Here is a 288,358-nt window from a genome sequence, read left to right on the forward strand (position 1 = left end):
GTGGGGACCTCAGCAGTGAAAGCTGCAGGGAGTCAGTGGTGGCTGTGCTGGCCATTGGTTTCTTCAGGGGAAAAAAAACTGTTGGGATGATCTGCAAAGCAGTCTACTGGCATTCATGATGGGGTCCTCCGTGATGAAAGCTGTAGGAGTCTGCAATATCTGCAAGAGTTCTTAGGTTCTCCTCAGAGCAGACCAATGGTAGCTGTGGTCACTCCTGTCACATGACTGAGACTGGTAACCTCTGTCTTCCTTACTTGTTTCTAGATATTTCTAGATGTCTCAGCTATTCTTGTCTCTTGATGGGGTGAAATTTTAGCAGATCCTTTTGGTAGCTCTATTCTCATTTTGCTGGTGAGGGGAACTTGTTCAGACCAGAGCATTCCCTCTTAGTACTGAGCAGTGCCAGCCTTGAGGGTGGGATGATGGAGACAAAATGAAACTGTTTTCCCTACCCTTTCTGTGAGGTTATTCTCAGGTTTTTTTCTCCACTGTATTGCTGAAGTGGACAATTTTAAGTGGACTCTCAAGCTCTCTCAGAGTTATTTTTGTTCATGGATAGCTATCTAATTGGTTTCTTTGTGTGGTGTCCCATCTCACCATCTTGGTGATGTTACTTTTCAGCATTTTGTATACACTATCTTCCTGACTTGAAGCCTGCAGGGCTTCTGCTGAGAAATCTGATTTCATACAAGGGATCCCTTGTATGTGATGAATCACTTTTCATTTACTGTTTTCAAGACTTTCTATGACTTACAACAGCTTCATTCTAATGCATCTCAGTGTGAATTTATCTGGGTTTATCTTACTTAGAGTTCATTAACTTTCTTTTATTTATAGATCCATTTCTCCCCCAAGTTTGGCAGCCTTTTAGCCATTATTTTTCCCCTAAGCTCTCTTCCTCTCTCTTCTTCTTTGGGACTCCCATGTTTATATTGGTCAGCTTGATGGTATCTCTTAAGTCCCTTTTCCTCTATTCTCCTCCTCCTCCTCCTTCTTCATTGTGGTCATTGTCATCATCGTCATCTCTTCAGTCTCGGTATTTTTACATGACCTGCCCTCATGTCCACTCATTCTTTTTTCTGCCTGCTTGAGTCTGCTGTTGAACCCCACCAGTAATTTTTTTTTTTCAATTCAGTTAGTGTTTTCAGATCCAGAATTTCTGTTTGGTACTTCTTTAAAAAATCATGTTTTTTTTTCATTGATATTCTCATTTTCCTTATGTATTTTGTTCATTTTGTTCTCCTGATTTTGCTTAGTTGTATGTCCATAGGCCTTTTTAGCTCATAGAATATGCCTGAGTATATTTAAGATAGTTGTTTTAAAATCTGTGTCAAATAAAATAAGTCAGAAGTCAGAAGTTTGAGTTCTTGAAATACACATTTTTCTTCTAATGGGCTTTTTTCTTTTTGTTTGTATGACTTGTGAACTTTTGCGGAAAATTAGGCATTAGAAAAGACTGCCACCTGTCCCATTTTTTGAAGATTAGCTCTATTCAAACTAATTAGCTCAGTGTGGAGACTTGAAGACCCTTCAAAAATTTTCTGAGGATGCATCTTCTTTGTGCCTGTGTATTTTTTCCAGTGAATACACAGCTAATATTAAATGTCTTAATTTCATTATGAATCTCACCCCTGCTTTCGTCAAGGCCTTATATTGCTAATGTATTCTTCTGCTTGAAATATATTCCTCCCTGGCAACCATGGGTCTGCAGACCCCCTGCAGTTCTCACACAATGTGGCATCTGCTACTGTTTTCAGCAGCCTTCCATCTGACATTCCAAGTGGGGCACTATTCCTGTCAACTCTCTGAGTACAGCAAGACACAAGTCTCTTGGGCAGTCCCCAGACAAGCCAGAATGTTGCAAGTAAATTCCATTCTTTTCCTTCTACCCTGTGGGAGGAATCAAATTACATCACTTCCTCCTAAACACATAGTGCTGTGCTGGTGAGGGAGTCATGGGATAAGGGCAGGTAGACATGCCTGAAATGTCCTATTGACTTAAATGTGGCTTTTTCTTGCTTAGAAATCTACATGGCTGATGCAACATCTTAATTAGTTCCATGGTTTTCTCAAAGCTATTTTGTCCCATATATTGTTGGCTACGGGGTTATTTCCATGGGTGAATGGAGGCCTGGAGCATCTTACCCTGCCACTTTTCTGATATCATTTGATACTAAGTAATTTTGTATCTTAAGTGTGTATATTAATTTTCTGTTGCTGTTGTAACGAATTATTACAAAGGTAGTGGTTAGAAGTCTTACATAGGTCTCCCTGGGATAAAGTGAAGGTATTGGCAGAGTTGCATTCCTTTCTGGAGTCTCCAAAAGATAATCTATTTCCTTGGCTCTTCTAGTTTTTAGAGATTGCATGCATTCCTGACTTATGGCCACTTCTGTCCATTTTTAAAGCCAGCATTATTGCATCAGTCTCTAGTCATTCTCATATAGTCACCGGATCATAGTGCATAAGCTTCTTTGCTCTTAAGGAATACATTAATTAGGTTGGCCCACCTGAATAATCCATCTCAAAGGCTTTAACCATAACCATACTAACACATTCTCTAAAGTAAAATATTCACAGGTTTCAGAGATTGGGATATAAACATTTTTTTGAAATGTCATTATTCTGGCTACCATAATCAGTATGCCAGAAATTATTATATAATGCTAATAGAATAGAAATAAAACTTCTAGCATCCAAACATAATACAATCCTACCTTCTAAACAGTAGAGTGTTAAACATGCAATAAGAATGAACACACACACACACCTCAATTAACATAAGGAAGAAAAAGAATCAGAAAAATCAGGAAAAACAAAACTCAAAATAAGATAGCAGCTCTACTTGTGGTAAGCATAGTTAGTATAACATATAGAGTTGCTGAATCACTGTTTTACACCTGAAGCTAATGTAACATTGTGTGTCAACTATACTTCAACTTAAAAAAATCTCTTATTTTCCTAGATAGGCGGGGAATGTTCCAATTGCTTAAAATGTTTAAATTGTTCTAATGTGCATGTTATTAAAATTACTAAAAACTCAAAAGTATAAATCTGAATAAAAAATTTAGTGACACTGAAATCTCCATTCAAATGTGGAGATTGCCCCATTGAACAGAGATTTAAAATCCAAGTATATAGTTTATAAAGGATACATGTAAAATCTGTCAAATCACATAGCATTATTAAGACTAAGGGCCACTCTTATAATGATAAAGTAGTAAATTTTCTAAAAGATCTAACAATTCTAAACTTATATGCACCTGTTCAGAGCAGCAGTTGGCAGAACTGAATAGAAAAAAAATGAACTATATTTAAATAGTAGATGAAATATTGAGGGATTGATGAAATAGTGGGGGATTTCAAAGCTTTCTCAGCAACGGAAAGATAAGGGAAAAAGCAATTAGTAGGGATCTAGGAGAGTTAAGCAGCACAATAAACAGGCTTGATATAACATATCTTGAAATTCACAGTGAAAATTACAGATTATACATTATCTTTACACACAAGGACATTTAAAAAATGATCAGACACTAAGTCATAAACAAGACATAATAAATTTCAAGGAACCAGCATCACGGGAAATAATTTTAGAGTAATTTATAATTCAATAAAAATAAATATAATTTCTATCTAGTTGTAACTTAAAACCACACATTTCTAAATAATTCAATATTCAAAGAAGGAATTATAATGGAAAGTAAAATACTTTGACCAGGATGACATTGAAAACACTGTTATAAAAACTTACAGGATGATAACAATAGCATGCTTAAAGGGAAATATATTATCAGAAAATGTGTTTATTGGAAAAGAAGAAATTCTGAGAAATAATGATGAGTTAAACATTCAACTTATTAAAATAATAAAAGAAAGAAATCAAAGTGAGAGATGAAAAGTGAGACATCTAAGATCAAGTATTTTTTAAATAGAAACAATAGAAAAAAAATCAATGGTGCTAAAAGCTGTGTCTTTTTTTTTCTGTCTATTTTTAAATTGAGTCCCTAAAAAGATTTATTTATTTATTTTAGAGTGGGAGAGGGACAGAGAGAATCTTTTGAAAATTTATTTTATTATTATTTTTTTAAATTTAAATTCAATTTGCTAACATATAGTATAACACCCTGTGTTCATCCCATCAAGTGCCCTCCTTAGTGCTCATCACCCAGCTACCCTATCCTCTCTCTCCCCTTCTGCAGTCCTTTGTTTGTTTCCCAGAGTTAGGAGTCTTTCATGGTTTGTCTCCCTCTCTACTTTTTCGATTTAGTTCCCCTCCTATCTCTTGTAACCCTTTCATTATTTCTTATATTTCATGTATGAGTGAAACCATATGATGATTATCCTTTTCTGATTGACTTATTTCAGTCAGCCTAATATCCTCCAGTTCCATCCACATCGAAACAAATGGTGGGTATTTGTCATTTCTAATGGCTGAGGAATATTCCATTGTATACATAGACCACATCTTCTTTATCCATTCATCTTTCGATGGACACTGAGGATCCTTCTACAGTTTGCCTATTGTGGAGATTGCTTCTATAAACATTGGGGTGCAGGTGTTCTGCTGTTTCACTGCATCTGTATCTTTGGGGTAAATCCCCAGCAGAGCAATTGCTGGGTCATAGGAACTGTTGAGGAATTGTTTTCCAGAGTGGCTGCACTAGATTGCATTCCCACCAATAGTGTAAGAAGGTTCCTCTTTCTCCACATCCTCTCCAACATTTGTTGTTTCCTGACTTGTTAATTTTTGCTGGTCTCGCTGGTGTGAGATGGTATATTATTGTGGTTTTGATTTGTATTTTCCCTGATGAAAAGTGGTACAGAGCATTTTCTCATGTGCTTGTTGGATATGTCTATGTTTTCTTTGGAGAAATTTCGGTTCATGTCTTCTGCCCATTTCATGACTGGATTTTTTGTTTCTTTGGTGTTGAGTTTAATAAGTTCTTTCTGATATGTCATTTGCAAATATCTTCTCTCACTCTGTAGGTTGTTTTTAGTTTTGTTGACTGTTTCTTTTCCTGTGCAGAAGTTTTCATCTTGATGAAGTCTAATACTTCATTATTCCTTTTGTTTCCCTTGACCTTATAGATGTATTCTGCAAGAAATTGCTGTGGCCAAGTTCAAAAAGGGTGTAGCCTGTGTTCTCCTCTAGGATTTTGATGGAATCATGTCTCACATTTAGATCTTTCATCCATTTTGAGTTTATCTTTGTGTATGGTGCAAGAGAATGGTCTAGTTTCATTCTTCTGCATGTGGATGTCCAATTTTCCCAGCACCATTTATTGAAGAGACTGTCCTTTTTCCAGTGGATAGTCTTTCCTCCTTTATCGAATATTAGTTGACCATAAAGTTGAGGGTCCACTTCTGGATTCTCTATTCTGTTCCATTGATCTATGTGTCTGTTTTTGTGCCAGTACCACACTGTCTTGATGACCACAGCTTTGTAGTACAACCTGAAATCTGGCATCGTGATGCCCCCAGATATGGTTTTAATTTTTAAAATTCCCCTGGCTATTCGGGGTCTTTTCATATTCCACACAAATCTTAAAATAATTTGTTCAAACTCTCTGAAGAAAGCCCATAGTATTTTGATAGGGATTGCATTAAACCTGTAAATTGCCCTGGGTAACATTGACATTTTCACAATATTAATTCTTCCAATCCATGAGCATGGATTATTTTTCCATCTTTTTGTGTCTTCCTCAATTTCTTTCAGAAATGTTCTGTAGGTTTTAGGGTATAGATCCTTTACCTCTTTGATTAGGTTTATTCTTAGGTATCTTATGCTTTTGGGAGCAATTGTAAATGGGATTGACTCCTTAATTTCTCTTTCTTCAGTCTCATTGTTAGTGGATAGAAATACCACTGACTTCTGGGCATTGATTTTGTATCCTGCCACACTGCCAAATTGCTGTACAAGTTCTAGCAATCTTGGAGTGGAGTCTTTTGGGTTTTCTATATAGAGTATCATGTCATCAGCGAAGAGGGAGAGTTTGACTTCTTTGCCAAGTTGAATGCCATTTATTTATTTATTTATTTATTTATTTATTTATTTATTTATTATTTTTGTTGCCTGATTGCTGAGGCTAGGATCTCTAATACTATGTTGAATAGCAATGGTGAGAGTGGACATCCCTGTTTCATTCATGATCTTGGGGGAAAGGCTCCCAGTACTTCCCCATTGAGAATGATAATTGCTGTGGGCTTTTTGTAGATGGCTTTTAAGATGTTGAAGAATGTTCCCTCTATCCCTACACTCTGAAGAGTTTTGATCAGGAATGGATGTTGTATTTTGTCAAATGCTTTCTCTGCATCTAATGAGAGGATCATATGGTTCTTGTTTTTTCTCTTGCTCATATGATGAATCACATTGATTGTTTTATGAGTGTTGAACCAGCCTTGCATCTTTGGGATAAATCCCACTTGGTCATGGTGAATAATCTTCTTTTTTTATTATAAATTAATTTTTTATTGGTGTTCAATTTACCAAAATACAGAATAACACCCAAGGCTCATCCCGTCAAGTGCCCCCCTCAGTGCCAATAACACATTCAACCCTACCCCCCGCCCTCCTTCCCTTCCACCACCCCTAGTTCGTTTCCCAGAGTAAGGAGTCTTTATGTTCTGTCTCCCTTTCTGATATTTCCCACACATTTCTTCTCCCTTCCCTTCTATTCCCTTTCACTATTATTTATATTCCCCAAATGAATGAGAACATATAATGCTTGTCCTTCTCCGATTGACTTACTTCACTCAGCATAATACCCTCCAGTTCCATCCACGTTGAAGCAAATGGTGGGTATTTGTCGTTTCTAATGGCTGAGGAATATTCCATTGTATACATAAACCACATCTTCTTTATCCATTCATCTTTCGATGGACACCAAGGCTCCTTCCACAGTTTGGCTATTGTGGACATTGCTGCTAGAAACATCGGGTGCAGGTGTCCCTGCGTTTCATTGCATCTGAGTCTTTGGGGTAAATCCCCAACAGTGCAATTGCTGGGTCGTAGGGCAGGTCTATTTTTAAGTCTTTGAGGAACCTCCACACAGTTTTCCAGAGTGGCTGCACCAGTTCACATTCCCACCAACAGTGCAGGAGGGTTCCCTTTTCTCCACATCCTCTCCAACATTTGTGGTTTCCTGCCTTGTTAATTTCCCCATTCTCACTGGTGTGAGGTGGCATCTCATTGTGGTTTTGATTTGTATTTCCCTGATGGCAAGTGATGCAGAGCACTTTCTCATGTGCATGTTGGTCATGTCTATGTCTTCCTCTGTGAGATTTCTCTTCATGTCTTTTTCCCATTTCATGATTGGATTGTCTGTTTCTTTGGTGTTGAGTTTAATAAGTTTTTTATAGATCTTGGAAACTAGCCCTTTATCTGATACATCAATTGGAAATATCTTCTCCCATTCTGTAGGTTGTCTTTTAGTTTTGTTGACTGTATCCTTTGCTCTGAAAAAGCTTCTTATCTTGATGAAGTCGCAATAGTTCATTTTTGCTTTTGTTTCTTCTGCCTTCGTGGATGTATCTTGCAAGAAGTTACTGTGGCCGAGTTCAAAAAGGGTGTTGCCTGTGTTCTCTAGGATTTTGATGGAATCATGTCTCACATTTAGATATTTCATCCATTTTGAGTTTATCTTTGTGTATGGTGAAAGAGAGTGGTCTAGTTTCATTCTTCTGCATGTGGATGTCCAATTTTCCCAGCACCATTTATTGAAGAGACTATCTTTCTTCCAATGGATAGTCTTTCCTCCTTTGTCGAATATTAATTGACCATCAAGTTGAGGGTCCACTTCTGGGTTCTCTATTCTGTTCCATTGATCTATGTGTCTGTTTTTGTGCCAGTACCACACTGTCTTGATGACCACAGCTTTGTAGTACAACCTGAAACTTGGCATTGTGATGTCCCCAGGTATGGTTTTCTATTTTAAAATTCCCCTGGCTATTCGGGGTCTTTTCTGATTCCACACAAATCTTTAAAAAAATTGTTCTAACTCTCTGAAGAAAGTCCATGGTATTTTGATAGGGATTGCATTAAATGTGTAAATTGCCCTGGGTAACATTGACATTTTCACAATATTAATTCTTCCAATCCATGAGCATGGAATATTTTTCCATCTCATTGTGTCTTCCTTAATTTCTTTCAGAAGTGTTCTATAGTTTTTAGGGTAGAGATCCTTTACCTCTTATGTTAGGTTTGTTCCTAGGTATCTAATGCTTTTGGGTGCAATTGTAAATGGGATTGACTCCTTAATTTCTCTTTCTTCAGTCTCATTGTTAGTGTATAGAAATGCCATTGATTTCTGGGCATTGATTTTGTATCCTGCCATGCTACCAAATTGCGGTATGAGTCCTAGCAATCTTGGGGTGGAGGCTTTTGGGTTTTCTATGTAAAGTATCATGTCATCGGTGAAGAGGGAGAGTTTTACTTCTTCTTTGCCAATTTGAATGCCTTTTATGTCTTTTTGTTGTCTGATTGCTGAGGCTAGGACTTCCAATACTATGTTGAATAGCAGTGGTGAGAGTGGACATCCCTGTCATGTTCCTGATCTTAGGGGAAAGGCTCCCAGTGCTTCCCCATTGAGAATGATATTTGCTGTGGGCTTTTCGTAGATGGCTTTTAAGATGTCGAGGAAAGTTCCCTCTATCCCTGCACTCTGAAGAGTTTTGATCAGGAATGGATGCTGTATTTTGTCAAATGCTTTCTCTGCATCTAATGAGAGGATTATGGTCTTGGTTTTTCTCTTGCTGATATGATGAATCACATTGATTGTTTTCAAGTGTTGAACCAGCCTTGTGTCCTGGGGATAAATCCTACTTGGTCATGGTGAATAATTTTCTTAATGTGCTCTTGGATCCTATTGGCTAGTATCTTGTTGAGAATTTTTGCATCCATGTTCATCAGGGATATTGGTCTATAATTCTCCTTTTTGGTGGGGTCTTTGTCTGGTTTTGGAATTAAGGTGATGCTGGCCTCATAGAACAAGTTTGGAAGTACTCCATCTCTTTCTACCTTTCAGAACAGCTTTGGTAGAATAGGTATTGTTTCCTCTTTAAAAGATTGATAGAATTCCCCTGGGAAGCCATCTGGCCCTGGACTTTTGTGTCTTGGGAGTTTTTTGATGACTGCTTCAATTTCCTCCCTGGTTATTGGCCTGTTCAGGTTTTCTGTTTCTTCCTGTTCCACTTTTGGTAATTTGTGGCTTTCCAGAAATGCGTCCATTTCTTCTAGGTTGCCTAATTTATTGGCGTATAGCTGTTCATAATATGTTTTTAAAATCGTTTGTATTTCCTTGGTGTTGGTAGTGATCTCTCCTTTCTCATTCATGATTTTATTAATTTGAGTCTTCTCTCTCTTCTTTTTAATAAGGCTGACTAATGGTTTATCTACCTTATTAATTCCTTTTTTTTTTTTTTTTTTTTTTTTTTTTATTTATGATAGTCACACAGAGAGAGAGAGAGAGAGAGAGGCAGAGACGCAGGCAGAGGGAGAATCAGGCTCCACGCACCGGGAGCCCGATGTGGGATTCGATCCCGGGTCTCCAGGATCGCGCCCTGGGCCAAAGGCAGGCGCCAAACCGCTGCGCCACCCAGGGATCCCTACCTTATTAATTCTTTCAAAGAACCAACTCCTGGTTCTGTTGATCTGTTCCACAGTTCTGGTCTCGATTTCGTTGAGTTCTGCTCGAATCTTTATTAACTCTCTTCTTCTGCTAACCTACGTTTCATCTGCTGTTTTTTCTCTAGCTCCTTTATGTGTAAGGTTAGCTTTTGTATTTGAATTCTTTCCAGTTTTTGAATGGATGCTTGTATTGCGATGTATTTCAGGACTGCTTTTGCTGCCTCCCAAAGATTTTGAATAGTTGTATCTTCATTCTCATTAGTCTCCATGAATCTCTTTAATTCTTCCTTAATTTCCTGGTTGACCCTTTCATCTTTTAGCAGGATGGTCCTTAACCTCCACGTGTTTGAGGTCCTTCCAAATTTCTTGTTGTGATTTAGTTCTAATTTCAAGGCATTATGGTCTGAGAATATGCAGGGGACAATCCCAATCTTTTGGTATCGGTTCAGACCCGATTTGTGACCCAAAATGTGGTCTATTCTGGAGAAAGTTCCATGTGCACTTGAGAAGAATGTGTATCCAGTTGAGTTTGGATGTAAAGTTCTGTAGATATCTGTGAAATCCATCTGGTCCAGTGTATCATTTAAAGCTCTCGTTTCTTTGGAGATGTTGTGCTTAGAAGACCTATCGAGGGTAGAAAGAGCTAGATTGAAGTCACCAAGTATAAGTGTTTTTATCTAAGTGTTTCTTCACTTTGGTTATTAATTGGTTTAAATATTTGGCAGCTCCCACATTCGGGGCATATATATTGAGGATTGTTAAGTCCTCTTGTTTGATAGATCCTTTAAGTATGAGACAGTGTCCCTCTTCATCTCTCACTACAGTCTTCGGGGTAAATTTTAGTTTATCTGATATAAGGATGCCTACCCCTGCTTTCTTTTGAGGACCATTTGAATGGTAAATGGTTCTCCAACCTTTTATTTTCAGGTTGTAGGTGTCCTTCTGTCTAAAATGAGTCTCTTGTAGACAGCAAACAGACGGGTCCTGCTTTTTTATCCAGTCTGAAACCCTGTGCCTTTTGATGGGGTTAAGCCCATCATTAAGCCCGTTCACGTTCAGAGTTACTATTGAAAGGTATGAGTTTATTGTCATCATGATATCTATTCAGTCCTTGTTTTTGTGGATTGTTCCATTGGACTTCTTCTTAAAGGGGAATTTTGAGAGTCTCCCTTAAAATTTCTTGCAGAGCTGGTTTCGAGATCACATATTCTTTCAGTTTCTGCCTGTCTTGGAAGCTCTTTATCTCTTCTTCCATTTTGAATGAGAGCCTTGCTGGATAAAGTATTCTTAGTTCATGTTCTTCTCATTTAGGACCCTGAATACATCCTGCCAGCCCTTTCTGGCCTGCCAGGTCTCTGTGGAGAGGTCTGCTGTTACCCTAATATTCCTCCCCATAAAAGTCAGGGATTTCTTGTCTCTTGCTGCTTTAAGGTTTTTCTCTTTATATTTGGATTTTGCAAGCTTCACTATTAAATGTCGAGGTGTTGAACGGTTTTTATTGATTTTAGGGGGGGATCTCTCTATTTCCTGGATCTGAATGCTTGTTTCCCTTCTCAGATTAGGAAAGTTTTCAGCTAGGATTTGTTCAAATACATATTCTGGCCGTCTGTTCCTTTCGGCTCCCTTGGGAACCCCAATTAAATGTAGGTTTTTCTTCCTCAGGCTGCCGTTTATTTCCCTTAATCTGTCTTCCTGGTCTTTTAATTGTCTGTCTCTTTTTTCCTCAGTTTCCCTCTTTGCCATCAACTTGTCTTCTATGCCACTCATTCGTTCCACCAGTCTCCCGGGGCACAGGTGCCTGTTAGTGTCCCTGGGAGCCCGAGGGCATCCCCGCCCTCCTGGGTCCTGCTCCAACTCCCTGGGCCCCTTTCCCCCGGGAAGTTTGGTGCAGCTCCTGCGTCTCCGGGACGGGGCTCTCCTGTCCTGAGGACACTCGCCCCGGCCATCCCCTACCCTTGGAGGCCTTTTGTGTCTTTATTTCTTTTTCCCCGTCTCCCTACCTTGATAGAAGCGCGAACTCTTCTCACTGTAGCATTCCAGCTGGTCTCTCCTTAAATCTCAGGCCGAATTCGTAGATTTTCAGGATGATTTGCAGGTTATCGAGGTAATTTGGTGGGGACAGGTGACTTGGGGACCCTACTCTTCCGCCATCTTGCCCCTCCTCTATTCATGACTTTTGTCCATTTTCAAACTGTATTATTTGCTTTTCAACTGAGGAGATTTTAGAGTTCTTTATGTATTCTAGATAATAGTCCTTTGTCAAGGGTTTCCAGATATATTTTTCTCACTCTGTAGTTTATTTTTTCATTTTCATTTGCCAAAACAAAATATTTAATCTCAATGTAGTCCAATTTAATCAGTCTTCCTCTTATGAACCATGGTTTCAATGTCAAATCTAAGAACTTTTTCCTTGCCCTGAATTTCAAAGATTTTCTCTTACATTATTTTGCAAAAATTGTATTGTTTTACATTTTACAATTAATATATGACCTATTTTGATTTGCTGTTTGGATAAATTGTGAGGCTTAGGTCAAGCCTTACTTATTTATTGACTTATGAGTGCCCAACTGTTTCACCATTGTTTCATGAAAAGACTTTCCTTCTCCTCTTGAATTTCTTCTGTACCTTTGTGGAAAATCAGTCATGAGTAGATGTCACTGAAAATGGTAGAGTGAGTAATTCCAAAGTTCTATCCCTCACTATGATTAAATTGGCAAAAACCTGTCAAAATCTACTTTCTCAAAACTCTGAAATCATTTTTTTTAAAAGTACAATAAAGAAGGAATGCTCAATGAAATAAGAAGCTGCTAGATTTTGGTAAGAGAACATTCTGTAGTTTTAACTTACCCTTCTACCCTTACCAGGGATTGAGAAAGAGTGAAGTAAGAGAGGACGCTGGGAGGGTAAGGGACAGTAAAAAGATTGTATTCCACTGGGGTTGCAAGATATTTCAAGAAGAGGCCCAGGGGTGGAAGCAAGGGATTTTGAAATCAATTGTAGAGGGTTTTAGTGATTGAGAATGACAGAATCTAGGATATGAGCATGGGAGGCTTCTGTACTTTTTTCCCAGTCTAAAATCTTCCTGGGATCCCTGGGTGGCGCATCCTATTTTCTCACTCACAACATATGAGAATTCCTGCAGTTCCTATCCTATTAAAAAATTGTTTAAAGATAAATCTGGCCAGGTATTATTTTCTATCCAGTCTACCTCCCCCCAAAATATTCATTAGAACTTAAAATTTTAAAAACTAAGGTAATATATTTTCATTGTAGAAGATTTTGGAAATACAAATAAAGAAAAATAAGAATATAAAGAATAATGATAATGCCAAGGTTAACCGAAGGTAGTCATGTCGTGTCTGTGTGTGTGTGTGTGTGTGTGTGTGTGTCTGTATGAAAATTGAGCTCCTGCTATGTGACAGGCTCTAGCCTAAGATCTGAGAATACAGGATAAAATTCACTGACCTCATAGAGCTTACATTACAATGAAAAGAAACAGAATATACAAAACTCAAATAAAATACTAAAATATGTATTTCAGGTGGTGATAAATAATTTTAGAGATGAATAAACCATGTGGGATGGGCATACCAGAAAGGGCAGTTACCATTTGATAAAAGGTAGCAGACATTTGAACAGGGTCTAGGGACAACCTTGGGCTGAGTGGCTAGAGCAATGAGGTCAGGTCCCTGACACAGAAAGTCAAGGAACTGAGACACCTTGGGTCACAGATCCCGATGGTCCCCATTTCTGACCATGCCTACCACCCTCTGTAATTCTGCATATATGGTGGTAGTCTTTACCAAACTTCATTCACACACAGGCTAAGCCTGTGTGCCCTCCATCAGCCCCAAGGTAGTAGACTTCCAAGGATCCTGGACTTCCCCCCACAGCCCCTGCCTCCTTCTTAGTCTTACTGGTGGCCACTCTCCCCTAACCAAGCACTGCTCTCCCTTGCTCCTGGACCCCAAGCATGCTCAAAACAAGCCCACTCATCTTCCTGCTTGGCCTTCCTATGCCTCTGCTAATCCTTCAACTCCAGCCCAGACTCACCCCTTCTACAGGGCTTCCCTGACCTGACCTGAGCCTCTCTAGACTTAGTGAGGTGCCTCCTCTCTCAACACCCTCTGGTTACCTGCTTGTGGGCATTGCAGATTTATAGTTATTTACATCTCTCTCTCCCAATGGAAGAGCTCCCAAAGGGCACCAAGCAGATGCTCAGGGCATTAGCAGAAAAGAAGATGGGAAAGAAAGAAGGAAGGACTATATGGCAAGAGGGGGAAAGAGGAGAAGAGGTAGGTGAGGGAAGGGGTGGAGGACAAGCAGTTATTCCTGCTCAACATGGTTCTCTCCAGCTGCTGGAGCCTGGGTGCAAGGCCTAGTCTTCTCTGAGCCAGCCTGGGAGTCAAACCTTGTTGTAACCCCATGTTTGGTAGTACAAGCCTGCCTTGCTAACTTCATCGCCAGCTTCTACTCTCCCCCAGAACAGGCAGGCCACTGCTGCTGCAGCAGATCCCTTTATTTTATGCTCCTCTGCCTGGTATAAAAGCATATACAATCTGAAGGCTCTGAGACAAACTCTGCCTTCTCATTTTCATCTTCCAGGACCTCTGATGGTGCCAGGTCCACTGACCTCCAGGCTTATACCTCACCCTACCCTTGTCATGTTTTGGCCACAGAAACACAGTGGCTCCCAGCCCCAACAGCCCCTTACCTCTTCTCCCTGAGCAATCTAAAAGCCACTTCTTCCCACAGGTGAGGGCTATCTCTTACATATGGGGTACCTTCAGGAAGCCTATGCCCTGTGCCACCATTGCAGCCAAGTGGTTGAGCCAGCCCATGACTAGATATTGACTAGCCAAGCACAAAGATGCCACATTTTTGTCAATGGGAGCTACAAGTATTGCAAATGGTCACAGAGCACTGATGCAAGCCAGGTTCACCGATAGGCCTTGTCCATACAGGTGAACTAGACACAGGTGGCACCTCTAACTCGTATCACCACCCTTGTGTCCATCCTCCTCCAAGGATGATGGGGAGAAGAGAAGTCACAGGACTGAGAGCCCAAGGCTAAGAGAATCATCTGGATGAGGCCTAGAGGCTTCTGGAAGCAATATTGTCACATAGTTAGGAACTCACATTATCAGTATCTAGACCCCAGATCCTGCCTCTTTCTGAGTTAACTAGGTGAGTGGCTTTACCTCTCTTCACTTCAATCTCTCACCTACAAAAAGAATAATGATGGAATATAACTACCAAGGCTTGCTGGAAGTTCAATGAGCCAATGGATGGGAAGTCTCCAAAAGAATACTGTCCAACCCAACATGTGTGAACCCGACACATGGAAGAAGCACTGCTGAGGATGGTCCAGCTGTACCTTTGGACACACCTTGAGACCTAGGGTCTGGCAGCAAGATTTAGGAGGGTTTGGACCCCTGTTTTCTCAGTAAACCTCCATAAGGTGCACCAGGTTCTCCTGCAGCAGAGAGCCCCCAGAACTTCAAGGGAAGCTGGTATGCATATGCCCTCATCCCCTGAGGCAGGGTACTGAGGACATTATTTCACTAGAAGAGGACTTGACCTAAGTGAGTGCTTCCAGAAAATGATTATCTGGACCATAAATTACAGATTTCTACTCTCTACATCCAGAAGTTCTGAATTGGAATGGGGCCCAGGAATCTGAATTTCAGGAGCCTACCAGGTGATCCTGATGTTCAATCAGTTTGGGGATCAAATGGCTAGATAACTCATAAGAAGCCATGACTCTATTCATCTCCCTTCTCAGAGAAAGTTAGGATCAAGCACTGCCCCAGCTCTGATGCTCATGTCTCATCCCAGATCCCTCTCATAAGGTTAATCACACCCTAACTCACACAACAACTCAGAGGTGAGAGATCCTAGTCTAGCAGCAGCATGGTTTCCTACTCGGCACATACTTTTCTCAGCAATGTTGGGGGAGTCAAACTGACCTCCTGGAAGTTGGTATAGAAAAGTTGTCTATGGAAAGGGTCATTCACTCCTGGGTCACAGCTAGAGTGCATCCACTCTGGGAAATGAGTGTATCCCCTTGTCATCAATGACCCCTGCACCAGCCTTTCTGTCTTTGCATGGAAGGACGCTCCTGCTGACAAAGATCCTTCAGCTGGTAAAAATAATTGCTTCTGGACCTGGGATTGGTTTCCTGGCAAACTAATTAGCTGTAAAGATTCAGGCTGATTATTTTCCTCCTCTGCTTCTGACATTCTCCAGAGTCCCAGGGCAACATGCTAAAGGGAGCCTTTCGGCCACTGTTTTGATTTCAAGCAAAATATTAGGTGAAAAAAAGTCCCATTATGGGTGAAATTTCAATGAGCACATGGTACAGTCAGATGGCCTATATGCCAGAGGACAGGATGTACAGTAGGAAGAACCCTTACCTAGAAAGCATGGGCTCCTATACTATCTTGGCTTTGTTTTTCTGAAATGGCCTCTGAAACACAGTTGGGAAGTAGAAGATGGGAGGGTGAGCAGGGATGTTGGTGGATAGCTACCAGACACACAAAAGCTTAGCATCTGTGGCAGTATTTTGTACTCTATTAAATCCCACCCCAGCCCACTCTTCCGTACTCAGCTCTGTGGTGTTGAGCAGGAAGATACAGGCCCCATTACTCAAATTTCCTCCCTGAAGGACTTCCTTTTTGGTCCTGCCAGTGAGAGACACTGGTAGGAAACTGAGGTCCAATGGAGAAAGAGATCCTCTTTCTGCTCCCAGCTCCTGTCAATATCTCTGCACCAATAGTGGCAGCTGCACCTTAACACCATTAGCAGCTCAGGCACCAGCCATGTGACTCCTCACGCTGCCTCCCTGAGTGGTGTCCAGGCTTCCTTCAGAGAGCTGAGCACAAGCTGCATTCAGCCTCTGTTGTCCAAGCACCAGCTCCAGTAACCCCCTCTCTAGGCCCACAGCTGCCCCACCTCTGCACCCTTCCCTTTTGTCCCCCTAGCCCTAGGAGACAGTGGCTGCAATCTGCACTTACCCATTTCTGAGTCACCTCCTCCTCCCTTTCCATTCATTCAACCTTCCCACGCCCATGTAAACAGTTCCCTGTATTAAATCCCCTCCATTTGAAATATCCTATATGCTTGTTTTCTGTTTTCCTGCCTGGACTTTAACTGATACAGCCATATCCACAGAACATGTCCATGCTTCCACATGGAGCCATAGGATGGTTTATTTAAAGGGACCTGAATCATGGAGTCCAACCCTTCTCCTACAAACACTGAACATTCAGGAAGGCCAAGCAGCTGGCACAAAGGGTATTGGAGAAAGCAGCTGAGAAAGGGTATTGGCAGCCCAGCCAGAAATAGGCTCCAGGGTTCCTGACCCCCAGCTAGGTCTGTCTCATCGACCCAGAGTCATGTCCAACTTCCCATGGCTCTTCTCAGAAACCCCAATATGCTCATGTCACAAGTTCTAGAACAAAGGAACCCAGGAAACCCAGCAAGGTGGGATTCAGGACAGCAAGGTGGTCAGGTTCTTTCTCTAACCCTCTTTGGTTCTTTGGGCCCTTGATCCTGAGGGAATCCATGTTTCCTCAATGTCATTACAGTCAGAAAGACATGGACTCATCAGCATTTCCCATGTGACTCTGGTAGGGAAGCAAAGCTAAAAGAACTGATGTGAAGATGTAAACCGAAAATTCAGGAATTCTAATCTGAATGCTGATTTTTCTGTATGCTCCTGTAGAAGCTATTTATTCTATATTTTTCCAATAAAATGCCAAAACATACCTTGGAAGACATTATGGAGAGTGACTCATTTTAATAAATATAAGCAAAGGTTCAGACACATTTGGTCATTTGTCAAAGATAACAAGGGCAGTTGGAGTAAGAAGCAGGGCCAGAACCCAAGTCACCTGTTCTCAGACAGGTAGGAAAAAAACACTAATAGAAACATTATGCCTGGTAGTGAGAGTATAGATGGTGAACGGTAGAGCACTGAGAAAAACAGCAATGTCTCACACATGGCGTGGGGTGCTGATGCAAGCAGTGCGGCTGGGCAGTGGAAACTGTGCCCAGCTACACAGAGATGCTTCTGCTTGCTAACAGCTGAGAAAGAATATCCCCCATTAAAGACAAATGGGCCTGTCTTGGGCAGGTGGCTCCCAGCTGGAGGGTCCTATTCATCATTGCTGTCTGGCTGCCTGTCCAGCTGGGTGACCAAGGGTCCTCTGGTTTCTCCCCAAAGCCTCTGGCTGTCTCACTCAGAATCAGATTCCTTCCCCAGACCCTCACTTTGGATTTATCAAGAACCATCCTCCCACCTGAGAAGCACAGGGTGAGTGGAAGGAAGCAGCACTGGGAAGGTGTGAGGAAGGGCAGCATTTCTCTCCAGGGTCCTCCAAATCAGCCAGTCTCACTCCTACAGCTCTACTCCTACCTAGCTGACTTCCTTGCATCTTCTTTGTGAATTACTCCCATTGAGTCATCATGCATTCAAATACATTTGCCTTCATAGTCTCTCCTAGAGGAGCTTTGTATGAGAAAATAAGTGTAGTGCTGAGAATCAGGTCCCATTGTTCATTCATTAATTCATTCACCAGATTCACTCTGCTATGAGAAAACTATGATGTCTTCAGGGAACTCACCTACAGCCAGAAGACCGTGGACCAATGTGATGGCAAGTATCATGAGGTATTATTGCTGCAGTTTACAGTGTGGGAAGTGGAGAAGGCTGACAGCAGCAGCAGCAGCAGCAGCAATAATCATACAAGCTATATCCGTGTGCTTCCCAAGCATCAGGATCTGTGCTGAGCAGCTCACATCAGTTTATTTATTCTTTATAGAATTTCATCAGGCAGGACAATGCTTAACTCCATGGCTCAGAAGAAAGTACCACAGCTGAGAGAGGGCAAGGGACTTGCCCTCAATCAGACACAGGGTAGTAGGTAAAAGGGTGCTGATAGGAGCCTAAGCAGATGACCTCCAGAGCCCATCCTCTGTCAGATGGTGAAAGTCTGAAGTGAGAACACTGGAAAATAATGACTTTTTACCTAAATGTCCACAAGCTCCAGCAGGTGAGGAGCCTTTTAGCTCCTGCCATGTTTCATCATAAAGTGTGCAAGACCTATTAAGTTATGTACTGCTAACTGGTCATACGAGAACCCTTTCCCCAGTATTATTTTGGTGACTGTTTTTCAGTTCTCTCTCTCTTTTTTTGTTTTTGTTTTTGTTTTTCAGTTCTCAATGTAGTTCTGCCCTCTAGTAAAAAAGGCACCTGCCAGCAAACACAGCCAATGCACTTTCCTTGAGGTAGTATTTTTTTCAGTGGATCAGCATCAAGTTCATTTACCAAAAATGTCTCCTGGCAATTTACTTGCCTTCAACTGCATTGCTTACTGTGTCCTTTTACACACACTCAGTCAAAATAACCCAGCACGCATCACATGTGGGGGCTTCTTTTCTTTGATCCCATAAGCTACTAGTTGTTGCTTTGCAAGAATACATGACATTATCATCATTCTTTAAATGGCAACCATGTGCATCACTAATATCAAAGTTACACCCCTGTGCTATCTGCACTCCTTTCCATATACACAATCTTTTATTCCATTGCTATATCATAATATTATCTTTATAAAGACACTTTTAATGGTACTTAGACCTTGATAGATATATAGTACCAACAGTGAGCATAATGCAATTAAAGTGATGGAGAGACTATGCAATTTATCAACCCATTGTAACATTTTTTACAGATAAAAGGGATGCTATCAATAATACAGGGCAACTGACATAAGCCAGGACTGTCCCCAGCAACATGGGATGTGGGGTTACTCCAGCTATAACCAAGTCTGTGTATATGTGAGTAATGGCAACTACATCACTGCTGTCACCTCCTGGACACCATGGTATAAGACACTATCAATCATAAGATGCCTGACATTGGGCTGCAGAAATGTTGAAATGCACACACACAAAAGAAATGTACATCCTGGGCAGCCCCGGTGGTGCAGCGGTTTGGTGCCGCCTGCAGCCCAGGGCGTGATCCTGGAGACCCTGGATCGAGTCCCACGTCAGGCTCTCTGTATCATGCCTGCTTCTACCTCTGCCTGTGTCTCTGTGCCTCTCTCTCTCTGTCTCTATGAATAAATAAATAAAATCTTAAAAAAAAAGAAATGTACATCCTAGTGTTGGTGCACTATGATGTAATATACAGCCTTACAACCTGTCAAGAGCTTCCTTATCATTTGGTGAGGATCTATTCCTGTCTGCACTGGGCTATGTTTTCTCTGGCATCTTTTGTCTCTCTGTCCTTCAGTCCCTAATAATGACTTTCCATCTATAAAATCTTATATCTCCTGACATGTTAGTGAATGCAGGAGGCTGGGTCCCAATAGTGAGGTAGGTGTCTGTGGATAATCTCACACTCTCTGTTAAATTGAGAGCCAAGTCAAATCCAAGAGGCACCATTAAGAACCTCTCAGCTCCATCCACTTCTAGCCAAGGGGTAGGAAGATGCCTATATCACAGAGCCCCCTCTCCTGAGACAGGAGTGACAACAGAATTCAGGGAGCACCACCTCCCTCTTTGACCACTTCATCCAATCAGCAACCTTTTTATTTTTCTGCTCCACCTGCCCAGTGTAAGGGTGTATACCCTCAGTCCCAGGGGAATGGTAGGTGGTGTGTAGCACCCAGTTTCTTTGGCTTGATCAAGCTCAGGGCTAACTCCAAGTATTTGTTCAGCTGGGTTTGTTCACTGCAAGTTTTTAAGTTGCAAATGTTCCTTAAGGGTTTCCTCCCCTTGCTTGTTTTTCTGTGTCTCCCCCTCTTCCCTCACTCTGGGTAGCAGCAGAGCTTGGTGGTGAGCTCCATTCCCTCCCTACTACTCTCCATATCTCAGGTCCTTGCCCATGAGCTGGGGATTATGAGCAGCAACCAGGCCACAGGCTTTGGGGATGCTCAAAAACTCAGTCTCAAAAATCACTGAGAACAGATCCTGGAGGTGGTCAGTACAGTATAAGGTCATCTCTGTTATTAACACTCATATTTGCTTAGTCAACAACTATCACATCAATGCTTTAGCTCTCAGCTCAAGTGTGGTATTCCCAGGAAGGCCAGCTTCCCAGGACCAAGTCAGCCTCAGTGGTAAGCTCTGAGGTATGTCCTCCAAGGTATTTATCACTATTTGCAATCAAGTTTGCATTTGTCTTGATTACCTAATTAATGCTGTCTGCCCCCCACTGAACCGCAGGCTCCTGAGGTCAGCATCCATGGCAGCTTGGATCTTTGTCAGTCCCTGTGTCTTCTATTAGAGCACTGGCATAGAGTGTGTTTACATTAAAGATGTGTTGGGTAAGTGGATAAAAGATTTGGGCAGCCCCGGTGGCTCAGCAGCTTAGTGCCGCCTTCAGCCCAGGGCCTGATCCTGGAGACCCAGGATCGAGTCCCACGTCGGGCTCCCTGCATGGAGCCTGCTTCTCCCTCTACCTGTGTCTCTGCCTCTCTCTCTCTCATGAATGAATAAGTAAAATCTTTTTAAAAATGATTAATGGATGCTTCATAAATCTGTGTGCTTCACTGACTCAGATGAGGAATGATATGAACACTGAGATAAGAGACTCTCCGGCAACCAGAGAGGCCAACAGGACCTTTGCCTTCATCCATGCAGTAAATCCAGTAGATTCTCCAGCTTCCAAAAAGCTCTGAGCAGAGGCTATAGCAAATGAGGAAAAAGCCAGTGTGCTGTAAAGAAGCCCCTTGTTTCTGGACGCTCCTTTTCCTTTCAGCTGACAGGCCTGACCAGGTAAACCATTTCTTGACCATGTGAGCAGAGGAGAAACAAGGTTGGGCTGGGACTTCATCTGTCCTTGGGCATGTGCCCAGGATGGTCTGACAGCGTTTCATTTCCTCTATTTAGAGCTGGACAGAGAGGTAGCATTCCCAGGATCCAGTGGGCTCCAAGCTGCTGAAGCGATCTGTGTTCAGCCTGATTGTAGACATAGAACAAGACCCAAAGGACTAGGTCTTCTGCCTTCTGAGCTCAGGCTAGAGAGACCAGCACTTTGGCCAGTGTTGGACAAGTGGAAAAGCAGTGCTGTCTCTCAATGATTGGATACTTAGAAATAGGACTAGAAAGGTGTGAGCCCCCTTCACAAAGCTGGCTACCAAGCCATATTTAATTTGATTTGCCACATGGAGCTGGGAGAAAAATTAAATATTGTTCAAGCAAGTAATTGTATAATATTCACATTCCAGATTCTTATCAGGATTGGAGTGGGGTGATCTGGATGATAAGAAAGGTGTTCAATATTTACAAAGCACCTATGTAGGCCCAACCCAATCTAGGCATTTTACTTATAGAATCTTGTTTCATTCTATTGTAGTCTTATAAGGTATATATTACAATCTACACAAGTAGAAGATAGAACTGAGGGTCAGATCATATCTTTCGCCCATTTCATGATTGGGTTGTTTGTTTCATTGCTGTTGAGTTTAATAAACTATTTATAAATCTTGGATACTAGCCCTTTATCTGATAGGTCATTTGCAAATATCTTCTCCCATTCTGTAGGTTGTCTTTTAGTTTTGTTAACTGTTTCTTTCACTGGGCAGAAGCTTTTTATCTTGATGAATTCGCAATAATTCATTTTTGCTTTTGTTTCCCTTACCTCCATAGATGTATCTTGCAAGAAGTTGCTGTGGCCAAGTTCAAAAAGGGTGTTGCCTGTGTTCTTCTCTAGGATTTTGATGGAATCTTGACTCACATTTAGATCTTTCATCCATTTTGAGTTTATCTTGTGTATTGTGTAAGAGAATGGTCCAGTTTCATTCTTCTGCACATGGCTGTCCAATTTTCCCAGCACCATTTATTTAAGAGACTGTCCTTTTTCCAGTGGATAGTCTTTCCTGCTCTGTTGAATATTAGTTGACCATAGAGTTGAGGGCCCATTTCTGATTCTCTATTCTGTTCCATTGATCTATGTGCCAGTACCACACTGTCTTGATGATCACAGCTTTCCAATCATGAAATGGGCAAAAGACATGGACAGAAATTTCACCAAAGAAGACATACACATGGCCAACAAGCACATGAGAAAATGCTCCACATCATTTGCCATCAGGGAAATACAAATCAAAACCACAATGAGATACCACCTCACACCAGTGAGAATGGGGAAAATTAACAAGACAGGAAACAACAAATGTTGGAGAGGATGTGGAGAAAGGGGAACCCTCTTGCACTGTTGGTGGGAATGTGAACTGGTGCAGCCACTCTGGAAAACTGTGTGGAGGTTCCTCAAAGAGTTAAAAATAGAAAGGACTAGGACCCAACAGATGCAGTGAAACAGCAGGACACCTGCACCCCGATGTTTATAGCAGCAATGTCCCCAGTAGCCAAACTGTGGAAGGATCTTTGGTGTCCATCGAAAGATGAATAGATAAAGAAGATGTGGTCTACATATACAACAGAATATTACTCAGCCATTAGAAATGACAAATACCCACACTTGCTTCAACGTGGATGGAACTGGAGAGTATTATGCTGAGTGAAATATGTCAATCGGAGAAGAACAAACATTTATGTTCTCATTCATTTGGGGAATATAAGAAATAGTGAAAAGGAATAAAGGGGAAGGAGAGAAAATGAGTGGGAAATATTAGTGAGGGTGACAGAACATGAGAGACTCCTAACTCTGGGAAATGAACAAGGGAAAGTGGAAAGGAAGGTAGACAGGGGGTTGGGTGACTGGGTGACAGGCACTGAGGGGAGCACTTGATGGGATGAACACCGGGTGTTATGCTATATGTTGCCAAATGGAACTCCAATAAAAAATATATATTAAAAAATTAAAAAATAAGAAAAAGAACTGAGGGTCAGAGAAGTGATGCTCTCTCAAGGACACACAGCTTGTAAGTGACTAACTCATGATTGAAAGGAGTGATCCATGCTTCCAAAAGCACACTCTTCCCCTAAGGCTCTCCTGGTCCACAGGAGGCTGGACCGGGAAGTAGAGGCTGGATCAGTTCTGTCTCAAGTAACAGACAAGGCAATGGGCTATTACAACAGTCCAGGAGTTAGCTGAGCTTATGGCCTGGAATGGCCACTCCCACCTGCTGTCATTTTTCTGTTTGGGTGGGGGAAATGCCCACACTGGACTGAGACAGTGTGTCAGAAGGATGAAATCAGGGATCCCTGGGTGGCGCAGCGGTTTGGCGCCTGCCTTTGGCCCGGGGCGCGATCCTGGAGACCTGGGATCGAATCCCACGTCAGGCTCCCTGCATGGAGCCTGCTTCTCCCTCTGCCTGTGTCTCTGCCTCTCTGTCTCTCTCTATGTAACTATCATGAATAAATAAATAAAATTTTTTAAAAAAAGAAGGGTGAAATCATAGCCGCAGAAAGACTTTGTAGGTGGCATTCCCCACATCGTTAGTGGAGGCAGGCTTATGGCCATCTGGCCCAGTCCTCACATAGCCAGTCCTCTTTTTCCCACCCCTCAACCACCCTGAGCCTCTGAGCAAGAATTTCCTCACAAGTGAGAGGGGAAAAGGAATGTTTATGGATTTCTGCATTGTTTTATTTTCTGTAAGCAGAGATTACACTTATATTTTTTAAAAGATTTATTTATTTATCTTAGAGAGTGAGTGTGTGAGTGTGGGCAGGGAGGAGTAGGAGAGGGAGAGAGGGCATCTCAAGTAGATGCCCACTGATCGTGGAGCCCAAGGCAAGGCTCAATCTCATGACACTGAGATCATGATTCTGAGATCATAGCCTGAGCCAAAATCAAGAGTTGGATACTGGGATCCCTGGGTGGCGCAGCGGTTTGGCGCCTGCCTTTGGCCCGGGGCGCGATCCTGGAGGCCTGGGATTGAATTCCACGTCAGGCTCCCTGCATGGAGCCTGCTTCTCCCTCTACCTGTGTCTCTGCCTCTCTGTCTCTCTCCGTGTGACTATCATGAATAAATAAATAAAATCTTTAAAAAAAAAAAAGAGTTGGGGATCCCTGGGTGGCACAGCGGTTTGGCGCCTGCCTTTGGCCTGGGGCGCGATCCTGGAGACCCGGGATTGAATCCCACGTCGGGCTCCCGGTGCATGGAGCCTGCTTCTCCCTCTGCCTGTGTCTCTGCCTCTCTGTCTCTCTCCGTGTGACTATCATGAATAAATAAATAAAATCTTTAAAAAAAAAAAAAGAAAAAAAAAAAAAAAGAGTTGGATACTCAACTGACTAAGCCATCCAGGTACCCCAGAGATTACACATGTATTTTTAAAAGAAAATCGCTAGGCAAAGTATGAATTTTCAAATAGCATGGGTCCAGACAACAAGGTGAGACTCCTAACCTTGCAGGTGACCTTGCTGGTATTCTTTACTGCACATTATTTATTCTTTAGAGACACAGAGAGTGAGAGAGAGAGGCAGAGACACAGGCTGATGGAGAAGCAGGCTCCCTGCAAGGAGCCCAATGTGGGACTCAATTCAAGATTCCGGGATCACACCCTGGGCCAAAGGCAGACACTCAACCACTGAGCCACCCAGGCATTCCAAGCCACCTAGGTGTCCCAGGACTGAAGAGAATCTTTAAGGAACAACCCAACCAACACTGGCTCCCAAGAGTTGTCACCACAGGTGTATAAGAGAGTGGATGATGGTGAAACTGGGACATCAATGACAGTGACAGGTCTTTGCATCTTTGCCTCCTGCTTCTGGATATCCATCCCTCATCCACCGCAGAGGTGGAGCCTCTTCATCCAGTAAGACTTTGCTGAATGCTGCCCTCCACTGTGCATTGCTAGTTGAGCCTAGGTGAGCTGGTGGGGCTGGGAGGACTTCTTGGAGGAGGTGCGTATGCTGTGGGTCATAAATGATTAATAGGATCTTCCAAGCAGAGAAGCAGGCAGGAACATTCTAGTAAAGGAGTCACGAAGTTCTATTATGCAAGATGAATAAGCTGTGGAAATCTACTGTACAGCAAGCAATATGACTATAGTTAACAGGACTGAATTGTGTATTTGAAATTTTCTGAGAGGGGAGATTTTGAGTGCTCTCACCACACACATAAACAAGAAGAAAATGGTAGAAGTGTGAGGTGCTGGATGTGTTAATCAGCTTGACCATAGTGATCATTTCACCATGTATCAGAGCATCAAGTTGTACACTAAAACTACCATTTCTGTTTATCAATTATACCTCAATAAAGCTAAAAATTTTGAAAAAAAATTTTTTTAAACTCCAAAACTAAGTTGACTCTCTGTAAACTCACATCCAGCAAATTATATTTTAATATTTTATTAATAATAAATAATAATTTTTAATATTTTATTTATGTGATAGCGCAAGCAGGAGGAGGGGCAGAGCAAGAGGGAGAAACAGACTCCTCGCTGAGCAGGACCCTGGGATCTTGACCTGAGCCAAAGGCAGATGCTTAACCAACTGAGCCACCCAGATATCCACATCCAGATAATTAAATAGTGCAGATCTGACTGATGTGTTGCATAACATCAAATCTCACACAGTGACCATTTCATCATGTCAAAGGACTGCCACTGACTGGCTTAAACCTGCAAATACATAATTTTTATGATTCCAAACCAGGAGCCATCACAGTGTGTTCTTCTCAAGACACTGCAAGAGCAGATAATGGCAAGATAGGGGCCTGCAAAAGCAACATACCGAAGCTGCTTCGGCAGAGCAGCAGAATCACGGACGTCATTAGCATTGTAGTCTATCTAGAGAGGTGGCCATGGCTGCAGTGGAGCAGGACCAATGCAAGTCCAGGACATGGGTTAGAGGTGAGCATCCCATGTCTGCAGGGATACCGAACAGCAGCACTCTGAGGGATGTGGGGCTGGGTGTACTGGGAAGACCTGGCCCTGGGCTTTAGGAGGGAAGTTCTGAGAGTGACCTGCTGAGTGGCCAGCCCAAGGAAGCCCTTTCCAGGCTTCTAGCTACTTCCAAGTCCTGTGGCCTCCAGGCCCCACCCATAATGCAGAGGTATACCTTTCCTTTATCTTCCATCACAGAGCAGAGAACATTGCCCAGCAGGTACTTAAATGACTCAGAGTGGAGAAGAGGAGAGTGTTTTCCTAGCTGGATGTTTATCATGATGGGAAATCAATGGTGGTTCTTATTTCCCTCTCCAGGCTGCTCCCTCTGGAACATACCCTATGCCTGAGAAAGGGGCCTTCAGCTTACCACTGTGGAGGAAAAGAAAGAGCAAGGACAATGCCAGCTCTTCCCGTGGGCACATAGGGACATGTGGAAACACAACCTAGATGCTGCATTAGATTTGAAGCCATGCACCATAAATTCCAGTGGTTTACCCTCACTGTAGGCTATGTAACTGCCGATGTAATTCCACAGACATTCATCTGAAAGGGCCAGCTCACTCCTTCCCAGGAAGCCTGAGCTTGGAGGGGCCCTGGGACAGAAAGGATCCCATGATCTAAAACAGCATGGCAGACCCACTAAACAACCTACCAAAAGTCGGCGCATGAGTGAGTGAAGAGCCAGGGACCAGGGGAGAGGGAGGCTCCTTGAGCACCTACTGTGCACAGCTTCCATCTCAACATTTTCATGGAAGATTTGCAACCACATTGCTGCATGTATCCAAGCCCCCCATGGAGGCCCCAGGTTGATTCCAGAGCTCTCTTTCCACTCTGCACTATTCTGCTTTTAATCTGGGGCCTGGTTCGCCCAGAGCCTAGTGGAAAGCACTCTAGGAGGAATTCCTAGAGGTGGGGGCCAAGTTCCAGACTGATCTTCCAGGCCCAAGGCACTCAGCTTCCTGTACTGCCACACTCAGCAGATCCAGAATGAACACACCTTGAAGTTACAGGGGAAGATTCCAAACCCTCTTTCCTCTCAGCTTTATCCTGTCCCATGAGTAAAACAGGCTAATAATGTCTTTCAGTACAAGCCTAGATTTCCCACACCAGGTCCAATGTGCCTAATACTGTCACTTTATCCCAAACAGCAGATCAGTAAAGAGGTTTGGAAGAGAAAGGTGGCTGCTTAGTGGCAATTTTATAACTTAGTGGTGATAGAGCCACATGTGTGCTTGTCAGTTGCTGGGCTTTATATTTCTCCTGGCATTTGCACATCTGTGATCCATCACGCTGTTTGATGTTCAACAAAACACACTATAGAAGGGCCTCCTTTCCTTTGGACCAGTGTGGCCTCCAGAGGCTCTGTTAATTGCTCCCAGGCTATGGATTCTTTCCCACCTCATCTGGGATCAGATGGGCTCCGCAGGTCTATGGCAGCTGCCACTTCCCTGTGCTCTCCTGGAGACTCTTGGCTTTAATGCCCACAGTGGGTCTCTCCTTGAGCAACTGGGAACTAACTTTCAGGCTCAGGACCCACAGAGGCTGGTTTCTCTCATCTTGTGAGATGCTGTGTTTCTTTCTTTATTCTGATCCATGGAGAACCAAGGAGTCAAGTGGGGCTCACACCTGGCAATGGCACAAGAAAGCATGGTACACATTTATACAGAGAAAAGACCACCTCATCCATTAACCCACCCTAAATTTTCTTCCAGCCCCATTTCCTTCCTTGACCTTTCACATGTGGTAGAATTATATGTACTGTGAACACCATCTCAAATTCCCCCACTTTTGTTTCATGAGGTGGTTTATAAATAATTATCAATACAAATAATAATAATAATAATAATAATAATAATAATCAAGAAAGAACAGGAACCATGCACAACTGTTAGGACAGGGCTCTTTCTTTCTTCCAAAAGGCCTAAGGATGGTCCTAAAGAGGCCGGGGTCATTTCTCATAGTCCTCACTCACTCCTTCTGGTACTCATTCTTTCACAAATATCTCCTAAGTACTTGCCAGGTGGCAAATTTGGTCTCGAGGACTCATAGCCAAGGAGACTAATGGCCCCACTCAAGGGTGCCATTTTTGCCAGTCAGACACTTAAGCAGTCAGGAGGACAATGTGAGCATGGAATGAGTTGACTGTGTAAAACACTTGGGAGCACAGGGAAGAAACTAAGGTATGTGGGTGGCTGTGGGTGGCAGGCAGAAGCTTCCAGAGGAGCTGCTGGTTGGATGTGCAAGGCTGTATGTGACCAAGGAGTCACATGGCCTCCATCATTAGAGTCGCTGGTTAGGGTTTTCTGCTCTGATACTTTATAATAAGGGTCTGTAGGTCACAGGGGATGCAGAAAGCATCACAGACACAGAGCTGGCTACTTGTGAATGTCACACCTCTGACAGGTTCCCATGGAGACCAGTGAACAGCTGATTCTTACGGCACCTAACGCAGGTAAGAATGCACCTCAGTATGTTTAAAACATAATTTTATTTTCTAAATAGTAGAGAAAATCCAGATATGCTAATGTGCTAGAGCGGTTAGCAAAGAACATTCATAATTATAGAAATAGGATATCTAACAAATGCACTAAACCGTGAATCATTTGTATTGATCTCAGGATCCCAACTGTTCAGACAATTGATAAAGCAGTTCCAGCTGAACAAGTCAACTGGAGAAATGCAGCAATGATGCTGGGCAAGCCTCAGAGGGACAGGTACCAGCCAACTTGATGGGATGGCAGCAGTGTAATGTGTGGGACATTGTGTCTAGGAATAGGACCATGCCAAAGTCTGGGGAAGTCTCACCTTTAAGTACATAATTAAGTTAAAAACCCTGGATGTGTCCTCTCCTTCATTCTTTTCTGAAAGTATTACTTATAAAGGGACCTATCATGAGGGAGGGGATGGAGCCCTACCCTCAGGAGATCAAAAGAAAATAGGAAATTGCTGAAGATTGTAATAAATGCTGGAGTGAGTGCAGAGTGCTGCAGAAGCAGAGGAAAGCTGCCCACCACCCACTTCTGCAGGGCTCTGTGGAAGAGCAACTTCTCAGCTCAGGCTGAGGACTGAGAGAAGGGTTCCAGGGAGAGGAATGGGTAGGGGAAATCCCTGTAGCCCATAGGGCTGGGAGTGAGAGAGCTAGCCTGGGCTCTGGGGGTGTCAAGAAGGCAATCATCATTCAGCCAAGTTGGTAGCTTAGGAAGAACCCAAGGGCCCCTGAGTGCAGACTGGATGGAGGAAGAGACTCTAGCCAGATTCAGTACTTGGAGGGACCTAGATAAAAATGGGTTCTAGATAAGGTCTCAGTGGTGGAGGTGGAGAGACAGGGTGAATTTAAGACAGATTTAGGAGCCAGAAGTGAGGAGCTTAGTGATAGACTAAAAGTGGGGAGAAGAAGAAGGGGCATGGCTACTGGCCAGCAGAACAGTTGCAGGGAAGGGAGAAGCAAGCCCTAGCAGAGGGCCTGAACACAGCCCCCAGGGTGACTCCCACCACCACCACAGTGCTCCCTGAGACCCATTACCTTACCTGTCACCTAGGAACATATGAGACAGGTGGGCCTCTCATTCAGTCAGCATTATTACCTCATAGACAATTAGGGAATCAAAGCTTATAGATGCTGTCCCTCAGTATTGCTCCCCACCCTAATACCAAACCGTCCTTAAGCCTCACATAAAATTGGAGTCTGCCTAACCTGGTATCCACCTCGAGCCAACAGTTGGAAACAGTTACCTGTACAGCACAGTGCTGAGAACTCACCAAAAATTCCTAAGAGGGTAGGAAAGATGAAAGAAATAACCAATAGTAGCTAAGATTTGTCACATGCTCTGTAATTCATTATAGAACAGAATCTACCAAACTGCACTGAGAAGTATGGACTTCTTCGTCTCAGTTCCAAATGAAAACAATGAGATCCAGAAGAAAAAGGAAAGTAATCACTTCAGTCATTAAATATAATACTTCTAGTCAGGTCCTCAAAAAATTGAACATAGAATTACCATAAGATACAAAAAAAAATTGAAAACAGGGTCTCACTGAGATATGCATGCAGCCATTTTCATAGTAGTATCATTCACAATGACTAAAACATGGAAGAAACACAAAATGCAGCGTATGCACACACTGGAGTATGATTCAGCCTTGAAAGGAAGGACATTCTGATGTGTGCTATAGCTTGAACAAAACTTGAGGACATAATGCTAAGTGAAATAAGTCATTCACAAAGAGACAAATACTGCATGATTCCACTTACATGAGGCACACAGAATAGTCAAATTCATAGAATCACAAGCAGAATGGTGGTGGCCAGAGGCCAGGGGAAGGTGGAATGGGGAGCCATCGTTCAGTGCATACAGTTTCAGCTCTGCAAGTTGAAAACGTTCTGGTGACAGATGGTGATGATGCTCACACAACAATATGAATGTACTTAATGTCATTAACTATCTACTTAAACATGGTTAAGCTGGTAAATTTTATGTTATATATATTTAACCACAATTTTTGAAATGGTAACAAAAAAGACAGCAAACAACATTAATAATAATAGCAGAGGCAGTGGCCCTCTGCAGCCACAGCCACACCAGCTCCTCACCCCCAGCCCTAGCCCTTGCGGCTGTCACTGGGCTCTGGGAGGCCAGCTCCCCTCATTGGCCTGCAGGTGGAAATGGCTTCCCACCATTGCTGATGCTCCCTGCATGCCTCATCAGCTCTTATTAATTCCTTTAACCCTGCCCTGTGAATAAGCCTTCATTAAATTATTTTCCATTAAAAACATAATAGTTATGCTGTCAGTAGAGCCATTTTCAGCCTCAAGCCCAGCAGGGATGGGCGCCACATCTGATGAGATGTCCCTAAGCCTGGTGTTTGACTGCAATGCTCAACAGTGTCAGCACCATGCTCTGGAGAGGATGCTATGCTCAAAAGCCAGCCAACCGCACCGATCATTGTGACATTTTCAGACATTGCAGGACATCTCTGTATGAAAGCCTCCCCCAATTCTAGGAGTATATCTTTGCATGGACCCATTGGTGACACTTTGATTAATAATCCTCCAAAGTAAGCAGAGACACTAAATCCTGGCAATTATGTGATAAACTTATTGTACATTAGGCTTCCCATTGACTATGACTCTCCATTCCTAACTCTGGGAAATGAACTAGGGTGGTAGAAAGGGAGGTGGGCGGGGGATGGGGGTGACTGGGTGACGGGCACTGAGGGGGGCACTTGACGGGATGAGCACTGGGTGTTATTCTAGATGTTGGCAAATTGAACACCAATAAAAAATAAATTTATCAAAAAATAAAAATAAAAATAAATTTAAAAAAAAAAACTCTCCAAAATGCAATGGAATAAAAACATGAGTTGGGACTTGGAAACTTAGTGACTGTACAGCTTTAGGGCAGAGGAAATGAGATGGGGTCCCAAAAGAGTACACAAAGAGAAGGCTGCTGCTGTGCCTGGAGCCCACATGGGATAAGTCTCCTGATCCCAGTAAACTGGTCTGTTAGCAGATGCCTTTTCTTGAACCCAAGGCCCACAGCGTGGAGGAAGGGTGGAGGTGGACTGGCACAATCCGCTTGTCACCAGCACTCTGTGGTCCCCCATGCCAAGCTCCTGGCCACTTTCCATGTGGCATGCTGCTCTGTGCTTCAGCCTCTACATGTTCTATTCCTTCCACCTAGCTTTTCCTCTTTCTGTTCCTACCCTTGGCTAACTCCTATTCATCCTTCAAAATTTTGCTCAGTTATAAGCTGCTTCTTCCAGAAACATGTAGAATCTGGGCTAGACACCTCCACAGACCCCACACTTTCCTTGACTTAGGTCCTGAACAGCTTACTGGTAAGTATACGAAGTATATTGTGGTCTCCCCTAGCCTGAGGTTCTTTGGTAGCAGGGAGCTAACCCACCTGCCTCTGTGTCCAGGATCTCTACAACACTAGAGGATATCAGACACCTAGAGTCTTTGAGACTTTATCCTGCCAGAAGTGTTTTAGAGCCTTAGAATCCAGCTGTCATGCACTGTGTCTGAGATGTGGATGCTGAGCCCCCTTCCACACAGCGCCTGCAGAGTGAGGTGTGCCCTCCCTAAGGAACAGCCACAGCTAGGGACCAACCTCAGATGATTATGTTTGCACAGACAGGAAAGACCCATCCCCTCTGGCCTCACTTTCTTTGGCGAGGACACACTTCATTATACCTGGACTTCCTCAAGGGTCTCTGAGGGGCAGAATGTCAACTTCTCCCCAGGGCCAGGAATAGCCCAGCCCCCTAGATGGGAGTGAGCCATAACTTTCTACAGAAGACACAGAAAACCACAGTGGTCCTAGACATGGGAGGACCCTGGGCGCAACTTCTGATAAGCAACTGGCAAATTCAACTCCTTTTTACTCTTTAGGGAAATGCTAAAAAAAAACCAAACACATAAACATTTCATTATTTATTGTGAACAGTAGACATTTTATATAGTATGTGCTTTGTTACCTGGTAACTTAAAGCTCTAAACAAGAAAGTCTCTGAGTACTGTTCCAGCCTACACAATTCTAAGAAGTTCCAGGACATTCCCCTTGAAAAAGCACTGCAAGGGTAGAATAAATCCAAGAGGGTTAGGGTTTTCAACAGGATTGTGTGTAGATTAGGGGATTAAAATCTTGAACACAGAGAAGAGCCAACCCATTCTGTTTCTAGAACACTCAGGAGAGGGTTTGGTTGACAAGAGTTGAGAATTTGTGACATTGAACTTCTCCCTCCATGAGGAAATGGTTTCAGTGTGGTTGAGAGGAAAGAGAACCACAGAATAAAGGAGATCCCTTGGGAAGGTGGGATCTGCCACCTGAACTGCCGGCTGAAGTTAGGTGGGGTGTGCTGGGAGAGGGTAAGATAAGCACATCCTACTTTTATGTCAAGACAAGGGACTCCAAACCTCCATCCAGGATGCCTGGCCTAAGAGGGCCCCAGGGAGGCCACAGTGGCCCTGATCTTCCCTGGCTCATTAGGGAGTACTCAGAGAACTTTCTCACTTTCCCTCAAAATTCCTGAGACTAGAGATTCAGTTTTAATTGTTTGCCACCCCACATAAGATGCTGAGTGGCAGTTTCCCTAGGACAGTTGATGCTGTTTCCACTGAACACCAATGCAACAAGCTCACCCTCTGCTGGGAGAGCATTTCTCAAGAAGCAAGTCCTTGGATAAGTGCAATGAGAAGTCCTGGTGGGCAGCATACAGAGGGCTGCAGGTGTGACCCAGGTGTGCAATAAGAGGTCCTATAGCGCATCATGGAGAGAGGTGTAGGTGGTACGTGGGTCTTCCACCAGCCTTGCTGAGAGGCAAGTCATTTAAACTTTCCAGGCCTCCATTTTCTCCAATGGAACTCGTAATACTGACCTAGGAGACACACAAAAAACACATCATAGGTGATTAATAAGTGTGATTACCCTCCCCCTAAGGAGAGGTATTAGGAGGCAGGAAGGGAGCTGGAGGCCAAGCTTCCCTGCAGGTGCAGCTTTCTCAGGCATGATCTGCTCTCAACCCCTTAATCCCCAACTGCATGTCCCCTTACTCTCCATCAATTCCCTGCAGCCTGGAACACACTGAACCTGCCCCTGCCCCAAGGTCTTTGCACTTGCTGTTCTCTCTGCTAAAATACTCCCAGGCATCTCCGTGGTTCCCTCCCCAATTTCTTTCTGGCTGCTGCTAAATTTTATCTTATTAAAGGGGCCTTCCTTGGTTAAAAAAAAAAAAAATACCACTTCTTCCCACAAAGACACACATTTGTATAACTTCTTTACTCTGCTTCACTTTTTTCATTCATAGTACTCATTATTATGGTGTGTATGTATGTGTGTGGTTTCAGTCTTGCCCACTGCTACGCCCCAATATCTAGAAGGGTTCCTGACACATGGTAGCTCATCCAGGTATGTGTGAGAAAGAAAGAATGAATGATTCAGTGAGAACCATTCCAACGGACTCCTCTCTTCTTCTTCCCTGATCAGAGCACAATCCCCCAGTGTGGCTTCTCTCCTACTCCAGGTCCCCAGGCCTTTGTGTTGAAAGCTGTGTTAGCTTACCCTTCACATACCACCGCATTTGTGGGCTATGGCCTGCACATCACTCAGTCCAAGCAGCTAGGCCTGTGCTTGGCTAGGTGAAGGCCTATTGCCCTCAGTGCATCACATAGAGATGAGAGTGTGCACATCTGCAAAATACTCAGGAATCACCAGCCCCCAACTCTTCCCAGGCTCTTAACTCACAAGGACTCCCAGTTCCGTTTCCCCAGAACAGTACCACACCTGCATTTTTCACAAGAGCTGTATGTGTGCCTCTGCAGAGCCGACACTGGCACTAACTAAAACATAGTTATAAATAATTGAAACATGATACTATTGATCACTCAACAGCATTATCTCTCCTGGTGGAGTCTAGGGTAATTTCTGTCCTTGGCCCCTTCTGCTCTGACAAAATCCACAACACTACCCTGCTGTAGAGGGTAATTAGCAGGCTCTCCCAAGGAAGATGGATTCTCATACTCAGCAGCAGGACTTATGCAGTGTAATTGGAAAGCACAAAAGATTAACAAGGAAGACAGGAAGAGAAAGTGGCAGGATCTATGAAATTCACCTCAAGCCTGCTTTAATCACAATATGCATTTTAATCACCCCAGCAGCATGAGGAACAGCCTGCTCACAGTCCTAGAGGTCTGGAGCACTTGCCTGGAAACAAAGACATCTGGGATCCCTCTTTGCCTGGCCTCCACCCCATGCATCTCCACCTCAGTTTTCCCACCCTTCCGATCATGCAGGCTGCTCAAGGAATCAGAAGCCAGGTCCACAGTATAGCAAATCCTCATATCAACATCTTTGGCTATACTTTTCTGTTTAAGTTAACCAGTTGCTAAAGGTGATGACTCAGGGGTTAGCTTTAAGGCTGAGAGCCCCATAGGGTATACACGTCTACAAGCCAACAACTCATCCGACTGTAAGCCTGCCTCTGGGATATGTGCTCCTTGAGTGCTCCTCCAGCCACTGTCCGGTGGAGTGTGTCCCTTCCAACAGAGGAGAGAGGGCCCCAAACTATCTCTCTCCCAGCAGTAGCCCTGCTTAGGGCTGCAGATAGGTGTTCCCCCTGCAAGATCCAAGAATAATCTTCCTGATTATTTCTATATCACATTTTACATCTTTTTATCTTGTGCATCCCAAAACTACTTGTTATCCTCCTCTTCCCCCCTCCTCCTCTCAGCCCAAAACTCCCATGCCTCCAGATGCATCAATGGGCTCCCTCCTGACATCTCCTCTAGGTGTCCAGTAGAAGCCTCATGCACATAATATGAACAGAACTTTGCTTCCTCCCCATCCTCCTCATTGTTCTTCAGCACATCACCAACTCACTAGTTAAAGCCAAATCCCAGATGTCACTCTTGATTCCCCTTTCCCACACCAAACACCTCCAACCCATGAGCTCAAGATTCACTGAGTCCTCTTCCCCATCTCTCTCCCAAAGCTTGCTTGAGGCCAGTCTGATCTTCCCAAGACCCCACAACATCCTCCTGACTTGGCCTGCTGCCTTCTGCACAGTGTGAGTCACATGTGCTCCTTGCTGAGACCACCTGGGGCCCTCCTGTCTCAGCAGAATGCTTCCACACTCTGGGGTCTGGGTTGTAGGCCCCTGGTGCATGACCTTCAGCACCAGTTCTGTCCTGCCATGAGCCTCCTAAGCTGCTTAGGGCACTCCTGACTCCTTGCTGCCACCCAAGGAATGACATGAATGTCACCACTCAGGAAGGCCTGCTCTGACTACCTGACTTTATCTTACTTTTTTTCTTTATAGTGTTTTTCTCTGCCTTGAATGGGTTTTTTCAATTGCTTCTTTATTATTTATTATGCCCGCTGTCATAGAATGTGGATGCCATGGGTAAGAGATCTATCCTAACCCTTACACTCTTAAAACACTTCTGCCTAGAAGGTAGTCTGGTACCTGAGAAACATTTGTCAAATGAATAAATCAATAAGCATCTTCATTATGGGCAATAATATGATACAATACAAAAAACACAGCTGGGGAATCAGGTAGCTTGGCGAGGAATGGGACTGCTAGAAGGAGTTAACTCCCAAGTTAAGTTAAAGTAGGGTATGGATGATCTAACTATAGGTTCACATGCATGGATATGTAATATTTATCTATTTGTTAATTCATTTATTTGTCCAGATTTCATCAAGTCTAAAGTGTACACAATTTGACAGGCCTTCTTTAAGAAAAAGAATGTTAAAGTCTTTTATACTGCATTATCAATTATATTTTTAATAGGAAATAACCTTTTTTTAAATGAGTATCAGTGAGAAATGATCCTTACAAGTCTGCTCACCTGACGATGACTGGAAGAATTATCCAAAGACTGGCTTCTAATGGGCCCCTCTCCAATGACTCCTACATTTCTGGGGCTAGGGCCATGAGACACGACACTGCAGTGCCCTCTCTGACCTGTGCCCTGTTGTCATGCCAGGTGCCTGACACAGAACTTGGTGCGAATGTTCCCAGAAGCCATTTCTGTAGCTGGAGGAACCGCAATACAGCCTGTGGAGGTGATTATAATCCACATACAAATATCCCACTTAATCCAAGTGAGCATATGCCCAATTTAAGAGATGCGGAAGGTTGGAGCAGAAAGAGATAAAAGTCTTCGGTGAATATCATTGAAATTTTAGTGAACACTTTGACCATGGGAACACACTGCAAGGACCTTCCCAGGACGTTGGAAGTGGCCCATGGGAATGAGAGAATGGCTGGAGAGATCCTACCAGCCATTTCCTTGCAGTATCCATGCACTGTGCATGGCAGGATGCCTATAAAGCCAGCACATGCCTGTCTCTTGGTAGCCTGCAGGATATGTGGTATTAGTACACAGAGATCCAGATACAGATATGTGTGTGCACACTCAGAAACAGACATAGCAAAGGCATGTGCTCACCCAGATGAAGAAAGTGTGTATACATCTACCCATTTGTCTGCACACACTCATGCACAACCATGTACCCATGTGCTCCAGTACTCACTTCCCACCAATGTCCAAGAGATGCTACAAAAAGAGTTCTTTTCTTTCTTTCTTTTTTTTTTAAGATTTTATTTATTTATTTGAGAGAGAGAGAAAGAGAGATAGCATGAGCAGTGGGGAGAAGGAGAAGCAGGCTCCCCACCAAGCAGGAAGCCCAACGTGGGACTCAATCCTAGCACCCTGAGATCATGACCCAACCCAAAGGCAGGTGCTTAACTGACCGAGCCACCCAAGATCCATGAGAGTTCTTTTCTTTAGATGATCTTTGGTAGTAGAACAAGTACTCCCAACAATTCGAAACCACATTGATAATACCCAGATCTGGCAATGGCCTTACCAGTTTGATTTTGCATTCAAGAAGGGCTTATTTAGAGCCCCAGAGCCATAGGCACTGGGAAAACCCCTATGCACAGGGTGATTGGCAACACTCCACCAGGCAACCATGCCAGGCCATTCACCAGACTGCGTCCCTCTCCACCCACCTGTGACTGATGTTGCCTTCTAGCCAAGGCACAAACATCCAGACTCTTCACTGCAGTACAAGCAAGGGTCCTGGGATCCTATGAAGGCCCCTGACAGGGAATGAGTCAGGTGGATCTGCACAGCCAATACACAGAGCCAGCACAAGCATGGGCCAAAGGAAGAAGACATGCACTCAACTCTGCCTCAAACTGCACAGAAAATCCATCTCTCCTGAATCTGCTGTGGGCCACAGGAGCTGCACCCTCCTGGGCAGCCCTGCCTGTGGCCCCAAGCTTTGGGTTCAGCCATCACAAGAGGGACTCAGGGCAAGGCCCAGTGTCACCAGAGTTGCCCTCAGTGTAGACTTGTTGAACTGAGAACTGCGCACAGAGGAGTAGCATGTGAGCTGTGGCTGACTTGGTTTCATGAATGCAGCAAGTATTCCCTAATCCTGCTGCATGCCCTGTGTTGTGGCACTGTGGACAACAGAAACAGAGGCAGGGCATCTATACCTAATTTGGAAGACAGGATGGAAATGCAGTAAAACTCTAGAGAGGATCAAAGGGTGAGCCAGGAGCAGATGGCTTTAACTGAATTTTTGTGACCTTCCAGTCAGGCCACTGAGGACAGAGGCAGGCATTCCTTCACAGATGACAATGTAATGCTGCTTTACCTCTCTAAGCCCCAAGTTTATTGTGGATAGAATGGGAATCGATAAATCTATGTCAGAGGGTCTAAGATGCCCATCAGGCAGGACAGGCTATGGTACTCTGTGCTGACAGCCCACTCACTCGCACATTGTATTTCTATTTTTTTTAATATTTTATTTTTTAATTCAGAGAGAGAGGCAGAGACACAGGCTGATGGAGAAGCAGGCTCCCTGCAAGGAGCCCAATGTGGGACTCAATCCCAGGATCCCGGGATCACACCCTGAGCCAAAGGCAGACGCTCAACCGCTGAGCCACCCAGGCATCCCTGTACTTCTATTTTTAATTTTTTTATTAACCTCCACACGATTTTCCATAGTGACTGTACCACTTACCATTCCCACCAACAGTGCACGAGGGTTTCCTTTTCTCTATATCCTGGCCAACTTTTGTTATTCCTTATCTTTTTGATACTATCATTCTAACAAGTATGAGGTAACAACTCCTTGTAGTTTTGATTTGCATTTCCTTCATGATTAGTGATGTTGAGCATTTTTTCATGTGTCTGTGTATTATATGGATGGAAGTTTCTCCGATTTTTCCTGCATAACCCATCACTCCAACCTGCATGTACGCAGGCAGGCTAAAAAATGTTGTTTGTGAAACTCGTGCTGCATGAGTGACCTCAGAAGCCTGGTTAGTTGACATTAGCTGGCCTCTAGGTCAGAATTGGCCCTTCTGGTCTGGACATCAAGAGCTATAAATTTTGCCTTGCCATCCTCTCTGGCTCCAGACTGGGCTGGACCCCAGAATGGGATCTGGGAGGGATGTCAAGCACACCTAACCCAGTCTCCTTGAATATGTTAAGACATAATTAACATAAGAAATGCAGCTCACTCCAAACTGCAAGTAGGCAAACAAATGTTTAATTTTAGACCCCCGTCATTTCACCTATAAATACGACCCTTATGGGGATGGTCAATTGGAAGTCTCACCTGAGGGGACAACACTCAGCCCAGGCCTCTCAATCGGGACTCCAGCCTCGCTGTCTCCATATGGTTGGATGTTCTAAATACCCAATTTAATGTAACTCTGTCTTAACATTCTCCTTTACTGCTCACTATTTCCCTCATCTATGCATAGATTTCCCATTACTTCTTTCTATTCCTATTGAATTTTTATAATATCAGTAAAGTGGTTTGTTTTCTGCCTTCAAAACTGAGAGTATGGCTGCTGTGAATCTTTCTTCAGAACATTTTGCTGACCATCTGAAAAGTCTGTTCATATCTTCTGCACATTTTCCATAAGATTGTTTGATTTTTTGCTATTAAGTTGTATGCATTCTTTGTACATTTTGGACACTATCTCATCCGATATATAATTTGCAAATATTTTCTCCTCTTCAATAGGTTGCTATTCATTTTTATATGGTTTCCTTTGCAGTGAAGAAGCCTTTTAGTCTGATGTGGTCCCATTTGTTTATTTTTGTGGGTTTTTTTTTTTAATTTTTGTTTTTATTTTTGTTTTGTTTTGTTTGGCCTTTGCTTTTGGTGTAAAATCCAAAAAAGTCATAGCCAAGACCAATGTGAAGAAGTTTATTGTTCACATTTTCTTCTAGGAGTTTTATGAACAGGTATACGTTTAAGTTTTTAGTTCATTATGAGTTAATGTTTGTATAGATTGTAAGATAGCCGCCCAGTTTTACTCTTTGGCATGTGGCTGACCAGTTTTCCCAACACCATGTATTGAGGAGACTGTCTTCTCTCCATTGTATGTTTTTGGCTTCTTTGTTTCAAATTAATTAACTATATATGCATAGGTTTATTTCTGGGCTTTCTAGTCTTTTCCATTGGTCCATATGTCTTGTTTTTATATGATATCACATTGTTTTGATTATGATAGCCTTGTAATATAGTTTGAAATCTGGGAGCATAATGGCTCCAGTATTGTTCCTCTTTTCCAAGATTGCTTTGGCTATTTGGCGTCTTTTGTGCTTCCATAAAAATTTTAGGACTTTTAGTTCTAGTTCTAGTTCTGTGAAGTATGCCATTGGAATTCTGATAGAGGTTGCATTGAATCTATAGATTGCTTTGGGTAGAATGAACATTTTTAACACTATTATTTTTTCCAAACATGGAATATCTTTCCATTTATTTGTGTTTTCTTCAGTATCTTATAAAGAAGGTAATGCTGGCCTCGTAAAATGGGTTTGGAAGTTTTCTCTCCTGTTCTACTTTTTGGAAGAACTTAAGAAGATTTGTGAAATTCCTTGGATGTTTTACAAAATTCACCAGTGAAGCCGTCTGGTCTTAGACTTTTGTTTGTTGGAAGGTTTTTAGATTCAATCTCATTACTGATAATCAGTCCATTCAAATTCTCTATTTCTTTATGGTTCAGTCTTAGGAAGTTGTATATTTCTAGAAATCTATCCATTTCTTCCAGGCTTTCCAATTTGTTGGCACATCATTGTTCATCATAGTCTTTTTTTTTTTAAATAAATTTATTTTTTATTGGTGTTCAATCTACCAACATACAGAATAACACCCAGTGCTCATCCTGTCAAGTGCCCCCCTCAGTGCCCGTCACCCATTCACTCCCAACCCCCGCCCTCCTCCCCTCATCATAGTCTTTTATGATCCTTTGCATTTCTGTGGAATCAGTTGCAATGTCTCTTGTTTCGTTTCTAATGTTATTTATTTGAGTTCTTTTTTTTTCTTGGTGAGTCTAGCTAGTTTATCAATTTTGCTTATCTTTTCAAAGAAGTAGACTTTGGTTTACTTGATATTTTCTATTGTCTTTTAGTTTCAAATTTATTTGTTTCTTCTCTGATCTATGTCATTTCCTTCCTTTTATTTGTTCTTCTTCTCCTAGTTCCTTGATGTGTAAAATTGGTTGTTTATCTGAGATTTTTCTTGATTCCCAAGGTAAGCATTTATCACTGTGAACTTCCCTCTTAGAACTGCTTTGGCTGCATCCCATAAGTTTTGGTAAGTTGTATTTCCATTTTCATTTGTCTCAAGGTATTTTTTTTATTTCTCTTTTGATTTCTTCATTGAGCCACGGGTTGTGCAGCAGCATGTTGCTTAATAATCCCCACATACTTGTGGATTTTCCAGTTTTCTTCTTGTAATTGATTTCTAGTTTCATACCATTGTGATCAAGAAGATGCTCAGTATTATTTCAATCTTCCCAAATTTGTTGAGACTTACTTTGTGGCCTGACAGATGATCTATCCTGGAGAATATCTGCTGTGTGCTTAAGAAGAATGTGCATCCTATTGCTTTTGGATGGGATATTCTGTATATGTTTTTTAGGTACAACTCATCAAACACATCATTTAAGGTTGATGTTATCTTATTGATTTTCTGTCTGAATGATTTATCCATCAATGGAAATAAAGTATTAAATACCTCTACTATTGTTATATTTATATTTCTCCCTTTAGGTCTCTTAATATTTATCTCACATAATTAGGTGCCCTATGTAGGATGCCTATATATTTACAAGTTGTTATATCCTGTTGTTGGACTGACTCCTTTATCATTATGTAATGCCCTTCTTTGTCTCCTATTACAGTCTTTGTTTTAAATTCTATTTTATCTGATATAAGTATAACTACTTTGGCCTCCTTTTGGTTTCCATTTGCATGGAATATCTTTTCCATCCCTTCACTTTCAATCTGTATGTGTCCTTATGTCTGAAGTGAGTCTCTTATGGGAAGCACATAGATGAACCTTGTTTTTTTTATTCATTTAACCACTGTATCTCTTTTGATTAGAGAACTTAGCCAATTTACATTTAAAATCTTTTTTTTAAAGATAGATTTACTTATTTACTTACTTACTTAAGAGAGAGAACATGTGCATGCAAGAGAGAATGAACAGGTATGACAGAATAAGTATATTGGCATTTTGTTCATTGTTCTCTTGCTGTTTGGTAGTTATTATTTTCCTTTCTTCATTTGCTCTCTTTCTTTGTAGTTTGATGACTTCCTTTAGTGGCATGCGTAGATTCCTTTTTCATTATCTCTTATGTATCTACCATAGGTTTTTGCTTTGTGGTTACCATGAGGCTTACATATAATAGCGTATATTTATAACAGTCTATTTTAAGTTGATAACAACTTAAATTTGAGTGTATTCCAAAGCTCTACATTTGTACTCTCCCTGCATGGGTTATGTTTTTGATGTCATATTTTACATGTATATTTTTTATCTTATGTATCCCTTAAATAATTATTGCAGTTACCATTATTTGTACTGCTTTTGTCTTTTAACCTTCGTAATAGTTCTGTGTGATTAGCTGTAAGGGATCAATTCACACCTTACTTATATTTATCTTTATCAGTGAAATTTATATTTTCATATGTTTTGTTACTAATTAACACCTTTCTGGCTAAAAGAAGTCCCTTTACCATTTCTTATAAAACTGATTTAATAGTGATGAACTCCTTTAGATTTTGCTTGTTGAAAGACTCTATCTCTCTTTGAATTCTGAACAATAACATCCCAAGTTAGAGGATACTGATCAGAAATCTTTCTTTGGCACTTGGAATGTTTTGTGCTGCTCGCTTCTGATCTGCAAAGTTTCTGCTAAAAAAAAAAACCACTTATAATCTAATGGGAGTTCCCTATTTTTTTGGGGGGGGAGTTCCCTTTTGTATAACACATTGTTCTCTTGCTGATTTTAAAATTTTCTCCTTGACTTTAAATTACAATAATTTAATTATAATATGTCTTGATGTGGATCTCTTTGGGTTCATTATTTTGGAACTTTCTAGCATTCCTGAATATGAATGTCTGTTTCCTTCCCCAGGTTAGAAAAGTTTATAGCTATTATTTCTTCAAATAGGTTTTCTGCCTAATTTCCCTCTCTTCTCCCCCTGGGACCCCTATAATGCAGAGTGTTAGTCTGATTTATATCATCCTCTTCTTTTTTCATTCTTTTTTTTTCTTTTTGCTGCTCTGATTGGGTGAGTTCTTCTGCCCTGTCTTCAAGCTCACTCATCCTTTCTTCTGATTTATTTAGTCAGCTGTTGAACCTCTCTAGTATATTTTTTCAATTCAGTTATTACACTCTTGAGTTCTATAACTTCTGTTTGATATTTTCTTATATTTTATGTTTGTTGTAGTTATCACTATGTTCATCTGTTTTCTACAGGTTTGGTAAGCATCTTTATGACCATTACTTTGAACTCTTTATCAGATAAGTTATTTCCATTTCACTAAGGATTTTTTCCATCCTCCTGAGGTTTTATCTTAATTTTTTATTGGAACATATTTCTGTTTCTTCATTTTGCTTGACTATCTGGGTTTGTTTCTACACATTAGATGAAACATCCACCTCTCCCTGTAGTAAAGGATTGTCCTTGTATAGGAGATAAACCTTATCATTCAACTCTACCTTAGCTCCCGCTTGTCCCTGAAACTTTTGTGATTGCTCAAGCAGCCTATTCTATACTAGAAGCTTTTTGAAAAATGTAAATGTGAGGTCACAAGCATAAGCCTCGCTGGCAACCTGAGCCAGGAGATCTATCTGAAGATGTTCCCTGAGCAACAATCACAAAAATCAGGACTCCATGGGGTGCCTAAGTTGTTTAGACAATTGAGTTTCCAGCTCTTGATTTTAGCTCAGGTCATGATCTCGGAGCCTTGAGATCAAGCCCAACATCCAGCTCCTCACTCAGTAGGGAGTCTATTTGAGATTCTTCCCCTCTTCCTTTGCCTCTCCCCCTCCTCACTCATTCTCTCTTGCACATGTTCTCTCTCTCCTCTCTCTCATAAATAAATAAATAAATAAATAAATAAATAAATAAATCTGAAAAAAATCAGGGCTCCAGATGAATGTATGAATGTATAAGTTTCAACTGGAAAATACCAGTGAGTTGTAATGGAATAAAGAGAAAACATAAAAATATTGTGTCTCCCGGCCTATATTCCCTACATTCACCTCCATAGCTTTTAGACATGTGTCAAGTGAGAAGCCTGTGCCTTGAGTCTGGAGCTCCAGCACAAGCAAGAAGCAACCTTTCCTTCTCAGAAAGGTTGAAGGTTTGTTTCCATCTGCTGTTTATGCAGAGCCTTAGAGGTGATAGCCTTCCAGCACTGTCTCAATTGTTACAGTCTCGTGGGACCCAGAAACACAAGCCTCCTTGGCCACCAGAGCCAGGTGATCAAGGGATATCCTTTGGGTAGCAGCCGCAAAAACCGTAACACCAGACATAAAAACTGGGGTGCCAGACATATAAAACCTCCCCTCTGAGAAATACTGATGCTCTGGAGCATGGCAGAGGGAGAGCATGAGATAGTGTCCACTCTCCAATATCTCAGGAAAGATTCACAATTAGCACTTAGATGTGTGTTTAATTAGAAGCCTTCCTCTTGGGTTGTAGTTATGATGTTAAACTAATAGACCTCTTTCACAAAAAGACTAAGCTTATGTGCTGGCTGCCTCTTGCTCTGCTCTGGGGGATGGCAGCCATCTAAGAACTCTTTCTCCATTGGTTGTAGTCAGGTGGAACCCACAAGCATAAGCCCCGTTGACCACCAGAGCCAGGAAATGTAGAGGTGTTCCCTGGAAGCAGCTGTAAAAGTCAAGGCACCAGACAAGTGTGTAAGTTTATTTCTGGAAGATATCAGCAAACTGGAGCATGGCAGATGAATAGCACAAAGATTGCATCCACTAGCCTCCATTCCCTGAGACCCCTGCCACAGGTCCCTATTTGTGTAAAACCTGAAGCCTGTCCCTGAGGACAAAATTCCTGGACAACCAAATAGACTTCTTTTTCAGAAAGAGTGGGGGTGTGTTTCAGTCTGCTGTCTGTGCAGTGCCCTGGAGTGGTAGTTGGCTAAGAACAGTCTCTCCAATATTATAGTCCCATTGGACCCAGGACTGAAAATCTCCTTGGGCTCCAGAGCCATAGATTCAAGGGGTATCCCCTGAGTGACAGCTGCAAAAGCTGTGTCCCCAGATATAAAACACTAGGGAACTAGACATATGTAGAAGCTCCCATCTGGCATTCTGGAGGCTGGCGGATAGAGAAAGTAAAGATGATGCCCATTGGCAAGGAATGAGGTGGAGGGGGAGTGCAAAGATGGTACTAGCCAAAAAAGAAAAAAGAAAAGAAAAAGAAATAAAGAAATAAAATGGGCACTGCTAGCTTTAGGAAGGAGGGAGGGAGGAATGGAAGATAGCATCCACCAATTTCCATCCCCAAAGAGTACCCCAGGAAACCCCTGCCCTCAGACCAACACTTTAAAATTAATAGATGAGTCTTTTTCACATAAATTCTGGATGCTTCTCAAAGTGCTGCTTTTGCATGGGGCCCCAGGGCAGGTAAATCCATGTGCAAGGCCTTCAAGAGCTATTTTTCAATTCACTGCAGCCTCATAGGTCTCATGAGTGGGAACCCTGTTGATCTTCTTCTTCTTTTTTTTTTTTTTTTTCCCTGTTGATCTTCAAAGACAATGTTTGGTTGGCTTGTCTCTCAGATGATGGTCCTAATAGCTGGGTGCTTGATGTGGGGAAAAAACTTATTGCTTCTCAGGGAGAAGCCCTGGGTATTGGGTTCCCTCCCAATTGTAAGTCATCATGCCTGGTATGAGGCTTATGGTGGAATTGTGACTCAGTCTTTTCTACCTGCTTCCATGTAGTTTCCCTCTTGTTTGCCCAATGTGAAGAAGGTGGTTTGTCAGGTTTGGGTTTAGTTCCTGCTTCCCTCCCAGAGGAAATTAATTCATATATAGTTGTAGATCTGGTATATCCGTGGGAGAAGATGAACTCAAGATTTTTCTGTATCACCACCTTGAACCAGAAACTTTGGGACTGTTGTTTCTTAAAGACAGTCCCTCTCCTGCCCCCAATCATTGTTGACCACCAGATTAAGTGGAACCATACCTTAGGAACATAGAAAAGAGAGAGTTCATGGTGGACATTAGTATGGATAGTATATCAGGAAAAGGTCAGTAGTCAAAACCTAGATAGGGAGAGGATGGAAATGCATTCCTTATGAATTGGCCTGAACAACATGAGTGATACAGATACTATGGTAGAATGATGACAGCAAGTGACTGAATTTAAATTCTGCAATACATATGATGAGACTGGATAGAATGTCTTAATGTTGCAATGTACCAATACTCTTTCCAAATAACTAGTTAATGTAAAAAAAATCTATTAAAAGTCCAAATAGAATTTGTACTATTTAGACTGAGATTGCATATAACGGAAATCCAGTTATAGTAATGTAACCAAAAATAGATTTATTTTTTCTTTTTTAAACAGAAAGTTCAGAGATACAGAATCAAGTACTGGTATGGCAGCTGCATGATGGCTAAATGGGCCCTATTTCCTTTCTTTTCATTATCTTTTTTAGCCTATTCTGTTATGTCAACTGCACAAGGTAGCTGCTGCTGCTCCAGACATCTCAGCCACATTCCAGGCAGGATGAAAAGGGAAATGATGCACAACAGATGAGTGAGTTCCTTTATATCAAAAAATCATTTTTCTCTTGGAGCCCCAGCAGGGAAAATATCACTTATAGCCTTTTGGGTCACATATACACTCATGCTATCAAGAGAAAAGAAAGGAAGTTAGATAGATAAGCAGCAATGAGGAGTTTTAGAATTCGACAAATAATTCAAATTTCATCTATTAAAAAGAGAGAAAAAATATTTTAAGTAGAATATTCAAGATAAACTAGTCCTGCCAGATATTAAAACAAGCCCAAAACTAAAATAGTTAAAACATTTTAGTTGATGGGGGGGAGGGGACAGTCAAATCATTAGAAGATAATGTAAGTTATGCAAATAATTCAAGTACAAATAGGACTAATTAGTACATGAGAATGGTGGCATTTCAAATAAATGAGGAACTGATCATTTGGGGAAATGAATTAGGTTAGATCTCACCCTGTGCTATGCACTGACAAATTACAGAGAAACTAAAGAATTAAAAGTAAAAGTATGACCATAGAATTACTTGACAGATACCTAAATGATTTATATAAATACATAAATTACAGCAGGGGATGTTTTTAAACACAGTACCAAAATCAAAACCATAAAGGTAAAGAATGATAGATCCAAACTGTATTAAGAGTAAACATCTCTGAGTAGTAGAAATGCAAAATCATAAAGTTAGAAGACAAACATCATCTAGGGAAATACTTGATATGTTCATCAGACTATTCATATCTTTCCACATCTAGAGTTTTTGCAAATGAAAAACAAAAAACCAAGAAGCAAATTCTTAGTTTATAAAGCAAATGTAAATGTGCAATGGAAAACAAAACAAAATAAAAAAATCTTAAACTCCCTAGTAGACAAAGGAATGCAAATTAAAGCAACAACCAATTGCTACTTTTCCCCTCCAACTCATACATACTGTTTACATCAACAATTTGAGAGTTTCAGATGATAGAATATAAAAATATATTCTCTTATTATCTATATTGTGAGACTTCCTGCCATATGAAATAGCACTGGTTTGGGGGATCCCTGGGTGGCTCAGCGGTTTAGCGCCTGCCTTTGGCCCAGGGCGTGATCCTGGAGTCCCGGGATCGAGTCCCACATCAGGCTCCCGGCATGAAGCCTGCTTCTCCCTCCTCCTGTGTCTCTGCCTCTCTCTCTCTCTCTCTCTCTCATAAATAAATAAATCTTAAAAAAAAAACTTAAAAAAAAGAAATGGCACTGGTTTAATAAATAAACAAATTATTTTAAACAGCATAAAATGTACCACTTAACTAATGGTTCATCCTTAGAGAAGTATGGAACCAGCCCTTCTGAGACAGTGACTTCCTGTCCCTCTAGTGGCTTTTGCTGTGCACTTAATGATGTCCATACTGCCCCAGGAAATTGTTTTATTTATTTAATCATGAGAGACTGAGAGAGAGAGGCAGAGACAAGTAGAAGGAAAAGCAGGCTCCATGCAGGAAGCCCGATGTGGCATACTGTCTCGGGACCCTGGGGCCATGAGCTGAGCCAAAGGCAGACACTCAACTACTGAGCCACCCAGGCATCCCTATCCCAGGAAATTTAAGTGTGACACACGAATGCCCCTCAGGCATTTCAGAACAGCACCAAGACCAGATGTCCATGCTCCCCAGGACACGGCAGTGGTTAGCATGTCCCAACACAGTGAGTGACTTTACATGGCAGAACTCATCTTGCTCATTGATCACAAAACCCTTCTTTACTCCCCCTTTCTTGGTTACTTAAGGCCCTTTATTCAGTCAAGATATGACACTTAGACTTCTCCTCCTCCAGGAAGATTTCCCAGCTATTTCCATGGTGCAGGCCTAGATAAGGACACACCTCTGTGTTTCCATAGTTCTTAATTATCAGGTATGGGAGTGTGGGTGCATCTTCTTCACACCTGTGCTTCCTATGCTAACTCAGTAGGCACATGGGCCATTCCAAAGCAGCCCTGGGAATCGGTTGTGTTTTCTTCCAGAACCTGTTAGCAAGCATCTCCTCCCATGTCTTCAGAGAATGGAGCTCCCTGTAGCTCCACAGGAGCCAGCTCTGCAGGGGTAAGGCCTGGTCAGAAGCCACAGAGGTGCAATCCCAATTAGCCTAATTAGGAGAAATGCTTGGCAGGGAAGCAAACTGAAGGCATGAGTGTTTATATAAATAGATGTGCATTTACTGATGCCTAGAGATACCACAGAGAGCAAACCAGCTCACCCATTAGTGTGCACAGAAAATATTAGTGGAACCTTGCTGTGCAAGGCCACAATGTTGAGTAGAGGCTGCAGTGTAGGACAAAGGGCTTTCTCCTCCCACTAAGAAGCTGGGAACTGATTCCTCAAGCCTTGCCAGAATCTTCAACTAGGCAGTAAGGTAGTCAGCAGTAGATTTTGCAAAGATCATTCTGGAAGCCATGTATAGGTGGATTGGGGGTCAATGTGCTCACAGGAACTGGGGGTGCTGTATGCCAAGGACCCCAAGCAAGCAGCACTGGCTGGTATGTGGAATGGATAGGTAGATGGTTAGCCTGGTGGAATGCAGAGACAGAGAGAGCCAGGCTTATGGCTCAGATACCTGGGAGATACCAATGCTTTCAATGGGCCCATAAACCCAGGAGGCTGTCTGGAAGAGGTGGGATGTCAGACCATGATCTTCTAATGTGTTTAACTATGTTAAAACACTTGGGAAGACACTACATTTGCAAACACCCTCACATATCAAAGGAGGCACTACCCTGGGGCAGGTAAAGATCTCATACGATCGGGTCCTGGCTGGAAAGGACCTTTTTTTTCAGCAAGAGCATGATTAGAATGACATTCCTCCTGAGGAGAGGGATGGGACATTTATCTCTGTGTTTACTCATTTACTCATCTCTGTTTTCTCCTGCTCCATGAACCAAGAATCATAAATGAGTTCTATCTGTGCATCTACCAGGGGCTGCACTTGTAAGTCAGTGGTTGAGGACAACCTAGACAACACAGACTGCATGCTTAAGCAGAAACTCTGCCCACGAGCCTGGTAGGAGGTGCTCCAGTCAGGTTGCAGGGATGCTCTAGCATGCTCACAAAATGTGTCACTGCTGTAAATATTCTTGTCCAGAGTCCACTTCAATGTGACACAATGGGCATGCTCTTTGTTCTTGTCCCCTCTTTTGGTAAGGTCCATGGCAGGGACCAAAGCTATAGCTCTCTACAAAAGTGTCCTCTGTAGGGCCCCTCATCCTAATATGTCCCTGCCTCCCTTTCCCATAGCTTCTCTACCTGTGGCCTCTTTGACTCCCAGTTTGGTCCTTTCTCTACAGTCTGCTCAGGTCTCTGTCTTTGAAGGCCCAACACCTTCCCTACATCTCTTCTATGGTTGAAGATTGAGCAGCCTCTTAATTTTCTCCAATCCTTTTCTAAGAACTATAAATGGCTCTGCCTGAGAGAATTCCAACCAAAGTGTCCAGAATGACAGACTCCTTCTTTTTCTCTACTTCTTTCTGTCTGTAGTGCAGACCTGAGCCCCCAGTGGCATCTCCTTCCCTTGACAGGATATGTGTTGGCCTCACAAGACCAGCATGGCTGTCCCATACTGCACAGGCCAGCAGAGGGCTAGGCTGCCCTCCAACACAGAGCCACAGGAAGCCAGATGAGCCAAATTTCCTTTCATGGTAGATCGACTTCTAGAGCCACAGCTGACTGTGAATAACCCCCAACCACCACTGTACCTCCTACTAACCCTACCCAATCTAAATACTCAGAGGGGCTTTCTCCCACTTCTAGGGTAGATTTGATCCTGCTCATGATGTCCATTGTTCAAGGGGCAAGGTAAGAGACACAAACAAATAAACAGCAGTTAAAACAGAAGCACAAGCTCCCAGTATCCAGACAGCCCCAAGACCTCTCTACCCCAAAGTGAGCTTTATATGCTACAGGCATGGCTAGATTCACCATCAGCCATGCTTCAGAAGGAGACCCTGATCTCTGCCATCTTGGATATTTATAGGTAGTGTGACCTTATTCTTTATTGTCCAAGCTAGGACACTTTTAGAATAAGCAAAGGTGCTATGAATAACTTTACTAGGACAACAGGTATGAACTAAGACAGGTAAACTGAGAAGTGTTCTATTTGCTGAGGAATTGGGTGGGAACAGGGAACACCTAACTGATTTGAAAACCTTTGAGCTTTGCAGTAGGAGTTACAGGAATGTCCCAGCCTCAGGTCTCCATCACCTTGGGGGCTTGGGTATTACACAGGAGCCAGCAAGAGATCCTGGGAGTCTGCCTAAGAGACAAACACCAGTTCATCCAGAAGACCACTGTCTCATGTCTCATCACAATGCTATTTCTATCCATTACAGAAACTCTGTAGGAATTATTACCACCATTTAAAGATGAGGAAATTGGGTCTTAGAGCACTTCATTAATTTCCCTTTGGTCATATAATTGACAAGTCCATGTTTTCACCATTACTCCATGTGGCTAAATTCTATCTATGTCATTAAACTCTGATGACAAAACGTTTTTTTTTTTTTTTCTGTTTCAATACCATACCAAGATCAACATTTTCCATTTGAACTCTTCCATTTTCTCCTTAAATCAGCAATTCCCTCTCAATGCCTTATCTCCACCAGGTCCCTCCTGCTACATCCATCCCCATCAGTGCAGGACAGAGATTCTGTGGAATAAGATTGGCTGAAGTTTGCTGAGGCAGCACTATGGAGTTGAAATACTTGGAGCACGGTATTATTCAAAAGTTGGTCAGATTCAGGGAAAACTCTAGACATGGATGGCTTGGGCCTGGAGTCAATTCAGCTGTGAGTTGGAGCCAGATGTGCCAGCCAGAGCCAAGCACCTGGATAGGGAAGTCATGCCATCCTCCACCTGAGCAAAGGGAATGAGACCCAAGGAGAGTCCAAGGTCCATCAACAGGGCCTCAGGGACCCCAGATCAAATAAACAGAGGGTGTGCCAAAGAAGTCAAATGTGGGGCCAGAGGAGGCTCATGGGAGGAACACCAACAGAGCCTATGTCCTTCTTTGGTACGTAAACTTTCACCCTCTTTGTAGTGATTTTGAAGATCAGGAAATTTAACAGTAGAGGAAAAACATCCACAATCTAACGTCAAGTCATAGGTACAGTTGATCTTTAACAAATACTCTTCAGACTCATCTCTCAGAAATGTTAAGATTGTTTTTTTACCTTATAATAATGCTACTTAGTTCTTCACATACTATTCCATTCTGCTTTTTTCTTAAAACATTTTATAAGCATTTTCTCATCTTCTCAAATAGCTAGTAGTAACCATTCAATGTATATTGCAAAATGTTCCATCAAAGGGATGCACCCTCATTTCCTTGTCTGTTCACCTATTAATATCCATGTGCTTTGTTCCCTATTTTCACTATTACAAACAGCACTCCAGGACACATGAATATTGTTAAAATTTTGTCCTCATTTCAGATTAACTCCTCAGAATGGTGATGAATGGATAGAAGCTTAACACTTTAAGACCACATGTACCTATTACCAGATTGCTCTGGTAATAGGTAATACATTTGTATTGCTAATTTACAGATATTTCAGCAGTATATAAAAGGGATATCTCACCTGATTCTTTCTCTGATGCCTTTAATTCACTGATCAGAAACACTCAACAAACATTTTCTGAGCACTTACTATATGCCAGACTCTTTGTGGAAATGTATTCTTGCCAGAAGCAGCAATTCTAGTTAGCCTTCAGCTGAGTCCAGATGGAACAAATCAGCACATGGCACCTTCCTTGAACATGCTTTGAGGATCTAACAGAGATAAGGTCAATCCTTTGCACCCCTAATAATCATACATAATTCTGAGGTCACAGCCCATGCCTGAGGGACTACTAACAGTCATGTGCTGAGACAAGGAGAGGCTGAATTATTCCACAGCCAGAATAGCTAGGCTGGAGGCCTTGTGGGCTTCATGCTGTGGGCTTCAGGTGATCTACATGGACCATCCTGACTTATGTAAAAGAGTTAGTAAAGGGAATGTATTAGATTGGACCATATGAAATTGCCAATAATCTACCACTTCTTAACCTTCAAAAATGGCAATTTCATATGGTTCAAACTAATACAATAAAAATATATATCACACAGTTTTGGGAAAGTTGAGGGCTATGGAATTAGAATTTTTAGGTTTGATTTCTAGCTACATAGTCCATTTTCTAAACAACCTCAGACAGTTACTCACCCTCTCTGAGTCCATAAAATAAAGATAGCTATATTCTGTTGCAGGATTGTTGTAGGATTAAACCAGAGCAGGCTTTATGAGCCTACAACCTGTGCTGTCACACAGGCTGAATGCTCAAAACAGCCACCCAAGGAGGTTAATACTCTGCGGTTTTGAAATTATTAATAACTCCTGAGCAAGGAATTCGGCTCATCATTTTGCACTAGGCCCTGCAAATTATGTAGCAGATCCTGGATCAAGGTGCTAAGTACCTAAAACTGCCAGCATCCTAATAGGTACTCAATCAGGGAGTCTTCCCACTCCCTTACTTTATATATTTAAAATATAATTTGCACTCATCCTTTTAAAAATCCATGTAACAAGAATTCTGCAATGGAGACATGAAAGAAAAGAAAAGTCATGTTTGACAGTTTATGTGTTTCTAATATTATGTAGATAGTAAATACCAAGTCAGACATTCTCCAGCCACCTGCTGTGCAGGCTCTGCACCCAGGCAGAATAGCCCTGTGGACTGAAGGTCGTGGTCTGGGGACCAGCCCTAAAGTAGACAGACAGCCAAAGGAGGAGAGGGACGTGTGCTCTGCAGGCTCACAGGAAGCTCTGATGCAAGATCCCCATATCTGGCTGAGGCCCAGGTTCAGGACAGGCTTCCAGGGCTTGATGTTAATGGAAGGTTGGAGCTATCCCAGGCCAAAGTGACAGGGAAAGGTGTGCAGAGAAACTGTGCCAGAGGCAGAAAGAGCACATGTAAAGACCTCACACACCTCTCATCTCCTCATTGGCAGGTTGGGGAACTTGGGCCTGTCATGAATTATGTTGGGATAAACCTTCACTTTGCTGACTCTCTCATTGTAGAGTTTTCCTCACCACCCACCTCCCTCTCTTTGGTTCCCATCACTTGTGGGCAGATAAATCCCAGATCCCTATCCTCAGCTGAGTATTACTACTCCACATTGCAGAACATATCCCAAGGGCCCACTGGATATTTCTGTCTAAATGTCCTGCTAGACTCAAGCCACACCCCTTCTCAGCCCCTCCAGTGCTCAGCATTCCCCTCAGAAGAAAGACAGAACAGCTGCTGTCTTCCAGGACCTCCCTGCTCCACCTGCTAATCTGGCTGGGTCTCTGTCTGCCCAGAGCTCCATTTGCTGCTCCTAATCTTCATTCCAGCCATTTTTACAAAGTCTCCTCTGAGCCTTTTACACATACAGACCACTACACATCTTTTCTCTGAAGCCCATAGTCCCTACCTCATGGCACTCATGGCCTTTTGTAGTCACCCTCTATGTGCTTATCTTCCTCCTCCATGCATGAGACATCAGTTCCTGGCTGTGCCATAGTGTCCTCAGGCCCAGCATGGGGCCATACATGCACTCAAGAGCAGCTGAATGAATTTACTGACAGTCCCAACAAGCCATACTTCTCTTCCTTATTCCTAGGCTTGATACTTGGTACCACACCCAGATGTACAAGCTAGAAGTCTTGCCATCTTGTCATCAAGTTACTTTCCTCCCATTTCTTCCTGCCTACATCCAGTAGGTCACAGTCCCATGGTCCCTCCTTCCACACTAAACCCTTAGGCCACTGCCAGCATCCTACAACCACCATCTAGGCCAGTCTTATATCATTTATCACCTAGACTACCATGGTGACATCCTCTCAGGACACCCTTGCTCTCATCTACCCCATCTCCAATCTCTCCTTTGCCTTGGCTCTAGAATAATGATCCATAAAGACATATTGGCTATGCTGCTCCTCTGGTCAGTGACTCCCTACCATGGTACGATGAGTCTTTGTAGTGTGGCTTCCAAGCACCCATCAAACTCTATGACAAATCACACTCTGACGTTGGCATGCCTCAAACAGTTTAAGCACACACTGCTCCCCATCTCAATGTGTTCACCACACTTCTCCCCAGTTCTACTCAGCTCCAATAGTAATAAATCCTCCTTGGCCTTCAGGTCTCCAATGCAAAGTTCCTTCCATAGCATGACCTCTGCACCAGACCCAGTGTCCTGCCCCACATTCCTCTGGTGTACCCTTCTGCTCTAACCCTGACTACACTGCAGCTTCAATAACCATTTGTTTGTCAGCCTTCCTTTAGGACACCTGCTGTCCACTCTGAACCCTCATCTAAAATGGAGTCTAGCAGCTGCTCAGTACAGTCAAACAACACGAGACTTGAAGATGTTGCAGTCCTTCTGTCACATGGATATGTACTCTCTTTGCTTTGATTACCAAGAGGGCTTGTGTAAGATGAATTTCTTCTCCAGAATCTCAAAAAATTCTTGACTGTGAAGTCCTGGACGTTCCATTAAAATCAACCATAGCGGAGGCAGGGTAAGATGGCGGAAGAGTAGAGTCCCCAAGTCACCTGTCCCCACCAACTTACCTAGATAACTTTCAAATCACCTGAAAACCTACGAATTCGGCCTAAGATTTAAAGAGAGACCAGCTGGAATGCTACAGTGAGAAGAGTTTGCGCTTCTATCAAGGTAGGAAGATGGAAAAAAATAAAGAAATAAAAAAGCACCCAAGGAGAGGGGTCCCCGTGAGGAGCCAGGCTAAAGCCTGGCGGTGTGAGCCTCCAGGACAGGAAAGCCCAGTCCTGGAGAAGCAGAACTTTACCAATCTTCCTGAACGGAAAGGCACTTTCCAGGAACCTGGACAGGATCCCAGGAGGGGCAGTGATGCCCTCGGGCTCCCAGGGGCACTAACAGAGCAAGTGCATCCCGGGGGACAGTGCATCACACACCCCGAGCCGAGCTCCCTAAGGGGCTGAAACACTCACCCCGTGGGGCCAGGGAGCAGCTCAGGCAGTGGCTCAGGTGGCGGCTCTGAATGGAGGGGGCTGCGCGGCCTGCTGAGCCTGAATCCAGCAGTGCAGGCCCCAGAGCGAAGGGCGATGGGGGACACAGCCCAAGATCCAGTGCTCCCCCCGGGACAGGAGGAGGCCAGGAGGACACAGTCAGCAAGGACGCTCCTGCCATCGGGCACCCACAAGGGGTATGCAGATCAGCGCCCCTGCCCCCAGAGCATCGAGGCCCTGCAGACTGGGAGACTGCAGTAGTTACTGCTGGAGCTGACTCCACAACTGGAGAACTGGCCATTGCCACTGTTGTTTCTCCTGGTGTCACTTTGTACCTGGGACTCAGTGGGGCTGCCAGGGAACAGGGGTCTCACAGGATAAATAGCTACCACTGAGCCATTTACCTGGCAGGGAGCAGGGCAGCTCCCTCAGATACACACACCTGAGAATAAGCACCCCAGGCCCCTCCCCCAGAAGACCAGCTGGAAGGACAAGGGAAGAGCAGTTCTTGACCAAGCAGCACTGTAAAGTTCCAGGGGAAATCTAGGGACTTAGAGTATATAGAATCAGAGGATATCCCTCCTTGTTTTTGTTTGTTTCCTCCCACTTTGACTTTTTTCTCCTTTTCTCCTTTTTCAGTACAACTTGTTTTCAGCCACTCTACACTGAGCAAAATAACTAGAAGGAAGAACTCACCACAAAAGAATGAATCAGAAACAGTCCTCTCTCCCATAGATTTACAGAATTTGGATTACAATTCAATTTCAGAAAACCAATTCAGAAGCACAATTGTAAAGCTTACTAGTGGCTCAGGAAAAACCATAAAGGATTCAAGAGACTTCGTGACTGCAGAATTTAGATCTACTCAGGCAGAAATTAAAAATCAATTAAATGAAATGCAATCCAAACTGGAGGTCCTAAGACAAGGGCTAATGAGGTAGAACGAGTGAGTGACATAGAATACAAGTTGATGGCAAAGAAGGAAGCTGAGGAGAAAAGAGAAAAACAATTAAAAGATCATGAGGATAGGTTAAGGGAAATAAATGACAGCCTCAGAAGGAAAAATCTACATTTAATTGGGGTTCCAGAGGGTGCCGAAAGATAGAGAGGACCAGAAAGTGTATTGAAAAAATCATAGCTGAGAGCTTCCCTAACCTGGGAAGGGAAACCAGCATTCAGATCCAGGAGATAGAGAGATTCCCCCTGCTAAAATCAATAAAAACTGTTCAACACTCCAACATTTAAGGGTGAAACTTGCAAATTCCAAAGATAATGAGAAGATCCTTAAAGCAGCAAGAGACAAGAAGTCCCTAAACTTTATGGAGAGAAGTATTAGGTTAATAGCAGACCTCTCCACAGAGACCTGGCAGGCCAGAAGGGGCTGGCAGGATACATTCAGGGTCTCAAATGAGAAGAACAGGCAGCCAAGAATACTTTATCCAGAAAGGCTCTCATTCAGAATAGAAGGGGAGATAAAGAGCTTCCAAGATAGGAAGAAACTGAAAGAATATGTGACCACCAAGCCAGCTCAGCCAGAAATATTAAGGGGGACTCTGTTAAAGAAAGAGGAAGACCAAGGAAACAATCCACAAAAACAGGGACTGAATAGGTATTATGATGACACTAAATTCATATCTTTCAACAGTAACTCTGAACGTGAATGGGCTTAATGATCAAAGGCACAGGGTTTCAGACTGGATAAAAGAGTAAGACCCATCTATTTGCTGTCTATGAGAGACTCATTTTAGACCTATGGACACCTACAGCCTGAAAACAAAAGGTTGGAGAACCATTTACCATTCAAATGGTCCTCAAAAGAAAGCAGGGGTAGCCATACTCACATCAGATAAATTAAAGTTTATACCAAACACTGTAGTAAGAGATGAAGAGGGACACTATATCATACTTAAAGGATCTATCCAACAAAAGGAACTAACAATCATGAATATTTATGCCCCAAATGCGGGAACTGTCAAGGATAACAATCAATTAATAACCAAAGTTAAGACATACTCAGATAATAGTACACTTCTATTTGGAGACTTGAACACAGGGCTTTCTACAACTGATAGATTTTCTAAGCACAACATCTCCAAAGAAACAAGAGCATTAAATGATACACTGGACCAGATGGATTTCATAGATATTTACAGAACTTTACATCCAAGGACAACTGAATACACATTCTTCTCAAGTGCACATGGAACTTTCTCCATGAAAGTATTTGTGACCCACACTGGGTCATAAATCAGGTCATAACCAATACCAAAAGATTGTGATTGCACCCTGCATATTTTCAGACCATAATGCTTTGAAACTAGAACTAAATCACAAGAAGTTTGGAAGGATTTCAAACACATGGAGGTTAAGGACCATCCTGTTAAAAGATGAAAGGCTGATTTAACACTCATAAAGCAATCAATATGATAGATCATATCAACAAGAGAAAAAAACATGAATCATATGATCCTCTCAATAGATGCAGAGAAAGCATTTGACAAAATACAGCATCCATTCCTGATCAAAACTCTTCAGAGTGTAGGGATAGAGGCAACATTCCTCAACATCTTAAAAGCCATCTACAAAAAGCCCACAGCAAATATCATTCTCAATGGGGAAACACTGGGAGCCTTTCCCCTAAGATCAGGAACAAGACAGGGATGTCCACTCTCACCACTGCTATTCAACATAGTACTACAAGTTCTAGCCTCAGCAGTAGGGCAATGAAAAGGAATAAAAGGCATTGAAACTGGAAAAGAAGAAGTGAAACTCTCCCTCTTTGCAGATGACATGATACTGTACATAGAAAATCCAAAAGCCTCCACCCCAAGATTGCTAGAACTCATACAGCAATTCGGCAGTGTGGCAGGATACAAAAATCAATGCCCAGAAGTCAGTGGCATTTCTATACACTAACAATGAGACTGAAGAAAGAGAAATTAAGGAGTCAATCCCATTTACAATTGCACCCAAAGCATAAGATACCTAGGAATAAACCTCACCAAAGAGGTAAAGGATCTCTACCCTCAAAACTACAGAACACTTCTGAAAGAAATTGAGGAAGACACAAAGAGATGGAAAAATATTCCATAATCATGGATTGGAAGTATTAATATTGTGAAACTGTCAATGTTACCCAGGACAATTTACACATATAATGCAATCCTTATCAAAATACCATAGACTTTCTTCAGAGAGTTGGAACAAATCATCTTAAGATTTGTGTGGAATCAGAAAAGACCCCGAATAGCCAGGGGAATATTAAACAAAAAAATCCAGAGCCTTGGGCATCACAATGCCAGATTTCAGGTTGTACTACAAAGCTATGGTCATCAGGATTGTGTGGTACTGGCACAAAAACAGACACATAGATCAATGGAACAGAATAGAGAACCCAGAAGTGGACCCTCAACTCTATGGTCAACTAATATTCAACAAAGCAGGAAAAGCTATCCACTGGACAAAAGACAGTCTCTTCAATAAATGGTGCTGGGAAAATTGAACATCCACATGCAGGAGAATGAAACTAGACTATTATTCTCTTACACCATTCATACACCACTTGACCATTCTCTTACAAAGATAAACACAAAATGGATGAAAAATCTAAATGTGAGACAAGATTCCATCAAAATCCTAGAGGAGAACACAGGCAACACCCTTTTTGAACTCGGCCACAGTAACTTCTTGCAAGATACATCCATGAAGGCCAGAGAAACAAAAGCAAAAAATGAATTATTGGTTCTTAATCAAGATAAAAGTTTCTGAACAGCAAAAGAAACAGTCAACAAAACTGAAAGACATCCTACAGAATGGGAGAAGATATTTGCAAATGACATAGCAGATAAAGGGCTAGTATCCAAGATCATAAAGATCTTACTAAACTCAACAGCAAAGAAACAAACAATCCAATCATGAAATGGGCAAAAGACATGAAGAGAAATCTCACAGAGGAAGACATAGACATGGCCAACATGCACATGAGAAAATGCTCTGCATTACTTGCCATCAGGGAAATACAAATCAAAACCACGATGAGATACCACCTCACACCAGTGAGAATGGGGAAAACTAACAAGGCAGGAAACCACAAATGTTGGAGAGAATGCGGAGAAAAGGGAACCCTCTTGCACTGTTGATGGGAATGTGAACTGGTGCAGCCACTCTGGAAAACTGTGTGGAGGTTCCTCAAAGAGTTAAAAATAGACCTGCCCTACGACCCAGCAATTGCACTGTGGGGGATTTACCCCAAAGATACAGATGCAGTGAAACAGCAGAATACCTGCACCTCGATGTTTCTAGCAGCAATGTCCACAATAGCCAAACTGTGGAAGGAGCCTCAGTGTCCTTCGAATGATGAATGGATAAGGAAGATGTGGTCTATGTATACAATGGAATATTACTCAGCCATTAGAAACGACAAATACCCTCAATTTGCTTCCACGTGGATGGACCTGGAGGGTATTATGCTGAGTGAAATAAGTCAATCGGAAAAGGACAACTCATTCATTTGGAGAATATAAAAATTAGTGAAAGGAATAAAGGGAAAGAAGAGAAAATGAGTGAAAATATCAGTGAGGGTGACAAAACATGAGACACCTAACTCTGGGAAACGAACAAGCAGTAGTGGAAAGGGAGGTGGGCCGAGGATTGGGGTGACTGGGTGAAGGGGGGCACTTGACAACATGAGCTTTGGGTATTATGCTATATGTTGGCAAATTGAACTCCAATAAAAAATATAATTAATTAATTAATTAATTAATTAAACCATAGCATTAATAAAGTAGGTCATGTTACTTGTTTAGGATACAATGGTTTCAAGACTTCTTTTTGTGCTTCATGTCTCTAATCCTTCCATAACTTATCTTCCATAAATAATTTCCATAATTGAATACAGGTGTATGTTTTTTTTTCTCTTATTTCTCCTCTGTTTCCCCTTCTCCTCCTCTTCCTCCTACTTGTTTTCCTTTATTGGCTCAGCCCTGATCTTTCTTACCCTTTAACAAAAGTCTGGTCAGGACTTCAAAATGTGAACATTAAACCAAAACTTATCTTCTACTGGAGGACCTGAGTGTTCAGACCTTCACAGTGGACCTTAATTTGAATAGGCAAGACCCAAAATGTTAGGAAGCCAAACATCTGGTTCTTAGAGCAGAAAAAGTTGGAATCCTGACCCTTCTTTAGCAGGAGTAGGTGTTTAACTTCAGAGACCTGGAAGACTTGCTTAGAATATATCTTGATACCTAGCAACATTTATATAAAATTGATACAGGGAACTTCCAGAAATGTGGAAGACTACCAAAAATCCACTCCTTTATAAGTAATAAGAATAGTGGCAAAATCAGGGGCTCCAGGGTGGCTCAGTTGGTTGAGTAGTCAACCCTTGTTTTTGGCTCAGGTTGTGGTCTTGGGAGCATAAGATGGAGCCCTGTGTCAGGCTTCCAGGAGAATTTGCTTGAGATTCTTTCCCTCTGTTCTGCCTTCCTGCTCATGTACTTGCTCTTGCTCTCTCTCATACTCTCCCTCTCTTAAAATAAATAAATAAGTCTTTAAAAAAAAGAACAGTTGCAATATCAACTTTTTCAGAACTCTGGAAATTAACCAAAGGCTTACTGCAATCCAAGAAGTGTCTGTTCAAGAAAAATGGCTGAGTGCCAGTAAGAGCAGTGAGCTTTATGGTGTTTTAATTTGTCCTACTCCCATCTCCCTGTCTCTTGCTACACATTTACCTTGAAAACCAGCAGTCTTGCAATAATATTAGCTGTAAATATTAGCATCATAGTAGCAATTGAAGTGTATAAGGAGCCTCAGAAAGCCTCATCTGTAAAGACTTGTCACTATGACCTGTCTGATAGCTCCCCCAAAAGCCCCATTCACAGGGCTGATCATTATTTGACCTCAGAACCCATTCTGTACAAAAAGCCCTATCCCCAGGGTGTTTGTTAAAAACAATTAGTGGCATCTGTTTAAACATGGTGGCAGTGATATCTGTTGGGGCAAATAAGAATTTGATCAAAAACTTAAAAGGGTGATCTGGGAAAAAGGATATCCATGGAGTCTTTGGAAAACTTGAATACATTTCTGGGGATCCAGAAGGAGATGCACATATACAAGGCAGTGTGCACATTCAAGAAAGACCTATAAATTCCTTAATCTCTCACCTCTGGCTAAACTTGAGGAACTACAGAAACAGAGTAAAGGCTTAGGCAAAATCATAAATCACCACGGTGAAAGCATACCGCAACACCCATTAAGAGCCCCAAAATACATGTAGCAAAACTGACAGAATGAAGAAAGAGATGGATAATTCAAAAATAGTTTATACCTTGCTTTTAATAAAAGCATAGAATGACTAGGTAAAAGATCTGCAAGGAAATAGAAAAACCTGAACAATACTATTAACCAACAACACCCAACAGAAACTTATAAAAACATTCCACCCAACTAGAACACACATTCCTTTCAGGTACACGTAGAACATTCTCTAGGATAGACCACACATTAGACAATAGATCAAACCTCAGCGAATTTAAGAGGGCTGAAATCTATAAATATGTTGTCTAACCACAATGGAATTAAATTAGAAATCAAGAATAAGAGGAAATTTGGGACATTAACAAGTATATAGAAATTAAACAACACACTTTAATAATCATAAGTCGAAGAAAAAAATCACATGTAGAATTAGAAAATACTTTGAGCTATATTAAAATAAAAACAATATACGAAAATGTATGGAATACAGCTAAAGTGGTGCTCAGAAGGAAACGTATAGCTATATTCTCAAAATATATTTACCTATATTTAAAAAGCCCTCAAATTAATAATCTAAGCCTCTACCTGAAGAAATTAGATAAAGGAAAACAAACTAAATACAAAGTAAACAGAAGAAAGGACAAAAAATTAGAATGTAAATAAAAGTAAAGAATAGAAAAGTAATACAGAAAATCAATGAAACCAAAATTGGTTCTTTAAAAATCTCAATTATGGGGTCCCTGAGTGGCTCACTCATTTAAACATCCAATTCTTGATTTGGGCTCAGGTCATAATGTCAAGGTTATGAGATTAAGCCCTGTATCAAGCCTGCTTAAGATTCTCTTTCCCCATCCCTTTGTCCCTCCCTAACCACACACTCACACACACACACACAAATAAATAAATAAATAAATAAATAAATAAATAAATAAATAAATAAAAATAAATTTCAAGGTTATTGACAAGTCTTTAGCTAGTCTGACCAAGTAAAGAAAGAAAAGACTCAAACAACTAAAAAAGACTTTACAGATTTTTTTTTTAAATTATAAGTTAATGGGATGCCTGAGTGGCTCAACAGTTGAGCTCCTGCCTTTGGCTCAGTGTGTGATCCCGGATTCTCGGGATCGAGTCCCACATCAGGCTCCTTGCATGGAGCCTGCTTCTCCCTCTGCCTGTGTCTTTGCCTCTGTGTGTGTGTGTGTGTGTGTGTGTGTGTGTGTGTGTGTGTGTGTTTCTCATGAATAAGTAAACAAAATTCTTTAAGAAAATTATGAGTTAATACTTTTAAACAACTGCATATCAAGAAGATATATAACCTAGATGAAATGGGCAATATCCAAGAAGACACAACCCCAAAAACTGACTTGAGAAGAAGTAGTCATCATGTAACAAGCAAAGAAATTGAATTAACAATTTTAAAACTCTGCACAAGTAAAATATCAGGCCTAATTGGTTTCACTGGTAAATGTTAGCAAATGTTTAAAGAAAAAATGATACAACTATATCACAAACTCTTCTAAAATATAGAAGGAACATTTCCCAAATCATACTATGAAGCTACTATTACCATGATACCAAAACAAAAGACATTAAAAGAAAAATAACTTCAGACCAATATCTCTTTTGAACATATGTGCAAATATCTTCAACAAAATATTATTAAATCAAATACAAAAATATAAAAAGGATTATACACCATGACCTAGTAGCAATTAAGCAAGAAAAGGAAATAAAAACCATAGATATTAGAAAGAAAGAAGTAAAACTACTTTTATTTGCAGATGATAATTTTATTTAGAAAACTGGAAAGAATAAAAAAACTATTAGAAGTAATAAATGAGTTTTTTAATATGGCAGACTATAAGATCAATATACAGAAATCTACTGCATTTCTACACATACCAAAAAACAATCTGAAGATGAAATTAAGAAAATAATTACATTGACAATAACATCAAAGACAATAAATACTTAAGAAAGTTAATAGAAGTACAAGACATCATTAAAACTACAAATCATTGTTGAAAGGAATTATTTTTTTAAGATTTTATTTATTTATTCATGACAGACAGAGAGAGAAGCAGAGACACAGGCAGAGGCAGAAGCAGACTCAACGCAAAGAGCCAGATGCGGAACTCGATTCCAGGACTCCGGGATCACACCCCAAGCTGAAGGCAGACATTCAACCACTGAGCCACCCAGGTGTCCCTGGTGAAAGGAATTAAAGAAAATATAAATAAATGGAAAGATATCCCCCATTCATGAATTAGAATACTTAATATTGTTGAGATGGCAATACTCTTTAAAGTGATCTATAGATGCAGTGTCCTTCCCCTCAATCTCTCACCTCACTTTTCTACAAGACTTGACAAACTGATCCTAAAATTTATATGGAAATGGAAGGAACCCAGACTAGCCAAAACAATCTTAAGGAAGAACACAGCTGGATGAGTTATTTTTCCTGATTTCAAAACTTGCTGCAGAACTACAATAATTAGGACAGTGCAGTACAATAATAAGGAAGAACATAGGGATTAATGGAATAGAGTTGAAAGTCCAGAAATAAACCATCATACTTACAGTCAATTGATTTTGCCAAGGGGGTCAAACCGTTAAATAGGGAAAGAATATTCTCTTCAACAAATTGTGCTGGGACAACTGGATATCCTCACACCATATACTAAAATTAATTTTAAAAAATGGGTCATAGACCTAAAGGTAAGAGCTAAAACTATAAAACTCCGTAGAAGGAAACAAGGTAATTAATTACTAATTACCTTAAATTAGGCAATCATTACTTACATAAAATATCAATAATACAAGCAAAAAAAGAAAGGCATATAAGTTGGACTTGCCCAAAAATTAACATTTTTAGGCTTCAAAGAATATCAGGGAAAAAAAAAAAAGAATATCAGGAAAAGGAAAAGATAATCCGTAGAATGGGGGAAAATGCTTGCAAATCATATATCTAATAAGAAACCTGCATACGGAATATGTAAAAAACTCATAATTAATTAAACAATGAAAAATATAATCCAATTTATTTTATTTTTTAAAGATTTTATTTATTTATTTATTTATTTATTTATTTATTTATTTATTCTTGAGAGACACAGACAGAGAGGCAGAGACCTAGGTAGAGGGAGAAGCAGACTCCTTGCAGGGAGCCCAATGTGGGACTCAATCCTAGGACCGGGCATCATGCCTTGAGCCTAAGGCAGACTCTCAACCACTGAGCCACCCAGGTGTCCCTGATAATCCAATTAAAAAGGAAAAATATTTGACTGGATATTTCTCTAAAATAGATACACAATAATTACATGAAAAGATGTTCAACATTATTATTTATTATGGAAAGCAAATCAAAACCACACTGAAATGCCACTTCATATCCACTAGGTAGCTAAAATTAAAAAGACAACAGTAAATGTTGGTGAGGATGCAGAAAAACTGCAAGTCTCACACAGTGCTGGTGGGGATGTTGAATGGTGAAGCAACTTTGAAAACATTTTGGCAATTCCTCAAATTGCCGGGTTACTCAGCAATTCTATTCCTAGATATATGTTCAAGAGAAATAAAAACATACATCCACAAAATACCTGTATAAAAATGGTTATAGAAGCATTATTTATAGTTGCCAAAAAGTGGAAACAACCTAAATATCCAGCTAGTGATGAATAGACAAACAAAATGGCATATCCACATAACAGAATATTATTCAGCAATGAAAAGTGAAGTACTGATACCTGCTATAACATGGAGGAATCATGAAAACATGCTAAATGCAAGAAGTTAGACATAAAAATTTACATGTTACATGATTCCTTATGATTCAATATATGTTTATTGAATGGCTGCCATGTGCCAAGCATTATTTTTGGTCCTGAGAATTAATGAATGAGCACAACAAACATGGTTACTATCCTTACAAGCTTTCATTCTAATGCATGCAAACACAATTGTGCACATAATTAATAAAATAGCACTAAAATTTTGATATGAGCTAAGAGAGAGCAGTATGGGAATTATGACCTAGTCTGAGAGGTCAGGGAAGGCCTCACTGAGGAAGTGACTCAGCTGTGTTCCCTGCTCTTTTTTCATTTCACAATATAAATATTTCCCTGTGACTAAAAACTCTTTGTACACATAATTGCCATATCTTAATAATATGCTGCTTATGGTTGTATCTCACCACCCCCTGGACAATGGACAGTTGGCTTGCTTCCATTTTTCCCTATTTTACATATTTTAGAAACACCTTTATGTGGTATCTTTGCCCAGATTCCTAATGAGAGTTTAAGGATAAATTCCTACTAAAGTGATATGTGCCACCAAAATGTTTTTCAAAAAGATTGTAGCTGTTCACACCCATGGTATTCTCATCTCATCCTGCAGTGTAATCAGAAGGCTCTCCTTTCTCTGAACAGTGCTGGAAGCCACCCACCCCTCTGCATCATTCCACCCAGTAATGGTAATGGGGGTTGAAAGGAGAACCTCTTCCTAAGTGTCCTCTTTAATGGGCCCAATTTTGCCTTGGAGGGTGAGAAAGTATACATCTAATTGCCCTTTACCTGCTAGCTCTGTTTTGGCATAATTGGAGCTCCACTGCAGATCTCAATACATCCAGCCATCTTCAGCGTGATCCCGCCTGTCCCTCTTCTCATGTCTTCTTTGATGTTGTTGTTGTTCGTTTATTAGTCCTATTGGAAGTCATACAGCAATTGTTTCTGGCTTTAATATATAAAATTTGCTCCAATTTTGCTAGAACAGGTTGGATCCAGACAGAACTGGCACATAGGTAATTTGGTTTCAGAGCTACCTTCATTTTTTTAGACCTGAAGAATGAGATCAGATGGGTTGACCTTCAAATCTCGGATTTTTGCTGAATAGTTTTACAAACTTGGGCTCATCCCTCTTACCCTCTCTGAGTTTCTGAAAATGTAGGTAGTCCCTATTTAATCACAGAGAGTGATAATGAAATATGAAAGCATGCCCAAGTGCATTCCCTGATAGACAAGTTTCCCTTTCAGTGTTCTTCCTTCCAGGCTCCTACTGCTCATGGAATGGAGCATCCACGCAGACTTCATGGGCTAGGACCCTGGGACTTGTACACAGATTGACACTGGTCATCACACAGTCAGCCATAAGCTCCCACTGAGGTCCACTGGGCACATGCTCTTTGATTCTTTATGGACATACATAATTAATGGGCCATAGCCCTTGAGGAATGTAACATCTTCTGGCATCAATTGGGCAGACATGAAACCCTGAAGAACATGTTCCTAAAGAGCCTTCAGAGGGATCTTCAACAGCTGTGGGGTGAGGATAGGAGTGGCCTAGCCTTGAAGAGTGGATTGGCTTAGAGATGGATAAAGGGGACAAGAGGACAGCTCAAAAGCCCCTTTTCCAGTTCCCTACTTGGCGCTTATGTTAAAACATAATAACTCCTACTTGTTTATCTTGTGTTATTATCTCTTACCCATTGAAGATATGTCCCATGAGGGGAGAGATTTTTGTCTTTTTTTCTCTCTGCTCACTCCCCACAGTCTATAGAACAAGGTTGAAACTTTTGACACTCAGTTAGTAATTGTTGAGTGAATGAATGAGTCAGGCAGCTGAATCGGAAGGAACAAAAATATTCATGTATATTTTTGGAGAGAAGAGATGCAATCTGGTGAGAGTAGAACAGGAGTGTGCTTCCCCTAGAGCCTCAAGTGGCTGGCAGGCCAGGGCTTGGGTGGAGTTGCAGGATCTCAATTATGCCCTGAGCCCCTTCAACCTACCCACATTCACATAAATCAGTGCTCCCATCTCAACTGACTCATTAGTGGGCAGCCTTTTCCTGCAGTATGTATGGGATGATCCACCCACAGCCTTAAGGGAAATCATCTATCATGCAATTGAGAAGAGGCCATGAGGGATGGAGAATTCTATGGGGAACAGAGAACACCAAGGGCACACACCTGTCCAGATGTGAGTGCACTGACACAGGTGTGTTGGGTATGCTATGTGTCTGGTTCACATCCTTAGTGCCAAGTTCACTGCTCTGCATCACTTCCCCAGTAGGAATGGAAATGCTAAGAAGGCAATAGGAAATTTGGGGTTGCCAGATGTTCTCTTTGGTGCTGGAGTATTAACATTCTGAAGGCTTATGAAAAGGCATTCTGAAGAGTTCACTAGAGCATTTTTCCTGAAACGTGTTGGCTCTGCTGCTGCCAGCCTGGAGAATTTCCCTGTGGCAGACAGGAGCAGCTCTATCTTGGGAATCTATGCTAAGAGCTCCTTTGGAGAAAAGATGTCTCACCTTCCAGGACTAAGCATGTTTGTAACTGACTGCCTTAGAGAACCTGCAGGGAGTGGGGGGAGGGTGCCTATATTATCAAACCATGGAGCACAAACAGGTTGCAGAAGCCAGGGGCTTTCAGGGATCTGAGGGCCATGGGAGCTGGATGGAATAGCATGTAAAACATTCTAGCATCTTCCAGAGGAAGACAGACAGACACTTTTGTGTTTTAGTAGATTATCAGATGAGGAAAAAACCGTGCACTAGTCATGCCTAAGAGACCCTGGCTGGGGAAACCAGGCATCTTCCTATCTGGCTCTGTCAACATTTGAACACTACCCAGCCATCCTGCCAACACTGCCACAGCAGACCCATGAAGCAGTCTCTCAGGATCCCTGTGCCATGGTCAATGGTTTTTTCTAGAAAAACCCTCACCAGCCCTGTGGCTGGCCTCTTTGCTCCTTGTCAAACCATTCCCTGCCACTGTGGGACCTCAGGGAACATGATGCATACCCCTCTCCCTTCCTCATGTCCTGACGTCCCCATTCTTCTCAAGGTGAGCTCAAGCCCCTGTCCCCTTCTTTCCCCCTTGCCTTTTACTACACCCTTTTCTGTACAGCTCCCACATTATACTCTTCACCTGCCTGGATGGCATAGACCCCCCTCCCTTCCCCTTAGTGCCCTGCACACTAGGAAAGCATATACCTCATCCTCTGCTCCCCTAAGTGTGCTGAGTAATTCCAAGTCTCCCCAACAAAGGACCCTGATGGCTAACACCCCCAGAGAAGCTCTGCCCTGAGAGGGTGGGGTTCAAAGTCACCAGTAATCTGCCTCACTTCAAAACTTCTTGGGGAACATTCCCTGCCCTCTGATGACTTACAGAGGAGCTCTGGTGCCCTTACTCCAGGAAAGGGTGACCTCACCTGGCACAAAGCAGAAAGAATGCCTGCCTCCCTTCCCCAGGTTGGGGGGCATAAGCCTGTGGGTTTACCACACTTCTCCCTGGGTTGGCCTAGGCTTGAGGGGTTGCCTGGTAACATAAGATAGGGTACTCGGGAAGTCAAGAGGGAGCTATGGGTTGGCAGACTGGGGCAGCCAGGTTCCTACACCTTCCCAGAAGGATTTGACCATGAGTTTTGAGGTCCTAGAAAGACAGGTACAGGCCTGTTACAAGGCAATTCTAGCTGGCCCCCAGCACAGTAACAGCCTGGGGTGGGGAGTCTCAGAAAGACCTAAAAGCTGCTTAGATAGAACTTGTTCATGGGGATACCTAAGAGGGATGCATTTCTCCCTCCCCAACCCAATATTGCTCAGGCTCTAGAACAGACGGGCATTGAGCATTTGTGTACTGCTAGCATATTATTAGTGTAATCTTATTAGTGTATTATTAAAAATAAGCTTACCCTATACCACCAATTCAACTTCTTAGTATTTCTCATAGAAAGAAAAAATTGGAAAAGCAGCAAATTTCTAAGTACAAGAACATTTACTGCAAAGTCATTTTTAATAGTGAAAAAATGAAACAACCAAAATATCCAAAAATAGGAAAGCAGTCAGATAAATAGCAAAGCAACCACAAACGAGGCCCTACAAATCCTGTTGAAGCAGGTTATTGATATGCAGAGGTTCACAGTTCATTGGTAAGTGTAAAAGACAGTTGTCAAGCAGTGTCACTATGGGTGACTTCCTACAGGAGCTACACCCAGAACTGCAGGAATTACTGAGAAAACATACATGACTTTGAACATGAATGGCAGGCATACAGTGACATTTGGTATTTTTCAGGAGTGTTTTGTTTGTTTGTTTTTAGTTTGATTTTTTATTGATTGTATAATAGAAAAATGATGCATTATTAAAAAGTCTAACAGCAAGTGAGAGATGCCCAGATTTTTTCCCCCAAGTCTCTGGTTAGTGGGAGAATCAGGATAGGAGCTTAGGACTATGGTCTTTTTGTCCATTGCTGGTTCCACTGGTCCTAGTGGCTTAGTCAGAGACTCTGAGCTTCCTTCTACCCCAGGCTTGAAATAAGTTTGTCCCTTACCACTCTTGCCAAGTCTCTTCTTATCCAAGAGAAAAGGGACTAATAACACTATCTTCATGTATTCCTGAGAGCCTTGTCATTATCAGTTACCTACACTGAACATAGTTAATTCTTATATCCATTCCATCTGAAAAACAAGTTTAAATTTTCTCAAGCTAAAAATCACTATGTGTCACTGTCTGACATTTATGCACCTGCTTGGATCACACAGGTTTTGTACATTACTGGCCAAGATCATTTCTGGAATATTCTTCCTGAATGGGCCTTTTTTCCCATTTTACTTGCTAACTGGTTTTTCTTAGTGTATAAGAAAGCTTTGGTTAGTGGTTATTGGTTGTGTAGCTGGTCAGCTTATTTGCCCTCTACCTGATGGCATCCAGAAAACAATTGTTCCCAAGCCCAGCTGCACTTTAGAATTTCTTGCAAAGTTTGTAAGGAAATGAGATCCCTGCACCACTGGCAAATCTACTTCAGTAGGTCTGGGGCAGGGCCCTCAATCTTTAACAAGGGTGCTACACAATTCTGATAGCTGCAGACACTTCCCAAGCAGTCATGAGACCCACCTAGGTACATGCAGTGTTAGTATCACTGCTGCATCTCCCCTTTGTGGGCAATCCTTCCCCAGCTTGATCCAGTTGTTTCATTAAAATATATCTCCATGTGGATCTCTTGATTGATTTTGTTTGGCTCTTGGTGATGTCTTTCATTTATTTTTATAATAAATTTATTTTTTATTGGTGTTGAATTTACCAACATACAGAATAACACCCAGTGCTCATCCCGTCAAGTGCCCCCCTCAGTGCCCGTCACCCATTCACCCCCACCCCCCGCCCTCCTCCCTTTCCACCACCCCTAGTTCATTTCCCCGAGTTAGGAGTCTTTATGTTCTGTCTCCCTTTCTGATATTTCCCACACATTTCTTCTCCCTTCCCTTATATTCCCTTTCACTATTATTTATATTCCCCAAATGAATAAGGCCATATGATGTTTGTCCTTCTCCAATTGACTTACTTCACTCAGCATAATACCCTCCAGTTCCATCCACGTCGAAGCAAATGGTGGGTATTTGTCGTTTCTAATGGCTGAGGAATATTCTGTTGTATACATAGACCACATCTTCTTTATCCATTCATCTTTCAATGGACACCGAGGCTCCTTCCACAGTTTGGCTATTGTGGACATTGCTGCTAGAAACATCGGGGTGCAGGTGTCCTGGCGTTTCATTGCATCTGCATCTTTGGGGTAAATCCCCAGCAGTGCAATTGCTGGATCGTAGAGCAGGTCTATTCTTAACTCTTTGAGGAACCTCCACACAGTTTTCCATAGTGGCTGCACCAGTTCACATTCCCACCAACAGTGTAGGAGGGTTCCCTTTTCTCCACATCCTCTCCAACATTTGTGGGTCCTGCCTTGTTAATTTTCCCCATTCTCACTGGTGTAAGGTGGTATCTCATCATGGTTTTGATTTGTATTTCTCTGATGGCAAGTGATGCAGAGCATTTTCTCATGTGCATGTTGGCCATGTCTATGTCTTCCTCTGTGAGATTTCTCTTCCTGTCTTTTGCCCATTTCATGATTGGTTTGTTTCTTTGCTGTTGAGTTTAATAAGTCCTGTATAGACCTTGGAAACTAGCCCTTTATCTGATACGTCATTTGCAAATATCTTCTCCCATTCTGTAGGTTGTCTTTTAGTTTTGATGACTGTATCCTTTGCTGTGCAAAAGCTTCTTATCTTGATGAAGTCCCAATAGTTCATTTTTGCTTTTGTTTCTTTTGCCTTCGTGGATGTATCTTACAAGAAGTTACTGTGGCCGAGTTCAAAAAGGGTGTTGCCTGTGTTCTCCTCTAGGATTTTGATGGAATCTTGTCTCACATTTAGATCTTTCATCCATTTTGAGTTTATCTTTGTGTCTGGTGCAAGAGAGTGGTCTAGTTTCATTCTTCTGCATGTGGATGTCCAATTTTCCCAGCACCATCTATTGAAGAGACTGTGTTTTATACAGTGGATAGTGTTTCCTCCTTTGTTGAATATTAGTTGACCATAAAGTTGAGGGTCCACTTCTGGGTTCTCTATTCTGTTCCATTGATCTATGTGTCTGTTTTTGTGCCAGTACCACATGGTCTTGATGACCACAGCTTTGTAGTACAACTGAAATCTGGCATTGTGATGCCCCCAGCTATGGTTTTCTTTTTTAATATTCCCCTGGCTATTCGGGGTCTTTTCTGATTCCACACAAATCTTAAAATAATTTGTTCTAACTCTCCGAAGAAAGTCCATAGTATTTTAATAGGGATTGCATTAAACGTGTAAATTGCCCTGGGTAACATTGACATTTTCACAACATTAATTCTTCCAATCCATGAGCATGGAATATTTTTTCATCTCTTTGTGTCTTCCTCAATTTCTTTCAGAAGTGTTCTACAGTTTTTAGGTTATAGATCCTTTACGTCTTTGGTTAGGTTTATTCCTAGGTATCCTATGCTTTTGGGTGCAATTGTAAATGGGATTGATTCCTTAATTTCTCTTTCTTCAGTCTCATTGTTAGTGTATAAAAATGCCACTGACTTCTGGGCATTGGTTTTGTATCCTGCCACGCTACCGAATTGCTGTATGAGTTCTAGCAATCTTGGGGTGGAGGCTTTTGGGTTTTCTATGTAGAGTATCTAAGAGGGAGAGTTTGACTTCTTCTTTGCCCATTTGAATGCCTTTAATGTCTTTTTGTTGTCTGATTGCTGTTGGATTCTCTCCCGCCCCGCAGCCCCCTCCGCGGAGCCCCCCGAGCCCACCCGAGCTGCTCCCGCCCCGCAGCCCCCTCCGCGGAGCCGCCCCCGAGCCCCCCCCCCCCCAGCTGCTCCGGGTCCCCCGTGCGCGCTGCAGCCCTTAGGGAGCTCGGCGCACTCTCCCGGGGTGCAGGTGCCTCTTAGTGTCCCCGGGAGCCCGAGGGCATCCCCGCCCTCCTGGGTCCTGCTCCACCTCCCTGCGAGCCCCTCCCCTCCCCCCCCCCCCCCCCCCCCCCCCCCCCCGCGTCTCCGGGACGGGGCTCTCCTGTCCTGGGGACACTCGCCCCAGCCTCAGCCCAGCTCCTCGCGGGGCCCCTCCCCCTTGGAGGCCTTTTGTGTCTTTATTTCTTTCTCCCCGTCTTCCTACCTTGATAGAAGCGCGAACTCTTCTCACTGTAGCATTCCAGCTGTTCTCTCTTTAAATCTCAGGCCGAATTCGTAGATTTTCAGGATGATTTGAAGGTTATCTAGGTAATTTGGTGGGGACAGGTGACTTGGGGACCCTACTCTTCAGCCATCTTGAGGACAGCTTCTGTTAACTGGAATTTAAATAAAAACATAAAAAATATGTATTTCTAGTAAATTTCTATTTCGCCATCACAATATTTTTCTTATAATTTAGCAGTTTATACTGTGGACAAAAAGCGCACCCTCACAAACAGTCCTTTTCACCATGCCCCACACAGTGGACTGTGGCTGTTTGGAGCCTGATAATCCTCCTGTCTTCTGGTCCCCTGGGATGAGGGACAGAGGATGCAGCTCCTTTCCAGCTGAGCTGAAGGAGTTCTGAGCCCAGGCCTCTGCCTTTAAATAGTCCCTCATGCTGCATTTTCATGTGATCAAAAGTGACCTCAACATGTCTCCTCCACTTGTGGAATTTAATTTCCTTACTGCGGTTTTTTTACAGTGCAAAATGAAGACGGTGTGTCCCTTATCTTGCAAGAGAAAAATACAGTTCCTCACCTGTGTGGGGAGCATGGCTCCAACTGATATGTTAATACAAGAGGATACAGTCCTGGAAGATAGTGGGTACTTCTAAATATACACTGTGTGTGGCCTGTTCTGACTGATGCAGGCTTTGATGTCAAATAAAATGGGATGAGGATGGGAGACGGAAGCCAGATCACAGATCTTCTCTCCAACAAAAGGGCAGAAGTCAGCAAAAATTTACCGCTTTCAAACAAGGAAAAGGGTACATCATTCTACAGTTTGGAAAAGAGAATCCAGGTTAAAAAAAAAAAAAAAAAGGCTTTTAGCTCTGCAAGGCACTTACTCTTCCCTACAACCAGAGGCCAAGTTGGACAAAGAAGTTAAAAAAAAAAACTTCCAAGAGTTCTCCCAAGGCCCCCAAATTTGGAAAGAAGGTTATTGATTTCCAGCATGTTCTAAGCCAACATGGAAAATATAAGGTTCAACCCCAGATAGGGGAAGGAAGCCCACCTGTCTCCCTTTTGGCTTTCACAGCAGCAGGAAGAACTCTGAGGTTCCCTTTAACTGAGGGCTGCCTGCTGAATGCCCTTGAGTATGGCACCACTGGAACAGGGCAAAAGACCAAAAGCATATGATGCACAATTCAGCCCTGGAACTGAGACTCTGAGAGGAAGGCAGTTCGTGTCGAAAAAGGCAGAAAGACTGTCAAGGAAACTTTGCCCACTAATATTAGAGCAAATGGAGTTAAGGGTGAAGCAGAGAGGCAAAAATGACATGGCAACTAGACAAACATACTTCAGAAGTTATGAAAAGGGAGGAAAGCACGTGGCATGCAAAGGACAGATGAAGAAAGTAGTCTGAGTGGAAATAAAGCCCGAAGACAGAGAGATATCCCTGTGAGTCCTTCACACCAGAAAAAGACTACATAAAAATATGAATGAGTTAAAAGATAAGATTGAAATGCAGAGAAGACTTTAAAGAGAACTTTTTAAAAACTGAGTACCAAAGCAACATTATTAACAAAACTACCAAATTAACAGAAATGGCAAGAATAAGTTGGACAGTCAGTTATGGCCACAGAAGAAGGTGGGTTTGAGGTGAACTGCACACTAAACCAATCAGGGAAAGGATAGCAAAAATAGAGGGCACACAAAGGAGAGACAAGACATGACGAATTGGCCTGAAGTGGAAACCCCACAAAAGGTACAGGATTTCTTTTTAAAAATATAATGGAAGAAAATTTTCATGAACAAACATGGACTGAAACCAATCTAAAAGGTGAACCAAATTCCAAGAAACATTAATTACAGAATGAATGTTGTTGAAATATTTCCTGGCTAAGTCAATAAACACCAAGAACAAAGGCTCGTTTGAAGCTTTCAGGTATCTGAAACAAAGGAGAAAAATGTCCAGGGCCGGGGCGTGGATCAGTCAGATTGGTCCCAGGCTGCTCCACAGCAGCATCCAGAGCTAAGACATGGTGGAGTGGAGAGAAAGTTCCAAGTGCAATCAAATGTTATTCATAAATATAATGCCCAGCCACACTGGCTCACAGGGATAACAGCCACAGCTAAAACTATCAAAAATGGGCTGTATTCATGAGACAACTAAAAGAAAATCCCAGCACACTAGTATGAACAAAGAAAGGATAGGCAGGCCCAGGCAACACCTAAAACCAGAGAACAAATGGTGAAAACTAGAAAGGTCACATGGGAAAATTCATAAACACAGGGAGCAATAAGGAGGTGGTTTCAGCATATTGTGTCCAGGCTGTTTCTGTTCAGTTTTTCCTTTGAAACCAACCAGCCAGCCAGTGTTAGTCCCTACATCTTTCTTCTAGTAAAGTCTCCTCATACTGAGAGGGAGTCCCAGTGCCTCCCTCACGCATTTACCTGGAAACAGGAAGTGCAGAGATTTTTATTTCAAAAAGATATGCTCGAAGCTACCAGTTTCTTTGGTCCAGGAAAATGATTAGAGTTGATACATTTCCAGAAACAGTGACCCCAGGCAAAGAAAAACGATCCAAAGTTTTCAGGGAAATTTTAGCTTCAAATGAAGAAAGCCAGGGAAAATCCTAATGCAGATAAGGGGACGCAGTCTCTTGGTGGCTGGTTATGAAGCTGCGTGCATCAGAGATCTTAGGTGAAGCAGGGACAAGTCTCCAGCTGGGATTGCCATTTCAAGGGGTCAATATGGATATTTCCATCCCTGAATAATTGGGATGATAATAACTGCTCTGAACCCATGTGTCAACAGACTGAGGGGAAACTGGGTAAAAGTGAATTCTACTAAACTGCACAACTTTAGATAATACAGGTCACTCCCTATGGATACAGATATCAGGGACAGGTTGTCTGAAGCATCCTGACATGTCTGGCAGTCAGACATAAACGGGGTCTTATAAGACAGAAAGAATTTCAGATTCAGGACACTATGTCAGCACATTCCCAAACACACACACACGCACATGCACACACGGAGTTTTGCACTAAGTCTTATTCCCAGTTTTACTGCTTACCTGCCACAGAACCCAGGATTAGTCACCTAACTTTTCTGAACTTCAATATCAATCATCTGTAAAATGGGCATAATAACACAATAATCACTTCACAGATTTATTCCAAAATTCAAATGAGATGCTGTTCCTAAATTGTCTGGCATATGGTTAGCCCTCAACTGATGGTAGCTATTATGATCATTAATAAACAGATGCCAGGGTTAAGAGGAAGGACATGGCAAAGATGGAAAGAGCAATGTTCGCTGTCAACCAAGAAGGAATTCCCTGAAAATTTTACAAAGAGGCATTTATTTGGGCAATTAGAATTGCAATTCAGGAGACACAGATACAGGTAGAAAGCCAGATTACGTTCCAAAGAAGACAAAGAGGGGGCAGAGTAAAGGGGAAAGGTCATGAGTGCAGTTCTCATTTAGGTCTTCTATGTACAATAGGGATTGAAACTAGATTAAGTGGGATTGGTTGTATTAATATGCAAATAAGGGATTGTCTCCTTTCCTAGCAAAGAATACTCATACTTCAGGTGTCATGGTGATTAAGAAGTTAAGTCCAGGCTCAGGACTGGCAGCCAGCAAAAATTTTTTTAAGAAATCCATGATTTATCCTATGAAGACTTGCATAAATTCCCCCTCCCTTATGACCTCCTGATCCTATTTTAAAAAGCGACTCTCTTAGCTAGGCTTGCTTCCTCCATTTTAAAATATCCTTTTAGGATGTTAATACAGCCTCATTTGGGATTCACTATTTGCTTGGAAACTACTTCGTTTTCTCAGCGTCTCCATGTGCTTGTTCTCAGGGAAGCTAAGGGGAGCTCTCCCTGCCTTCTTCAACCTCTGCTACATTCTGATGCACTTAAAGGACAATTAAGCCGTGACAACTCACTGATGAATAACTATGCTCTCTGCTAATCATGTCATGTTGGGCACTGGCTGGAGACACAATTAATACAACATGGTTGAACAGCTTACACATTAATAACTTGCCCCAGCAAAGGTGACAGGGCTGGGAAACCTGCATCTTCATTCCCCAACTTCCTGGGACTTTTCCAGTGAAAGACCAGCCCGTGTCCTCATACCCCACAGCCTCCATACCTGGGCCCCTAGATGCTGGGTAGAAGCAATTTACAGGAGGCTTTCTAAGATGATGTGTCAGAGCTCAAAGTCAATGAATTGAAGTGTGCAGCTTAATAACATGCTGCACTTTGAGCTCACCTGCAACCTCAGGAAGAACTTGTCTTATGCAATACTAATGGGCTCCAGTTGTTGGTGCTTCTCAAGGGTTAGTTCATACTAGCTTCACAAAAGCTCTGGCACAGATACATTCCCATAGAGGGCTCATCCCTGCCAGCTAGGCAGGATGAAACTCCCAGGCACTGTACTGTGCACACACACACCTCTTTGTATGAGGATTTATCATTTTAAATGTCATTATAAAATTTTAAAAGAACAGAATTATATAATGCACTTTTCCTTTTCTTGTTTAATAATATTTCAGAAATATTGTTAGTCCACATAGGTCTACGTCATTCTGTTTAATGTCTGCATCATACACTAGAGCAGATGTTTATAGCTTCAAATTTTCCATTATAAAAAATGCTAGAATAAGCATCTTTGTGCATGTATTTTTATATGCATATTAAAGCTTTTTTTAAGCCTAAAGTCCTAGAAGTGAAATTTCTTCATCAAAGGGTATATGCATTTATATTTGAACAGACTGACAACTTCATTCCCCAGAAGCTTCACCAATCTGCATACAATAATGTCTGTTTCCCCACATTCTTGCCAACAGTGGGTATTATTAGTCTTTGTTACAGTTTAAATATACATTCCCCTGGAGGTCGGGCTTTTTATATGTTGTTCTTCATCTGTGAATTTCCCGTTAGTATCCTTTGCCACTTTTCAATTATTTGCATTTTCCTTATTTGTTATTAGAAGTTCTTTATATTTTTATAAATAGTAATCTCTAACCTGCTAAATATTGTTTCCCCAGAAGCTTGTCATTTGTCAATTTATTAATGGTCTTTTTTCTCTTCTAGAAGTTATTCTTATAAATTATCTGTAAATGTTTTATAGAAGATATTTAGATTATGTGTTGCTCCCCAAAACATTTTATATAGTCTCTTAATTTTTCCCCTAACATGTATTTTTTAAAACAGCTCTTTATTACAACTGATTTCTTTATTGCATGGCACGAGCCAGATGTCTTATTTTATGTTTCCAAATATTTAGTCAATTGTTCCAGTAGTGTTTGTTAAAATGCCATATTTCCCCACTGATATGAGGTGCTACTTTAATCGCAGATACAATTATAGATTACCACAAATCTTTGCATCTATAGTAAAATTTACTATTCTATTCAATAATCAGTTGATTGAGCCTTATACATGCATTATAATGTTGCAATTATTTTTGTTCCCTTTAACTAACATTCCCCATTTCCCCAAGCCCCCAACCCCTAGGTGCCACTGTTCTACTCTCTGGTTCTATGAGTTCAACAGTTTAGATTCCACATATAAGAGAGATCATGCAGTATTTATCTTTCTGTACCTGGCTTATTTCACTTAGCATAATGCTCTCCAGTTCCATCCGTGTTGCCAATGACAGGATTTGCTTCCTTTTTAAGGTTGAATAATATTCCATTGTATTTATAAACTGTATCACTTTATGCATTCATCCACCAATAGACACTTAGGTTCTTCCCATGCCTTGGCTGCAAAGAACATGGGAGTGCTCAGATCTTCTGGAGATATCAATCTCATTACCTTTGGATATATACACAGAAATTAGACTCTTGGTTTCTAACTCTTTGAGGAACCTCCATACTGTTTTCCAGAGTGGCTGCACCAGCCTACATTCCCACCAACAGTGTAAGAGGGTTCCCCTTTCTCATCCTCACCAACATTTACTTCTTGTGTTGTTGATTTTAGCCATTCTGATAGGTATGACCTGCTATCTCATTGTGGTTCTGACTTTCAATTCCCTGATGATGAGTGATGATGAACATCTTTTCTTGCGTCTGTTGGCCATCTGGATGTCTTTCTTGGAGAAATGTATATTCAGATTCTTTGTCCATTTCAATTTATTTGTTTTTGTTGTTTTTTTTTTGGGGGGGTGTTTTGTTTTGTTTTGTTTTTGCTATTAAGTTGTATGTGTTCTTTATATATTTTGGACATCAGTCATTGATCAGATATATTTTGCAAATATTTTCTCCCATTCCATAGATGCCTTTTCATTTCATTGATCATTTCTTTCCTGTGCAGAAGACTTTTAGCTTGATATGGCCCCACTTGTTTATTTTTGCTTTGGCTGCTGTGTTTTTCAAGTAAATTCAAAAAAAAAAAAAAAATCCCTATGTTTTCTTCTAGAAGTAAGCATCAGGTATTACATTTAAGTCTTTAATTCATACCTAGGTTAATTTTCATGTGTGGTATAAAATAAGGGTCCAATTTCTTTGCATGTGGATATCCAGCTTTCCCAACATCATTATTGAAGATGATGAAACATCCTATCCCTATCATGTGTTCTTGGCTCCCTTGTTAAAGATTAACTGATTGTATATATGAGGACTTATTTCTGGGCTCTCTATTCTGCTCCATTGGCCTATGTATAAAGACTTAAATCTTAAACTGACCTATTTCAGTATTTATTTTCTTATAAATACAGATAAGGTTGTATCATTTTTTCTGAGTTCTTCTCCAGGTATATCTAGACATTTTTTGTGTGTGTGAGATATACTCTAAGTTTGGTTTGTAATTTTAGTTTTGATATCTTCCTTAACACAAAACTAGATATATTTCACACATTTAATGCAGTTAATTTCTAATTTTGTTGAATTGTAGTAAAAGAAGATGGTCTGAATGAGTTCTGATTTTTGGCAACTGAGATTTTTAGTGTTTAGTTTCACAACATGTGCAATTTTGTGAATGGCCTATTGATTTAGAAAAGAATGTACATTTTTATGGGATACAAATGTGTTCCCACTCTCTCACACAAACACAAACATGACAAAACTTATTATACTTTTTAAATTGCCAACTGCTTCATTATTTTGTCTTGTTATTTCTATGTGAAATATACAGTCATCCCTTATAATTATGGTTTATAGCTGGTGTTTCTATCTGGCTTTGCTGTGTCTTGAAGCTATGCTTTCAATTCATAAATTGCTAACTCTCATTTCTTCTTGGACAATTATAACTTTCACCCTGGAGTAGGGAATGATGTTTCTTGGTTGCTTCTATGAGTTGCTGTCTGTTAGCAGTTGTGGGAGCTACAACCTGGCTCATTGCTCAAATCCTTATACTCTCCTGCCCAAAGCGAGTAGAGAGATCTACTTCATACTTAGGAATTTGAATCATTTATTTGTCTTATATTACTATACTACATTAATTTCTGTTAATATTTCCCTGCTGCAATTTTTCTAATTTATTATTTCCAACTTTTGTCATGTTATTTTATTTTAGGTGATTCTTTTTTTTAATAATAAATTTACTTTTATTGCTGTGCAATTTGCCAACATACAGAATAACACCCAGTGCTCATCCCGTCAAGTGCCCCCCTCAGTGCCAATCACACATTCACCCCCACCCCCTGCCTACCTCCACTTACACCACCCCTAGTTCATTTCCCAGAGTTAGGAGTCCTTATGTTCTGTCTCCCTTTCTGATATTTCCCACACACTTCTTCTCCCTTCCCTTATATTCCCTTTCACTATTTTATATTCCCCAAATGAAAGAGAACATACACTGTTTGTCCTTCTCCGATTGACTCATTTCACTCAGCATAATACCCTCCAGTTCCATCCACGTCAAAGCAAATGGTGGGTATTTGTCGTTTCTAATGGCTGAGTAATACTCCATTGTATACATAAACCACATCTTCTTTATCCATTCATCTTTCGATGGACACCGAGGCTCCTTCCACAGTTTGGCTATTGTGGACATTGCTGCTAGAAACATCGGGGTGCAGGTGTCCCGGCGTTTTATTGCATCTGTATCTTTGGGGTAAATCCCCAACAGTGCAATTTATGGGTCATAGGGCAGGTCTATTTTTAACTCTTTAAGGAACCTCCACACAGTTTTCCAGAGTGACAGCACAATTTCATATTCCCACCAAAGTGTAAGAGGGTTCCCTTTTCTCCATATCCTCTCCAACATTTTTGGTTTCCTGCCTTGTTAATTTTCCCCATTCTCACTGGTGTGAGGTGGGATCTCACTGTGGTTTTGATTTGTATTTCCCTGATGGCAAGTGATGCAGAGCATTTTCTCATGTGCATGTTGGCCATGTCTATGTCTTCCTCTGTGAGATTTCTCTTCCTGTCTTTTGCCCATTTCATGATTGGATTGTTTGTTTCTTTGGTGTTGAGTTTAATAAGTTCTTTATAAATCTTGGAAACTAGCCCTTTATCTGATACATCATTTACATATATCCTCTCCCATTCTGTAGGTTGTCTTTTAGTTTTGTTGAGTGTATCCTTTGCTGTGCAAAAGCTTCTTATCTTGATGAAGTCCCAATAGTTCATTTTTGCTTTTGTTTCTTTTGCCTTCGTGGATTTATCCTGTAAGAAGTTACTGTGGCTAAGTTCAAAAAGGGTGTTGCCTGTGTTCTCCTCTAGGATTTTGATGGACTCTTGTCTCACATTTAGATCTTTCATCCATTTTGAGTTTATCTTTGTGTATGGCGCAAGAGAGTGGTCTAGTTTCATTCTTCTGCATGTGGATGTCCAGTTTTCCCAAAACCATTTATTGAAGAGACTGTCTTTCTTCCAGTGGATAGTCTTTCCTCCTATATCGAATCTTAGTTGACCATAAAGTTGAGGGTCCACTTCTGGATTCTCTATTCTGTTCCATTGATCTAGGTGTCTATTTTTGTGCCATTACCACACTGTCTTGATGACCACAGCTTTGTAGTACAACCTGAAATCTGGCATTGTGATGCCCCCAGCTATGGTTTTCTTTTTTAAAATTATCCTGACTATTCGGGGTCTTTTCTGATTCCACAAAAATCTTAAAATAATTTGTTCTAACTCTCTGAAGAAAGTCCATGGTATTTTGATAGGGATTGCATTAAACGTGTACATTGCCCTGGGTAACACTGATATTTTCACAACATTAATTCTGCCAATCCATTGGCATGGAATATTTTTCCATCTCTTTGTGTCTTCCTCAATTTCTTTCAGAAGTGTTCTATAGTTTTTAGAGTAAAGATCCTTTACCTCTTTGGTTAGGTTTATTCCTACGTACCTAATCCTTTGGGAGCAATTGTAAATGGGATTGACTCCTTAATTTCTCTTTCTTCAGGTCATTGTTAGTGTATAGAAATGCCACTGACTTCTGGGCATTGATTTTGTATCCTGCCACACTGCCAAATTGCTGTATGAGTTCTAGCAATCTTGGGGTGGAGGCTTTTGGGTTTTCTATGTAGAGTATCATGTCATCGGCGAAGAGGGAGATTTTGACTTCTTTTTTGCCCATTTGACTGCCTTTAATGTCTTTTTGTTGTCTGATTGCTGAGGCTAGGACTTCTAGTACTAGGTTGAATAGCAGTGGTGAGAGTGGACATCCCTGTCTTGTTCCTGATCTTAGGGGAAAGTCTCCCAGTGCTTCCCCATTGAGAATGATATTTGCTGTGGACTTTTCGTAGATGGCGTTTAAGATGTTGAGGAATGTTGCCTCTATACCTACACTTTGAAGAGTTTTGTTCAGGAATGGATGCTGTCTTTGTCAAATGCTTTCTCTGCATCTATTGAGAGGATCCTATAGTTCTTGGTTTTTCTCTTGCTGATATGATGAATCACATTGATTCTTTTACGAGTGTTGAACCAGCCTTATGTCTCGGGAAAAACTCCTACTTGGTCATGGTGAATACTTTTCTTAATGTATTTTTGGATCCTATTGGCTAGTATCTTGTTGAGAATTTTTGCATCCATGTTCATCAGGGATATTGGTCTATAATTCACCTTTTTGGTGGGGTCTTTGTCTGGTTTTGGAATTAAGGTGATGCTGGCCTCATAGAACGAATTTGGAAGTACTCCATCTCTTTCTATCTTTCCAAACAGCTTTAGGAGAATAGGTATGGTTTCTTCTTTAAATGTTAGATAGAATTCCCCATGAAGTCATCTGGCCCTGGACTTTTGTGTCTTGGGAGGTTTTTGATGACTGCTTCAATTTCCTCCCTGGTTATTGGCCTGTTCAGGTTTTCTGTTTCTTCCTGTTCCACTTTTGGTAATTTGTGGCTTTCCAGAAATGCGTCCATTTCTTCTAGGTTGCCTAATTTATTGGCGTATAGCTGCTCATAATATGTTTTTAAAATCGTTTGTATTTCCTTGGTGTTGGTAGTGATCTCTCCTTTCTCATTCATGATTTTATTAATTTGAGTCTTCTCTCTCTTCTTTTTAATAAGGCTGACTAATGGTTTATCTACCTTATTAATTCTTTCAAAGAACCAACTCCTGGTTTTGTTGATCTGTTCCACAGTTCTTCTGGTCTCGATTTCATTGAGTTCTGCTCGAATCCTCATTAACTCTCTTCTTCCGCTGGGTGTAGGATCTTTACTGTTTTTTCTCTAGCTCCTTTAGATGTAAGGTTAGCTTTTGTATTTGAGTTCTTTCCAGTTTTTGAATGGATGCTTGTATTGTGATGTATTTCCTCCTCAGGACTGCTTTTGCTGCATCCCAAAGATTTTGAACGGTTGTATCTTCATTCTCATTAGTTTCCATGAATCTCTTTAATTCTTCCTTAATTCCTGGTTGACCCTTTCATCTTTTAGCAGGATGGTCCTTAACCTCCACGTGTTTGAAGTCCTTCCAAACTTCTTGTTGTCATTTAGTTCTAATTTCCAGGCATTATGGTCTGAGAATACTTAGGGGACAATCTCAATCTTTTGGTATAAGTTGAGACCCAATTTGCGACCTAGTATGTGGTCTATTCTGGAGAAAGTTCCATGTGCACTTGAGAAGAATGTGTATTCAGTTGAGTTTGGATGTAAAGTTCTGAAGATATCTGTGAAATCCATCTGGTCCAGTGTATCATTTAAATCTCTCGTTTCTTTGGAGATGTTGTGTTTAGAAGACCTATAGAGTGTAGAAAGTGCTAGATTGAAGTCATCAAGTATAAGTGTATTATTATCTAAGTATGTCTTAACTTTGGTTATTAATTGATTTATATATATTCGGCAGCTCCCACATTCGGGGCATATATATTATTAAGTCCTCTTGTTGGATAGATCCTTTAAGTATGATATAGGGTCCCTCTTCATCTCTCACTACAGTCTTCGGCGTAAATTTTAGTTTTGATATAAGGATGACTACCCCTGCTTTCTTTTGAGGCCCATTTGAATGGTAAATGGTTCTCCAACCTTTTATTCTCAGGCTGTAGGTGTCCTTCTGTCTAAAATGAGTCTCTTGTAGACAGAAAATAGATGGGTCCTGCTTTTTTATCCACTCTGAAACCCTGCACCTTTTGATGGGGTCATTAAGCCCGTTCACGTTCAGAGTTACTATTGACAGATATGAGTTTAGTGTCATCATGATATCTATTCAGTCCTTGTTTTTGTGGATAGTTCCACTGGACTTCTTCTTAAAGGGGAATTTTAAGAGTTCCCTTAAAATTTCTTGCAGAGCTGGTTTGGAGGTCACATATTCTTTCAGTTCCTGCCTGTCTTGGAAGCTCTTTATCTCTCCTTCCATTTTGAATGAGAGTCTTGCTGGATAAAGTATTCTTGGTTGCATGTTCTTCTCATTTAGGACCCTGAATATATCCTGCCAGCCCTTTCTGGCCTGCCAGGTCTCTGTGGGAGAGGTCTGCTGTTACCCTAATACTCTTCCCCATAAAGTCAGGGATTTCGTGTCTCTTGCTGCTTTAAGGATCTTCTCTTTATCTTTGGAATTTGCAAGCTTAAATATTAAATGTCGAGGTGTTGAACGGTTTTTATTGAATTTGGGGGGGGGGGGATTTCTCTATCTCCTGGTTCTAAATGCCTGTTTCCCTTCCCAGATTAGGAAAGTTTTCAGCTAGGATTTGTTCAAATACTATTCTGGCCCTCTGGCCCTTTCGGCGCCCTCCGGAACCCAAATTAAACGTAGGTTTTTCTTCCTCAGGCTGTGATTTATTTCCCTTAATTTAATTTATCCTCATGGTCTTTTAATTGTTTGTCTCTTTTTTCCTCAGTTTCCCTCTTTGCCATCAACTTGTCTTCTATGTCACTCACTCATTCTTCCATCTTGTTAACCCTCGTCGTTAGGACTTCTAGTTTGGATTGCATCTCATTCAATTGAATTTTAATTTCTGCCTGATTAGATCTAAATTCTGCAGTCATGAAGTCTCTTGAGTCCTTTATGCTTTTTTCTAGAGCCACCAGTAGCTGTATAATAGTGCTTCTGAATTGGCTTTCTGACATTGAATTGTAATCCAGATTTTGTAACTTTGTGGGAGAGAGGACTGTTTCTGATTTTTTCATTTGAGGTGAGGTTTTCCTTCTAGTCATTTTGCTCAGTGCAGAGTGGCCAAAAACAAGTTGTATTGGGAAAAGGAGAAAAAGAGAGGAGAGAAAGAAGGAAAGAAAAGAGAAAAAGAAAAAAAGAGATAAAAAATTTCAGTCATATCTATAAAGAACTTATTAAACGCAACAGCAAAGAAACAAAAAATCCAGTCATGAAATGGGCAAACGACATGAAGAGAAATCTCACAGAGGAAGACATAGACATGGCCAACACGCACATGAGAAAATGCTCTGCATCACTCGCCATCAGGGAAATACATATCAAAACCACAATGAGATACCACCTCACACCAGTGTGAATAGCGAAAATTAACAAGGCAGGAAACCACAAATGTTGGAGAGCATGTGGAGAAAAGGGAACCCTCTTGCACTGTTGGTGGGAATGTGAACTGGTGCAGCCACTCTGGAAAACTGTGTGGAGGTTCCTCAAAGACTTAAAAATAGACCTGCCCTACAACCCAGCAATTGCACTGCTGGGGATTTACCCCAGAGATACAGATGCAGTGAAACACGGGGACACCTGCACCCCGATGTTTCTAGTAGCCATGTCCACAATAGCCAAACTGTGGAAGGAGCCTCGGTGTCCATCAAAAGATGAATGGATAAAGAAGATGTGGTTTATGTATACAATGGAATATTACTCAGCCATTAGAAATGACAAATACCCACCATTTGCTTCAACGTGGATGGAACTGGAGGGTATTATGCTGAGTGAAGTAAGTCAATCGTTTTCACTTATATTGGAAATACAAAACATAGTGAACAGGGAATTTAGGGAAAGGAGAGAAAATGAGTGGGAAATATCAGTGATGGTGACAGAATATGAGAGACAACTAACTCTGGGAAATGAACAAGGCCTACTGGAAGGGGAGGTGGGCAGGGGGATCAGGTGACTGGGTGACGGGTACTGAGGGGGACACTTGATGGAATGAGCACTGGATGTTATAGTATTCATCAGCAAATCAAACTGCAATAAAAAATATATACAAAAATAATAAATAAATAAATAAATAAAAAAATAAATAAATTTATTAATTGATTAATTAAAGACACTTTATTACATTTAAAAATAATCATGGTCTGGTCCAACAGTTGGGGTCTGAGATTAATGAAGGGTGAGCAGCATCTCCAGATGTGGAAGAGAGTGACTCCAGTTTGGACATAGGACAGGCAATAAGCTAACCAATTCTAGGGACTCCACAAAGAACAATTTTGGCTCTGATGTGCATTGATGTGCAGCCTAGACTTTTTCTAGAAGCAGGTATCAGCATGCATTAAATATGGCACACACGCCAAGGAAATTTCCCCAAGGTAAAAGTTTAGACATCACAATAAGCTAGGAAACAAATTCCTGGAAATAAACCTTGAGGTCAGTGGAACAATGTACATTCTGTGGTGGGCAACTGGCACTTAGTGATGGTGTATGATTCACACACTTAGTGCTATATTGGACTCAGGATCTTAAGTTCTGGGTTCTTGGGTCATAAAATACAGAATTTCCCAATTGAAATAAAGGGTCCAGCTAGGAGCTAGGGTTCAATAGACACTGAACATCTGTTTGTGAGGCCCAGAGTCAGGCATTTATCCTTATATCCATTATCTTATAATAAGGTGCTTCCTTCATTCATCTAGCAGATGAGGAGACTGAGGCCCCAAGCCCTGAGAGATTATCTTATCTTCACCAGCTTGAAAGAAGGAGGAGCAGGGACAGCAAAAAGCCTCTCTGCACTTTGGGTTCATATGGGAGTGCCCTGGCCTCAAGGACACCACAGGTACAGACAGGCATTCTTCCAAATTTTTTTGCTAACATTCCTTTAGAGCAAAAGGGACACAAAGTGTGTTATGTGGGTTTGGGAAGACTCCAGTAACAAATCAAGTTCTGAGTCAATGGAAAACTTATTAGAGAAATCTTGTCTTTCAATAATGAAATTAAAAGTTTATAAAAGTAGTGCAATTGATTATCCACCGAATGAATCATAATTTACACTTAATTACAAAGGCAGTGCTGAGATTGGGAGCTGGGCCAATTAAGCAACTTGTTTCTCCTCTGCTATATTTCAGGGCTTTCCATCCCTAAGGAATTGGTTTTCAAAAAAATGTGCATCATTATGGTAGATTTAAATAGCATCCAGTATCTGTTTGAGTTAACTATTAAATGCCTACTGAATGAAGAGCCCAAAAGAAACACAAGCAACATTTGACTTCTTCTTTTCCAGAAGTTTGCCATATTTCTGCAGAAAAAGCACAGAGACAGTTATTATATATTCCTATATGCTTGGCATAGATAAATAAGTAGTCAGGAAGGAGGAGGTATCAGCATGGGCTGGCATTTTCAGGGAGGAGTTGGGATTTGAGATTAAAGAGTGTTCAATTTAAAATATAAATCCAAGTATGATCCCACCTGCAGGTAAAAGCTCTCCAGCAACTCAACATTCCCGACAAGCAAAGGTGTGACCTTTTAGAATGGGGTGAAGGCTCTCCCTGTGTGGTGTATTCTGTCCAGCCCCAGATTTCATGTCTCTTTCCCTATCAGACATCATATCCCAGCAATACCAACACAGTAATGTTGCTTCTCCAAATCTTCCTTTACACTGTTCTCTTTGTAGGCTTTCACCCCTTTGCTCCCTGTCTAAGCCTAGATAATCCCCTGCCATTCTTTACACCTTGGCAAATAGCCTCAATACATAACCATATCCATGTTTTCCTTGTTGCATTATCAGCCTCACCCATGCCTCTTTTGACTCCTCAGAAACACCTTATTGTTCAATGTGGTTAATACTCCCTTAATACTCCTTAATACTCCCCTCTGATCTAGGCTCTCCAAGGCAGTTCTACAAGCCTAATTAAGGTCTAGACATTGACTTCACCCTCCAAAGGAAGTTCTTCATGGCCACATGAAGTCCGGTGTGTGGGGTGCTCCTAAAAGTAGCACCTGGGCTTCCTGGGCTCACAACATTGCAGCTGGAAGCCAGCCCCATACAAAGCTAGCAGGTAGCACCATTGGGCTCTGATGCCTGAGAAGCACCAAGGCACCTTTGCTAGGAGGCAGCTTGGGTGATTGGAAGGAGTCTGGCCATGTAGATACCTTGGTTTGGATCCTGTTTACACCATTTAATAGTTACTGGGGCAAGCTACTTGTGTAGTCTTCAGTCTCCTTATCTATGAAATGGAAGCAGGAGAATTAATTTCCTCTCAGAGCATATCAATGACTTGTGCTAACTACCTGGTTTCTGGCTGACATTCAGGAAAATGGCAGTTCCCATTCTGTCTGGTCAAAAACTCCATGAATGAACACTGCTGGCTGGCCAAAGAGTCTGTAGCCATAGCCCCAAAAATGGTCATCTCTAATGTTGACTAGACTGGTCTTGGGGAATCTAATTTCCTGGGCTTGCTTTCTCTTCCCCAACTCTTATTTTTCTGAGATCCTTCTTGGCACCACCTTTTACCACAGATGGTAATTGCAGGTGGCCATTTCAGGACCTGTTTTTCTCTTTGTTTTTCTTAGGGGCCTCCACTTCTGGAGCTGCTATTGAACAATTGTTGTTTTGGATTTTAACACAAGTTAAACTTGGTCCTAGGCTTCTCAGGATATAAGCACCAAAGGTTTTGCCAAGCTAAGATGTACTTCTAAGGCAGCCCATGGTTGCTGGCTCAGAGGAAGCAGCCCAAGGAAGGACTACCAGCATTCCAGGCTCTCTTTATCCAGTGCCTGGGAATCCAGGGTAGATGAGCAAGTTCCTTTGTAGACTTCATTCCATCTGTCCATGCTAGCCACTCTACAGATAAATTGCATCTTTCCTTTGATAAATCTTATTGTTCAAAGTCTACAGTGCCCACAGAGTGAGGATGCCAACACAGACCAACACATAGTCTGAGCCAGCAAATCATACCCACCAGATAGAAAAACAAGAGGAAGACACAGAGAAATGGCAAGTATGTAAACAAAAGCTAGAGCTGGATATCTGGCTCAGGGGCCTCTCTTGGAGTTTAGACACCCAGATCCAATTGCTTACTAGCATCTCTACCTATAAGTCCAAAGACATGTGTCCACCTGATCTTACCAGTGGCCCCAGACTTGGGCTCCTCCAGGGTCCCTGGCTCAGTGCATGGACAACCTAGAAAAAGTAGCCTGAGCCAACCCAGGATTCCTGGGAGCAAACATGGACAATTAGCAGAGATAATCCTTTCCTGCTTTTCCTTAATTCCAGAGCTCTGAGATGGTTCAGGGTGACATTATGCCCAAATCAAGATTCTTATTTCCTAAAATGATGTTTAAGCTAAGACCCGTAAGGGAGGAGGGTGCTCCTTCTAGAACCAAAGGAAAAGTCTCACTGGAAGAAGTCTCTCCTTCCCCTTTCCACCTTCCATGTCTCCCAAACCTGAGGCCTGGAAAGGCAGGGCCCTCCTGTGCTGACCTCAGCTGACTCTTCCTGCTTGAACCCATGGGTTTCCCCACTGTGGCTCTTCGTTCCCTCAGTTCCTGCTTAGTAGAGCTGCTAGCATTGGGAACACAGGCTGACTCCAAAACCCTAGGCCAGGTCCCCCTCTCAGGCTTCTTCAAACACCACACCACATCTCTCTTGTAGCCAGGAAGGGTCAGATTTGGTGCTCTCTGAGTGTTGTCTTCCTCCTCTGCAAAGAGAAAATCATGATGACAAACCCACAGAGAAGCTGGCACAGTTTAGCCAGATGACATATGCTACTTAACACACGCCTGCCCCTTCGTGTGTGAAGAGGAAGACCATCCACACCCAGGAACAAATGGAAGCAATGGATCAACAGAAGGGAGTGTTTTTATTTGTAGATGTATGCTGTGACCCACAGTACCAGTATGGAAGAGCTGCTTTTACATTGATATTTCAAGGAATTTTTCATCCAGACGAAAGGGAAGAAGGTGCTGTGATACAAGAAACACAAAACTGGTAATTAGGAATGGATTCAAATCCCAGGCCTCCACATCCTCTCCAGCATTTCTATGAACCACTCAGAAAAGGAAGAATAGCAGCCCATCTCCAGCTCTGACCCAGGCCTGCCATTCTATTATTCAGAGACATAGTCAGGACTCATTTGTATGGTCAGGCTTTCAGAACTGGAACAGTCAGAAGAAATAATTACTCCAGGGCAGAGGCAGAGCTAGCAGTGGCCAGATTTCCACTCTGTCACTCTGGCACTGAAGATGGGAGCCTTGATAGGGCTGAAACACTGTGCTTCAGTGCACTGATTCATTCATTCAGCACACAGAAATAGCCTTTGCAGGGTGCAGGGACCACACCTTGCCCAGAGACACTAATTCCAAGGGGCTACTGTCCAGGGACAGTGAAGGACAATGACAATTGGGTACAGCCATGGATACTGCAAACAAAATGAGACTTCCAGACATACATTTTAATGTTCAAATAAAAGAACCAAATAAGCTGCCTGGTCCCTCACTTAGGGTTCCATGACAGTTAACCAGAATTATCCATCTAATGTGTACACTTCTGAAGAGTATAGCATCAAAACATTTGAGAGGTAGGGGACCCTTTAAATTGCATATAATGTTAAATATAATTTATCCTACTTTTTAAAAAGATTTTATTTATTTATGAGAAACACAGACACAGGACTGGTGGGGGGAAGAGGGAAATGGAAGGGAAGGCAGTTCTAAACCTAAGACAGTCCACCACAGCAGTGATGAAGGCACAAGGCAGTGCCACATAGATTTGACACTAAGAGAAGTTCTGTACAATTCAGTCACGGTGGTCCTTTCTAGAACCTTCCTCTGTCACAATCAGGACTCCTGCACTCAGACTAACAGGTGAGGTGTTGGGCTGGTGAAGAGACAGAAATAATACAAGCCTGAAATGGAACCACTGCATTAAAAACCAAAAAGAGTAATCAAGTACTAGCCATGTAAAGATTCCAGTTACTGCAACTGACAGCAAGAAAGTGTTTCTAAATACAGGTCCTGAAGGGCCTGTTTTAATAAACTGATAAGACCCTATTTTCAATTATCTCAGCATTTGTACAACAACAATTCATTTCCATAAAGCCCTTAGACAAACAATGCTTTGTTAATTAGGTTAGTTGCCCCTTCTGCAGTCTTCCTCCCACTTAATTGTGCCTGGCAAATGCTTTTTGTCACACACCAGGCCACCATATTGTTCAAGCATGCTTTTGCGTTAACATCAACTCCCAGCAACAGACTTTTATCACCAGCCTGGAATATGCCAGACCTGGTACAGACGGGAAAGCAGGGATTATTAATTCACATGCGTTGCCGACTTGCCTGAGGCTACACACCACCTAACAAGCAACACAGCCGGGACCAGATATAGACCTGGTCACCCCTGAGCCAGTGCTCTTTGCCAGCCTCTGAATCATCACATTTCCTGCACTGAGGAGTTTGACTGCTTTGTGCCATGTACTAAGTACTCCCTTGAGGACACTAGCTCTGCCAGTGGTTAGCAGAGCTTGGATCTGAGCCCAGAGGGGTCCTATGCCAGGCCCATTTCCTTCTTCCTGCTCCATTCCAGGTATTCACATTTACCTGAAAGCCAGATGTCATGTGGGATACCACAGAAGAAGCAAATTAAGAGATGGCAAATTATCCCCAGATATCCATCCTTCCTTTGATTCTTTCAGGAATAGAATCTTCCAATAACCATCAGGTATAAACTGCATTTTGAGCTAAGTGTGACCCACATGTGCCATCATGTGGTCCTGGGCATATGCAAGCAGCATGGAGGTGTGCAACTTCCAGATCATTCCCTTAAAAGGAAGTTGCTTGCCTTCTACTCCCTCTTACCCTTCTCTTGGGCAGAAATGGGGACATGTGATGAGGGGGAAGCTTAGCCCTCGGCAATGAAGGTAGTCCTGGAAGGAATGGTGAGCAACAAGACAGAAAACACCTGGGCCCCTGGATGACTCGGCAGATTTAGAGAGGCCTACCCACTGGACCACCTGCCAGTTCCCACTTCTGTAGGAAGGAAACACAGCCCCTCTGTCTCTTGCAGGCCACCATCATTTAGTCTCCATTAAATCTTCTGAGTCAATGGGCTAACTGATGAGGATCTTTGAGTCTATTAGGAGAAATAAGATTTACATACAAGGATTCACAAATTGTGCTTGGTTTCTTCTATTTGCCTCAATGAAACTACCCTCCACCATCCTCCACTCTGATCTGCACTCTGGAAGGTGACCCATATACACTTATGATTTTACTTCCAGTTTGGCTCATAGAAGGGAGACCCTATAGGAGCCTGGAAAGCCAAGAAGGGTGAGCTCCCTGACTGCAGGGCTGCTCTGCCTGGACTGCATTATTCACCAAAGGTAAATTCCTAAAGGTCCAGCTATGCAGGTCCAGCTGCCAGTAACAGTCAAGCTCTTTGCTCAACGAGAAATTGTGAATGATTGGTCATTGTTATATGTGTTATTTCCCAGGGTGTTTTGCATTTTATTACAGGAAGTGTAGAGGTCAAAGACTTGACCCCCAAATATGTAAATCTAATGGAACAATTCTAGACACTGAGACACTCAAATGAGACACCATTGGATAGGGTGGCAGGAAGAGGGAGTGTTGTCACCTATCTCCATAGCCCAACAGTGTGTAGAAGGGCACCAACAGAAGTCACTCACAGGAAGGGCCCCAAGTGCAGTATGTTCTGGATGCAAAAAGGGGTCTTCGCACAATGGGCTTGGGGATACTGTGTGTCATCTCCTTTTTGGGAGATCTTTGGAAAGAGGATCTATTTGCTTTCCATTGTTGGAAATATTTTTTTATGTGTATTTCTCTGCTGCCTCTCGACCCATTCTCATACCACTGCCCTTGCTCATGGAGATTAAGTCACACTGGCCTCCTCACTGTCTTCCACTATGGCCAGGATGCTTCCCTCTGATTCCCACTCCCCACTTCATTCTGATTGCTCCCTCTCTTTGCCACATTCATCTCTGAGATCTCCCCAGGACTCCCTCCCTCCCTTCTTTCTCATCTCTGATCACAGAAGACTTCTCTGTAAAATTGCACCCCACCCTCTGTCACTTTCCTGCCCCTTAGCCTACATTTCTCCTTCCTTGCAATTAACAATGTTCAATATATTATACATTTATTGGACACACTACATACACACTAACCAAAGCAACATGAGAGCAGAGATTCCATTTTTTGGGGGATATTTTTTGTGGGTATTTTTTCCCACTGCTATATTCCCAGTGCCTAGCGCATCATTTGGCACAAAGAAAACTCTCATGAAATATTCGTTAAGTATAACAAATATAATATAATGAATATAATACAACGAATATAATATACCTTCCTCCCTGAACATAATAGATGACAAATGGCTTAGCCTATCTTCAAGCTCCATAGTAAACATTTAGGGAGGCATGAGGTAGTCATTAAAAGCATGACCTTGAAACTACACTACGTGGCTTTCAGATCTTAACTTCAGCTACTTTCCAAGTGATTTGGGCACCCCATTTAACATTGTCAAGCCTCCTATCCTCATTTATAATATGATACATTGTAAACCCTCAATAAATGGTTTTACTCTAGTATATATCTGTTGCATCTTCTGTGTTTTATCAGTATTTGATATGTTTCCTCATAAGTCTGTGAAGTGGGTCTTCATTTATTTGTATATTTTGTTAGTTGCATAAAGTTCATGATTGTTATAACTGCTTAGTGAATTGTTCCTTTTGTCATCGTATGTCTTTAATAATACTTTTAGATTTATACTCCACTTTTTTCTGTTATAAAGATGAATGCATTACTTTTCTTTCAGTTTAATCCTGAGTTAAGGAACACATCCCTTTATTGACAGTACCTTAAAATCATAACATGTGGGACACATGGGTGGCTCAGCAGTTGAGCATCTGCCTTCAGCTCAGGGTGTGATCCTGGGGTCCTAGGATCAAGTCCCACATCAGCCTCCCTACAAGGAGCCTGCTTTTCCCTCTGCCTATGTCTCTGCCTCTCTCTGTGTGTCTCTCATGAATAAATAAATAAAATCTTTTTAAAAAAATTTTAACATGATGTTTAACATATTTTTCTCACAAATACTACAGTAATTCTACTTTGCTTTCTCCCTTCTGAAAACAAAATTGGTTTGCTTTCACTTTCCTCTACATGTGTCACTTTCATTATCTATATTACTTTTGTCTAGGATTTTATACATTTTACTTTTAAATTCATGAGGCGGAAATTACTACTATTATCATTTACTGTCAGTCTGATTTAGATTTACATATGTAATTATTCTGTTCACTGTATGTTGCTTTTTTTTAAATCTCAATACTTCCAAGTTCAACAATTTTCATGCTGAAATACATCCTCAATTAGTTCTTTCAGAAAAGATCTATGAGTAATAAATTATCATAGTCTTTGTAAGTTTGAAAACCTTTATCTTTCCCTTACTCTTGGATGACAGTTTGTTGAGTAAACCTTTTCATTACCTTGACCCCCCTTCTCATGCCTCTGCATCTTGGATATATTATTCCATTGTCTTCTGGAGACGTGTGTATCTGATAAGAAGTGACTGTCAATCTGAAAATATTTTTTCCTTCCACTTAATATCTTTCCTTTTTGGTAGTTTTCAGGGTTTTCATTTTTTATTTCCTGTTCCACAGTTTCTGATATTTCTAGAAAAGTTTCTCTTTTTTTCCTGCTTAAGATTTAATGTGATGTTCAGTTAAAATTTTACCCTTCACATATGACATGATTCTCTATGTAGAAAACCTAAGACTCCACCAAAAATTGCTAGATCTCCAATAGGAATTCAGCAAAGTTGCAGGATATAAAATCAATGCACAGATAATGAAGCAGCAGAAAGAGAAATCAAGGAACTGATCCCACCGACAATTACACCAAAAAGCATAAGATATATAGAAATAAACCTAACCAAAGAATTAAAAGATCTGTACTCTGAGGGGATCCCTGGGAGGCTCAGCAGTTTGGCACCTGCCTTTGGCCCAGGGCATGATCCTGGAGACCCGAGATCGAGTCCCACATCAGGCTCCCTTCATGGAGCCTGTTTCTCCCTCTGCCTGTATCTCTGCCTCTGTGTGTGTGTGTGTGTGTCTCTCATGAATAAATAAATAAAATCTTTAAAAAAAAGATCTGTACTCTGAAAACTATGGAATACTTATAAAAGAAATTGAGGGAAACAAAAAGAAATGGAAAAACATTCTATATTCTTAGATCAGAAGAACAAATACTGTTAAAATATCTATACTACTCCAAGAAATCTACACATTCGATATAATCCCTATCAAAATAGCACCAGCATTTTTCACAGAGCTGCAACAAAAATTCTAAAAGTTGTATGGAACCAGAAAAGAACCTGAATTGTTGAAGTGTAATGCTGAAAAAGAAAACCAAACCTGAAGGCATCACAATTCCAGGCTTCAAACTCTATTACAAAGCTATAATCATCAAGACAGCATGGTACCAGCACAAAAACAGACACATAGATCAATGAAACACAATAGAAAACCCAGAAATGGGGACACCTCGATGGCTCAGTTATTGAGCATCTGCCTTTGGTTCAGGGCATGATCCTGGGGTCCTGGGATTGAGTCCCACATTGAGTTCCCTGCGTGGAGCCTGCCTCTCCCTCTGCCTATGTTTCTGCCTGTGTGTGTGTGTGTGTGTGTGTGTGTGTGTGTGTGTGTGTTTTTCTAATGAATAAACAAATAAAATCTTTTTTTAAAATGAGAAAGAACCCAGAAATGGGCTCTCAACTCTATGGTCAACTCATCTGTAACAAAAAATGAAATAATATCCAAAGGAAAAAAGATAGTCTCTTCAACAAATGGTGTTGGGAAAACTGGACAGCTACATGCAGAAGAATGAAACTAGATCACTTTATTACACTGTACACAAAAATAGACTCAAATGGATGAAAGAATTAAATGTGAGACAGGAATCCATCAAAATCTTAGAGAAGAACACAGGCAGTAACCTCATTGACCTCAGCCACAGAAACTTCTTACTAGACACACCTCCAGAGGCAACAGAAACAAAAGCAAAAATGAACTATTGGGACGTCATCAAGAGAAAAAGTTTCTGCAATAACAATGGAAACAATCAATAAAACTAAAAGACAGCCTATGGAATGGGAGAAGATATTTGCAACTGGCATATCAGATAAAGAGTTAGTTTCCAAGATCTATAAAGAACTTGTCAAATTCTATACCCCAAAAACAAATAATCCGATAAAGAAATGGGCAGAAGACATGAACAGACATTTCTTCAAAGAAAACATACAAATGGCCAACAGACATGAAAAAATGATCAACATCACTCATCATCAGGGAAATATAAATCAAAATCACAATGAGATATCACTTCACACCAATCAGAATGGCTAAAACTGACAACTCAGGAAACAACAAATGTTGGTGAGGATGCAGAGAAAGAGAAACTTTCTTACACTGTGATGGGAATGCAAACTGGTGCAGCCAGTGTGTAAAATGGTATAGAGGGTTCTCAGAAAGTTGAAAATAGAGCTACTTACAACCCACCAACTGCAGTACAAGGTATTTCTCCAAAGGATACAAACATAGTGATTTGAAGGAGTACGTGCATCCCAATGTTTATAGCAGTAATGTCCACAATAGCCAAACTATGGAGAGTCCAGATATCCATCAACAGAGGAATGGATAAGGAATATGTGCTATATAAATACAAAGGAACATTACTCAGCCATCAAAAAGAATGAAATCTTGCCATTTGCAACAATGTAGATGGAACTAAAGGGTATTATGCTAAGCAAAATAAGTCACTCAGAGAAAGATAAATAAATACCACATGATTTCACTCACACATATAATTTAAGAAAGAGAACAGATGAACATAGGGGAAGGAAAGGAAAAAAATGAGATAAAAACAGAGAGGAAAGGAAACCACAAGAGACTCTTAACTATAGGGAACAAACTGAGGGTTGCTGGAGGTAGGTGGGTGGGGGGAGAGGGTAATTGAGTGATGGGCATTAAGGAGGGCATTTGATGTAATGAATATTGGTTGTATGTACAACTGATGAATGACAAAATTCTACCCCTAAAACTAAAAATACCCTACATGTTAACTAACTTGAAAATATATAAAATCTGGGACACGGGGTGGCTCAGGGCATGGTCCCACGTCCAGGATGGAGTCCCACACTGGGCTCCCTGAAAAGAGCCCGCTTCTCCCTCTGTCTATGTCTCTGCCCTCTCTCTGGATCTCTCATGAATAAATAAATAAAATCTCCAAAAAATATGTAAAATAAAATAGAAAAATAGTGGGGGGAAAACTTAATGTGCTTCTTCAGTATTAAGACTTGTGTCTGTCTTCTTTAGATACTGTAACTTTCTCATACTCACTAATTATTGCTTCAAGAATTTTTATTAGATTTACTCTTTGAGTTTCTCTTTCTGTATCTCAGCTTATCTATCTCTCTTTTTTTCCATATAGAATTCTGATAAATTATATTAGCTCTTTCTTCCTGTTCACTAATTCTCTCTTCAGTTACACGTAGACTACTGTATATGTATTGATGGTATTGTTTTCTTTAATCTCAATAACTATATTTTTAGAATTATTTTATAAAAATAATTTTTATATAATTATTTTTAGATATTATTCTAAATAATTCATTTTTAGAATATTATTTGATCCTTTTCCTTAGTTGCCTGTTCATTTTCATAAGTGATCTTTCCATGCTTAGAGGCTCTCTCCTTTCCTTTGTCTCATTTAATATTACAAACATTTATTTACTCTATTGCTTCTAATTCCTTAGGAGTAAAACTACCATTTATTTCATAATACTGACTCTTTCACAGCATTAGTTTTCCTCATTTACTTTGAGTGTTTGTCTGTGAGATCATATTCAACAAGTGTTGAATTTTATAGGAATCCAGGGTGTGTCCTAGATATAAAAGTTTTCCTAGCGGGGACAAAGAATTTGCTTCCACCAGAGCCCTATAGCATCATGAGACCAAATTCTCTAAGTCTTGGGTGTTTTTTTTTTAACACCATAGCATAGTCAGTGTGAATTGGAGCCCCACACTTTGTGTGACAGAAGTTTGGTTTCATTTTCTCAAAGGTGACTTCTACCATAGCCCATCATGTGGTTCGTTCTATATTAAAACCCTAGACTAGATAGTCCTCTTCCATGTACATTGTTGTCTAGAGACCAATTTCAGCTTTCATGGAGCCTTGAGCCTTAATGTTCATCTTTACACAGCATTAAAGCCCCTGCCCTGAGGTGTCCATTCAATCCCTTAAGGATCTGCTACTTAAATGCTAGCTCTCCTTTGTGGCTTTGAGTTCCTGCTTTGTTTGTGGCTCCTAAGGATTTCACATTCTTGAATTGAAACTTGAGGGCTTCTAGGGACAGATTTCATAGTTTCGTTTTTCTGAATCTCTCCCTCAGCTACAACCTGGTCTCCATTGGTCTTCCCTATTTCAGCAACCAACAGAAAGCCAGTTGCTTAGAGCAAGAAGAATGAAGAATGCTCACCTTTGCATGGTCCACAGCCATGACCAGAAATTTGAGTTAAAAAAAAAAATGGTGGGATCCCTGGGTGGTGCAGCGGTTTGGCGCCTGCCTTTGGCCCAGGGTGCGATCCTGGAGACCCGGGATCGAATCCCACATCGGGCTCCCGGTGCATGGAGCCTGCTTCTCCCTCTGCCTATGTCTCTGCCTCTCTCTCTTTCTCTCTCTCTCTGTGACTATCATAAATAAATAAAAATTTTTAAAAAATGGTGGTTGCCATTGACTATGCTGATGATCAACCTACATCTCTCATTATCCTGAGTAATGTTATGTTATCCTGCTTTCAAGATCATAGGCCACACTTGCAGTTTGCTGTAATCCCTTGGTCTGCCAGCCGAAGATGAGCATTAAGAAAAAGACACATTAATCAGGCATTTCTCAACCTCAGGAAGTCTGTTGGCTCTTAATAATCACCATTAATGTTACTAGATTATTATAGCTAATTATTTAATTTCAGTAGAAATCATTGAACTCTCTGATCTAAAACTTCAAAAATCTATTTTTAGCCTCCCTTAAAAACTGGATACAATATAAACTTACCAGCATATTCTGGAAACTCTCCATTGCTCTAAGTTTTATCACAGATTATATGGTTCTATAACAGCAGATTTATGATCCTATTAATGTTCGTATTCTGGGCCCTACTTTTTTTTTTTTCTGAGGCTGGCACCTAGCTAGGTGGCTATTCTCTCACCACTAATCCATTGTTCAGCCTACCAGTCTTTGTTTTTAGTTTTTAAATTTAAAAGCAAAGTCTAACGTTTTTATTTTCCTTTGAATTTCATATATATTTTTAAAAATTTTTTAAATTTCATACTTAAGGTTTAAAGAGTACAACAGCCTTCTGTACTCCCCTACATTCCTCCTCCAGTGGGAAACTAAAAAAATCCTAAGATATAGGCTCTAAAGTCATGTGAATCTGGCTGTAACACAATTGGCTATTGGCTTTCTAATCTCCAAATTGCCACCTAGCTAGCTGCACAGGATAGCACAGAATATTTCAATAACCTCTCAGGAATCTGATCACAACCACCTTATGGAACACATTATTTTTTAGAGAAAACTTATTAATGCATTATCATTTGGTTCTTATTTTGTGATTTTTTTTGGCACTTAGATTTATATGACAAATTACCATGCTCGCATCTCTGTTTCTCAGTTTTTCATTCTGGTCACTATCAATTGGCTGCTTACAATGGAAGATGATGTTCATTGATGCTGATTCTTCCTGCTCTATATGTGGCTTCTTTCCATCCTTGACTTTGTCCAATTTTGTTCCCTTATAATTTTAGTTAGATCTGTATTAGTCTTATTATTATTGTGACTGGCTAAATGTTTTTCACAGCTGAGCCATATAATATACTATGATTGCTTTTTATTTCCTGTATAAAACTTTGCTCTCCATGGGGTTAATAATTACTTTGTCATTATATTCACTTAGCTTTCTTTGCACTTTTGCTCTGTTATAAATCTCTGCTAAATGTATCCAAGTATATCATCATGAAGAATCTCCACTGGTGCTTTCTTTTCTGTCCAATAACTTCTTTTTCACCTTATTTTTATTTTAATTTTTTCATTATGGAAATTTTCAAATGTTCATAAAAGTAGCCAGAATTATATAACAAATCCATATATATATATATATATATATATATATTGCTGGAATATTTTAGAGATCCCCAGACATCATATTATCTATAAATGTTTCAATATTTATGCCTAACTTGGGGCATCTGAGTGGCTCAGTCAGATAAGTGTCTGTCTTCAGCTTGGGTCATGATCCTAGGGTCACATCAGGCCCCCAGCTCAGTGGGGAGTCTGCTTCTCCATCTCCCTTTGACCTTCTCCACCACTTTTGCTGTCTCTCTCTCACTCACACTCTCTCAAATAAAGTCTTAAATATATATATATATATATATATATATATTTAACTTTATAAGTACTTTTAAAGCACATAACCACCATGTCTATATACACACAATGCAATATTACTCAGCCATAAATAATAATCCAGTTATTTCTGAAAATTCTGTTCTTAACTTGGATTTCCTGGATTAATTCTCTGATTTGCTTATCATTTTTCCAATATTCAAGATTCTTTTCTACTCTAAATATTCCTTTTAAAAATAGTACCCTATTCTTTAGTGGACACAGATCCACCCTTACTTCTCTAATAATACTCACATATTTTTGTTAAGTTTTCCTTTTCCTGAATAACCTATTTCATTCAAGTTGAGTTTGTTTTGGGTTTTTTTTCTGTTTTTTTTTCAGTTTATATATTTTAGTTTTGCCTCTCCTATTGCATATTATCTTCAAATATCTTGAGATTCTTGATTAATAATGGCATAGAGAAAAGTGGATGGGTCCTCTCTTTGTCAGGGTCTTGTTGACTATGTTCCCTATAAAGAATCTGACTTTAACACATCCTGCACAAAAGCCCATTATTAGTATCCTTGGAGTTTTTATTTTTCTTGAGATAGATTCTGCAGTGAATATTCTTCCAACACTTGCCTGGAGGGTAGGTAAAGCCTGGGTTGTCAATGTTGTAGGAAATCAGTAGGAACAAAGACATGTAATCATTTTCATGTTCCCTATTGTCTGTATCACACCTGTTCTCAGTTGTCCATCCCAGAGACCCTCTGTTTTATTGTCTCCAAAGACTACATCTCATGTTCCTGCCAGGGTTACAGGAGCATTTGTTCCATCTCAGACACTCAGAGAGAGGTCTGCAAGTCTGTATGCTTCTTAAAAAGATTTGCAACTATTTCTCCTGGTTTTCTAAATTTCCAAAGGTGCCTTATGCTGTGAATTCTTTGGCCTCTCAGGAATCCTAGTATATAAACCAGGTTGCTTTTTGATTCTTACTTCAGCCAGTGAAAAATTCAGTTTTCTCAGTGAGCTACATCATTTGCCACTCACCATCTGCTTTCCAGCTCCCCAAATTTATTTTTGTCCTTGTTGGTTTATGCCTTTTCAAAATGTTTCTTATTAAAGTAGAATATGAAAACAGATAATTGCATATAAGAGTAAATCTTAATCAGTATTCAAAAAAGGAACACAAGCACATAACCATTACCCACATCACAAAACAAAATTATCAGGACCCCTCCCCACTACAGTATCAACTATCCTGATTTCCAACTGCATAGATGAGGGATTTTTGTTTTTGTTTTTGAACTTTATACAAATGGAATTTTCAGTATGTATTCTTTTGTGTCTGGCTTCTTTCACTCAACATTTTGTTTATGACTTTAATCTGTAATATAAAATATAAATGGTTCATTCTCATTGCTGCACAGTTTTCCTACTGTCTAAAATGCCACAATTTATTTATCCACATTTTATGGACCCTTGGTAGTTTCCTACTTGAGGGATATTGCTTATAATATAAATATTTTTGAAGTCTGGCCCAGTTTGTCATTCAAAGATCTTCTTTCCTTGTTGATCTTCTGCTTAGGTGACCTGTCCGTCACAGTGAGTGGGATGTTAAATTCCCCTGCTATTGTTGTATTATACGTCAGGAACACAGCAGGGCTGTCCACTATCACCACTACTGTTCAATATAATACTAGAAATCCTAGCCTCAGCAATCAGAAACAAAAATAAATAAAAGGTATCTGAATTGACAAAGAATTCAAGTTACAACGTGTTGCAGATGACATGATACTCTATGTGGAAAACCCAAAAGACTCCACTTCAAAATTGCTAGAACTCATATAGCAATTCAGCAACGTGGCAGGATATAACATCAATGCACAGAAACCAGTTGCATTTCCATATACTAACAATAAGACAGAAGAAAGAGAAAATTAAGAAGTCAATCCCATTTAAAATTGCACCAAAAACCGTAAAACACTTAGGAAGAAACCTAACCAAAGAGACAAAAGATCTGTACTCTGAAAACTATAGAACACACATGAAAGAAACTGAGAAAGACACAAATAAATGGAAAAAACATTCCATGCTCATGGATTGGAAGAACAAATAGTGTTAAATGTCTGTGCTACCTAGAGCAATCTATACGTTCATTGAAATTCCTATCAAAATACCATCAACTTATATCACAGAGTTGGAACAAATAATCCTAAAATTTGTATGGAACCAGAAAAGACCCTGAATTGTTTAAGTGTAATGTTGAAAAAAACCCAAAGCTGAAGGCATCACAATTCCAGACATCAAGCTCTATTACAAAGCTATAATCATCAAGACAGTATGGTACTAGCACAGAAACAGACACATAGATCGATAGAAAACAATAGAGAACCCAGAAATGGACTCTCAACTCTATGGTCAACTCAGCTTTAACAAAGAATGAAATAATACCCAATGGAAAAAAAGTCTCTTCAACAAATGGTGTTGGGAAAATTGGACAGCCACATGCAGAAGAATGAAACTGGACCATTTCCTTACACCATACACAAATATAGATGCAAAATGGTTGAGACAGGAATCCATCAAAATCCTAAAGAACACAGGCAGCATCCTCTTCAACCTTGGCTGCAGCAACTTCTTGCTAGACACATCTCCAAAAGCAAGGGAAACAGAATCTAAAATGAACTTTTGGGACTTCATCAAGAGAAAAAGCTTTTTGCACAGTAAACAATCAACAAAATCAAAAGACAACCTACAGAGTGGGAGAAGATATTTGCAAATGTCTTATCAGATAAAGGACTGGTATTCAAAATTTATAAATAACTCAACAACAAAAAAACAAATAATCCAATTAAGAAATGGGCAGAAGACATGAACAGACATTTCTCCAAAGAAGATTTACAAATGACCAACAGGCACATGAAAAACTGCTCCATATCACTCATCATTAGGGAAATACAAATCAAAACCACGATGAGATTCCACCTCACACTGGTCAGAATGGCTAAAATTAATAAATCAGGAAATGACAGATGCTGATGAGATTGCAAAGAAAGGGAAACCCTCATACATTGTTGGTTGGAATGCAAGCTGATCTAACCACGATGGAAAATAGTATGGAGTTTCCTCAGAAAGTTGAAAATGGAGCTACTCTATGACCTGGCAATTTCACTACTGGGTATTTACCCAAAGTTACAAATGTAGTGATCCAAAGGGGCACCTGCACCCCGATGTTTATAGCAGCAATACCCATAATAGCCAAACTATGGAAAGAGCCCAGATATCCATCAACAGAAGAATGGGAAAAGATGTGGTGTATATGTACATATAATGGAATACTATTCAGCCATCAAAAAAATGAAATCTTGCAAGACATGGATGGAACTAGAGGATATTATGCTAGGCAAAATAAGTCAATCAGAGAAAGACAATTATATGATTTCACTCACATGTAGAATTTAAGAAACAAAACACAGGATCATAGAGGAAGAAGGGAAAAATAAAACAAGATGAAATAAGATAGGGAGACAAACCCTAAGAGACTCTTAATCATAGGAAACAAACTGAGGGTGGCTGGAGGGGAGGTAGGTGGGGAGATGGAGTAATAGGGTGATGGGCATTAAGGAGGGCATGTGATATAATAAGCACTGGGTATTATATGACTGATGAATCACTGAACTCTACAACTGAAACTAATAATACATGATATGTTAATTTAATTTAAATTAAAAATAAATTATTTAAAATTTTTAAATTAAATAAAATTTTAAATTAAATAAAGATTTTAAATAAATATTTTTGTATATATTATATATATTATATTATATATATGTATATATATAAATTTTAAATTAAATAAAAATTTTAAATAAATATTTTTGTATATATTTTTGGTAAACATATATGTCCATTTCTCTTAGGTATATGCCCAAGATGTGGACGTTGTGTCATGGGATATGTATATATTCAGCTTTAGCATATACCATGATATTGTTTTCCAAATTGTATCAATTTACAGTCCTACCAGCTGTATGTGAGAATTCTGGCTGTTGTATTTCATTTTCAATAACTTTCTCACTGTAAGCTGAATCTGCTGAGCAAAGGGCCCAACACAGGACTTGATCCCACAGCAAATGAAACCATGACTTCAGCCAAAACCAAGAGTCTAATGCTTAACCAACTGAGCCACCCAGGCACTCCTATGCTATCATATTTAATGGAAAACCAATCAAAGCTGTTCTTTTTTCTAAAAAAATCTTTTCCACCCATATGGCTATAACAACATAGAACCACATATAATTTGCCTAACACATATTGCTCATTCTAGGCATCAATATAATTGCATTAACCATTGCTTTTTCTTATATTGCTTTTTCAAGCCTCTCTACCTAGCTGATGCCTGTGCCATCATCAAGGCCTATTCCTGAAGAACAACTTCCTTCAGTGCCCATAAGGTATCCTCCACTGTATTCCCACATCACCCATTCATTCCTTCTACCATGATCCTATCATGCAATGACCACTTGCCTCTCTTCCCTAATGACTCAGAAGCTCATTGAGAGGAAAAACTGTCTTATTTCATTTTGTGACAGCAAGACACATCACAGTGCCCAGGACACCACACTAAAGAATGAATGAGTCCTTTAATTCATCCATTCATTCAATGATTCCACAAATATTTAATAAGCACCAGACTCTTTTTTTTTTCCTGGAGGAGGAGGGGCAAGATGGCAGAAGAGTAGGGTCCCCAAGTCACCTGTCCCCACCAACTTACCTAGATAACCATCAAATCATCCTGAAAACCTATGGATTCGGCCTGAGATTTAAAGAGAGACCAGCTGGAATGCTACAGTGAGAAGAGTTCGCGCTTCTATCAAGGTAGGAAGATAGAAAAAAATAAAGAAATAAAAAAGTGTCCAAGGGAGGGGGGCCCTGCGAGGAGCCGGGCTACGGCCCGTTGGCGAGTGCCCCAAGGACAGGAAAGTGCAGTCCCGGAGAAGCAGGAGCTTTACCAAACATCCCGGACAGAAAGACACTCACAGGATGCCCTCGGGCTCCCGGGGACACTAGCAGACACCTGCGCCCCGGGAGAGCGCGCCACACACTGCGGCCGACCTCCTTAAAGGGCTGCAGCCTGCGCCCGGGGCCTGGGGCAGCTCAGGCGATGGCTCTAGCGGCGGCTCCTCCCAGAGGGGGCTGCGCGCCCCGGGAGCACAATTCCGCGGTGCAGGCCTCAGACCCCAGGGCACTGGAGGACACAGCCCAAGATCCGGCCTCCCCCCGGGACAGGCAGAGGCCGGGAGGGCCCAGGACAGGAGGACACCCCTGCCACCAGGCGGCCCTCAGCTGTGCAGATCGTCGGCCCCCGCCCCCCGAACATCCAGTCCCCTGCGACTGGGAGCTGCAGTAGTTACTGTGGGAGCTGATTCCAGAGCTGGAGAGCTGACTGCCACCACTGTTGTTATTCCTCCTGGTGTCACCTGGTACCGGGGACCGAACAGGGGCCTCACAGTATAAACAGCTTCCACTGAGCCATTCCCCTGGCAGGGGGCTGGGCAGCTCAGGTGCACACACCTGAGAATCAGCACAGCAGCCCCCTCCCCCAGAAGACCAACTGAGAGGACAGGGGAAAAGCAAGTTATTGACCAAGAAGTGCTGGAATGTTCCAGGGGAAGTCGAAGGATTTACAATATATAGAATCAGAGGATATTCCCATTGTTTTTTGTTTTCTGTTTGTCCTCCCCCCTTTTTTTCCTCTTTTTCTCCTTTTTCCACTACAACAGGTTTTTGGCCACTCTGCACTGAGCAAAATGACTAGAAGGAAAAAACTCACCACAAAAGAAAGTATCAGAACCAGTACTCTCTCCCAAAGAGTTACAAAATTTGGATTACGATTCAATATCAGAAAGGCAATTCAGAAGCACAATTATAAAGCTACTGGTGGCTCTAGGAAAAAAACATAAAGGATTCAAGAGACTTCATGACTGCAGAATTTAGATCTAATCAGGCAGAAATTAAAAATCAATTAAATGAGATGCAATCCAAACTGGAGGTCCTAATGACAAAGGTTAACAAGGTAGAAGAACAAATGAGTGACATAGAGGACAAGTTGATGGCAAGGAAGGAAGCCGAGGAAAAAAGAGAAAAACAATGAAACAACCAAGAGGAAAGGTTAAGGGAAATAAATGACAGCCTCAGAAGGAAAAAAAAATCTATGTTTAATTGGGGTTACAGAAGGCGCAAAAAGAGACAGAGGACCAGAAAGTGTATTTGAAAAAATCATAGCTGAGAACTTCCCTAACTTGGGAAGAGAAACAGGCATTCAGATCCAGGAGACAGAGAGATTCCCCTCCCCCACTAAAATCAATAAAAACCATTCAACACCCCAACATTTAAAAATGAAACTTGCAAATTCCAAAGATAAAGAGAATATCCTTAAAGCAGCCAGAGACAAGAAGTCCCTAAACTTTATGGAGAGAAGTATTAGGTTAATAGCAGACCTCTCCACAGAGACCTGGCAGGCCAGAAAGGGCTGGCAGGATATATTCAGGGGCCTAAATGAGAAGAACATGCAGCCAAGAATACTTTATCCAGCGAGGCTCTCATTCGGAATAGAAGGAGAGATAAACAGCTTCCAAGACAGGCAGAAACTAAAAGAATATGTGACCACCAAACCAGCCCTGCAAGAAATATTAAGGGGGACTCTGTAAAAGAAAGAGGAAGTCTAAAGAAACAATCCACAAAAATAGGGACTGAATAAGTATCATGATGACACTGAATTCATATCTTTCAATAGTAACTCTGAACATGAACGGGCTTAATGATCCCATCAGGGGGAGGAGCAAGATGGCGGAAGAGTAGGGTCCCCAAATCACCTGTATCCACCAAACTACCTAGAAAACCTTCAAATTATCCTGAAAATCTATGAATTCGGCCTGAGATTTAAAGAGAGACCAGCTGGAATGCTACAGTGAGAAGAGTTCGCGCTTCTATCAAGGTAGGAAGACGGGGAAAAAGAAATAAAGACACAAAAGGCCTCCAAGGGGAGGGGCCCCGCGAGGAGCCGGGCTGAGGCCGGGGCGAGTGTCCCCAGGACAGGAGAGCCCCGTCCCGGAGACGCAGGAGCTGCACCGACCTTCCCGGGGGAAAGGGGCTCGCGGGGAGTTGGAGCAGGACCCAGGAGGGCGGGGATGCCCTCGGGCTCCCGGGGACAGTAACAGCAACTGCGCGCCCAGGAGAGTGCGCCGAGCTCCCTAAGGGCTGCAGCGCGCACGGCGGGACCCGGCGGGACCCGGAGCAGCTGAAGGGGCTCGGGCGGCAGCTCCGCGGAGGGGGCTGCGCGGCCCCGGGAGCAGCTCGGAGGGGCTCGGGCAGAGGAAGAGGCTCCGTGCGGAGGGGGCTGCGCGGTTCCAGGAGCAGCTCGGAGGGGCTCGGGCGGCGGCTCCACGGAGGGGGCTGCGCGGCCCGGGAGCGCGAATCCAACAGCGCAGGCTCCGGAGCACAGGGCGCCGGGACACAGCCCAGGATCCCGCCTCCCCCGGGACAGGCAGAGGCCGGGAGGGCCCAGGACAGCGAGGACGCTCCTGCCCCAGCTGAGCAGATCAGCGGCCCCGCCCCGGAGCCTCCAGGCCCTGCAGACGGAGTTCCTGCCGGAGCTGAATCCAGGGCTCCAGAGCTGCCCCGCCACTGGGGCTGTTCCTCCTGCGGCCTCACGGGGTAAACAACCCCCACCGAGCCCTGCACCAGGCAGGGGCACAGCAGCTCCCCCAACTGCTAACACCTGAAAATCAGCACAACAGGCCCCTCCCCCAGAACACCAGCTAGACGGACAACTTCCAGGAGAAGCCAAGGGACTTAAAGTACACAGAATCGGAAGATACTCCCCAGTGGTTCTTTTTTTGTTTGTTTGTTTTTGTTTTTGTTTTGTTTTGCTTTTTGATTTGTTTCCTTCCCCCACCCCCTTTTTTTCTCCTTTCTTTTTCTTTCTCTTTTTCTTCTTTTTTTTTTTTTCGTTTTTTTTTTCTTTTTCTTCCCCTTTTTTTTTTCTCTTTCTCTTTTCTTTCCTTCTTTCTCTCCTCTCTTTTTCTCTTTTTCCCAATACAACTTGCTTTTGGCCACTCTGCACTGAGCAAAATGACTAGAAGGAAAACCTCACCTCAAAAGAAAGAATCAGAAACAGTCCTCTCTCCCACAGAGTTACAAAATCTGGATTACAATTCAATGTCAGAAAGCCAATTCAGAAGCACTATTATACAGCTACTGGTGGCTCTAGAAAAAAGTATAAAGGACTCAAGAGACTTCATGACTGCAGAATTTAGAGCTAATCAGGCAGAAATTAAAAATCAATTGAATGAGATGCAATCCAAACTAGAAGTCCTAACGACGAGGGTTAACGAGGTGGAAGAACGAGTGAGTGACCTAGAAGACAAGTTGATAGCAAAGAGGGAAACTGAGGAAAAAAGAGACAAACAATTAAAAGACCATGAAGATAGATTAAGGGAAATAAACGACAGCCTGAGGAAGAAAAACCTACGTTTAATTGGGGTTCCCGAGGGCGCCGAAAGGGCCAGAGGGCCAGAATATGTATTTGAACAAATTCTAGCTGAAAACTTTCCTAATCTGGGAAGGGAAACAGGCATTCAGATCCAGGAAATAGAGAGATCCCCCCCTAAAATCAATAAAAACCGTTCAACACCTCGACATTTAATTGTGAAGCTTGCAAATTCCAAAGATAAGGAGAAGATCCTTAAAGCAGCAAGAGACAAGAAATCCCTGACTTTTATGGGGAGGAGTATTAGGGTAACAGCAGACCTCTCCACAGAGACCTGGCAGGCCAGAAAGGGCTGGCAGGATATATTCAGGGTCCTAAATGAGAAGAACATGCAACCAAGAATACTTTATCCAGCAAGGCTCTCATTCAAAATGGAAGGAGAGATAAAGAGCTTCCAAGACAGGCAGCAACTAAAAGAATATGTGACCTCCAAACCAGCTCTGCAAGAAATTTTAAGGGGGACTCTTAAAATTCCCCTTTAAGAAGAAGTTCAGTGGAACAGTCCACAAAAACAAAGACTGAATAGATATCATGATGACACTAAACTCATATCTCTCAATAGTAACTCTGAATGTGAACGGGCTTAATGACCCCATCAAAAGGCGCAGGGTTTCAGACTGGATAAAAAAGCAGGACCCATCTATTTGCTGTCTACAAGAGACTCATTTTAGACAGAAGGACACCTACAGCCTGAAAATAAAAGGTTGGAGAACCATTTACCATTCGAATGGTCCTCAAAAGAAAGCAGGGGTAGCCATCCTTATATCAGATAAACTAAAATTTACCCCAAAGACTGTAGTGAGAGATGAAGAGGGACACTATATCATACTTAAAGGATCTATTCAACAAGAGGACTTAACAATCCTCAATATATATGCTCCGAATGTGGGAGCTGCCAAATATATAAATCAATTATTAACCAAAGTGAAGAAATACTTAGATAATAATACACTTATACTTGGTGACTTCAATCTAGCTCTTTCTATACTTGATAGGTCTTCTAAGCAAAACATCTCCAAAGAAACGAGAGCTTTAAATGATACACTGGACCAGATGGATTTCACAGATATCTACAGAACTTTACATACAAACTCAACTGAATACACATTCTTCTCAAGCGCACACGGAACTTTCTCCAGAATAGACCACATATTGGGTCACAAATCGGGTCTGAACCGATACCAAAAGATTGGGATTGTCCCCTGCATATTCTCGGACCATAATGCCTTGAAATTAGAACTAAATCACAACAAGAAGTTTGGAAGGACCTCAAACACATGGAGGTTAAGGACCATCCTGCTAAAAGATAAAAGGGTCAACCAGGAAATTAAGGAAGAATTAAAAAGATTCATGGAAACTAATGAGAATGAAGATACAACCGTTCAAAATCTTTGGGATGCAGCAAAAGCAGTCCTAAGGGGGAAATACATCGCAATACAAGCATCCATTCAAAAACTGGAAAGAACTCAAATACAAAAGCTAACCTTACACATAAAGGAGCTAGAGAAAAAACAGCAAATAGATCCTACACCCAAGAGAAGAAGGGAGTTAATAAAGATTCGAGCAGAACTCAACGAAATCGAGACCAGAAGAACTGTGGAACAGATCAACAGAACCAGGAGTTGGTTCTTTGAAAGAATTAATAAGATAGATAAACCATTAGCCAGCCTTATTAAAAAGAAGAGAGAGAAGACTCAAATTAATAAAATCATGAATGAGAAAGGAGAGATCACTACCAACACCAAGGAAATACAAACGATTTTAAAAACATATTATGAACAGCTATACGCCAATAAATTAGGCAATCTAGAAGAAATGGACGCATTCCTGGAAAGCCACAAACTACCAAAACTGGAACAGGAAGAAATAGAAAACCTGAACAGGCCAATAACCAGGGAGGAAATTGAAGCAGTCATCAAAAACCTCCCAAGACACAAGAGTCCAGGGCCAGATGGCTTCCCAGGAGAATTTTATCAAACGTTTAAAGAAGAAATCATACCTATTCTCCTAAAGCTGTTTGGAAAGATAGAAAGAGATGGAGTACTTCCAAATTCGTTCTATGAAGCCAGCATCACCTTAATTCCAAAACCAGACAAAGACCCCGCCAAAAAGGAGAATTACAGACCAAAATCCCTGATGAACATGGATGCAAAAATTCTCAACAAGATACTGGCCAATAGGATCCAACAGTACATTAAGAAAATTATTCACCATGACCAAGTAGGATTTATCCCTGGGACACAAGGCTGGTTCAACACCCGTAAAACAATCAATGTGATTCATCATATCAGCAAGAGAAAAACCAAGAACCATATGATCCTCTCATTGGATGCAGAGAAAGCATTTGACAAAATACAGCATCCATTCCTGATTAAAACTCTTCAGAGTGTAGGGATAGAGGGAACATTCCTCGACATCTTAAAAGCCATCTATGAAAAGCCCACAGCAAATATCATTCTCAATGGGGAAGCACTGGGAGCCTTTCCCCTAAGATCAGGAACAAGACAGGGATGTCCACTCTCACCACTGCTATTCAACATAGTACTGGAAGTCCTAGCCTCAGCAATCAGACAACAAAAAGACATTAAAGGCATTCAAATTGGCAAAGAAGAAGTCAAACTCTCTCTCTTCGCCGATGACATGATACTCTACATAGAAAACCCAAAAGTCTCCACCCCAAGATTGCTAGAACTCATACAGCAATTCGGTAGCGTGGCAGGATACAAAATCAATGCCCAGAAGTCAGTGGCATTTCTATACACTAACAATGAGACTGAAGAAAGAGAAATTAAGGAGTCAATCCCATTTACAATTGCACCCAAAAGCATAAGATACCTAGGAATAAACCTCACCAAAGATGTAAAGGATCTATACCCTCAAAACTATAGAACACTTCTGAAAGAAATTGAGGAAGACACAAAGAGATGGAAAAATATTCCATGCTCATGGATTGGCAGAATTAATATTGTGAAAATGTCAATGTTACCCAGGGCAATATACACGTTTAATGCAATCCCTATCAAAATACCATGGACTTTCTTCAGAGAGTTAGAACAAATTATTTTAAGATTTGTGTGGAATCAGAAAAGACCCCGAATAGCCAGGGGAATTTTAAAAAAGAAAACCATATCTGGGGGCATCACAATGCCAGATTTCAGGTTGTACTACAAAGCTGTGGTCATCAAGACAGTGTGGTACTGGCACAAAAACAGACACATAGATCAGTGGAACAGAATAGAGAATCCAGAAGTGGACCCTGAACTTTATGGGCAACTAATATTCGATAAAGGAGGAAAGACTATCCATTGGAAGAAAGACAGTCTCTTCAATAAATGGTGCTGGGAAAATTGGACATCCACATGCAGAAGAATGAAACTAGACCACTCTCTTTCACCATACACAAAGATAAACTCAAAATGGATGAAAGATCTAAATGTGAGACAAGATTCCATCAAAATCCTAGAGAAGAACACAGGCAACACCCTTTTTGAACTCGGCCATAGTAACTTCTTGCAAGATACATCCACAAAGGCAAAAGAAACAAAAGCAAAAATGAACTATTGGGACTTCATCAAGATAAGAAGCTTTTGTACAGCAAAGGATACAGTCAACAAAACTCAAAGACAACCTACAGAATGGGAGAAGATATTTGCAAATGACATATCAGATAAAGGGCTAGTTTCCAAGATCTATAAAGAACTTATTAAACTCAACACCAAAGAAACAAACAATCCAATCATGAAATGGGCAAAAGACATGAACAGAAATCTCACAGAGGAAGACATAGACATGGCCAACATGCATATGAGAAAATGCTCTGCATCACTTGCCATCAGGGAAATACAAATCAAAACTACAATGAGATACCACCTCACACCAGTGAGAATGGGGAAAATTAACAAGGCAGGAAACCACTAATGTTGGAGAGGATGCGGAGAAAAGGGAACCCTCTTACACTGTTGGTGGGAATGTGAACTGGTGCAGCCACTCTGGAAAACTGTGTGGAGGTTCCTCAAACAGTTAAAAATATACCTGCCCTACGACCCAGCAATTGCACTGTTGGGGATTTACCCCAAAGATACAAATGCAATGAAACGCCGGGACACCTGCACCCCGATGTTTCTAGCAGCAATGGCCACTATAGCCAAACTGTGGAAGGAGCCTCGGTGTCCAACGAAAGATGAATGGATAAAGAAGATGTGGTTTATGTATACAATGGAATATTACTCAGCTATTAGAAATGACAAATACCCACCATTTGCTTCAACGTGGATGGAACTGGAGGGTATTATGCTGAGTGAAGTAAGTCAGTCGGAGAAGGACAAACATTATATGTTCTCATTCATTTGGGGAATATAAATAATAGTGAAAGGGAAAATAAGGGAAGGGAGAAGAAATGTGTGGGAAATATCAGAAAGGGAGACAGAACGTAAAGACTGCTAACTCTGGGAAACGAACTAGGGGTGGTAGAAGGGGAGGAGGGCGGGGGGTGGGAGTGAATGGGTGACGGGCACTGGGTATTATTCTGTATGTTAGTAAATTGAACACCAATAAAAAAAAAAAATGATCCCATCAAAAGGCATAGGGTTTCAGACTGGATAAAAAAGCAAGACCCATCTGTTTGCTGTCTACAAGAGACTCATTTTAGACCTAAGGATACCTACAGCCTGAAAATAAAACGTTGAAGAAACATTTACCATTCAAATGGTCCTCAAAACAAAGCTGGGGTAGGCAACCTCATATCAGATAAATTAAAGTTGATCCCAAAGACTGTAGTGAGAGATGAAGAGGGAGGGACATTATATCATACTTAAAGGATCTATCCAACAAGAGGACCTAACAATCATGAATATTTATGCCCCGAATGTGGGAGTTGCCAAGTATATCAATCAATTAATAACCCAAGTGAAGACATACTTAGATAATAATACACTTATACTTGGTGACTTGAATGTAGTGCTTTCTATAATCAACAGATCTTCTAAGCACAACATCTCCAAAGAAACAAGAGCTTTAAATGATACAGTGGAGCAGATGGATTTCACAAATATTTACAGACCTTTACATCCAAATGCAACTGAATACATATTCTTCTCAAGTGCACATGGAACTTTCTCCATGAAAGACCACATACTGGGTCACAAATAAGGTCTTAACCAATACAAAAAGATTGGGATCCTCCCCTGCATACTTTCAGACCCTTATGCTTTGAAACTAGAACTAAATCACAAGAAGAAGTTTGGAAGGATTTCAAACACATGGAGGTTAAGGACCATCCTGTTAAAAGAAGAAAGGGTCAACCAGGAAATGAGAGAAGAATTAAAAAGATTCATGGAAACTAATGAGAATGAAGATACAAACATTGAAAATCCTTGGAATACAGCAAAAGCAGTTAGGGGGAAATACATCACAATACAAGCATCCATCCAAAACTGGAAAGAACTCAAATACAAAAGCTAACCTTCCACCTAAAGGAGCTGGAGAAAAAAAACAGCAAATAGATCCTACACCCAGCAGAAGAGGAGAGTTAATAAAGATTCGAGCAGAACTCAATGAAATACAGATGAGAAGAACTGTGGAACAGATAAACAAAATCAGGAGTTGGTTCTTTGAAAAAATTAATAAGAGAGATAAACCATTAACCAGCCTTATTAAAAAGAAGAGAGAAAAGACTCAAATTAATAAAATCATGAATGAAAGGAGAGATCACCACCAATATGAAGAAAACGATTTTTAAAAATATTATGAAGGGCAGCCCAGGTGGCTCGGCAGTTTAGCGATGCCTTCAGCCCAGGGTGTGATCCAAGAGACACAGGATCGAGTCTCACACTGGACTCCCTGCATGGAGCCTTCTTCTCCCTCTCCCTCTGTCTGTGTCTCTGCCTCTCTCTGTGTGTGTGTCTCTAATGAATAAATAAATAAAATATTAAAAAATAAATAAAAATATATAAAAACGTATTATGAGCAGCTATGCGCCAATAAATTAGACAATCTAGAAGAAATGGACACATTTCTGGAAAGCCACAAACTACCAAAACTGGAACAGGAAGAAATAGAAAACCTGAACAGGCTAATAACCAGGGAGGGAATTAAAGCAGTCATCAAAAACCTCCCCAGACACAAGAGTCCAGGGCCAGATGGCTTCCCTGGGGAATTCTATCAAACATTTAGAGAAGAAATCATACCTATTCTACTAAAGCTGTTTGGAAAGATAGAAAGAGATGGAGTACTTCCAAATTCGTTCTATGAGGCCAGCATCACCTTATTTCCAAAACCAGACAAAGACCCCACCAAAAAGGAGAATTATAGACCAATATCCCTGATGAACATGGATGCAAAAATTCTCAACAAGATACTAGCCAATAGGATCCAACAATACATTAAGAAGATTATTGCACCATGGGATACAAGGCTGGTTCAACACTCGTAAAGCAATCAATGTGATTCATCATATCAACAAGAGAAAAAACAAGAACTATATGATCCTCTCAATAGATGCAGAGAAAGCATTTGACAAAATACAGCATCCATTCCTGATCACAACTCTTCAGAGTGTAGGGTTAGAGGGAACATTTCTCAGCATCTTAAAAGCCATCTACAAAAAGCCTACAGCAAATATCATTCTCAAAAGGGAAACACTGAAAGCCTTTCTCCTAAGAAAAGGACCACAATGGGGATGTCCACTCTCACCACTGCTATTCAAAACAGTACAAGAAGTCCTACCTCAGCAATCAGGCAACAAAAAGAAATAAAAAGCATTCAAATTGACACAGAAGTCAAACTCTCCCTCTTCGCAGATGACATGATACTGTACATAGAAAACCCAAAAGACTCCATCCCAAGATTGCTAGAACTCATACAGCAATTTGGCAGTGTAGCAGGATACAAAATCAATGCCCAGAAATCAGTGGCATTTCTATACACTAACAATGAGACTGAAGAAAGAGAAATTAAGGAGTCAATCCCATTTACAATTGCACCCAAAGCATAAGATACCTAGGAATAAACCTAACCAAAGAGGTAAAGGATCTATACCCTAAAAACTATAGAACACTTTTGAAAGAAATAGAGGAAGACACAAAGAGATGGAAAAATATTCCATGCTCATGGATTGGCAGAATTAATATTGTGAAAATGTCAATGCCACCCAGGGCAATTTACACATTTAATGGAATCCCTATCAAAATACCATGGACTTTCTTCAGAGAGTTGGAACAAATCATCTTAAGATTTGTGTGGAATCAGAAAAGACCCCAAATAGCTAGGGGAATATTAAAAATGAAAACCAGAGCCTTGGGCATCACAATGCCAGATTTTAGGTTGTACTACAAAGCTGTGGTCATCAAGACAGTGTGGTACTGGCACAAAAACAGACACATAGATCAGTGGAACAGAATAGAGAATCCAGAAATGGGCCCTCAACTCTATGGTCAACTAATATTCGATAAAGGAGGAAAGACTATCCACTGGAAGAAAGACAGTCTCTTCAATAAATAGTGCTTGGAAAATTGGACATCCACATGCAGAAGAATGAAACTAGACCATTCTCTTACCCCATACACAAAGATAAACTCAAAATGGATGAAAGATCTAAATGTGAGACAAGATTCCATCAAAATCCAAGAGGAGAACACAGGCAACACCATTTTTGAACTTGGCCACAGCAACTTCTTGCAAGATACATCCATGAAGGCAAGAGAAACAAAAGCAAAAATGAACTATTGGTCCTTCATCAAGATAAGAAGCTTTTGCACAGCAAAAGAAACAGTCAACAAAACTAAAAGACAACCTACAAAATGAGAGAAGATATTTGCAAATGACCTATCAGGTAAAGGACTAGTATGCAAAATCTATAAAGAATGTATTAAACTCAACAGCAAAGAAATAAACAATCCAATCATGAAATGGGCAAAAGACATGAACAGAAATCTCACGGAGGAAGACATAGACATGGCCAACACGCACATGAGAAAATGCTCCGCATCACTGGCTATCCGGGAAATACAAATCAAAACCACAGTCAGATACCACCTCACCCCAGTGAGAATGGGGAATATTAACAAGACAGGAAACAACAAACGTTGGAGAGGATGTGGAGAAAGGGGAACCCTGTTGCACTGTTGGTGGGAATGTGAACTGGTGCAGCCACTCTGGAAAACTGTGGAGGTTCCTTAGAAAGTTAAAAATAGACCTGCCCTATGACCCAGCAATTGCACTGTTGGGGATTTACCCCAAAGATGCAGATGCAATGAAACGCCGGGACACCTGCACCCCGATGTTTCTAGCAGCAATGTCCACAATAGCCAAACTGAGGAAGGAGCCTCGGTGTCCATCGAAAGATGAATGGATAAAGAAGATGTGGTCTATGTATACAATGGTATATTCCTCAGCCATTAGAAACGACAAATACCCACCATTTGCTTCGACGTGGATGGACCTGGAGGGTATTATGCTGAGTGAAGTAAGTCAATCGGAGAAGGACAAACATTATACAGTTTATTCATTTGGGGATTATAAAAATTAGTGAAAGGGAGGGAAAGGAGAGAAAAGAGTGAAAATATCAGTGAGGGTGACAAACATGAGAGACACCTAACTCTAGGAAATGAACAAAGGGTAGTGGAAGGGGAGGTTGGCAGGGTGTTGGGAAGCCTGGGTGTTGGGCAGTGAGAGGGGCACTTGATGGGATGAGCACTGCATGTTATGGTATATGTTGTCAAATTGAACTCCAGTTAAGAAAAAATTTTTTAAGAAATGAGTACCAGACTTTGTTCTAAGTAGAGGGAATGCCATGGTGAAGCTACAGGCAAAATCTCTCTTCTCAGAAGATGACCACTCTAGTGAATGAGGCCAATCGTAAGCAAATGAGCACATACAAGGGAAAAAGGATGACGAGTATGCAGACAACTTCCTTATCTAGCTGTTCACCCTCCTTTACCTACCCTGATCCAGTGACATGGACTTCCTCTGTCCCTCATCTGTCCCAGAGCCTGTGCTCTGGCTCCTCCTTCCCTGAAATGTTCCTCCCACTTCTCAAGATCTCTGTACAGCTAGATCCTTGTCATCCTTCAGATCTCAGCTTCAATGTTATCTCTTTCAAAGGAACTTCCTTGACCACACAACCAGTCACTGGCACAGAATACTCTTAATTCTCTGCATAAAACTTATAACTATCTGGTATCTTTATTGCTAATGTGTTTGGATTTTTGTCTGTTTCCTACTTCCCCTAAATAATTCTATGAAGGCAACGTTCTTTTCTGTTTTAACGGTTTAACTCCTTATTTCCAGATTGTAGTACCTGGCAAATAGTAGATGCCCAATATATTTCCTAAATGAGTGAATTTTAGGAAAATTAGATAATTAGAAATTGAAGAATTTCAGAAAAGGAAATATGGCATTCATTTATGCAACTCAGCAATCCCTTCTAGTGATTCACCCAAGGGAAATGAAAACATGTCCACTAAAATACTTTTGTGTGAATGATCATAGTAAGTTTATTTATAAGAGGCAAAAATTAGAAGCAGTGTAATTAGCCATCGATAGGAAAATAACAAATAAATGTGCTAATTCTAAGCATGAAATACTACATGGCAATAAAAAAAGAAGGAAGCTACTGAATAAAGCAAACAGATCAGTGGTTTGATTGCCTAGGAAGGGGAACAATAGACTTTTGGAATGCTGGAAATGTTCTATATCTCAATTGTATTTCTGGGTATCTTGTGTGTACATTTGTCAATCTAATTGAACTATAACTCTTAAAATGGGTACTTTTTAGTGATATAAAGTAAATCTCAAAAAAATTTAAATAATACATTGAAAGGAAAATTTGAGAATTAGAGCACTACTCCCTTCCATCTCACCCCAGCCTTATTTAAAACTGTCCTTACTCTGTTTTTGCCCCCCTGAGAAGTCCACATAAAGTGTGCATATGCTGATGTCTCCATCCAATGTATCAGGAGTTACGGTTTTATTTTTGGGCTGCTGACCAGACAGCTCCGGCCTCATAGATTAAAGCCCACTGTCTCAACCAGGCAGAGCTGCCCCCACCACCACCATCTAAGCCTTCCAAATGCTAACAACTGCAGTCCTTTGTAGCTCTGCCCTGCAGGCAGCTGGGTCACTCAGGCATATCACCTAACTCCCCAGTACTCTGAAAGTAATCTCCAGGCAATTAGCATCTGCACTACCTAGACACTTGTCAAGGAGATCAGAGTCTAGCCCTGCTCTAGATCTATTGATTCAAAATGTGCATTGTAATGTGATCCTCAGGTAATTTGGATGGACATTAAAGTTTGAAAAGCACTGATCTAACCTTTCTGAGCTTCCAATTTCCCCTTGCAAATGGTAATAATTATGCCTGCCTTTTCCATTTCTACGAGGATTAAATGAGCTAATGCCACAAGGCAGCCAGTTCAAGTGTTGCCACTTAGTAGAAATCAATGAATGGCTCTCTCCTTTTTTACTGATCCCCATGACCAGTAATTCCTGGTTAGACTCAGGCCCATTATTGTGCCTGGCTATTAAAAATGTTTGGTGCCAAATCTGAATAGTCATTCTGGATGGAAAAGACTTCACAAAGCAGGAAACAATTAGAACCAACAGTCTGTGGCCCTGAGAGAGAGGGCTGCACTTGCTATTTGTCAACATCTCCTTGCACATTCACTGGCCCACTGTGTGCTAATAAGAGCAAATACATTTACATATTAATCAAAATATGTCCTTTCCAATTGGGTCATTGTCCCCAATGTTTCACTTCTCTCTGAGGATGAAAATTAGATCTTTGTCCCTGAAACTTATTGTTATTAATCTGTCTGCCAACACTAAAACAGACACACCTCAAATGGGATACAGCAACATGTCAGATAAAGGAAAACATTCACACCTCCTCCTCTTCCTGTCTTCCCCAATTTCTCTTCCCCTTCTCCTCCCTCCCTTTTTATTCTTCTCCTGCTATCCCTGGGGAAATGGCTTCTCATCTAAGCTGTTGTCATTAGCTCACAGGCAGTGTAAGGATCAGACCCCAGCTGCTGGGCAGAGCCTGTGGGTCATTCATAGTTGCACCAGGGACTCCTCAGCTCTCACAGGCACTGCCCCCCAAGCTTTCTCTCTAGTCCTCAGTGTCCCTGCAGCCCAGGGACAGCCTCAAGCACTGACAGAGCCAACACTGCTGGTGCCTATTCCTACCACTCCCAGAGCACTCCTGTACCACTGTTTCTACTTAATACTTAAAACCAAGGCTTTGGGGCAACATAAAAATATTTCCCTGTACAGGTAACACCCCAAGGAGAAGAGAGGTTAAGCATTTGGCCCAAATGCAAAAAGGTAGTTGGCAAGAGTTGGTTTGGTGCCTCACTCAGCTTCCCACTGCATCAGGTCTTCCAACCAGGAGCTCCAAGCTGAGGGCTGGGCTATACCAGGCTGAACAGATCAGTCTCTCTCCTATGTCTGCATCACAAACCTGCCTTTAGGCAGCCTCCAATGTCAAGTGTCCATGGAAATGGATGTTGGGTCTGGGATGGGGAAGTAGGTGGGGTAGCAGTGGTGGTCCTGGAGATATGGGGTCTGTGGAAGGGGTAGGGATGCCCTGGGATGCTCATGGCTCTAGCACCTCCCTCTCTTCCTAAGTATCTCAGGGGCTGCCTGGGTTGTCAAAGTGATGATCAGTGTAGCCCTGGTTATCTGGGCCTCCAAAGAGCCTTCTCCTAGCCAAGCCACATTGACAGAGTTCTGTCCCCTTGTATGTGAGATGGAGTAAGAGCAGCTCTCCCCAGGAAAATGGAGCCAGATGGAGCCCATAAGAGCAAGTTACTGCTTGGAAATCCAGCTTCAAATGAGTGTCGCCAGCGCTTCGAGCCGTAATTGGCATTAAGAGAGGCTTGGAACTGTAAACCAGACATTTTCAATTGGTTTTTAAAAAGTAATTGACATTAACTGCTGTTTGGAGCAGCAAACTAGTGATTTGCAAATGACATTCAATAAGAAATCATTTATGTCTATTGATATTAATAGGTGCCAGTGCACAAGAAGCATAAGGGGCAGGGGCCAGGGATGGGGAGGAGCTGGGAGCCCAGTAGGATCACAGAGGCTTAAGGGAGAACAGGCCTCGCATTTAGCGCCCCTTCTTTCCAATCCTCAGATACCCTGTAGGAGAAAGGATCTACCCAAGATCAGGCTGCATTCTCCACAGTACAGAACAGTCTCCTCTAGCCCTCTCTTGCTCCTGCTGGCCTCCTCCCATCTGCATTGGATGATTTCCTTAAAGGAGAAAATGCTCTCACTCCTTACTCTTGCCCCACTCTGCACCTCCATCACCACTACCTTTGCCTGGTGGCTTTCACACCACAAGCTGTGCACCTCTTGGGTAACCAAACCTGGCCTGTGCCCCCTGCTGCCTTCCACCACCCAGCTTGACTGTCTGGCGCCCCCTCCAGGCAGTGCCTGGGAGGCCACCTCACTGTGTGGCCAGTGCATGGGCTTTGGACATTCTGGTTGAGAGAGTCTACGCAAGAATGCAAATGCTCTGCAAATAATCCATAACAGAAGGACATGCTGGAAGTGGTTAAAGAAGACCGCCTGCCCCTAATTCTGAGTGGTGATGGAACTGGTGCAGATGTCTGGGGTCCCTAACATTCTGCACAAGTGGAGCAGGAAGCATCATGGCTGTCATCTGCTGCCTGCAGGAAGAAAGCCTATTGCCCCCCAACACTGCCAAGAAGCCTACTGCAGTGCTGGCAAGTCCACTGATTCCTCAAGATGGATAAGAATGAGCCGTGTTGTCCCCTGAACTATCCTTTCAGGACATCCACTAGTGCTGGGTGTACCTGCATTTTGTAATGCCCAAATCTACAGCTTGCATGCATAATAATGGTCACACATAGATGGGGATTTACATGGCTTGCCCCAGTGCATGCAAATTGAAGGAAGCACAGCGGGAGTGAAGCCTGGCTCTCTTGACTGCAAAACCAGCATACTTTGCTCCTGTTAAATTTGAGACCTGGTGAAGGGTCCTGTGCGATTTAGTCTATTAAACCCTCCCTGCAGACCTGTGTGAGCCCTTCCCCCCAGGCAGCTGTCTGGAGCAGGTTTGGAAAGGAGTAAGCAGATAGAGGACACATGTTGGGGCAGCACTGCTGAGGAGGGTGAATGGACAGCACACTTGGATTTTGCCTCCAAAATCAGGCAGGAAATCCAAATAAAGAATGGCATCTTTCCTGGAAAAAGAGAAGTATCACAGAAATCTCCTTTTCTTCTATGAACTTGATTTCCCCGAGTTTGAATCCATTAGAATTAGAGGGAAAAAAATCAAAATCCCCTTGGTCCAGGGCAAAAGTGGAAAGAAGCCCCAGGTGAAATAAAAGCTTCATCTCCCTTTTTCCTCTTGTTAGGGACACATATCACCTGCGCCCAGGTCAATAGGTGGCCATCACTGGCTCGAGTCCTACTTCCAGGCTAGAGACCTGGAAACCAGCAGGAGACTCTGGCAGGAACCAACAGAGATGAAGTGCTTGAGCTGAGATGGAGCCCTAGGGATGGAGAGCAGGGTCTACATTGGATGCACCATGAAGGTCTGACTTGGAAACAGAATATGGTGGGGGGGAATGAAGGATTAAGAAAAGGGGAGATAGAAGGTAATACAGGGAAATACAGGGAAAGAAAAAGAGCCATCTTCCTCTAGGAAAGTCTGGAACAGCAGATAAAAGAATGTCCTCCATAATGCCCATTATTATTTAAAACTCTTCCAAAAGTACCAAGTAAGGCAACTGGAATAATAATAGTGAGGGATATGTGTATTGGTGTTAAAAAAAAAAAAAAAAGGCAAAATTAAAAATTATCACTGCTGGCAACTGACAGCTTTTATACTTGGAAAATCAGAGAATCTACAGAAAACCATACACAGTAAAAGATCTAAGATCATTGGTTAAAAAAATAAACATACAAAATCTTTTGTAAAGCAAGTCCTTTTATAAATCAACAGTAGAATTAGAACTTCCTTAAAATGGCATCTAGGTATTACCTTGCACAGGCTCAAGCCCCAGATGTTTGAAAAGAATAGACTCCACTCCAGCCCAATTTCCCTTGCCTCCCTGGGTGGGCCTCTGGAAGGAAGACTTGATAGGCCTCCCATGCCATTCTGGGGAGTCTGGCCTTTAGCTTGAGGTCCAGAGACTGGCACTGGTGAAGCTTTATAAGGTAATGAACCATCCAGATTCAGGTTACTCTGATGTCTATGAGGTAGGAAGTAAAACTTGGGCAGGGCCCTCCCACAGGTATCTCCAGGGACTATGTGTATATGTTCAAGGATGAGAGGAGAGAGAGAGAATGAGACTGAATTCCCCTTCAGTTAGAGCAGAGCAGATAATGATCCTGAAAATACTCAGACCTGTGAATGTAAGAGGACCTTTGAGGAAACTATCATATTATGTCCTAAAGGACTGAACCTTAAGTTCAGAATCCCCAGACCTCAACAAAAATTTTCTTGTTCTTTGAATAACAGGAAAGCATGGAGCCACCACAATTCAGGAGCTCCTTGAGTGTGACCAAAGGGTATATCACTGATAATCACATGTCTAGGGGACTGGAGAATAAGCCTGACTACACTCCATGACCTGGGAATATGGAGCCCCAGGAAAGACTGAGGCTGAATTTCCTGTCTTCCTAGCAGGAAAAGGACTGAATAGATTTGGATTTGAATTAAAGCAAATTAATAATTGTAACATCTCATTCTGCATCCCAGAGATTGAGGAGCACAATTCTTAGTGGCTATAATTTTATCATATTTTTTAAAGATTAAATTTATTTTAGAGAGGTGGGGAGGGGGAGAGGGAGAAAGAGACTCTCAAGCAGACTCCACACTGAGCATGGAGCCTGACTCAGGGCTGGATCTCAACCCTGAGATCATGACCTGAGCTGAAATCAAGAGTTGGACACTCAACTGATGGGGCCACCCAGGTACCTCAGTTGTATCATAACTTATTTGACCACTCACTATTGATATCTTTAGATTGTCTAATTTTTCTCCATCGAAAATAATTATCTTATAACTTTATTCGCAAATCTTTGCATTTCTAATTAATTCTTTAGTCTAAGTTCCTAGAAGTCTAATTACTAGATCAAAGGCATGAACTTCATTGAGGCCCTTGACATATATTGTCAAGCTACATTCCTGAATCTTACTAGCAGGGTTAAAAATTACTGGCCTCAGGGACTGCACTTCCTGAATTGAGGTGAGAGGAGTTCCATGAACTCGCTTCCCAGTAAAATAACCATCACTGGTTTAAAACAAAAGAAAATAAATGTTAAATCAGTGGTAAGTGTTCCAAGAGCATACAGCAAATGAAGAAACATTTATGCAAGAAGATCTATGAAATCTCTGTAAAAACGGATCTGTGACTCCTGAGCCCGAAACTGCTCTCTCCCCTCTTATCTCTATCGGCCAGCCCATCAGTAGCTCCCTTCTGAGTAGGTGTGGTCAAGGATATGGGGTTCCTTTTACTCCCAGCTACTGATCAGAAATATATTACCTGTATTGCAAAGCCTAAATTCAAGGCAAGTGCATCCAAGAGATCAGAAGTTTCCTCCCCTAACCCAGCCCCCCTTGTAGGATAGACTCTGCCATAGGTGAAGCAGGCCAAGATAACAGTTCCCAGTTCCCCTCATTCCAGTTCACTTATAGGAAAGAGAGTCTACGCCCTCCTGGAGGTGATAGCCAAGAAATTCAGAAGGCACAACCCCACCCCACCACCTGAATGTAAACCAGGGCTGTCCCTCTGAGAGAAGTGGGCTATTATCCCATCCCCCAGCTGTAAAGCAGTAGCAGAGGGAAAGATAGGCCACAATAAGAGAGACCTCTGAAGTCTCTCAAGGGAACTTAGTTTATTTAAGGAGTATGGGGTAGTTTAAGCCTAGTGCACTCGAAAACAATGGAGATTTTGGTGATAGGCAATTAAGAGGAGTCTGGTAGCTCCACAAAAAGAGCAAGATAAATAGTAGGCCAGCCAGTTTGCCAGAGAGAACCGGGAAAAGAGACAGCTAAGTGGGGTCAGAACGAACCTTAAAGACTAGCTCAAAAATTGTCCCAAAGGCTAAGATTCAGATTTAACAAAGATTTCAAATAGACCATTATAAAATGTTCAAAGGACTAAAAGAAATGACAAAGAAGTAAATAAAGGTATGATGACAGCACCTCATCAAATAGAAAATATTGATAAAAAAAAAAAAGAAAATATTGATAAAAAGATAGAAAACATGGGACGCCTGGGTGGCTCAGTGGTTGAGCATCTGCCTTTGGCTCAGGGCAGGATCCTAGAATCCCAGGATCGAGTCTCACATTGGAGTCCCTGCAAGGAGCCTCCTTCTCCCTCTGCCTATGTCTCTGCCTCAATCTCTCTCTGTTTCTCATGAATAGATAAATAAGTAAATAAATAAATAATCTTTTTTAAAAATTTTTATTTATTTATTTATTTATTTATTTATTTATTTATTTATTTATTTATGAAAGTCACACATAGAGAGAGAGGCAGAGACACAGGCAGAGAGAGAGGGAGAAGCAGGCTCCATGCACCGGGAGCCCGATGTGGGATTCGATCTCGGGTCTCCAGGATTGCGCCCTGGGCCAAAGGCAGGCGCTAAACCGCTGTGCCACCCAGGGATCCCCTAAATAATCCTTTTTTTTAAAAAAGATAGAAATTATTTTTTAAAAGACCTAAAGGAAATTATGAAGTTAAAAGTACAATAATAAAATTGAAATATTTATTAGAGGTACTCCAAAGTATATTTAAAATGACAGAAGAAAGAATCAACAAACTTGAAATTAAATCAATTAGGATTGGCATCACAATGCCAGATTTCAGGTTGTACTACAAAGCTGTGGTCATCAAGACAGTGTGGTACTGGCACAAAAACAGACACATAGATCAGTGGAACAGAATAGAGAATCCAGAAATGGGCCCTCAACTCTATGGTCAACTAATATTCGATAAAGGAGGAAAGACTATCCACTGGAAGAAAGACAGTCTCTTCAATAGATGGTGCTGGGAAAATTGGACATCCACATGCAGAAGAATGAAACTAGACCACTCTCTTGCACCATACACAAAGATAAACTCAAAATGGATGAAAGATCTAAATGTGAGACAAGATTCCATCAAAATCCTAGAGGAGAACACAGGCAACACCATTTTTTAACTTGGCCACAGTAACTTCTTGCAAGATACATCCACGAAGGCAAAAGAAACAAAAGCAAAAATGAACTATTGGGACTTCATCAGGATAAGAAGCTTTTGCACAGCAAAGGATACAGTCAACAAAACTCAAAGACAACCTACAGAATGGGAGAAGATATTTGCAAATGACGTATCAGATAAAGGGCTAGTTTCCAAGATCTATAAAGAACTTCTTAAACTCAACACCAAAGAAACAAACAATCCAATCATGAAATGGGCAAAAGACATGAAGAGAAATCTCACGGAGGAAGACATAGACATGGCCAACATGCACATGAGAAAATGCTCTGCATCACTCGCCATCAGGGAAAAAAATCAAAACCACAATGAGATACCACCTCACACCAGTGAGAATGGAGAACATTAACAAGGCAGGAATCAACAAATGTTAGAGAGGATGTGGAGAAAAGGGAACCCTCTTACACTGTTGGTGGGAATGTGAACTGGTGCAGCCACTCTGGAAAACTGTGTGGAGGTTCCTCAAAGAATTAAAAATAGACCTGCCCTACGACCCAGCAATTGCACTGTTGGGGATTTATCCCAAAGATACAGATGCAATGAAACCCCAGGACACCTGCACCTCCATGTTTATACCAGCAATGGCCACAATAGCCAAACTGTGGAAGGAGCCTCAGTGTCCATCAAAAGATAATGGATATAGAAGATGTGGTTTATGTACACAATGGAATATTACTCAGCCATTAGAAATGGCAAATACCCACCATTTTCTTCAACGTGGATGGAACTGGAGGGTATTATGCTGAGTGAAATAAGTCAATTGAAGAAGGACAAACATTATATGGTCTCATTCATTTGGGGAATATAAATAATAGTGAAAGGGAATAGAAGGGAAGGGAGAAGAAATGGGTAGGAAATATCAGAAAGGGAGACAGAACATAAAGACTCCTAACTCTGGGAAACGAACTAGGGGTGGTGGAAGCGGAGGAGGGTGGGGGATGGGGGTCAATGGGTGACAGGCACTGAGGGGGGCACTTGACGGGATGAACACTGGGTGTTATTCTGTATGTTGGCAAATTGAACACCAATAAAAAATAAATTTATTATTTTTAAAAAATAAATAAATAAATTAGGATTGTGAAATTCAAAGAACAGATTAAAAAAGAATAAATGGAAATAGAGAACCCTTCAGAGAAATGTGGGACTGCACTAAGCACACTGACATACACATAATGATAATAAGAAAGGTCGAAGAGAGAAATGAACAACAAATGTTTGAAGGTGTAGTGGGTTCAAAACTTTCCAGATTTGAAGAAAAGATAATCTACCCATCCAAGAAGTTTAGAGAACTCCAAGTAGGATAAATAGAAAGTTATCCAAATTCAGCCACATCATAGAAAACTGTGGAAAGGCAAAGGGAAAATCTTGAAAACAACAGGAAAAGTACTTATCACTTAACATGGGAACCACAGTAAAATCCAAACCACAGTGGGAACAGCTTTAACATTAAAAATAATTTATCATCAGAAATAATGAAAGCCATAAGGCAATGGGATACCATATAGAATGTAATAAAAGACAAAAGAAAAATTACCAATCATGAATCTTATATCTGGCAAAACTATCTCTCAAAAATGAAGGTAAAATAAAGATATTCCTAAATAAATAAAAACAAAAAAATTTGTTGCTAACAAACACACCTTATAAGAAATACTGAAGGAAGTTTTGCATGCTGAAAGCAAGTGATTATTCAAATGCACATAAAAAACAAAAAGCACTGTTAAATCATGAAATCATAAAAGATGGCATGAATGTATATTTCTTTTTTCTTCTACTGAATGACTTCAAATAAATCTTACAAAAAGATGTGTATATAATTAGATTGTTGAGTCTATAACATACATAAATGTAGTTATGCTTGAAAATAGCACAGAGAAGATGAGTAGGAGCAAGGTTGTACTGGAGTAAGGAAAGGACATGAGGCGGTAAGCCCAATCCTCAGAAATAAAGGAAGAAAACCAGAAATGGTAAATAAGAAAGTTAATATAACCAACTACAACTATATGCCTGTCCCCTTTACTTCTCTCAGCATCTTTAAAAGACTTAAAATTATATAAAGTAACAAAAATGTATTTTCAACTTTTTAACATATATTAAGATAATATATAACAATAATAGCACAAAAGAGAGGAAGAGGGAAGGTAGGTAGGTAGATAGATAGATGGATAATAGATAGATATGATTTTTCAGTTGAATAAGTTGAATAAGTCTTGAATAAGTTGAATAAGTTTTGATATATCTGAAGTGAATTCTATAAGATGTATATGATGGCCCCTAGAACAACTACATAGTGAAAAAATAAAATAAAAGTAATTAGAATTTTACATTACAATATATTCACTTAATACAAAGGACAGCAGTAAAGGAGGAATACAAAAAACAGAAATACATAAGACAGGAAACAAAAACAAAAAGATGTAAATCCCACTATATCAATAACAATAATAAATTATAAAATATACAATCAAATCACAGAGATTTTGGTATTGGGCATATATACCTAGAATTAGCCAAACTACAAAGCTTGAGGGAACATCCTACACAAGACTGCCCCCACCCTGACACCAACTGCAAATTTCCAGGGTTGCCAAAACCACTCTCAGTTTTGAAAATTCACAAGGACTCATAAAACTCACTGAAAGCTATTATGCTCACAATTATGATTGATTGCAGGGAAAGGATACAGATTAAAAGCAGCCAATGGAAGAGACATATAAGACAGAACCTGAAAGTATCCCAAATGCAAAGCTTCTGGTGCCCTTCCCCTGTGGAGTCAATGTGTTAATCTGCCAGCATCAATGTGTAACAATATGTACAAACTAATGCCCATCAGGGAAGCTCAGTAGTTCATCTCAGTTTCCAGAAATTTTATTGGGAGTCCATAATGGTAAGCGTGATTGACTTACTGATTGCCCATATGACCTAAATTAGTGTCCAAAATTACTGATAACAGATGACTCAACCTCCCACATTATATCACATAATTAGTCTTCCTGATATGGCTGGCCACTACTCTAAGATTATCATATGTGGCCAGCCCCATACTAAGATGTGGAGTGGCCAGTTCTCAACCTAAACAAAGACAAGGGCGGCCCAGGTGGCTCTGCCATTTGGCGCCTGCCTTCGGCCTGGGGCATAATCCTGGAGACCCAGGATCAAGTCCCCCGTCGGGCTCCCTGCATGGAGCCTGCTTCTCCATCTGCCTGTGTCTCTGCCTCTCAATCTCTCTCTCTCTCTCTCTCTCTCTGTGTGTGTATCTCATGAATAATTAAATAAAATCTTTAAAAAAGTAAAAATAAATAAAAATAAACACAGACAATTCTATTAAATTTGACATAGATTACTTCCCAGAAGCTTAAAGCAAAGACCAGACATATCTTTAGGCAAAGCCAAATTCTTTACCATACAATATATGTATATATAAAATATATACCAATTATAAACATGTATGTACCTAACAACAATGCCCTAAAATACATGAAAAAAAATTATAAAATTGCAAAAGAAAAAATTGATAATTTAATAATGATAGACTCCAATACCAAACTTTCCATAATGGATAGAACAATTCGGCAGAATATTAATAAGGAATTAATATAAATTAACCACACTGAAAACCAACTAATAGACATCTGCATAACAAAATAAGAGATTCTTCTCAAGGATACAAGCAACATCTCCAGATCATGTTTGAAGCTAGAAAACAAGCCTCAGTATTAAATTATATAATTTAAATTATTTCAATCCCACCATAATGGATTGAAATTGGAAATCAGTAACATTAGGAAATTTGGAAAATTCATAAACACATGGAAATTTAAGTAGCACATTCTTGAATAACCTGTGTATCAAAGAAGCAATCAAAGGGGAGTTGTAAAATGTTCTGACATAAATGAAATGAAAATACAATCTTCTAAAGCTTATAAATGATACAAAGTAGGCTCATATGAGAAATTATAGCTGTAAATGTACATTGTTAAGGACTTCAAATTAGTAACCTAACCTTACACCTTAAGACACTTGAAAAAGAGCAAACTAAATCTAAAGCAAGTATAAAGAAAGAAACAATAAAGGTTAGAGAAGTTAATGGAATAGTGAATAAGAAAATAAGCAAAACCAAAAGTTAGACCTTTGAAAAACAACAAAATTGATGAAAGTTTAATTAAACTGACCAGGAGGAAAAAAATAAAGAGAAGACTCAAATTACAAAAATCAGGAATAAAAGTAGGGACATTACTAACAACTTTAGAAGAAATAAAAAGGACTGTAAGAGAATACTATACACAGTATTATACCAATAAAGTAGATAAATTAGTTGAAATAACAAACTCTTAGACAGACACAAAATATTGAAACTGAAAAGAAGAAATAGAACCTCTGAATATACCTATAACCAGTGATCAAATTAGTAATTTTAAAAAGTTCCCCTAAGTTAAGCCCAAGTTACACAGTTTCACTGGTGCATTTTATCAAGCATTTAAAGAAAAAATGACCAGTTCTTCACAAAATCTTCCCAAAAATATAGGAGAACAGTATACTTACCAAGTCATCCTATGAGGCAATATTACCATAGTACCCAAACCATAGAAAATTATTATAGTAAAAGGAAATAATAGGCCAAATCCTTGTAAGAATATAAACATAAAAATTCTCAATAAAACCTAGAAAACTGAATCCCACCACATCTTTAAAGATTATACACCATGACTAAGTGGGATTTATTCTAGGAATGCAAGGCTGGTCTCACAAATAAAAATCAGTTCATGTAACATACATATCAATAGAATAAAGGACAAAAGCCACATGATCATATCAATACATAAAGAAAAAAGCATTTGGCAAAACTCCCACACCCTTTCATGATAAAACCACTCACCACGTAGCAATAGAATTGAATCTCCTCAACCTGATAATGGACATTAATTTTTTGAAAAGCCACAGCTAATATTTAATAGTAAAAGACAAAATGTTTTCCTTCTAAGATCAGGAACAAGACAAAGATATGTATTGTCACCACTTCTATTCAACATTGTGTTAAAGGTCTAGCTAAGGCAATGAGAAAGGAAAGAAGGAAGGAAGGAAGGAAGGAAGGAAGGAAGGAAGGAAGGAAGGAAGGAAGGAAGGAAGGAAGGAAGGAAGGAAGGAAGGAAGGAAATCTATATTGGAAAGGAAGAAATAAAACTACTTCTATTTTCAGATGACATAATTTTATATACAGAAAATCCTAAGGAAACTCCTCCCAACAAATCTATAGAACAATAAAATAAGTTTACCAAGGTTGCAAGATATAACATCAATTTACAAAAATCAGTCGTGATTCTATATACTGGCAATGAACAATCCAAAAAATGAAATTAAGAAAATCCAATTAACAATAGTCTCAAAAAGAAAACATAGGAATAGATTTAACAAATAAATGTATTTAAGTACAAAATGTTTACTCTGAAAACTAGAAGACATAGAAAAACCTTAAAGAAAATCTAAATACATGGAAAGATATCCCACATTCATGGATCTGAAGATATGTTATTACAATGGTAATACTCCCCAAATTGATTTAAGATTCAATGATATCTCTTTTAAAATTCCAGCTCACTTTTTTGCAGAAGTTGATAAGCTGATCCTAAAATTCAAGGGACCCATTCTTGAAAAAAAGAACGTTGTAGAACTCACTTTCCTATTTAAAAAAACTTACTACATTTACAGTTAATTGATTCTTTACAATGATGTCAGGACGATTCAATTCAAGTCTTTCGAATGATGCTGGGTCAACTGGATATACACATTCAAAAGAATGAAGTTAGACTTCTTTTTCACAGCATACACAAAAACTAACTCAAATGGATCATGGATTTACAGATAAGAAAAACAATGAAGTCCTGAGAAGAAATATATATACATAAAAGTTCATAATCCCAGGTTAGGCAAAACTTTCTTAGACATGACCCAAAAAAAGCATAGGTAACAAAAGAAAAAAATAGATAAATTGGACTTTATCAAAACTTTAAAATTTTGTGCTTCAAAGGACAATATGGACATAGTGAAAAAAAGTGAAATAACAACACACAGAATGGGAAAAAATTTTGTGAATCATGTATCCAATGAGGATCTTCTATCTGGAATATATATAAAGAACTCTCATTATTCAATAATATAAGACTACCCAATTAAAATGAGAAAAAGGACTTTATTTATTTATTTATTTATTTATTTATTTATTTATTTATTTATTTTGAGAGAGGGACAGTGCTCATGAATGAGAAGGTGTGGGGGGATGGGCAAGGGGAGAAGGAGAGAGAGAATCTTAAGCAGGCTCCACACCCAGTGCAGAGCCTGACATGGGGCTCTGTCTCACCACCCTAAGATCATGACCTGAGATGATATCAAGAGTCCAACACTTAAAAGACCACCAAGGTGTTCCATGAAAAAGGAATATATTTTAACATAGAATATATAATATACATAAAAGGACACTTCTCTAAAAATACACAAATGGATCATTAGTAAATAAAAGCACCAATAAGTACATAAAAACTGTTAGGGAAATGCAAATCAAAATTTCAATGAGATACCATTTTACTCCCACTATAATACAGAAAAATAAAAAACAGAAAAAACAAGTGATGATGAGGATATGGAGAAATTGGAATTCTCATACATCACTGTTGAAAATGTAAAGTGGCTCAACTGTTTTGGAAAACAGTTTGGCAGTTCCTAAAAATGTTGAACATGGAGTTACCATATCATTCACAAATTCTTTTTTTTTTTTTTCATTCACAAATTCTATTGCTAGATATATACCAAAGAGAAATTAATGCATAGATTCACACAAAAAGTTCTACAACATTCATAGCAGCATTATTCATAATCATCAAAAAGTAGAAACCACCCAAATGTCCACCTAATGGACTGATGAATGGATAAGTAAAATGTGGCATATCCACACAATGGAATATTATTTGATACTAAAAAGGAGGGGGATTTTAAAAAGGGAGTGAAATGCTGATACATACTACAACACAGATAAACCTTGAAGACATTGTACTAATGAAAGTAGCCAGGCACAAGGGATCACATATACAATTCCATTTATGTGAAATACATGCAGATCTGTCTATAGAAATAGAAAGTAGGTTATTCATTACCTAGAGCTTGGTATGGCTGGGAGGAAGTAGGGGATAGGATAACTTCTAGTAGATAGGAGATTTCTCTTCAAGCTGATAAAAATGTTCTAATATTTATTGTGATGAGTGCACAACTGTGTGAATATACTAAAAACTACTGAACAATAATACACTTTAAGTGAACTAATTGTATAGTATGTGAACGATATCTCAATAAGGGTGCTATTTTTGATAGAAATATAGAAGCCAGTTATTCAATTCTTGTCCCATCCACAAATAAAATAATTTTTACTAATATCTTTCCATTTACATTATGTCAATTAACCAATATTGATATGTTTGAAATTATTCAGATATAATACATACCAAAACAACGTTAGGCTGTAAAAAATAAGGATGCTATTTTCTAGATAATCTAAAGCAAAATAAATAAATGCACTAGCTTCATTGTATCTCACCAACACCAAGTATTTATTTCATTGTTGTTTCCTGAATCCTTGTTAACTTAATAGCTGAAAAATAATTACTTGCCTTTTAAAATTTGTATGCCATTCATTAGTAGTGAGCTTGAACCTTTTCCCCAAGTGTCCACTAATAAGTCATTTGAATGTCTGTTTTCCAATTTGAAGTGCTATAGCCATAGATTTTTTGTAGTTGTGCTTATATATCTAATTTTGCATCTTTCTTTCAAAAAATAGTAATAAGAAATACTTGTTTATTTGTATGTAATTTCAAATAAACCTAATTTTAATAGCCACATAATAGTATTTTAGTGGCTATGTGATAGTTTTCTGAGTGATTTCCTTGGTACTGAATAGTCCAACTATTTCTCTGTTGTCTTCCCATACACACTTCCACAATAGCAATGTTAATAACACCCTTAGCATGAAACCGTGTTCCTATGTAGGTTATTCAAGAAAATTATGATGCTAAAATGTGCCAAAATGTGATGCTAAAATGTGAGCCATTCCGTGGTGCTTGGCACAATTTACTTTCCAAAAGGCTTATATTAATTTAGACTCCTCCATTACTTCAAAACCTTGAGTGTTTTGTGTATTATAATCAAAAAAGGCAAATTCATGTCTGCTCTTTTTTTTTTCACATGTCTGCTCTTAATGTCCAAGAAAATTAGATAGTCTAAAAGCCTTCTGTAACAGAGGTACCACTCTGCTCAGCATGACCATTAGATGGTTTCTGTTTTCAAACTGCCTTTCTTGGTGTAGAATCCACCCATGTGCTGCTCACACTGGAATACCCTGGCCCCGAGTTTAACTGAATGATGTATGGAAACCACCGTTTTTAGGACATGATGTGTCCCTGGTGAGGTGTTGATTCTGATCCCTGTTACCATGGAGCATATTCTAAACAAAGATCACATCTTTCCAGTGGCAATGGTGGCTTGATGCAAGATGCAGAGCATGTCCTGGTATACCCACACAGGCTTGCCCATACAAACTGAAGGTTAGAGACACAAGGGATCTTCTTCCAGATTGTTCTTAAATATGTATTTGTTGCTTCCTACTGCATACCCTATAATGATCTCCACATGTCAAGGAACAGGAAGAGAAGGAAAAATTCAATCACACATTTCACAACACAGCACCCTTGCATGAGCCCTAGAGTCTGGATCAGGGCAATGTCAGCCAAAGAGTATAGACTTTTACCTAGAGACAGTGCCCTAGAGAGAGTTGTCCAACCCCATTTTCTGCAAATTGGAGTGATATTCCCTACATATGTGCTAGAGAACATCTTCAGATGAAAGAGCAGCATAGCTAGCACTGTACACAGCTTACTTGAAGGAATATTTTTGGAAGAGCACACCATATGCTTTATATTTGCATAAAGTCTATAAATATCCCAGTAACAACTTGAGTCCATAAATACTGTATTCAGAATGCTTTTCTGGAAACATCTTTCACTACTCACAGTCATCTGTTTATCAGCATGATTGTTCATTGCCGTCCTGTTGTGCAGAATTATCTCCATGATCAGGGTCATGCTGGCAAGTGAAATGTTGCCCCTCAAGAACCAGAAACAGCCAGGAAGTCTATCCTCTGTGCTGTGCACTCTCCTTCCACTGGTTGTCAGGCCACCTCAGAGCTGAAAGTGACAGATGCCACTTCTTTAGCAAAGGCCTGGGTAGGAAGACATAGAATTTTTAACAAACTCCAAAGAGACTGAAAGAAAGGAAGAACCCTGAGCACTTGCAAAGCTAACCAAGGACAACAATGGGAGCTTTTTATTTCTCACCCTCACCACAAATCTATGCTGCTGGTATTATCTTTATTCCACCAATGGGAAAACCAAAGTTGAGACACTCACCCTACGATCAAGCCAGGATTCTAACCTGGAATTACTAACACCAAACCCCACTGTAACCAGCAAGACAAACCCAAAGCATTGCCATCCACCTGCCAAAGGATTAGAAATGCCCACTATTTGCTTTTTGAATGCTAAACACCGACCTTTACAAAGTGATTTCAAATGCACACTCTTATTTTCTACTTAGCACTCTCCTGAAAGGTATTTAGAAAAGATGTTTGGGTCTCCATTTTCTAGACAAGAAAAGTGAGGTTCAGAGAAGATAAGTGCTCAAAGTCACACAGCTAATAGACACCAGATTGAGAAGTAGAATTTTGATTGGTCAATTTCTATTTCAGTGTCCTTTCCACATACTCAGGATATGTGAAATAACATTTATATGTTATTTCAGAAGAGTCAAGAATCAAGCTATGACCAGCCGCAAGCATCAGGATGTGCTGAGGAGTCAGATCCGTTTTCACGTCCCATGCTCTGTGGGCAGGGAGTCCACGTCAGGCTGCTTTGGTAGTAGGCAGAAAGTTGTGGTATTGAGTTTTGTCAGGAGCAGGCAGGCCTGGGAGGGACCCTGCAGAGGCAACCCACCAAAAACTCTCTGGGTGCTGGAGGGGTATCCAAGTAGAAGAAAAATATGAGGCTCAAATAATTATTTGATTACCTAACCCTGTAGTATTTCCCTCTCTGCTTCAGAGGGGCAGCACACAGTCTACTGCTTGCTGCAGTCTGCTGAATGTGTGAATGAGGGGAGAGCTGCCAGACACAGATGCCTCCCTGACAGGCCACTGGGAACTGTGTCTCACAGGTCTGCAGAGTATCAGGCTAAGGCATTAGCCATGTATGCAGGGCAAGTAGAAGGTGAAGCAGAAGGCAATGAGATAGGGCAACATCAACCTTGGGGATGCCAAGATCAGGACACACTGGGTCAAAATGAGGCTCAGCAGCTTTTGCAAAAGTAAACAATATGACCAGCAGAACCTGTCCACACCACCATTCTATACATGAAGGCCAATTTTATCCAACAGTAAGCAATGGGGGCAGGTTTCTGCTCACATGACCTGACATTCTGGGGGGGCGGGAAGTATCAATAAACAAGAAACTGGTAAATCTATTTTACATGGAATTAGTGCCATGAAGAAAATGATGTTAGAAAATGACTGAGAGAAGCTCATATTAGCATGTTGGAGGGGACATTTAAAGAGGATCTAAGAGCCAATTTATTGTGCTAGAAGCATGAGGAAGTCCCACATGGCCAGAGCACAGTGAATGAAGTGGGGAAAGATGAAGCTAAGCTACCATGATGTTGAATGTCATCAGCCATAGGGTAGAGCTGAGGGTTTATTCTGAATGTGATGGGAAGCACTGAGGTGGGGGTGGCATGACCTGAATTTTGCTTCCCTAAGATCATGCTGGCCTCTCCTGGGACATAGGACCAAGTGAGGCTCAGTGAGATCAAGCAGTGTTCAGCCCTCCTCCCTCACTAAGTATCTTGGGGCCTGGCTTGATGTCCTTCCAGTCTCTTCCTGCCTCACTTGATTGTTCTTTAACAACCTTGCTAGGGACAGAGACCCCAATTCTTCTCATGTCCTAACCCAACCACTCCCCAGAGTCCAAAATATCCCAGGTTAGCTAAAAAGGAAAACTGGGACACCAATGGATGCTAATTTACATCAGTAAAACTCAAGGGAAAATGAACGGTCATGCATATTGGCAATGGATCAAAGAATAAGTATGATTCCAGGTGTGTGGAGTTTGTTCTTATGGGCTTCTCCACTCACATTCTGGATGTAGTGTGCTGGCCCAGCAGCTGGAAGCAGCCCTACCTGTTAGCTCAGAGGGTCGCTGGAGTTTCAGCTCAGGGAAAGCCCAGGAAAAATAAGGCTGAGAAGTCAGAGATGTCTTTAGGAGATTTTAGGAGATAAAAACATTGGGGTAGATCGATAATATGTGCCAGTTGGGAATGACAGTCTGCCATGGGTCTGGCATCCATGCAGTCTTGCTGAGGGTGACATACTACACTGAGTGGATCAATCTCTGAATTCTGGGCAATTTCCAAGGCACCTAAGCAGGTCAGGGTAATCACAGCATGACCACACTACATGCAACGGTTGCTTGCTGTAATGCTTACTACTTGCTCAAAAAAGCCTGGACTTTTCAGCTGCAACACAAACCCACTGCCTGAGTCACACAGATCTGGGCCCATTGCATCCTCCAAAGGACTAGGAGGCAAAGAAGCCAACAACATGCTCATGCTCTGGTTTCTGCTTTCACTGTGAGTAACATAATCTTGCATCTTTGGTCCAGGAATCAGGTTTTTCCTATCAGCATCCACAGAGCTAACTGTTAGCATGATCCCCATAGGGCTTGACAGAAACCCTGTCAACTACACTCTAACAGCATCTTTCAAAATATCCCAAAGGACAATCTTACCACCAACAGAAATTGGAGAGAGGAGCATTGGATCTTTGAAAATCACTTGTGTTGCTCTTCTCTGTAGGACAGAAGTAGAAGGAGGGGCAAGAGAAACATGACCCCTGATTAAAATGGAGGTACCAAGATGCAAGCATGGCAAAAGCCAAGTCATAATACCAATCTGCCTGAGGCTAGGAAGGCATGAAACCATAACCAGCAGCAACATTTGTGAGGCCATCAGAAAGCTCTTAAACTAGGCTAAATGTTTTCCCCAAAAAAGTCACCAGAAGGTTATAGAATGTGAGAAGCCAGTGAGTGATGAGGAAGGAAAAGGGATGTGGTTGGGGGCCAGGAGGATAGAATGAAACCCTTCCTTAGTTTTAATCCAGCAACTGTGCAGAATTGCAAACCAGTGTTGCAGAAAATGTAACATGAGTGATATGAAGTGATTAGGATGACAGGATGTCAGGCAGTGCGTAGGACTAGGAGACAACTAAAGTAGGATAAGGATAATAAAGTGTTACCAAGACGAGGGGCTCTCTGCAGACCTGATTGAGGAATGCTCTATGAGGGGACCTAGGAAAAGGTTTTCTGTGATGAGCCTCTCTTGAATCCCTACCCTCTCCATCCCCCCTGCACCACTCTTCATTAACAACCAGAACCTCCTCACAGGCTCCCTGGTTCTCACTTTGCAACCCAGTCTTCATAGTGATGTGGTCCTTCAGAAACACAATCTGAGCAGGCAGCCACATCTCTGCTTACTTTTTAAAAGCTTCTGTTCAACCTTAGAATAAAATCTCTAAATCATTAGGAAGGTTTAAGTGGACCCTAACTTCTCTGACCTGAACTGGCCCCTTTGATCTGGCTCTTACCTCTCTCTCATTCATTCTGTGCCCCAATCTTGCCAAATGTCTTTTAACTACTTGAAAACCCCAAGCTGTCTCTTACCTTCTGGCCTTTACACACCTTTTCTCTATGCATAAGATATTTTTTCTATCCTCTTCACAAAGCAAGTCCCTTCTCGTCCTTCAAAACATCAGTAGGCCAAAAAAGTTTTCCTGGGACCCTGGACAAAGTTATTTGTTCCTATGCGCATTCGAAGCTTTATCACTCTTTACTGCAATTGTGAAAAAGTCGTACATGACTGCTGGGAACAGCAGTTATAGCATCTATACATAGATGCTATCTATATGGTCATCTATGTATCTTCTGGTGGCCAATATATGGCAGGTAATGAACACCTGATGCACAAATAACTGAGTGAATAGATGGATGAAACTATTAGAAGGAGGAATTCACCCAGATGAAGGCATAGGGTAAGAAGGATAGTCGACCTGGTAAGTAGAAGTATCTCCCCTTTCATTTAGCTAACACAGTCAGTGGTGGTCAGGATCTTCCTTGAGGAGCTCTCTGAACTCTGCCTCAGCATGCCATGGAAGGTGAATATCAGCCCCTCGCCTTCTTAGAAAGGCCCAAAGCAGGGTGTTAGTGGCAGAAGCAGGCATGCTTGGAGCTCTGCCCTGGACCAAAATGATGAGTAGTGAGGCTGCTAAGCCACCCGTACCTCAGAGTGGAAGTGGGAAGACTGAGGCTTTCACTGAAGTGGACCTCTTTTGCAACTTTTATCCTTGTTTGAACATTAATTTTGAGGGTGATAGGGCCCATTTATCTTCAGCCATGTAATGAACCTATAAGAAATTAAGGTTATGCAAAGATATGAGTGAATCTTAAATACACTTTACTAACTGAAAGAAGCTAATCTGAAAATAGTGCATTCTGTATGGTTCTGTTTATATAACATTCTGGAAAAGATAAAACTAATAGTCAAGAAATAAATAGGTTCCAGGAGTTCATCAGGGGTAGGTCAGAGGGTGAGTAGGTAAAGCACAGAGGATTTTTCAGGGCAATGAAACTATTCTATATACTGTAATGGAAGATATATGACACCATGCATTTTATCCAAACTCACAGAATTTTAAATATGGAGAATAAATTATGACTGAAAAAATTTTTAAATCATTTTGGAGGTCAGGGCACAGGATGGGATGCAGACTCTGACAAAAGAATCTAATAGTAATACAAATAAAAGAATTTCATGAAAGTTGTTTCTTCCTCATGATGGGAGAGAAAGGTGCTGCTGTAAGTAACTACGGAAATGAGTAGAGTCTGTTAAGATTAAAGGCAAAAAGAATTGTACATAAGCACCATACTCTAACTGACGAAGTTTTCTTAAAAATTAAGTAGATGAAAAAAAAAAAAATTAAGTAGATGGATGGAGGATGGCTAGAGCCAGGCTTGTCACTTTTGGAATGGGAGGTTACCAGGAAGTAAGGGGAGGAAGCTAGAATGATCCATATGATAATGCATTAGAGACATCAGTATGAACTCATGTTTAGCTTAATATAGATATATATAATATATATATGGAGAGAGAGAGAGATGCATATATACAGGAGTTAGGATACACACATGTATTTCCTTGCACCATCAGCTGAGAAAGCCTAGAAGCAATGGTATCCCAATAGCAATGAACACACATAGCACCTGGATCTTATTTTCTTTTTTTTTTTTAATTTTTTTTTAATTTTTATTTATTTATGATAGTCACAGAGAGAGAGAGAGAGGCAGAGACACAGGCAGAGAGAGAAGCAGGCTCCATGCACTGGGAGCCCGACGTGGGATTCGATCCCGGGTCTCCAGGATCGCGCCCTGGGCCAAAGGCAGGCGCCAAACCGCTGCGCCACTCAGGGATCCCTGGATCTTATTTTCTAATATCATACTCCAATAAAAGGAACCAGGGATCCCTGAAGAAATGAATGATTCTAGGACTAGGGCAGGAAATATACAAGATAATCTTGGAAAATATTATAGTTCCAGAAAGCAATAAAGTGCTAACACACACACATGAGTACACACACAATGACAGGCTATGTCAAAGGGACACAGAAACCAACTGAAAGTGTTCCTAATGGCCAAAGTTGGAACAATTTGAGCAAGTAAGTAAACAAATATTGGTTTATAGCCCAAAGTGTAAAATAAATATCTGTGAGTCCATACTGATACAAACAAACAAACAAAAGGAGAAAAGTCCCTTTGAAGACGAATTACAAATAATTTATGTGGATGATCCACTCTTAAAGGTGTAGAACATAATCACTATTCCTTAAGCATAAGCTGTACATAGCAACTTCTTTGCAAGTAGTACAAAAGAAGGGAAGAAAAAAAGAGTCACCTTACACTGAAGAAACCTCACAAACATGACCCCAGCCCAGTTATCAAGCTTAACCTTAATAGTGATATATTATGTTGAGAGAATCTACTCTTGATGTAATGTGGTGAGAATGGCACTTTCACCTGTGGTCTTCCTTTGTAGAACCCACAACTCCAGTGTAATCATAATAAAAAGCATCAGATACATTCCAACTGAGGGACACTATAAAAAGTAACTATTATTCCTCAAAACTGTCAAGGTCATCACAAACAAGGAAAGTTTGAGAAACTCTCATAGCCAAGAGGAGCTTAAGGAGACTCAATGGCTAAATGTAATGTGCATCCTGGAACCAAAAAGGGATTTAAGGAAAAAACAAGAAAATTGAAGTGAAGTATGAACTTCAATTAATATTAATGTAACACCTGCACCCGAATGTTTCTAGCAGCAATGTCCACAGTAGCCAAACTGTGGAAGGAGCCTCAGTGTCCATCGAAAGACGAATGGATAAAGAAGATGTGGTCTATGTATACAATGGAATATTCCTCAGCCATTAGAAACGACAAATACCCACCATTTGCTTCGACATGGATGGAACTGGAGGGTATTATGCTGAGTGAAGTAAGTCAATCGGAGAAGGACAAACATTATATGGTCTCATTCATTTGGGGAATATAAAAAATAGTGAAAGGGAATGGCGGGGAAAGGAGAGAAAATGAGTGGGAAACATCAGAAAGGGAGACAGAACATGAGAGATTCCTAACTCTGGGAAACGAACAAGGGGTGGTGGAAGGGGAAGTGGGCAGGGATTGGGGGTGACTGGGTGACAGGCACTGAGGGGGGCACTTGATGGGATGAGAACTGGGTATTATGCTATATGTTGGCAAATTGAACTCCAATTTAAAAATTTATATGTAAAAAAAATTTAAAAAAATAAATCATTTGTTCAAAGCCACTTTGGATTGGAACCTACAACACCATCAAATGCTGCTTCCTAATCCCATACACCAGCAGAATTTACATCTCCCCACCACCACCAAAAGTGATTTTGAATTATTGTAACAGAGATATAGGCACCATGAATAGACAGAAATATAGTATGAAATCACTTTAATTCAGGAAATCTGTATAAATCTAGGACATACTTTAAAACAAGGATAATATTTTATAAATAAAATTATTACTTTAATTATGAGTATGATTGCTATATATTCATGCAAGTGTGAGGTCATATGAACAACATTGTAAAGTACAATCTTTTATTTTGGCCCCTACCCATTATATCCATCAATATATATGTTTCTTTTTTCCTCCCCCTCTACTCAGTCCCTCTCTGGATTCATCATTAAATCCTAAATTTCTGTACTAAAAATTAGCATTTTGCTTAATACCTGGCCAAATCCTGTCCACTCCAAATGTAAATTCTCTAAACTGCATAAATTTTTGACTATAAAATATTTCTCATTAAGCACAGCATTAAAGATTACTTATAGAAAATTCATACTTTAAACTGGTACATTTAGATTGAACAATTAGGATTAAGAAGAAATATGTATGTGTATGTGCTGTGCATTTATTGTGAAGCCAAAGCCAGGGAAAATAGAATTGAAATTCATCTATATAGGGCATAACTAACTACATAATATACATTGTTTCTGATCTTCCTTGTGGCCAAAGAGAAAAGGGGAACAAGTGTCAGTTACAGAGAAAGAAATAGCTCCTCAGGATAGACAAGCAATTGGAATGCCTGGGTGGCTCAGTGGTTGGGCATTTGCCTTCGGCCCAGGAAGTGATCCTGGAGTCCTGGGATCGAGTCCCACATCGGGCTCCCTGCATGGAGTCTGCTTCTCCCTATGCCTGTGTCTCTGCTTCTCTCTCTCTCTCTCTCTCTGTCTCTGTCTTTCATGAATGAATAAATGAAATCTCTTTAAAAAAAGGATAGACAAGTAATTCTTAATGCTTAACTTTGAGAAAGTGTTGATAGATGGATAAATGGTTAGATGGATGGGTAGATAAGTAGAAGGATGGATGGATAGATTTGGTTTTGGATTAATTACTTAACTCTCTGTAAGGCTGTTTCCAATAACAGCCTTTAGGCTACAAGGCAGGTCTCTAAGACCCTCACCTACTGTACTCACTCCAAGCAATCACATCTCCACCGTACTCCATGTCCTCACTAACTTTCAGAATGAACTCTCTGGTCTTCAGACTCAGACCTCCACCATCCTTTTTGGCACTTTGTCTGGGCATCCCAGAGGCAGCTCTAAATTATGTGAACCTCAATCAGCAGACCTGATCAGAAACCTGGAGTCACCCCATATCTTCTGCCTCTTAAACATGAATCTTTTGAATCAGTACCGCCCTGATGCCCGCCAGCCCCTCCACAGCCTTCTCTCCCAAGATTGCTTTACCCACCCCTGGAATCCATTCTCCACACTGCAGCAGGGTGGTCCACAAAACTGGATGCCAACCCTTGCTCATCCCATGCTTAGAGCTGTTCCATAGGGCCCTTAGAGAAAGCTCAGCCTCCTGACACTGCAATGAGAAGAGAAATAGAAGAAAAAGAAAGAGCGGGTGCTGCTGCCATGACTGGTCCTGCCTGAGATGCTGTGTACATGCTATCTTCCTCAGAGCCATATGGAGGCTTCCCCCGGTCTCCAGGTCTCTATCAATGCCCTCTGACCACTCTGTCCTGACCAGCTCATCCAAAATAACATTAGCCTCATGACTATCTTCCTTCCATGTTTTCTTTTCTTGCAGCACCATCTCCACCTGCTGTATTTCACATTTATTCATTTATTTGTTCCTGTCAACCTCACTCCACCAGAATACATGCTCCATGGCTTTAGAAGCTGTACGGTTTTATTCACAGCCCCATCCCCATGGTCTTAATCAGTGGCTGCCACACAGAAAATTCTTAATAACTGCTCCTAAGTAGATGGAAGAAGATGGAGGAGAGGAGATAAAGGGTTGGGGGACAGGAATTAACAGAAGGCAGAAGAGAGGGACCTCCACTCCACTGCCACCTGGCAGATATGGTAGCCATCCAAACCAGACATGAGTGTTAATTCAGGAAGATGAACATGGCTTAATGAAACAACTCTCTTGATTCTAGCTGAGCACTGGAGCTTCCACAAGGACTTGGAGAAAATGCCAGTGTCGAGGCTAGAGCTCTGGGATCCATTCACCTTTCAAGCTCCACACGTACCTGGTGGGAGGCCAGGATTCATAACCTGAACCAAGAAAGGGAGAGGACAGGCTGAGAAAGAAAGGATAGGACTAGGGAATCAAGGAATATGGGGGCCGGGGCTCCACCCACAGTGCTGCCCCAGGGAACTGGGGGTGTCTCCTGATGTCCCTACCCTTTAGGCACTTTCCCTCAATCACAGGCTGGCAGCTGCTTCTCAGCCACTTCTCTATCCAGGAGGGAAGTAACATGTCCAGGGACTAGTGAAATTGGGCCCACTTGCTCCAGTGTCAGCACCCCCAGGACCACCATCTGTGTCACAGTTAATTTTACGTGGCAACGTAACAGAACTAAGGGATGCCTAGATGCTGCTAAAAAAAAAAATTATTTCTGTGACAAAGTTTCCAGAAAAGGTTAGCATTTGAATTGATGGATTGAGCAGATGGCCTTCCCAGTGTGAGTGGACATCATCCACTCTGTTAGGGCCTGAAGGGAACAAAAAAGTGAAGGGCAAACTTGTTTTCTCTCTGCTTGACCTGAGACATTCACCTTCTCCTGCCCTCAGACATTAGTACCTGGTTCTCAGTTACTTGGATGTGAATCAGGACTGAAATCATCAGCCCCACAGTCCTCAGGCCTCCAGACTTGGACTGAATTATACCAGCGGCTCCCCTGGTTCTCCAACTTGCAGGGGGCAAATTTCAGGATTTCTCGGCCCTATAATCTCATGAGTCAATTCCTCTCATAAATAAATAAGTAAATACATATGCATCCTATTGGTTCTGTTTCTCTGGAGAACCTGACTAATACAATCTGTAAAGGCCCTGGAGATAGAAGAAAGCACTGACCCCAGTGGGCATTTACCGAAAGACACTAAAGCAAAGCTAGGGGATCCCTGGGTGGCGCAGCAGTTTGGCGCCTGCCTTTGGCCCAGGGCACGATCCTCGAGACCCGGGATCGAGTCCCACGTCGGGCTCCTGGTGCATGAAGCCTGCTTCTCCCTCTGCCTACGTCTCTGCCTCTCTCTCTCTCTGTATGACTATCATAAGTAAATAAAATTAAAAAAAAAATAAAGCAAAGCTAGCTGGGGTTAAGCTTGTAGGCACATCCACTGGTGTTCAAAGCAGAAGCACCCCTCCCTCAGCCTGCTGGCATATCCCAGCTGCTCCACGCTGAGAAAAGGAGATCTCACTTGTTTTTATCAGTCTTGTTAAAGTAGAGATATCCACCCCCAGGAATGAGCCTGTTTGGGGCACAAACAGAGGCCCAGGTGATGGCTGGGGAAAAAGAGAACAGTACGGACCACCACAATCCAGGAAGGCTTCCTGAGAGAGGGGCCTTTCAGCTGTGATGAGAAGGGACAGAATGAATACTTCAGGGTGACTCCTTGCCTACACTTCTTTCTTAAATTGAAGCCAGGTTTGTGTCCTTGGGCAAGTTGTCCTTTCATTCTCTTCATGTGGGTGGATGAGAAAAGAGAATGGGGGCTCTCCTAGGTGAATGAGCACCTGACTCTTCAGCTGCACACCCCTTTGTCTGAAGATGGGAGGGTACTCCCCTCCCTCATGGGCTCACTGCCCACAATAGCTCTGACTTCAGGCACTTTATTCAACCCTGCCCTTCTGAGAAGCAAGCAGGTTCTGCTGACGAAGCCTTACCCCCAGCCAAGGTCTCATTGTTGGAGATTAATGACCCACCTTACCCCCAGCCAAGGTCTCATTGTTGGAGATTAATGACCCACCGGCCAATGGTCATGATCTACTTTTTGCCTGACAACATGTTGGTTTAATAATTTCTAAAATGAGTAATTATTTGGGGGGTGGGGTGCCTGGATGGCTCAATCAGAACATTTGACTCTTGATCTCAGGGTCATGAGTTTGAGCCCCACATTGGGTATAGTGATTACTCAAAAATAAATAAATAAATAAATAAATAAATAAATAAATAAATAAATAAATAAATAAATAAATAAACAAATAAATAAAGTAAGTAAGTAAGCAAGTTTTAAAAAACAGAGTAAATATTTTTTTAATCAAAAAAGCTTTAACTTAAAAAAAATAAAATAAAAGCTTTAACTTGAACCCTTCAGGTACACGACTGCCCCAGAACTCTTATGCAGCAAAGAGAGTAATGATGAGCAATCTCAGAGATGTTACTGATCATTGGAATCCACATGCCAGTGATGGGAGCTCTCTCTTTAAATGGGCCAGGACTGGAGACTCTAATTCTAAAGATTGGCTCTGAAACCCCTCTCTCAAAAACCACCTAGAACTCTGAGAGGCCCCACATCTGTTCTCAGCTTACTTCCTCTGGGGTAGACAACTCCTTCCAAGATAAAACATTATCTTTATAGAGGTAGTAATGTATCCAACTAAAAATAACATCCCAGCCCAAAGGAATGATGCTGTCTCAGTAGCCAGTAAGAAGTAGATAGAAGTCCCAGGAGTAGACAGCTTTCCTCAATTAAACAACAGCAACAATGAGGCAACATGCAGGAGATCAGAGGCCACACAGCCCCCAGGGATATGCAGCAAAAGGAAAGGGTTGGAATTCCTCCCTAGGGGAAGGCAAGCCCTCACACAGCAACTCTGAAATGTGTCTGAAGCAGGGATCACCGGCATGCCTCTCTTGACTTCCTGCTTCAATTGAGATCCTTAAAGCCCCTTACCTCTGTGATGCTCTTTCCTCCCAGCATCCCTCAGGCCCTCATCTCCCTGACTTGTCCTTTAAATCAAAATTCTTTAAAAATGTCACATTCTTTCCTACTTTAGAACCTTTGAACATGCTGTCCCCACTACTTGGATTTTTCTTTCTCCCTTCTTTCTAGGTAGCTATGATTCATTCTTCAGAGTATTTTAAAGAATCCTTTAAGATGCTCCTGATTAGGTCATCCCCCTATTGCATACTTCTATGACATGTGCATCTCTCCTCTGCAAGCCTCATTGTGCTCCCAGCTGTCCACTTAGGGACTGAAGCCTCCTTTGACATGGGGCCTAGGCCTCTATGTTCCCTGCCATGTCCCAGCATCACGCATAGTTCCTGGCACACAGTAAGTGCTCAGAAACTTACTGTTGAATAAATGAACAACTGTACAATTATACACTGTAAAAACACTGTGAACAAAACACATCACACAAACAGATCCTCACCTGGTGTGTCTAAAAGGGCTCAAGGCTGACAAGGCGACAGAGTGGAGGCGAAGAAAGATTTTCAGGCCAGGAGAATGAAACAGTGCATCCAAAGGCCCTATAGGAAGGGGAGTTCAGTTGAAAAATAGCAGATGAATGGAGGGTGGTGTGGACGAACTGGGCAGGGCCAGGGACCTGGCATCTGGCCATTCATTCTGAAAACAGTAGAGAGAAGCCTGCAAGGGTGGTGGTTCTGGAGGCTGAGAAAATTAAGGCCATTCCACTTTAAGTTCAGCCTTAGCACAAGTACGGCCATCCCAGGTCCCTGTGAATAAGAGCTGAACTTTACCTTACTTCAGTTACAGGAAGAAAACAGCTTACAGCTTGGCATCCTAGAAAGCCCCATATTAGAATAAGAACAGAGCCCAAGCCAAGGGCTGGAAGCCCCTATTAGAATGAGAACAGAGCTCAATGCCCTTGAAAGCCCCATATCAAAATGTAAACAGAACTTGAGAAATTCCTCCACCCTTTCTGAAGATCCCCTAGACCAGCCTATAAAAACTAAGCTGGAACCCACCTCGGGGTCCAAGTCCCTGCTCTGCTGTGTCGCTGTGTCGGGTGCCCTTGGACCCAAGCTCGAGCTTGTAAATCAACCCTCGTGTTTTTGCATCGGTGTCGGCTCCTCGGTGGTTTCTCGGATTCACAATCTTGGGCACAACATTTGGAGGCTCGTCCGGAATCCGAGAGACCCCCAGGACCCCATCCGGAGGGTTTCACGCGTGGTGAGTGCACTCAACTTTTTCCACCTTTTGCACGCATATTCTCTGAGAGCTCTAACCTGTAGGAATTCCCATCCGTGTTAGGTCGGCATTGGCTTAGGCGGACGCGCTAGCGGGCCTCCACCGGGGGTCTTGAGGAGACGTCCCTTGCCCCCAGCGGGAGGACGGGGTCCTGTCTGTAAGGAGGGCCGGCTGCCAGCCCTTCGGGATACTTTCTGTTTGGTCTCCGCCGCGCACTGGAACGTTTGTCTGTGTTACTATGTCCTTGTTAACTGTTCCTACACTGGTCTGTGTTACTGTGTTCTTGTTAACTGTGCGTTTGACTGTGTTATTTGTGAACTGTCATAACTGTCTGTGCCTTGGTGTGGACGCGGACATAAAGGGGCAGACGCAAACCACACCCTTGTCTCTTATGCTCTCCCACTTCTCCGATGCTAGGGAAAGAGCTCGTATTCTGAGCATAAACATACGGAGAGAGAGATTCCAGATTTATTGCATATCAGAATGGCCAACCTTTGGCCGGGATGGCCCCGAGAAGGAACTTCCCACCTACCTATTATCTTACAGGTTAAGGCCGTGACCTTCAGGAACAAACCGGACGGCCACTCTGACCAGGTGCCCTACATCCTGATCTGGCAGAACATGATCAAGAATCCCCCTCCTTGGCTAAAACCATTTTTACCCCCCAAAGCAGGACCCACCGAGATCCTAGCCCTGCGGAAAGCCGAGAAGGAGACCAACTCTACGCCCCAAGCGCCCCTTTACCCGGTCTTCCAGGATTCCTCCCCGGAGGACCTGATTCTCCCGCCGCCCTACCGGGCACCCCCTCCCCCTTCCGCTCTTCCATTGGAGACACCGGGGGCTGCAGAAGGGGCGCCCCCCTCCCTGACGAGGGAGTCCCTGTCGCGGGCCAGCAGCGGGGACACGCGGTCAGACCCAGCTGACGGCCCCACCTCCGAATGCGGGGCGACCGACTCCACCGCCCTTCCTCTCCGCGCCCCCGACGAACTGGCGGACAGCTAATGTTACACTGGCCGTTCTCCACCAGTGATTTATATCATTGGAAAACCCAAAATGCAAAGTTCTCTCATAATCCGAGAGGTCTAATCGGGCTTTTAGATACTGTTCTCCTTACCCACCAGCCTACTTGGGATGATGCCGACAGCTCTTGCAGGTTTTCTTCACCACCGAGGAGAGAGAACGAATTCAGGTGGAAGCCCTGAAGTCTGTCCTGGGAGAGGGCAGACAGCTGCCTCAAAACCCAGACCTCATAAATGCTGCCTTCCCTTTATCCTGCCCCACCTGGGACTACAACTCAGCTGAAGGTAAGGAGAGACCCCAGGTCCACCGCCAGACTCTAGGGGCAGGCGTCCAGGCTGCCACGCAAGCCTCCCAATCTGGCCGAGGTCTATGATGTGAGGCAGGGTAAGGATGAGAGTCCAGCACCTTCTTAGAGGGAGTCATAGAGGCTTTTAGGCAGTGCACCCCTATGAACCCAGAAGCCCCGGAAACAAAGGCCGCAATTATCATGGCTTTTGTTAACCAGGCCGCTCCGGACATTAAAAAGAAATTGCAAAGAGTAGAGAGACTGGGAGAGAAGAGCTTGCAGGACTTAGTGATAGTAGCAGAACGAGTCTATAATAATAGAGAAAGTCCGGAAGAACAACAAACCAAACTAAGTGACCAGCAGACCCGAAACCTGGCCAAGATGCTGGCCACAACCATGGATGGCCCACAGGAAAGACGGAGGCACCTCAAGAAGCTGGCTTCAGGGACAGGTAAGGAGGATGGCCCTGGTCCCCCTCGGGAGTGCCCTAAGCTGAACAAAAACCAATGTGCTTATTGCAAAGAAGACGGCCACTGGGTGAAAAGCTGCCCTAACAAAAGACCTAAGGCCCCTGCCAAGGTCTTGGAGATGGAGGACCTGGACGATTAGGGGAGTCGGGGTTCGGCACCCCTCCCCGAGCCCAGGGTAACTCTTCAAGTGGAGGAGCAACCTGTTGAATTCCTAGTGGACACTGGGGCACAACATTCGGCTTTATTACAACCCCAAGGGAAATTGGCGAACAAGACTTCATGGGTGCAAGGGGCCACGGGCCCCAAACAGTACTCATGGACTACCCGAAGAACTGGGGATCTCGGCACGGGCCGGGTATCCCACTCCTTCATGGTCATCCCTGAGTGCCCCTACCCGTTGTTAGGTCGGGATTTGCTCACCAAGATGGGGGCACAAATTTGCTTCCACCCCGAAGGGGCAAAAGTCCTAAACAAGAAGGGGCACCCGATTCAGGTGCTTGTCCTGAGTTTAGAAGATGAATATCGTCTCTATTGTCTCCACCAAATGTCCTCAGCCCCAATGACTGACATTGACCGTTGGCTGCAGGAAGTCCCCAAGTGCGGGCAGAAACTGGGCCGGCACCGACCGGCCATATACATAGAACAAAAGCCGGGGGCAGACCCTGTCAGGGTCCACCAATACCCCATGCCTCTCGACTCCCCAACCCAGACTGGGACCCCCCTCGGCATGACTGTCAAGAAATTTTGGCACAGGTGCATGGAATCAGAGCTGATCTCCAGGACCAGCCACTGCCGAACGCCGATGCCACCTGGTACACGGACGACAGCAGTTTTGTCCGAGCAGGAGTCCGATTTGCGGGGGCAGCCGTGACCACGGAGACGGAGACCGTCTGGGCGGAGCCATTGACAGCCTGAATGTTGGCTCAATGGGCAGAACTGATCCCACTGGCCAAGGCGCTGACCGTGGGGGAAGGTAAACGAATAAACACCTACACCGACAGCGGGTCCGCCTTTGCCACCGCTCGCATCCACGGAGCCCTTTACAGAGAGAGAGAGCGTCTGACAGCAGAGGCAAAGACTGTTAAAAACAAAACGGAGATTCTTGAACTCCTGAGGACCCTCTGGCTGCCCAAGGCCCTGGCCATCATCCACTGTCCGGGGCACCAAAAGGCAGACACGCCAGTAGCCAGGGGAAACCGGCTAGCTGATTAAAAGCAAAGGAGGCGTCCCTTTTGGTGACCCAGGTCTTAGCTACCACGCGACCTGATCCGGGGGAACGGACCCTGCCGGACACCCCCAACTATACTGATGCTGACTTACACTGGATCAAACACTTGCCTATGACCCAGTGCTTGCGTGGCTGGTGGAGGGCCGCAGACTCCAGCATCATCTTGCCAGAAGAACTGGGACGGCGAGTCCTATCCAAAACGCATTGGAGTCCTCACACGGGAACAAGGAAGATGGGAGACCTCATACGACATACAAAGATCACTATTAAAGACTCTCGAGCAAAGATCGAGCAGATCGTGGCAAGCTGCCACTCATGCCAGTTAACTAATGCCACCGCCCATGGATCGAACCCAGGCACCTGGCTCCGGGGGGACCGCCCAGGAGCCTACTGGGAAGTGGACTTCACTGAGGTAAAACCTGGAAAATACAGATACAGGTATTTACTAGTGTTTGTAGATACTTTTTCAGGATGCACAGAGGCATTTCCCACCAAACATGAAACGGCACAGACCGTGACCAAGAAACTGCTGGAAGACATCTTACCGAGGTATGGTTTTCCTGTTAGGATTGGGTCAGGCAATGGCCCAGGATTCGTCTCTAAGGTAACACGGGGAGTGGCCCTAGTACTTGGGGCAGATTGGAAATGACTTTGTGCATATAGGCCCCAGAGCTCAGGACAGGTAGAGAGGATGAACAGAACATTAAAGGAGACCTTAACTAAATTAGCCCTGGAGACTGGCGGGGACTGGGTGACTCTCCTCCCCTTCACCCTATATAGGGTGAGGAACTCCCCATATAAGATGGGACTGACTCCCTACGAGGTCATGTTCGGTCTTCCTCCACCTGTTATGCCCAATTTAAAACCTGAGGTGCTTGCTGAATTTGATGATCACCAACTTCTTTTCTCCCTCCAAATGTCATGAACCCATGAGCAGGTGTGGCCTAAGCTGAGGGCCCTCTATGAGGCTGGGCCACCCCTGGACCCCCATCGATATCGGCCAGGTGACTGGGTGTACGTGCGGAGATACCAACACCGGACACTTCAAGCTCGCTGGAAGGGACCTTACACCGTGATCCTGACCACTCCCACCGCTCTCAAGGTCGACGGGATTACTCCCTGGGTCCACTACACCCACGTCCAGCCAGCTGACCCACACGCTGTTCTCAAGGACTTTGTTCCAGAATGGAAAAGCCAACCGGACAAGGACAATCCCCTAAAGCTAAGACTGCGCCGTTCTCACTTATTTCCCACCTCCAAGACTCCCTAGTCTGAGGTTGTCCTTCAAAATAGAAAGGGATTAGACTTAGTCTTCTTACAACAAAGGGTGGGGTGGGGATGGTTATGTGCTGCCTTAAACGTAAGATGTTGCTTCTTCCCTGGAATGTAAATGGGAGCGAGAACAGCAACAAGGTTGGTTAAAATCCTGGTTTAATCATTCCCCCTGGCTCACTCTGAGAGCAACCTGGACCCTTGATTGGGTCCTTCCTTAGGTTCCTCTGAGAGGGGGAAATGTGGAGGCCGAGAAAATTAAGGCCATTCCACTTCAAGTCCAGCGTTAGCACAAGTACAGCCATCCCAGGCCCCTGTGAATAAGAGCTGAACTTGACCTTACTTCAGTTACAGGAAGAAAACAGCTTACAGTTTGACATCCTAGAAAGCCCCATATTAGAATAAGAACAGAGCCCAAGCCTAGGGCAGGAAGCCCCTATTAGAATAAGAACAGAGCTCAATGCCCTTGAAAGCCCCACATCAGAATGTAAACAGAACTTGAGAAATTCCTCCAGCCCTTCTGGAGGTCCCCTAGACCAGCCCTTAAAACTAAGCTGAAACCCACCTCGGGGTCCAAGTCCCTGCTCTGCTCTGTTGGGTATACTTGGACCCAAGCTCGAGCTTGTAAATAAACCTTCATGTGTTTGCATCGGTGTTGGCTCCTTGGTGGTTTCTCGGATTCACGATCTTGGGCACAACAGTGGTGACCTAGGCAGGTTTGAGTTTTGGAAGCCTGTCTCTGCCCTCAGAATGAAACATGCTGAAGGAAGGAGGATGGATGTGTGCACCCCTAGATGTCAACTCAGTAGCCAGAAAGAATACACAGACCCTCAGTGTGCCACAGTGTCTTAGGTCATTTAATCCCTAATAAACCCTGAATGAGGAAACTGAGGCACAGATGATTTAGAACCTGTGCAGGCTGGTCAGTGGTGAGGCCTGAGTGGAACCACACCTTGGGATGGCTGTACCATCACACAGGCAACTGCAGCCCGAGTGATGGTGGAGTAGGATGTAGGAGAACCACCAGACTCAGGAGCCTGCAGAGGGAAACCCATTAGATGGGACTCTGGGAGGATAGGTCTTAAAAGAAATTCTGAAGCAGATAAGCAACACTGTTAAGATTTGCTAAAACTGGATGACACATTCACTCATTTTCTATGTTTGAGACAGTGTGTGTGTGTGTGTGTTGTTTTTCTTCTCCCTATCGGATTAAGTGACCTGGAGGTCAGTGGGGGTCTTGGCAACAGCTGTTCCTATGTCTTGAGGGGGCCAGATACCAGATGAGGATAGATTAAGGAATGTGCGAGATTTGAGAACAAGGAGACAGAAAGTCTAGACTATTTGGAGAAATTCAGCCATAAAGGGGAGGAGAGAGAAAGGTCAGTAGCTAGTGATGTGTGGAATGGGAGACTTTCTTTTAATTTTAAGAAATTAGACATTACAGACACATCAAAGTCTCCTGCAGACCTCTCCTCAATCTCCCACCCTTTCCTCCTTCCCCAAAGGCTATCAAGAATTTACTATTTGTCATTGTTGTACATGTTTTGATGTTTTTACTACAAATTTATTCAACCAGAAGCATTTTAAAATATCATTTTGTTGGGTTTTCATCTGTATATAACTGGTATCACACTGCCTAGATCTCTCCAGAACATGCTCCTTTTCTCCACAGAATGATTATAATACTTACTGAGGTGGGTAAATCCACATCTATTTTACCTTCTCTGCATGATCCTACTGTGTGCACTTGCCCTCATTTATCCATCTGTTTATTGATGGTGTACAGGGCTCTGTAATAGTATTGCAAAGAATGGTACTGTGCCACCTGGGGCCCTAACTGGTGTTTCTCCAGGGCAGAGACCTATGGGTGTGATGCCAGGGCAGGAGGCATCTTTGCCCTTACAGGCCTCACCAGATAGTAAGCCAACTTATACTCTGCCAGCCATGTGAAGCCCCTCTGCCCCCATCTCCTTCTGCACTTGCCAGTGGGGAGATCTGAGATTGCTGGATCACCAGCTAAAGAGCTTCTGTTGAGAAATCCAATATGGAGGAACAGGGACCAAGGAAAGGGTTTCAGGGGAGACATGTGTCACTGAAAAATAGTCTATAAATCAATGCAAGGATCCAGTTTCTCTTGCCACTTGGCACAATGATCTGATCTCAGGCTTGCTTGTGCATGAAAGCCTCCCTGACCCATCCTAGCTGACCCACTCCTGCTCCCACTATACTACACCCATACCCCTTACCACATCGCACAATTGCCGGGTGTCTGTTAGTTCATTGTCCCCACAGGACCCCAAGCTTCTTGAAGAATGGACTATGTTACACATCTCCACAACCCCCAGAACTTTACAAGAGCCTGGCATGTAGTTGGTGTTCTATAAATAATGTTTAAAGTGCTTTAAAGTGCCCCATTATAGCTTCCACCTTCATATTTCTCCTAAATGAACTGAAAGAAGGGTGGTTTCAGACACACACACAATTTAAGAAGAAGCCAGATGGAGCCAGGAATAAAGAACCCCAGCAAAGCACTGAATGTCAGAGAAAGAAGTTTTACCTTGACAGTCTCTAAACCCTCTCCCCCTTCCCTACTGGCTCTGATCCCCAGCTACCTCAGAGACCCTCCTCACTCCTCTCTCCCTCCTATTTTTAAAATTAGTTGATATGCTTTAGCCTTTTCTAGTAAAAGCTGACCTCAATTCTCTTTCACTTGTTAGAAAATTCTTACGTTAATTTATACTACTTCCAATTTTGTTCTGTCTTGTTCAGATACAAGGAATGATCCTGAGACTAGAAAAGGGAAAAAGAGAACCTGAAGCCGGGCATGAAACAAGATCAAACATTTAAACTATAAGGATAGGTAATGGGGAAATAGTATTTTTCATAGCAAGAAGCTCAGGAAAGTCATAACTAAAGTCTGAGGCTGATGACATAAAATTGATGGATGAAATGAGGTAAGCAAGTTTCCTCAGTTCCTATTATACTTCCATCTTGTCATTCCTAGAAAATGATCTCAGAAGTAAAGAGGTAGAAGGAAAGCCTACAATGAGTCAGGAGACCTAGGAGAGTTGTGACCTGCCACAGGCACCTTTTATAAATGGATAACCCATACAGATGGCCTGGGGGAGGATTCTGGCAAATGTCTTCAGACCTTTATGCTATCCTCTTAGATACAACCTCACACCAGTGAGAATAGTGAAAATGAACAAGACAGGAAACAATAAATGTTGCAGAGGGTATGGAGAAAGAGGAATCCTCTTGCACTGTTGGTGGGAATGTGAACTGGTGCAGCCACTCTGGAAAACTGTGTGGAGGTTCCTCAAAGAGTTAAAAATAGAGCTACTGGGCAGCCCCGGTGGCTCAGTAGTTTAGCGCCACCTTCTGCCCAGGGTGTGATCCTGTAAACCTGGGATAGAGTCCTGCATCGGGCTCCCTGCATGGAGCCTGCTTCTCCCTCTACCTGTGTCTGCCTCTCTCTCTCTCTCTCTCTCTCCCCACCCCCTGGTCTCTCATGAATAAATAAATAAAAATCTTAAAAAAAAAATAGAGCTACCCTACGACCCAGCAATTTCACTACAGGGGATTTACCCAAGAGATGTAGATGCAGTGAAAAGCCAAGACACCTGAACCCCAATGTTTCCAGCAGCAATGTCCACAATAGCCAAACTGTGGAAGGAGCCTCGGTGTCCATCGAAAGATGAATGGATAAAGAAGATGTGGTGTATGTATACAATGGAATGTTACTCAACCATTAGAAACGACAAATACCCACCATTTGCTTCAACGTGGATGGAACTGGAGGGTATTATGCTGAGTGAAGTAAGTCAATCAGAGAAGGACAAACATTATATAGTTTCACTCATACAGGGAATATAAAAAATAGTAAAAGGGATTATAGGGGAAAGGAGAGAAAATGAGTGAGAAAAATCAGAGAGGGTGACAAAACATGAGAGACTCCTAACTCTGGGAAATGAACAAGGGGTAGTGGAAGGGGAGGTGGGTGAGGATGGAGTGACTGGGTGACAGACACTGAGAGGGGGGGCACTTGACGGGATGAGCACTGGGTGTTATACTATATATTGGCAAATCGAACTCCAATAAAAAATATACAAAATAAATAAATAAACATTTTATAAATAAATATATAAATAAATAAATAAATAAATAATCCTGAGGCACTGAATCATCGCTGGCTTACATAAAGTCATGTGAAACCCACTTTCAAGAAATATGTGAGGAATGAAGTGGGAGATGAGCCAGGGCTGGAGTTTAGGACTGAGGGGGGAGAGTAGTAGGCATACATTAAAAGGAGGAACTACTAGACTGGAACTTGGAACTCTGAAGGACAGATGAACTCAAAGTCAGCTGGACTGGTGCAGGGAGTCGTGAAGACAGTTAAAGGAGAGTCCTAGTGGCAGGTCCTCTTTAACCAAGTCTCCTCCAGTTGTCCATGCCCACAGTCGTGAGGAGACTTGGTTAAACAGGACCATAACAGAGGAAATGTTATGCTAGGAGTTGCTGGGGAGAAGCAGACACTGATAGAAAAACCCAAGGAGCATTAACAAAGAGTACAAGGCAAGTAAATTGTCAGGAGCATGAACCAAAGGTACTGGTTATATCCATGAGCCTGGCAGGCTAGCAAAGAGCTGGGGGTGGGGCAACCTTCCCTGAAGCCTTGAAATGGGCAGTACAGTGAGTGGTTGAAGGAACCCAAGCTGCCTGTCCAAGTCCTCTGGATCTGGCCTATACTGGAGATTGGATGAGTCAGTCAGGCTCAACAGGTCCACAGAGGTAAAAAGCCATATGTAGGAAAGCATGTGACAAAGGACAGGATGAAGACCCAAAATGACTGTGATGTGCTGGAGAAATATGTTAAATTCAATCAGGATAGCAGTCAACAAAGATAAATATCAGCTGCCCTTGGGGCTAAAATCCAACTGCTCGACTAAGGTAGCGAAGATAGAGTACACAGCAGCATGTTTGACACTTTATATCTTTACTCAAGGAGTCAGCAGAAATAACACAAACTTGGGCTGCACAATAGTTAGTGTCTGGAACAAGAAGGGTGCAGTCTTGGTCAGCTCAACTTGGGTCAACCCTCCCTTGGAGTATGAGGCTCAGTTCATAGAGTCCTACCTGGAGATGGACCTGAGCAGAAGAAACTTGTGGATTTTGACTGTGAATCAGAACATCCTGTCACACAAATAAAAGTTAAAAACTGGAAGGTTTCTCCTGAAGGCAAAAAAGACTCAGAGAGGATATAAGAGCTATTTTCACAGAAATGAAGGATACAATGGCAGTAAGGATTCAGAACTAGCATCAGGACCAACAGTGGAAGCCAAAGGAGACAGAATTTCAGCTCAAAGAAAGAAATCCTAGGACCCCTCCGAGCTACTTGAAAGGGAAGAGCTATCTCAGTAGACAGCATGTTCACCAGCAAAGACAATCTTTCAGGAGATGCTGCAGAGAGAATCCAAGGCGGATGGCCAGGAAAGCAACCATGTTCTTCCAACTCCAACCACAGATTTCAGTCTTCTGAAAAATTCTCTCCAAGTGTATAAGAATGATGTTTACTCCTTGATTAAAACAGGCAAAAGAGGCTTTGTTGTTTGTACTGTGTTTTGACAGAAATGTCATTGAAAGCATTTCCATTTGTAAAAACATTCTTAATCTATTTCATTAGGTGACAGAAAGCAGAGGAGATTTAAAATGTACTGTTTTACGACAGGTGCTGTGGCCATACATATTTTTTATCTTTAACTTAATCCTAAACAACAACCTATGAGGTATTACTATGTGCCTTTAATAGATCATAAAACTATGATTCATAGAACTTACATAATTTGAATGAGATTGGACAGGTCATACTTGAGAGATCAAAGACTCAAAAGCCAGAGATCCCTGGGTGGTTCAGCTGTTTGGCACCTGCCTTTGGCCCAGGGCATGATCCTGGAGTCCCGGGATCGAGTCCTGCATGGAGGCTGCTTCTCCCTCTGCCTGTGTCTCTGCCTCTCTCTCTCTCTCTTTCTCTCTCTGTGTCTCTCATGAAAAAATAAAATCTTAAACACAGACACACACACAAAAACAAAGACTCAAAAGCCTTCATGTGATTTTAAGCTTCTGATTGGTCTGTAAAAGGGTGGAAAGTGCATTGCTCTCACCTTACAACAAAAAATTCTGAATAATTTGTGAAATCACGATTTTTCTTGAGTAAATAAGATATCTGTGATTGCAGAACAAAACAACTAACCCAAAACCTAAATAATAGCAGATACGTCTAAGGAGAGATAGGACACAAGCACTTGTTTATTTGCAGGAGACAATGGACACCATTCAAAATTTTTAATAAATTGCTAAATGTTGAGCATGGACTAATGTGACAACCTTACTCTAAAACCAAGATAACACTACAAGAATTTAAAGCCCCAATTGCACTGACAGTGACCACACCAATAAGAAAACCCAAACACAGCTCAACTTAGACTGACTCAAATTCCCACACTAACGATTCAGAAAAATGAGGGGAAGGATATCCATTTCCAGGCAATAACACTAGTTACTTTAGTTTCCATTGTCCCATAAAAGATGTCATCTTTAAAAATAAAAAGCGTAAAATATACATATAAGCAAGAAGCAAGGGAGGTGGGAAGAAAAAAAAATATGATCAACAAGAGTGGATTTCAATATGATACAATGTTGAAACTATCAGACAGGAAATTTAAAATAGCTATAATTAACATATTAAAAACCCAAGTGGAAAAAGTATTCAGCATACATGATCAGATGAGGAACTTTAACAGAGACATAAAAATTATGAGGAAGAAGTCAGTGGGAATGCTAAAAATGAAAAGTAAGATAAAAGAATTGAAAATTCCTTAATGGTCGAAAAAATAGGATCAATACAGCTGAGGAAATAATCAGAAAGGTGAAAGATAAGTAAATATAAATAATTTAAACTAAAACACAAAAAGAAAAAAAATAATGAGAAAAAAAACAGAGCTCCCAAAAGTTGTTGGGTGCTATAAAATAGTCTAACATACATCCCTGTGAAATCCCAGAAAGAAGAGGAACAGGGCAGAAAAGCGTATTTGAAGATAATGGCCAAAAATTAATGACAGACACCAAACCACAGACTCAAACCCTCAAAGAGCACCAAACAGAATACATATACCCACTCCTTAAGAAATATATAAACATATTATATTTAAATTCCTGAAAACCAAAGATAAAGATAAAATTTTAGAGACAGCCACAGGGATGAGAAATACACTATGTATAGAGAAACAAATATAAGAATTACAGAAGACTTTCATCAGAAACTATACAAGCCAGAAGGCAATACAATGACATATTTAAAGGGCTGAAAGGAAAAAAAATCAATTACATATTCAATAAATCATTTTTTTTACAATTAAGTGTGCTTGCTTCAGCAGTACATATACTAACATTGGAATGATACAGAGATTAGCATGGCCCCTGTGCAAGGATGACAAGCAGATTTGTGAAGTGTTCCATATTTCTTTTAAATGAATAAAATAAAATTAAGGAGAAATAAAAATATATTCACCAAACAAAATGAAAAAAAATCATTTCCAGTGTAACTGCTCTAAAAGAAATGTAGAAAGAAGTTCTTCAGATAGAAGGAATATGGTACAAAAGCCTGGATCTACATAAGAAATGAAAGCACTGGGAATAACACAAGTGAAATGTCATATAGTATATGCTCTAAAAGTTACCTTATGTCTAAACGAGGGTCAATAAAATTTTTCTGTGAAGAATCAAATAGTATTTTAGGCTCTGTGAACCACATATGGTCTCTGTCACATAGTCTTTGTTTTTTGTTGTCACTTTTATTTGTTATATTTTGTTCTTAATTTTTTAGAACCCTTTCAAATATAAAAACTATCATTAGCTTGAAGACTTCTGGGAAGACAAAATAAATGTTTCTCTATTCTCCAGATGTTTATCCACTAAGTACAACAAAAGTCCCTGGACATTATATATAAAACAAACATCAGAGGATTGAATGGGGTTGGGGGGGCGGGGGACAGAAGATGAGCTACTGACTGATAGACCCATGGGAAAACAGTGCTACATCTCTTAGGTTATATTTCTGTGTCATATATCCCAGCCTTGTAGTAGAAGATAACTACCAAAAGCAAAACAAATAACAGATTTTTTGAACTCCCAATAAACTCTTGCTTTTATTGGGAGTTTGAAATTAATTAAAGGCCAGCAAAGGGGTTGTCCAACAAGATAGAAGATTTAGACAGTAACTGCACAACTCCAGCCAGACACCACAGAAAAACTATGGTCCCACTGCACTGACACTAGCAAAGGGCAGTGGAGAGCTGGGACTTTAACCTAAACCTCATCAAAGAGCTGTCAGAGAAGGCTAAGTCTGACTTTCATTGCCCTGAGCAATAAGGTCTCACCACACTGTGGTAGGGACCAGGCAGGAGTCTGGACTTCCACTCTCCAATGCCCCTCTCCAAGGGTGGAATCAGAGGCAGCCTAGTGGAGAATCATGACTTTTACCACTGCCCACTGGAGAGGAGACACCCCTGACCTCAATGGAGGCCCTATGGGAAATAGTAATGAGTCATTCCTACCCTTCCAGCCACAGTAGTATCAACAAAGGTCTAGTGAAGGGCCAAAGAACCACACTTAAAATTTTCAGGTTTCAGTTGGAAATCACCTGTCATAACAAGAATCGGTAAAATGTCAACTTGAATGAAAGAGACAGCAACAGAAGCAAAACTGAGATGACAGAGATGTTCAAATTATCCTACAATGATTCTAAAGTAGTCATCATAAAAATGCTACAACAAATAGTTATAAACATGCTGAAACAAACAAAAAACAGGAAAAGTCCCAGCAGAGATGTGAAAGATACAAAGAGGAACCAAAAAGAAATAATAGAACAAAAAATATAATATCCCAAACAATAAAATCAATGGATGGGCTGACAGCAAAATGGAGGAAACAGAGAAAAGAATCCATAACTTGAAGGTAAAACAATAGAAATTACCCAATTAGAACAAGAGAAAAAAAATACAAAAAAAATGAACAGTGTCAGAAACATATAAGATTATAGAAAATGATCTAATACTCATATCATTGCAGCCCAAAAGAAAAAAGGAAAGAGAATGAGACTGCAAAAGTATTTGAATAAATAATAGCTGAAAATTTCCCAAATTTGGCAAAAAAAAAAAAACAAGATTCAAAAAGCTTAGAGAATTCAAAGCAGCATAAACACAAATTTACTCTAAAATGCATTATAGTCAAATTTTTGAAAAGTAAAGACATACAAAAAAATATTGAAAGCAGCAAGGGAGTAATTACACCTTACCTATAAGAGAAAACAATTCAAATGACAGCATATTTGTCATTACAAACTAGAGAGGAAGTAGCACAATATTTTTCAAGTGTTGAAATGAAAAACTCAAAATTATACATCCAGAGAAAATATCCTTTGGAATTAAGGGGAAATCAAGACATTCTCAGACAAAGGAAAACTAAGAAAATTTGTTACCAATAGCCCACCTGAAAGAAATGGCAAAGTGAGTTTTCTGAACAGAATGAAAATATTGAAAGAAGGACTCCATACAACACTAGAGTGGGGAAAAAGCAAAGAAAAGAATCAAAATATGATAAGTATAATACATCTTCCTTCCCCTTTTGAATGTTCTAAATTATGTTTGAAAGTTGAGCTGAAATTATAACTGTCATATGTGGTCTTAAATGTATGTAGAGGAAATATGTAAAACAATTATAATACACATTTGGGAAGGTAAAATAACTTAAAGGGAGAAGCTTTCTATACCTTACTCAAAATGGTAAAGTGTGGGCAAGTGTTGGTTCTGATTAGTTATGTATATATAATTTAAAACATAGCAATACCACAAAAATAGCCACCCAAACATATACTTAAAATACTATAGATGTGGAGAAAAGGAACTCTCACACACTATAAGTGGGAATGCAAGTTGGTTGCAGCCACTAGGGAAAATAGTATGAAGCTTCTTCAAAAATTAATGAAACAACTACTATATGATCCAGTACTTCTATTACCAGGCATTTACCCAAAGAAAATGAAAATATTAATTCAAAAAGATACATGTACCTCCATGTTCATTGCAGCATTATTTATAATAGCTAAGATATGAAAGCAACCCAAGTGTCCATTAGTAAGCGAATGGATAAAAAAAAAAAAAGTGATACACACACACACACACAGGAATACTACTCAGCCATAGAAAAGAATGAGATCTTGCCATTTGTGACAACATGAATGGACCTAGAAGGTATTGTGCTAAGTGAAATAAGTCAGACAGAAAAAGACAAGAACCATATGATTTCACTGTAAGTGGAATCTAAAACAAAACAAAACAAAACAAATAAACAGACTCTCAAATACTGAGAACAAACTGGTGGTTGCTAGAGGAAATGTGGGTGGGGGATGGGTGAAATAGGCAAAGGAGATTAGGAGGTACAAACTTCCAGTATTAAAATAAATAGTCATGGAGATGAAAGTACAGCACAGGGAATATAGTCAATAATACTGTAATAGTGCTGTATGATGACAGATGGTGACTACACTTATTGGGCTGAGCACTGACTAATGTACAAAATTGTTGAATCACTAGCATAACATTGCATGTTAACCATACTTCAAAAATAAATAATAAAAACACTATAGATAAAATAATATTATAAAAAAATGTTTAAATAACCCATAAGGAAAAAAAAATTAAAAGACATGAAAAACAGAGAACAAACAAAAAGCAAAACTCAAAACTGCATACTTAAACCCTCACAGGTCAATAATTACATTAAATTACTAAATCCAGAGGGGATAAAAAATAACCCACAAGTAATTCACTCCAGTTATAATGGTGTAGGGGAGTTGGTGTTAAATGCTATAAAAGGATATACCACACAGATATAAATCAAAAGAAATTATGAGTGACTATATTAGATAAAGTAATCTTCAGAGCAAAGAAAGCAGAGACTGAGGGAGACATAATATAATGATAAAAACATCGATCTACCATGAATACACAGGAATCCCACATGCATCCTCATCAAACAACAAAGCTACACAATATGTAGGGCAAAACTAATAGAATTTTAAAATGAAATAGACAAATTCTTATTTTTAGAGTTGGGGCTTCAATACCCATCTCTCAATGATGGATAGAACAAGAGAGAAAACAAGCAAGAAATAGAAAACAACAACCATCAACCAAAAGGATCTAATCAAAATTTGCCAAAACTTAAAACAAGCAAAAACAAAGTACACATTCTTTTCAAGCACCCATGGAACATACACCAAGCTAAACCATATCTTGAGTCTTAAAATAAACCTCAAAGATTAAAATCTTACATTATGTGTTCTCTGACTACAATAGTATCAAAAGAACAAAATAAAAGAACATAAAGATAACAGAAAAGTCCCCAAACACTAGGAAACTAAGCAACACCTAAATAAGTTATGGGTAAAATAGAAATCTCATGGAAATTTTAAAAACACATTGAATGGGGATCCCTGGGTGGCGCAGTGGTTTGGCGCCTGCCTTTGGCCCAGGGCCTGATCCTGGAGACCCGGGATCGAATCCCACATCAGGCTCCCAGTGCATGGAGCCTGCTTCTCCCTCTGCCTATGTCTCTGCCTCTCTCTCTCTCTCTCTGTGACTATCATAAATAAATAAATAAAAATTAAAAAAAAAAATTAAAAAAATAAAATAAAATGATACAAGAAAATAAAACTAAACAAAATATGTTAAAAAAAAAACACATTGAATGTAAAGAAAGTATAAATACAAAATATCAAAATTTGTGGGATAGAGCTAAAGAATTAATATGTATAATATATATATATATTTGGGTTACCATAACAAAATACCACAAAAAAATATGAAAAGTTCAATAAAATTGACAAATTTCTAGCAAGAAAAAAGAGAAAAGACACAAATTACCCATATAAGGAATGACAGGCAATGTCACTAAAGACCTGGCAGACATCAAAAGATGATAATATTACAAACTACTCTCTCTGTATAAATTTGACAACTTGGCAAAATGGGTCAATCTTTCAAAAAATACAAACTCATGCAATATGAAATAGATAATTTGAAAGGCCTATAACTACTATAGAAATTTAATTCATAGTTAAGGACTACCCCTGAAAAATCTCTGGGCCTCTAACTTCATTGGAGAATTCTACCAAATGTTTAAAGAACACTATTTTCTGAAAATAGAAGAGGAAGGAAAACTTTCCAATTAATTCCAACTAATTAATCAATAATAAATTTAAAAAAAAACAGTACAGTAAAGGAAAATGACAGACTGAATATGGAACAAAAAAAATTAACAAAATGTTAGCAAATAGAATTCAACAATGTAAGAAATATAGCATACATAAGTAGAATATATTCCAGGAATGCAAGGGCGGTTCAAATATTGAAAATCCTATTAACAGAGTAAAGGAAAAAAGTCACATCAGCATTTTAATTAGTGCAGAAAACTCATTCAACAAAATTTAACCTCAGTTCATGACAATAATTCTCAGACATTCAGTGTAGGAATAGAAGAGAACTTCCTCAACATGATAAAGAGCACCTATCAAAAAACCCTGCAACTCCGCTGTCCTCCACAATAAAGGACTGAGGCTCTCTCTCTAAAAGTAGAAACAAAGCAAGTACAGCCCATCACCACTCTTCTCAACATAGTGCTGGAAGTCCTGCCCCCTGCAATACAACAAGAAAGAAAAGGAACACAGAACAGAAAGGAAGGACTAAACTGTCACTATGTGCAGATGATATTATGAAATTCCTGAGGAATCTGCAAAAATAAAATCCTATAATTAATAAATGAGCTTAGTAAGGTCACAGGAATGAACATCAACACATGAGAATCAGTTCTATTTCTATAGTCTAACAATGAACACTTGAACAACAAAATTTTAAAATATAATATTTAAAATGGCTCAAAAAATGAAAAACTTAGTTGTAACTCTAACAAAATATGTAAAGATGTTATATTCTAAAAAAATACAAAACACTGATGAAAGAAATCAAAGAGGATCTAAATAAATGGAGAAAGATGCCATTTTCATGTACTAGAAATCTTAATATAAGTAGAGATGTCACTACTCCTCAGACTGTTGTACATGTTTGATCTAATTCCTATCAAAATGCCAGCATAGTTTTCACAGATTTTTATGGATAAATTTATAAGAAAATGGAAAAGAGCAAGAAGAGCTAAACATTTGGGGGGAGGGAGAATAAAGTTGGGAGTTTTCAGTCTATCTGATTTCAAAACTTATTTTATAACCCCAGTAATGAAGACTGCATGGCACTGATAGGAAATAGACCCATGAGAATGGGATGGAATACAGAATCCAGAAACTGATGTACATATGCCCAATTGATTTTTCTTTTTTACAAAAGTGCAAAAGCAATGTAATCAAGGAAGTCTTTCCATAAATAATTAGACATGCATAAGCTAAAACAAAACAAAAGAAAAAATACTTGACCTAAACCTCACACCTTCTGCAACAAAATGTCAGCCTGTAAAACATAAAATTAAAAAACATACCCTACTCCTAAAAAAGAAAATCTTTGGGATATAGGGCTAGGCAAACAGTTCTTAGACTTGACATCAAAAAGCATGATCCAAAAGAGAAGAAAATTAAAATTAAAATTAAAAATTTTTGCTTTCCTAGGTGGCTTAGTCAGCTAATCTGACTCTTGATTTCAGCCCAGGTCATGATCTCAAGGTCATAACATCACGTCCCATGTCAGGCTCCACACTGTGCATGGAGTCTGTTTAAGATTTTCTCTTTCCTTCCCTCTCCCACTGCCCATCCCCCCACTCCTGTGCGCAAGTGCCCGTGTGCTCTTCTCTCTCTCTCTCTCTCTTGCTCACACTCTCACTCTCTCTCTCTCTCAAACCAACAACGACAACAAAAAAAACTTTTGCTCTGAGAAATATCTTATTAAGGGAATAAAAAAACAAGTTACAGACTATTGAAAAATGTTTGTAACTAATATACCTGACAAAGACTAGTATCTATAATATATAAAGAATTCTCCAAAACACAATGATAAAAAAAAAAAAAAAAAAAACAATCCCTTTAGAATATGGGCAAGGACCTGAGCAGACATATTACTGGAGAGGATATAAAGATGACAAGGAAGCACATGAGAAGATGTTCAGTGTCACCAACCATTGAGGAAAACAAAATCACAATGAGCTATCACTGCACAGCTATCAAAATGCCAAAATTAAAAAATAGTAACAACACCAAAAACTCATGAGAATGCATAAAAATTTGATCAAAACATATTGTGGTAGGAATATAAATGGGATGGCAATTCTAGAAAATAGTTTGACAACATCTTTAAAAATGAACATACAACTACCAAATGAGCAATTGCACCCTTGGACATTTATCCCAGAGAAATGAAAACTTAAGATCACATAAACTCCGACACAAACATTTTTATCAGCTTTATTCGTAACAGCCTAAAATGGGAAACAATCCATATGTTCTTCAATGGATAACCAGTTCAACAAATTGGTACAGCTATATCATGGGATACTACCAAGCAATAAAAAGGAATAAATTTACTAATATATGCACCAACTCTAAAGATTTATGCTGAGTGAAAATACTCAATCCCAAAATATCACACACTATTTGACTCCACTTGCTTAATATTCTTGAAAGGACAAAATTATAGAAATGAAAAACAGGGGTTGTGAGGGGTTAAGAATGGAAGTGGGGGTTCAGAAGGGAAACAGTTCTGCCCTGATTTGTACCTCCTTTCTCTGTAATGTCCCCTTCAGTATCAGGTGGGTATAGGACGAACAAAGGCTACTCTCAACAGAACCAGAACTTGCCTCTGGCCAGAAAAAAATCTCCAAAGGTGTGTCTATAGAGGTAGAATAAAGAGAAATTTGATTCAAGCATATAAGCATTTCAACAAATTACCCTCAATGAAAGTAGTAAAAATTAGGATTTTTTTCAAATCATCAAGTGTGTCCTGAAATGTAGATTGGTTTCAATAGACCATGTCCACCAGGAAATTGCTAATGTCAAATTCTTAAAAATGCATAGGTTCATCCAACGAACACTGAGGGAGGGAACTGCAGCCCCAAACACTAAGACAGCTACCAATTCTTTTTTGACAGGAATAGCAGTTCTATTGTGCTAGATCTATTTATCAAAAACAATGCTTAAGTTTTCTGTAAAACATATTTCTTAACTTATGCGTGGGTTTTAAATTCAAGGACTGCCTTTGCTTTTGGTTGAGATGCTCTGGAAATCAGAAAAGCAAGTCCTATCCCCTGAAATGTGGAATGCAGGAATGAACAGCTGTTCAGGCCACGAAGCCTTAGATAGACAGGTTTAGGGTGGCTTTCAGGTCTCAGAGTCCACCTCACCCACTCAGCTGATTGATGAGGGAATAGCTGTCCACGGCTATGCTGGACATCCCCAGCCCCAGTGATCCAGAAGGTTGGGACTTGGCCCTGTAGAAGACAGAGAGGATGAAGTAAGCCTGAGCCTCGTGCTCACAGAGAGGCCTCTGAGATGTGGAGAGGGCTCCAAATGTGACAGAGAAAAACCCATAATGTCATCTGCCTGCTGGGAAACAAGTGCTAGAGTTGACCTCCAACTGCAGGGGGCTCCGCAGAAACAATTTAGAAGAGTCCATGATGATGACTGCACGGGTATGAGCAGGGTCAGCACCGGCCCTAAGTATGGGGTATGGGCTAAAAATGACCCTTTATGAGCAAACTGAATCCCAGCAACATCATTTAATAGCTGGTGATGCTGGCTGTATATTACCTCTCTTTACCTCAGTTTCCTCACTTATAAAATAAGGCTTTCTGTGGTAAGACTCAGTGTAATGTTAATATATCAGCACCATACAATAAGTAGAAAAGCAGACAGAGACAGAAAACCCATCTGCCCTGTGGCACCCACACCCAGCCCCTCGCAAGGTGTGCAATTCTATGCTAGCTTTATTCCTTAGGGGCCTTCTGGAGGTATGGGCATTTTATCCCTTGGGAGGAGAAACAAATGCTCCAGCTGTTGCCACATTCGATGAAACCCGCAACTCCCCGAAGACACTGCTGAAATCAAGGGTCCCCAGGTAAACCCAGCTCAGAGGCTGGGGCTGAGCAGCCCACGGTCTGTGGGATTCAGCAGCCTCCCTTCAGCAGAAGAGGCATTCATTTGTTCGTTCCAACTCTCCAGCAAACACTTACTGAGAATGGGATGCAGTACCATGGAAAATTCTAGTTTCCATGCAACCCATGGGCTTTGAGGGGGAAAAGCTTGCCTAGATATTCATTGTTATTCTGTCATTCATGGGTTGTATGATCATTTTTCTCAGTCTCTGCAAGGCTGTGTCTTTACCTTTAAAATGAAGAGAGGAGTTCTCACCTCCTCTCAGGTATGGAAAGGGTGAAATGGTATACCTCTAGAGTAAGGGGTCCAGTGCAGGCCTCATACAGAACGGAAGCTTGGTATTTCTTCGATATGGGAGGAGACGGGAAAAGAGGACATATCCCACCGTTCCTGGTGCCTAGCCACCCCTGTCCCCCTTGCCATGTCCTCCCTGGACTTTTGGCCCATCCAGCTCATCACTGTGTTCCCAGTCTGAGCCTTCTAAGTCTCTCTTCCACAAAGCTACCAGATCTAATCATAGCGCTCCTCTGCTCAAACTCCTTCAGTGGCTCCCAAGTACCAGGAGATAACACCCAAGTGTCTTATACTGACCTGTCAGTCTCTGGCAGTCAGAGCTTGCCAGACTACCCAGCTTTACTCTATGCCCTCCCAACCTGACTTCTACAGCTCCCACTCCCCAAATCTTGGACACTGTTTGCTTCCCCAAAGACTCTGCCTTTCAGTCCACTAGAGACAGACACAGCTCATAGCGCCTTCTGAGCCTGCCTCAGGTATCCTTGGCCCTTCTCACTTTGGGCTTCTACAGTCGCCAAGTGAATACTTGCCTCCCTCATAGCACTTAGAGCCTCTTATCTTAAGTGCATCTTTTCATGCCTGTGTCACATGCAGGTGACGAGCAGTTTCAGATTGAATCTTATGGTCTTACTTATGTATCTATGTAACTTCAGCCACAGTAGGGCTCAGCATGAAAGTGTTCAGTGGATGTTTGTAGAAGGTAGGGAAGGAGGGAGGGAGGAGGAAGAAAGAGGAAAGGAGGGGGAGAGAGGGAGGCACTGAAGGAAAGAGGGAGAGCAGGGGGAAGAAAAGAGGTAGGAAACAGAAGTGGTAGGGGAGGAAGGAAGGAACAAGGGAGGAGGGAGGGAGAAAATTAGCCAGTTAATTAGTTAGTTGCAAAGAGCCATTTGACCCACAGGAGTAGAATCAAACTTGACTTTGTAAGCCTACATTTGAGCAAATTAATCAGATCCTGAGAAGCAAGTTCATGCTCTGGCCATGATGCCAAGAAATGAAATGGCTCCCATCCATCTTGTGCCTCTCTTTTGTTAATCCAAACTATACCATGAAAGGCAGAAGCAGCATGATGAGGCCCTATGCATTCTTGGAGGGGGAGAGAGAAGCAAGGAACAAAGGCCCCCAACCTTCAGGAAGGAGGTGCCCTCATTTTCTTGGGCAGCCCAGCTTCCTTTGAAAGCAAGAAAGTAGCACAAATCTACTGTCATGGCAACTACTCCTAAGCCATCCTAGGAAGTGGCAACTTACTGTAAGTGCTCCAGAGACCAGGTTCCCCCAATTTCCAAGCTGCCTGGCAATAGGAGCCCTTTCAAAGGATTGATAGATTGCACCTTTTAAGGCTGGGTCTATCCACAGTGATGGATGGGGAATGCCTTCATCCTTACCCACCACCTGCTCCATCACAGGATGTAATTTCCCTGTCCTGAACTCCAGTTTGAAGAAGAGCTGCTAAAAAAAGGCTCATGCATCAATAGACAAAAGGAGATATCACCTCTTGGCTCACATTGAACACTGAACCTATAACTATCAGAGGGAGGCACCAGATGCAAACATATCTCAGTCCCCCCAGCCCTGGAACTGATGTTCACCTGGCGGTCACTGGGGCCCAAGAAGTCCAGATCCAATGTGGACACTGAGCATATGACCAGGCACTGTAATAAGAACCTTATGCATATTCTCATTTACTCATTGTCACAACCGTGCAAGGAAAGTATCATAGTGAGTTGTGTACATCACAAAGCTTGTATGGCAGAGGTGGCTATAGGTCCACCAAAATTCATTCTCCCTTTCCTCTTCAATAGTAGAACTTCAGCCTGCCACATGGCTGCATAGTGACACCGTACAAGCCTCCCTTACAGTCAGGTAGAGACACTATACCAGCCTCCCTTACAGTCAGCCTCCAATGGGAGAAGAGTAGGATCATATATAGACCCTTATAACTAGGTGCCTCTACAATCTTGTCCCTCTTCCTACTGACCTGAGTCTGGAAGGACTTAACCCAGTCTTCATCATGCAAATGAGAACAATGCCTAAGGAGACTGGGAGAAACAAAATGGAAGGAGCCTCAGTCTCTGAATCAGCATATGGAGCAGAGCTGTCTGCAGGCCTGGAATTCAGGCAGTTATGGGAAACAAAAATGACCTCTGTCTTATTTGAGCCCTTAGCTTCTGGTGCCTACTTGTTGCAGGTGTTAGAACCAGCAAGGAGCAGAGTCCAAACTTACGGATAATTCTGCCTTCAAAGCCCATGATTTATACTGGTTATACCACTCAGCGTCCAGTCAGATGCACAGAGCAGGAATGTAATATGCAGCACCAGTCACAAAAGTGTTGGAACCCTACATAATTAGGAGGGAGAAGCTGAAGTTACCAGGACGCTAGTAACCATAGAGAGTTGCTTGTACTCCTAGAGATGGGGAAAGGTAAAAAAGGAAACAGGGTAGCTGGAGCCCTGATGATGATTACCAAGCCTCCCAGGCTCAGGGCACACGCTGCCTTGCTGTTGCTGTCAAAACTATCGTCCCTACTACTTAGCAGTGAATAAGGCACTCTCCCTCCTGAGGACAGTGCACAAGCCAGAGCCCATAAGAGACATACAACCAAGGCTGCTGGAGCACTGGACCGTCCTGCTGCTGCTGCTGGAGTCAATCAGCAAGTCAGCCACGAGGGCAGAGTTAGACAAGAAACCTGTTACACCTGCTACCACTACTAGAGGCAGCTGCAGACAAAGGGTGGGGGAGGTGGTTTCTCTCTTCCTCTATCCTCCTGTCTCCTGCCAAGGCCTACCATAGGCAGGACTGAACTAGAAGGCAGCCAAGAAGTCACCTGGGAAATGTGGCTTACAGTCCCCTCCCCACCTCCACCCTGTGGCACAGAGGAGAGCATGAAAGGATAGAAATGGGTCCAGGAACCAGAGACAAGTACCTAGTATACAGGTCTACCAAAGGTCTAGCCCTGGGTTGGCAAATGTCCCAGGTTCTAGATCTCGGGTCTGATTGACTGACAGTGGCTTTCCAGGATGCTCTGGGGAGAAGGTTTCTGTCTGGGTCTGGGCTTAGTAGAAAATAGGGCATTAACTGGTTACCAACATCTTGGAGGTGAGAGTGTGAGAGTGGGGATCTATGCATCTTGTATTCATCATCTATATTCCAGTAAGAAAAGCTTCTGGTGCATGGACCAACACCTCCAAGATGAAATCTGATGAAAAACTCAAGTTTAATCAATGTACTAGCACAAGCCACCATCTGCTAAACACCTCCTGAATGCCAGGAACCATGCTGCACCCTTTAGGTACATTTTCTTCATTCAGCCCTCACAATAGTCCCATCAAAGAGACATGTGTATCCCCATTTTACAGTTGAGGACACTGAGATGTAGAAGGCCATGTAAATTAACTCATGAATGAAGAAGTGGCAGAGGTGATACTGGGCTCCAAGTCTGGCTCCCTGCTTGTACACACTTCCTCAGAACATCCCATCACCAATTCCCACAGCAGAATCCCCAGTTCTGGCCTAGTCTACACTCAGGTAGACTGGGGCCTAAGCCCTGACTTCTCTTCCTGTCTCTAACCACATGACTCCCTAGGTTAGGCTCACACTTGTCCAGATGATCCCTCTGAAGCCAATCATCCACCACTTAATGCAGATGCATCCACTACCATTCAGGGCCTTCCCAGGTACTTCATGGTTGCTCCAGAGATTCCTACCCAGCTGGTCTTGCAGGCAACCTATACATTCGTCATTTTCAAAATTCCCTGGTGATTCTGATTCTCTATCCACTCTAGAAAGCCTAGGCATCCAAAGACCTCTGGGCCTGCCTCCACCTGCAGGCTCATGACTCAGCTTTCCAGCCTAGAACGTGGGACCCAGGTGATCCTTGACAACCTGAGTTTCCCTCCCACGGCATCTCTCTAGGGCCTTTACCTTCCTCACTACTTTCCCTGTTATGACCCCCTCCTCCTTACTCTATAGGACTTAAGTCTTATACTGCCAGGCCCTCTGTGGGACCAGCAGCATTACTCAGTACTTTCAAAGTCCCATGCCATCCTTTCTTGCAGTAATTTCCTGATTGTTTCCCCTTACCCCAGCATGCTGCAAGCTCCTCAGACAGAGATCAGGGCCTGCAGGTCTGTGTCCCCAGCACCAAGCTATAGCATCTGCCACCAAAAGAAGCTTTAAAAATATAGAAGGAGCTAAGTCTCCTTTCCACTGTACATACTCTGCAGGTCATACCTCAAACTGGCACAGGCTTTTTAAAGCTGCTTGTAGAAGACTCTCACTTCAAGTGAAGCCCAAATAGATGGTGTGGGACAGAGACCATGATCATGAGTCTGAGACCGAGAAAAGCCTGGGCTTAAATTCCCAGCTTTGCCATTTCACTTGCTGTGTGTCCTAGGGCAAACCTCTGCCATTCTGTGAAGATGGCAGAATGAAGATTTTTCATGAGCTATGACTCTGACCCTAAAAATCACATAATTCTCTTCCTAGTTTCTCCCCCTTCCCCTTTCTGACTCCTTGGCATTTTCCCAAAGTGACACATGATTCATAGGTGTTCTGTGCATGAGATGGGGAAGGCCCTGCAGGTGCCATGAACAGGTGAGGAGGACATGAAAGAGTAGTTACCTGGACCACAGCTGCATTCTGATATGACAGCTCAAGCAGAGAGAGGCCCCATTTCTCCTGAATCTGTACCCTATGCCATTCACCAAGGACTTTTCAAGTCCAGCAGTGACTCAACTTTAGCCTTTACAAACAGCCCATAAAACAGAGAGAGAGAAGGAGACAGAGAGACCAAAGACTTTCTCTGTCCCCAGAATGTCTTAGAAAAATGTCACCACTTCACACAGGCACCAGTGCTTTCCACGTAGCTGGACATGGCAAGGTGTGAACAAGCCTTAAGTTTCCTGTCACTGTTGGGCATTTAGATCCTGTGTAGTAGAATCTTTGTGTGGTGACACAACTGCATTTACTCACCAGGACAGTGAGACATCATTGGCTCTGGACACAGCTGAGACATTCTGGCCAGGCCATCCATTGTTCAGTGGGGACTACAGGTCTCAGGTCCTCCTGGCTCTGACACGGACCTGGGATCATGGAAGCTCTCCTCTAGACCCAGCCTCTTGTCCCAGTCTACACAGGAAGTCTGTCCGTCCCAGCTGGCATTGCAGGTGACCTGCCCACCCAGCTGACATAGGGAACAGCTTTGCTTGTGACACAGATTCTGTCCTTGGCTAAACTCTGCCCAGACCTCTCTGACCTTTTCAACTAGGCCTACTTCCATGTTCCTCTCTGCATTTTCCAGTTTTAGCAAGATTCCTGTTAGGTCAGCTTAACTAGAATCCCCACCCTCAGTATCTGACTACCATCAATACTAATTGGGTTCCTTATTCCCTACAGTTTCCAGGTGAGATCCAAGGCACTCTGGCCTGCCTTCAGCAAGAGCTCTGTTAGATTGGTTTAGCCAGAATCCCATCTCAGTGCTTCCTCTTAGTAATTCTCCATCCCCTGCCCCCTGACCCTGCTCTTTGGCTATACATTCCCACTTGCCCAGACTGTATTCAGGGCTGAGTCCAATCCCTGTCTGCACTGCAACACCCTATAGTAGTGGTCCCTACACCCATCATCTGCCCTCTCTTTAATAAAGTCTTCCCTATAGTCCTCAGTAAGTGTCATGGGTTTCCTTTTTCCTGTAATAGTTGCACAGGGCAGGAGAACATGGTCACGGCATCAGGCATCTCAGCACTAGGGTCTCTGGGTCACAGAGACTCAGACCCCACACTCTCCACCAGGTGCCTTACATCTCACCAGAGATTTGTGAGGAAATGAGTATAGGGGCCATGGAGAATGGAACAGATAGCTGAAGGTGACCCATTGGTCAAATCCAGTGCCAGCATGACCTGGCTCTTGGACCTTGACCCCTGATGTTAAAGCTGTGATTGTTAACAGCTACCCCACAAGACCTCTGGGAAGATTACGTTGGAGACCATGCAATTATCGCTCTTACTGTATGACCTAGGTCCTGACAAAACATGCCAGATGCAGTACACCATGTATATGTCTGTACAGACCACAGGAGGGCGGGGCTATCATTGCCAGGCCCTGAATGGTTTGTGACTTGCCCAAGGTGCCCCACAAGGACATGGCAGATCTGGCTTTCGAACAGTTGTCTGAAATGCCGTGTTCCATGGACCCTGTTATGAGCTGCCAGACCTAGCTCATGAACTATCCATCATCCAATACACAGAAACCAATACATGGCTTTTGTTATTGTACTATTTGCTAAACAATTTGCAAACTTTAGTGATAGAGCACTTTGAATTGCCTCAAACCTGCCGTGACATGGCTGCCTTTTTCAGACCCTCATGCCTGGGCCATAGCCCTTGTTTCTTATCAAATTATGATTACTGATTTGTACTTGCCCAACCATCTGGAAATGCCCATCACAGCTGTAGATTTTGAAGGAGTTGCTATTTTCCCATTATAACCAAAATTCTCACTAAATTGGAAATGAAATTATATTCGTCTCCTATTGTATCTGCAACAAGTTACCATAAACTTGGTGGCTTAAAACAACATGAATTTATCATTCATAGTTGCGGAGACCAGAAACCTGAAATAAGTGTTATTGGGCTGAAGACAAGGTGTTGCCAAGATTGTGTTCCTTTCTGGAGGCTACAGGATATAGAGTCTGTGTCCTTGCCCCTTCCATTTCTCAAGACTGCCTACATTCCCTGGTCCGTAATGCTTCCTTTATCTTCAAAACCAACAAAGGTGGGTAGAATCTTCCACACAATGCATCTGTCTGACTCTCGTCTTCTATCTCCCTCTTCCACTGTTAGAACCTGGTGACTCCTTGGTCCCACCAGGATAATCCAGGAATCTCCCTGCCTTAAAGACAGCTGATTAGCAGCCTTAACTTCCCCTTGCCATTAACATAACACATTCACAGGTCAGGAGATTAGGATGTGGACATCTGTGGGGGACCATTATTCAGCCTAATACAGAAATGAATAAAAGTGCTTGGTCTGTGAAGGCTTTTTGGGCTATTGGGTTTAGTCAACTCACAAACCCAAGAACTCCCTCCCCAGCACTCTCACAGAGAGCTCATGAGTGCTCGTGAAACCTCTGCTTGAACACATCCATGGACAGCATACTCACTATCAAAAGCCAACTCTACAGCTGGGTCGTAGGGCAGGTCTATTTTTAACTCTTTGAAGAACCTCCACACAGTTTTCCAGAGTGGCTGCACCAGTTCACATTCCCACCAACAGTGTAAGAGGGTTCCCTTTTCTCCGCATCCTCTCCAACATTTGTGGTTTCCTGCCTTGTTAATGTTCCTCATTCTCACTGGGGTGAGGTGGTATCTCATTGTGGTTTTGATTTGTATTTCTCTGATGGCAAGTGATGCAGAGCATTTTCTCATATGCGTGTTGGCCATGTCTATGTCTTCCTCTGTGAGATCTCTCTTCATGTCTTTTGCCCATTTCATGATTGGATTGTTTGTTTCTTTGGTGTTGAGTTTAATAAGTTTTTTATAGATCTTGGAAACTAGCCCTTTATCTGATACGTCATTTGCAAATATCTTCTCCCGTTCTGTAGGTTGTCTTTTAGTTTTGTTGACTGTATCCTTTGCTGTGCAAAAGCTTCTTATCTTATCACAATGCCAGATTTCAGGTTGTACTACAAAGCTGTGGTCATCAAGACAGTGTGGTACTGGCACAAACACAGACACATAGATCAATGGAACAGAATAGAGAACCCAGAAGTGGACCCTCAACTTTATGGTCAACTAATATTCGATAAAGGAGAAAAGACTATCCACTGGAAGAAAGACAGTCTCTTTAATAAATGGTGCTGGGAAAATTGGACATCCACATGCAGAAGAATGAAACTAGACCACTCTCTTTCACCATACACAAAGATAAACTCAAAATGGATGAAAGATCTAAATGTGAGACAAGATTCCATCAAAATCCTAGAGGAGAACACAGGCAACATGCTTTTTGAACTCAGCCACAGTAACTTCTTGCAAGATACATCCACGAAGGTTTTAGATTTTTTTAAAAATTTTTTTATTCATGACAGACACAGAGAGAGAGAGAGAGGCAGAGACACGGGCAAAGGGAGAAGCAGGCTTCATGCAGGGAGCTCAACATGGGACTTGATCCCGGGTCTCCAGGATCACACCCCGGGCTGAAGGCAGCGCTAAACTACTGGGCCACCCTCATTCTAAAATTTTTATTGAAAGAAGAAGCTCTTAGAATAACCACAATAGTTTTGAAAAAAAAAAAAAAAAGAGAAGAAATTTGGAGGAATCTCACACCTGACCTAAATATTTACTATAAAGCTACACTAATCAACACCATGTGGTCTTGTCATAAGGATAGACAACAGAGAGCAATACCATATGATGGGGAGTTCAGAGATAGGCCTGCACATATATGATCAATTGATCTGCAACCAGCATACAAGTAATTCAAAAAGGAAAGGATAGTCTTTCCAACAAATGATACTGTCCTCATTTTTAAAATGCATTATGGCTCTTGTACCAACCATGTACACACAAAAAAAGAACTGAAATGCAGCATAAAGCAAAATATAAAACCAAAAGCTAAAAGTTGTAAAGAAAAAACATAGGAGAAAAATACCTGGGTCTTTGGATTAGGTAAAACATTTTAAATAAGACTTAAAAACTGTAGTCTACAAATGAAGAAATCGATAATTTAGACTTCCTCAAAATCAAAATCTGTTTTTGAAGGACACCATCTAAAAAATTGAAAAGTCAGGCCACGGACTAGAAGAAAACGATTTTAAAAGACATATCTGATAAGAACCATTTCAGAATGTATAAAGAATAACTTCTAACTCTGTAATGAGAAGCCAACAACTCAATTTTTAAAGATGGGCAAAATATTTTAACAAACACTTCACCCAAAAAAAGATATATGATTGGCACACAAAAACATATAATAGCATTATTCATCAGGGAAATGTGTTAGCTTGCTCAGAGTGTCATAACAAATAACTCAGACCAGGTGTCTTGAACAACAGCAATTTACTTCTCACAGTTCTGGAGGCTCCAAGTCCAGGATCAAGGTACCAGCAGTGTTAGTTTCTCCTTAGGCTCCTCTGTCTGGCCTGCAGACAGGCTCCTTGCATGTCCTCACTTGGCCTTTCCTCTGTGTATGTGCATCCCTGTGTCTCTTGATGTGTCTGAAATTCTCCATCTTATAAGGACACTAGTCAGATTGGATTAGGGCCACTCTAACAGCCTCACTTGAACTTAATCACCTCTTTAAAGATCCTATCACCAAGTGCAGTCACAGTTTGGGATAATGGGGGTTAGGACTCCAACATATGAAGTTGGTGGGGAGATGCAGTTCAGTCAACACAGAAAATGAAGTTAAAACTACAATGAAATACCACTACACATCTACTGGAATGGCTAAAACTACAAAGAATAATCATAACAAATATCAGCAAGAATATGGGGCAACTAGAATTCTCATGCATTGCTTGTGGGAATGCAAACAGTACAGCCACTTTGGAAAACAGTTTGAAAGATACTTCTAAAGTTAAACATACACTTACCATACAATCTAGCAATTCTGCTTCTGTGTGTTTGCTCAGAAGAAAGGAAAGCATTTGTCCTCATGAAGATCAACTTCAACTCATAACAACCAAAAAATGAAAGCAACCCAAATGTCCATTAATGAAGCAATACACATCTATGATATAGGCAAACAATGGAATATTATTCAGCAATACAAAGAAATGAACTATTGGTATGTACAATGGCATGGATGAATCTCACAAATTACTCAGCACATGAAAGGAATCAAACACAAAATGGTAACACTATGACTTTACATCTATCTGACATTTTAGAAAAGGCAAAATAAAGAGAAAGAAATCAGATCAGTGGTTGCTAAAAGCTAGGGTTGGGAGGAGGTCATTGATTGCGGAGTCAAAGAGAATTTTGGGGGGTAATAGAAATGTTCTATATCTTTGGTGGTAGTGGTTATATTGGTCAAAGCTCAATGAAGTATACATTTTAAATGAATAAATGTTACTGCAGGGAAATTCTATATCAGTAACTCTTCCAAAAATAAACAAGTCGAAGTAGGATACAGTTGGTGTGTTATATTTGCACTAATAATAATAGTAAAACCTACAAATTTAATGAGTCAAATGTCTAACAAAAGAAGTTAGAAAAATAACAGCAAAATATACCCAAAAAGGAAGAAGGAAATAAGAGCAATGACTACAGAAATGGTACAATAGAAAATGAAAAGTGTTTTTAAAAAACAAAAGTTGTTCCATTGAGAAAGCTAATAAAATAGACAAATTTCTGACAAGCATAATCAAAAATAATAAAAAGAGACATTAAAAATGTCAGGAAAGATAATGGGACATAACTACAGATACAGAAAAAAACTAAAAATACTAAAGCAAATAAAGAACTTATGAATTCCTAATAAAACAAAAATTTAATATATAGACTCAAAAAGAATAAAAAGTTAAAAAAAACTGCATCACTGAAAAAATTAAAACATTAGACACAGATCATCAGGAAGTGCCCTTAATACAAAACCCATGTGAAGCCACTGCATGGAGAGGCAGGGACATAATGGGAGAGCCCTCTGGACAGCAGGAGCCAGGGATGGTATGAGAAAGGCTGCAGCTAGACAGGGTTGTGCCCTTCATGATCCCATAAACCTCCAAGGATTCTGGTCTTGTCCCTGAGAACAAGACAGTAAATGGTTTTAAGCATGGGTGTGATGTGCTCCAATTTGCACTTTCAAAGTATGGCTCCTGTGACTTGCAGAGAACAGCTGAACCAGACAAGAGCAAGAAGAAGGGGGAAGCCAAAGGTGATTGCAGACCAGGCCAGAGAGGGCAGGGCTTGGAAAGGGTGGGTGGCCATGCAGTGGACAGAAGAGCCAATGCCCCATCCCTTTTCTGAAGTGTCTACGAGTGGTGATACCAATGAGCACAAGTTCATGCCACATGGCAATCTCCAGTGGTGTCTTCATTAGACATGACACCTAGAAAGAGCAGGAGTAGGGCTTTCCTTCTGCTTTCTGAGGATTAGGGCCATGAATTAGCTAGTTATTGGCCTGGAAAGTAGAAAACAAAGTTTAAAAGGGCTAGATACAGGGTCCAAAAACAGGTGAAATATGAGGAAGAGTGGGCATGGCTGATGGAAATGATCCAAGGACATTGGATCACCCAGGAATGTCTTTCAATAGAGGCATGAGGTACCAGAGCAGTGTCCCCTGCCCAGAGTGGGCCCACAGTAAATGTCTGCAGCTGCCACTGCCAGAGCAGGGATGGAGGGAGGGATCTGTGTCCTCCCTAGCAGCAGAGCTAGGTTTAATCAACCTGATGCTTAACACAGGCTGAAAAAAGAGAAAGCAATCTATGTTCCTTTATGTCTGCTCTGGGGCATTTACGTGTATCATTGTGCTTTCCCTTAGGATTTATCTGAGCACCCAATTCCTAAAACTACCCAATAAGATAGAACCCCTATTTTCAGGTGAGAAAAATTCAAGCTCACAGAAGTTTAGTGACTTGACCAAGGGTCCCAAATAGAGGAGCTGAAGATCTAACTCAATCCCAAGCTGTTTCTATAATATCACATAGTGTATCAGCCAGGGTTCTCCAGAGAAACGGAACTAATAGGAGATAGAGAAAGAGAGAGAGATTTATTATAAGGAGCTGGCTCATGTGGTGACTATGGAGGCTGTCAAGTCCAAAATCTGCAGAATAGAAAATGCTGTAGAGCCAAGAGCTGATGTCCCAGTTCCATGGCCATCTGGTGTGAAGAACTCTCTTACTGAGACGATGGAGGGTTGCCTTTTGTTCTGTTCAAGCTTTCAACTGATTGCATGAGGCCCACCTACATTATGGAGGACAATCTGCTTTCTTCTCATCCAAGAATACCTTCACAGATACCCCAGAATACTGTTTGACCAAAGATCAGGATGCTGTTTCCCAGGGAATTTGACATGCACATATACATTTCACAATCACATACAGCCTCTCCTAAACATTTTTAATTGGATACATGAAGATTTGCCTATTTGGAAAAAGCTTGCATAAAAAATTCCATTATGATTCAAATAATAGCCACATTTTTAAAAGTCTTACTCATATTTCCATTGAAACTTTACTATTCAGGTTGCAAAAAATTTAGAAAGCCAATAACAGTCTAGCAAAACCTAGACAGCAGTCCCATTGCTCAATCCATGAAGAGAACCTCTACTCAGGAGGGAAATAATAAGTTTCCAAGCCCTTTGGCAGCAGCAACAAAGAACTTGCTAATTACAAACTACCCATGCAGCCTTCAAATGAAGGCAACAGGACTGTGGGTAATTGTTAGCTTTACCCACTTTGCCTGTGACCCCCTGGGAGACAGAGTACAGGTCTCCATGGGCTGGTACCTGCTTGGTGCTCAGAAGCTGGCACTGCTCTGAACATCCCAGAAAACACTCTTATTCAGGCTCTGCACTAAATGATCCTGACTCTCCTTCTGGATCATCCTGTGAGCTGTGCAAGGGTCCCCGTGGTTGCTCACAAATGCTGCAAAAGAGTGTGAATCCTAGAAAAGAAAGGAACTGTGTCTGTCCATGACAATTGTAAAGAGCCCTCCAGGGAGGTGAAGAGCAATGGGGAGGCTCAGATCGTGGCCAACAAGTTGTGAAGATAGCAAAGGGGAAGGAAGGAACCCTCAAAAGAGCTGGCAGCTCGTGGGAGGAAGGAGGGCAGAAACTGTCAGCAAGCAGAAGGCCTATCATTAGGATAATTATTATTATTTATTAAACATTTAGTAAGTGCCAGCCATGTGCTAGCTATTGTCATAATCCAAATCATAGAATTAGACCCAATGCCTTTAGAAAAGTCTATCTAATTAGGCAGGATGAACAAAAACAAAGGAGTTGTGCTAAAGATGTGTTTCAGATGAGGAAAGGAGATCCAGAAGAGCCAGGCCTACACCCCCAGAGAGCCCCTCCCTTCTTCCCAGGGACTCAGAGACTGACATAGGGAAGTAGGTCATGTGGCTGCCTACTTCCAGCTTTGGCCAACATCCCCACCATCACCACCACCCCATTGGCCACCACATTGGCCACACACACCAGAACCATTTTGTAATTCTTGTCTTGAGGCTACTCACTCACAGACTCATGCTTCAGCTCTGCAGCAGGGCAGGACCCAGCAAACTATGAAACTTCCCTCAACATCCAGTGGTCAATGGATGTTGAGGGATTCTATTTGGCCAGACCCTTGCTAGGGGCCAGGGTTTTGGAAACAAAGATGAAAACAGACAATTTCAGTCTACAAGGAACCTCACTGCTTGTGGAGAATCTTTCAGTTTGCCCCTAGGAGAATCTAAGCATAGTCTATAGGCAAACTGATCCAAGAGTTTAAGACATGACAATCCTCCCTTAGGGAAGACATCCAGAGGGTGTGGCCACACTAGCCTCCTTCATTCAACTGATACTGCTCCTTCACACATCTAAGGACTGGCAGATGCAACAAGTTCTAAAGGGAGGCTCAGGATGACCCTCCTCTCAGTCTCTCAAAGAGCAGACTGATTTCTAATAACACAAATATTTGGAAATTTGTAGCTCTGAAGTGACATTAGTTCATTTCCAGAGTTTAGCTATAAAATACAGACTGAGTTATGGTGTGTTAGGTCTCAAGTTAATTCATACTGGCCTCCATTATATTGTATGAGGTTAAGAAATATATCGGATCCTGGGGGCATATATTCTACTAACCAACGTTACACAATAACCTTTTGTCATATCCATGTGGACATTTTTAAAGTCAAGGCTCAAAAGGTGAATGTTATGCCCAAGATTGCGAATCCGAGAAACCACCAAGGGGCCTACACCGATGCAAACACATGAGGGTCGAGCTTGGGTCCAAGTACACCCGACACAGCGGAGCAGGGACTTGAACCCGAGGTGGGTTTCAGCTTAGTTTTAAGGGCTGGTCTAGGGGACCTCCAGAAGGGCTGGAGGAATTTCTCAAGTTCTGTTTACATTCTGATGTGGGGCTTTCAAGGGCATTGAGCTCTGTTCTTATTCTAATAGGGGCTTCCTGCCCTAGGCTTGGGCTCTGTTCTTATTCTAATATGGGGCTTTCTAGGACGTCAAGCTGTAAGCTGTTTTCTTCCTGTAACTGAAGTAAGGTAAAGTTCAGCTCTTATTCACAGGGGCCTGGGATGGCTGTACTTGTGCTAACGCTGGACTTAAGGTGGAATGGCGTCAATTTTCTCAGCCTCCACATTTCCCTCTCTCAGAGGAACATAAGGAAGGACCCAATCATGGGTCCAGGTGGAATGGCCTTAATTTTCTTGGCCTCTACAGTGAATGCATTGGTTGGAATTATATTAGCAATGTCTCAGTCATGGCATGATTCATGGGGGGTCGGTAGAGGGGGTCTTGATACAGGTCACTTCCCAGTTGTCTCTGCAGGACAGCACAGACTCAGGTGTCTGTCATGAGGAAGCCAAACAGCAAAAAATCCTCATCACAATAAATTTTTTTGTTAAATGAACCAAGCAAATCCCCAGGATCGCAATATTAAAGTTGCAAATGTATTCACTGGAAAAACAGAAGGTGAGCAGGTTCCCACAGAAAAGGGAAATTGCTCAGATGCTACAGAGCAGAAGGGAGTATGCTTCTCTCAGCCTTCCATCAACACTCAGAACTACATGCATGCTCTTGGTTTTGAAGTCTATTTTCCCAACACACGCAGATCTTCTAGCACCCACATAGCAGCCACCACAGACCATATGCTCAGAACATCAGAGCTGGGAGGGATCAGAGTCCAGCCTCCTGATTTTTTACACTGATATACCAAGGCATTGCCATAGCAGTGGGTGGGTCCTCAGGCTTCTTGTCATGGAAAAGTCACATCATATACCCCCTTCCTGCATCCCTTTTATCCATAGATGACCAGAGAAGCTTTGGAAGAGCAGTGATCCTCGGGAAGACATTCTTGCTACTCAGAAGGAACTGAGTCACCATCTATTCTCTTCCTCCTGCTCTTCCTCCATCTTGCTGGGAGCTCAGAGAAAGTCATCAGAACCAGGCCTCTACATCAGACCTGTGAATCCGCTTACCCAGGCAGCTCAGCCATTGCTTCCAGGTTACTCAGCTTATTATGGACACCCGCTGTATGCATAGCTAAGACACAAACACGCATGCACACGCATACACACACATATAAGCACTCTTCCAGGAGCACTTGTCAGAACCTGAAAGTAAAACTAGAGCCACCCATCTCCTCATATCTTATATTGACTGTAATGCACTTTAAAACACTTGAGAAGAGACAGTACTACCTAACATGTGCCAGAAGTCAATCTCTACCCTTGGGTGCTTAGATTACATTAAAGGGACTCTAATTGGGAACAGAAACAATTACAAAGACATCACTAAGTCTGCACCAGAGGACAGTTAGTTAGCAGAGTGTATGTTAGAAGTAGATTTTTACTGGTGGGATGAAAGTTTAAGAGGTGGGATTGGCCACAAAAACAGGTCACTCCACTTTGCACCTAGAGATGTGAAAAGCCTGTGGGTGAAGGAAGAGATGCAGCCGTGTCTCCCAGTCAAAAGGTAATGACCAGGCAGCTGGAGGCCAGCCTTTCTGGAATAGCGATGCAGAAGGAACACTCTCAAAGATCAAAGCAGCAACAGGTGCCAGCTCACCTGTCCCTTCACAGTCTTGGAGAGTGGCTGAACCAGACTCCTGGAGAGGACCCGGTCCTCAGTTGTAGGATCTTAAGCTGTTTGTTTAGAGAAGTGCCACCCTTCCTTGGCAAGATCAGGGGGCTGCCAACAGATTGATATGGTGGTCCCTTGACCTGCAGCATGTTCTGCCACCACAGTATTCATTTTTAGGCAGTCCCAAGCCCTTTCCCTGGTAAGATGGCCTGAATGCCAAACTCAATGGAGACAACTCTATGAGGAGCAAGATGGTGCCCTTCCCTATCTTCCCCTTCTGCAAGAAGGAGGCCTTAATGCAGCCTTCACAGACTTCTCAGGAGAGCAGCCTACAGGAAATTTATGTGCAGAGGTTCTACTTACATCTCTGATTGGTGAAAAGAACAGAGAAGTCCTGTAGGAAGGAACAGGGAGATATCCCATGATTGCCAAGCCACTTCCAGGATTTGCAAACAATGTGAGACGAGCCAGTGGGCTCATGGCTTCCTCTAGAACTTTAGGTGTTCAGATAGAGACACAAAGTGGGTGGAAAATAAGGTTTAATCACAGATGTGGATTTTCTGAGCAATGGAAAAGAAATGCTGACTCGAGGTGAGCCAGAAGGAAGGACATTCTGAGCAAGGGGATGGAGCAGAGCTGCCCACCAAGTATATTTTCCAGTGATGCCACAACCTGCAGGTGTGGACCATACCTGCTCCTCTACACTGTTGCCTGGATACTCCTCCCATTTAGAGCCTTGAATTCTTTAGGGAGTTAGGCAGGGACTCAGCTGCAGTCAATACGATGCAGTGGACATGGCTTCCCAGGCTTGGTCCAAAAAACAGATGGAGCCCTGCCTGATGGGCTACACCAGGCTCTAAAAGCCCTTGGTACAGTCACATGAAACACCTTCAGTCCTCCATGGCTCCTTCTGGAAGTCTCCAGATGATTCCAGCCTTAGCCTTTGAGTCACTCCAACACCTTCCTGCAGCAGGGATGCAAGGACAGATTACCCACGATTCCAAGGAAGGTAAGCAAGTTGCTGGTCAGAGGGCTTCTCTGCCCTCATTCTGGACTTAGGAGCAGGGGTACAGCTGGTGCCCTCCTGCCATGAAGGCTGCGTCCTCCAATGGCACCTTCCTACTTGGACCCATGAGAGAACAGAAAAGCTGAGACAGGGGCCAGTAATTCAAACAGATCTTGAAAAGTGCTTTGCTGTTGTCATCCTGAATTGCTCCTTTTGGGAGTATCTCCACATTTGCCTGGGAGGTTAGGTCTCAAATGTCTTATTTCCATGAATGAGTGACATGTCTACAGAGTGGCTTATGTCCAGGCTCCAGGTCCATGCCAGATCTCAGAGACACACTCCTAAGTCAGAGAGCATCACCTGCATCTGCTTGCTCCTTCTCTCTTTCTTCTGTTTTTTTGTTTGTTTGTTTGTTTGTTTTTTTTAAAAAAAAAAAAGCAATAGGCCCTAAATTGAGTCGCTTATGCTAAGCTCATGTCCCCAAACCAACACTTAATGCCTAGCCTAATTGTGGTTTCAGGTTTTCCAGGAATGTAATCTTAACCAGTCTGGAATTTCCTGGTTAGCACTAGTGACATAATCAACCCTATGGAACCCTGCTGCCCTTGCCTGAAAGAATTCACTCTTTTCTATTAAATTCCTTGTCCTACCTCCTTCTGCCTATAAAAGCCCTCCATTTGTGCAACTCCTCTGGGATCCTCCTGATGAGAGATGGTGGATCCCAATGGTGAAGAAAGAATTCTTGAGACATCTTATGGTGTAAAAAGGTGATTTTATTAAAGCATGAGGATAGGACCAGTGGGCAGAAATAGCTGCATTATAAGTGTAAGGAGTGACTAATTATATAGGGCTCTCTATGGAGGGAAGGTGACATTAGGCCTCCGGGAAATTGAATCTATAGGTTTCTGAAGATCTGACTATTCTTAAGACTGTGCTTTTCTTATAAATCATTAAGACAGTGACAAACTGAGTTTCATGCCCTTCATGACTGTGATCTTTATCAGTTGACCGTTGGCTTTTTTACTTCCTTTTTTCTTAGGAAGTCAGGAGGTCTGAGAAATATCACATATATCCAATTCCCACCTGGGGTGGGGAGGGGGCAATATGTGGAGTGTCAACTTGCCTTTTGTCATCTCATCACTTCCTTTCTGCTAGGTTGGATGCTACTGGATTCATGAATCCTTGAATAAAGTCAATCAGATTTTTAAATTTACTCAATTGAATATTGCTTCTTAACCCCTCCCTTCCATATAATTAAGGAAGACTTCTCTGTCACTTCTCTGTCAGATGCTCCACAGAGCAACCTCAAAGGTGAACATATACGGTGGGTGCCTGATGACCTGGCCATGTTCATTCTGGGCAGCAAAATGTGGACTCAAATCAGGCCCCAGTAACAGTAAAATGCTGTTTTCCTGGGACAAAACCAAGCTCCCCTAATGAAAGGAGGCCCCTTTGGGATGTACACCTTGTTTTCCTTACAAAGAAACCAAGGGATGACCTCAGGGCCACTTGGGACTCCAGCTCTTTCTCACCAAAGAGCATGGTGAAAGAAGAGGAGATCCTGTCTGAAATGTATTGATCCTTCCCTGTTTTTGTCCCTAGCAGTCCCTGTAGGGGTGCTCCTTACAATGAACATTTGGATCTAAGCACAGTCTGCATTTGGAGAGGAGACTGGAATTAACCTCTAGGTGCAATTGCCCCTTTGTTCCAGGAAAACCCTGGGTGGCTCTTTTAGTTATGCAAATATGAGGCTGAGGTGATGAATGCCCACCCACTGCACTGCCCTGGGGGAGACTCAGTATGGGGACTGATTCTGAATGCAGAATGTGAGCTGGATATATTGTCAGAGGACTCTTCAGTTAGAGAATTGTGTCTGTGTGTGTCTGTGTGTGTATGTGTGTGTGGTTCTATAAGCCTGTCAGCATCCTACCCCAGACAGGCTCAGTGAGGCCCCATGATATGTTCCTATTTATGATGGAATGAGACCCCAGACAAAGAGGCAAAAATTGGAAGTATGTGACTGCTTCCTTAGGGCCCTGGGCTTTTACTAACAAGAAGACAAGGCCCCTTCCCTTCCTCTTCATCAGTCTGGGAAAGAGCTGGGGACAGGAATGAGTATTTGGAGAGACAAGTCTGAGGGAAGAATTGCCCCTCTCTAAGAGAAGGGTTGGTTTGCTCTGAACTACCATGTGCAGAAATCCCTGAGACAAAGTGAGCATTACTAGTGGGGAGTTCAAGGTCTCAAGTAGAGCATCCAGGAAGTGAGAGATTAGATTTAGCCAAAGACAACAGAAGAAACTGGAATTTAGCCCCTGCTTGGCCAGCTGCTATGCAGTGAACAACTTGCTCATCAGGACAGGATAGCTGAGATGGTGAGATGGGGACATGTGTGGAGGCCGAGAAAATTAAGGCCATTCCACTTTAAGTTCAGCCTTAGCACAAGTACGGCCATCCCAGGCCCCTGTGAATAAGAGCTGAACTTTACCTTACTTCAGTTACAGGAAAAAAACAGCTTACAGCTTAACGTCCTAGAAAGCCCCATATTAGAATAAGAGCAGAGCCCAAGCCAAGGGCAGGAAGCCCCTATTAGAATGAGAACAGAGCTCAATGCCCTTGAAAGCCCCATATCAGAATGTAAACAGAACTTGAGAAATTCCTCCACCCCTTCTAGGTGACCTCTAGATCAGCCCATAAAACTAAGCTGGAACCCACCTCGGGGTCCAAGTCCCTGCTCCGCTGTGTCGGGTGTACTTGGACCCAAGCTCGACCTTGTAAATCAACCCTCGTGTGTTTGCATCGGTGTCGGCCCCTTGGTGGCTTCTCGGATTCACAATCTTGGGCACAACACATGGAGTTAAGAAGCCCCTTTAGAATCCAGCCGTAAGAGCCTTTGAAATCTTGGTTTCAGTCTCATCTTCACTGAAATTTTTGATGGAAAAGGAAAGAGAAAAAGTACAGACAGAGCAATTTTTAGCATTCACCTCCATAAAACCATTTATCTCCATTGTGCAATTCTCCCTGGCGATTGAATCTTGCCCCAACAAATTAGCACTTTTGCCATAAGCCAACCAGTTCTTGGAAAGAACAAATAAATTGTTGTGTGTGTGTGTGTGTGTGTGTGTGTGTGTGTACCACCCTCCAGTAGGACAGGGAGGGCTGGATGTGGAAGCAGAAAAGGAGGGGAGAGGAGGAGCCTGGTGGAGTGAGAGCAGGCACAGCACAGAGAAGCATAGAGCACCGAATCATCCAACCCTCATTCAGAGGCAAAGTGAAAATCCAGGGAGCAAAAAGAAACAAAGAACAGATTTCTCACTCGGGCATGCAAACACTGGAGTCCCACAATGATTAATGATGAGATCAGACCACAGAGCCTTCTCAGGTTTCCACACAAATAAAAGGAAAAATTTGAAAATGTGGCTGAAACCCAAGCTCCAAATGTCAGTGTAATCTGAGGAGCCTCTGCTCAGAGCAAGGAGAAACTCAGTCTCTGGGAGGCATAATTTAGCCATCCTGAGCTTAGATTGAATTGAAGGATTTATGGAATGGGATTCCCTACCATGGGCAGGGCCCAGGGCAACAGAAGCAGAGAAGGTTCTGGAACATTTACTGAGCACCATCAACACCAGGCAGGCTCCCCTGTCAGGGAGCACAGGGTAGGCTCTCAGGAGACCTAGACCCAGGGCATCTAAGGATAGAATTTCAGGGAAGCCCTGAATGCGGGAATGAAAACATCTATCTTTTTTTCCCACCAAACTCTTAACTAAAATTAGAACTTTGTTCCATGATGAATATGAGCAACAAATCCCAATAAGATTTAGCAGTACCATGACTATCACCTGAAGAAATCACAGGTATTTTCCTCTCATTTAACAGGTGCCACAGACATCTCAAAACATCCTTCACCTACCTCATCATTACTTTGAAACTATGGTAATCTGAAACTGCTACTCTTGCTATATTACATGTTCATTGAGAAACACAGATGCTACCAAAACTCGAACTTGCCTTTTAAATGATTCAATAACTGTATTTCAATATAATTGGCTTCCTTTATACCCTATGGGTTTTATTTGATGCATTTAAAACCATTATTTTAAGAAGGAGACCCTAGGCTTCACCCAACTGCCAAAGGTAGTTCACAACTACAGAGAGTATTTCCGAGGCCTGGCTAACCCGCGCACATTGCTTTCTATAATCCTCATGATGTGTTTCAGACAAGCTGAGCTGTCCTCCTGTGGTGGGACAGAGACACAGAGTCTGCTTTTTCTAATAGCAAGGCTACTCCACTTGTACCCACAGCATCTTCCAGAGTGTACAAGTATACTTGCTGGCTCCTCCTCCCCTTCCTGGGATCACCTGCCTTTCCACTTGCCAGGGCCAGCTCTGCTTCTCCCCCACAGAACTCACATGGACCAGATCTATCCCCAGAGCTAGGGAGTATTAAAATGAGTAGGGGGCTTCAATGGTCTGAGAATCATGTTAAGGACTCAGCCTGTGAGATAAAAGCCTTTTGGAACTAGCAGATTTTTAACAACGTCTAATAAGGGGAAAATGCTGGTCCACATAGGCACTGTCTTCTCTCAGCCTCCCCCAACTAGGGTGCATGCTACAGGGTCACTAAGACTGTGTCTGCAGGGTTTCCTGTTCTCCCAGCAACTAGCAGGCATCTGGCATACAGGAGGAGCTGTGACACAGTGGTTGAATGAATAAGTGAATGAACAAGTGAACTCACTTCGTCCATAGGTAATGTGGCAGATTGCGTTTTTAAAAATGGTGCCACAGGAGGAGGGGCAAGAAGGCTGAAGAGTAGGGTCCCCAAGTCACCTGTCCCCACCAAATGACCTAGATAACCTTCAAGTCATCCTGAAAATCTACGAATTCGGCCTGAGATTTAAAGACAGACCAGCTGGAATGTTACAGTGAGAAGAGTTCAAGCTTCTATCAGGTAGGAAGACGGGGAAAAAGAAATAAAGACACAAAAGGCCTCCAAGGGCAGGGGCCCCGCGAGGAGCCGGGCTGAGGCCGGGGCGAGTGTCCCCAGGACAGGAGAGCCCCGTCCTGGAGGAGCAGGAGCTGCACCAACCTTCCCGGGGGAAAGGGGCTCGCAGGGAGGTGGAGCAGGACCCAGGAGGGCGGGGATGCCCTCGGGCTCCCGGGGACACTAACAGGCACCTGCGCCCCGGGAGAGTGCGCCGAGCTCCCTAAGGGCTGCAGCGCGCACGGGGGACCCGGAGCAGCTCGGGGGCTCGGGGGAGGCTCCGCGGAGGGGGCTGCGGGGCGGGAGCAGCTCGGGGGGGGCTCGGGGGCGGCTCCGCGGAGGGGGCTGCGGGGCGGGAGCAGCTCGGGGGGCTCAGGGGGGCTCCGCAGAGGGGGCTGCGGGGCGGGATCGAATCCAACAGCGCAGGCCCCCGAGCACAGGGCGCCGGGACACAGACCAGGATCCGGCCTCCCCCGGGACAGGCAGAGGCCGGGAGGGCCCAGGACAGTGAGGACGCTCCTGCCCCGAGCTGAGCAGATCAGTGGCCCCGCCCCGGAGCCTCCAGGCCCTGCAGACGGAGAGCTCTGGAGCTACTGCGGGAGCTGACTCCAGAGCTGCAGAGCTGGCCCCGCCACTGCGGTTGTTCCTCCTGGGGCCTCACAGGGTAAACAACCCCCTCTGAGCCCTGCACCAGGCAGGGGGCTGAGCAGCTTCCCCAAGTGCTAACACCTGAGAATCAGCACAACAGGCCCCTCCCCCAGAAGACCAGCTGGACGGACAAGATCCAGAGGAAGTCAAGGGACTTGAAGTATACAGAACCAGAGGATACTCCCCAGTGTTTTTTTTTTTTCTTTTTGATTTCTGTTTCCTTCCCCCACCCATTTTTTTCCATTCTTCCTTTTTCTTTCTCATTTCCTTCTCTTTATTTTTTCTTTTTTTCTTCTTTTTTTCTTTTTTCTTTTTCTCTTTTCTTTCCTTCTTTCTCTCTCTTTTTCTCCTTTTCCCAATACAACTTGTTTTTGGCCACTCTGCACTGAGCAAAAGGACCAGAAGGAAAACCTCACCTCAAAAGAAAGAATCAGAAACAGTCCTCTCTCCCACAGAGTTACAAAATCTGGATTACAATTCAGTGTCAGAAAGCCAATTCAGAAGCACTATTATAAAGCTACTGGTGGCTCTAGAAAAAAGCACAAAGGACTCAAGAGACTTCATGACTGCAGAATTTACATCAAATCGGGCAGAAATTAAAAATCAGTTAAATGAGATGCAATCCAAACTAGAAGTCCTACGACGAGGGTTAATGAGGTGGGAGGATGAGTGAGTGACAAAGAAGACAAGTTGACGGCAAAGAGGGAAACTGAGGAAAAAAGAGACAAACAATTAAAAGACCATGAAGATAGATTAAGGAAAATAAACGGCAGCCTGAGGAAGAAAAACCTACGTTTAATTTGGGTTCCCGAGGGCGCCAAAAGGGACAGAGGGCCAGAATATGTGTTTGAACAAATCCTAGCTGAAAACTTTCCTAATCTGGGAAGGGAAACAGGCATTCAGATCCAGGAAATAGAGAGATCCCCCCCTAAAATCAATAAAAACCGTCCAACACCTCGACATTTAATAGTGAAGCTTGCAAATTCCAAAGATTAAGAGAAGATCCTTAAAGCAGCAAGAGACAAGAAATCCCTCACCTTTATGGGGACGAGCATTAGGGTAACAGCAGACCTATCCACAGCGACCTGGCAGGCCAGAAAGGGCTGGCAGGATGTATTCAGGGTCCTAAATGAGAAGAACATGCAACCAAGAATACTTTATCCAACAAGGCTCTCATTCAAAATGGAAGGAGAGATAAAGAGCTTCCACAACAGGCAGGAACTGAAAGAATATCTGACCTCCAAACCAGCTCTGCAAGAAATTTTAAGGGGGACTCTTAAGATTCCCCTTTAAGAAGAAGTTCATTGGAACAATCCACAAAAACAAGGACTGAATAGATATCATGATGACACTAAACTCATACCTTGCAATAGTAACTCTGAACGGGAACGGGCTTAATGACCCCATCAAAAGGCCATAATGCCTTGAAATTAGAACTAAATCACAGGAAGTTTGGAAGGACCTCAAACACATGGAGGTTAAGGATCATCGTGCAAAAAGAGGAAAGGGTCAACCAGGAAATTAAGGAAGAATTCAAAAGATTCATGGAAACTAATCAGAATGAAGATACAACTGTTCAAAATCTTTGGGATGCAGCAAATGCAGTCCTGAGGGGGAAATACATCACAATACAAGCATCCACTCAAAAACTGGAAAGAACTCAAATACAAAAGCTAACCTTACACATAAAGGAGCTAGAGAAAAAACAGCAAATAGATCCTACACCCAGAAGAAGAGAATTAATAAAGATTTGAGCAGAACTCAATGAAATATAGACCAGAAGAACTGAGGAACAGATCAACAAAACCAGGAGTTGGTTCTTTGAAAGAATTAATAATATAGATAAACCATTAGCCAGCCTTATTAAAAAGAAGAGAGAAAAGACTCAAATTAATAAAATCATGAATGAGAAAGGAGAGATCACTACCAACACCAAGGAAATACAAACGATTTTAAAAACATATTATGAACAGCGATATGCCAATAAATTAGGCAATCTAGAAGAAATGGACGCATTCCTGGAAAGCCACAAACTACCAAACTGGAACAGGAAGAAATAGAAAACCTGAACAGGCCAATAACCAGGGAGGAAATTGAAGCAGTCATCAAAACCTTCCAAGACACAAGAGTCCAGGGCCAGATGGCTTCCCAGGGGAATTCTATCAAACTTTTAAAGAAGAAACCATACCCATTCTCCTAAAGCTGATTGGAAAGATAGAAAGAGATGGAGTACTTCCAAATTCGTTCTATGAGGCCAGCATCACCTTAATTCCAAAACCAAAGACCCCACCAAAAAGGAGAATTACAGACCAATATCCCCGATGAACATGGATGCAAAAATTCTCAACAAGATACTAGCCAATAGGATCCAACAACACATTAAGAAAATTATTCACCATGACCAAGTAGGATTTATCCCCGGGACACAAGGCTGGTTCAACACCCGTCAAACAATGTGATTCATCATATCAGCAAGAGAAAAACCAAGAAGCATATGATCCTCTCATTAGATGCAGAGAAAGCATTTGACAAAATACAGCATCCATTCCTGATCAAAACTCTTCAGAGTGTAGGGATAGAGGGAACATCCTCAACATGTTAAAAGCCATCTATGAAAAGCCCACAGCAAATATCATTCTCAATGGGGAAGCACTGGGAGCCTTTCCCCTAAGATCAGGAACAAGACAGGGATGTCCACTCTCACCACTGCTATTCAACATAGTACTAGATGTCCTAGCCTCAGCAATCAGACAACAAAAATACATTAAAGCCATTCAAATTGGCAAAGAAGAAGTCACTCTCCCTCTTCGCCGATGACATGATACTCTACATAGAAAACCCAGAAGCCTCCACTCCAAGATTGCTAGAACTCAAACAGCAATTTGGTAGCGTGGCAGGATACAAAATCAATGCCCAGAAATCAATGGCATTTCTATACACTAACAATGAGACTGAAGAAAGAGAAATTAAGGAGTCAATCCCATTTACAATTGCACCCAAAAGCATAAGATACCTAGGAATAAACCTCACCAAAAAGGTAAAGGATCTATACCCTAAAAACTATAGAACACTTCTGAAAGAAATTGAGGAAGACACAAATAGATGGAAAAATATTCCATGCTCATGGATTGGCAGAATTAATATTGTGAAAATGTCAATGCTACCCAGGGCAATTTACACATTTAATGCAATCCCTATCAAAATACCATGGACTTTCTTCAGAGAGTTAGAACAAATTGTTTTAAGATTTGTGTGGAATCAGAAAGGACCCCGAATAGCCAGGGGAATTTTAAAAAAGAAAACCATAGCTGGGGGCATCACAATGCCAGATATCAGGTTGTACTACAAAGCTGTGGTCATCAAGACAGTGTGGTACTGGCACAAAAACAGACACATAGTTCAATGGAACAGAATAGAGAACCCAGAAGTGGACCCTGAACTTTATGGTCAACTAATATTCAATAAAGGAGGAAAGACTATCCACTGGAAGAAAGACAGTCTCCTCAATAGATGGTGCTAGGAAATTTGGACATCCACATGCAGAAGAATGAAACTAGACCACTCTCTTCCACCAGACACAAAGATAAACTCAAAATGGATGAAAGATCTAAATGTGAGACAAGATTCCATCAAAATCCTAGAGGAGAACACAGGCAACACCCTTTTTGAACTCGGCCACAGTAACTTCTTGCAAAATACATCCACGAAGGCAAAAGAAACAAAAGCAAAAATGATCTATTGGGACTTCATCAAGGTAAGAATCTTTTGCACAGCAAAGGATACAGTCAACAAAACTCAAAGACAACCTACAGAATGGGAGAAGATATTTGCAAATGACGTATCAGATAAAGGGCTAGTTTCCAAGATCTATAAAGAACTTCTTAAACTCAACACCAAAGAAACAAACAATCCAATCATGAAATGGGCAAAAGACATGAAGAGAAATCTCACAGAGGAAGACATAGACATGGCCAACATGCACATGAGAAAATGCTCTGCATCACTTGCCATCAGGGAAATACAAATCAAACCCACAATGAGATACCACCTGACACCAGTGAGAATGGGGAAAATTAACAAGGCAGGAAACCACAAATGTTGGAGAGGATGCGGAGAAAAGGGAACCCTCCTACACTGTTGGTGGGAATGTGAACTGGTGCAGCCACTCTGGAAAACTGTGTGGAGGTTCCTCAAAGAGTTAAAAATAGACCTGCCCTACGACCCAGCAATCGCACTGCTGGGGATTTACCCCAAAGATACAGATGCAATGAAACACCGGGACACCTGCACCCCGATGTTTCTAGCAGCAATGTCCACAATAGCCAAACTGTGGAAGGATCTTTGGTGTCCATTGAAAGATGAATGGATAAAGAAGATGTGGTCTATGTATACAATGGAATATTCCTCAGCCATTAGAAACGACAAATACCCACCATTTGCTTCAATGTGGATTGAACTGGAGGGTATTATGCTGAGTGAAGTAAGTCAATCGGAGAAGGACAAACAGTGTATGTTCTCATTCATTTGGGGAATATAAATAATAGTGAAAGGGAATAGAAGGGAAGGGAGAAGAAATGCGTGGGAAATATCAGAAAGGGAGACAGAACATAAAGACTCCTAACTCTGGGAAATGAACTAGGGATGATGGAAGGGGAGGAGGGTGGGGGTTGGGGGTGAATGGGTGACGGGCACTGAGGGGGGCAGTTGACGGGATGAGCACTGGGTGTTATTCTGTATGTTGGTAAATTGAACACCAATAAAAAATAAATTTATTATAAAATAAATAAAATAAAATTTATTATAAAAAAATAAAATAAAAAAAATAAAAATGTTGCTACAACCTCTTATGACCTCAAGATAGGTCATAAAGGCAACACCTCTTCCACCCGGAGCCAGATGGAACCTGAGCACCATGTTGTGAGGAATCCCAGGCAAACCACATGAGTCGCCATATGCACATTGCAACCAGCAGCCCCAGCTCGGGCCTGAGCTAACAGCTGCATCACCTACCAGCTATGTGAGCAACTGCTCTTCAGTAACTTCAGCTCCCATCTTCAAGTCCCCTCAACCAGCCCCAGCCATCATGGAACAGAGACAGGCCATCCCCACTGTGTGCTATCCATAAAATTGTGAACATAACTAATGGGGGTCATATGCCACTAAAGTTGGAAGCTAGTTATACAGCATGGGTAACTGGGCCCAGGTTCATAGGTGAGAGAAAGGCCACTTACATCAGAAGAGCCATGGGCCCAGGCCTGGAAGAACTATACCTGAGAAGGAATGTAGGAAGGTCAGATGGGTCCACAGAGGGTGGCATGCTGGGGTTCCTTCCTGGGACACCTGGCTAATTTTCTAGAGATGGTGGCTGGGTAGTGTTGTGCCCAAGATTGCTAATCCGAGAAACCACCAAGGAGCCGATACGGATGCAAGTACACAAGGGTTTATTAATAAGCTCGAGCTTGGGTCCAAGTATACCTGACACAGCGGAGCAGGGACTTGAACCCCGAGGTGGGTTTCAGCTTAGTTTTAAGGGCTGGTCTAAGGGACCTCCAGAAGGGCTGGAGCAATTCCTTAAGTTCTGTTTACATTCTGATATGGGGCTTTCAAAGGCATTGAGCTCTGTTCTCATTCTAATACGGGGCTTCCTGCCACTGATATTGAGCTGTTCTCATTCTAATATGGGCTTTCTAGGGCGTTAAGCTGCCCCTCCCCCCCGCCCCAATTGAAGTAAGGTAAAGTTCAGCTCTTATTCACAGGGGCCTGAGATTGCTGTACTTGTGCTAACACTGAACTTTAGGTGGAATAGCCTTAATTTTCTCAGCCTCCACAGGTAGAAGAGCAGGGAAGTTCTGGGGAAGAGAGCAGGAAGTACTAGAAGGGCAGCAGGGGCTAGACTAGGCCCCTTCTAGGCAGGGCCAGTACCAGCGACCTGAGCCTAGAGAGTCTTATAGCTACAAACCTACTGCTCCAGAGTAAGAAGGGAAGCTCAGCTCATGGGCCCAGGGAAACACTACACTGCTTGCATAGGGAGGGCTCCTCCCAAAGGAGTCCCAGGAAGGCCACAGGGGAGGAGGGCAGAGAGGTGTACAACTCCAGTTCCCCCAGGCAGGCAGCTCTTTCCCTCCAGGGGAGGGAAAATCTCTGCAGCAGCCTGACTACCTCAGCTCCCAGACCCCAAAGGGGACAGCAGGGGCCTCTTAGGCGCCAGAACATTCAAGAAGGCACTTTGGAGCAGACAAAACAAGCCCACTCTGGCTGGGTTCCCCTAATACTCTTTGATCCTCAGCAGCTTATCAGTACCATGGTGATGTCACCACATTGCTGAGATCAGAAAGGACCCTTGTGCCAAGTCACCCTTGCAGGGCCTGTCACTCAATGCTTGCTTGTTTCCTTCTCTTCCTGAGAATCAAAGAAGTTGGGGGAACACAGGAGAAAAACAGCAGACCAAGAGGTCCTGCCATAGGAGCAGAAATCTTCCAGGACCTCAAGGTCAGTGTAGCCTCCTGGGGCAGGCTACCCAGCTGGAAGGAATCTATTCAGCAGAGCTGAGGGCCCACTGGGGACAGTACATGGCATGGCACAGACTCTCCCTCTGTCTCCAAGGAGAGCAGCTGACTGTGTGGTCGGCCAGGCTGTGTGTTCCTAATGAGCAGCACATTTTCACACACTGGATCTTTGACCCTCCTTCCTGGGGAGATGCTCCCACATTCCCCCCACTCCCTCCTCACACATTCCTAGCCCTCAGCACTACTTTTGGGAAGGTCTGTGAAGGCAGCACTCCTTCTGTGAACTGTCCCACATTGTTAACTTCTCAAGCTCTATTGTCCTGCTCAGTGTCCCTTTGCCTACATACAGATATCTGCAAAGTCCTGTTTGTTTTGTTATCCCATGACTCTGTGGCATGCTCACTTTAACTTGATTTTTTTTTTTAACATCCAGGCTGCATGATGTGTGGCAAACCTGAGAATATCTGCAATCAGGAGTGATTCAGAGCTACCGCTTCCAGGCATAGCAGAGCAAAGGGGCCTCCATAAGCCAACTAGAAGGGAGGAGAGAAAAGGCACAGGGAGCAAAAGAGGTAGATGCTACAAAATGCAGATGGCTGAGGAGCAGCAGGGCAGTTGTGCTGTGTAGTCTCCCAGGTGGAAGCCTTCAATACTCATGAGCCCATGGCAGAGAAACATCTCAGCTCACACACAGTTCACCCACCAGGCCTGACAGAACTAGCAGGAAAGTGATGTTGCCACTGTTCCCAGGAACTGCAAAGAGACAGTGGGGATCAGTACTACAGACACTGATTCTCTTCCCAAGCATCCCTGATGCTGGCAGGACAGCCACAATCTTGATGCCATTGGCCATTCAGCTTCAAGACTCCTCAGGAAGGGAGTTTCAGGCCCTTCTCACAGAATCAGATTAAGATTCTTTTTAGAACATATTTCCTTACAAGAAAAACATACAGCAGGAATCTAGCTGGTCATGGGAGGTATGACAGTGGCTTCCACCAGGAGGGAAATCCCTACCAACTCTGCTAAATGACCAGAACCGCTTTACACCACCATTCATTCATTCAAGCCAATGAAGGCCTAGACCCCTACTCACACACAGAGGCCTCTGGGGAAGGTAACATTTTAACTGATTAAGTAGTGTTACCACTGCAGCTTGATTCATTTCACAACCTGCCTTTGTTATTAAAATGTATTAGTTTTCTATTGCTTCTACTACTGAGAGGTTCCCAGGACATCTCTAAGTTGACAAGTCAATAAGACTCACAAAACTCACAGTTTTGTACTCATAGTTATGGTGTGTTGCAGTGATAGGATGAAAGCAGCAAAGGGAAAAGGCACACAGGTGGCTCAGGAGAGAGCAGTTAGTGTTCCCTCCCAGTGGGGTCACATGGACAGTACTTAGGTCTCCCAGCAAGGATATGTGACTACATGTCTGCAGTGTGGCGATCCATAGTGTTTTCTGGGGGTCAGTCACACAGGCGTGGAGAGCCCATGTGAATGACCATAATGACTCAGTCTCCAGCCACCCAGCAGCCAAACTATACACAGTGTGCCTCAGGGCCTAGGTAAAGAAAAACAAGCACTCCTCGTTGTTTTGTTGTTTTTTTTTAAAGATTTATTTATTTATTTATTCATGACAGACACAGAGAAAGAGAGAGAGAGAGAGAGAGAGGCAGAGACACAGGCAGAGGGAGAAGCAGGTCCCATGCAGGGATCGATCCCCAGACTCTAGGATCCTGGGCCAAAGGCAGGAGCTAAGCCCACTGAGCCACCGAGGGATTTCCCAAGCACTCATCATTGTTTTGGGATGAATTGCATTCTACCCCCACCCCAAATTTTTTATGCTGAAACCCTGACCCCCAGCACCTTGGCATGTGACTATATTTGGATATGGAGACTTTAAAGATGTGATTAAGGGACACCTGGGTAGCCTACTGGTTGAGCATCTGCTTTTTGGCTTAGAGCATGATCTTGGCGTCCTAGGACTGAGTCCCACATCGGGCTCCTTGCAGGGAACCTGTTTCTCCCTCTGCCTATGTCTCTGCCTCTCCCTCTCTGTCTCATGAATAAATAAATAAAATCTTTTAGAAATTAAAAAAATAAAAATAAAGATGTGATTAAGTTCAATGAGGCCATTAGGGTGGCCCTCATTCAATCTGACCAGTGTTCTTATAAAAGAAAATTGGGGCACACAGAGACACCAAGGGAAATGTAAATACAAAAGAAAGACTGTGAAGACACAGCAAGAAGGTGCCCATCTGCATGTCAAGGAGAGAGGCCTCAGGAGAAACTACACCTGCCAATACCTTGATCTTGCCTCCAGAATATGAAATAACAACTTTCTTTTGTTCAAGCTGCCCAGCCTTGATTCTTTGTTATAGCAGCCTGAGCAGACTGAGACAGCCTTAAATCACATTGTTTGCATGAACTGTCTGGCATTGCCGAAAGCCTCACTCAGATATACAAAGACCCTTTTATCCAGCAGGATATTCTAAGAGCTCAGAAGTTATGCCCCAGGAGCTGGGAAGGACTAGTCCTAAACAACCCTGGCCTACAGAGCTAATCCTTTACTGCACACAACTGGAACAAATCACCACAACTTCAGTAGCCTAAGACAACAGAAATTCATTATCTTCTAGTTCTGAAGATCAGAAGTCCACTGCACAGAAATCAAGGTATTGGCAAGGCAGTTTTCTTACTGGCAATTAACCAAGGGAGCATCAGTTTCCTTGTGGTTGTAGGACTGAGGTCCCCATTTTCTTGCTGGTTGCAAACTTCTAGAGGCTGCCCACAGCCTTCAGCTCACAGCCCCCTTCCTGTATCAAACCATCAAGGGCAAGCCCTGTCCTTTTAATGTTGTATCTTGCTGACCTTCCTCCTCCATCTTCCTTTCCTACTTTTTAAAGGACTTAGATTTGATGAAACTGGATAATCCAGGACAATAGCCCCATCTCAAGAGCCTTAACTAAATCACACCTACAAAGTGCCTTTCCCACAGGAAATAACATATTCCCAGAACCTTGGAACCAAGGGCTGGACATTTGCTGGAGGTGGGACACTGCTGCCACATCAGCTGAGATCTCCCTGATGCTTCTGTCTGTGGAAGACAGACTCCATTGAATATCTAAAGCCTCCTCAGTATTCCTGGGAAATTCTAAGGGGTTTTCAGATTCCTAGCCCTCAGAAGCTTGGTCTGCCTCCTCCCACTGAATTCTTTTCTCTTATTTCTGAGTTATGTTGCTGTTTATAATCATCACCTGGCCATGACTGAAAGGGAATACAGGAATATCCCCCATGATTGCTCACAAACCTCTTGCCATGGCACAGTACACATTCCTGGACTGAAATTTTGTCTTTGGTTAGGCCATGCCATGCTAAGACTTTTCCCTCCAGTCTCTCCACCACCTCTTTCCCTTCAGGAGAAAACTAAAACCAATCTTCCCATTTGCTTATGCAAATCAACATTCTGCCCATTTCCCATCTACATCCATAGGGCCTCCTTTGCATGGCCCAGGACCAGCCAGTATAGACCCCTTTCTCCTCCCAGCTCTGCCTCTATAGTGGGAGCAAGGGGAGATACAGTCAGGGTGCTAGTTCCTGACAGCTCCCATATTTTGCACTGGAAACTGATCCACTGATTTCAATTAACCTTAGGATCATTTCCATTACAAAGAGTCACCAGGGTACTTTCTTATGGGTGGGTGATACATACCTCACTACTGCTGAAGGAGGTAGGGAATGAGCCCTGAGTGATATATTTGGGTTGAGTGCTGTTTGGGCTAAGAATAGCAAATGCAAAGGCCCTGAGGGGACATGCTCCTGACTTACTTGAGGAGGAGTAAGGAATCCAGAGCAGAATGAGGTCAAGGAAGAGGAAGATAGGGGATGTGCTCAGAGGCCCTGAACAGGATGGGGCACATGAGGCTCTGTGAAGAATTCCAAAGAATTCCAAATAATACTTCAGAGGTATCAGCATGTATCTATTTCTCAAAACCATGAACTTGAATGAGACCCTGTAGAGAGTGAGTAAAGATGGAAGAGACAAAAGAACCAGGATGTAGTCCCAGGGCCTCCAACACTTCTGGGTCAGGAAGATGAAGAGAGGCCAGGAGAGCAGATAGTAAAAGTGGCCTTGGAGGTAGGCAAAGAGCCAAGAGGACAGTGACCTGGGAGTGGCCAGCTGTGTCACATGCTGCTGAGAACCAAGGGGGCAGGCTAGCACCCGACAACAGCCTTTATGTCTTGAACATGTCCCCAAATAATGGCCAATGTCATCTAAAGGGATTTCTGACCATGGGCTTGCAGTTCCCAAAACTCAGCTTCCAGGCAGCCTGTGTGCCTGGTTCTCAAACATGAATGGTCCCAGGACCATAACTCATGAAGAAAGCATAGAAAAGAAAGGGGAGTAGTAAAGATATATATAGTAAAGAGGAGGGGCAGTCCCAAACAAAACAGTTATCACTCAGTAAGCAAATTTCCATAAATAACTTTAGGAAGAGATACCCAATTAGTGTTCTGGAGAAATTGGATGTGATAAGGAAGGCATCCACAGAACAGGCTATCATAAAAAATCAAAAATTGGGGGCACCTGGATGGCTCAATTCGTTAAGCATCTGACTCTTGATTTTGGCTCAGGTCATGATCTCAGGGTTCTGAGATGGAGCCTCACATCAGACCCTACACTCAGAGGGGAGTCTGCTTGAGATTCTCTCTCTCTCTCTCTCTCTCTCTCTTCCCTTCTCCCTGCTAGCACTCTCTCTCTCTCCCTCCCTCTTATCTAGAAATAGATAAATAAATCTTTAAAAAATAATAAAAATAAATTAAAAATCAGAGAACAAGAAAATTCTCATGACTACTATGCACATTGCCAAAATGAACAATTTAGTAGAAAGACAAAAACAAAAATATTATCTACAGTATAGAAGGAAACACTAGAAATAATGATCAATCATATAGGGAATCAATCCAGAAGCTCCAACAACTGACCAGTATAAGTTTGAAAAGGGCAGAAGAAAATGAAGGGGGGGAAGTTATCTAAAATTAAGAGGAAAATTTGTTGGAGTCAAAGGACAAAAGAATTCTTTTAGTCTTTTGAGCAAAAGACAAAAAGACAAAACATTATCAATGTTTTGCTTTTTTGTCCTGACTCTTTAGCAAGTGAGGCTTAGAGCTGCTCAAGACAATGTTTATCACCCATAAACATTCCAACTATTCCAATAACATCAGACATCATGATTTCCAGACGGCAATGGAGGGTTTCTGCAAAGATCTAAGCAGAAATGCTTTGTACAGGTGTACAATTCTTCACCTAGCCAAATTATCAGAAAATGTGAAAGCAAAATCTTTTTAGAAATGCAATAATTAAAAAATTTAACTCGATATAAAACTCTATATAAAACCCATGTTTTTAGGAAGTTATTCATAATAGAGTCCAACAAAGTGAGAGTGAAACCAGGAAATATGAAGACAAGGACCAGATAATACTGCATCCAATCTAAAAGAAAGATGGAGGTGACTCAGGAGGACCACTGAGCTGCAGGACAGGACAAGCCCCCAGGACCACAAGGCTGAGGGGAGAAGGGCACAAGAGGGGCCTTTAGAGAAACACTGAAAAGCTTTTAAGTCTTGAGGTAAAACAAAGATACACAAAAACTAAAAAATGATAGCAACAATAACAATGAAAAAGCAACCCAAAGCTTCAAGGGAAAAACCTTAGAAGTAATATGTGGTGCAAATCTAAGACAAACTAAGGCCCAGATTGATCTGAGCAGTCAGGGGTGAAGAAGGGTCCCTGTGACCTCAATGCTACAGAGGGTCCAGACTGGCCACAGAGCAAGAGGACACGCTCCTACATGCCAGTAGCAGAGTCAAAGCCTGTGTTTGTCCTCAGTGTAAAACTCACTTCTGGACCTGCCCAGAGCTGAACATAGCACACCATGGGTCTGGGCAATATGAGTGAAGGTAGAGCTGACTGGAGGGCTGGGGCCCTCAGGGATGAGGGAGCCTGTGTTCCAGCTCCCCTGAGCACAGTGTGGGGGCCCTGTTTATGAGCAGAGTTACCACCACCAAGGCTTGGGCTGCAGAGAGCCCTGATGGAGGTAATGGGAAATCCAGTGATTCTAAGTGATTCCAAGTCTCAGAGCTTCGAGCAGCCTGACCCCTCAGCAAGTGAGGCTCAGAGCTGCTCAGTCAAGAGGCCCTGGGCAGCTGGGTCACCAAGAAGGGAACCAGAAACAGGTGCCTGCACAGTCCCCTAGGGTAAACTCATCCTTCTTTCTCCCTGACTCTGTCAACTTGGGCAGGCCTCACCTGCTATGACAGCCTGCTTGAACAGCCCAGGAATGCACACACCCACCCCATTATACACCATTGTCCTCTACACCCCCCTCTCAATTCACCTCTGACACAACTGCCATTAGCTGTGGCTAACACTTTCCTCTCCCACTCCTCATCCCACAGCAACAAAGCCCAGGCTCCGCCTTTCCAACAACATAAACCTGGATCCAGTCACCTCTCTGAGCCTGCCCTGCCTGCTGACATCGTGGTCCAAGCTCATCCTCATCTCCTGCCTCCTAACATATAGCTGTACTTCCCCCAACCCCGGCCCCTGACAAGTCTTCCCCCAGCACATCACCAGAGGGATCTTTCCACAGGGTAGGTCAGGCCAGGCCCTCCTCACTCTGAGCTCCATTGCCGCTGTCTCAAAGTGATGGCAAAGTCCCCACAGTTTTCTGCAAGGCCCCATCTGTTGCATCCTATTCAGGCCTCTGACTACATCCACATCCTTCTCTCCCAACTTCACTCCACTCTGGGTTCCTTGCTGCTCCTCAAACAAGCCGGGAACTTATCTCCTCAGGGCCTTTGCACTTACTATATTCTTAGCCCAAACAGCATTCAACCCAAATATACCAACTAAGGGCTCAGTCCCTCCTCCTTCAGCAGTGATGTACCACCCATCCACAAGTAAGCACCTGCTACCACTCACCCTGGTGACTCTTTGTAATGGAAATGAGCCTAAGGTCAATTGAAGCCAATGGATCAGTTTCCAGGGCCAAATGTGGGAGCTGTCAAGAACTAGTAGCTGCTCACACCTGAGGGTGTACATATCCACCAGAAAAGCCTGACCCCGGCTCATCTGAGGACCCTCTGCCCTCTGTTTGGAGGGCCCAACCAGCCCTCCAGGAGCATTGCCACATGACCAGGGGGCAGCAGGAGTGTGAGAAGCTCCTCTCATATTTGCTAGGGAGTGGGCTCTGCCAAGCCTCCTCGTGCTGCACAGGTTAGGCTGGTCCCTGTGTGCAGTGAGTGCCAGTGAGAGCCTCATGGACACCGTGGCCTCCACGCAGTACTAGCGGTAATGATATTCCCAGCTAGAAATATCCACAGCAAGCATGGGGAGGAAAAGACCAGAAATCATGGACTTCAACAATCTCTCACCTCCCAACTCCCCTCCCTCTCCCCCCACTCCTCCCCCACACCGCCTACACCGCCCACCCCTGACTCTGTCTGCCTTTGGGACAGAAATTCCCTCCCAGCCCTGCCCTCCCTTTTGTTTCTCATCCTCTTCTCCTCCTGCTTAATTTCTTAAAATAGAAGAATTTTGAGAAACAAATTACAGACTAATGGCAGTGTCAGTTCCCATGAGCTCATTTAAATGTAGACTTTAAGTCTGTGAGAGCATATTTGCAGAGTGTGTTTTTCCCTTCAGGTCCAAGGTCATTGAGAAGCATATAATGTCTGCAGGCCCCAGGAGTCTCACAGTAGAGGTGCTGATGCCACCTGGTTTTAAAAAGAGTCATTTCTTCTTCCTGGGTGGGCAGACACCATCCCCTTCCCCAAGCACATTGGGATCAATTCCAGGAGGGGGCACATGGCACCTTTCCCAGTAAGCTGTGAGCTCCAGGGAGCAGAGAGGCAACCAGATGATTTGAAGCAGGAATCCCAAACCAGAATTTTCTCCAAGGCATCTGACATTCATTCATTCATGCATTCACTCATTCACTCATTCATTTGTTATTTACCTAGATTTATAGTGTTTTAGGCACCAGAGTTGCAAAGTCCCTGACCTCAGCAGTTTCTATTCTAGGATGACAGAAGCAAAACAAATAACCAAATAAACCTAGTCAGCTGCACCAAAGTGTCAAGAAGAAAAACAAAGCAGAGTACAAGCGAGGGTGGGGCCAGGTCAAAGAGGTTAGTCAGAGAGGACGCGTCCATCACATAATCTTGAGCCAACACTTGAAAGAAGTGCAGAAGTCTGGGGATGAGTGTCTGGCAGAGGGAATAGTGTGTACCAAGACCTGGGCAGAGGTGTGATTGGAATGTTCAGGGAACTGCAAGTGACCAGTGGGGCAAAAGCAGGCATGAGCAAGGCCTGGGGTTTTCCGCGAGGGATAAGAGCCGCTGGAGGGTTGGTGCAGGGAGGAACTTGTTTCATGTTTGGTGCGGAGGAGGAAGAGCATACAGTACAGCTCAAAGCTTGCCCTGGACCCCTGCGTTAAGGCATTGGCCTGCCCTTCCCTGGCTCCTGCAGTGCTCTTATCCACACAGCCAGGAAGGAGACCTTTGATAGTAACAACTGTTGCTGGAGGCCAGTGAGCAAAGACTCTGAAAGATGTCCTTGTTTTTATCTCTAGAACCCAAGAATGTTACCTCCCGTGGCAGAAGGGACTGTACAGGTATGATGAAGTTAAGAACCTTGAGATGGGAGATTATTCAGATTGTAGATGGAGCCTAATGAAACCATGGGAAGAATCAGAGACTTGGTGACAGAAGCAGAGGTTGGAGGATGAGCAGTGAAGATGGAAGAAGGGTCACAAGCTTAAGAGTGGTGGCCTGTGGACACTGGAAAATGCGAGGGAAGGGATTCTTTCCTGGAGCCTCCACTAGGACCCCAGCTGTAGTGATGCCTTAAAAACCAGTGAAGCTGATGGCAGGCATCTGACCTGCAGAACTGTAAACTACTAAGTCTGTTTTGTTTTCAGTCGTTTCAAGTATGTCGTAATTTGTTAGAGCAGACACAAGAAGCTAATACGACTGTCTTGGGTTGTATCTCCTAGAAGCAGAGCTCAGATGTATATGGATGTCAAAATAAAATGTCTTAGGTGAGTTTTCCGGGAAGCTCAAAGGCCAACTCAAGGTGACCTCAGATAAAGTCAGTCTCACCCTGATGGGGGGCAAGACCTCAAGCGCAGACTGCTTGGAAGTGTGGGACTCCCCCGGGGCATTCAGTCTTTGGCCATGTGCCTCTCCTGGGGCCGAGGTGTGGCACTCCCAGTTCCAGAGAAGGGGCACTGTGCACTGACCTCCATGAGGGCCTGGTAGACATCGGCTCTCAGCAGAGTCATACAAGTACCAATGCTCACAGCGTTCCCTGTGACCCCAGCTCAATTTTAGCAGGATGATGAATGCTTCAAAGACAGCCTATAAAGTAATGACTCCTATTATCCCCATTTCAGAGGAATAAACTGAGGCACAGAGGGGTCGGTAAGTGCACTGTACAGCCCACAAGGCCACTGGGATCAGCACTTTTCCCAAGCATGTGGGAATTCCTGTTCTCTGCTCTTGGGGAGCCTACAGTCTTTATCTCAAAAGAATGATTCTTGAAGAGTAAGAAGGAAATTATCAGGCTATAATAAGAGTTATTTCTGAGTGGGAGAATTACAGATGGTTTCTACTTTTTCTTTATACCTTTTCATATCTTACAAATTTCTAGTCAGAAATTGGGAATGCAAACCAAAACAAGGAATATTTTTCAGGGTCCCATAACTGTGCAGGGGTGAGGAAGGGAAAGTGGGAGGGCTTCCTTTGGAAAATTCACCCAGGCACCTGTCCTCTGGGACCTGGCCCTCACACTGGGCTATGGAGCAGCATGCTCCAGTGGGACCCCCCCCGGCCCCAGGCAACAGGACCCTTCTCCCTATACAAGCCTTCTCTAAGCTTTCTGCATGGTTGGGCCTTCTTGCCTTCACTCTCTGCTGGTCAAAGCAGCCCCGTGCCAGCTCTGATGCAAGGGGAGGGAACACAGGCCTCCTTCCTGGGGGACTGGGCAGCAGGGAGGTAGCAGCCATCTTTAGGCCCCCACATTGACCTGCACAGTGCCCTCCAAGAAGTGGGCTTCAAAAAATTTGGATGGAATGAATGAGCACAAAACAAATGAATGAATGCATCTTTCACTTATGTCCCAGACAGCGCTGGCATTGCCTCTACTTCAGACAGACAGGAACATAACTGTCATGGTAGGCTGGGCCTAACATCTTCTCTCTGAGTCTTGAAGCTCAGCACCTGGCCCCTCGGGGCCATAAAGACTATGCCCAAAATACATTCTTTTGTCCACCACAGACACAGCTACCATTTTTGTCCCAAATATCTCTCAAGGCAAGGATTCTCAATCTATCTCACATACATGATGCCCCATGTCTTAAGAGCTATATCAGGTTCTTCAACTGTGCAAGGGGACAGATAGATAATACTCTATAATGATACCATTGTTTTGAAAAATAGATCATATTATGTGATCAAAATGATAATAATGATGATGATAATTGCAATAATCACAATGATAATCACAAGGGTGGTGATAATGATGATGATGGTGACAGTGATGATGATGATGGTGATTGTGATGGTGATGACAGTGATGATAGTGGTTATAATTATGGTGATCTTGATGGTAATGATGATAGTGATGATGATGTGGTAATGATAGTGAGGATGGTGAGGTGATGATGGTAGTGATGATGGTAATAACAATCGTGATGGTGATGATAACGGTGGTGGTGGTGATGATGATGATGATAATGAAAATATGATGGTAGTGATGAAGGTGATGGTGGTGATGATGGTGATGATGATAATGATGATAATGATGGCTCTAGATTATACTATTTGTACTTCACTGAGCACAGAGACATTAAGACATTTTCTCAAGTTCTTAGGGCTAGTAAAAGGATAAAGGCTTAGCTGATTTCATAGGCAATGCTCTTTCCAAACACTCCATTGCCTTTTTCCAATGTTCAATTCTCAACTCACTTCTCATATCTATTATTCCTTCAGCAGCTTGACACAAGTCCTCCCCCTGTCCATCACTATTTCATTCACTCTTCCTTTTTTCAAGCATTTTTGCATCTGACCTTCCTCATGCAGCCCCTGAATAATAAGCTGCTCCCAAGTAGAGCATTGGAGTGTGAATAGCTGGACCTCTTCTCATCCTGAACATCTGGTCCCACCACACTCAAAGTAGTTGATGAAACATGCAGAGGCCGGGCCCTACAAATTGGAATTCAGAGGCCCACCCTCCCTTTCCTTTCAATTTCCTTTTTGAGAATTTAGTTCTCCAACATCAATTTCTGTTTGTAATAAATATTTAAGCACTTTGCCTGCCAGGCCTGTATCATGTGAATACTTCAAGCTGGCAGCCCCAGAGCCTTTTGCTACCCCACATGACCACCCTGCACCCCCAGAAAGACTCTCAGGAGGTCTCAGCTGAGATGCTTCTTGTGTCCCCTATTCCCTTAGCTGCTGAAAAGGACTCTTCCTTTTGGCTCGTCTTCCAAGTGCAATCAAGGGCCACATCACATCTGGCTGAAATTGCTGCCACAGAAGCATTCTTGGCTTCTGTGCCTCCAGCCACTCCATCCCCCATCCACATTTCTCCACTAAGTCCAATCCAAATCTAATCTGTCACTCCCAGGCCTGAAACCCCATAATGACCCCTCTCTGTTTGCAATATAAAGTCCAAACCTGGTATTAGAGAAGATGGCGGAGGAGTAGGGGTCCTCACCTCACTTGGCCCCACCAACTTACATAGATTACTTTGAAACCATCTTGAAAACCTATGAATTCAACCTGAGATTTAAAGAGAGAAGGATTTTTGCTTCTAACGAGGTAGGAAAGTGGAAAAAAATAAAAAAGAATCAAGTGGGTAAAGGGCCCTGGGAGGACCCGGGCTAAGGCCCAGCGAAAGCCTCCAGGACAGGAAAGCCCAGCCCTCAAGAAGCAGGAACTTTAAAAAAATCCTCACCTGATTACTCCTGGAGGGACTGAATGGCACTTAGCAAGGAAACTGAGCAGAATCGCAAGAGGGGCAGTGGAGCCTCCAGTTTCCCAGGTCACTAATAGAGGAAGTGTGCCCTGAGGTAAAGCGCGCCACAGACTGTGCCCTGATCTCAGTAAAGGGCTGGAATGTGCAGCTGGTGGGGCCTTGGGAAGAAGCCGGTCAGTCAGGCAGGGGCTCCAGAAGGAGGGGTCTGTACCCTGCTGCCTTCAGGAGTCGTGGCCCTGGGAGCACAATTCCAGCAACACAGGCCCCAGATGCCAGGGCTCCGATTGGACACAGCTCAGGATCCTGCGCCTCCTCCAGGACAGCGAAGATGCTCCTGCTGCAGGGTGCCCCCAAGCTGTGAAGATCAGCGAATCTGCGCTTCCCCGGGAGCATCTAGGCCAGTGTGGACTGGGAGACTGTGGTAGTTACTGTGGGGAGCTGACTCCAGAGCTAGAGATATGGCCTCCGCCAGTATTGTTGTTCTTCCTGGTGTCACCGGGTGACTAGGAGAGGCAGGCCACCAGAGAACAGAGGCCTCATGGGGTAAACAGTTCCCACTGAGCCCAGCACCCAGCAGGGGTCAGGGCATCTCCCCCAGGTGCACACACCTGAGAATCAGCACAGCAGGCCCCTCCCCCAGACCAGCTAGAGGACAGGAGAAGAGCAAGTTCTTGACCAAGCAGCACTGGAAAGCTCCAGGGGAAGTCAAGGGATTTACAATATATAGAACCAGAGGCTACCCCTCCTATTTTTTTTTCTTCTTTTTTCCAGTACAACTCAGGTTTTTTTTGTTTTTTTTTTTAACATTTATTTTTATTTATTTATGATAGACACACACACAGAGAGAGAGAGAGAGAGAGAGAGAGAGAGAGACGCAGAGTCACAGGCAGAGGGAGAAGCAGGCTCCACACCAGGAGCCCAACCCGGGGCTCGATCCCGGGACTCCAGGCCAAACGGCCAAAGGGAGGTGTGAAACCGCTGAACCACCCAGGGATCTCCTACAACTCGTTTTTATATCAGACTGTAAGTTTCCAATTTTTTTCTCCTTTCCCACCTTAACTACAATATTTTATCACCTCTTCAATTTGAAGACTCTTCCTTTTTGACTTTCATATTTCTACAATTACATAATTTCAATTTCTACAATTACAAAAATCCTAAATATATTTTCCACTTCTAGATTCCCTTCAACATACTCAAATTAATTTTGGGAGATATACAAGATATGCTTTTGTGTGTGTTTTTTGTTTTCTCTGCCTCATTTTGATCTACAATGGCAGAAGTTAATTCCGTTAATTCTTCTAAAACATGACCAGCATGCACCCAGAACCTAGTGCTATACCATGCTGCTTCATTCTGTGAGATTCCTCATTCCCATTCTGCTCCCCTCTTTTATCTCATTTATGTTTTGGTGGTCAATGTTGGGGCTCTACAAGTATTTCTGGTTTACATAAATTTGGGACTGAGCATCTTCTAATATACAGAACTTAATATATTCAGAAACAAGAGGATCATCCTCTAGAACCCATCAGGTAGATGACATTCTGCCTTCACTACAACTTTGTCACCACCACCAACTCCCAGTACCCCTTCTTTTTTTTCTCTTTTTTCTTTCTTTTTTTTCCTATTCTTTTTCTCTTCTTTGGGATTCTTGGCCTTTTATTTTTTTTTACTACATTGTTTTAAAATTTGTTTTTCACTTTAGTTGTCCTTTTGTTTTATATCAGTCTGATCTTTGTTTTCAATTTCTGGTATCTGACCTTGGCAGAATCATCTAGGGTGAAATCTACATAGGTCGTCGTTGATGTTCTTGGTGCAGCCCACTCATACAGCCACTCTGCACTGAGCAAAATGACTAGAAAGAAGAACTCACCACAAAAGAAAGAATCAGAAACAGTACTCTCTGCCACAGAGTTACAGAATTTGGATTACAATTCAATGTCAGAAAGCCAAATCAGAAGCACTATTATAAAGCTACTGGTGGCTCTGGAAAAAAAAAAAATATAAAGAAATCAAGAGACTTCATGACTGCAGAATTTAGATCTAATCAGGCTGAAATCAAAAATCAAATAAATGAGATGCAACCCAAACTGGAGGTCCTAACGACAAGGGTTAATGAGGTAGAAGGAAGAGTAAGTGACATAGAAGACAAGTTGATGACAAGGAAGGAAACTGAGGAAAAAAGGGAAAAACAATGAAAAGACCCTGAGGAAAGGTTAGGGGAAAAAAATGATAACCTCAGAAGGAAAAATCTGCATATAATTGGGGTTCCAGAGAGCACCAAGAGAGACAGAGGGCCAGAAAGCATATTTGAACAAAGCATAGCTGAGAACTTCCCTAATTTGGGGAGGGAAACAGGCATTCATATTGAGGAGATAGAGAGATTCCCCATCAAAATCAATAAAAACCATTCAACACCTTGACATTTAATAGTGAAACTTGCAAATTCCAAAAATTAAGAGAAAATCCTTAAAGCAGGGAGAGACAAGAGATTCCTAACTTATATGGGGAGAAATGTTAGATTAACAGCAGACCTCTCCACAGAGACCTGGCAGGTCAGAAAGGGCTGGCAGGATATATTCAGGGTCCTCAATGAGAAGAACAGGCAGCCAAGAATACTTTATCCAGCAAGGCTCTCATTCAGAATAGAAGGAGAGAGAAAGAACTTCCAAGATAAACAGAAACTGAAAGAGCCAAAGCAGCGCTGCAAGAAATATTAAAGGGGACCCTGTAAAAGAAAGAGGAAGCCCAAAGAAATAATCCACAAAAACAGGGACTGGATAGGTATTATGATGACATTAAATTCATATCTTTCAATAGTAACTCTGAACGTGAATGGGCTTAATGATCCCATCAAAAGATGCAAGACTTCAGACTGGATAAAAAAGCAAGACCCATCTATTTGCTGTCTACAAGGGACTCATTTTAGACCTAAGGACACCTACAGTCTGAAAAATAAAACTTTGGAGAACCATTAACCATTCAAATGGTCCTCAAAAGAAAGCTGGGGTAGCAATCCTCATATCAGATAAATTAGTTTACCCCAAAGACAGTAATAAGAGATGAAGAGGGACACTATATCACACTTAACAAGTCTATCCACAAGAGGACCTAACAATCATGAATATTTATGCCCTGAATATGGGAGCTGCCAAGTATATCAATTAGTAACCAAAGTAAAGATATACTTAGATAAGAATACACTAATAGTAGGAGACTTCAACACAGCACTTTCTGCAATGATACAGCTCCTAAGCACAACATCTCCAACGAAACAAGACCTTTAAATGATACACTGGACCAGATGGATTTCACAGATATTTACAGAACTTTACATCCAAACGCAACTAAATACACATCCTTCTCAAGTGCACTTGGAACTTTCTCCAGAATAGACCACATACTGGGTCACAAATCAGGTCTCAACCCATACCAAAAGATTGGGATTGTCCCCTGCACATCAGACCACAATGCTTTGACACTAGAACTCAATTGCAAGAAGAAATTTGGAAGAAACTCAAACACATGGAGGTTAAAGAATATCCTGCTAAAAGATGAATGAGCCAACCATGAAATTAGAGAAGAATTAAAAAGATTCATGGAAACTAATGAAAATGAAGTTACAACCATCCAAAATCTTTGGGATATAGCAAAAGCAGTCCTACGAGTGAAATACATCGCAATACAAGGCTCCCTCAAAAAGTTGGAAAATACTCAAATACACAAGCTACCTTGCCCCTAAAGGAACTGGAGAAAGAACAGAAAATAAAATCTACACCAAGCAGAAGAAGAGAGTTAATAAAGATTCAAGCAGAACTCAATGAAATAGAGACCAGAAGAACTGTAGAACAGATCCACAAAAACAGGAGTTGGTTCTTTGAAAGAATTAATAAGATAGATAAACTACTAGCCAGCCTTATTAAAAAGAAAAAAGAATCAAATTAATAAAACCATCAATGAAAAAGGAGAGATCACCACCAATACCAAGGAAATACAAACGATTTTAGAAACATATTATGAGCAGCTATACGCCAATAAATTAGGCAACCTAGAAGAAATGGACGCATTCCTGGAAAAACACAAACTACCATAACTGGAACAGGAAGAAATAGAAAACCTGAACGGGCCAATCACCATGGAGGAAATTGAAGCAGTCATCAAAAACCTCCCAAGACACAAGAGTCCAGGGCCAGATGGCTTCCCAGGGGAATTCTATCAAACGTTTAAAGAAGAAACCATACCTATTCTACGAAAGCTGTTTGGAAAGATAGAAAGAGATGGAGTACTTCCAAATTCATTCTGTGAGGCCAGCATCACCTTAATTCCAAAACCAGACAAAGACCCCACCAAAAAGGAGAATTACAGACCAATATCCCTGATGAACATGGATGCAAAAATTCTCAACAAGATACTAGCCAACAGGATCCAACAGTACATTAAGAAAATTATTCACCATGACCAAGTAGGATTTATCCCCGGGACACAAGGCTGGTTCAACACTCGTAAAACAATCAATGTGATTCATCATATCAGCAAGAGAAAAACCAAGAAGCATATGATCCTCTCATTAGATGCAGAGAAAGCATTTGACAAAATACAGCATCCATTCCTGATCAAAACTCTTCAGAGTGTAGGGATAGAGGGAACTTTCCTCGACATCTTAAAAGCCATCTACAAAAAGCCCACAGCAAATATCATTCTCAATGGGGAAGCACTGGGAGCCTTTCCCCTAAGATCAGGAACAAGACAGGGATGTCCACTCTCACCACTGCTATTCAACATAGTCCTAGAAGTCCTAGCCTCAGCAATCAGACAACAAAAAGACATTAAAGGCATTCAAATTGGCAAAGAAGAAGTCAAACTCTCCCTCTTCACCAATGACATGATACTCTACATAGAAAACCCAGAAGCCTCCACCCCAAGATTGCTAGAACTCATACAGCAATTTGGCAGCGTGGCAGGATACAAAATCAATGCCCAGAGATCAGTGGCATTTCTATACACTAAAAATGAGACTGAAGAAAGAGAAATTAAGGAGTCAATCCCATTTACAATTGTGCCCCAAAGCATAAGATACCTAGGAATAAACTTAACCAAAGAGGTAAAGGATCTCTACCCTAAAAGCTACAGAACACTTCTGAAAGAAATTGAGGAAGAAACAAAGAGATGGAAAAATATTCCATGCTCATGGATTGGAATAATTAATATTATGAAAATTTCTATGCTACCCAGGGCAATTTACACATTTAATGCAATCCCTATCAAAATATCATGGATTTTCTTCAGAGAGTTGGAACAAATCATCTTAAGATTTGTGTGGAATCAGAAAAGACCCCGAATAGCCAGGGGAATATTGAAAAGGAAAACCAGGGATCCCTGGGTGGTGCATCGGTTTGGCACATTCCTTTGGCCCAGGGCGTGATCCTGGAGACCCGGGATCGAATCCCATGTCAAGCTCCCTGTGCATGGAGCCTGCTTCTCCCTCTGTCCATGTCTCTCTGCCTCTCTCTCTCTCTCTCTCTCTCTCTCTTTCTCTCTCTGTGACTATCATAAATAAATAAAAATTTTAAAAAAATTAAAAAAAAAAAAGAAAACCGGAGCCGGAGGCATCACAATGTCAGATTTCAAGTTGTACTACAAAGCTGTGGTCATCAAGACAGTATGGTACTGGCACAAAAACAGACACATAGACCAGTGGAACAGAATAGAGAATCCAGAAATGGGCCCTCAACTCTATGGTCAACTAATATTCTACAAAGCAGGAAAGACTATCCACTGGAAGGACAGTCTCTTCAATAAATGGTGCTGGGAAAATTGGACATCCACATGCAGAAGAATGAAACTGGACCATTCTCTTACACCATACACAAAGATAAACTCAAAATGGATGAAAGATCTAAATGTGAGACAAGAATCCATCATAATTCTAGAGAACACAGGCAACACCCTTTTCAAACTTAGCCACAGCCACTTCTTACAAGATACATCTATGAAGGCAAGGGAAACAAAGGCAAAAATGAACTATTGGGACTTAATCCATATAAAAAGCTTCTGCACAGCAAAAGAAACAGTCAATAAAACTGAAAGACAACCTACAGAATGGGAAAATATCAGAGAAGGTTAGTTAGAAATCTTCTGAAAAGTGCTTACCTTCCTGATGCCACTTGTGATTCAGGGGATGATGTCAAAATAGTAACATTACAGGAGTTTAAAAGCAGTTGATTCCAGCCCTCATGGATGACTTAGAGGGGTTCAAGACTTCAGTGGAGGAAGTATGTACAGCTGTGGTGGAAATAGCAAGAGAACTAGAATTATAAGTGTGGACCTGAAGATGGGACTGCATTGCTGTGGTATCAGGATAAAAGTTGGGGATCCCTGGGTGGCGCAGCGGTTTGGCGCCTGCCTTTGGCCCAGGGCGCGATCCTGGAGATCCGAGATCGAATCCCACGTCGGGCTCCCGGTGCATGGAGCCTGCTTCTCCCTCTGCCTGTGTCTCTGCCTCTTTCTCTCTGTGACTATCATAAATAAATAAAAATTTTAAAAAAGAAAAAGAAAAATAAAAGTTGAATAGATGAGGGGTGGCTTCTTATGGATGAGCAAAGAGCAGTTTCTTGAGATGGGATACTCCTCATGAAGATACTGTGAATATTATTGAAACGACAACAAAGGATTTAGAATATTCTATAAATTTAGTGATAAAGCAGTGTCAGGCTCTGAGAAGACTGACTCCAACTTTGAAAGATGTTCTCTTGTGGGTATAAACCTCTCAGGTAGCATCACGTGCTACAGAAAAATTGTTCATGGAAGGAAGACTCAGTCAATGCCACAGACTTCATTGTTGACTGATTTTAAGAGACTACCACTGTCACTCTACCCTTCAGCAACCACCACCCTGATCAGTCAGCAGCCACCAATATCCAGGCAAGACCCTCTGTCAACAAAAAGATTACAACTTTACGAAAGTTCAGAGAATGGTTAGCATTTCTAGCAATAAACTTTAATTAAGACATGTACATTGTTTATTAGACATAATGCTATTGCACTCTTAATAGACTACCGCATAGTATAAAGATAACTCTTACGTGCACTAGGACACCAAAAAATTCATTTGACTCATTCTATTGGAATATTCACTTTACTGAGCTGGTCTGGAAGCAAATACACACTATCTCTGAGGCATACCTGTGTTTTGGCCTCCCTAGTTCTCTTTTTGTTGTAAGTTTTTGCTCTTTTTACTCCTTTACTGTCATTTAAGTGAAATTTTGCTAGGAGAGAGAATAATACTGCAAATGTTCAATTTTTCCTATTTAAAAAGGATACCCTTTTGGAAATTTTCCCCCAAGAGTTTTAATTGCTGCACTGATCCATTCTACACTCACATGTCAAGTGTGCTGCAGGCCCTGTGCAGGTGCAAAGGGGATTCAGAGGAAGGGCAGACATGGCTGGACTTAGAGTCCAGGGAAGAGCAGACAGATGGGGTGAAATGACTCCATGCACAGCAGAAGGCACCCATGGGGGCTGGAAAGGATTGCCATCACTCCTTCTAAGCTGGGGGGGGGGGTTGCTGGGGGAGATAGGCAATGGAGGAGCAGCATAGGAGCAGCATAGGAGCCCACCATCTGGGCACACTCCTCCCTACCCAACCCCATAGGGTGGTTGAAGTCAGAACCCTGTGCCTACCCACCCTGCCTTTGGGATGCGAGCCCCACTTTCCCTACCAGCTCATCTGTCCTCTGCCTGGACCCTCCAGCCATGTACAGCTGTCGGTCTTGCACTTTGTCTCCAGACCTCTGCACCTGCTGCTCTGGCACCTGGAATACCACCATACATTACTCTCCCATTCAGTACATGTCAACTAGGAAGAGCTGTAGCTCTGCCCTGTGCACTTAGGCGCCTCCCTCCATTTCCCCAGATCCCTGGGCTTCATTCGGCCCAACCATTAGCCAGCAGTATCATCCTTGGCCATTTATGCCATCTTCACCAGCCTCTGTAAGGCACAGGCCAGCACTACACAGAGCTCAGTTATTAGCTTGTGTGTCCAGAGGAGAGGCAAGGCTGGCTAATGCTGAGCCCAAGTGACCATTGGATAGTAGAGGACATAGCCCAAAGCCAGCCAGGTGGATGTGGGACTGGACCTGTCTTCAGAAAGACCAACATGGGCCATGAGGGGCTCCAGCCCAGTCCCCACTCACCTGCTGAAGGCCTCAGTGACAAGAGGTATGGAAGGTCTGTGGGCACTGGACACACTGGCTCCCAGTCACTGGTGTCACAGCTCTTCCCTTGGAAAGTGCATGCTGTACCAGGAACTGTCCTGAGCATGTGGGCTATGTGTGTTAATGCTCCAAATGTGGGATTTAGGCAGTACTTTCCTCATTTTAGGTTCAAGGCCTAGCAAGAAAGCACCTCTGTTTTTGTTGCAACAATAAGTCACCTGCATCACATTTCCTAGGTCCAAGCCCTATTGGTGAGTAGGGATGGGGGAGGGCTCAGCCCTTTCTGGTCACCTCTACAAAGGAGAAGCTCTAGCCCTGGGATGCCCCCCTCCAAGCAGAGAAAAAGCAACTCAGAGAGGACCACTACTTGGAGTCAGTGCTCACCCAAGAGAGCCCTAGAAGAACAGTGAGAACGGGTGACATCCTAAATGGATGGTCTGGAGCTACAGAGGGTGACAGGGATAATGCAGATCTTCCCTCACATCTGCTGCTGCCTGGACCACCCAAGCAAGGGCAAGAAGGTCTATACCACCTCACTCTTCCAGACAGGGAAACTGAGGCTAGCAGAGGCTGAGCCAGGCCTGGGTTTCGGCTCTTTGGCCTGGGAACCTCCCTGTTGCTATCTCTAACTACCTCTCCCTCACTCCCAAGCCCCCACCTCAAGTGCCTGACACGCTCTCCCTGTCTCTGTCTCTTCTTTTCTTCCCTGGTTTTACATTGACCTTTCTTCTTGTCTTCACCATGACCTCTAAGCCAGGGGTCTGTGTTATGGAGCTCTATTCCTGGTGGCCCCAGGGGTCCAAGACTCGCTTTCCCAGGGAAAACAGAATGATCAGTACAGGGCCCCTCAGCCTTTCTCACTAACAATGGGCTTTCTCCCAGCTTCCTCTGCCCACCTTACCCAGCCTCGCCCTTCTAAATTCATCTACTGCACATCTCCCTCCTCTCCCACTTTCTTTTAAACCAGCAGAATGTTACCTCCTCTTCCTTTGGAAGGAAAAAAAGTATCTGTAGGCGAGGAAGCCAGTTCCTCCAGACAGCCCAGGCAAAACGCCTAGGCTGCCTGTCAAATTTGATTTCTAAAGATAATTCTATTTTGAGCAAAAGAATAATGAAAATACATCACCAGCTGTCCTGGAAATATCTCGATTTTCGTCTCCCACCACCGCAGGTGCGCAGGCCCAGCTCTGCGTCCCCCCTCTGCTGTGTCCATGCACTGCCCTGCCTGCAATGGCTCTCTCCTCCTTGCCTCTTTGGCACCCTCCCAGGGCCCTCACCCACTCTCTCTTTGTAGGACTGATGAGGAATGATGACGGCCACGCAGAACCTACAGGGCTTTCTCTGTGCCCAGAGGCGGCATGCGGCACAGGGTCACACCCACACAGAGCCTGACACATCCAGTCAGCACCTACTGAATGACTGAGTCAGCCTCATGCCAGGCCACAGCAATTGGGGAGGAAGGTTCCCGTCTCACCAAAGAGGCTTGGTGGGTTATTTGAGGACTAAAGTGATAAAGCTGGTGGCTAAGGAGCCTGGGACTGTCTCTGCCTGTGCTGGCAACTTCCCCAGTAATGCTGAGAGCGCTGCCTGCCAGCAGTCCCACAGGCACCCAGACCCAGCACGCCTTCTGGGGCTGCATCCATTGAGGGAGGAAGATTCACCCTCCTTTCCTCCATGCAAAAGGAGCCCAGCCCAGGAGCCAACCTGACAGCTGAGGGGTGTGCCTGGGACACCCTCCAGAAGGGTGAGCTCACTCCTTCTCCTGCCCCTCCTTCCCAGAAGCATTAGACTGGAGCTGGGGGACACCCTTCCCGTCAGTGCAGCAGTCTGCCCATCACTCCCTACCCCCACCCCCAATGCTGCCAAGAAGCTTCCTGCACAGGGATTGGGAACACAAGGAAGGGTGGGGAAGGCATGATGCCAGAGAGAGGGATAGCAGGGAGCCTAAGGCAAGGCCCACCCAGGTTCCCAGTCCTTCCCTGTGAACCATCGCCATCATACCCACCACCTTCTGATTTGTCCTACATCATAGATGGCATTTATTTTGCTCATTGTCTGCCTCTCTCCAATGACTTTCAGCTCTCTGCAGAGATTCTAGTCCTTTTTGTTCATGTCCCAGGACCTAGACCATGATGAGCACAAGCAGAAACAGACCCTGTCATGGAGGAATGGTTGTGCCACATGGCCTAGGTGGAGCCAGGGCTAGCAAAGGCCAGGGTTCTACTCAGCACAAGGACCTCCAACTGTTTTCCAGGTTTTACCCCATGCACTTCCCACACATATCCCTCATGTAGCCCTTAGAGTGATTATCCTACCAGTCTCATGACCAGAACACAAGGACCCCAGTCATTGAGCCTCTCCCAGCCACACCACAGCCAGCAGTGAAAGAGGCAGCTGGAGCCAGCCTGGACCCAGGGATCATCATGGCACCCACCACTAGTTGCTCCCTGGGAGCAGCCACTTCAGAGGGATCCCCAACCCATCTATACAGCCCCTGAGAAGAAGGAGCCCTCTGCACAGGCAAGGAGTGGGTAGGGGAAGGAAGCTGCTGTCAATGTTTTCCTTACCCCAACACCAGTGAACACTTCCTCCAGGAAAATATGAGATTTCCAAAAGATGAGCAGCAGAAAGTATGGCCAATGTCCCTCCAGTTGACCTGTTGTGTTGGGTGAGCACATCTCACGGAATATAGTCATGGAACAGGGTCATTTACGCCCCACCTTCTCCTGGAAAATATAATATTAGCTTATCCCTCTACCCCTGGATTTCTGATTTTAGTGCAAGTCTGGCCAATGCAGCTCCAAAAACAATCTCAGGTCAGTAGCAACATCCCTGAAAGTTTATCAGCTTCAGCATGTAAAGAAGTGTTGCTTCAAGACATCGACAGTAGGAAGAAGGAAAGGAGACTGGGAAGAATCAGAGGGGTGCATGTTTTTCCTCCTGTGTGATGCAAGAGCCATAAGATACCCCAAGAGTAGACAGCCAACGAAATAGACATGTAAGCACATAATTCAAATTCATCGAAATACAACTACTTGTAATAGCAATTGTAACAGCATAAATATTAAAAATTGAGAGAAGGAAAAAGTGAAAAATACTGGATACCTTAAGTGAGCTAAATAAGTCCAGTTGTTAATATTCTACAGTCATTACAATTATTTTTATACAGATGCCTGAGTGGCTCAGTGGCTGAGTGTCTGCCTTTGGTTCAGGGCATGATCCTGGAGTCCCGGGATCGAGTCCCACATCAGGCTTCCTTCATGGAGCCTACTTCTCCCTCTGCCTGTGTCTGTCTGTCTGTCTGTCTTTCTGTGTGTGTGTCTCATGAATAAATAAATAAAAATCTTTAAAAAAATAAATAAAATAAAATTGTTTTTATAAAGAATTTATAATAGCCATGGGGAAAAACTTCTGTTATATGTAAGATGAAAACTGCAGAACATGAAATTATATATGGACTATGGTCACATAGATATATTAAAAAACAAACAAGGCACCTATGTGGCTCAGTTGGTTCAGCATTTGACTTCAGCACAACTCATGATCTCAGGGTCCTGGGACTGAGTCCAATCCCCCAACCCTAGGTCAGACTCTGCATTCAGGAGGGAGTATGCTTGAGATTCTTTCCTTCTTCCTTTGCCTGTCCCACTGCTTGTACGCTCCCTTCCCATCTCTCTCCCTCTCTCTCTTTCTCAAATAAATAAATAAATCTTTTTTTAAAAAAAAGAAAAAGGAAGCAAAAATTAATCCTAGACCTTTTTTTTTTTTTAATGGGAAAAAGTATCCCAAATGTTAAAGTGATTGTCTTTGGTAGGAGGCACTACAGGAATTTAAAAATTCTAACTCTGACTTTCACATTTTTGTAAATAAAAAAAATGTATAATTTTTTTAAATGAAAAGTAAAGGAAATATTGAACTGTAAATTCATGGCAAGAGGGACTGAGGGCATAATTTAATTTGGCAAGGCTTCTCTTACATATAAGAGACGGACACAATCAGGTGATTTGTTTGTCCTCTTTGCTGCCAATAGAACTGAGATGACACTGAAAGCATTTGATCCCCCACTAGTTGAGTCACAGTCCAGATGAACCCCAAATGACTCTAATTATCTGCTGCCAGTTGTGTGAAACACATTCTCTGAGGGGATAGAATTCTTCACAGCACAAGAGCAATCCCAGCTTCAGGAACCAGAGAGATTCTAAATCCAGCTCTGCCACAGCCTTTCATGACCCCATTCTAGCCACCCTCCCTCCACAGGTAACCCCAGCCTGTAGCGGGGAACTAGAGGTGCACCATCTCTCTAATCCCTCAAGGTCTTGGCTCCCCTGAGGAGTTATGACTCCATAAATGTGCTGGTGACTCAGATCTACCACTAAAGGAAAGTGCAGTCCCTGAAGCAAAACAACTCCATATGACAAAATGCTACCCCACAAACTGCCTACAAAACACTTAATCTACCCACACAATACTCAGAAATAACCCTGTTGTCCTATTGTTGGTGGTTATTTTAGCCAAATGAAATTACATAAAATGAGGGAGCAGAGGTGGGTTATACTGAGAATGGCGGGGGTGGGGGGGCACTATTAACACATACTGAGTATTCTAGAACTTCACATACCTCATTTAATGCTTACAAAACAGGGATGGAGAGGAAAGGGAAGTTTGGTTGACCGGGTTCAAAAAGCCAAATCTATCCTGTTCAAATTCCAGTGCACTTTTCACTCTCAACATTCCTAAATATGTGCTGTATGTGTGTGTACTAGAAGTGAGCTGTTAAATATATTTATGGTTTATAAATAAAACATTTATAAAAGTGATTATTTTTATTCATGTGTGGTGAAATTACCAGTTGAAGTTTGTAATGACTCATTGACAAATTATGCTCTGACTTTCAAGTAACAAAATTAGAGTTTAAAGGTTTTTGATGATGAGACCATATTTCTGATAGGACAGATTGAAGAGGATGTGAATTGGAACTTCTCCAGGTAGCCTCTACAGGTAAGGTTTAAGCAGAAGTGGTATGTATGCTTAAAACTGGGCTTTCATGTGGGTTAAATAGGGACTTTTGCTTTCAGTCAAGAGGAAGTACCAAGGACTGGATTTATCCCCCCACCTGAAACTGATAAAATAAGTGAAACAAAGATCTGCAAGACATTGTACTTAAGGCAATGGAAGGTAATGATTCCTGACAGATGAAGATAAAGTAAAGCAAGCCCTGAAGTTTCCCCCAGTTTATCATCATGGGAGTTCAAATTCCATGGCAAAGCACAGGAGTTCGAATTAAGGAGAAGCCTTGGAGACTCCCTAAGTTGAGAGGATGGAATGGAGAACCCAGGAAGACCAAGTCCACCAGAGGCCACAGACCAGTGCTGAGTACAAAGGAGCTGCTAAGAGAGAAAACTTATCAATCACAGAGGACCTGCCTCAACACCTCAGCTGAGAACTTATTGGCATGTGTTTGTAAACAAACTATTCAAGGCCGGGAAAAGACAAACCCCGAGGATTGGAGGTAACATTGCCTGGCATCAAAAGAAGAATGGGAATAGTGTCTGTTCCCACCAACCATACTAAAATCATTGAAATTCCATGGAGCCTCAGTAATAGTGAATCCTTGACTTAGGAAGTTAAGGATGCTTAAGATGCACTGCTCCTTAAAAAATCTTCAAAGCAAGGCTCAAAAGCATCAAATTGTTTCCAAGTACTTGAATGTGTCCTGAACCAAAACTGAAGAATATTTAATAGACCACAAAATTATCCTCCATCACCCAACAAGGAAAAACTCAAAATGTCGAACATCAACAAAAAATAGCAAGTATGGGGGGGGAGGGGCAAGGTGGTGGAGGAGTAGGAGGAGTAGGGAGGGGGTAGGGCCCAGCTCGGAACGGGCCTGGGGCGCCCGCGGGGCCTCGGGGAGGAGCCGGAGGTCAGGCCGCGGCTCCGAAGGAGGGGGCTGCACCTGCTGCCTTCGAGGCCGTGGCCCATACAGCCACCTATATATCTATTTTTGTGCAGCAGATTCCTGCAGCGCAGGCCCCGGAGCCCAGGGCGCCCAGCGGACACAGCCAGGATCCTGCGCTGCCCCAGGCAGGCGGAGGCGGGAGGGCACAGGAGAGTGAGGATGCTCCTGCCCCGGGCGCCCCCGAGCTGTGCAGATCAGCGCCCCCGTCCCGGGAGCACCCAGGCCCCTGCGGACTGGGAGTCTGCGATGGTTACTATGGGAGCTGACTCCAGGGCCAGAGACCTGGCCACCGCCAGTGTCGCTCCTCCTGGTGTCACCGGGTGCCTGGGAGAGGCGGGGCCACCAGGGGACAGAGGCCTCATGGGGTCAACAGCACCTGGCAGGGGTCAGGGCAGCTCCCCCAGGTGCACACACTGAGCACACACTCAGCACAGCAGCCCCCTCCCCCAGAAGACCAGCTGGAAGCACAGGGGAAGAGCAAGTTCTTGACCAAGCAGCGCTCAAAAGCTCCAGGGGAAGTCGTGGGATTTACAGTATATAGAACCAGAGGCTACCTCTCCTTTTTTTTTTTTTTTTCTTCCTTTTTCCAGTACAACTCGTTTTTATATCAGACTGTAAATTTCCATTTTTTTCTCTTTCCCCACCTTAACTACAATATTTTACCACCTCTTCAATTTGAAGACTCTTCCTTTTTGACTTTCATATTTCTACAATTACAGGTCCTAGACATATTTTCCACTTCTAGATTCCCTTCAACATACTCAACTTAATTTTGGGAGACATACAAGATATGTTTTTTTGTTTTGTGCTTTTTGTTTTCTCTGCCTCGTTTTGTTCTACAATGGCGAAAGTTAATACCTTCTAAAACCTGACCAGATGCACCCGGAACCTAGTGCTATACCGTGCTGCTTCATTCTGTGAGATTCCTCATTCCCATTCTGCTCCCCTCTTTTATCTCATTTATGTTTTGGTGGTCAATGTTGGGGCTCTACAAGTATTTCTGGTTTACATAAATTTGGGACTGAGCATCTTCTAATATACAGAACTTAATATACTCAGAAACAAGAGGATTACCCTCTAGAACCCCTCAGGTAGACAACATTCTCCTTCACTACAACTTCTTCACCACCACCATCTCCCAGTACTCCCCCTCCTTTTTTTCTTCTCCTTTTTTTTTCTTTTTCTTCTCTTCTTCTTTAGGATTCCAGGCCTTTATTTTTTATTACTTTGTTTTAAAATTTATTTTTCACTTTAGTGGTCCTTTTATTTTATATCATTCTGATCTTTGTTTTCAATTTCTGGTATCTGACCTTGGCAGAATCATCTAGGGTGAAATCTACATAGGTCGTGGTTGATGTTCTTGGTGCAGCCCACTCATACAGCCACTCTGCACTGAGCAAAATGACTAGAAAGAAGAACTCACCACAAAAGAAAGAATCAGAAACAGTACTCTCTGCCACAGAGTTACAGAATTTGGATTACAATTCAATGTCAGAAAGCCAAATCAGAAGCACTATTATAAAGCTACTATTATAAAGCTACTGGCTCTGGAAAAAAAATATAAAGGAATCAAGAGACTTCATGACTGCAGAATTTAGATCTAATCAGGCTGAAATTAAAAATCAAATAAATGAGATGCAACCCAAACTGGAGGTCCTAACGACAAGGGTTAATGAGGTAGAAGGAAGAGTAAGTGACATAGAAGACAAGTTGATGACAAGGAAGGAAACTGAGGAAAAAAGGGAAAAACAATGAAAAGACCCTGAGGAAAGGTTAGGGGAAATAAATGATAGCCTCAGAAGGAAAAATCTGCATATAATTGGGGTTCCAGAGAGCACCAAGAGAGACAGAGGGCCAGAAAGCATATTTGAACAAAGCATAGCTGAGAACTTCCCTAATTTGGGGAGGGAAACAGGCATTCAGATTGAGGAGATAGAGAGGCTCCCCCTCAAAAAAAAATCAATAAAAACCATTCAACACCTTGACATTTAATAGTGAAACTTGCAAATTCCAAAGATTAAGAGAAAATCCTTAAAGCAGGGAGAGACAAGAGATTCCTAACTTATATGGGGAGAAATATTAGATTAACAGCAGACCTCTCCACAGAGACCTGGCAGGCCAGAAAGGGCTGGCAGGATATACATAATCTTTGCAAGTGTGCATGGACCATTTATTTGGATAAACCATATTCTGGACCATAAAACAAGTCTGTATATACTTTAAAGGATTCAAAGAATATGGAAGTTGTTCTCTGTCACAAAGGCATTATATTAGAAATCAACAACAGAAAGATATTAAAATTTCCCAAATATCTGGAAAATAACATGCTTATAAGTAATATATGAAATAAAGAAATCAAAAGTTAAGTTAGAAATTTAACCACCATATTGTTATAACTAATAAATTCAGTAAAGTTACAAGATACAAAATCAATATATAAAATGTTTTGGTGCTTGTTCTAGCAGCACATATTCTAAAATTGGAACAATACAGAGATCAGTATGGTTCCTGCACAAGGATAACACACAAATTCGTGAAAGTATTCCATATAAAAAAAAAATCTTATGTATTTCTATATGTTAATAACAAACTACCAAAAAAAGAAATAAAAAATAACTCAATTTACATTGTATCAATAAGAATAAAATACCTAGGCATAAATTTAACTAAAGAGATGAAAAACTATATTAATGAAAGATATTGAAGAAGGCACAAATAAATGAATATATTCCATGCTCACATGGATTAGAATTAATATTGTTAAAATGTCCATACTTCCCAAAGCAATCTACAAATTCAATACTGTTCCTATCAAAATTCCAGTGGCATTTTTTTACAAAAATAGACCAAAAAATCCTAAAATTTGTATGGGATCACCAAAGATCCCAAAGATAGCCAAAGCAATCCTGAGAGAGAAGAACAAAGCTAGAGGGGTCACACTTCCTGATTTCAATCTATATTACAAAATTATAATTATGAAGCTACAGTATAGAATAGGCATAAAAACAGACACATATATCAATGGAATAGAATAGAAAACCCAGAAATAAATCCACACATATTTGGTCAAGTAACTTATGACAAAGGATCGAAGAATAGACCATGGGAAAAGACAGTTTCTTCAGTAAATGGTATTGGGAAAACTGGATAGCTACATACAAAAGAATGAAACTCAACCACTAATCCTATACACAAAAATTAATTCAAAATGGATTAAAGATTTGAACCTAAAACTTAAACTCCTAGAAGAAAGTGTAGATTGTAAGCTCTTTAGCATCAATCTTGGTGATAATTTTTTGGATTTTTTTGGATCTGACACCAAAAGCGAAGACAACAAAAACAAATATAAACAAATGGAACAACATTAAGGTAAAAAAGCTTTTACACAACAAAGGAATCAACAAAATGAAAATGCAACCTACCAAATGGGAGAAAATATTGCAAATCATGTATCTGTAAGGAGTTAATCTCTAAAATATATGAAGAACTCATACAATGAGTCCTTTATATGACAACAATTGATGACAAACAATCCAATTAAAAAATTAACAGAAGACCTGAATAAACATTTTTTTTTTCAAGAAGACATACAACAGGTAATAAAAGGCAGTCAACAGCACAAATTATCAGGGAAATTCAAATCAAAACCACAGTGAGCTATTACCTCACACCTGTTAGAATGACTATTATCAAAAAGTCAAGAAATAAGTGTTGGTGAGGATGTGGGAGAAAAAAAAAGAATATCCTTGTGCACTGTTGGTAGGAATGTAAATTAGTATAGCCATTATGAAAAACAGTATGGAGGCTCCTCAAAAATTAAAAATAGAACTACCTTTGATTTAGGAATCTCACTTCTGGGTATTTATCCAAAGGAAACTAAAATACTAACTGGAAAAGACATATGCGCTCCCATGTCCATTGCAGCATTATTTGCAGTTGACCAAGACAGGAAGTAATCTAAGTGTCCATTGATGGATAAAGAAAATATGATATGTAAAAAAGAAGGAGATCTTGTCATTTGTGACAATACAGATGGACCTTGAGGGCATTATGCTAAGTAAAATAAGTCAGGCAGAGAAAAACAAATGCCATATGTTCTCACGTATATGTGAAATCTAAAAGAAAGAAAGAAAAGAAAAGAAATGAACAAAAACAAGCTCATAGATACAAAGAATATATTGGTGGTTATCAGAGGTAGGAGGTGGGGCAGTGGGTGAAGTGAGTGAAGGGGGGCAAAGGGTAGAAACTTCCAATTACAAAATAAATAGTCATGAGGATATAATGTATAGCATGGTGACTATAATTAGTAATACTGGGTATTGCAAATATGGAAGTTCCAAATAAAGTAGATCTTACAAGTTCTCATCATAAGAAAAAATATTAAAACTATGTGAGGTGACAGATATTAACTAGACTTATTGTGGTGATCATTTCACAGTACATACAATTATCAACTCATTATGTTGTACTCCTGAAACTAATATAATATTGCATGTTAAATATCCATAAATAAAAACAAACAACATAGGATTTAAAACTCTAAAAAATATTATTTTTAGCTGAACGAAAATGAAAGCACAACACGTTGAAATTTACAGGATGCCACTAAAAAAGTACTTAGAGAAAATAAAAGCACTAAACACCTCTATTTAAACAGAAGAAAGGTCTCAAATCAATTATCTCAGTTTCTACCTTCAGAAACTGGAAAATAAGAGAAAATTAAACCCAAAGGAAGTAGAAGAAAGGAAATAAAAGAAATAGAAAAGCAGAAAGTAGTAAAACAACAGAAATAAGTCCATGAAACCAAAACCAGTTCCTTGGAGTGATTACTACTGTTATTAAAACTCTAACTAGACAACAGGAAAAGAGAGAAAGAGAAGTTACCAATTATCAAAATCATTAATGAGAGAAGTGATATTTCTACAGATCCTACAGGTATTAAAAGGATAATAGGGAAAAATCATTGTGCTCGTTGAATAGTGTTTCCAAAAAATTCATGTCTACCTGGAACTGGTCACCATGAACTTTCTGGAAATAGTGTTTTACATGTGATCAAGTTAAGGTAAAGTCATACTATATTGGGTTGGGCCCTAAATCTGGCAACCTTACAGGAAGAGGGAAATTTAACATAGAGAAACAAACAAGAGAACATCATGTGAAGATAGACACAGAGATTGTAGTAAAGAACCTATAAGCCAAGGAATGCCATGAATTGTCAGCAATCACCAGAAACTAAGAGGTATGGAACAGATTTTTCCTTCAAAGCCTCTAGACAGAACCAACCTTCCCAACTTTTGACTTTGGACTTCTAGTCTCCAGGACCGTGAGACAATAAATTTCTGTTGTTTTAAGCCATGGTAATTTGTTACAGAAATCCTAGGAAACTAATACAATTTTTAAAATATTTATGCCAATAGATTTGAAAATTTAGGTGAAATGGAAAAATTTCTTAAAAGATAAAAACTACCAAAAACTCATACACAAAAAAGAGAATTTCTATTTATTGCTATATCTATTAAGAAACAGAATTGTAGTTAAAATTTTTCCACAGAGAAAACTCCAGACCCAGATGGATTCACTAATTAATTCTACCAAACATTTAAGGAATAAATAATAGCAATTCTACACAAATTATTCCAGAAAACTGAAAAGAAGGGAATACTTCCCAACCGATTGTATGAAGTCAGAATTACTATAATACCAAAACCAGAAAAAGACATTACAAAAAAATAAAACCATAGATCAATATCCCTTGTAAATATGGATGTAAAAATTCTTTGCAAAACTTCAGTAAATGAAATCCAATAATGTATTTTAAAAAAAGAGTACTTCTTGACTAAGTGGGGTTTATCCCAGGATTACAAGATTGGTATAGCATTCAAAAACCAACTAATGTAAATTCCATGTTAACAAATTAAAACAGAAAAACAGTGTTTATCCCAATAGATGCAGAAAAGGCATTTGAGAAAAATTCAACAGCCATTCCTGATGAAAAAGTAAAAAACTTCTCAGCAACATACGAACAGAAAGTGAGTTTCTTTTACCTACTAAAGAGCATCCACAAAAAACCTACAAGAAAATCATACTCAATGATAAACAATTGAACACATTCCCTCTGAATCAGGAGCAAGACAAGGATGTCTACTAACCACCTCAATCACCTTTGCATTGAAGGTTCAAGTCAGTATGATAAGGCAAAAAAAGAAAGAATAGTTGAATAGGAAGAAGTAAAACTATCTCTAGTCACATGATTTTCTATATAGAAAATTCAATGAAATTTTAATTACCAGAACTTAAAAATGAGTTTAACAAGTTTGCAGGTCACATGAGGAATGTACCAAAGATCCCAATTGTATTTCTATATACTAGGAATAAAAAATCATAAATTGAATTTTTAAGAAATGTCACAACATCAAAAAATATGAAACACATGGGGACACATCTGACAAGAAGATTTTGAATTATGAAATACTGTTGAGAGAAATTAAAGGAGACATATGTCATGTTCATGGATCAAAAACCTCGATATAGTCAAGACATCAATTCTCTCCAAACTGATCTGACACAATCCCAATCAAAATCCCAACAGAAGTTTTTTTTTACATATGGGCAAACTGATTACAAAATTCAGTCATAGATGCAGTGGACCTAGAATATTCAAAACAACTTTGAAAAGGTCAAAACCAGAGGACCAACATTCTCTAATTTCAAGACATTGTAAACTACAGTAATATTAAGACGATATGGTATTGTCATAAAGGCAGGCAAATAAATCAATAGATCAGAACAGAGGTAGAGCCCCATCTTGAGCAACCTTGAACAGTAATTTAGTGATGGGTCATGAGACAATGGGAAGCACACTGTTCAGTCTGCTCTAGTCAGCCTGTGATCCAGGTGCAGCTCAAACATCTCAGCACCCTCTTCCACCAGGATGAGCCCTTTCAACCCAAGGCATCCCCGGGGACCAAGGATAATAACTGAACTTCCTCCCTTCAGTATTTAAGAGTCACACCTCTCCCCAAGAGTGCTGGAACTTGATTTCCCCGTGCTACTAACCAGCTGTTGATCCTAAAGTCCTCTATATTCATGTGGCCAAAAGAGCTCCCTGGGCCCCATGTAAGCAGCATAACTCCAAGTAGCCTGGCCTGGCCTGAGGGACTGCGATCAAGGGCCCTGCCCCTGGTCATGTGTCTAGAAGTGGGTCATTGTCCCCACAGGACCTGTGGTTTAGTAGGAGAGACAAAGGATTCAACAAGCAATTGCAAGGTTGGCACACAAAATCTTACAGAAGGGTAGGTGTATGATGCCCACCCAGCCTATCACCAGAGCACCTAACCTGGTTGAGGCAGGCCATGAAGGTAGCCCAGAGATGGTGGCATTCAACCAAGACCTGAAAAATAAGTCTGAGTTCAAACTGTATTTAAGTCCTTTTGGGCTGTGTTGCTTTATGGGGCTCATAATAAGGATAAAGCAGAAGCAGAGAGAGGGAGTAGGCAATAGAACAAAGTGGTCTAGTTCCTAAGTAAAAGACATCCCTATTCCCTTGCTAATGGAGATGTGGCTGCAAAGGCAGAGAACTGCCCGAAGAAAGAATCAGAGTGGCCTACATTACTGTCCAAAGCCTCTCACTGGCCAGGCTTAAAGACTGACATCCTGATTGCTTCCCCGCCACCACTGGCAACCATCTCATCATTGCAACCCTGTGCCCCTACAATTGGAATTGGTACCAAGGCTTGAGTTCAAGCTTGAGTTAAGGGTGCATGACCTCAGGCAGTGCCCTCCTGGCCTTGCCAAATCAAAGCACTTGCAGCTGACCCAGAAATCTTTGAAAGCTCCCATCCCCTTCATTTCCTGCTTGGACTTTGGGGAAGCCAAGCTGCAGAAAGAGAGCTCCATGCATTAGACTCTGAACGCAGTGCACTCCTTGGCGAACACAGGAATGGTTCACCGGGTGGAGCAAGATTCCTTGATTCACTGTGTTCCTAGATCAGACACAAAAAGGGCTCTGGTGCAGAGTCTCAGATCATGGAGCAACAGTAAGAGAACACTTAAAAAATAAAAGCAGGGCAGCCCCGGTGGTGCAGCGGTTTGGCGCCACCTGCAGCCTGGGGTGTGATCCTGGAGACCGGGGATCGAGTCCCGCGTCGGGCTCCCTGCATGGAGCCTGCTTCTCCCTCTGCCTGTGTCTCTGCCTCTCTCTCTCTCTGTCTATGAATAAATAAATAAAATCTTTTAAAAAAAAATAAGTAAAAGCAAATGCCTTTGCCTTGAGATACCATCAACCTTGATCATTTATTTACAGCCTTTTCCCTTAAAATCATGTGTGAATGCTCTGAAGCCTGAGAGTGCCAGCTCCCCATACCCCCTCAATTTTCTGGACTCGATTAATGGTACTATTAGTGGTTTTATTTGATCTTCACTAAATTTGGGAAATGAGCTTCCCAATTTGGTCAAAAATATATTATTTTTCATATTTCTAAAGTTCCTTATGATAATGGTCCAGGACTGGAGCCTGGGATTTTCTTGCCAACTGCTTCTCATATTGGATTTAAGTTTTGAGAGAGTGACTTTATTTGTTTGTCTGCCTTAGAGCATTGGACTATTAAGTACAAAGAGTCCCCAACTTATGATGGTTCGACCTATAATTTTTTTACCTTAGGATGCTTTGAATGCAATAGAAATTCAGGAGAAACTGTGCTTTGAATTTTGAATTTTGATCTTTTCCTGGGCTAGTATTATGTGGCAGTATCCTCTCAACAGCAAGCTGCAGTTCCCAGTCAGCTACAGGATCACAAGGGCAAACAACCTGCACACTGACAACCATTCTACCCATACAACCATCCTGGTTTTCACTTTCAGTACAGTATTCAACAAATTACATGAGATAGTCAACACTTAATGATAAAATAGAATTTGTGTTAGATGATTTAGCCCAACTGTAGACTAATTTAATGTTCTGAACACAGTTAAGATGGGAGAAGCTAAGCTATGATATTTGGTAGGTTAGTTATATTAAATGCATTTTCAACTTACAATGGGTTTATCAAGACATAACCCTATCCAGGTGCCCAGGTGGTGTATTCAATTAAGCATCCAACTCTTGGTTTCAGCTCAAGTCATGATCTCAGAGTTGTGGGATAGAGCCCTGCATTGGCCTCCACACTCAGAGTCTGCTTAAGACTCTCTCTCCTTTCTCTGCCCTTCCCTCTGTGGGCTCTCTCTCTCTCTCTCTCTCTCTCTAAAATATATAAATAAATCTTTGGGAGGAAAAAAGACATAACCCTATCATAAATCAAGAGAAATCTGGTATTATGGATGAGTAGGGAGACTCCTTTGCCCTAAAGACTACATTATTTATGGCTTCCACTCTTGATATATCATTTGAACATGGTAGGTCCTTTTGTAGATAGCTTTTGTAGAATATCTTGGTGATCATTATTTTCTGTTAATTGGCAGAATTATCGTTTGCTACTTTGCAAAGGTATCTAGAATAGATTATACTTCCACTATAAATTACAGAGCAAGCTTGGAAATTTTGCTTGCCAAATTATTGCTGGCACTGAGGAGACCTGGATACCAGGATGGAGGTGGAATCCACCTATCATCTTTATTTTTTTTTTTTAGTATTTTACTTATTCATGAGAGACACAGAGAGAGAGGCAGAGACCCAGGCAGAGAGAGAGAAGCAGGCTCCCTGCAGGAGTCTGATGTGGGACTCGACCCCAGGACCCCGGGACCATGACCCGAGCCAAAGGCAGATGCTCAATCACTGAGCCACCCAGGTGTCCCTCTTTATCTATTTCTCAATACAAACTGGGATGTAGGGGTGGAGTAGTCACCTGACCCTGACTTTTCCCAAGGCCCTGTGGCCTGAACAGAATCACTGGTGCCCTGTCTTAACTCCACAAGCCAGGAGTCAGGAACCATCATCAGCCAGACTAGTACTGCCTGGATCCCATCACTGAATCCTAGGAGAAGAAACAGGGTGGACATTTGTGGGACATGAAATGGAATTGCATGGGAGAAAGCACATTCAGTCATAAAGAGTTTATGATAACTCTCAATTTCTAGACTGGACAATGGGCAATGGGGGACACTGGACTTATAGCAATTTATGAAAGAAGACAATGGCTTCAGCTTGGGATCAGTTTGGGTCTGGATTGCTTGTGGCACATCCCAGGGATGCCAACTAGTACACAAGCCAGCAAGAAGAATGGAATATAGATTTGAAAATCAATAGTACTCACTCACCAAACAAACATTTATTGAAGGCCACCTGAGCATAGGATAAGAATAAAAAATTCTTGACTAAGAATAAGCCTTGAATAAAAAAATCAATTCCTGATCTTCTGGAGCTCATAATGGGGGTGAAGGTGGATAAATGTTAAATATATACTCACAAACATCAGGGGTCTGGCTGGGACCAAGACACAAGAAAATGTGGCCTTGAGTGGAGATAGGGAGTCTCATCCTCTCAGAAAGGTGCAGAAATGAGGCTGAGTGTGGTCATGGAGAATTGGTGGGTGAATGGGCTAGAAGGTGATGAAGAGCTCCTAGTGTTCTCAATTCACATGATGAAGAAAGAGGCTATGTCATCCACTGAACACAAAGGGGATGGAAGATAAATACAGTCCCAAGAAACAGAGGGAAGTGACAAGGATATGGGCAAGGACATCTGGAAGTCTGACAGCCTCGCTGAGACAGGAGGTCATTAGATTGTCTGGATCCATGCTGCACAGTGGAAATTTGATTTCTTGAGCTGTGCCCAGCGGCCCCATGCTAGATGAGCAGCCTCCCTGCTCTGGAGGAAGATTCTACCCAGATGACTGTGGCAGTGGCAACAAGGCACAAGTAATGGAGGAGCCCCAGGAAGGCAGGGGGCCGGAGGGGCTGGCAGCTGGAAGCTCAGCAGAAGCTCAGCACTCTCTATAGAGGAAGAGCACATGTACCACCTGTGAAGATGGAGAGCTCTGAAGCCAGTCAGGGAAAACAGAGGGCTGGCTTCAGGCAATGAGGAGGTGGTCCTCCCAGGGCTCAGGACACTAGGGCACCATGGTCAGCTTTTGGAGGAGCCAGAACCTACAACCTGAAATCTCCTAGGAGCATGTCAGGAGGTGGTAAACATAATCTAAGGCTCGTGAGTTAGAAGGAGCAGAGGCAGAGGGTAGTGCTTTTGAGTAAGGGAACCTGCACACAAGATGGAGCAGTGATGATCTGGAGGCCACATCAGGGCAAAGACAAGCCCACACAGGCCTGATCCTCTACCAGAGGTATACAGTGTATGAGGCAACAGTGAGAGCTCAGGAACAGGGTCCTTACTGCTAATCAGAACAGCAGTGTCAACCTCACCACAAAGCTACTTATAAAAGCAGGATTTTGGGTGCCCCACATATACTGATCAGAATCCACATCTTAATGAGACCCCTTAGAAATACTTATGCACCTTGCAGTTTAAAAACTTTGGATCGGGGTGCCTGGGTGGCTAAGGTGGTTAAGCAGCTGCCTTCGGCTCAGGTCATGATCCCAGGGTCCTGGTATGGAGCCCCAAGTCAGGCTCCCTGCTCCAAGGGGAGTCTGCTTCTCCCTTTGCCCCTCCCCCTGCTCATGCTCTCCCTCTCTCACATTCTCTCTCTCTCTCTCAAATAAATAAATAAAATCATTAAAGAAAAATAAAGCTTTTGACCCAAAATACCCAAAATATACACTACACATATAACCCCAAAACAATGCACCTGTAAATGTAACCTCAAGTATCCCTGGAGAACACTAGTCTGAGAGAGCAAACTTAATTCTCAACAGCTCTCAATTATAACCTTACTTATGATGAGCAGTGTTGGCAGATGATATACCTGGCTCTGTACTGAGCACCTTCTATGCATGCAATACTCCCTGCAGACCTAGGAGCTGAGGATATCATCATGGTCCCCATGATCCAGGTGGTGATTTGGAGGCTCCCAGAAGTTAAGGAATTTGCTAAGTTCACTCAGCTTGTAAGAGGCAATGCTGGAAATCAATCATAAGTCAGCCTGAATCCCTTAGATGCCACACATTTCCTTAAACTCAGATTTATTCATGTGAGTCCCAGTATTGGATAGCTCAGTGATTCTCCTGAACAATACCAGACCACACAATTAACAGTTAAATAAACTTTGCTGCACAATAAAATGGAGTAATAATCAATATTCAAAAATGATTTTTTTAAGAATTGTCAATTATACAAGGGAATTTTCATTACAAACTATTTTTTGAGAAAAGTATAATGTAAGAACCTATATAATATACTGTATATCCTGTTAAACATATAAACTCAAATGTTCACCATTCACAGAATGGTTAAATAAAACAGAATATTCATTCAATAAAATGCTATTCATGCTTAAATAAAAACTAGACCTCTGTATATCAAAATCAGTATTTCTCAAAAATGTAATGTTGATGACAAAAAGTTGAAAAATAAAATTTTTGGCATATTTTATACACATTTTCAAAGCACAGAAATCAATATCCTAAATTACTCACGGATACTAGTGTATAAACCACAAACCCCCAAAACACAGACTGGAAAGATACGTTATTAGTATCTTTCAAGATACAACAAAGAATCACAACTGTTGTTGGAACTGGCCTGGGGTAGGGGGTTAAGCAGAGTCCAACTATATGCTATGCTGTAATTCTTTAAAAGGTAAAAAGACATGACAAATGTGATCTATATCGACATTGGCATTGACATTTGTTGATTCTATATGGTGGATATAGATATTGTATATGGTGGGCGTTTGTTGTATTTGTAGTTTTCTACAATTTTAAATTTCTATATTCCAATTTATATGCTAAGAAAAGTTTAAAAGGAAGTTCATAAAATATTAACAACACTGTCCTCTGGGCAGTAATGTTATAGGCAATTTTAGTTTTCTTCTTCAGATTTATCTGTCCTTGTAAAATTTTCCCGATTAGAATATGTGACTTTTGTAACCAATAGAAAAATAGACTCACCCCCCAATTTCCCAAGAGCTAATCCATTTCATGTCTCTGGGCTTTTGTAATAAAGCAGAACATACATAGTATTGAAGATACAGGCAGAATGGAAAAACAAGAAGTGAATAATGTTGGATTTGACAGCAAATTTCTTTTAAAAACAGAGAACTTTTCTGTTTCTGTTTTTGTTTACTATGTCAATTCTATGGCCAAAAACAGATAACGTCCCACACATATGTGGCTGCTTTGTGCACATGGCACATTGCATCTTTGAAGGTTATAACTAGGCTATACATTAAAAATGACCTAGTGCAACCCCATTGTTTTATCAATAGGAAAACCGAGCCTGAGAAGGGTAAAGAGGCTTGTCTAAGGTCAAACGGCAGGAGTAGAAACTGAGTCAGAGTCCTAGCTGATGTTTTCATGGCTCTACTGGTGCTGCCCAAGCATTTTGTGGACTGTGATGGTGCCCAAATATGAAGAATAAGATGAAAATATTGCCAAAAGAAACCAATTGGCATTATCTGTGTAAAAAAAAAAAAAAAAAAAAAGCAAATGCAAATCGTGTCATATATACAAGCTAACGTATTTATCTACACTTAGGCCCAAATTTCAATCTATCCTCAAAATCCAATGACTTCTTTGAGTAAGAATCCCTTCCTTCATTGAATTCTGTGCTGGAGGAGTGTGTTTGGATTTCGGCAGGCACAGGTCAGCTTCTCAGCTCACCTTCATGGGGTGTTGATTCTTACCATGCAGTACTTTCAAAAGCTGAGCTTTCTAAAGAGAATGGCCTCACTAAGGCTAGAAACATGAGTATCCCTCACCGCAGGTATCCCTGGTCGCCAGAAACCAGACAGCCTATGCTGCCCAGGTCCAGGCGAGTCTGACAGTGAGTCTCAACCTGCACAGCCCTGCCTGGGTGCAGCCTGCAACACTCCCATCTGAAGGACCAATGCGGGGCCTGACTCATTCAAGGTCCACACCCTCCCTTGCCACTGTCATCTCCTGTCCTCATAGCTGGTCTGACCTGGCCTTCCTGACCAGCTTAGATGCTCACTGACCCCCCCATTCATAGGGGGCAAGGTCAGTCTCCTTGTCTGGGACTCAAATATCCCTCAAGCTCTGCTCCCTGCTCCCTGCTCCCTGCTCCCTGCTCCCTCCACCCTCATCTTCTGTCTGCATACCCCTCCTGAACACACTCACACTCATACATGCAAGCCTGTGCACACGTGCTCATAAGCAGCATGTTCATTACACACATGCACATACTCCTAAAGCCTACAGTTTCCTAAATGTGCTAGGTACTTCCAAGTTCCCTGGATTTCAGACACAGGCTGCTTCTGAATCTGATCAGAATCCCCCATCCCATCTCCATCCAGCCCTCAGCTCGGAGGTCCATGCACTAGCAGGGTTCACACACAGAGGGAAGGGGCTTTGTGAGGGCAGGGAACCCTGTGATTCTGCCTTCTCAGCACAGGGTCTAGCAAAAAATCAACATGAAAAAGATTACTAGTTTATCAATTCATGAACTGATAAAAAACTCATGGTCAATAAGACTCATGACTATTTATTTCAAAAACCAGAAGCCATAGGGGCTCCTGGATGGCTCAATCAGTTAGGGACTGCCTTGGGCTCAGGTCATGACCCCAGGGTCCTGGGATGGAGCTCCATGTCAGGCTCCCTGCTCCAAGGGGAGCCTGCTTCTCCCTCTCCCCTACTCATGCTTTCTCATGTTCTTTCTCTCTCTCAAATAAATAAATAAAATCTTTAAAAACAAAAATCAGAATCCATAAATACAAACAGGGCCAAGAGAAGTGGGCTTTCCCAGCCACCCAGAGTTGGCCTTGTCCAAATACTTGCCAGCACCCCTCCCCACAGGGTCTAGGGCGAGGCACCAATATTTTCCCCGTACTCTTCGTGCAAAGGCACCCATTCTTTAAAGATTCATTGGCTAGTTGACAAAATCAGTTACCTGATGAAAGAGGCACCAAGGTATGAACATTTGGCATCCAAATTTCCGAGGATGTGTGGTGGTGGTTGTGGTGGTTGTTCCTACCGTTAGCCTCCTATCATTAATCTAAGCCAGGGCAGGCACTTTGAAGCATTTTCAAGCTTTGCTCCCACATCCCTGAGGCAGGGTGGGGAGATGAGGACTCCCTGTCCTGGGACGGCTCCTCCCTTTCAATGTGTGTCTCAGAGGCCTGGGCACAGAGCAGAAGACTCTCCTCCCTGGCCCCCATCTCTGGGCTGGTGCCCACCCCTCCCCTGGTGAAGCCCTCTGTGGCTAGGCTCTGTGGGTGAGCTGGGGCCCCAGAGGAAGGGTCATCCCTTTGCAGAACCTCGCCCCACATCGTGCGGCTCAGGGCCTGTCCACTCAACAGGTGTGCAAGGATGGCACCGACCCTTAAGCCAGCTCCCAAAATGACCCTGGCAGACAATACGGAGGAGCATCATCCCTGCCCTGGGAGACAGGCAGTGAGAGATCAACTCACTGCTCTGCTCGACAACTCAAACAAGACAATTTGTACAGCTGTTGTTCTGAAACCGCTTAAAAACAAAGTCGAACAAAAATCAAAATAGCCACACTGATGCTTCAGCAAAGCCGGATTTTAAAGTAACCCTTCTCCCTCATCCACAAACCTCCTGTCCTCCATCCTTAGCCTTTTGTTTTTTGGAACTGGTAGCCCCCTAAAGACATCTCAAAGGAGGTTGGCAGCAAATAATCAATTCCTGTTGAAACTGGCTAGGTCCTGTGTTTCCTTATAAACCTCCTCCCCTGCCGCCCCTTCCTCCAATGGGCTTGCAGTTTTTTGAAGGCCTTAGCCAGCTGCAGCCTTCTTTGCCCAGCAAAACAATAAAGCCAGTATTCTTTTTTTTTTTTTTTTTTATCCCAAACTGTCTTCATGTTATATTTTGTCTCCAAAACACAGAGGTTGGTATTCAACACCAGGTCTGCTGGGCCAGGCCAGGGAAGCATGGGCTGGGCTCATGGGCTCACATGAGAGTCCAGCAGAGGCCACACAGCCACTCAGTGACTCAGTGGCCAGTTCTACCATTTGGTAAATGTGCATTACCACCTTCCCCTCTGCTACATGGAAGACTTCAAGGCCTTTTCTTTTTTCTTTTTTCATAAAGATTTTATTTATTTATTCATGAGAAACACAGAGAGAGAGAGAGAGAGAGGCAGAGACATAGGTAGAAGGAGAGGCAGGCTCCCTATGGGGACCTTGATGCGGAACTTGATCCCAGGACCCTCTGAGTGTGATCCCCAGGATCATACTCTGAGCCAAAGGCAGATGCTCAACCACTGAGCCACCTAGGTGTCCTCCAGGGCCTTTTCACTGAAATGGAGAAATGTATAATTAAATACTTCAAGAATATATAAAATTACAAAGAGAACTATAACTGCCTATGCACCCTCTACTTAGAATTAACAGATGCTAATATTTCTATAACTGCCTAGAAGTTTCTAAGGAAATAAAATAATATAGCTACTATTGAGTCTGCTCTGTACCCCTGCCCCGTCCCATCCCTTCTCCTTGGCCTGACAGACGAACCCTATCTGAAGTTGGTATGTGTTCTTCCCATCCTGAGTGCCATATTTTACTCTATGTATCCGAAAAGACGGGATAGCAATGCTTTGTTTGTTTTTATTATTTACATAAAGTCATGATGAATTTATAATTCTGAAACATGTTTCTTCACTCATCATATTCTATTGTAGCTTTAAGCTTTCTTGCAGTTGATTCATATGATTCTAGCTCATTTGTTGTAATTGCTGTTAGAATATGTGCATGTGAATATAACATGATTTATTTAGCTAATTCCTTCGTGGTGAGCATTGCAAATCTTCGGTACTGTAAACAATGCTCTAGCTAACAGCCATGTTGCACCTGGGGAGAATATCTCACAGAATTTCTGGGTTATGGTTCTGTGCTTGTTTTTATTAGGGCTCCCTCATCTGGCCTCCAAAGGCAGAGCTGGGTACAGTCCTGCCACCAGGGACAGTATGTATCACCTACCCTGGTCACTCATCATTGTCATGGCCGTTCTAGTGGCATCTCATGGTCAGGTACTTCCTCAGACATGGCAAAATAAGATTTTGTCTTCTGAGAAATTCAGGGTCCTGTCCTGTGAGCATTTTTCTCTAAGTTTGCTTGTCTGTTGTCTTCCATGAGTCTCTCCCTGACAGAGGCTCACATCTGAGCTGAAGACAAACAATGCTCTTTCTCTTCTCCTCTTCTTTCTCTCGCAGGTCCCCTTGTAAACTCACCATGCTTGTCACCTGAAGCAGCATGCTGAGTGGACCCAGGAAGCACTGTCTCTCAGAACAGGTGCAGAGGGCCCCTTGTTTGGCTGCTGTTATGTCAGGGGCTCGGAGGTGGCTCTCTGTACCCTGCCTCTGCAAATGACGTGGAAAGTGGACCCTCTGGCCCACACCAAGAGTCCTAAGGTGCTAGAACAGGCAGAGGGCAATGAGCCTCACAGCCACCCCAGCTTCACTTACTGCAGCTTGTGTCACATCTAATAGCTATTAAGTGAATAAGACGTGGTTTAATTTATTATGAATTTGAGATGTCTTCAGCATAAGTTGCAGAAAGTAATGGTGAAAAGGGAGAGAAGGGACATGAGCTGGAATAACCATGTTGGCACAGCTCCCATGGTTCCTTCCCTGTAAGAAAGTAACTGAACAATCACACCTTGGGGAATGGGGGAGGCAGGGACAGGTCGAGAAGAGATGCAGGGGTGCTGAGTGCTACAGTGAGTGCCCCTCTGGAATACTCTGGCACCCCTCCCCAGAGCCAGGAGAAGATACTGGGGGCAGGTCTGCTCAGCAATCTGGAAGGGAACAGGGGAAAGTCTGTTTTCACCAAGGACTGATTTTCTTCAATAAATAAACATGCTGCTAGCACAGCAGACAAGAGAAGAGAAGGTACTCAGAGGAGATGGAGGAAGCTGGGAGGAAGCCCAGAGAGCAGAGGGCAGGTCCTACTCTGGGGCTTTGCCTGGAGCTCCTGGGAAAGGCAAAGATTATCAGAAAAGAGTTCTGCCCCTGATCCTGGCAGCACAGCTCTGAGCTGAAGGAAAAGCCTCCCTCAGGGTTAAGATATACATTCACCTAGACTAAGAGAGCCTGTAACAATTGCAGGGCAGAGGCAAGGACAAATAGGTCTACAGTCTCAATTAACCACAGCTCAGTACCCCACCTCCATCACCACCCACCACGAGATCCTGGCACAGGAAACTGAAAAGCACAATATACTCAGCCCTCCAACTGAAGCTCTGAAGGGAGAGAATGAAACGTCTCAAATAAGACAAGGTCAAGACAAGGAGAAATTTCCCACACCATATTGAAAAGTAGAGGAAGTCTTCATTGAGCTAAATATATTCAAATGAAAAGAAAGAATATAGCAGCTATGGAAAATATGATAGCAAAGAAATGAATAAATAAATGGAAAAAAATATAAGGCAAAAAAAGATGAAAAATCCACTCAGGGGTGTGGGGAGAGACAAGAAACAGTAGGAAATACCACAACACTGCTCCATGTTAAAAAAAAAAAAAAAAAAAAAAAAAGACTGACAAAGACCTCAAAAGTAGATGTTTGCTGAGATATTTGGGGAAAGTGTGCTGAGGTCTGCAACTTGAAATGCATCAAGATAAGAAAAACTGATGGAGGGAAAGAAAGAACAGTGGAGAAACCTTGATGCTGATGGGATTTGGGTGGTGAATAAGTGGAGGGTCACTGAAATCCCATCATCTTTTCTATATATAAAAATATGTGTAATAAAATGTTGGGGAAGAAAGATAATACCTGGGACCCCTGGGTGGCTCAGCAATTGGGCGTCTGCCTTTGGCTCTGGTCGTGATCCTGGAGCCCCAGGATTGAGTCCCACATCCGGCTCCCTGCATGGAGCCTGCTTCTCCCTCTGCCTATGTCTCTGCCTCTCTCTAAGTCTCTCATGAATAAATAAATAAAATCTTAAAAAAATATAAAATAAAGGTCAAAAAAAGATAATACCTACTCTTCAAAAACATCCTAAGAATTATATGAGATAATGAATATAGAAGGGCTCATACACTACTGAGGATTTACAGATTTTAAAAGTGATTAAAATAGTATAATAGCATAACAAGGGAAGATTAAAGAGGCAAAGAAACAGAGTGCCTTTCAGAACTAATAAATAAATTAGAAATAGCAAAAGAAAGACAGGTTGGATCATCGTATTTCTGGCAAAGAGGAAATGATGTGGGAAACAAAGGCAGAAGAGAAATTAATAAATATCCTTACTATCTACAGCCCACTGACAAGTCCTTGAAACAGGAAGAGTGACCTTCCTCTAGAGACTCAGGGGCCTTGGTGTTAATACTTTGCTAAAAGCAAAAGGCAATGCTAGCCCAAACCCAGGATCCTATAAGTCTACTTTACATATAAAAATTCTTTTGGAAACTTCTTTTATCTATCCCCCTTCCCAAGATAGATGTTGACAATCAACCCCCCAGCATAGGACCCACAATATACATCTGTAGGGTCTCATGTGTGAGGGTTTACTAAACAATAGCAAACCACCTTCTCCAACAATAGCTAGCCTCCTCAAGAAAATACCTGGAAGGCTTGTGCTCTCCCTAACCACTCCCTCCCAACCTGAAAGTATATAATGGGTCACTCCTCATGACCCCAGTGCAGCTCTTTCTCTCCAGGGTCTGGTCCCAGAGCTTTAATAAGCTTTTTTTGCACCAAAAGACGTCTCAAGAATTCTTTCTTGGCCATTGGCTTTAAACCCTAACATCTTTCCTACATCAGAAATACTGAACATATTCAAAATGAATGCAGAATGAAAAGGCAAGTCGATTAAAGTAATTTTAAAAAGTCAGTGGACACAAAGAACAAACCAGTGTTCAACTAATAGATAATCGGTATCCCTAAAATAGGGAACCTACCAAATGGAAATTAAAATATTCGAAGGTAAATAAGAAGCATCTGAGTGGCTCAATCAGTTAACCATCCAACTCTGGATTTCAGCGCAATTCATGATCTGGGGTCCTGAGATCAAGCCCTGCATGAGTCTCCATGCTCAGCAGGATTCTCTCTCTTCCTCTGCCCCTTCCTTCCACTCTCTCTCATTCTTTCTCTGTATCTCTAAAATAAATAAGTAAATATTTTTTTAAGGTTTTATTTATTTATTCATGAGAGACACAGAAAAGACAGAGACATAGGCAGAGGGAGAAGCAGGCTCCCCACCGGGAGCCTGATGTGGGACTCAATCCCTGGACCAGGGATCACAACCTGAGCCAAAGGCACGCACTCAACCACAGAGCCACCCAGGTGCCCCAGTAAGTAAATATTTAAATATATATATTCCAAGGTAAATGAGAAGAAAATACTTTTGAAAATAAAAGGAAAAGTTGTATATGAGTAAAAGGACACAACATATTCCAGAAGAAAATGACATAGGCAAATCAACACTAAAGGATATCCAGCAAGCTTTCTCAAGGATAGAGAAGAAATTCTTTAGACATCCAGGCAAAAATAATAGTAATTATAATTCCTTACAAAGAAGGAAAACAGGTTGCCTTCATATTTCTCTCAGCACTACTAGATTCCATAAGACCACAGAGGAATATATTCAACATTTGTGGGAAATAAATTATGACCTAAAAAATTTAGGCTAAGCCAAGTTGAGCAATAGGCAATCTCAAATATGCAAGTACCCAAAATACTGTACCCATGAAAGTCTCTTGAAAGTTGTACTGACTAAACAAAACCAGCCAGCCAAGACATGCATGGTGATGCCTGGTACCAGGCCTAGAGATGGTCCAGAAGTGGATTCCTTACAGAACCAAGTCCAAATTTGACTCTCCAAGTCAATATGCTAACATCAGCCATGTAAGAATGGTTCAACCAAGCATCCTGGGGGGTACAGGCAGGTGAGGAATTTGGAATAGAGTCTCAACTGCTCCTGTTCTCATATTTCATAATATGCTGTCAAGTATTGTCAGAAAGTTGATAAATCAAGAAATGAAGTTGTAAATATATTATATAAATATAAGAACTAAGAAACAAGACAATCAACCTCCATATGACTGGAAGAAAATACACACACACACACACACACACACACACAGAAAAAACATTAAAACTTGGTATTATAACAAAAAAGATGATAGATCCAAGACCAAACATAACAGATACATCAATAAGTGGATAAGCTCACATTTTAAAGGTTATATTTAAAAAATCTACTTGCTGAAAAGAGATGCATCTACAACAAAGTCACTGAGGAGCCTCTGCACACATCCCAGCTAATACAGATGAAGCAGAGCTGGGATGTGAGAGTTATACCAGTCAAGACAATTCAGGAAAAAAGCATTATAGAGAGAAAGACACTCTATAATGATAAAGAGTATAATATACAATAAAGTTCTGTCAGGAAAATTTATGGACCAACTAATGCCCCAGCAAATTATAAAAAGAAAAACCAGAGTAAATACAAAGAGAAATAGAAACACAACAGGAGCAAACAGATTGAAGTCACCTCTCTGTCGGCCTATGACCAATTAACCACACAAACGCAATGACAAAAAATTAAAGATGGAGGGGGCCTAGGTAACAAAATGAATCAAAATGTTTCAAACCATGCTGGGCAAACAGAATGTCCCCTCCTTTTCAAGGCCCACTGAACATTTACACACAGTGGCTCATTCTCGGCCCCTAGACCTCAATAGCAACCCACTTAGAAGTGGCGTGGGCAGGGTGAGGGGGGCAAGGGAGGGAAGCAGGGCATCCTGAGCACATACCTGGTGAAGCAAGCCATCCTACCCCAAGCCTGAAGAGGCAGGAGAAAAACTCTGAGAAAGAGCCAGGTGAGAGCCCAACCCAAAGAGCAGCTGAGTGGTGTGGCAGTGCTCTGCCCTGCCCTCTGACCCCTCCTGGATGCCAGCTAGCCCACACATGCAAGCTTGCCCAGGTGACAGCCACACAGATGTGCCTCCCAGACCGAGGAAAGATAGGACAGGGTGGAAAACAGATTGGGGATGGGCAAAGGGAGAGATTGCTGCCTGCTAATCTAATCAATGGAAAAGGAATAGCAAAATGACCCAAGTTACAAGTGAGAATGGGAAATGACAGAAAATACATTCATGAGATGTAATAAAAGCATATCTTACTCAAATCCATACAAACACATATGAAACCTAGAAGAAATGGATGACTTTCCAGGAAAATGGGAGTTACCAAATTTGAATGTAGGAAAAGATATATAGAAGATAGAATAAAATTAGCAGAGGAACTATTACAAGAAAAAATTTTGTGTTATTTATTCCATAATCAGACATTTTACCAAATTCCCTTATTTTTCAAGATTCTTCTGGTGACTTCAGGCACATTAAGTCACCTGAAAACAATGATAGTTTTGCTCCCTTCTTCCCATTTTTTTATCTTAGTCCTATCTGTTTTCCAGCTCCATTAAACTAGTCCTTTTCAATGAAGTGTCAGACAACAGTGGGGAAACGATCATCTTTCCCTCATTCCTGCCTTTAATGAGGATCCTCTCAGGGAGTCCCTATTCTGTGGCTCCCTGGCTGCTTGTTTATGTTTGCTTCTCTTGCTACATGGAGGAAGTGTTTCTCTCTTCCTGTTTTAGGTGTGATCATGCACTTTTATCAAATGCCATTTTGAAGTTTGTGGAGATAATCACAGGTAGTGGGTTGGTTTTTTTTCCTTGTGACTTTTTAATACAGGAAATAAATTCCCAACTAGTTTTTGTAATGTAAATTATTTTCTGACAGTAAAATATCCTTGCATCTGTGGAATAAGCCCCCATTGGTTGTACTGCATTAATTTTTTAGTTTGTTTATACACTTGATTTGCTAAAATTATATTTCAAGTTTTTGCATCAATCAATACAAATTTTTATTTTTATGCTCTCTTTATCAGATTTCAGTGTGAATTTCATGCTAGCTCCATAAAATAGTTGTGATGCTTTTTTGTAACTTCTGGAACAGCTTACACACACATTCAGATTCTTTATTTTGATGAAACAGAACTCAATCTGGGCCTGGTATTTTAATAATAAAAATTAGGAAGAGGGAAGCAAAATTATTATCTATATATCTGGAAGAACTAGGAGAATCCATTGGAGAAAATGTATCTGAAAAATAAGAGAATTCAGTTGTGTCTAGATATAGAATTGATATTCAAAAAGAATTAGCTTTTGTCTATGTAGAAAACTACAGCAAAATACAAAGGAAATGAAAAGATAACTTTTCCATCCAACTGTGCCACCCACACATTACCCACTGCCCCGTGCCACCCTACTGAATGCAGGGACACACAGATGAGCATCTTCACCTACATGCTTCTCCACCAATCTACTGAACCTATAACATACCCTGAGAACATGATCATTTTAAAATTCATTTTATTTTTAAATCTATTTTTAAATTATATAATTTTAAAAGAATTATTAATGATGCCAATATATAAAACCTCACCAACTCAGCAGTGTTTTCACAGCTTAATGTGGAAGAAGGAAAGACCCCACAAGGAATATATGTGCCAATTCTGCTACTTCTTGTCACTTCTGCTTTTATTGTTAGTATGATCATCAATCCACAGCTTATTGGCAGAAATACTTTTAGACCATTTGTCAATTTTATGAGGAAAGTTTAGTTAAACATCGATAAAATCGTCTGTAGGCATAGAGACTCTGTAATGTTCTTGGAGAAATCGTGGAGCCCCACACTGCCTTGCAGACACCGCCCCACAGAGTGAGCAGGGCTGGGTGCCTGTGTCCACCTCCACAGAAATTATCAGTAACCAGATCCCCAGTAACCAGGCACACTCAGGTGCATGTGGCCCAGCTTATGCAATAGCTATCTATCAGACTACATCAGGCAGGGTTGGGTGAAGATGCTGGAAGTCCCTTGAGATATTCCACTTAGTTGTGGAAATGGTTTTCACATGGAGATTTAGAGGCTTTCATGACTGCTGGATATCTGGGGAGCAAGGATCCCATCAGAAATTATCTTGGCAGCCCACAGCACCAAGCAGCTGACCCTCCTAAGCTGTCATCGCCTGCCACCAGGGAGGGATATGTTTCTGCTCAAATCTCACCTGGCGCTTCTCTTCAGCTGCCTCCACTCAGACCAAGAGGAAGGAGGCTCTGGGACATGTAGCTCCAGATGCCTCATCTCCAGCGATGCAGAGCAGAATGTAGTAGGTGACGGAGAGCCCACAGACACAGCCAACAGTCTCCAACAGCAAGGGAAGCAGTGGTGTACCTGAATCTCACCCCAGGCAACAGTCCCTCATGGAATTGAAATCCCTCTTCAAAAAATGAAGGGACGTTGTGGAAATTGCTGCTATAAACATTGGGGTACAGGTGTCCTGCCATTTCACTGCATAGCCAAACTGTGGAAGGAGCCTCGGTGTCCATCGAAAGATGAATGGATAAAGAAGATGTGGTTTATGTATACAATGGAATATTCCTCAGCCATTAGAAACGACAAATACCCACCATTTGCTTCAACGTGGATGGAACTGGAGGGTATTATGCTGAGTGAAGTAAGTCAATCGGAGAAGGACAAACATTATATGGTCTCATTCATTTGGGGAATATAAAAAATAGCGAAAGGGAATAAAGGGGAAAGGAGAGAAAATGAGTGGGAAATACCAGTGAGGGTGACGGAACATGAGAGACATCTAACTCTGGGAAATGAACAAGGGGTGGTGGAAAGGGAGGTGAGTGGGGAGATGGGGTGACTGGGTGACGGGCACTGAGGGGGACACTTCACGGGATGAGCACTAGGTGGTATGCTATATGTTGGCAAATCGAACTCCAATAAAAAAATATACCAAAAACAAAAACAAAACAAACAAACAAAAAAACAAAGGGACAAAGGCCTGTAAGGCACAGATCTGTCTCTGGAGAATGTTCATCCCATTTCCAGCTCAGCCACAATCTGCATTTGAGATGTTGTATCAGCGACGAGTGAAGGGAAAGCGAAGAAATGGGTAAATATATATAAACATATGCATAATAAAGCAGAGAACTCATACCCAGCTGTGACAGCCCTAGTCTGCCTTCACAACTTTCTTTTCCCTCTACCCATGCCTGTTTCCCCTGCCGTGGGCCAGCCCCTCGGCTGATCATGTCTCTACCTGGCCAGATGACCCACACCTTCATTCCTAAAGGAGCTGAACCATGAACAGCACAGCCTATATTGGATTGCTTTAGTCCATTAGTTTCTACCATGGCATGGAGCTTCTGTGAGTCCCCAAGGCTCCCCCACAGTGCTCCCTTCCACACAGCAAAGGGCCACTCTCACCTGCCCACACGTCCCCAGATGCCGCAATGCCTCTGCTGTCTTCACTCATTGCTTGCTGATGGCTGTCCTGCTGCGCTGACACAACACAGGGCCTTTACAGCCCGCCCTCCACCTGCTGCGTCTGGTATGCAGGCTTCCTGGGCGTCTGTGGGCCTCTCGTCCTGCGTGTCCCACCTCCTGCCCCCAACCGTGCTACCCACAGCCGTTGCCACATCCGCTAACGGCAGCACAGGATTCTGACTGAGCGGGTCAAAACCCTGGCAGGATCTTTGACCCTCTTTCTCTCCGACTCTGTGTCCTGGGAACTCTGCCAGCTCCAGCTCCAAGCCGCACCGGCATAGGTCACCGCTTGCCCCTTCGCAGCTAACACTCCCGTCTCACCTGCCGCCAGCCCCTGCTGGGTGGCTGCACGGTTCTTCCAACCAGCCTTCCACATTCTGTTTCCACAACCCCAACAAGGCTGCTGCCTCACTGGGGGGGGGGGGGGGGGGCGCGGCCCCCGGGAATGTTGGCGGGCCCAAACATCTGGCCCCAGCTCTCTCCAACATCTGACCCTCTAGCTACTCTGCCCACAACCTCACTTTGCGTCACACTTGCCCTGGGGCCTCTGTACTTGCAGTTCCGTCTCCCCAGAACATTCTTTCCATAGGTGTCCACATGGCCAACACCCCCCTCCCTGTTTCAAGTATTTGCCCAAATGCCACCTGTTCTTTGAGGCTTGCCTGGGTCACCTTCTGTGAAATTACGTTTGGTGCTGCCAGCCCATGTACTCTGTTCATCTTCATCTTTGTCATAGACAGTAATCACCTCCACCTCACTGTATAAAGTATGAAGCCCTTTGCATTTACTCTTTAATACCTCCCCCACCAAGAAGGCAGGTTCATGGGTTCAGGGGTGCCAAGCTCTAGAACAGTGTCTGCTCAGAGGAGGCTCTCCATTACTAGTTGGTGAATGAGGATCATTAGCATGACCATTTATGCACTTACAAAGAGTCAGCACCAGAGGAGAAGCAGCGTTGCCAAGTATGGTCCCCACACTGCAGGAGCTCACCATTCACGTGGGGAGAAGGCCTTGGCCATGAGGATGCTGTGAGACTTTCCTGAGTGACCACTGGGTCCCCCGAAGCCCATCAGTCAGTGTCTGACTTGTTGCTAAGGGCTTAGGCCCCCAGATAAGACAGATGTGAGGGAAGGGCAGACAGGAGCTGGGAGAAGGTGTGGGCCACTGCCTCTACCTCCATGTTCTCAAAGCTTCTGCTCCCACCCACTTCCTAAATTCACCCTTGGAAAGTGATTCCTAACAGGAGCCAGTAGCAAAACTGCCCCACTACAGGCAGGCAAGGACAGAGGACACAGAAAAGCAGCTCCGGCTGAGCCTGAAAGTTCCGGTGGCAAGGGAGGGCAGCCTCCAGCATGAGAGGAGGCCAGTGGTGAGGTGGTAAGGTGGGAGCTGAATGGCCCTGAGGGAATCACAGCACCTGAACATCACCCTGAGGCCACTCAAACTCCCCTGACAGTCATCCTGCCAGGCACGTGGATTAGCGGAGGAGAACGCACAGTGTCCATGCCCTGTGCTGGGTACCGTGACTGGCAGGGGTTAAATGGAGATGGAAAAGGAGTTTCATTTTTCTGTGCAAAATAAATTGAAATTTATTTGATGGGCATGACTCCCTGGGGCTGAGCTGAAAAAGCATCTGAGGAGGTACCCAGGTCCAATAGACAAGCAGAGCTGGTGGGCTAAGTCTGTCCTGGGCATGGGATGGAGGGGCATGGTGGGCCCACGCTGCTAGCATGCTTCCTCCCTACTCAACTCCCACCCTGCTCCTGGAGGCACTCAGGCCGGGCCCTCCAGGGTGGGTGTGAGTGGGTGTGTCACAGCATCCTGGGGCCTGCATGGGCGCTGGGGTGACATCAGGACTGGGTTCCATGGCTGGACCTTGACTTGGGGAGGGGCATGGAAATGCAACATTTATAAAGAAAGATTAAAATAATAACTCCTCTAAGTGACTGAGCAGAAGCATATCAAAATCTAAAAGCTATTCTTACATAAAATCTCTGACATTAGGTTGGCAATGGATCTTTTAAAATGAAATCTATTAAAAATAACAGGCTTAACAGGCAAATAGGCAAATATAACCCACCTAATCTGCCTAAAGGTGAGCTGTATTCCTCCTATTCCAACAGACCACATGCCCCCTTAATAGAGGCTGGAAGTCCCCGGCAGCTTTGCTTTATGGAGAAATGGGCTGCCCTTGTTCTTTCTGCCCCAATTTAATTTGGAGGGTCATTTTATAACTGAGCAAGGACTCATAGCATCCTTTGAGGTCAAATATTAACTCACAGGGCAGGAAAATGAATTAGCATAAGCTTCCAGAGAAGCAATTTTGTGATTTGTATCAAGAGCCTTTGTAATAACCCACAGATACTGCTTCAACATAATCTACATAATCAGAGATACAGACAAAGATTTACACACAGAGATGCCCATCAGGCCTTCTCATCACAGCAAGATAACCCAAACGTGGGAAGTGATTAAATAATAAATTGATGGGATATTAGGCATCTATGAAAAATGGTTACAAAAGCTGTTGTAATGATGTGAGAAAATGTTTCTGATTTAGTATTGAACTAAAATCAGAATGCAAAACTTTATTTGCACTATGAGCTCAGTTAAGAAAAAGAAAACAAATTTAAGAAACACTTTCAGTCAGCAAGGTCACTAGCTGGAGGGGTGAGGTCCAAGCTCATTGATGTTATATTGTTTCCAAGATCAATCTGCTGGGACATTCACCTGTCCTGGCAGGAGATCCCAAATGTCATCCTGCAGACCATGCTGAGCCAGTGGCCTCGGAGACCCCTGGGAACCTTCTAAAAGCTCTGAATGCCAATCTCTTCACCTAGGGGCCCCAGTTCAGCAGGTCTGGGCAGGGCCTGGGAATCTGCATGGTAACAACACTCCCAAGTTATCTTGCTTCACATCCTGCCCTGAGCTCCCCTTGCTATCAGGATGTCTACCCTCCCTGGACCATAAACTCACCTTAGGATGAACGTTAAGAAGCACATTCCAAGGAAAAAGTTGTCTTTTTTTGTTGGAGGTATTCCTCTCTCCTACCTCCAAGCAATTCCTGAGGTTGTAGGCAGAGAAGTAATCCATCACCATCCAAACCATCACCATTAGATCTATAAATGGGATCTCTAGGCTGGGTGTCACGCATGCCGGCTCCAGAAACCCCCACCCTCATTCTGTATTATCACCTCCCCATGATAGTTAAAATTGCTCACAGAGCAAGTTCTGCCTGTGATTCCACTCTACATGGCATTTTATTAGGCTTCCTGGGTTACCATCCTAACACAATATAATTAAACCCTACATTTGCCACTCTGTCCAGAAGATTAGGTTAGTATTCCTGTCTGGAAGCTTGTAAAGTCTTGTGTCCTAGGAAATTTCTAGTCATTTAAACCCTCTGTACTCAGAAGATCATGTAATATAAATGAACTACGTACTCTATAGGGCCTGATTCAACGATATATAGGGCACTGTAGCTGCCCTCCAGCAACCAGGCTGGTGGGGAGATAGACTATTTTGTGTGTTTGGGCTGCTAGAATAAAATACCACAGACCAGTGGCTTATAAAGAGCAGAAATGTATTGTTCACAGTTCTGGAGGCTGAAGGTCAGGGTGCATGTTCAGGTGAGGACCTCTTCTGGGCCACAGAGTGCTAATATCCATCCTCACATGGTGAAAAGGAGTTAGGGAGCTTTATGGGGTCTTTTATAAGAGCACTAACCCCACTCTTTAGAACTCCACCCTCATGACCTAAGGACCTCCCAGGGGCTCATCTACTACATACTATCACCTTTGGGGGTGAGTTTGCGGGGGGCGGGGGGACACAAATATCCAGACCATAACATAGACCCATAAGCAAATACTCTTGCAATTTGACAAGAGCTTCAGAAGCAAGAGCAACAGCTTCAGGTGTGTGGAGGTGGGAGGCCCATGGAGGCAGGCCCCTGAGCTGAGCACACCAGGTAGAAGTTATCTAGGGAGCTAATGGAACTGGACAGAAGGGAAATATATTCCAGGAATGGGGCCCACCTCATAAAAAGGTGTGGAGGCAAGAATGAAAGGAAAAGCAGGTGGTTCCATGTGCAATGATATGCCACTTGGCTCCTCCTTCAGGAATGAAGGCTTCACCCCCCAGCCACTGAAAGTGCAACCCTTAAGGACTGTTAGGGCCACACCCCTTCCCCAGATGGCCATATCCATAACTGTTGGACACACTGACACACAGACCTGCTCCCACCCCCTTGTACCAACTCCATTGCCTCTGATGGTCACCCCAGCTCTCTGTGGGGCCAGCTGAGTCAGTGTAGTTCAGCTGGGCCCTCTGCCTCAGCCTATGTCCTGCACCTCCTTTCTCTGGTGCTGACCCATCACCTCCTAAACTAATCTGCACCTCAAATTAGCCTAGGGAAACCTTCCTGCCTCCTGGAGCCCAACCTGCAGCAAATGGCAAGTCACTTGGCACTGCTGAGCAAATATTTTTAAATAGTGGGGAGCAAAAGAGCTCAGTCTTCAGACTTCTGGAATCAATACCAGGATAAATTAACAGTGACTGACCCTTGGCTGAGAAATAAAGGTTCAGACACCATTTGATACCTCATTTTCTGATGCCTCAACCCAACCTTTATTTTTTTTTTCCATCCTCTAATGCAGACACTCAGTTGTTTGATTTCAAGTCACCAAGAATGTGCAAAGCCAGTGTCTGTGCTGAAGTAGGTTAGGAACTCTGAGATACAGCACAGTGAGCTGGGGCCCAGAGAGGTAACTCTTGTCCCAGGCCACCCACATAGGAGAGCCATAATTGTAGCCAGTCTGTCGGAATCCCAGCTACAGAATTCTTTCTACCCCACTGTCTCTGCACAATGCATTTTGAAAATTAAGTTGTTGGGGCAGACTGAATAATCCCCTACCAAGGTGTCCACGTCCTGATCCCTGGAACTGTAAATGTCACCTTTTTTGACAAAAGAGACTAGAGATGTAGTTAAATTGAGTCCCTTGAGATGGGAACACTTTCCCGGATCATCCAGATAAGCTTTAAGTAGAATCACAAGGATCCCTATAGGAAGGAGGCAGGAGAGTCAAATGCAGGAGAGGCTCTGTGAAGTCAAAAGCAGACACTGGAGTGATGTGGTCTCGAGCCAAGGAATGCCGGCTACTTCTAGAAGAAGCTGGAAGAAACAAGATGTCCACTCCTGTTTTCAGGAATGAAAAGCTGGGTCTGTAGCCTAGGTCTGAACCCCTAAGTGCCACTGTCTTGACTCAAGTGACCATCCGTGGAAGGGGTTTCTGATAGAAGTGGAGTGTGTGTGCCCCAAACTCACAGCTTCCAGAAGATAAAGATCCGGAGTGGAGAACAGAAAGAGCTTAGAAAGAGTGAGGGGGATGGGGTGGGGTGGGGGGGCAGCACCAGGAGTGGACACTGACAAGACCAGGGACACAGAGCAATGCAAAAGGGTATGTCAGCAGTGAGGTCCACACCTGGCATTCACTGGGCTTTCCCGTTGCACGGTGCATGGGTCCAGCTGCTGCGCACTGTGTGCTGATGCTGCTGAGGCTGATGCCACCACTGCCCCAAGGGGGCTCCTGAGATCAGGGAGCAAGCTGTGCCAGACTCCGTGAGAGAAGGAATGCCTTCAGGCCAGCTACTGCAGGAGGGACTTTCAAGCAATGAGGTGGAAAGGAGCCCCCCACACAGTTCCTGAGCGCCTAACCAGGAGGCATCTGTCTGCCTGGATTTATTTATTTATTTTAATAAAATAATTTTTATTGGTGTTCAATTTACCAACATACAGAATAACACCCAGTGCTCATCCCATCAAGTATCCCCCTCAGTGCCTGTCACCCACTCACCCCTACCCCCCGCCCTCCTCCCCTTCCACCACCCCTAGTTCATTTCCCAGAGTTAGGAGTCTTTATGTTCTGTCTCCCTTTCTGATATTTCCCACGCATTTCTTCTCCCTTCCCTTCTATTCCCTTTCACTATTATTTATATTCCCCAAATGAATAAGACCATATGATGTTTGTCCTTCTCCGACTGACTTACTTCACTCAGCATAATACCCTCCAGTTCCATCCACGTGGAAGCAAATGGTGGGTATTTGTCGTTTCTAATGGCTGAGGAATATTCCATTGTATACATAGACCACATCTTCTTTATCCATTCATCTTTCGATGGACACCGAGGCTCCTTCCCCAGTTTGGCTGTTGTGGACATTGCTGCTAGAAACATCGGGGTGCAGGTGTCCCGGCGTTTCATTGCATCTGAATCTTTGGGGTAAATCCCCAGCAGTGCAATTGCTGGGTCGCAGGGCAGGTCTATTTTTAACTCTTTGAGGAACCTCCACACAGTTTTCCAGAGTGGCTGCACCAGTTCACATTCCCACCAACAGTGCAGGAGGGTTCCCTTTTCTCCGCATCCTCTCCAACATTTGTGGTTTCCTGCCTTGTTAATTTTCCCCATTCTCACTGGTGTCAGGTGGTATCTCATTGTGGGTTTGATTTGTATTTCGCTGATGGCAAGTGATGCAGAGCATTTTCTTACGTGCGTGTTGGCCATGTCTATGTCTTCCTCTGTGAGATTTCTCTTCAAGTCTTTTGTCCATTTCATGATTGGATTGTTTGTTTCTTTGGTGTTGAGTTTAAGAAGTTCTTTATAGATCTTGGAAACCAGCCCTTTTTCTGATAGGACATTTGCAAATATCTTCTCCCATTCTGTAGGTTGTCTTTGAGTTTTGTTGACTGTTTCTTTACTGTGCAGAAGCTTCTTATCTTGATGAAGTCCCAATAGTTCATTTTTGCTTTTGTTTCTTTTGCCTTCATGGATGTATCTTGCAAGAAGTGACTGTGGCCGAGTTCAAAAAGGGTGTTGCCTGTGTTCTCCTCTAGGATTTTGAGGGAATCTTGTCTCACATTTAGATCTTTCATCCATTTTGAGTTTATCTTTCTGTATGATGCAAGAGAGTGGTCTAGTTTCATTCTTCTGCATGTGGATGTCCAATTTTCCTAGCACCATCTATTGAAGAGAATCCCTCTCTTCCAGTGGATAGTCTTTCCTCCTTTATCGAATATTAGTTGACCATAAAGTTCAGGGTCCACTTCTGGGTTCTCTATTCTGTCTCATTCATCTCTGTGTCTGTTTTTGTGCCAGTACCACACTGTCTTGATGACCACAGCTTTGTAGTACAACCTGAAATCTGGCATTGTGATGCCCCCAGATACGGTTTTCTTTGTTAAAATTCCCCTGGCTATTCGGGGTCTTTTCTGATTCCACACAAATCTTAAAATAATTTGTTCTAACTCTCTGAAGAAAGTCCATGGTATTTTGATAAGGATTGCATTAAACGTGTACATTGCCCTGGGTAACATTGACATTTTCACAATATTAATTCTGCCAATCCATGAGCATGGAATATTTTTCCATCTCTTTGTGTCTTCCTCAATTTCTTTCAGAAGTGTTCTATAGTTTTTAGGGTAGAGATCCTTTACCTCATTGGTGAGGTTTATTCCTAGGTATCTTATGCTTTTGGATGCAATTGTAAATGGGATTGACTCCTTAATTTCTCTTTCTTCAGTCTCATTGTTAGTGTATAGAAATGCCACTGATTTCTGGGCATTGATTTTGTATCCTGCCACACTGCCAAATTGCTGTATGAGTTCTAGCAATCTTGGGGTGCAGGCTTTTGGATTTTCTATGCAGAGTATCATGTCATCGGCGAAGAGGGAGAGTTTGACTTCTTCTTTGCCAATTTGAATGGCTTTAATGTCTTTTTTGTTGTCTGATTGCTGAGGCTAGGACTTCCAGTACTAGGTTGAATAGCAGTGGTGAGAGTGGACATCCCTGTCTTGTTCCTGATCTTAGGGGAAAGGCTCCCAGTGCTTCCCCATTGAGAATGATATTTGCTGTGGGCTTTTCATAGATGGCTTTCAGATGTTGAGGAATGTTCCCTCTATCCCTACACTCTGAAGAGTTTTGATCAGGAATGGATGCTGTATTTAGTCAAATGCTTTCTCTGCATCTAATGAGAGGATCACATGGTTCTTGGTTTTTCTCTTGCTGATATGATGAATCACATTGATTGTTTGACGGGTGTTGAACCAGCCTTGTGTCCCGGGGATAAATCCTACTTGGTCATGGTGAATAATTTTCTTAATGTGCTATTGGATCCTATTGGCTAGTATCTTGTTGAGAATTTTGCATCCATGTTCATCAGGGATATTGGTCTGTAATTCTCCTTTTTGGTGGGGTCTTTGTCTGGTTTTGGAGTTAAGGTGATGCTGGCCTCATAGAACGAATTTGGAAGTACTCCATCTCTTTCTATCTTTCCAAACAGCTTTAGTAGGATAGGTATGATTTCTTCTTTAAACGTTTGATAGAATTCCCCTGGGAAGCCATCTGGCCCTGGACTCTTGTGTCTTGGGAGGTTTTTGATGACTGCTTCCATTTCCTCCCTGGTTATTGGCCTGTTCAGGTTTTCTATTTCTTCCTGTTCCAGTTTTGGTAGTTTGTGGCTTTCCAGGAATGCATCCATTTCTTCTAGATTGCCTAATTTATTGGCGTATAGCTGTTCATAATATGTTTTTAAAATCGTTTGTATTTCCTTGGTGTTGGTAGTGATCTCTCCTTTCTCATTCATGATTTTATTAATTTGAGTCTCCTCTCTCTTCTTTTTAATAAGGCTGGCTAATGGTTTATCTATCTTATTAATTCCTTCAAAGAACCAACTCCTGGTTCTGTTGATCTGTTCCACAGTTTTTCTGGTCTCGATTTCGTTGAATTCTGCTCAAATTTTAATTAACACTCCTCTTCTGCTGGGCGTGGGGTCAATCTGCTGTTTTTTCTCTAGCTCCTTTATGTGTAAGGTTAGCTTTTGTATTTGAGTTTTTTCCAGTTTTTGAATGGATGCTTCTATTGCAATGTATTTCCCCCTTAGGACTGCTTTTGCTGCCTCGCAAAGATTTTGAACAGTTGTATCTTCATTCTCATTAGTTTCCATGAATCTTTTTAATTCTTCCTTAATTTCCTGGTTGACCCTTTCATCTTTTAGCAGGATGGTCCTTAACCTCCACGTGTTTGAGGTCCTTCCAAACTTCTCGTTGTGATTTAGTTCTAATCTCAAAGCATTATGGTCTGAGAATATGCAGGGGACGATTCCAATCTTTTGCAATCAGTTCAGACCCGATTTGTCACCCAGTATGTGGTCTATTCTGGAGAAAGTTCCATGTGCACTTGAGAAGAATGTGTATTCTGTTGAGTTTGGATGTTAAGTTCTGTAGATATCTGTGAAATCCATCTGGTCCAGTGTATCATTTAAAGCTCTCGTTTCTTTGGAGATGTTGTGCTAAGAAGACCTATCGAGTATAGAAAGAGCTAGATTGAAGTCACCATGTATAAGTGTATTATTATCTAAGTATTTCTTCACTTTGGTTAATAATTGATTGATATATTTGGCAGCTCCCACATTCGGGGCATATATATGAGGATTGTTAAGTCCTCTTGTTGGATAGATCCTTTAAGTATGATATAGTGTCCCTCTTCATCTCTCACTACAGTCTTCGGGGTAAATTTTAGTTTATCTGATATAAGGATGGCTACCCCTGCTTTCTTTTGAGGACCATTCGAATGGTAAATGGTTCTCCAGCCTTTTATTTTCAGGCTGTAGGTGTCCTTATGTCTAAAATGAGTCTCTTGTAGACAGCAAATAGATGGGTCCTGCTATTTTACCCAGTCTGAAACCCTGCACCTTTTGATGGGGTCATTAAGCCCATTTACATTCAGAGTTACTATTGAGAGATATGAGTTTAGTGTCATCATGATATCTATTCAGTCCTTGTTTTTGTGGATTGTTCCAATGAACTTCTTCTTAAAGGGGAATTTTAAGAGTCCCCCTTAAAATTTCTTGCAGACCTGGTTTGGAAGTCACGTACTCTTTCAGTTCCTGCCTGTCTTGGAAGCTCTTTATCTCTCCTTCCATTCTATATGAGAGCCTTGCTGGATAAAGTATTCTTGGTTGCATGTTCTTCTCATTTAGGACCCTGAATATATCCTGCCAGCCCTTTCTGGCCTGCCAGGTCGCTGTGGATAGGTCTGCTGTTACCCTAATGCTCGTCCCCATAAAGGTGAGGGATTTCTTGTCTCTTGCTGCTTTAAGGATCTTCTCTTAATCTTTGGAATTTGTAAGCTTCACTATTAAATGTCGAGGTGTTGAACGGTTTTTATTGATTTTAGGGGGGGATCTCTCTATTTCCTGGATCTGAATGCCTGTTTCCCTTCCCAGATTAGGAAAGTTTTCAGCTAGGATTTGTTCAAATACATATTCTGGCTCTCTGTCCCTCTCGGCGCCCTCAGGAACCCCAATTAAACGTAGGTTTTTCTTCCTCAGGCTGTCGTTTATTTCCCTTAATTTATCCTCATGGTCTTTTAATTGTCTGTCTCTTTTTTCCTCAGTTTCCCTCTTTGCCATCAACTTGTCTTCTATGTCAGTCACTCGTTCTTCCATCTCGTTAACCCTCGTCGTTAGGACTTCTAGTTTGGATTGCATCTCATTCAATTGATTTTTAATTTCTGCCTGATTGGATCTAAATTCTGCAGTCATGAAGTCTCTTGAGTCCTTTATGCTTTTTTCTAGAGCCACCAGTAGCTGTATAACAGTGCTTCTGAATTGGCTTTCTGACATTGAATTGTGATCCAGATTTTGTAACTGTGTGGGAGAGAGGACTGTTTCTGATTCTTTCTTTTCAGATGAGGTTTTCCTTCTAGTCATTTTGGTCAGTGCAGAATGGCCAAAAACAAGTTGTATTCGGAAAAGGAGAAAAAGAGAAAGAAGGAAAGAAAAGAGAAAAAGAAAAAAGAAAAAAGGAAGAAAAAAGAAAAAAGAGAAGAGAAAGAGAAAGAGAAAGAAAAAGAATGAAAGGGAAAAAAGAGGGTGGGGGAAGCAAACAGAAATCAAAAAGAAAAAAAAAAAGAAAAAACAACACGAGGGATTATCTTCTGATTCTGTATATTTTAAGTCCCTTGACGTCCCCTGGAACTTGTCCGTCCAGCTGGTCTTCTGGGGGAGGGGCCAGTTGTGCTGGTTTTCAGGTGTTAGCACTTGGGGGCGCTGCTCTGCCCCCGGCCTGGTGCAGGGCTCAGTGGGGGTTGTTTACCCCGTGAGGCCCCAGGAGGAACAACCGCAGTTGCGGGGCCAGCTCTGCAGCCCTGGAGTCAGCTCCCACAGTAGCTCCGGAGCTCTCCGTCTGCAGGGCCTGGAGGCTCCGGGGCAGGGCCGCTGATCTGCTCAGCTCGGGGCAGGAGCGTCCTCGCTGTCCTGGGCCCTCCCAGCCTCTGCCTGTCCCGGGGGGAGGCCAGATCCTGGGCTGTGTCCCGGCGCCCTGTGCTCTGGAGCCTGGGCTGTTGGATTCGCTCCCGCCCGCAGCCCCCTCCGCGGAGCCGCCCCCGAGCCCCCCCGAGCTGCTCCCGCCCCGCAGCCTCCTCCGCGGAGCCGCCCCCGAGCCCCCGAGCTGCTCCCGCCCCGCAGCCCCCTCCGCGGAGCCGCCCCCGAGCCCCTCCGAGCTGCTCCCGCCCCGCAGCCCCCTCCGCGGAGCCGCCCCCGAGCCCCCTGAGCTGCTCCCGCCCCGCAGCCCCCTCCGCGGAGCCGCCCCCGAGCCCCCCGAGCTGCTCCAGGTCCCGCCGTGCGCTGCAGCCCTTAGGGAGCTCGGCGCACTCTCCCGGGGCGCAGGTGTCTGTTAGTGTCCCCGGGAGCCCGAGGGCATCCCCGCCCTCTTGGGTCCTGCTCCACCTCCCTGGAGCCCCTTTCCCCCGGGAAGGTTGGTGCAGCTCCTGCTTCTCCGGGACGGGGCTCTCCTGTCCTGGGGACACTCGCCCCGGCCTCAGCCCGGCTCCTCGCGGGCCCCTCCCCCTTGGAGGCCTTTTGTGTCTTTATTTCTTTTTCCCCGTCTTCCTACCTTGATAGAAGCACGAACTCTTCTCACTGTAGCGTTCAAGCTGTTCTCTCATTAAGTCTCAGGCCGAATTTGTAGATTTTCAGGATGATTTGAAGGTTATCTAGGTAATTTGGTGGGGACAGGTGACTTGGGGACCCTACTCTTCAGCCATCTTGCCCCTCCTCTCCTGTCTGCCTGGATTTAAGTCCCAAAAGTCAAAATATCAATACACAAATACAGAGTGAGGCAGAGGTAGCTGGGTGGAAGTCTGGGGAAGAGGTGCTGGCAGGTTTTTTGTTTCTTAGCAATATAGTCTTGGGTACCAATACCATTCCTGTTCACAGATTTAGCAAGTCCACCTTGTGGTCTAGAAGCAGGGGGCACTCAAGTGAGAAAAACAGGCAAACTTCTTGTCCTGGGGAATGACAGCTACAAGTTGGGGTCAAATCCAGGTCAGCTCTGTCCCAAGCGGCTGCTCTTTCCACCTCACTGCCCACGTCCTTCTAGGCTGGGCCAGAGAGGGGAGGACCCAAGTGGCAGATATACAAAGCCTTTCTACCAAGAAGAGGTGGGAAGGAGGAAGCCAGTTTCTGACTAGACAGTGATATCTAGGGGCAGAGGGAGTCCCCCTCAACTTTGTCATCCCAAGTTTGAGCAGGAAAAAAGAGGTGACCAGTGACTGAGGGGAGGAGCCCGCAAGCTTCAGCCCCCACCCTGGTGGTGTGTCTCACTCAGCCAGGTGCATGAAGGTATCACCAGCAACAGGGGGCTGCTGGCCATGCCCCTCTCACAAAATTTGGTCCACTTCCTGCCAATGGCCAAGGAAAATGAGGCCAGGTCTGCTGCTTAATCTGATGCCAGGCCATACCCTTCATCCTAAAGTCCCTTCTGGAAGGGAACATAGGTCCTAGGACTGTAATCCTTGGAGGCCAGAGGGCAAGCTGAGCTCCCAGCAGGCAGCCTCAGGGTGACCCCATCCCCAAACCCAACAGCAAGTACAGCCTGACTTGCATTCCACACCTGGAGCCACTGAGGATGAGAGAAAGGAAAGTGGAAGGTCAGTCAGCATGGAACAGGGCCTAAAGGTGTGCCCTTGTCCCTGGAATGAGAAAAAGGAATTCAGGATGCTAGAAAGTGATCCTCTCAGGGGGGCCCCGGGAAACTGTCTCTCCAGCCAGCCATGTGCAGACACTGGGCCCCCTGTCTGATCCAGTTATGGGCTAATGGTCCCCAGGATACTGCAATTTAGGAAAGGAAGATGGGGTTTCCTTCCTGAATCCGAGGGGGGAAAAGAAACAATAATAAGGACCCAGATGTGTAAAGGCTTCCTCTTTAAAGGAATGATGTTTTAAGAAACATAGAAAGAAACAAAGACAGGCTGATGCACATCTGGACAGACCTAGGAGCAACCAGAACCCTGCTGGAGAAACATTGCAGGCAAGATACTGCTTCCCCAACTTCTGAATGCACCCCCCCAGTACCCCAGAAAGGGATCCCTCTGTGTGCTGAGTGAGGCCCAGGGGGCACACTGCCCATACCCAGGCCAGAATCAGACTCAGGACCTAGAAGAAGCCTGCCACCCACCTGCTAATCCCAGCCCCCAAGCCTGAGGGCCACCTGATTTCCTGCAGGCTCCTGGGTATAAGGAGGTGCTGTTCAACAGGTCTAAGATGGGTCCCTGGGTCTGTGTTTTAAGCAGTGCCACAGGAGGTTCTGATGCAGACATCACACCCCTTTATGAACTTAAGTAAAGCCTAGGATAGGGAGAGTCCCATCCTGGTGTGAGCATGTCCTGTGGACAGCCCACTTGGCATGGCTACTTTCTTACCCATGAGAACTTGGTCATCCTGGGAGGCTGGGAGCCTACCCCTCAGAGCATGGGCTCAAGGACAAGGCCTGGGACACCTGGCAATGGTTCACCCCAGCACCTGGAAGAAAGGAAAAATAACAAATGCAGGTCACCCTCCCTCTACCCTGGGAAATCAGCTCCCCAGGGACTAATGATCCAGAAAATGTAATAAGTGATAAAATACTAATCAAGGTCCTGGACATGAGTGGATGCCACCTTGTCCTCCTGTGTCCACAGGCCCAAAAAGTGGGCACTTTGTTCATTCAGATAGTCCTTGGAGTCCCAGGAGTATCCCATCAGTGGACCTAGAACAGGGAAGGGATCAGAGATACACCTCTAACAAGAAGAATATGAGACAGTTTCAGGCACTTCCATTAATCAGAAAATCCAACATCCTAAGCCACCTGCTTCCTGATCCAGTTGGGCTCTCCTGTTAATGAGACATGATGTTCTTAATCTCCCTCCAATCTGGTCAGCTTTTAAGAACCTGACCTGGGGCTATGGACTGGTGACAGCCTGAGGCCACTTTAGCCTAGTCCAGCCAGTGAGGCGCCTTCCCCCAGAACTGACTCCTCTGTCCTGATCCCCCAGCCACTCTCTGCTCTGTAGCATCTACCTCATGTGGATGGACTCCACTCTTCCCCTCTGAATTGGCCCCTTCAGGACACAGCATCTGTATCCCAGGGCACAGCCTCTATATCCCCCAGCACTCACATGTGCCTGCTGCCACCCCTTCAGCTTGCTGTCCCGACCCCTCCCATCAGGGTCAGCCTCCCACCAGTATACATGTCTGATCCTACACTAGATGCCTCAGCTGTTTGGTGCTGCTGTAACATGAACAGAGCTAAGGAGAACAGCTTTATATATATATATAAATTTATTTTTTATTGGTGTTCAATTTGCCAACATATAGAATAACACCCAGTGCTCATCCCGCCAAGTGCTCACATCAGTGCCTGCCACCCAGTCACCCCCACCCCCCGCCCACCTCCCTTTCTACCACCCCTTGTTCGTTTCCCAGAGTTAGGAGTCTCTCATGTTCTGTCTCCCTCTCTGATATTTCCCACTCATTTTTTCTCCTTTCCCCTTTATTCCCTTTCACTATTATTTATATTCCTTAAATGAATGAGACCATATAATGTTTGTCCTTCTCCGATTGACTTATTTCACTCAGCATAATACCCTGCAGTTCCATCCACGTGGAAGCAAATGGTGGGTATTTGTCGTTTCTAATGGCTGAGGAATATTCCATTGTATACATAAACCACATCTCCTTTATCCATTCATCTTTCGATGGACACTGAGGCTCCTTCCACAGTTTGGCTATTGTGGACATTGCAGCTATGAACATCGGGGTGCAGGTGTCCCAGCGTTTCATTGCATCTGTATATTTGGGGTAAATCCCCAGCAGTGCAATTGCTGGGTCGTAGGGCAGGTCTATTTTTAACTCTTTGAGGAACCTCCACACACTTTTCCAGAGTGGCTGCACCAGTTCACATTCCCACCAACAGTGTAAGAGGGTTCCCTTTTCTCTGCATCCTCTCCAACATTTGTGGGTCCTGCCTTGTTAATTCTCCCCATTCTCACTGGTGTGAGGTGGGATCTCATTGTGGTTTTGATTTGTATTTCCCTGATGGCAAGTGATGTGGAGCATTTTCTCATATGCATGTTGGCCATGTCTATGTCTTCCTCTGTGAGATTTCTCTTCATGTCCTTTGCCCATTTCATGATTGGGTTGTTGAGAACAGCTTTTCAGACTGAGAATAGGACACAGAGGAATACTCAGACATAAGGAGGACCCTATATCCCACGCTATCACAGAGGTTCCAGAAGGCTCACGCCAAAGGCCTAGCCATAGCAGGACCCACCAAACAGAGCTGGCTGCCAAAGAGGTAGGGGAGACCCCCCACCCCGTACCCTGCATGCTGTCACCATGTGCAGCCCACACTCTTCATCCAAAATGAGGCCCAGGACTGCCTTGAGGGTGCTTCAGGTCAGCTCCACGGAGATCAGCTCACTGGTGAAGTGGGGCTGGCCAGACCACGCAGAGAGCAGCATAACCCAGCCCTTGGGAGGCTGAGATGGACAATGGGAGACTTCTAGCATGTGCCCCTGATCCAACCTGTGAGGGGAACACCCAGTACAGGATGTGGAATGCCCTGCCCCTCCCACACTGGCCAGCAACCTTGGAGCTCCCCACACCCAAGGCTTGCAGGAGGAGGCCTCTGTGAGCAACGGCCACCTTCCTGTGAAGAAGAGGAGCCACTTCACTGCCTTCCACCCATTTCGAGGAAAATAAACCTACCCAGAGAATGAACAAGATAGCAAAGGGCCCTTCTCAGCACTCAGAGAACAGGAGGCCTGGGGCCTTGTTCTGAGCAGCTCTGTGCCATATGGGACAAAGGCTCACTCCCCCTTCCTTTGAGTGTCAAATGGAATCACCATACCCATTTCCATCCAGTGGGGTAAACCTGGCACGGACAGGTCCAGCAGATTACTCACATGAAACCATGCAGGTCTCTCTCAGCCTCAGCCTGCTCCTGTATGATATAGGAAGAATAACAGCTCCGGCCTTCCTGCTGACAATGGCACTCAGTCATGATCAAACCTGGTCAGGCCCCTCAAGCCCCCTTCCCCTAGGCCTCAACCTCAGGCTCCTACACTCCACCCACCAACACACCCCCTAAGAGACATGAACAAACTCTGACACAACTTCTAGCAGCCTGAGGCCACATCCCTGGGACCCCAAACCCCTCCAAATGCCTGCTGAAGAAAGCTAAGGTAGCCCAAAGAATTCACCATTTGCTTCAGCCAACACCTGACTAGAGGCTCCTGAGTCCCCAAAATTGTGGAGGCCGAGAAAATTAAGGCCATTCCACTTTAAGTTTAGTGTTAGCACAGGTACAGCCATCCCAGGCCCCTGTGAATAAGAGCTGAACTTGACCTTACTTCAGTTACAGGAAGAAAACAGTTTACAGCCTAACGCCCTCTAAAGCCCCACATTAGAATAAGAACAGAGCCCAGGCCAAGGGCAGGAAGCCCCTATTAGAATGAGAACAGAGCTCAATGCCCTTGAAGGCCCCTTATCAGAACTTGAGGAATTGCTCCAGCCCTTCTGGAGGTCCCCGAGACCAGCCCTTAAAATTAAGCTAAAACCCACCTCGGGGTCCAAGTCCCTGCTCCGCTGTGTCGGGTGCACTTGGACCCAAGCTCGAGCTTGTAAATCAACCCTCGCGTGTTTGCATCCGTGTTGGCAACTCGGTGGTTTCTCGGATTCACAATCTTGGGCACAACATTCGGAAGCTCGTCCGGAATCCGAGAGACCCCCAGGACCCCATCCGGAGGGTTTCACGCGCCGTGAGTGCACTCAACTTTTTCCACCTTTTGCGCGCATATTCTCTGAGAGCTCGAAGCTGTATTTTTACCTGCAGGAATTCCTATCTGTATTGGGTCCGCATTGGCTTAGGCGGACGCGCTGGCGGGCTGTCGGCCGGGGGTCTTAAGGAGACGTCCCTTGCCCCCGCCTGGGGGACAGGGTCCTCATCTGTTAGGAGGACGGGGGTCCTCATCTGTAACGAAGACAGGGATCCTCGTCTGTAAGGAGGGCCGGCTGCCAGCCCTTCGGGTTACTTTCTGTTTGGTCTCCGCCGCGCACTGGAACGTTTGTCTGTGTTACTATGTCCTTGTTAACTGTTCCTACACTGGTCTGTGTTGCTGTGTCTTTGTTAACTGTCATAACTGTTTACATAAAGAGACGGAGATTTCAAATTTATTGCATATCAGAATGGCCAACCTTTGACGTGGGATAGCCCCGAGAAGCAACTTCCCACCTACCTATTATCTTACAGGCTAAGGCCATGATCTTCAGGGACAAATGGGACGGCCCCCCTGACCAGGTGCCCAACATCCTGGCCTGGCAGGACATGACCAAAAATTCCCCTCCTTTGCTAAAACCATTTTTACCTCCCAAAGCGCACAATTCAGCTGAAGGTAAGGAGAGACCCCGGGTCCACCGCCAGACTCTAGGGGCAGGCGTCCAGGCTGCCACGCAAGCCTCCCAATCTGGCCGAGGTCTATGATGTGAGGCAGGGTAAGGATGAGAGTCCAGCGCCTTCTTAGAGGGAGTCAGAGAGGCTTTTAGGCAGTGCACCCCTATGAACCCAGAAGCCCCAGAAACAAAGGCCGCAATTATCATGGCTTTTGTTAACCAGGCCGCTCTGAACATTAAAAAGAAATTGCAAAGAGTAAAGAGACTGGGAGAGAAGAGCTTGCAGGACTTAGTGATAGTAGCAGAACGAGTCTATAAAAATAGAGAAAGTCCAGAAGAACAACAAACCAAACTAAGTGACCGGCAGACCCGAAACCTGGCCAAGATGCTGGCCACAACCATGGATGACCCACAGGAAAGACGGAGGCACCTCAAGAAGCTGGCTTCAGGGACAGGTAAGGAGGATGGCCCTGGTCCCCCTCGGGAGTGCCCTAAGCTGAACAAAAACCAATGTGCTTATTGCAAAGAAGACGGCCACTGGGTGAAAAGCTGCCCTAACAAAAGACCTAAGGCCCCTGCCAAGGTCTTGGAGATGGAGGACCTGGACGATTAGGGGAGTCGGGGTTCGGCACCCCTCCCCGAGCCCAGGGTAACTCTTCAAGTGGAGGAGCAACCTGTTGAATTCCTAGTGGACACTGGGGCACAACATTCGGTTTTATTACAACCCCAAGGGAAATTGGCGAACAAGACTTCATGGGTGCAAGGGGCCACGGGCCCCAAACAGTACTCATGGACTACCCGAAGAACTGGGGATCTCGGCACGGGCCGGGTATCCCACTCCTTCATGGTCATCCCTGAGTGCCCCTACCCGTTGTTAGGTCGGGATTTGCTCACCAAGATGGGGGCACAAATTTGCTTCCACCCCGAAGGGGCAAAAGTCCTAAACAAAGAGGGGCACCTGATTCAGGTGCTTGTCCTGAGTTCAGACGACAAATATTGTCTCCAACAAATGCCTCAGCCCCAATGATTGACCTTGACTGTTGGCTGCAGGAATTTCCCCAAGCGTGGGCAGAACCTGTGGAAATTGGGCTGGCCCAGCACCGACCGGCCATAACTAACACCGGGGGCCGACCGTGTCAGGGTCCGCCAATACCCCATGCCTCTCATCTCCCTAACCCAGACTGGGACCCCCCTCTGCATAACTGTCAAGAAATTTTGGCACAGGTGCATGGAATCAGAGCTGATCTCCAGGACCAGCCACTGCAGAATGCAGACGACACATGGTACTTGGATGGCAGCAGTTTCATCTGAGAAGGAATCGGATACGTGGGGGGCAGCTGTAACCATGGAAACGGAGACCCGATCCGGGGGCACCGACCCTGCCCGACACCCCCAACTATACTGATGCTGATTTACACTGGATCAAATGCTTGCCCATGACCCAGTGCTTGCGTGGCTGGTGGAGGTCCCCAGACTCCAGCATCATCCTGCCGGAGGAACTAGGACGGCGAGGCCTGTCCAAAATACATCAGAGTACTCATATGGGGACAAGGAAGATGGAAGACCTCCTACGACATACAAAGATCACTATTAAAGACTCTCGAGCAAAGATCGAGCAGATCGTGGCAAGCTGCCACTCATGCCAGTTAACTAATGCCACCGCCCATGGATCTAACCCAGGCACCTGGCTCCGGGGGGACCGCCCAGGAGCCTACTGGGAAGTGGACTTCACTGAGGTAAAACCTGGAAAATACGGATACAGGTATTTACTAGTGTTTGTAGATACTTTTTCAGGATGCACAGAGGCATTTCCCACCAAACATGAAACGGCACAGACCGTGACCAAGAAACTGCTGGAAGACATCTTACCGAGGTATGGTTTTCCTGTTAGGATTGGGTCAGACAACGGCCCAGGATTCGTCTCTAAGGTAACACGGGGAGTGGCCCTAGTACTTGGGGCAGATTGGAAATGACTTTGTGCATATAGGCCCCAGAGCTCAGAACAGGCAGAGAGGATGAACAGAACATTAAAGGAGACCTTAACTAAATTAGCCCTGGAGACTGGCGGGGACTGGGTGACTCTCCTCCCCTTCGCCCTATATAGGGTGAGGAACTCCCCATATAAGATGGGACTGACTCCCTACGAGATCATGTTCGGTCTTCCTCCACCTGTTATCCCCATTTTAAAACCTGAGGTGCTTGCTGAATTTGATGATCACCAACTTCTTTTCTCCCTCCAAATGCTACAATGAACCCATGAGCAGGTGTGGCCTAAGCTGAGGGCCCTCTATGAGGCTGGGCCACCCCCGGACCCCCATCGATATCGGCCAGGTGACTGGGTGTACGTGCGGAGATACCAACACTGGACACTTCAAGCTCGCTGGAAGGGACCTTACATCGTGATCCTGACCACTCCCACCGCTCTCAAGGTCGACGGGATTACTCCCTGGGTCCACTACACCCACATCCAGCCAGCTGACCCACACGCTGTTCTCAAGGACTTTGTTCCAGAATGGAAAAGCCAACCGGACAAGGACAATCCCCTAAAGCTAAGACTGCGCCGTTCTCACTTATTTCCCACCTCCAAGACTCCCTAGTCTGAGGTTGTCCTTCAAAATAGAAAGGGATTAGACTTAGTCTTCTTACAACAAAGGGTGGGGTGGGGATGGTTATGTGCTGCCTTAAACGTAAGATGTTGCTTCTTCCCTGGAATGTAAATGGGAGCGAGAACAGCAACAAGGTTGGTTAAAATCCTGGTTTAATCATTCCCCCTGGCTCACTCTGAGAGCAACCTGGACCCTTGATTGGGTCCTTCCTTAGGTTCCTCTGAGAGGGGGAAATGTGGAGGCCGAGAAAATTAAGGCCATTCCACTTTAAGTCCAGCGTTAGCACAAGTACAGCCATCCCAGGCCCCTGTGAATAAGAGCTGAACTTTACCTTACTTCAGTTACAGGAAGAAAACAGCTTATAGCTTGACGTCCTAGAAAGCCCCATATTAGAATAAAAACAGCCCAAGCCAAGGGCAGGAAGCTCCTATTAGAATGAGAACAGAGCTCAATGCCCTTGAAGGCCCCATATCAAAATGTGAACAGAACTTGGGGAATTGCTCCAGCCCTTCTGGAGGTCCCCGAGACCAGCCCTTAAAACTAGCTGAAACCCACCTCGGGGTCCAAGTCCCTGCTCCACTGTCGGGTGTACTTGGACCCAAGGTGGAGCTTGTAAATAAACCCTCATGTGTTTGCATCGGTGTCGGCTCCTTGGTGGTTTCTCGGATTCACGATCTTGGGCACAGCAGAAATAAAGCAGTTCCTCTAGAAACCTACAACTGTAATTCCTTCCTCTACCCATCCTTCTATTGAGATGTATGTCCTACCCCTCAAGAGTAGCTCTCTGAAGGACTCAGGGGCCAGTCCTTTAAAATGTAGTCATCAATGGTCGAGTGGTTGAGTGTCTGCCTTCAGCATAGGGTGTGATCCCAGGGTCCTGGGATGAAGTCCTGCATCAGGTTCCCTGCAAGGTGCCTGCTTCTCTCTCTACCTTTGTCTCTTTCTCTGTCTCTCATGAATTTAAAAAAAAAAAATCTTTTTTTAAAAAAATGTAGTCATCATGAGGACCATGCCTCTTGTCCCAATTCCAGTGGGAGGATGGTAGTCCAAATCTAACTGAGTAAATGCCAGTTAGCAGGCACAGCATCAACATTGACCAACCCTCTCACCTGCTTTCCATAATATTTCCCTTGCCTAACTCTGTTTAAGCCCCCAGTCCCTCCTTCTCCCTTTAGAAGCCCAGACACTTCTGCTCCAGACAGAAGGGAACTCAGCTCTTCCCCAACCACAGCAGATACAGACTAACATCTATCCTCACCCAGTGTCCGGCCATATGTGCCTCTGACATCACCTCAGACTTGATAGACCATTCTACAGTAGCCGTGTGCCAATGCACAGAAGGAATGTGAAGGTACCCCCTGTACAGGCAAATCAGGGTGCTACTGTGTCTTTCCTGGGTGCCAACTGGGTGCTGGGCACTTTTGTGTATGCAGATGTGAAAATCTCCATGTCCCTGATCTACTAAGAGGATGATCTGGAAACATAATCCAAGTCCATGTGACTCTAGAAACCCCAAGGTTTTCTGCCAGAATCCAGTGGCAACGTGTGCCTGACACCACCCACGTCTGGTGTGCCATGTCAGGAACTGAATCACCTTGTGCCAACAAATATCATGCTCTGCTCTGGTGGAAGAGTATGGTGGTGGCATTTCAAGGTTTTTAAACATTAACACCAGGGCAGCCACAGATGCTGGAAGTGGGAGGGAGGGAAAAAGGAGAGCAGTGGTGGGAAGAGGCAGGGTCTGGGAAGCAAGCCTGAAATTTTCAAGTGGTTTTCCTGCCCTCTTCCTTCCTTGGCCCCTCCACATCCTTTCCCAAAAGGAATCCTGGAAACTGCTCCCCACTCTAACTTCAAGAGGAAATGCCTCTCTGAGCAGAAAGCTTCCATGCCAAGCTTTGTCTGCAGGGAGTTTTTCTGTGAATTTATTAGAACCTAAGGAAATGCTGACAGAGCAGTTTTGCCCACTCCCCGCAGGCTGCCAAGTGCACCTCGTTAGACCAGCTTCCTGCAGGCAACAGGGAAGGATAGGCATGGGACTCCGAGGTAGGTGACAGGGGACAGATGTCTTGAGCACAGCCCTGGTTGTTATGGGGGGAACACTCATGGAGCTTGGCTCCCAGGAGGAGCAAGAGGGGCCACAGGGTTCTGCATGACCACCTGCCATACGGGTCATGCCAGACTCTCAGGACATGGGAGTCCAGAGGGCAGACAGGGAAGCATCAAGGAGAAGCCACAAGCCCACAAAGCACCAGGTTCCTGGAAGCTGGCTCTGAGAATCTCTCCCACCTCCCTCATGCTCTTTGTTCATTTTCCCCCAAAAGTAGGACAAGAGATTTCACGTGGAAGAAAGGACCTCTCCCCTCAAGATCCCAGCTTTTCTAAATTCTTCCTGATCCACAAAGTAATCACATTTTCTCAATCACCCAACTTCCACATATTTTAACATTCTCTTAAAAATGAATAGTAATCTGTGGCACCTGGGTGGCTCAATCAGTTAAGCATCCAACTCAGTTTTGGCTCAGGTCATGATCTCAGGGTCCTGGGATGGAGCCCCACATCAGGCTCTGTGCTCAGCTCAGTCAGCTGTAGATTCTCTCTCCCCTCTGCCCCTATCTCTCCCTCTCTCCTTCTCTCTCTCTCTCTAAAATAAACAAAATATTTAAAAATAATAATAAAATAAAATAAAAAATAAGTAAGTAGCAATCCACACAGTCATGAAGGCTCAGTATGTGTGTTGCAGGCCTGAGCAAAGCATGTGGCACCTGGTCACAGTCACCAGTTACTGCCACTCTCATCAGAACAGCCCTCTGAAGTGTCACAGAGGAGGGACCCCAAAGTGAGAGACATAAGCAACTTGCTGGAGTCACATAGCAAATAGAGCAGAAGTCATGGACTCCTGGGGCCTGTGCTCAATCTCCGCTGTACAGAATTCCTAATTTAGAGTATTTTCACATTTGCTGTCTTGTGTGATTCTTATAAAACCCGGTGAAGTAAGCAAACAAGAATTACCACATTTAGCAGATAGGGAAGCTGAGACCCACAAAAGGCCTTGCAGGGAGCAGCAGAGCCAGGTAGAGACAAAGCCAGCTAAAACCTATGTATTCCATATCTTGTCCTATATGTCATTCCATCTCACAAGGTAAACTTTGCTTTGGAAGCAGTTTTCTTAAAAAAAAAAAGATTAGTGGTAATGTGATGCTGTGACTGGATAGAGCCTAGGGTACAAGAGACATCATTTGGGTACACGGAGGGGTCTGGGGAGGGATCAGAAGGCTGAGAGGCTGGACCTAGAGGAGGGTAGGAAGCTGCCTAGAGGGGATGGGAGGCCCCACAGAGAGGAAGGAGAGCTCAGGAGGCAGCTGGTAAGGTTGCCTGGATGGTGATCACCTTCTCAGACACATTAGTGACACAAAGGTCTGCTCATACCACCATCAGGAAGAAGATGGGAGAGGAGAGCCTCAGCGCTGGACATGGCCCCATGTTCACACACTAGCTCTAATCCTCACACACCTCAGATGAGGTGTGGTCACCACTGAATCTCTCCTAAGAATATAGAGCCTTCCTTATGATTTCCCCAAGCCCAGGCAGCTTTACAACAAGCCTGATTTCCTCCAGCCATCAGTGACCCATTATTTTAATACACCACCACAATTCAGTGACTGGTTCATACTGTCTGTGCATGTGTACAGGCATACAGGTGTGTGTGCCCCTGCTTCTGCGCCATGGCTGTGGTGGTGAGGGATGGAGGCGGGGAGGCTGCTCAGTGCAGCCACGCTCCTTGGCATCTCACTGCCAGAAGGCAGAAGAATGATCACCATGGCTGGATTTTGCCCACAGATTTGGATACCAATGAATATTTCCAGCAAAAGTCATGTAAAATTATTTGTAGAAAAGGCAAGAGATGGAGAAAAATGGGAGGCTGCAAACATTGAATTCGGTACCAAATAATCTAATATGCCTGATTTCATTTTCTTTTCCTACCTTTGATGCCTGCAAGCAAATCATTGACACTTTAAGTTTGCACATATATCTCAATGCAAAATGGTCAAGCAACAATAAATAAATGCATTATCCAGATAAATGCTTGCCGGTCAGGGTGAAACTGCAAAGAATGGTCTGTGCTCCTGCAGTGATTTAGAAGTAGGAAATTCACTTATTCTCCCCTGACCCCTAGCTGTTGTCAGTTCTCATAATTCTAGAAATGGAAGAGGTGGATCAGGGGAAGCAAGGATGATAGGAGGAGGAAGAACTGGAGGGCACTGGGCCTTCAGAATAAGAGAAAACCATTTACCAGGCAATAATGATGCCTTGGTCTCCAGAGCCCCTAAGCTGCCCAGAGCCCCAGCCTGATCTCTACTTCTATACTTTAAAATATCCATCCAAATCAAACATCAAACATACTGGTCCCCAGCCTGAAATTGCACCAGCAAAGCATCTCACCACATAGCCTTCCTTTATCTTCCTCCTTCAATGCCTTAGAGCCACACTGTCCTTCATCAAGAGTGTTAGAACAACCTGCCAACCATTTACCCTTTCATCTCTCCCCTGTAATCCATCCTGCCCAGAACTGCCAAAGACATGGTCCTAAAATGTTAATCTTGCCATGGCACTTTCTGCTTAGCTCCCCAATGCGTTTCCTTTTCCACCCTTCACTTGACTCCAAAAACCTTAAATACAAATAGTCCTTTTCTTTTAAGGAATCAATATGATTTACAATTCCACCAAAAAACATAAGATACATAAAAATAAACTTAATTAAAGAAATAAAGGATTTGTACTCTGAAAAATACAGAACACTTTGAAAGAAATTGAGGAAGACCAAAAAGAAATGCCAAAACATTCCATGATCATGGATTGAAAGAACAAATATTGCTAAAATGTCTCTACCACACAGAGCCATCTACACATTCAAGACAATCTTTATCAAAATACCAACATTTATCACAAAGCTAAAACAAATAATCCTAAAATTTGTTTGGAACCAGAAAAGATTCTGAATAGCCAGAGAGACATTGAAAGAGAAAACCAAAGCTGGAGGCATCACAATTCCAGACATCAAGCTGTACTACAAAGCTATAATCACCAAGACAGTGTGGTACTGGCACAAAAACAGACAAATAGGGAATCCCTGGGTGGCGCAGCGGTTTGGCGCCTGCCTTTGGCCCAGGGCGCGATCCTGGAGACCCGGGATCAAATCCCACGTCGGGCTCCCGGTGCATGGAGCCTGCTTCTCCTTCTGCCTGTGTCTCTGCCTCTCTCTCTCTCTCTCTCTCTCTCTGTGACTATCATAAATAAATAAATAAAAATTAAAAAAAAAAAAAAAAAAAAAAAAAAAACAGACAAATAGATCAACATAACAGATGAGAGAACCCAGAAATGGACCCTCAACTCTATGGTCAACTCATATTTGACAAAGCAAGAAAGAATAGTAAATGGGGGTGGGGGGACAGTCTCTTCAATAAATGGTACTGGGAAAATTGGACAGCTACATGTAGAAGAATGAAACTGGACAACTTTCTTACAGCATACATGAAAATAAACTCAAAATGGATGAAAGACCTAAATGTGAGACCTAAATCCAACAAAATTCTAGAGGAGAACATAGCAACCTCTTCAACAACAGCCACAGCAACTTCTTGCTAGACACATCTCCAAAGGCAAGGGAAACAAAAGCAAAACTGAGCTATTGAGACTTCATCAAGATAAAAGGCTTATGCACAGCAAAGGAAACAGTTGGCAAAACCAAAAGACAACCAATGGAATGGGAGAAGATATTTGCAAATGTCTTATCAGATAAAGGGCTAGTATCCAAGATCTATAAAGAACTTATCAAACTCAACACCCAAAAAACAAATAATCCAATCAAGAAATGGGCAAAAGACATGAACAGACATTTCTCCAAAGAAGACATACATATGGCTAACAGACATGAAAAAAATGCTCAACATCATTTGCTATCAGGGAAATACAAATCAAAACCACAATGAGATACCACCTCACACTGGTCAGAATAGCTAAAATTAATAAGTCAAGAAATGACAGATGGAGAAAGGGGAACACTCTTACACTACTGGTGGGAATGCAAGCTTGTGCAGCCACTCCAGATACTTTGAGAAGTTTCTCAAAAAGTTGAAAATAGAGCTACCCTATGACCCAACAATTGCACTACTGGCTATTTACCCCAAAGGAAACACAGGATCATAGGGAAAGGAAAGGAAAAATAAAACAAGACAAAATCAGAGAGGGACACAGACCATAAGAGACTCTTAACTACAGGAAACAAACTGAGGGTGGCTAGAGGGGAGATGGGTGGGGAGATGGAGTAACTGGGTGATGGGCATTAAGGAGGGCATGTGATGTAAGGAGCACTGGGTGTTATATGCAATGGATGAATCACTGAACTCTATCTATATAGGCACTATATATACTACATGTTAATTAATTGAATTTAAATAAAATAAAAAAGCTTATTAAACATTTTTTAATATTTTATTTATTTATTCATGAGAGAGAGAGAGAGAGAGGCAGAGACACAGGCAGAGGGAAAAGCAGGCTCCATGCAGGGACCCTGATGTGGGACTCGATCCCAGGCCTCTAGGATCTCGCCCTGGGCTGAAGGCAGGTGCTAAACCCCTGAGCCACCCAGGGATCTCCAAATAAAAAAGTTTTTAAAAAAATATTTATTTTCTCCCACTATACTGCCCTCTCTGACTCTTTCTTTGTTTTCCCATTCACACACATCCCCACCCATAAATTGATCATGAACTCTTTAAAAGTAGGAGCTGCACTGAATCCATCTATTAGTTCCTCAGAACCTGTTACAATGCCTGAGATAGGAATTTGGTGATGCCATATCTGGGAGGATGGATGGATGGATGGATGGATGGATGGATGGATGGATGGATGGATGATGGGAGGATAAATGTGTTGGTAAATGGGTGGATGGGTGAATGGATGGATGAGTGAATGAATGGTTGGGAAGATAGATGGGTATTTGGATAGATAAGGGGTGAGTGGGTGGACTGTTTGATGTCAATAGATGGGTAGATGGCAATGAAGACACATTTGAGTGGGCTGGTGAGAAAGTGGGTAGGTGGTAAGTGTGAAAGAAGAAAGAGCCACCGGGATCTGAGGATTAACTCCTCTGAGACCCTGAGGAGGCTGTCTATAGTCTAAGCAGTAGGACTGATTATAAAATACCATGAATCATCTGGGAAAACTTAAATCCTCCTATGTCCAAGCCCTGTGGCCAGCCATGGCTTAGCTTCCATAGAGGTGCAGCAGGCCTGTAATTGTACCTTTGAGCCCCACTTTCTGGGTTTATTCATCATTCCAACACTTCTTGGAACCTCTCATCCAATATAACACCTCTCTCCCCCAGCTTTTCTTCATCTGCACAATGTAAGTAAGCCCTCCATGATTTCATTCATTAATTAAAATGAACTGTTAGAACCACAAACAGCCTACAGCTGTGGTGTAGAAAATGCATCTGAAGGTGAAGGGGCTCATCTTTCCAGCTGAGGGCAGAGAGCTCCATCCTCTTTGTGTCCTTCTAATTGCAATGACCCTCATTCAGGCCCTATTTTGTTCACAGCAACAGAATTAGAAATGTCAAATATTTTACAGAACTCACAAAGCCCTTTATTTAAAAGCACTGATTCTTACAGCTTAGCATATCTATTCAATGAAACTGAATGCCATTTAGCCATGACTTGTTTTTAATGAACCCTTCAGGCTCCCAGCAATGACTACTTCTTTTAAAAAATATTTCCTCTCTGAGTGTTTCTTTTGCCAGAGAATAAATGCTGACCATAGGGATGTGCAAGGGGAGTTGGGGAAATTGTTTAAAATCCTATAGACAATGGAACAATTTATTACAGTTTTAATCATGCTTTACCTGCATGCAGCTGCTGTTGTGTGGTCTCTTCCTCTGTTTCCAAGGTGCTTCAAAGACTCTGAATGTGGGGTTAGGGTTTGGCACTTCTCACCTCCTAGCTTGTAACACACCTTGTCCCACCTAGTTGGGCCTGAGCTTTCTAATTGTAAAAGGGGAATAATTGTAAGAAGGGAATTAACAACCTCAGGAGTTATTGTGAAAAATAAGTGAAAAACCGTGATCACAAGCATGACACCAACTAATGAAGGTGGGCAAGTGGTCTGCAAGGGCAGGGTATACTTGATCCTTGACCTCCTACAGGGCACTTTCCAGGAGTCTCATAACTATTCCTCCTTGGAGCATCCTCTCACCCCAGCACCCTCCCCACTGCCTCTATGCAAGTCAAACACAGACACTTTCAGAAAGCATTCACACAGCCATGTGCTCTCTTGTGTGCCCTGTAAGACCAGTCTGCAGCCAACAGACTGCTTGGCTCACAGAGGAAAAACAGTGTGTTGAAATCTGCCACTCCAGAGACACAGGGCACATGCCTCACTTGCTCTCCCAGGGGCTAGGCAGCCCATGGAGGATAAAGAGACAGAAAGACTTCAAACTTAAGGCAATTAATTGAGCATGCACATCTAATTTCACTTCCTCCCAAATCCACTCCCTAGCTCCAAAAACAAAAAACAAACAAAAAAAACACTGTGAAGAAATCTTTTAAAGGGTATAAATCCATAAGGACACAGAACAGGAGAAGATGCAATACCAACAAAAATCTAAAAGGTGTAAAGTAAACTGGAAAAAGGTAAATCATAAACTAGCAGTACAGAAAGCAAAGAACCAACCCAATTCACACTGCAGAATTCTCAAAATGGTCAGGGACTGGCAGCACCAGGAGCTCAGAATAATAAAATACTACAATGGGGCTAAAGTAAGGAGAACTGGCCAAAAGCTGTCTGAGAAATAGTTAGATCCCTAGATCCCCTCTTACACAACCAGCCTTGCATGGAAAGGCTGCCCTTCCCCAGCCAGCATTCCCACTCCCCCAGAGGGAGGTTTGCTCTCTGAAGACAATAAAACAGACTCTTGAGCAGAACAGAACAGCACAGTAGGGCTATGAGTGCCATTCCAGACACCAAGCTGTTAACTAATGGCATGCAGTCTCCTTTTCTTGGCCTCCTTCAGGCAGGAGATGAGAAGGGTATTCAAGCTCCAGGGAAACCTATTAATCCTAGAGGAGGGACCTAAAGATAATGACAGGAGCACCTCTGTAACCCAGCTCTACAAGAGCCACCTACCCTTTCCCAAGCAGCATATGAGCCCTGGCCCTTAGGCCAAGGAGAAGCAGATGTCTGAGGAAAGCCTCCATCATGAGAGAGAGAGAGAATGAGCCACTTAGAGGAATCTCACACATAAAGAGAAATTCCAATAAAACTATCATTAATAGCCTCTGAGAAATAAGAGAAAATAGTATATCCATGAAATGTGAAAGGGTACTCTATAAAAAAAATATTCAAATTATAGCAGCAATGTCCACAATAGCCAAACTGTGGAAAGAGCCCAGATGTCCATCAACAGATAAATGGATAAAGAAGATGTGGACTATATATATAATGGAATATTCTTCAGCCATCAAAAATGAAATCTTACCATCTGCAATGACATGAATGGAACTAAAGGGTATTATGCTGAGTGAAATGTCAATCAGAGAAAGACAATTATCATGATTTCACTCATATGTGCAAATTAAGAAACAAAACACAGGATCATAGGGAAAGGAAAGGAAAAATAAAACAAGACAAAATCAGAGAGGGACACAGACCATAAGAGACTCTTAACTACAGGAAACAAACTGAGGGTGGCTAGAGGGGAGATGGGTGGGGTGATGGAGTAACTGGGTGATGGGCATTAAGGAGGGCATGTGATGTAAGGAGCACTGGGTGTTATATGCAATGGATGAATCATTGAACTCTACCTCTGAAATGAATGATACACTATATGTTAATTAATTGAATTTAAACGTAATAATTTTATTATTATGTAAAAAAAATTAAAGGGCACCTGGGTAACTCAGTTGGTTGTGTCTGACTCGATCTCAGCTCAGTTCTTGATCTCAGGGTCATAAGTTCAAGCCCCCTATTGGGCTCCATGCTGGGCATGAAACGCACCCCGGGGGGGGGGGGGGCAGGGGGAGAAAAAAGAATATTCAAAAAACAAACACAAGCTCTTGAAAATTAAAAATATGATAGTAAACATTTCAAAATGTATAGAAGTAATGGACTAAAAAGTTGAGGACATCTCTCAGAAAGAAGAGAAAAAGGCAAAGAGCTAGAAAATAGGGCAGAAAAATAAAAGAAAATCAAAGAATCTGTCCAGGGAACCATGTAGCAAGCCCTGTTGATGTTTGCCCTGATACACCCTCCCACATTTGCTCCCCTCCCTCAGCATTGCAGGGCTTTTGCCAACTATAGAGACACTTTACTTGGATCCACAGGGGCCAGAGTGCTGGAAGTCTTGATCCTCCAATGGCCCTGGGTCAGTGGAGCACAAGAGAATGGAAGGCCAGCTCCCTTGCCTTAGGTCAGGATGTTCTGAAGGGTAACTTGTACTCCAGAGTCTCTGCTGGACTGCCAAAGTGCCCCTTTAGTGCCCCTGAAGGCTCATCTGCTCCCTGTTGGGCTGCTTCCCCTTCCCTGTCTGCTCCCCACTCCCTGGCCAATTTCCCTTGGAAACATTTCTTTAGTGAACCACTAGCATATAAACCCTCATCTCAAGGTCTGCTTCTTGGGGACCTGACCTAAAACAATATGTATATCCAAATAATAAAACTCCTGAAGAAAAGAACATATAAAACAGAATGGAGGGAATCAAACAAAGAAGAGAATCTCAAAACTGAAAGTCACAAATCTCCATATTGAGAGGTCTGTGGAAGATCCAGCAAAACCGACAAGGACCAATCCACCTCAGGTCATTTTACCATAGAAGTTTAGAGCACGGGGATCCCTGGGTGGCGCAGTGGTTTGGCGCCTGCCTTTGGCCCAGGGCACAATCCTGGAGACCCGGGATCGAATCCCACGTCGGGCTCCCGGTGCATGGGGCCTGCTTCTCCCTCTGCCTGTGTCTCTGCCTCTCTTTCTCTCTCTCTCACTGTGTGCCTATCATAAATAAATTAAAAAAAAAAAAAAAAAAAAAGAAGTTTAGAGCACAAGAAGAAAACCAGCTTCTACATATTTCGGAAGGGAAAACCTAGACCACATACAATGGATTTGGGTTAAGACTTAGAATGCCTTGGCCTTCTCTGAGGCACATAGGACACTAGAAAACAATCAGTTTTGATTACTTAGATTATTTACATTTAATCTTGCTATTTGTTTTCCAGTCATCCCACCTGTTCTTTCTCCCCCCCCCCCTTTTATTGCCTTATTTTCTTTGGATTGAATATTTTTAATAATTGCATTTTTATCTCCAATTTTGGTTTATTGTCTGTAACTTTGTGTGTGTGAGTGTGTGTGTGTGTGTGTGTGTGTGCGGTTGTGTTAACATTTATACTATACTATCTACCTTTAAGTAAGTAAAGCTATTACTTATTGCACAACCTACATAGTATAATATCCTTACAACAGTATATTTCTATTTGTCCCTTCTCCCAGTCTCTTTGTTATTTTTGTATATTTCATTTTTGAACAGCCAGTTTTCCTTTTAAAAGATTTTTTAAAGTATTTTGTATGTACCCACATCTTTATGTGGTCTGATTTCTTCATCCCTTTGTGTGGATCCACATTTCCATCTGGAATCATTTTCCTCTGCCTGGAGGACTTCCTTTAACATGTCTTATAGTGCAGGTCTTCAGGTGATGAATCCTTACATCCTTTGACAGTCTAAGAAAGTCCTTATTTCACCTTAATTTGGGAAGATATTTTACCACACATAGAATTCTAGGTTAACAGGTTATTTATGTTTCAATACTTTATAAGTGTCACTACACTGTCTTCCATGGTTTCCAATGAGAAGTCTCTTTTCATTTTCATATTTGTTCCTTTGTACAGAACATGACTTTTGCTGCAGCTGCCTTGTGATGTTTTTAATCACTGGTTTCAAGAAAACTGATTGTGATGCTCCTTGATGTAGTTTTCTTCATATTTCTTGTGTTTGAGATTCATAGAGCTTCTTGTGGGTTTATAGTTTTCATCTAATTTAAACATTTTTCAGCTATTGTTCCTTGAAATATTTTTTCTGCCCTTACCCCTTAACCCTCTTTTGAGGATTCCAGTTATACATATTTTAGACCACTTGAAGGTTTCCTATAGTTCATTGTTTGTGTCTCATTTTGGATAGTTTCTATTGCTATTTCTTCAAATTCATTAGTCTTTTCAGCATTAATCTATCATTAATCACATTCAGCATATTTTTCCATCTCAGACATTTTAGTTTTTACCTCTATATTCCCTTTTTTTAAAAATAGGTTTTATTTTTGACAATAGTTTTTGGTTCACAGCAATTTTGCAAAGAAGATAAAAAGTTTCCCATGTAACCTTTGCCCCTACAAATTCATAATTTCCTCCATTATCAGCATCCCTCACCACAATGGTACATTTGTCACAATTGATAAACTTATACTGACACATCATGATTACCCGAAGTCGATAGGTCACATTAGGGTTCGGTCTTAGTGTTGTATATTATATTGATTTGGCCCAATTTATTATGTAATGTATCCACCATTGGAGTATCATACAGTATATTTAGACTTCCTGAAGAAACCTCTGTGCTCTGCCTATTAACCCCTCCTCCCTCTCCGAAACTCTTGACAATCACTGACCTTTTTACTGTCTCCATAGTTTGCCTTTTCTAAATGTCATATAATCAGAATCATATAGTATATAGTCTTTTCAGATTGGCTTCTTTCATTTGGTAATATGCATTTAAGTTTCCTCCATGTCTCTTCATGACTTGAAGCTCATTTCTCTTTAGTGATGAATAATATTCCATTGCCTGGATTACCAGTTTATTTATCCATTTACCTAGTGAAAGATATCTTGGTTGCTTCCAAGCTTTGGCAGTTATAAGTAAGTTGCTATGAACATTCATGTGCAGGTTTTTGTATGAATATAAATTTTCAGCCCCTTTGGGTACATACCAAATAGTGTGATTCCTGTATTGTATGATAAGATTGTGCTTCGTTTTGTAAAAGCCACCAAATTGTTTTCCAAATTGTGAACCATTCTGCATTCCACCAGCAACAAATGAGAGTTCTTATTACACATCCTTCCCAGCATTCGCTGCCATCAGTGTTCTGGATTTCGGTCATTCTAATAGGTGTGTGGTAGCTTCTCACTGTTGTCTTAATTTGTATTTCCCTGATGACATATTATGCAAAGGATCTTTTCATGTGCCCATTTGCCATCTTCTTTATCTTCTTTGGTGAAGTGTCCTTCAAGTCTTTGGCCCATTTTTAATCAGGTTGTTTGCTTTCTTCTTGCTGAGTTTTAAGAGTTCATTATATATTTTGGAGAATAGTCCTTTATCAGATATGTCTTTTGCAAATATTTTCTATTTTTTTTCTGTGTTTTATCTTCTCATTCTTTTGACAGTGTCTTTTGCAGAGCAGAAATTTTTAATTTTAATAAAGTCCATGTTATATATTCTTGCTTTCATGAATCATACTTTTGGTGTTGTATCTAAAAAGTAATAGCCAAATCCAAAGTCATCTAGATTTTCTCCTGTGTTATCTTCTAGAAGTTTAATAGTTTTGCATTTTACATTTAAGTCTGTGATCCACTTTGAGTTTATTTTTTTGAAAAGTATAATATCTGTATCTAGATTCATTGTTTTTGCATGTGGATGTCCAATTACTTCAGCACCATTTGTTGAAAAGCCTATCTTTGTTGTATTACCTTTGCTTTTTTGTCAACTATCAGTTGACTGTGGGTCTATTTATGGTCTCTCTGTCTTTTCTGTCAATCTATTTGTCTATTCTTTCACCAATATTACACTATCCTGATTAATGTAACTTTATAATGTCTCGAAAATGAGAAGTGTCATTCTCTAACCCCTCTCTTATCCTTCAACAATGTTGGGACCCCTAACCTTTTCTTTACTCTACACAGACCAAAAACCCTTATAGTCTGCACACATCTCAAGCTGCTCCTCATCTTGTACCCTGACACTACCCTATCCCCAAACCTACCTCAAATCTTCATTCCCCTTTGTCATAGTTCCCAACACAACATACTGTGTTCATCTGCTTAGGTCTGTCTCCTCCACAGACAAGAGGAGAAGACTTCACTGAACTCCAACTCTGCCACCTCTGTATCAGAATGAGGCTCAGGAATATTTACTTAGCCAATGAATGATACAGGAAACTCTCACTGCAGAAGAAAGACCATCTGTGTTGGAGGAAACATCCTGCTGCAGACGTACTTGTGGAGGCTGCGACTCCTCCACTCTCATCTCACCCTCCACCTAAAGCCTTTGCCACCTTACCCCCAGCTCAGCCCCCTTTACAAGTCACTCCCCATAGCCCATCTACCTATTCATCCATTCTCAGGATGGCTTTCCAAGTGACTAGACCCACACCCTCCCTTCTATAGTCATAAGCAGCACACTCATTTGGACCAGCTACTTTGATGTCCAGAGCCACAAAGAGGTACTTTAGGGAGGGGGGCTCAGGGTTCAAATCCTGACTTTTCCACTCTTTACTTGGTGCCTTGAGTGAGTCATTTAATCTTCTTGTGCCAAACTTCCTCACTTATAAAATGAGAAAAAGATTATCAGAAAGACTAATGTAGACACTTAGACCAGCACCTGTCAGGTAGGAATCACTCCTGCAGGTGGATTATGGTCCGCAACACCCTACATTCTTTTTCATGCAAGCAGAAGAAATTTAAGTCCTTGGAGGGTAGGGGCCAGGCGTGCAAAAGGATGTGCACACACTGGGTGCTCCATAAAAACAATAGGTGGTCTGACAAGAGGAAAAGGGAACTAATGAACACCACATATCCACCCTCTGTCAAACATAGAGACTGGAGCTTTACCATGTGATTTCCCAAGTTCTTATAAGCACTTAAGAGGATGATACAGCCTGTCCATCAGACTAGGGGACAGGCTCAGAGAAGAATAATAGCCTCCAAGTCACACTGCCAGGGAAAGGCAGGGTAAAGTATGAGACCAAGGCTATCTAATTCCCACCCTGTGTCGCTTCCTCTCAATATGTGGTGGCCTGTAGAGTAGGCTGGGCATGTAGAGTCCTCAGAACTTAGGGACAGTCTCTGTGATGGGAGGTGCCAGGTGATAAGGGGGGCCTGAGTCCTTCTCACCTCAGCACAGGACTCCCAGAGGAGATTGCCTCCCTGCCCAGGATGGCCTAATATCAAAATGCTGTCATTCCATTTGATTAAAACAAAAATCCTACTAATTCCAATGGCAAACTTTTGGTAATTACCCTTAATATAAGTTTAAAAGTTTAAATTAACCAGTCATTGCATAACATTTCAACAGAAAATAGAATAACAAAGGGGAATTAGCCATGAGAATTGCATGAAAAAAACTTTCTAAAAATATAATTTTATGACCTGCAAATGTGCAGTAAAAAATCCAATCTAAACTCCCATGCCACATACTCTGCTCCCTTCCTCATGATTCTGTGCAGCAATAATCAGCACAAGGCATCAAGCCCATCTCTCTAACTATGACAGCTCAGTGACTGAGGTGGTTGTGCTTGATCCCATTTCTCTGGAGAGGAGCAGAGTGATCCTAGGATCATGAAATGATGGCACACTCATTGCCTCCACAGTGGCCCAGGCAACCCCAGCCAGGAGAGCATGTAGGATGTGACAGCTTTGTGGGGATCCAAGGATACCCACCAGGACAGGCTGCCTCCTGCTTTGCAGATGACAAGCTTAAGGTCTGCATAGGAGTACCAGCAACATCACTGCTGCCTGGCATTTTATTTTCTTTCTTTCTTTCTTTTTTTTTTTTTTTTTGTAATTTGCTTGTTTATAAGTTCTTTTTCTTATAATAAATTTATGTTTTATTGGTATTCAATTTGCCAACATAGAGAATAACACCCAGTGCTCATCCCGTCAAGCGCCCCCCTCAGTGCCCGTCACCCATTCACCCCCACCCCCTGCCCTCCTCCCCTTCCACCACCCCTAGTTCATTTCCCAGAGTTAGGAGTCTTTATGTTCTGTCTCCCTTTCTGATATTTCCCACGCATTTCTTCTCCCTTCCCTTCTATTCCCTTTCACTATTATTTATATTCCCCAAATGAATGAGAACATACACTGTTTGTCCTTCTCCGACTGACTTACTTCACTCAGCATAATACCCTCCAGTTCCATCCACGTTGAAGCAAATGGTGGGTATTTGTCGTTTCTAATGGCTGAGGAATATTCCATTGTATACATAAAGCACATCTCCTTTATCCATTCATCTTTCGATGGACACTGAGGCTCCTTCCCCAGTTTGGCTATTGTGGCCATTGCTGCTAGAAACATTGGGGTGCAGGTTTCCGGCGATTCATTACATCTGTATCTTTGGGGTAAATCCCCAGCAGTGCAATTGCTGGGTCATAGGGCAGGTCTATTTTTAACTGTTTGAGGAACCTCCACACACTTTTCCAGAGTGGCTGCACCAGTTCACATTCCCACCAACAGTGTAAGAGGGTTCCCTTTTCTCCGCAACCTCTCCAAAATTTGTGGTTTCCTGCCTTGTTAATTTTCCCCATTCTCACTGGTGTGAGGTGGTATCTCATGGTGGTTTTGATTTGTATTTCCCTGATGGCAAGGGATGCAGAGCATTTTCTCATGTGCATGTTGGCCATGTCTATGTATTCCTCTGTGAGATTTCTCTTCATGTCTTTTGCCCATTTCATGATTGGATTGTTTGTTTCTTTGGTGTTGAGTTTAAGAAGTTCTTTATAGATCTTGGAAACTAGCCCTTTATCTGATACGTCATTTGCAAATACCTTCTCCCATTCTGTAGGTTGTCTTTGAGTTTTGTTGACTGTATCCTTTGCTGTGCAAAAGCTTCTTACCTTGATGAAGTCCCAATAGTTCATTTTTGCTTTTGTTTCTTTTGCCTTTGTGGATGTATCTTGCAAGAAGTTACTGTGGCCAAGTTCAAAAAGGGTTTTGCCTGTGTTCTCCTCTAGGATTTTGCTGGAA

At 42.6% G+C, this 288,358-nt stretch overlaps 3 long non-coding RNA genes and 2 other non-coding genes across 5 annotated transcripts; 3 read left to right on the top strand and 2 right to left on the bottom strand.

The window, feature by feature from the left end:
• Positions 1-64,182: 64,182 nt before the first annotated feature.
• On the bottom strand, positions 64,183-217,691 carry LOC140612078 (uncharacterized). The gene is made up of 5 exons (XR_012013393.1): positions 217,561-217,691; positions 136,596-136,804; positions 73,797-73,968; positions 66,896-67,024; positions 64,183-64,532 (listed from the first exon to the last, which is right to left on the bottom strand). It is a non-coding gene; the product is annotated as an uncharacterized lncRNA (long non-coding RNA).
• Positions 161,414-161,517, top strand: LOC140612186 (U6 spliceosomal RNA). Its single transcript, XR_012013492.1, has one exon. It is a non-coding gene; the product is annotated as a U6 spliceosomal RNA (small nuclear RNA).
• LOC140612077 (uncharacterized) lies at positions 199,253-208,478 on the top strand. Its single transcript, XR_012013392.1, has 3 exons — positions 199,253-199,350; positions 199,801-199,939; positions 208,004-208,478. It is a non-coding gene; the product is annotated as an uncharacterized lncRNA (long non-coding RNA).
• A 10,340-nt stretch (positions 217,692-228,031) lies between the features above and the next one.
• On the top strand, positions 228,032-228,135 carry LOC140612197 (U6 spliceosomal RNA). Its single transcript, XR_012013502.1, has one exon. It is a non-coding gene; the product is annotated as a U6 spliceosomal RNA (small nuclear RNA).
• Positions 228,136-262,863: 34,728 nt separating this feature from the next.
• LOC140612079 (uncharacterized) lies at positions 262,864-268,330 on the bottom strand. Its single transcript, XR_012013394.1, has 5 exons — positions 267,882-268,330; positions 267,224-267,297; positions 266,639-266,843; positions 264,701-264,800; positions 262,864-262,993 (listed from the first exon to the last, which is right to left on the bottom strand). It is a non-coding gene; the product is annotated as an uncharacterized lncRNA (long non-coding RNA).
• Between the last annotated feature and the right edge of the window lie 20,028 nt (positions 268,331-288,358).

Source organism: Canis lupus, chromosome 20, assembly GCF_048164855.1.
Source record: "Canis lupus baileyi chromosome 20, mCanLup2.hap1, whole genome shotgun sequence".
NCBI lineage: Eukaryota > Metazoa > Chordata > Mammalia > Carnivora > Canidae > Canis > Canis lupus.